Below are 282024 nucleotides of genomic sequence, written 5' to 3'. Positions count from 1 at the left end.
TTAATTGGTTTATGAGCATGCTGTAAGAGGAGCTTATCTCTAGAAACGTTTAAACACTTATAAAAATGCTTTGTGTTAAAGCAGTGGAATTTCACATAGCTTTCATTTTAGTTCAAGAAACATTATGTGGATGAGTATACACTTTCCAGATGACATACATGAGTTAAACGTGAGCAGTAATTTCCATGGCATCGATGTACAGGACCGTTCCCTTACCCGTTATTACTCCATTATTTCATATTAGACACCAAGACCAGCAGTGTTTCTTGCTTCCTTTGTATCAAAAATCTGGCCAATGCTGCATCAAAGCAGTTTGTGGCCATATAAAACTAATTGCATGGTACTAAAATTCCTGTAGCACTAAAACATCCGAGGCATGTTTCCTACCGAGTGGCATTGTACTGGAGGAAAAACCTGGTCTGTTTTAGATTTGTTTTTTTTATTTAAATGACACTGCAATTAGTGGAGGAGGGAGGGCAAACTTGGGAAGCTGGTGCACTGCTTGATTTAGTTGTGTGTAGCACAAAGACCTTTAACTTCCAAGATAGGCTTTTATCTACAGCAAAGATTTTTTATATCAAAGAGGCATCACAAACAAAAATTATATAAATAAATAAAGAACAAAAGCAAAAAGAACTATTACTTTCAAGGATTGTTACAGCCTACCTCAAAACTACTATAATTTCTTTTTCCAAGGACTGCAGTCATTGTTTTACTGTCCCAGGAGCAGGACTGGACCGTTCTGAAGCAGACCATCTTCCACAAAACACTAGAGGCTAAGAAAAAGACCTCCATACTCTCTTTTCCCGTCTACCCTCAGTGATCCTGCTTCATATTTCTGTTGCTGCCAAACCCACAGAAGAAGTGGGACCATGCCCATTTCCTCAGTTACACTTGCCTGCACGCCAGTTACCAAGGTCCTGGGAATCTGAGTGAAAACTTACAAATAAATATTCTTGCCTGGAAACAAGCAAATAAACTTAGATATTTGCTTATTTTATTGTTTAATCTGGATTCTAGTAGAGGAAATAAAGTTCAGTTACAGGTCAACAAACGCTGGGTTTTCTAGCTTGATTCTTTGCAGAAGCCAGCCTCTCTGGGCTATCAGTCCCATGCAGTGGCAGGTACAGTGTGCTGCAGGTATGTCATACGTAGGTGAAGCATAACAACTTACCAACACGCTGAATAATTATACTATACATAAAAAACAGTTTCAGGTCAATTCAGCCCTGGCTTGACCCCCATTGTATATGAACTTACCCTGGAAGGCATCGACATGGAAAGCGATCACATGCTTAATCTCATGGGTGTAGGCCTGAATGTTATGGAGAGTTTCCCGTTTTACAGCAAACTGGTAGCTCTCCTCCATCTTCCGGGTGCAGCAGGATGGGCCTTGGTGCTTACAAAACAACAGATCTGCATCTAAGAAAGTAGAAAAGCAGGTTTAGTTTATTTGCTGTTCTCTTTTTTTGGTCAATCCAAATTTAGACAAGCTATAATGTTAACAGACAGAAGAGCCAGAGGACAGGAAGTGAAAGTCATCATCCATGTTTCCAGCCATAATACTTTCCTGTTAAATATATTGTTGTCTCAATTTGATGTGACTGAGCACATCGGTCATATCAGGATGTACACTGGTGCAATGCAAACACACAAAGGTTTACACACAAGCACAAACACAAATACAAGCAACAACAGTGGGAAATCACATCTATAAAAAAACCTCCTGTTAATCACAATACTCCAGTTCATCAGCTAATACAATAAAAAAGAACAGTTTAATTACAAGCACATAGTTTAGTTCAACTAGAAATTTGTACAGTAGTACTCTACCAGTGTTACCTACTTCTCACCAGTGCTTTTAATACTTTATAAATACAATTACAATGTCACTGAAACGGCCCTTTCCCACATTTATTTGCACAAATGCACATGCTCATTTTCCATTTTCATAATGTATAAGTCTGGTATGATAACTCATTTTACTGGGGGAAGGGCTGAACAGGAGTGGCTGGAGGCAGGTGTTGTAACCAGAGCCTAAAGCATGGCCTAAGGACAGACCACAAGACCAGTGCCTCACTGTCCAAATCCCACCATGAAACACAATAGGGTTTCATTCTGAATCCCTCTTTCCCTTCTCCTCCCTCCCTCCCTCATCCCCATTTGCCTGGCATATCCTTGTGAGGCCTGGGTGTCTCTTAATTACCCAGTGAGGCTCCATTTGTTCCCATCTCAGAGCCAGATGAGTGAAGTCATAACTGGCTGTCCTGCCCCTTACAGCTCATTATCTCTATCTCTGTAGCAGTCCAGCCCTTCTGTATTGGCCCTGGCTATTATTACATGGAGCCTAATATTGAGATTCTAATCACTTTAAAAGCCCAGATCAAATCAAAACGCTCATATATAGCTCAAATTGGGTAAACAGACCCAAATTGATCTAACATTTATTTGTTTGCAGAGGGGTAATTTAAACATACACATCCCATCTTCCAACAATGATTGACTTAAAGCTGACATCCTCCACTGCACAAAAGCCATGAACTTTCTGAGAATGAAAAAGTTAAGAACCATCCAGCAACTACTACAGTAAACAACCTTTAAGAAGCAGAGCAAGCATGTGCTTAGAGTTAACTCGTTTGTTCATTTCATACACTTTGGATTAAATAGGTCAGTCACTGTATAGATTTTAAAATCTCCACCCAGTTCGGACCTCTTTAGCGTGGACAAACAGTTGAGTTATAGAACAAATGACATGCAAAAAAAAAGCTCAAACTGTTAGTTTTAGAAGTGCTTCACAAACATTTGTAGCGTTTGATCCTGTAATAAAACATCCAATAACAATTTTAGTGTCATTTATTACTCTGGGGAATACTTGAATTAAGCTTAATTTATGTTTATTTGACATTAAAAGTACATCAAGTTTTTCTTTAAAGATTTCTGAAAGGACAAAGTATTGTTTTTGCTCTATTTTTAGGCTAAGATTTCCCTATATGTGGTGCATGTCCTCTCTCCGCTTCTGTCCCTGACCCTGCTCAATTCACTGGCTGGCTCCTTCTCTGTTTTGTGTTTGCGTGTTATCTGTGATATGAAAGTAATATCCAGGGACTCATAGTGGAATTCAGCCTGGCTTCTCCGTCCACTGCGCGTAACTGTGTGGAGTAAGTGATACTCAGGAAGACTTTGACTCTTAAAGCCACCGCAGCAGACAGGACAGGCTGACTGTGTACCAAATATACTGAGCCATTTCCTGCAATCAGCCCATGCCACTGCTTTCCCCCCCTGTCGTAGCGAACAACTCCTGAATTTGTTCTTTTTTATCTTTTTGAATATTTATTTGGTGCTTTCTACATGAAGGAGAAGTATGGAACCTGTGAACGCAGGCCCAAGACTCACTGAAGTCTACAATACAGGACATATTGTACTGTATGTATCAATTTTCATCTTCTTTGTGAAAATGTTTTAACCATAATGCCTTTGTAATTGCAGTTTAGCCAACATACAAATCTTTAAAACCCATCCTATTTCTGTCTTTCATTGCTGCGTGACTGGTTAACATTAAGTCACTTGAATGTAACATGGGTCTTAAAAGGCTGCTCAGTTACAACATGAATGAAAACTTCTGCAAAGTCAAAAAACAAAAGGACACATTCGGAAAAAGCAGCAGTTGATAGCAACGATAGCAAATTTCCCCCATTATACTTGGCAAACTACTCAGCTCTGTCAAAGTGCTTGAGGATGTTGACTTAACAGCAGTTTCCCAATCATGCCTCAAACCTTCAGGTGGAAGGATTCATATGTTGCACAGTGTCAACGCTGTTGCCTTTAAGGCATTCCCGCATAAAATCACATCTATACATATTTTTTGTCATTTGGCTCTATGTCATCACAGTGCATTTTGAATCAGATAACCCAAATTTGACTGAATTCCAGGCTTTCAACTTTAAATGAAGGAGCTTAGCAAACTCTAGCAAAAACTTTTTAGGATTTACAGCCGTTTTATTTTGTTATTTATTTTATTGCTGGGAAATAAGTAAGTGTCCAGATTTTGTTTCTCTTTTCCTCTATGATATAAAACAGCAACTGTCTCTGCAATCTCAGCCACGGCTCGCAGCTTTACACAAGTATCGTGGTGGTCACTCAGTACTGACCCTTCATTATGTAATTGTTAATTTTTTGTAACCTTGTTATGAGTTTGCAATCTTTGTTCATCTTCATGATGCTGTTTCTGTCTAATTAAGTGCTACTTTTTAAATTCCTTACACAAACTTTTGCAAATCAGTGACTCCAATCCTTGATTACTTACCAGTGATCCCTTTTCAACTGCTATGCCCTTGTAAGTACAAATACATTTTTTATTAATGAATGAATGAATAATGAATACTTATGTACTGATGATTTTCTTTGTACCATCAAAAACACATTGCTGGAAAAACTTCTTTCACAGCGCATCTGCCTCCACCTCACCCTATCCCTATCATCTTCCTCTGTCAACCTCTGCATGTTTGACTTCCACGAACCTCCTACCTGGCGACTCTGGGGTTTTTTTGCCTTATATACTGTATTTCCACATATGTTTGCACATGTTTCAATAAAGCACTCTGCCTATTCCAGCTTAGCTTCCTGTCTTTTTATTAGTGCCAGCCTCTCCAAACTATACACCACTCTACTACCTCCACTCCACCCAAAAATGAATTAATTCACTGATTAACTGCATATTTAGTATATCTTGAAAATCTACAAGAACTGATAAACTCTCATACCAACCTTTCTAGGCAATCAGAATGTTATCTAAGAAACATGCCCAGAATACTGTGGTGCAGAAATACAGCAAGATTTTCTTTGTACATGGTCTACAAGTCGAAGGTATGTATTTTTTATGTGATTCTACACGCAATCCAATTGGCCATTATACTGAGCTCTGTAATTAGTGCCTAATCTACATACTGCTCATTCTGCCTGGCTGAACTTTAACACACCCCTCTAGACGTCAACTTTGATTTCTAATCCCCTTAATTGTCCTCAGATGACAAATACCTCTGGGGTAATTTACCATTAATGACATGGCTCAGGGGTCTTGATTTGTTAGCCATGATCCCTTCAGCAACATCTCAGCACCCTTCATTGAACAAGCCAAAACATCTGAGTGAAGAAACTCTACTGCTGTTCACCACTGTTCACATGCCACGCCTATGTAATACTAAAGTATCACATTTGGGTTTTCTACAGTATAATGCTTAGAAGAAGAAGATATGTTGCACCAACTCTGGTACTAATTTATTCATAGGTAGCTCACATCGCCTCAGTATGGTATGGAAATGTTGTTTGGATTTGGTATGCACTAATGAGCAGGTGATTTGTGGTTTCCTGATACTGCTGTTTTTTTCTAATATTTTTCTGAGAACAAGAATAACTTTGTTAGAAAGTGAGTAATTAATGCAGTTACCCTTCTCCTGCCTCAGGAAGTTAGTTCCCTTTGAAATCCCAAGATCCACTGAACTTTCAGGATATTTGCTCTATACAGATTTGTGATGCTTTGGATAGGCCATGTTGAACCAAAACACATTTCAAAAGGGTCTCTGCCACATACCTGCATTTTTGGACTACTTTGAAACTCAAATGAAATGTTTAACTTTCCCATACCCCAATCTGGAACAGCCTACAGTGAGAGTCTAAAGAGTCTAAAACCACACTAAAGGGCACAGACAGAGCAGAAAGAGAGATGTTAGGCTGGCAGGCAAACAGATGCAACCTGATGAAGCAGCATAATATCAGATGGGCATGCTTGTTTATGTTTCTGTTGATCATAATCAAGTAGTTGATACATACTAAATACTGATATTCAAGCTTGTTGCAATTGCAAAAACTTTCTTGTTGCCTTATATACTATATTTCCATGCATGTCCTAACATGTTTTAATAAATCACTCTACTTATTTTCCATTTTCCTAGGAAAATATAAAGAAATGTGAGGTGGCTTGAGACTTTGCACAGTACTGTACATGGTTATATTTGAGAGGTAGATAAAATGACATCATAAAATCACATTTTCTCCCACCACATAAGTGAGCCAGGAGGGTAACGTAGACCACAATCATCTGAAACACAAGACTGGGTCAGACTGAAATCCAATAAGATGGGAAAACCTATTCAGACAGGGTAATCTCACCTTCAGTCTGGACAGCACTGGCTGGAGTATCTAAGTAAAGAGATCAAAGACCATGCAAGATTTTTATTTTATTTTTACGATTTTACATCCTCAGTTTTAAGAAACTGGAGATTTTGGGTTTTTTATGTTGTTATTTGTTTGATTTTCATTCCAACTTGGGGGAAAAAATGGTTGAGAAACTGCCAGACAGAAAATGGACTAGTGCTCAATAAAGTCTGTATGGAGTAGGTGTGCTCCATGTGTGCACAGCTTCAGTAAGAGAAGCCAAGTTAAAAAAGGAATCAACATAGCCAGAGCCAATCAAAGACTGTGGTGCACTTTGAGAGCTTGCCAAAGCCTTTAACACTGTAAATGGTTAAGGATGTGGCGACATGTGATAACACACTGAGTTCCCGTTCGCCTTTCTATTAACACGGCCTCACCCCTTTTGCATTAAACACACAAGACACTTTCTCTTTCTCTCTAAAACAGTTGTTAATGACTCTGTGAATTAGCGTGGCGATACGAAAATGGGAGGGAAACGTGAGTGTGGTACGCATACAATCCTGATCAAATAGCTTGCTTAAAAGGTTTTAACTGAGCTGTAAAATACTTTGATCATATCTAAAGAAATTATCCAGGAACCCAATTCATCAAGTTATGTGTCTGCGAGCAGCACTTCTTGCTGTCTACTTTCCAAATGATCTATCTCCAAAAGGGTTATATCAGCATGCCGTAGTAATCACAGTATGGAGTGTTTGGCTCTCCACCACTGCACCTAAGAGGCCATAAATCAGAGGATAAGCAACTTCATGTCACTGATTATCAAAGTTCCCTTGATGATGAATCCAGCATTGAGACAGTCACCCCTTACACTATAAATTGTAGCCAGGGGAATAAATATTGTCTAAAAAGCAAATTGTTTGGTAATGAAACATCATATTGGTGTTAATATAAATTTGAAAACATCAAAGCTCTTTTAAAGTCTCCTTAATTAATTCAGCCAGTCCTTACATCTTATATTACTCACTTGGGTTTTACACAGAATTATTGCTTCATCAATGCAGTTTTAATTTCATAATTAAAGAATATGAGTCCTTCTTACATCACAACTTAATTCACTTGTGCTGTCCTTGAAAACAAAAAATACAGACTAAACAAATCTGCAGAAAATATCTCTAATGTAAAGTACATCTATCTGAAACGGGATCATTCAATTGGACGGACCTCTGGCTGCCACACTCCTGCCACTTTGTGAGAAATCAGTTCACCACACATGAAATGCAGCACTGTATCCTAAAACAAATATCAGACTGTGAAAAGCACTGAAGTCTTGCCACTTCAAATTTCAAGCGTTGCTTTTGTTGGCGTTTCATCTGAGAACTGAAGCAGAGTAGCATAATTGTGTACACATACACACATATACACCAGATCTTACACTCTGACAACCCCATCCATTGGTGAGCACTTTGAAGACAAGACTGCATCTAACCCAAAACACCCACTCAAAGAAAAAAAGAAAAGAAAAACAAGCTGTAAGCTCAAAATGCAACAGTGAAACTAAAGCAATGTTTTATTAACTTATGGTCCAGACTAAGGAGTTACAACTGCCTCATTCTGCAAAAATAAAACTGTTACAGTTAAGAAGAAAGACCATTTCATACCATCGCATCGCTCTGTGTAACATCTTTTATTCTCAGGTGGCAGAATGAGATATTTATGTAGCTTCTTTGAGAAGCTGAGCGTGCAAAAGTTTGTGACAGAAGTCTTGTCTCAGACTGCTGACGTGCTTGGAAGGTCCTTTCGTTGTCATTAAGCGCTAACTACTGCTTGCAAAGGAATATTCTCTGTTGCTAGTGACACCCTACTAAACAAACATATCAAGTGGTTTGGATGCACCTCTTGGTATGTTTACCACTCAGCTATCAGTTGCACTTCTCCCAGTTACAGCATGCAGACTCTAACTGGTTGATACTTAAGCTGCCACCAACCTGCATGTGACTACTGCACTGAGCATTCTGGCCTGCAGCAATATACAGACATTGAATGCCAAATAATGATCACCTCTGGTCAAATAACATAACTGATTTTTGCAGTGACAAGATAAAAATGCCTCATGCAGCAGACATACATCAAATGTTTTAGTAATAATAACAGTACCAATAACATAACACACACAAAAAAAGAGTAGAATAGGGTGAAAAGGACATACTGATGACTGTTAAACGTAGGAGACTGCTTTGTTGAATTAAAATATATGCATTTAGCAGCCACATTCTTCTGCAACTCTGTGTATTTAAGCATGGTCAAGACAAACTGAGCATCAGAAAGGAGAAAGAAAGGTGATTTAAGTGACTTGAACGTGGCATGGCTGTTGGTGCCAGATGGGCTGGACTGAGTATTTCAGAAATTGCTGATCTACTGGGATTTTCCCACACAACCATCTCTGGGGTTTACAGAGAAAGGTCTGAAAAAGAGAGAGGATCCAGTGTGTGGCAGCTATCTGGATTAGAATGGCCCTACTGCTTCAAAATGATAGGAAGGCAATGGCAACTCAAATAACCACTGTTTACAACCAAGATAAAGAGAAGAGCATATCTGAAAGCACAGCACAGAAGCAGAAGATCACACCAGGTGCCACTCCTGCCAGCTAAGTATAGAAAACTGAGCCTATAATTCACCCACGCCCACCAAAATTAAACAAACAGAAGTCTGTCAGAATTGGTCAAATCAAATCTGCCTTATATTAGGCTGGTGTTGGTGTAATGATGTGGGTCCAATAGTAAAATGCAACATGTCACAAAGCTGAGATCATCTCAACCTGGTTTCTGGAGCATGCCAGTGAGTTCACTGCACAGTTACCAGATCTCAGCCCTTAGAGCACCTTTGAGATGTGGCACAACAGGAGATTCTCATCATGGATGGGTCGCAACTGTGTGATGTTATCATATCAGCATTAAAACAATTTTAAAAAATCCCTGAGGAATGTTTCAGCAACATGTTGAATCTGTGTTATGAATAATTAAGGCATTTTTGAAGGCAAAGTGTAACTAATATAGTGGCCAGTGACTGCATATAGTCACTGGCCACTAATTTGCTCCATCTTAAAACTGACACCATCCTTATTTAATAGTGACAAAGTATCACAGTATTACTACCAAAAGAGCAAAATTACCACAGCAGGACTAATGTCTAAACTGGTTTATAAATGTCTCCAAGAAAAGATTGAACTGATGTTTATCCTCATAAAATAACTCTTTTTGTTTTTCTATTATTTTTTTTCGGTGTGCAGGAGGAAAGCACAGACCCCAAAACCTTTAAGGCTTTTAAAACAGTTTCCAAGCACTGCTGTAGCTATGTAGAGAAATTATTCATATAAAACGCTCTAAGTTTGTGTGTGTTGATCTTTAATAATTGCAAAGAAACCTGGAGATTTCAAATCAATCACTATTTTCACTGTCCTCATCATATGATACTATTTGCGTCACACTCGATCTGTTGTAGCTCACAAACCCTGTCTCAGCTGGATGGCACGTGAACCTGCAAATTCTATAATATTAGACCAATTAATATCAGACAGGACTCACACATATATGAATAGCTTAAATGTGTACACAATAGCTGAGAGATATGATTTATAAAGAAAACACAAACGCAAGAATGCAAGATGACAGACATATTTGACTTCAAAGAACAGACAAACATGTTCAGACAGACTTCACTCACTTTAAGATCATGTCAGATTTGTCGGTATGTTACACTGTTTAGAACAGAAATCATCCTAGGAAAGTGGACACGCAATCCATCGTATTATTATATACACATGCTCTGGTCGAAACAATTTCAAAATTCTCCATCTAATATGACCAATATGGTAAAAACAAGACAGATGCAATATCTTCTTTCACCTCAGTGAACTTTTAACTCTTATAAGGCCATTCACAGTGATCCACATTCGCATAGTATAAGAGCAATGTAATCGATATCAGGAGCCCATTCATTAAAGGACTTTTATTTATTTATTTTTTACATTAAAGTCAAATCCTGGGCTGATTTAACATGACATCATCTACACCTTTTAAGTATGGCGTTTGCTTTAGTGTTATGACTTCACTCGTTTTAAGACTAAAATGCTTCTGGAAAGCTATCAGACGCACATAGTGCGCTTTAGCCAAAGTGCTCCTCGCCATGGGTGCCAAACCCACTCGCTCACCTGTGACAGGTGTCTCCGGTACCCGGTTCAGCGGCCCGACCTGCTGGAAAGCGGTCCTCACTTCATAACAGCTGTACGTGTCCACGTCGATCACTTTCACCGCAAACGTGAGCAGCGACAAAATCCAAAAGCATCCGACAGAGTTTACGCGTGGGCATATTCCTCGGGACATTGCCGCATCTCACACCAGGTATCCTCGTGGATAGCGTACTGTAACCTGACTGTAAACTGTGTGACAAGGTTGGGAAGAAGAAGAAAAAAAGACGGTACGTGTGTCTAATGAAGCGACGATTAGTTTAAACATCTGACAAACTTCTCCGTCTGGTTTTCACATTATTGGTGAGTGTGACCGCCTCACAGCAGAGATTCAGGGTCTTCTCCTGGACAGAGGAAGAGTGGTGTGGGCTAAACCCTCTCTGTCCCGCGCTTAACACTTTGCATTGGTCTACTGCCTGCATGCCTATTTCCAAAGCCTTGCGCACTTTCCCCTCCCTTGCATTTTACTTCAGCTAAGTGCCCTTACTGAAACTCACTTCAACACTGCTACAGCAGATCGAAGCGTCTCTATCCCTTATGACATTCTAAATCCTTAATAGTAAAATATTTAAGATGCCACTTGCTATCAGTGCTCTAGCACACTAGACTTAGGGTAATATTTAGGCTAAATGGACCTCTCACCAGCATAATATGATCCCTTTAAGACACACAGAAAATTAAATGAGCATTGAATGTGGGCTTAAAGATGACCAGATATTCTGTTCAATTTGAAAGTATCACAACTGGCTCCCAGTAGATTCTACCTGCATTAAGGAGCGCTGGGATAGAGATTTACTTGTTTAATTTACATTGGCGCCATCTTCTGGCGAAATGTTTAGTAGACGTGGTGGTGGCATCAAGTGTTCCAAAAAAAAACTGTTACTAAAGATGTCGATTATTAATAAATAGCAAATTAAAATTAGATGGAATGAAAACAATGCGATATGAAGTGTTGGCTTGTTAGAGCTACTTTTTTATTGCATATATTTTAACATGAGACTGTGTGGGGACATGTATTGGTTTACACATCTGCCTAAAAGACAAAAGCTCCGTGATTTAAACCTGGCAGGAGACACATCAGATTAGGGTTGTGTAAAAATGTGCAAAAAATCATACAACTGCTGTAGTGAGCAATTATGAAGAAGGGTAAAGCTGAAAGGAGTTCATTTTAATCTGAATACTTTTCTGTAATAATTACATCTGCTAATATTTTTGTGGCACAAATGATTGAAAAGCAAATCTTCTTAGGGAGTTGAATCCATTGTTTTCTTGACCAAATAGGGGATGTACTTACTTTTTCCGATGACTGCATATAGTCACAGTGTAAATGTCACCCAATGAAACCATCTTCAAAGCTTGATGTAAGAAAACCAAATGGCTTGCAGCGCAGGGGGTGATGACTATGATACCTCAGAAACAGTTCAATGGGAGCACCTGTAAAGAATTTGGTCACTATGGTTTCTGAGCATCAATAACAGCTCACTCACAAAAAACAAATTCCCAATAGTATATTAAAAAATGCTTTAACAAGTGCACATCAACAGAATGTCAGCTCTTTAAATGATGGTATGTTTTCGGTCAATACCTAAAATTATATTTGTGACTTTATACTTTACTTTTTTTGTAAGATCTGACCACACCATGTCAGCATAGATAATGTTGTATATAAACAGAGAATTCCCTTGTTTTTTTCCTCAGTTTATTGATGTTTTGGGGCTTTTTTTTTGCTTTTTTTTTTTACCCCTGCCGCTTTATTAGTTACACTTTTTCATTTCCAGCACCTTGCTGAATCTACGCCATGAATAATTAAGCCAGCTCTAAAAGCAAAAAGGGGTCCAACCTGGTTCCAGCAAGGGGTACCTAATAGACTGATCAGTAATTGTATTTATTTATCATTTTATTGTTATCTGAATGTTGGCCTGAATAAAGGTACGATTCTGAGTTCCACAATAAGATTGCACTTCAGTCCAGTTCACTTGTTCTGAACTAAACAACTGTGTAGGGGAGTTATATGAACCCTAGTAATGAGAAGATTCAGACTATATAGCATATGGTCCTGGTACCATACCCTTCCTGTCTAGTTTATAGATACTAACGGCACTGGCTCATTGCTATGTAAAGTAGAGCAAAAGGCTGTTTGGCAATTAGGTATACTGTTAGGGAAATACTGGAGAATTATTGATTCAGAGGTCATGCTCTGTCCCCAGTAGCGTTGTAGAGTCTAGTAACACAAATATACGTTACTAGAATGCCCTACCTTCCTACATAAATACATTTTTTAACTGGAAGCTGTAGCTGTATGTCTTGGCCATACTCTCCAGCTCAAAGGTATTTGCTTCAGGTCTCAATATGGATTATGTACATGCTCAATAAACATACTAACAATACTACTATTACAAGTAATAATAGCAGTAATAATATTAAAATCAGATCCATGTCTACAAGAAAATAATCTGTCACTAAGAAATTGCTTGAAGTGAAAGGCAGTTGCTGGTATGAAAAACATCACATTTTATAAACAAGTTTAGCAGTTTTGGGTCTGTCTTTGTTCTCAGATGTATGAGTATTGCTCAAAGTAACCTGGAGTAATTTGAGACAACTACTGGAGATAACATTAAAATTCTGCATTCTGAAATTCTTTAGTGGAGGTAATGGCATATTCATATTTTCTTAATTGTGCAAAAGTATGTTCACAAGAAGATGAATTATGAAGTTTCTCACCAGGTAGTTATATACTCCTGCGCCCCTTATGTATAAATTTACAAAGCTTGTGAAAGTTTAACACAGACAAGAAAAAAATCCCCCCAAAAACCAGCTGAGTCTCAGAATTAATGCTACTAAACTGCTCAAACACCTGTTCAAGCTAGCTAATAAACACGACTAGCTGTGTTTTTGCTAGCAAGTAGCGCAGAAGATTTGGGGGGCGGGAATTGTGGGAAAATCTGCCATTACTGCTATGATTATAAGCAAACTAGGGCTTGGACCATACACTACACTACACAGGTGTTGCTAAGCTAGCGTTATGAACGCTGAACAAGAAGAAAGGTGAGAGATGAATATTTCCCCACCTATGCACTCACACACGCACGCATACACATTTGGCCACTGATGTTTACACACAGATAGACAAAGATATGCAGAGTGCAAAGGTTGTTGGGAAAAGGTAAGAAATAATGAGTTTCTGCTATTTTTACAGCAGATGGCGCCAGTCACCTAACTTGTCCTCTTTCAGATGAAATTCAGTCCCCATTTACCCGCAGGTTTTCTCTACAAACATGTATCACAGTATAACAAAAAGCTCAACTGGAGGCACGAGAATACCATGTTTTGTTCTTTTTTTTTTAAATTTTCAATCGTGTGTTTTGAAAAAACAAACAAACATCTGAACTGAAATAATCTCCTGTATTCTAACACAGCTGTAAGCAGTGAGTCATCTGTCACCTCTGGTATTCTCACAGTCATTTTAGGATGAGACAGACATGATAAACAACATCAGCTGGTGATTACAGAAGAACAATATGTTCTAGTATGTACAGTGCACCGTAACTAGAAACCAAACCTCAACCAAATCATGTCGTGTTAAAAACTGTGACGTATCTGATCCCGTTGAACTCAGTTCTGTCTTATGACTTTGTGAAACGATGAGGAAGCTGCAGCAATTATGTTTGTCATTTGTCCTCATGCTGTGTCTGAGACCAGCAGCTAGTACACCGTCTGTGGGGGCTTTAGCCCATCAGTCCTGGCCCTCTAAACTGGGGATTTAAGGGGCTTACAGGGGGCTAAACCCCCAAGATTGGAGCCCTCAACCGCCTGTTTGAGAGATTACAGTCTTCAGTCTCTTATTTTCACCTCTCTGTCTTGGTGGAACAGCAGGAAGTGCGGAGGGTGGTCGTTAGAGACATGCCTCAGCTTGACATCTCCAGAGAGAGGAAGTGCAGATAATTGTTGTGTTAGTGTTAAGAAGGTTGATGAAGACTTTTAAAAAAACAGCAACAACAACAACTTTCAAACTAAAAAAGCTTTTTAACATTTCTAAATATATTGAGTTTGGAGATGGGAAGAGGTGTATATTATTGTATGCACATATGGATCAAGGCCGTATGTAAAAAAAATTGAATATAATTTCTACTCCTATAATAAACAATTATGTTAAAACATTTATATATAAAAACACTTTTGCTTGTGGAAGTTGCCTCTTTTCCTTTTTCCTCAAATGCAAGTTTATTATAATAATTAAGTAAGAATCAAGTTCACACTATTAAATCATAGTATATGACATGCAAGTCTTTAGGACTATATGAAACACTGACATTTACTCTGTTATTTTCTGTTTCTCCTCCATTTGGGAGTGGTCAGATGTCTGCAGATTGCTGGTCAGAGCATGAAGCTTATGCTCTATTTCTCTCTTAGAGATGTGAGGAATGGAAGTAAGCCATGCTGCATCTTTAATGAGAGTCTGACATCTTTAGTGCCACTGTCTCACTATCTGTCTTGCCAGTGCCTTCTTCAGCATCACCTTCATGGCACTTCCAGAGCGGACAGAATACAGAGAATGCCACAAAGCATCACAGGCCCTTTTAAGCATATGAATGCTGCCTCACGCACTGTTGAGAAGTAGAAATCGTTTTCTAGTTTCAGATAGCAAGAAACAGCACCTAATAAATCACTGGAAAGGATTGAAATGATTCTGTCTCCTCAGTGACATTTAATTGATTGGCATAATGGTTTTTATAGACTCTTCATTAGCCTGTTACAGCACTGAATCAATGCAACATCATTACAAGCATGATTGAACTGAGTACCAGGCATCTGCTGCAGGGCACATTGGTCTCTGTTTGTACAGTCATTAATGTCTCACTACACACATGAACTGGCAAGGTTATATACTTTACAAGTGACTTGAATCTGAATGACTGAGTGCATTTTATTGGCTTGATACTAAATGAGGAGGATGTAGTCTAAGCGCTAAATTGACAACAACAACAAACAAAGGAGATCTATTGTTCACTAAATAGGGGTAAAAATGCATCGTGTCCACTGGAAATATTTATTGACTTTGTTATTGTCACATTTAAAATTCTGTTTTCGTTTAATTAGCTTTTTTCCCCCTCAAAATTTAGCATACAACAACTGCCACTGAACCTAAGCAACTTTAAGCTCATGCAAATGTAACCTTATATTTAGTCTTGCAATGATTGAAAAAAATAAGGTGTTAAGAGAAGATTAAATTAAATTAAATTAAGAGAAATTAATATGGAATCTAGACATCAGCATAACCACACCAAAAGCTTTAAATTGTGTTCTTTATTTCCACAGTGCAAGAATAATATATTCATTATCACAATCTAACTACATTACTTCATTTCAATTCAGTAAAACTTGCTTTTAAGCATCTATTTAGGCATTCTTAATGCATATTTATGCAAGTCATTGTGTGTCTGTAAGCGTGCGTGAACTGAAAAGTTAGAGGAATTGTATCCTATTTCACCCTCCATTCTGTCCCAGAGGGAGTGTCCTCCACTGTTCACAAAACAAAGTACTCCTGCGCACGTGGTGGAAAAATTTGTTTAACCCATTCACCCCTGAGATTTCCATACAGTCTGTGTTCATTGAGCTCCGATAGGATCTAAATACTTCTTTTGAGAAGTACACAAAAGCCATGCACTAAGGTCAGAGTGACCTTTTTGTATATGTGCATGTTTATGTGTGCGTATGCTGGATAGAGCGACTTGCTTTGTGCATGATCAGTCGACCACATCCCTCTCAACAGTCAGGAAAAAGGGGTGTCTACCTTTCGACAGCTGATTTTTATCTAAGCGAGGGCATAGCAGTTGTCTATTTGGGACATGCGGCATGATTTATCTAAAAGTGTGTTTTAAGTGAGTGCTTTTTGCCCTGATTTTCTTTTCCTTTATTAACTTAAAAACAAATGCCTAATTTGATAATCAAATGCAGGTCAGCACAGCACAGCGTGGTGGACTCACTAGTTCCATTGCTGGCCTTTTTTTAAGCCTTCCCTTCCTCCCTAACCTGACCATCACATGTTTGTGAAAAAATCATTTTGTTGCCTCCAACCCCCCTTTTTTATACCCCCAACAAAATATAAAACACAACCTAGCCAAGCTTGTGGTGGTGGTGGGGTTAAGAGAAATGGAGGGAAGGTTTGACGAAAACAACAGATCTCTGCTCGCTAATCCTTTTGTGTCGATGGTGTTAATCCATCCAAGCAAACCCAGCCCCCCCCCCCACCATCAACCTACCCACCAACTCGAACAGCTCACCCTCCCTTAACCCCTGATTCTGCACCATAGACCAGGCTTTCTCACCACTGAAACAACTGACAGCGCTACTGAAACCAATACTTATCCCCCAGACAGTCAAGCGGGGGTGCACAACAGTCGCAGTAGCAGCACCCCCCACCTCCACCCACCAACAAACATGCAACTCAGGCTCAACTCTGTCCTTGTTTTCATCCCGTTCATCTTTTGTGGCCACTGGGAACAAGTCTCTGCACTGCATTGCTTGTTTTGTTCTTCTATGCAAAACATATTTTAAATTTGCATCAGCAGGTCAATGTGTGTGTGCATTAGAAAGGGAAAAGTATTGTTGTTTTCTCTCTTTTTTTTGTTTCTTGCCTGCATGCATTTATTACTCTTTGTTTTGATTACTGTACATGTAGTGAATGAACTTGAAAGCAACACAGTAGAATTCACCACAAGTGGGGGTTTTTTTATGTGTGTGTGTGTATGTCCTGGTGTTGTTTACGAGCTGTGAGAGAGAGGGAGGGAGGAAGGGGGTAGCAGGGAGGGGAATCGCATCGGTTGCCAGGGGGAGAGGAGGTTGTGTCTAATGAGGTCACACCCTGGCAACCTGGTGACTCCTCCCACTCAGCCCCCCCATCCCTTCTTTCCACTTGGCCCCCTTTGAATGTGCCCACCCACTCAACCCTCCACCCCCCTCCTTCGCCCCCTGACAGAGAGAGCTCTCCGTGGTGCTGAAAGCAGAAAAACACGATTCAGTTACAGCCCAGTTGCTAAGGGAAGGCAGGCGAGGCACACAAGACCAGAGCATAAAAATGACTAACTGCAAAAAGAGGCTGGGGTATGAGTGCTTTTGAAGATGAGTTGAAAAGCACACAAGAGAAAAAAAGAAGAGGGACAGAGGATGACGCTCTAGTGGAAGGTGGCTACAGTAGGCAGTGGGCGTGTTCTTCTTGTTGTGATCTATAGTTGGGAAGCCCAGTGTCATCTGCTTAAGCACAGTGTGAGCGTGCAGACCTATCTGTCTAAGCGGGACGGAGGGAGCAGGCAGGGAATGCCTTACCTGGAAATGCACATCACTTTGCTCTACCTCGGTCTGAACCTTGAGGGCACTGTGGATAAGGATTCATTTTACCCGGGCAGCACTTTGACATGTTAAAGCAGAAGGAAAGACATTCTGGAAATTAGAAAGACTTTGAGTGCCTGGTCTGTAACTGCAAGTGGGAGCTTCATGTCAGAGCGTGTGAGTGTGTTAGTGTGCATTTGCGTGATGTATGCGGGTGCGGTCAGCTGCTATGCTGCATCTTTCTTCCATCTTTAGCATGTGCAGATGTTTGAAGAAGTGAAGCTGACATCTGGCTTGAACTGTGGAAACATCTGGATTGGAGCGGACGCGTCTCCCTTTTTTGCCCAGGGAAGGGAGCACTGGGCCGGGTACCCAATGGCCCGGCTCCCTTCTAGCACCAGCCTTATCCTGGGTCACAGGCAGTCTTTCTAGCTGGCCAATCAGTTGGACCATACAATGGATGGAAGTCTATGTGGCTTTAAGTGGAATAGTGCACTGGTGCTCCAGCATAGCTCAGAGTTCATTAGTGTACAGTGGACTTGTCAGGGGAAGACAGACCTCGCATTGGTCCACAAACCAGTAAGGACACAACCCTATTGTAAGTATGCATCAGAACTTTTTTTTTATTCACAGCACTGACCTACAAACCCACAAAGCACTGACAAAAAATGGCTGCTTGTCTAATGCTACTGTGCACCCTTCTCAAGTGCCTATAAAAATAAACCAAGTGTAAAGACATGCCAAGTGTTGCATCAAGTAAACATTAGCTTTAACTTGGTCCTAGAATGATTGTGTGTGTCTGTGTGTGTGCATGTGTGTATATGCATACGCAAGTACCCATGCATGTTGTCACCAGATTCTTGCCCTTGCAATCTTTCTTGACAGTGTGTCTCTAGAATATCCATGCTGGCCTTCTCCTGTGACATGGTTGCTTAGAAACAGAAATGGTGTGCCACTATCATTTAAAGCAAAGTGCACCTCTGTGTTCCAACTGTTGCACCCAATGTCAACTAAGGCAAATGGAGGTTTAAGGGGCAAGACAGAAAAGAGAGAGAATGCATCATGTCACTGAGCAAGGCACTGAGCAAAACAAGCTTTGCTTTAAAAAAAAGAGAACGAAAATGTTCACTGAACTGACAGGTTTTATGGAGATGAAAAATTAATAATAGCTTTTTGTATCAATGAGTTGAGGGAGGACAATCCAATGAGAAAGGTTTGGTTGGTAAAAACACTGTGATAAACAAGCTGATTCCAGTGCAGAGTGCTGCTGCAGGCTTACAGGGATTAGGCAGGCAGGCTTAATTCAGCTCAAACACTGTTTGAACTGTGCCTTCCCATTGCCGTACCTCTAACTGGTGTGCTTCGTTTTCCCTCAGAAACTGTGATTTGAAAAAAAATTGGTATTTGTGCAGCTGTAGGTGTTACACTGTGCCTGTGCATTAGTGATAAAACCTGATTATCAGGAGAAAATATCTCTGCACCACTTGACACCAGGCATCCTTGCCCTAGTTTGAACTTTGCTCTTGAGATCCTGTCTTTTGGCTCTTATCAGTCCTCTCATCTTGCCTGTAAAAGCCTATGCAAAACAGTTTTGAGATGCATCATGGATGCTGAGGGATGGCCAGACAATGGCTAGCCTCTGAGTTGGCCATGCAATCTCCATTTGGCTGCCCTCCAAGACCCCCCTTGCTGCCCTTGCCTCTCTACACACATGCACATGCAAACATATATCGAGATATCACAAGCCCCCTCCCCCTCCCCACGCAAGCTCACACTCAGTGCTTGTCTCACACGTAAACAAGCATGAGTCTTAGGTTGATCTGAAAACACTGACCTACATAAAAGCATGCTCTGTCTTCTCCTCTTCCACCACTGCCCTCTCAAAATTCACATTTGGCCGTTGCACATTGTATGTACTGCGTTACATGCGGTTGCACTTGTTTTCAGCCAAGTGAACATACATGCAGACTGAATCGCATCATTATCTGCTTCGTTCTGTGCCTCGATTTTAAGTGGCTGCAAACGATTGTTTTTATAAACTAATTACCGTCTAGGAGTGAATCACTGAGTAACTGCACAAGTGTCGACATTTCACAGAGAAGGCTTCTTCTCACTTTTTTCATTAAGAACATTAATGTTATCACCGACTCAAAAGGCAGGACTCGAGAAGAGAGTATTTGAGGATTTAAGGGACAAGATTGATGATATTTATAAATGTAAAAGCATGCTTCATAGTTTTGTTTCATTTGTGCTGATCTGATTGCTTCCAGGAGTTGTATGCTTTCCGAGTCCAGGCTATATTATGACTGCAGAAGATGAAAGCCCTTTTTCAGTCTCATTCACACACTCGCTTGGTTAAAGCCAGTAATTTCAGCCAGAAAATGTGCAAACACAACTGAGAAAATTAGCAGCCGCTACTGTTCCACACTGAAGCAGAAGGTTATGAGTAATTGTTGCTAAATAGTGAGTCCTAGCTCTTTCCATGTGCACATGAGCTTTTGTATATGTTTGCATGTGCGTGTGTTTTTTTGTGTGTGCATCTGTGTGCAGAGTGAACGGTAGAAAAAGATGTTGCAAACCTCCAGGGAAAATACTCTTCTGGATCCAGACAGGATGCAAGGCCCACCACCTACTCTACAGCAACATTCAGACATATTCAAAATCAACAGCAATGTCACATATACTCACCATGTGGCACTAACGTGTGGCCTGTGAAATCCATCTTTTCTCATGACTGGCCCACTCTTGTATTTTGTGACCCTTCTAGAAGAATAATTATGACTGATATGTCTTATATGCCCCCCAGAATGCAGTGGAAATACTTGAAGAATGATGAGCTCCAAAGAGGAGGAAACTCTCAGCTTTTTCCAATATGTTGAGGAGAATGGCCTGAGAGCCTACAACGGCCTGGTAGCTCAGAACTTGGACCACGCCAGGAATGAGAGAAACAAGATATTCCTGAAGGAAAAAAACGAGAAGAAGAGAAAACAGGAGGAAGCCATAAGGAGGTAGGATGAAAAAAAAGTGCTTGCAAATATGAAAACCTCAATAGTATGTTTTGACTACATTTAAAGCAGGGAATATGGGAAAAGAGAGGGGGGGGGTGACATGCAACAAATGGTCCAGCCAGCTGGATATTGAAACAGGGGACTTGATGCTCAAGGGCATTTGGACCCGTGTGGTATGAGCCCAAACCACTTTGCCTTTGGGTATCCCGTGCTTAAGGATGAGGAAATTGGGACAAGTAGCCAGAGGGTTTGTTAATTTGCTATGTTATGGAGTTTACAAGTGTGGATCAGTGCACTCTGTGATCTATGGAGGATAATTAATTTTTCACTTTTAGACTTATTTGGGACTTGTCCTTGTATGGAGGTCATCACTGCTCTATTTTTGAGATGGCAAGCTTTTACAATTAAAAAGGAATGAGGTGGGCCAGGACAGTAAAACACCCAGGAAGTTAGGAAGTGAGGGTGGGAATTAGGTTGATGATGTAAGTGTTTCGAAACACCTTTATTTAAAAACCATCTGGAAACATGGAAATGCGTGTGTCTGGGTGTGTGTGAGAGGAGGGTTCTAACCAGCTTTATGAACACTCGCATGTCTGACTGCACCGTTTTTTAGAGCAGTGCCACTGAGCATGGTGAAACTGAAACTTCACTAAATAAGAGGCACACGCTGTAAACATGTGCCTAGCGCGTGGAAAAATCCTGCTTGCTGGGTGTTAGAGAACCACTGGGTGTTAGATTATCAGGAGATGATACCAGGGTATTTGGAGGGATTTTGAAAGTTGTTGGTGACAACATGGACATTTGCAATCCCCAAAAACGGAGAGCAGATCTTTACAATCATGACATAAAAAGAAACTATATCCATCAGGCATCATACTGAGTAATATGATTTTTTATTAGGTCTTAGAATGATGTCTAATCTATCAATTTAATCTAAAGTTTGTCGTAATATAGGACGGAAAGAAGCATGAGTGTACACTGGGTACTTGTAATTTATGCTTTCCAGTGTTCTCAAACATTCTAAAAATAATTTTACTTGCTCTAAGTCTTTCTGGCTCAAAGTATTTTAGCAGCTGATGGCAATTTTAGCAGCTCATCAAATAATTAAGGTGCTTTTGGGGAGTTGAGCATTTATATCTGACCAGATGTGGCTTTTTAACCTATTTATCCAGGAACACTTTGATCCCTGTCATGCTTCTCTCAATGGTCCATGCATCTCCAAAGAGCTCTGTCTCTTTTTTTGGCTCCCAGTATGACTGGATATGCAAATGGCACGTCACTTGCATGATCAAAGCTCAACTTTACACCGCTGGCATTAGAAAAACAAAGTGGCATTTTTAGAGAAAATTCAGAAATCTTTCTTTGCCTCTATTTTTAACTTACCAGCAAGATCTCAATGTCCTCATTGTTATGCAGTCCTGTACAGTAACTTTGGTGAATGGGACAGGGTGACACCTGAGGAAAGTGCCATCTGCTGTTCACTTTCTTTTAGGTGTTGCCAAACCTAAAACATTAATTCACAGTCACTGGAGAAAGACACAAAAAATAGTTGGATTTTTTATGAGACCTATAAGTAGGTCAATGAGACGACCCATTTTTTTACAGTAAGTGAATGACTGTGAGAGTGTAAGAATTTGTGTGTGCATGCTGCGTACTATGTGCGTGCATGGGCATGAACAACTGGAAAAGGGAATATATTAGTTTACGAGAAAGGGTTGGAAAGAGCAAACTGACAGTGTGATCGTGTAAAGGAAAAAAGAGCTTGTTAGAACAAGTGTGTTTTAGAGTTGGGGGGAAAATGGGGGGGGAAAATGTTAAAGAGAGATTAAGTGTGAGCTCAGTTGCAGGAGTTGGGTTCTGCCTGGTAACAGCTGGAGCAGCCATAGGCCAATCAAATCAGCACGTTTGGTTTGAGTGAGGCGGGCCTTCCTGCCTAGCACACTCTCACTCTGGTTTTCTTTTATTGTATTTCATCAGAGGGAAAAAAGTTATCCACACAGTCACAGACACACAAATCCATTTAAATGTCTAAGAGTCTTCAAAACTACCCTTATCCAACATTCATGCACACACACGCACACAGATGCACACGCATTTACTTATGTTTGCATATGCATGCAAATTCCCAACGACTGCCCTGCCCTTTGTGCACACGTGCATGCAGACACAAACAGACGTTTTTTCCTTCCTTATTTCTCAGTATGTCATTTAGTAAGTGTTTGTTTTTTTGTTTTTTGTTTTTGTTTTTTTGTTTTGTTTTTTTGGGGGGAGGGGGTTTGTTTGTTTGTTTGTTTGTTTTTTTGGGGGGGTGCCTTGTTTTGCCATCCCATGGTGTCACAGTGAGACAACCAGAGCTGCTCAAAAACAAATCAACCCCAACTGCGCCTACTGCACCTGTGGTCTGTCCTCTAGCCAATCACTGGGCAAATATCCTATAAATAACCCAGTCACCAGTACTCCAGTCACACCCAGCCACCCCCACACTACCAACCCATGTATATAAAAGTGCACGTCACAGCAGATGCATGCCCAAAACACCTGTGGTTGAATCTTGTTGATAAAGAATTTATAATTTATACATTGATGTTTTTTTTTTCCATATTTTAACTTCTGTGTTTGTTCATTCTGTGCCTCTACATGTTTCTGCAGGTCCCTTTTTTAAACTTATATCAGCAGTATACTATTAAAACAAACCCTGCTGCGGTTATCATGTGCTTATGGTGTGCACGTGTGCTTTATTATTGTTGTGCAGTGGCAGCTGGTTTTGTGTCTGGTTTCTATGGGTACCCTGTTGCTAGGCAAAGTTAAGCCCCTGACCAATGAACCCAACCCACTGAGCACCTTCTGTTCAGCAGCTGGCCAGAGAGGGAGTCATAGTCAGCAAAGTAACAGGCTGAGGGGTCACCCCCACATACATCCATACCAACATGCATGGTTGACAATGTCACAGATGCAAATGTGAGATTTTTCAAATAGATGAATCTCTGAAATGAAGTTTAGTTCTGCTGTCTCTTTAATATGATGCTAAAACACAGTCAGATCTTGAACTCATTTACTCACCCATTTACACTCAAGCACACACTTCCCTTCACGCCATTATTGCACAACACTCAGACATCATTAACACTCCATTCAGCCCAATCATCCGTTTAAAGGGATTGATTGTGTGTGCTTGTGTGAGGGTTATCAGTCATATCCAGGGTTAAACTCAAATCAATGCTTTGCCCTGAAAGAAGCCATCCTGTCAATGGCACTAACACATCTGTTATTGTTAACTTAGTGCTCTTGTCATTTTGACAACCTGCACACAATGAAATGCACATACCTACGTGCGCATACGATCAAATGAAAGACGTTTGATTGTAATGTGTTGGATTGTGGAATGTCTGTATTTCTGTGTCTTTATCTTTTTTATTCTTTGCATTCCACATTTATTCATTCTGATCTCTTAACCCTTCTCTTTCTCCTTCCTCTTTCGCTGTTTCAGATCAGGTGAGGAGATAGCAACTGAGGGCAAGCACTTGCGTATGGGCTTAAATACCATGCCAGACCCCCAGGAACGCATGCCCGTGCCCCACCTGCACCCTATCGCATGTGGGCAGGGCTTCTCAGTACGCTCCCAGTCCCTTCACTCGGTCGGTGGTGGGAACACTGGGGGTGGAGGAGAGGAGGAAGTGGGAAGTCCAACTTCTAGGAAGCAGCCCCCGCCTAAGCCCAGGAGAGACCCAGCCACCAAACTGAGCATGTCGTCTGAGGCAGTGGACCATAGTCCCATGTCCACCTGCCGCGGGGAGCGATGTGACGGTGAGTGGTGGTGGCACTTCACACAAGACTGATGCACTATATATAGCTGAACTGCAGGGACCTCTTCAACATTGCTTCTCTCACAATGACATGAAATTTAACTATTCAGTGTATGCTTTTCACTGACCTACCATAGGTGTAAACTGATATAAGATGAAGGGTGTAAATACAATAGGGGATTGAACTGTGATTAAAGTATTATATATCATATATATCCATATTTTGGCTATGCTAAACAACATTGCAAACATGACAGCCTGAAGCACATGTATAATAATAAATGAATATTTAAAGACATCTGTGCTGCAATATGTTCTGATGGTCATGGTTTTCCATTTCGTGAGGGCTGACCTACTCTAGCATGCATTTAATAACATACTGCAAAATGAACAGGCCATATAAACTGAGAATACCATTATAATACCAAAGAAAAATTAAGAAGTTTGAGATAGGTTGTACCTTTGTTTGAGTTTTCATTCTCACAGTCCTTTTTTTCTCTTGTTATCAAATTAGCAAATGGTAGTTTGCATATTTCTGTTTCCCAACAGATAAATCAGGTTGCATGTGGTTACTACCATGTAGAGACAGAGATGGAAGTAGTCACTTATAATGCATGTGATTGTGTGTGTGTATGATAAGATCTTTGGAGCACGTTGAGATTATTTATCCTTGTGCATGTAATCATCAGGTGTTGCTCTATATACAAACTCCATCTCTTGCTCAGCATAGTAGGTTTCAGCTCAGCAGAGTAATAATAGTGCTGCTTATAGAAGGTTATTGCCACATTGTTAGTAATTTAAGCTGTTTCCGTGCATCAACTGCTTTGACAGTTCTAACCTTGCTTAAAACTCCTCTTCAAATATGCCTTGTGTCAATGTAAGACCAGTTTAGAGTAATTTAACTGAACATTATTATCCCAAGACAATTTTTCTTGCAACAAATGCAAGCTGCACAGTACTGTCTCAGGGGGGAAAAAAATCACAATACATGTATTTTGCAAAGTTAAACTGATAGAGTTTTCAGGTTGCATTAATAACAAAAAGATTTAGAGTTTGCAGGGAGCATTGACTCCATTCCAGTTTGGATGCTTTGCTGCCAATGTGATGTTTAGGGAGTCACCCTGCCTGGCTCAGATTGGTGGGGATCACTATGTGCGCACAGATCTTCCTGGGCACCACGGCAACCATCTCACAGAAACAAGACCCCCTGCAGCCCAGCCAATCCCAGCATCACTGAGCAGCTTGGGCCAATGAGGTTCCAGAGATGCTGAAAACTAAGGCTTCTGAGCCAATCAAATTGAGAGTGTGGGGGTGTCCCTGGCTGAGGGGAGGGTTGCGTGCTCTGTAGCTGGCGCTTTAGTGGTAAGGGGAGGAGCTTGTCAGAGTAGAATTCATTCAGGAGGAGCGATTGACCTAGATTCGTTTTCCCCAGGAAGAGCGGGAGGGGGGAGGGTGCTGCGGGTAAACACATCCGCTGCAAGGGGGAGGTGGGGTAGAGGGAGCAGTGGAGAGAGGAGAAGAGAAAGGAGAGCGATGTTTTGAAGGGGTGGATTCATCATCCATGCTGAAACAGATCTCAGCATTAACCATGGAAACCTGCTAGTGTAGTAATGTAATTTGCTGCTGTGGAAATGAGGAAGAGGAACACCATTATGTGCCCATTACTGCCCGCACATATATACACATGCATGCACACACAAAGACAGGAGAGGAGCATATGCCGGAATCTCAGTATCATAGTCCAAAGAAGCACATGCCAAAACACATTTGGGCTTAACCAAATCTTGTATTAGCACATTATTAGCAAGTGTTAATTAGGAGAGAACACCAGCCCAAAAGACCCAAGCATCCTCTGTTCAAATTAGTTTATATATATGATCGTGACTAAATGTATAGCATGCAAAAAGCAGAACAAAATTGGATGTTTTGTTTTAATTTGTAGTCTTTACTTTTGGTTCTCGCACTGGATCATAAACCTAACATTGAATTCATTTTTTTCTCAAATAATATTATAAACAAGAGACATTTTTATAAACGTGCATCCAATTTTTTGCAAAAAAAAAAAAGGTAAAAAAAAAGAAAAATAGAAAAACAAAACAAAAACAACCTAAACTGTGAAATAGGTACATATCAGTCCTAATTCCTCTCTCTTAAGGTGTCGGCATCTTTAGTGTGTGTTTGTGCGCCTGTATGCATGGAGTAGGGATGGTGAGTCATACAGTTACTGGAACTAGGAGTGTGTCTCGGCCATCTGCCACATGAATTATTTAAGGTATAAAATTTGCAGTTTTAAAAATTTTAGACATACTCCAGCTCTTAACCACATTCATCTCCCACTACCTGCCAGTGTGAGGGACACTTCTATCTAAACATCTCAGTATTTGACCTAGAAATAGACTCAGAGCAAGTTGGGAGCATAGAGCTATGGCTACTCTCTGTAAGCTACTGTAGTGGTACCGCAGTGTATTTTACAGTACTAGCTGTATAAATGCCTCTCCGCACCACATCTAAAGAGATTCGCATTGCAAAGCTACGTCACCACTATCAGAAAGAAGCTCAACAGTGTGTGTGACCCAGATAGTATACTCGCATGCTGCCATATATGTGACCTAGAAACATGTATATGCCTCAACTATTCCCACATATCTGACTCAAGATATTGCGCTGAGCAGCACATATAGACCTACAACTGACCCACATTAATAATTAATGACAAATAGATTACAAAAACTTGAATTTCACCCAATTCAGTAATCTATTATATATGACTCAATAATTATTTGACTCATACCTCAACAAATTAGATCTTAGACTTTTTTTCTCTCTCCTTTTGAGCAGTTCAGGGATGCAGTGAGGACTGCAGGAGGGTGCCACCACCCAAACCCAAGAGGAACCCCAACACACAACTGAGTGTTTCCTTTGATGAGTCCTACATTAAGAGCCATGGAGGCAGTGGGGTTTGCCCCTCCAAACCCCTCCACCATGTCACTTCCCCTAACGAATGCAACCCATCACCTCCTCAAAGTGATGAAAGCCCTACTGATGACTGTGAAGACGAACCTGTCTATATAGAGATGGGTGGGATTGATGTTGGAATGCGAGAACCCTTGAAGAGTGAGGATGAGGAGCCAGATGAGTCTGTGTACGAGGAGATGAAGTACCCAGCTCTGGATGACATGGAGTACCGCACCGACCCTGTAGGATGTCGTTCTGCGTGCCCTACCCCGGCACCCTATGAACCTGAGCCTCTCAGCCGCTGCTCCACACCTCGAAACATTCCACTGTGTGACATTCCTGCACCCTTCCCCAATTTACTCACTCATCGACCTCCACTGTTGGTGTTCCCACCAGCACCTGCCCAGTGCTCGCCTAACTCAGATGAGTCTCCCCTCACCCCTTTAGATGTAGCCAAATTGCCCATGCTGGAGAACCAGTCATACAGCAAATCTCCCACCTCTTCCACCGAGCCACCCTCCTCCGCACACATCCGTAGGGAGCTCACAGCCACCCCAACTCTCACTGTCTCTGGACGCTCCTCTGCGCCTCCTCTGCCCTGTACTCTTTATAAATCCTCATCATCATCTTCCTATCAGCGTAGCCACTCTGCTTGTCCGTCGCCAGTCAGCATGGGTCGCTGTCTCACCCCTCTCAGCCTCATGCGTACACCTCCCTTTGATGCTCCGATGCCATTCCCTGGGGGTCTGCCCCGAAGTGCTTCTGCTACACCGCATGGAAAAGGCTCGCCACCTCAAGATGGTGTCGGACGACTTCACGGGTCTATGCAAAATGTATCAACAGGCCGCTCAAGGACACCCACCAGCCCTCTGGATGAACTAACCAACCTGTTTACAACAGGCAGGAATATGCTAAAGAAAAATTCCAGTGGAAGAAAATCCAAGGAGCCAGGAGAAAGTAAGTCTTGTGATTATGAAATGTATTTACAAAAAGATACTAATTCAAAGTATTGCAAACTTTCTGGTTTCCATATGAGTGTAGATAGTTTGCAAACCAAGGGCGTAGATTTGGATTTGGCATTGGTGGGGACGGATGATTCAACCACCGAACTCTGCCCCGTTTCTTTTTTTTCCCTTTTCGTCTTTGCTTCTTGATTAAAAAAAAGGAGAAATATACTTGCCTACATATGCTATTCTACATGCTTTTAAACCATTTAAAATTACAATTCATAGTTTTATATGTGAATTATATAATGTTAAATTACTATTAAGCAAATGACTAAAGTATTTTAGGCTTTAGTTTACTTCAGCCATATTCCATATAAATCAGGTATCATACAAAAATAAAAATAGCTTCAAATACAGTCATGACAATAGAAGAATATGACTTTAAGGACTCAACAACATTACTTCAGTTATACTACACCAACATCTCTTATACATTAGCACTAAGGCACTGAATGACCTGGTGGTTTTTGTCCATAAAACTACTCATCTAAGGTTACCACAAAAGATCTCTCAGCAAAATGATGCAACATTTTAGGCACACTATTGCCCCGATCAACTCATTGAGCTGGGATGTTTTATTCTAAACATGAACTACTGTTACAGCAACACACATGCACTACTGGTGCCCCACACAACAACTCAATGTCCACTATGTGAAGCAGCCAAACACATGCCTTCTCCTCTCGTTAATCTATAGCACCAAATCATCAGTCAGTCACCTGTGACCTCGCATCTTCACCTCTGTCCGAGCGACAACATGGCAGAGCTGCCTCTGTCACCTGATAAATAACAGTGAGACATTCCAAATACATGCAGTCACACATGTGCTTCAAATACAGTCATGAACCAACAAGTCATCATCCAACTTCACCTGTGATCTTGTATCACCATTGCTCTCTATCACCTGACAAATAGGACATACATGACAATAAGAATAAAATGTGTAGCTGCTTCAGTGCTTCTGTCAATTTGTGCAGATCTTGACTCATCAGTAATGTTTGTAGGGTGAGTGCATTTTTAAAACAATTTGTGCAAACTGCACCACAAGGTGGAATAGTTGCAAAATCATGACTTTGAGACCTCATGATATTTTGTCTCAAAAATTATCCCTATGAATATGTTAGTGCCATTAGGATGAAATTATTGTGTCACCAACATTTTAACGTTAGACATATAATTTTAACAGCCTCTGTAAACTAATATCCTGGCTTGCTCGAGGCTGCCGTTTTCTCTGACAGTTTCAATCAAAATTAGAAATGCTACTCTGGGAGACTGAGATAACTAATAGTGCTGCATGTTGTGCAGTTAGTTTCGAAAACTCCCTGAAAAGCACAGCCAATCACATCGGCCATATTTGTCACATGAGGTAGGACTCCAGTAGAGAACGTAATTTAACTCTTTCTGCACCGCTGGGTGAATGAGACGTTGACAGATCGTTTTTTTTCTTACTATCGGGTTTGTTTTTCTTTACTCAAAGAGATCAAATTATTGGTGGGGACAATTCAATCACTGGATATTGGTGGGGACACGTCCCTTCCGTCAATGCCACCCTGTCTACTGTACACACATTTGTTTCATCAGAATGACAGAGAAAGCAGCACTAGAAAGTAGGATAACAAACTGGAGAGCAGAGGTAACACAGAAGTGTGTCACTGGGCAGTGTGCACTGTGTTAGTGTAAAGAGATTTAGCGGCAGTAAACCTGGCAGCAAACATAAATAAACACTTTTTAATTCCTTAATCAGTCCACATTTAGGGTTAACAAGTTTGATCCTGCAAAATCACGAGTTTGTGCATCTAATGCATCGCTTTCACAGCACGATGTTTGCAGGGCACTTTGCAGTTTGCGTTTGTTTAATCTAGACCTGCCAAGCCAAGTCTGATACAGATCGTATGATTTAATCTGAGAGGATTAAAGACTAAAGCGGGCCGTAGGTCTCTCAAACCAACTCATGGCATTAGGCCATCAGGCAGCATTACGTTTAAATATGTAAATATCAACATTTAAATACAGATATTATGCCACACTCAGAAAGACGCTGCCAAAATATGTGCGGTCGGGTAGGAAAACAAACCCCTTGCTGCACAAATTGAATTTACGAAAGAAGAAAGATATAAAAGCAGGATCTATTTCTGAGTCTGGTGCCAGCAGCATTATCAGTCAGTCACAAATTGGCCTTCTCATTCTCAAGCATATTGCAACCTTTATTTTTCTGCTTAGATTCATTTTGTAGAGGCATGTCATACTTTACTGGAGTCAGTAACAAAGTCAGATGGAGTATGTAATCATATACAGTGAAGATGACATGCTGTTTAACCCTCAACTTCACATAACTCTCCTCATACCTGAGTTTCACAATCTGAAAGAATTTAACAACAATTTAACAGCTTAACAGTTTTCTTTAATGTAAATGCCACCAAACACAGCATTTATGCATACATCATAAATCATGAAAAAAAAAAAAAAAACTACAAAGAATCCACACATCCATCCTTACTCAGTGCTCTTAGCAACTACAACATAGCAACAGTGGAAGGAGGAGAAATCCCTGTTTCTTATTTGCAGATTCCCTCCCCGTGGGTAATGCAGCCAATCACAGCTCAGGGCACGTCAGACTACAATGCATGCTCCTGATAGAGATGTTATGCCTCTGAACTCTATCCTACACCTGATCACAGGATTTCAGATTCCCTTTTCTGTCCAATCAGCACACACATATGTAAGCCAATCGGGCAGCAGAAGCAGCTGTGCAGATGGGGACGGTGGACGCTGAGAGAATTTATGATTTCTTGCCATTTTGACTGTAATGAGATGTACATGTTCATGCATGTACCAAACTGGTATACATTTTTTGCTTTTTCCAGAGATTGTCATTATTAGCTGCTGAATAATGTGCTTTTAGTTAGAGACTGCATTTAGGTGCGAGGATTACCCTTTGATTTCTCATCAGTGAGATTTTTGGTTTAGTTAGTGCAAATGTCACATATGTTGTGTGTTGTGAACATGAAGGTTATGAAGGAATGGAGGATCATTTTGTTCTTTCCCTTTCTAAGGCAACAGGGGCAGCAACAGCTACCCTGACCCACTTACCAACTGGTTAATCACCACACTTGCTCTCTTTTACTCCCCCCCCCCATACACACATCAGCATAAAACTACACATATGACGCATGCAGGCATGACAGGGGATGCTTCCACAATGTATTGTAGGTTAAAGCTTGTACGGAAACCATCCAGAGACAGGCTCAGACCAGTGATGCATATGTATATCTATAGATAGATAGATAGATAGATAGATAGATAGATAGATAGATAGATAGATAGATAGATAGATAGATAGATAGATATCTCCATACGGTGGTGGGATAAAGTTTTTTAAATGTTTAAGATCATCAAAAAAAATGATAAAATGAAGTTTCTAAATGAAGTTGTTTATTTTTAAGAGGACAAAAACCTACATGGCCCTGCTTGAAAAAGTGATTTTCCCCTAAACCTACAATCAAGTATTTGTGATAACTGGCAATGAGTCTTTTAAAGCGCTGCAGAGGAATTTTAGCCCACTCATTTTTCCAGAATTGTTATAATTCAGCCACACTGGAGGGTTTGGGAGCATGAACCACCTTTTTAGGGTCATGCCACAGCATCTCAATTGGATTCAGGTTTCAGGACTTTGACTAGGCCACTCCAAAGTTTTCATTTTGTTTTTCTTAAGCCATTCATAAGTGGACAGGCTGTCTGCCAGATGTAATAAGATATACACCTTGCAAAAAGTTCAACTTTTGTTTTGTGGATCCACAGAGTATTTTCCCAAAAGACTTGGGGTTCATTAAGATGTTTTCTGGCAAAACTGAGAGCAGCCTTTATGTTCCTTTTGCTCAGCAGTTGCTTTTGTCATAGAACTCTGCCATGCAGGGCATTTTTACCCAGTCTCTTTCTTATGGTGGATTCATGAACACTGACCCTAAGTCAGTTACATTGTCTTTTATTTGTTCCTGAATTTCCTTGGACCGCAGCATGATGTCTGACTTTTGAGGATGTTTTGGTCTACTCCACTTTGTCAGGCAGGTTTTATGTAAGCGATTTCTTGATTGAGAACAGGCACAGTAGTAATCAGGCCTAGAGAAACTGGCTAGAGAAATTGAACTCATCTTTCCAAAGATGTGATACACCACAGTTAATTTATCTTATAACAGGGAGGGGCAATCTTTTTTTATCAAGCAGGGCCATGTAGGTTTGGATTTTCCCCCCTAAATAATAAACACCTTCATTTAAAAACTTTGCTTGTGTTATCTCTGTCTAATATTTAAATTTGTTTGGTGATCTGAAACGTTTAAGTGTGACAAATGTTAAAATAATAGGAAATCAGGAAGGTGGCAAACAATTTTCACACCACTGTATATGTATATGGCTTTCAATCATTTTGTTTCAACTCCAGAGGTTTACAACTCCTACCACAGCTTCTTAAATGGGTAGTAAGGGACACCTAGTGGATAATTGTTTGCATTGCAGTAACAAGTCGGATTCTGATGATGATCACAGTTTGTCCCACTGTTTATTTATTATTTTTTTTGTGTGTGTGTGTGTGTTTTTTAATCCAGTTTATTTTGATAGGTACATCAAAAACTGAATGTCTATTGATTTGCCTAATTATGTGTTTTTTATTTTTACCCCCCTTTTCTTTGGCAGCTGAGTCCAAAAGTAAGTCTCACAGTGAGTCAAAGCGAGAAGGCAAGGAACGTCACAGTCACAGCAAGGAGTCCAAGCGTGAATCCAAGGAGCGTCACAGTAAAGAGTCTTCACATAGAAAAGACAGAGACAAAGACAGAGAAAAAGACAAAGAGAGAGGAAGCAGTAATGCAGAGCCTCTGCCCCACAGACGAAATAGTAAAGACCGTACTTGTAGCAATGTAGATGCACAGCTGGTTCGCAGGGATAGCAGGGACCAGGCCTGCAGCAATGCAGAGCCCATCCCTGTGAGGCGGGACTCCAAAGATAGGGGCAGCAGCTCCATAGAAACAATCCCTTTGATAAGAAAAGACTCCAAGGACAGAGGGATTAGCAATGGTGACCTATTACCAAGGAGAGACAGTAAAGATCGAAGTGGGGGACATGGAATGGAGTCTTTGCTGAGACAGGAGAGCAAAGACAGAGACAGACTGCTTGATCAGCCACCTGAGCTGTTGCCAAGGCAAGACAGCAAGGAAAGGGCAAGAAATCCTGTAGACTACAGACATGAAAGCAGAGAGAGACTGGATCAGCCACCTGAACTCTTACCCCGACAGGATAGCAAAGAGCGAGCCAGAAATGGTGTGGACTCAAAGCACGAAAGCAGAGATAGGCCCCCTGAGCTTCTTTCCCGACAAGAGAGCAAAGACAGGGTTAGAACCGGACCAGAATACAGGCATGATAGCAAAGACCATCGTCCCGATTTGTTACCCCAACAGGAGAGCAAAGAGAAAGAAAGGAATGACACGGAGCACAAATATGAAGGTAGAATAGATCAGCCACCAGAGATCCTTCCCCGACAAGAAGCATCCAGAAGCAGCAACAGCAGGGACAGAGTTGGTTCCAACTCCGAATCCAGGTATGAGGGGAGAGATCGAAGCTGCCACAATAGTGGAGATCTTCCTCCTCCCCCTTTACCCAGGCAGGACAGCAAAGATCTGAGCAGAACTGGCCTTGAAGTGAGGCGGGACAGCAAAGACAGAAGTTTGAATGGCTCAGAGCATCATCATTTTGACATCAAGAGCACCAAGAGCCCTTCATCAATGGAATACAGGTGTGATAATAAGGAGCGAGGATACAGATCAGATGGCACCCCCCGACGAGATAACAGAGCAAATTACAACACAGACCAGTCAAAAGCACAAGAGAGGAATGGCAGCACAATATCAGGACAGCATTCATCAACAACAACACCCACTCACCACGGAAGGTCATCAGGTAGCCCTCCGATGACCATGGGAACAGGAAATGGTGAGTGTTAGGACCTAAATTTTAAGGCGGCATTAGACAATGCATATAACTATTCAAATGGCATACTACTAAATGTGATTTTTTATTCCTTTGTAGATCTGAAAGCAGCATCTAAGTATGCCCGCTCACCGTCTAAACCTGCTAATCCTTCCCCAGTGGGCACTCCACAAAGGAGGGCAACAGAGACACATCAAAGTCAGGTATGCATATCTGGTTTGGCCTTTCGTTTTGTTTTGTCTTGTCTGTCTCTTTACTTGAAGTGTCAGTTTCTTATAGGTCCTGAAAACTTATTTCTTAGTCTGTTATGGAACAGTTTGGACTGTTTAAAGATATTTTGTTCTAGTTGGTCTTCAAACTGGTGTGGGGATTCGAAATCTAAGTCTTTTATCTCGACAATTTAAATTAACTGACTATTCAACTGACTGACTAGTTAACTATTTGACAAAACACTAATTAATAACACTGATTAATTAGGCATTTTTCATTAGTAATGTGAAAAATCTTCAGTTTATTAAAACATAGTGGTTACAACTGAAGATTTATTTAAAAAAAAAAAAGTAAATTGTTTGCAAAGACAGTGAAGAGAAATCCACAGCAGGTTTCACAACTTTCAGAGAGATCTACATTATGTTTAACTCTTCATCTTCTGCCAGATGTATCAATTGTATTTTTTTTTAACTGATTTATTAAGTCATAGTGTAGGGTGAAGTTCATGAGTAAGGGTGCTCCTAGCACAGCAATTTGGTGAACATGATTTTTGTCAAAATCATTTTTCTATTTTTTTTTTTCTTTTATTACCTAAAGCCGGGAACACATAAATGGGTTTACCATTCTCTCCATTAAAAATGATCAGTACTGGTGAGACGCTGGGTTACACCAAATCAAATCAAAAACCACACCCATCCGGCCCTGAATTCATTTTTTGTGTTATATGATCACTTAGTCAATTGTGAATGACATCAAAAAGAAATTCTAGAAAGAGTTAATTTGTATTTATTTCACGTGGTATGTTAAATGTGTTGCTCAGATGCCCCAGATGCCATGGATATGTGGAGACACCACTATGCTAGAGCAAATCGAGAGGAAACGCACCCTATGCATGGAAATCCGTTCCAGACAGCATCCGCACTTGCAGAGATCTCTGGAGAGGCCTCCTCCTCCTCTGCCAGACAGGAATGAGGACAGGCACCAGGAACGAAGTCAGTGCAAGCAGGAAAATACATCTGTCCTTCCAAGCTGGGGAAAAAACGGCGGGACCAAGAAGATCCGTCCTCCTCCATACCCCACCCAGACAACGGTATTCTGGGATACCGCCATCTGACATTTACAAGGCATTTCGAACACATAACCCACAGTTAACCACTCCCTCTCCTCCCTAAAACATCACAGGCTTCAGGGCGGCCGCTGAGAGGACAAGAGGGATGATGCTCACTGATGTCAAAGGACAATGGTGGTTACCACAGCAATATTTCTGCTTGTTCAGGTTGTCATGTTTCTTATCATCACTGGTGATATTTGATATTTTTCTATTTCCTGTGACTGGACTCCTGTAATGTAATTAGTAGAGTAGATATTTGATGATGAATAGATATTTTCTAAATGAGATGATGGGGATCAAAAGGAAACTTAAATTATGTATAGTAGATGTAGATGCAATCTAATATTTGTTTTTATGTTATTTTTGTTCAGGTTATTTTACATTTCAAAACATAATCTATCGATACTTGTACTGTAGTTGCATAATTTTCTTATGCCAAGCGCTTTTTTTTGTTTGTGCTTAAAAGCACTAAAATGAATGGACTATTTAATTCTGTCTATATATACTTTACATTTTCACTGTTGTATTGTAAGTTGAGGAGTTTACGTCGCCGTGCTTTAGATTCCAGGTCTCTCCATGCCTGGTCCAGGATGTTCTAGAATGTACAACAGCTGGTCCTAGAACAGAAACAGGAAACTACTTGTGCTTCAGTTTGTATTTAACAGTGAGAAACTGTGTGGTCACTACGTCAAAGCCTTTTAAAGCTGTTTCGCAGGAAAGCCTGTTGGCATTTGTAGAGGACAGAGATAGTGTGTAATGTTTTTTGCTGTATTCTAAAATACACTATGAGGGCGGGGTGGGGAGGTAGCAAATTAGACATACATTATAAACAGGATCATTTTCCAAGACCAGCCAAAGCCTGTAAAAGCGAGATATGGGTGTGGTTGCACTTTGGATGCTTGGTTATTTAAAATGGGATTAGTGGCAATAGCTGGCGAGTACCAGCATCTTTACATTGCCATGCACACTGCAAAGCACCGTGACAGTGTAAATACTTGACGCCAACGACCAGCCCGTACAATCAACACCTGAGCTTTTAGATTTCTTAATTTCACTGCAGATTATAATAGCCATATGCACTTGCTTAAGAAGTAACTTTCAAGTTTATGCTTATATATATTTTTTGAAATTGTAAGGAATAGTGAGTTGTGCCATGTAAGTTTTCATTTATTGGCTGAAAGGTAAAGCCTCAGGAGAATGGCTGGGTGTGTGACATACACTCATCTATATTTGGGTGTCTCTGACAATGTTTCCAATCCAATTCAATGGCTGGCAACCATTTTAGAGATCAAATTATTGAAGGACCTATCACATGACAACAGCTTTAAGCTGTCAAAAATGACGGGGAGGGGTTGCACAAGGGCCTGCAATTCTGTCAGGCTACAAAAAAATAAGTGAACTGCACTAACTCATCTTCCTTCACATTAAATCAGGCTGGTTACATACACATTCATCTCCCCCTGCTCTCTCCCTCTACCTCAACCTCTTATTTGCATGAATTCAGTTGGTTCTCTTTTGCACATTAAAAGGCAATGTCAACATTGCCAAAATAGTATGGGTTTAACAACAGCCCCTAAAGTGCAAGTGCAGTACCCCCTCTCTATGAGAATCAACGATTCAGAAACCTTTGTTGGTACCAGTATGCGTGTGAGGGAGAGAGCTGTGCGCGTGTGTGTGCGTGTGTGTGTGTTTATGAGTGTGTGTGCCAGGCTACACTGTATGCAAGTTGCTAGTTTAAAAAAAATGATTGTCTTAAGACATTCACTTTGCCCTCATGATGTTGGTGGGTGAAGGTTGGAAATGTAACAATGATGATGATGTACAATCTTTTTGTGTGTATAAACGTGCACTGTGAAAAGGTAGAGAGAGCACCGCACCGTCAGTCCTCTGTCTTATTGCACTGAGTGTTCTCTTGTTTTGCGTAATAAAAAAAAAGAAAAAAAAAAAAAGGAATAAACATGTTTGAGGAATAAAGTACTGTATTCTGATTGTCACTTGGGTTCTGTTGAGAGAAATAAATAAATATGGACTTGAAACCTGCTATGGAAAATGTGCATCCTGTCAAAATGCTTCTTTTTCTTAAAATTATATTTATTTATTTAGTTTTTTTACATGACATGTCAAGTTAAAGTCTTATTTTAAAATGACAAAATGAAAAACAACTTAAACACAATAAAATAATAATAAACACAAGAAAAGGTCATTTCAGAGAGGATTACAGTACTAGTCTGACAGATTATAGCACAATTATAGAACATAAGGAGCTTTTTTAGAACTATAAATGGTACCTAAGTGAAAATAATGTTAAATGTTGAGGTGTGCAAAACATTTATTTTAATACATTTTTATTGTCAACGAACATAATCAAATTCATCTTTAACCCTGAGTGGTATGAGTAAGGTTTGGGTAATTGGGTAAAAAAAAAAAAAAAAAAAATCATAATCTTAGGTAAAATGCCACAATGCTTATCCTTCTCTGTGGCAGACATTACACTGGCTGGTCCTGTGTCGCTGTTGGTCGCTTGCTTTGATGGTGCCAGGACTTGCGGTTATGAACTGCTCTGCTGGGCTTACAGTAGTCAGCCAATAACTATAGAGATTGGCAAAGTAGTGACAGGAACCCCGTGCCCCTTGGCACTCAATGAAGGGATGAGTTCGGAAATCCTTAAGGCAGCTACCAGTAGAAGCCAGTGACTGGCCACCACCATTATTACCTGATCCTGTGTGCTAAAGACAGCAAGCCAGCAGGTACACAGTGAGGGGAGTTAACAGAAGTTTTCCTTTGAAACACTTTAACATTTTTTTAATGTACTTACCAAGAGGAAAGAGTATCCCACCCACAAACTCCTCCATCCAGGTGGGCATGAAGGGAATGTATGATTCTGGCTGTGAAAAGTCACCACAGGTGAAATGGTCTCACACACCACACAACGGCTGATATGGGACACAATATCCTGGCCAAATAGCGGCATCATGGGTATGGGAGCAGTTGTGGAGAGCCAATAGGATTTGTCATTGCGACTAGAATAAGAACAGGCAGCTTGGTTACAATAGGAGAACGGCATGGTGGAGAAAACAGGGAGGCAGGAGCCAGGCTGGCCTGCAAGGAAAAAAGATTGAAAAAAAACAACAAAAACAGATGTTATAAAATATAGACAAGGAAGGGTTTTTAAAATTTTTCTTCAAATTTCTATATACCAGGGATGAATACATTTCAAGAAATCAGCAAAATGACCATTTTATGCGGATGCTTACCCAGATCTTGTGTGTGAGCCTTTTCTTGTGCCTCCAGGTAAATGAGACTGTGTCCCACCCAAAGCTGAGTGGTATCTGCTGGGCACTGTGGGACCTCAACTGATTGACTATGTATAACTAACAGAAATCCAGCATTCAATATCCTCCTGTAGCCTGGCTGACCCTGGTCACCAGGAGGACCTGGGATACCTTGAAGTTGTTGTGGTTGAACAAAGAGCGTGTGTATTAGGTGAAGAAAGCATCAAAGTGAGGATTAAAAAAAAGCATATCAGAGCTATATTATTCATATTAGTACACCAAAGCGAATTTCCAAATTTTATCTGGAAATTTCCACACTAATTTAGTGAGCCATCTAGAAAATATGAATATTTACCTTGAGGTCCAGGAAATCCAGGCAAACCAACATCTCCTGGATCTCCAGCTGGACCATTACGACCAGGAGGACCTGTTATACCAGGAAGGCCCACAGACCCCACCGGACCCTTCTCCCCTGAAACATGCAGATAAAAGCAAATGAGTAAATACAGCCATGTATACAGGAGTATGGATTTTTTTTGTTTGGCTGTTAAGCTGCTTTACACTGACCTATAAAACACTACAGCATAAAAATGCTTCAAACACATAGCAGACTTGTCAACACATAGCAGACAACTTAGAACCAAAGACCCAAATTTCAATTGTAATTTTAAAACACTATGTTACTAGCAACCTGTTACAAAATCATGCCATTTGTTACAATTTCATTATCTGAATCTATGAAAAATGCCAAAGATAACACAGTTTAACTGGGGATATATTTTAACACCAACAAGGTGATTCCCAAAGAACTTGTAGCCAAAAACTGTCATATCTCAACATGATGTGCAGTATGCCTTAAAAAAAATTTGAGGTAAGTAGAAAAGTAGAGGACAAAGGAGGAACTGGCAGGGCTAAAAACACTACATCAGATGAACAGTATTTGAAAGTAATGGTAAATGGACTGGTTCTTATACAGCGCTTTTCTAATCTATCCAAGCACTCAAAGCGCTTTATACAACTCATATCCTTAAGAAATTAAAAAAATACAGTAAAGACCTGACAGAGGCCCTGAAACAGGCTCTCTCGTGGTTTGGGGCTGCATAAACGGAACTATGAACACAGAGAAGCACCATCAGAGTTTTACAATACCCTCTGACAAGCATCTGTTGTATAGGCATACCTGCTTATAAAAACACATAATTGAACACTATCAGTCATGGACTGGACTCCCCAGAGCCTGGACCTCAATATAATCTTGACAGAGAACAAAAAAAAGAACAAAATAAGACCTTTGACTGTCCTTTAAGAAGCCTGGAAAAGTATTCCTGAAGATTTCAAGGAATTAGAAATTAGAATTAGAAATTAGAAATCTAATTTGAAGAAATAAGAAGAAGTTTACCTAAGACAAATCAAACTATGGTTTTTCCTCTTGGACTGTATTTTCACACCTATTTCATATTTCCTTGTAAAATATAAAGAAATAAAGAGTGGGTGAAGACTTGTACAATACTCAAGTTGGACAGACAGAAACGAAATATACACTTATAACTGTCCAAAGACTACATTAGGTTTACCTTTACGACCTGGAATACCAGGAGAACCCATGACACCTTGGAATCCTACACATCCCGAGCTACCAGGAGGACCTGGAGGTCCAGGGGGAGCAGTAGCTGTTAATATACTGACAGAGTCACCAAGAGCACCTTTGACACCTAGAAAAAAAAATATTTTGATTACTACATCTACTATAGGAACAATTACAACTTTTTAAAAAAATCAATTTATTTTGCTTTGAACTGTGAAGTCTTGTATATTTTAGTTTCTTGTCTACAGTACAACTTACCCTTATTTCCAGGGTGGCCAATTTCTCCGCTGGGGCCCTGGGGCCCAGGGGCACCTAGCTGACCTTTGGGTCCAGGTAGGCCCATTAGACCAACAGGACCTTGCTCACCTGTCAAAGTGTGGTAACATTTGGAGTATAATCAGTTGGATAGCTGCACTGTAAGTTACTGATGATGTCTATTGACCATTGTTTTGTTTGTACCTTTAGGTCCTCTAGGGCCTTGGTGGATAGAAAGTCCAGGTGGTCCTGGTAGGCCCCTTCTTCCTCGAACACCTGGTAAGCCGTGGGGGCCAGTTGGTCCTGGGTCTCCTTTGAACAAAAGGCTGGAGCCTGGTATCCCAGGTTCTCCAGGAGGACCTAAAAAAATTAAAAATTCGAAATATGTATAAATATATTTAGTGGCAAACATACACACAGTTACATAGGCACAAAGCACCATCCAATTCAAAAGGGTCATTTGTTGACAGTTGCATTTACTTATTTCTCCTTTTGTGATAGTGATGATGTGTATTGAATAACCCTCTGCTTTGTTTGTTCATTGTATATTTTCCCTTTTACCCCAGGAGGGGGTTTAATGAGAATGAAATAAAGTAGAGAAAAGTAAATTAAATATGACCCAGCATACACACATACCTGGGTGTCCTGTAGGTCCTTCAAATCCTTGACCTCCAGCAGGTCCCTGCAAAGGTGTTTGGCAGATTATACCAGGGTAACCAGGTTCACCTGGGAGTCCTGGGAGGCCTAAAAGAAAAAACAATCTACCCTTAGCAACATAAAAAGTTACTTTCAGTTGCTCCCTTATTCAATAGGGGTCACCATAGTAGCATAGTCGCTCTGCATGTTTGATTTGACAGTTTTTGTGCCAGATGCTCTTCCTGGCACAACCTGACACAAAATTGTATCTAGTGCAGACAGTACTGTTACAAATAAAAGTCATGATACCTGGATTCCCTGGTGGGCCCCTTTGGCCTTTAGTCCCAGGAATAGTAGTTCCTGGAGGTCCTTGGTAGCCCCTGGCCCCTTTGACTCCTGGAAAACCATCTGGTCCTCGAGGGCCAGGGATATCTATGCCTGTATTATAAGTGAGTACATATAAAACATAGTATCACATTGTAATGTGCTCACATTTGATTGTGTATCAAGAAAAACAATTTAAAAATTAGCAACGACACATATTATTACTAATTGTAACAATAAATAATGTGCTATACGACTGGCACCCAACTGCGACAAAATTCCTACAGTCCTAAAAGACATAGAAAAGGAATAATATCATATAATGCTCTCTTACCACTTGCCCCCTTCATCCCTTTTGGACCTGTAAGCCCATACAGTCCATCTAGACCTGGTGGTCCAGGGGGCCCTAACATAACAAGCACAGTGTGATGATGTGTAAACTGTCTTGTTTGGTCCTATGATTGCAAAATCATGCTTCTTGTTTCAGTTTTTTTTCCATCTTGTATTCTATTATTACATATAATTAATTATTATATGATATATTATGCTATATGATCAAAAAAATAAATGAAGAAAGCAAATCTGTTCATAATGTTCATAACCCTTTTAATGTTTTACTTCATTATTAAACAATATGAACACATCTAAACTCTTGGATTGAGACAATTATGTATTAAACCTGGGGGCCCATATCGGCCAGGGGGGCCTGGTAGTCCCATACTTCCTTGATCACTGGGAAAACCTGGAAGACCTGGATGGCCTTGTGGACCACGGGGTCCAGGGGAACCTGTACGTATACATAGGTATACACAAAAGAGCTCAAACAAGCATTCATATATAGGAAACAAATCAATGTTATTTGAGGGAATAAAACCAAGTGTCAAATTGAAGAAACTGATTATTATTGTAGATTAAATTAATGTTAAAGGAGCTAAATTTAAATCCAGATTAAATTATTTTAAATTAAATACACTCAAAGATTTTATACAACTGAATCCAGTTTCTGGCTGACACATTACATATTTATAATATTTTATGTGAGAACAAAATTGAAATGGTTACTTGCACAGAATTATTTTTTCCCTTTAATGATGGAGAAAAAGAAGCTAAGGACAAGGGGAAATTTATTTTTCTCCTGAATCAAACTATGAATAAGGTAAACATTGGAAACATCAGTTTATTAATTGTGCTGCTGAAGTACATCCCGAAAGTTCTAAAATCAAACCTATAGGGATCACCTGGTCTTCCTTGTATTCCTCGTTCTCCTGGAATGCCTGATGGTCCTGGTCGTCCTGGGTTTCCTCTGGGTCCCAGATCACCTGGGTCTCCTGGTATCCCTCGAGGTGCTAAAGAAATTATCAGCTTTTTCTGGTTTTGTATGCAAACTTTATTTAGCCAATGAAACTACCATATATCTTGTAGGATAAGTTTTTTGTTTTGTTTTTTTAAGATTTGGTAAAAATTGTTTTTTTGGCGGTGGGGGGGCTTGAAAAATAACTTTAATTTACCACTGAAGCCATTCTCTCCTGGGATGCCTCTGGGTCCAGGTGGACCTGGTTGTCCATAAGATGGTCCTGGATCACCTGGAAGAGATTTGGATAACTGAATAAATACATAACAAAATGAGACTGTACTGAGAGACTGGGCTACATTCTTGACCATATTTGCAGTGACAATGTACTTAAATCTTTTTTTTTTTTTTTTATTGCACTGATTCTGCATTTTTTACCGAGGTTTCTACATAAAATTCCCACTGTTTGTAGCTAAATTAAATCAGCTATTTAGTATGTTTTAATAAAAAATGCATAATTACCCTTGGCACCAGGAAATCCTTGTCTCCCTGGAATACCTGAATATCCCACAAGCCCTGGATCTCCCTATAACATACATCAATACAATCCAATAATTTAACACCAGCATTTGTAAGTCTGAATAATTCCACTTAAAAACGCACAATATTTAAATCCTTCAAGCTCGGGTCCTCTACCAGAGGCCTGGGAGCTTGAGGGTCCTTCGCAGTATCTTAGCCGTTCCTAGGACTGCGCTCTTCTGGACAGAGATCTCCGATGTTGTTCCTGGGATCGGCTGGAGCCACTCGCCTAGCTTGGGAGTCACTGCACCTAGTGCTCAAATACCACGGGGACCACTATTACCTTCATCCTCCACATCTTCTCCAGCTCTTCTCTGAGCCCTTGGTATTTCTCAAGTTTCTCGTGTTCCTTCTTCCTGATGTTGCTGTCATTCAGAACCGCTACATCAATCACTACGGCCGTCTTCTTCCGTTTGTCTACCACCACTATGTCCGGTTGGTTAGCCACCACTATTTTGTCCGTCTGTATCTGGAAGTCCCACAGGATCTTAGCTCGGTCATTCTCCTCCACCCTTTGGGGTGTCTCCAATATTGACCTCAGGACTTCCAGGCAGACAGATGTTTCTGTATACTATGCCGGCCACTTGATAATGGCGTTCCATGTATGCCCTGCCAGCTAGCATCTCGCACCTTGCTGTTATGTGCTGGATTGTCTCAGGGGCATCTTTACAAAGACTGCACCTGGGGTCTTGCCTGGTGTGATAGACCCCAGCCTCTTTGGATCTTGTGCTCAGAGCTTGTTCCTGTGCTGCCATGATTAGTGCCTCTATGCTGTCTTTCAGTCCAGCTTTGTCCAGCCACTGGTACAGGAGGTGGCTGACAGCTGCTCCATTCCGTAGTCGGTATGCGTAGCCAGTCTTGTCAGTCATCTCACTGAGGGGGTCCAGGCCTATGCAGAACAGCAGTGGGGACAGAGCATCTCCTTGGTAGATCCCGCACTTGACGGTGACTTCTGCTATTGGCTTTGGCCTCTAGTGTTGTCCGCCACATCCCCATCGAGTTCCTGATGAAGGCTCTCTCTCTCTCTCTCTCTCTCTCTCTCGCTATACATCAGTGCTATAATACTAGAATATAGTATTATATTATAATAATATACATTAGTGTAAGTATACACTAATATATTATATATTAGCGTATACTTACCTATTAGTAATTTTTTAAAGTTGTATTTCACAGGAGAGAGCCTGTGTTAAAAGATTGAAGAAAACTATTCAAATTCTCTTTAAATTTAAGCATACATTCTTTGTGTTTATTCTGCATTTACTTCATTATATTCATTATATTGCATAAATGTCTGTTACAAACTTGTAATTGCAACCAGGCTATTGATCAAGTAATTGCAATTAATCGCAATTAATTACAGAAAATTGTGAGATTGAGTTAATTTTTTGAATCTATTGACAGCACTAATACATACATATATATATTTACACTGCTGTGATCAAAATATGCAGACAATAACTTCACAGTATTGGTGCAGGGTCTCTACCTCACTGTACAAAATGCCTAGAGGTTACTGCTATGATTTGACGCTACATAAATTAAATTGAATTGACTTGAGTACCCGATCTCCATCATTCCCAGGATACCCTCTGGGACCAATGAAACCTTTATTCCCAGGGTCTCCATGAGGTCCTGCTCTTCCTGACCTGCCTGGAACTCCAGGGATACCCTTAATTCCTGGTGGACCAGGCAATCCATCAGGTCCAGAGTCACCTGGCATTCCCCATGTGCCCTTTGAACCTATAAATTACATCACAAATTGCTAATTGTTTAGTTTTGCACCGTCTATCACTGTCCATCTATACAGTCTTTCTAAAGACTTATGCAGGTTAAATTAAAACTCCATTACCTTGAAGTCCAGGCGCGCCAGGTAGCCCCATCCTTCCTGGATGACCCAGTGGACCTTTCCTTATATTCACTGGACTTGTCACTCCTGGATCTCCAGGGTCTCCCCGTAAACCTGAATAGACAACAGAAATGAAATGCTTGTCATTTTCTTCCATAAAGTACACAAGAAGTGAGAGAAAATAACTTAAAGAAAAAGACTACATTTGGTACTTCCAAGTGTCTTTACCTTACAATAAAAAGGACCTTGAGGCAACTACTGTTGTGATTTGGCACTATATAGATAAAAGTGAATTAAATTATCTGATCATTGTTGTGAACAGGAGCCACAAGCACATCAGAGTAGATTAAACATACAAAAATAGGTATTTTGATATTAGCCATAACTCTCAACTCACAAACCTCTGACCATCGCATTTAAATCTCAGAAAACAAAAAAAACAGAAGAGAAATCAAGCTTCTCTAGACTAATAAAACAACGATAATAGTAAGCAAAGAAAAGTTGAGAATAATTATTTGAACCCAACAGAGAAGACAGCTTCCCATTATTACACTCCACTCCATCTTAAAAGTTTGCCTAGTGCCTGATTTCTGTGTTTTCCTTTACATACAGTCAGATATTTCCACCATTTGTCAGAAATGGTACAATACAACCTGGTCAAGGCTCCAACAGGAAACTGTGCTATATTTAGTATATATTTATTCCTAATGGCTGCATTTTTAAATTTACTAAACAGAAAAATTTCTTGCAAACCAAATTCCTTTAGAGGTTCTTCACTCGTAAGAATATGTGTGTTTTGCTTGTCGTAGACTTGTCTAGAGTTTGAATAGTACAGGTACATAGTTCAATACATTTGATTATTTCAACTAATAATAATAATAATAATAATAATAATAATAATAATAATAATAATAATAATATATTATTATAAATAAAGAACAAAAGGCTAAGATACCCACAAGTTTAGGTTAGGAAAATAAGAGAGACACGACACATTTACAGACTTACCTTTATTACCATCTGGTCCTGGATACCCTGGGGAACCTGGGCGGCCATTAAGGCCCCTTTCACCCTGTTTACCTCTCGGTCCAGGAGGTCCAGGGCGACCTGGAAAAACTCTGGCTCCAGCCCTGCCAGGATACCCCCTTTCACCTATAGAAATTGAACAGAAAACCTTGCTTTAATCAGCACACTGAGGTTCACAGATTTAATTAAGCATGCTGCTTACCAGCTAGCTGTTGAATGTATAAGTGATGGGCTATTAAGTTAAACAAACTGGATTTTGGAAACTGAATGGAATTACCTGTTGAATTTTATAGGTTTTAAATAATTATCCAATAAGATACCATCGGCTGACCTTTCTGTCCTGGCCACCCATCGGTTCCAGGATCTCCTGGGAGGCCAGTGGAGCCTGTTGGTCCAGCTGCTCCTGGTAAACCAGGAGGACCCTGAACACCTTTTGATCCTTTCCATCCATGTCCAGGTGGACCAATATCGCCTCTCAGACCTATCTGCCCAGTGTTTCCTATTCAACGTCATAAAATTCAGTGACAAAATATAGGGTTAGATGACATGGATAAATGAGCATGAATATACTCATATATTGACACAGAAGTTGATTGACTGTTCCTCCTTATGTATGGACATACTGGCCACCAGAGGTCAGTGTTGTTATTTCATAGATTAGCAACTTATGAACATTAAAAATTAAAAGATGAAACAAGTATTAAAATTAGTGTTACTCCATGTTTATTTATATATTACAGTCCACAAACTGCAGCTATTTGTCTTTGACGTGTCGATATAAAATATATGATCAGTTTTATATCACACAGAGAATATATTTTGTATTTATATTTTTTGTTGTTATTGAAATTTATATCAATAAGGAAACTAGATAAATAATCATTATTAACATATGGAGCAGAAATGGGATTTGTACTTCATCCAACTTCTTTTCTAGTGAAACTAAACAGATGCGAAGCAATTTTGCATTGTCCTGTATTTTGCTTTACTTTTCTACTTTTACTAAATACGTTTTTGCAAACTGTTTATATGCTCAAAAACAAAACAAATATACTATTTATCGTGACAATAGTGTGGGATATTCATGTTGATATGAAAATTGAAGTACTCAGTGTAAACAAATGTAAAGTTTTAAATTGTACTTGTATTTGTAAAGCTGTCGAAGATAAGGTAGATATGAATAAAAAGACGTGACTATCCATGATTTGGGGTATAGCTGCAGTTTGCTCACCTGGTATTCCCCTCACTCCAGGATTTCCTGGAGGTCCTGGGGGTCCGGGTAGGCCGATGAGTTCGCACTGTGAGCACGGTGGGCCTATTGGTCCAGGGACTCCGGGGTCACCATCGACCCCTGGCTCTCCTTTATAGCCTGGTTGTCCAGGTTGGCCTTGTGGGCCTGTAATTGCAAAAGACCAACAGTCAACTAATCTAAATGTACAGAACTAATGCAAAGCACATTGTTTTTGTTCTGTTCTTTTGAATATTATTGTAATACAGGCCATGAATCCCATTTGTTAGAGATTTGTTTGAGTTCAGATAAGTTAATCTTACCTGGTATTCCTGGGTTTCCAGGAATTCCACGGAGTCCTTTATAGCCTATACTCCCAGGAGGGCCAGGTATGCCAGTTGTACCTGGCCTGGTTGGGAGGACATCTCCTGGAGGCCCTTTCCTACCTGGTGGTCCAGGAAAACCAGGAAGGCCAGGAAGGCCTTCTAGACTAATTCCCCTGGAACCTGGTTCACCTGGTTCACCAATTAAACCTGGAGGTCCTTTTATAATTAAGAAAGATTTATAAGCATTAAAAAACAACTCTTTTTTTTTTTTTTTTTTCTTTTTTAGAATTAATAGATATAAGGAATATTCCCTACTATATGAATAACTGATGGTCCACAAGCTTCAACAAATGCTCTGTTTTTACAGCCATTACCTGGTGGTCCAGTCCCCTGAGCTCCACCATCATCTCCCTTCATGCCTTTAGTGCCTGGATATCCTGGCTCTCCGGGAGGGCCATTGCTCCCTGGCTGACCTGGAATCCCTATAAGAGGCCAAAAAAATAAAACAAAACAAATCACTTGTAGTAGTAACTGTAGGGTCCATTCTGTGTAACTTTGAAAATAATGAAGTAACAAGCTTTATAAATAGAAAGCACTAAACAATTTATTAATGCCATTTTTTTTAAATCTAGATTTCTGATTAAATTTAGTATTCCAGATGAAACATGTGAACATTTTTAAATAAATAATTAGCACCTGCAAGACTTACCTGGTGAACCTGGCTCACCCTTTGGACCAGGGGTACCAATCTCACCTTCAGGACAGCATCTCTGTGTTTCTCCTGTATTCAAATACAGCTTTTTGTGGTTTGTTTGTTTGTTTTTAAATCCCATGACACTTTTCTTAATGACAAATCGTGAGAAACCTGACCTGGAGGTCCTGGTCGTCCAGGAATTCCTGGTATGCCAGTATGTCCCTGATTTCCTTTAGGTCCTTGTTCTCCCTTGGGGCCTTGTAAACCATCACCCGGGGGACCTGCTTGTCCAGGAAATCCTTTAGGTCCAGGAAGACCTGGGTAACCTTTAGGACCAGGTAATCCTGTATAACCATCACCCTGAAAAAACACAACATGATCAAAAGTGTAGAAAAGAGTATCAAAGTGGATCATTTTTACATATGCAGTGTCTTTGAGCAGAGACCTTTAAAAGATTTGTCACATGATGCACAATACTGGACTTTAATATATAGACTCACTGGTGGCCCGGGTTCTCCCACAATGCCATCTCGTCCATCCTGTCCTGGCCCACCTGCTCTTCCATGAGGACCACCATATCCTGGGTCACCTATGTCACCCTTGGCACCTTCAAGTAACAAAAGCAACCAATAGAGATTTGGCTTTAAACACTCCAGAAAAACAAATACAGTCTGTATCTAATTTAAAGGTATAGTACTATTACACAGTCTTTGCCTAATCCAATGTGCAGTGGTTGCCATCGTAACTGAACCAATTTAAATTTTTGAGAGGCGCTCACCTTTTACACCTACTGCAAAAGCATCACCCTTTTCTCCTTTTTGTCCCTTTAAACCAGAAAATCCTTGAAAGCCCTGCAAGCACACATAATTGTGGGAATAACAAAAATAACACAAAAGACATTTATTTGCACAGTTTTAGTCCCACTGTTCTTACTTGTGGTCCTTGAGAACCCTCATCTCCTTTCAGACCTGGGTCCCCTCTTGGTCCTTGAGTTCCAGGTAATCCTGGCGGGCCTGGATAACCAGGTGGACCATGAGACCCTGGGCTCCCACTGCCAGAGATACATTCACAAATCCCTGGACAACCTATAGAAGACAAAAATAACAAAATTTGGTTGAATTTAAATTTAGTCCCCAGACCTGCTTATAGAGACTCACACAGATGTTTATATTGAGAAATGAATCACTGACGCTCGTCTTCCACCACATGTTGCTTGTGAATTCAACATCAGTATTCACAAAGAAGAACAGAGTCTTGGCTTATATGATTAATGCAAACAAACAGCCACAGTTCACCTTTAATTCCCTTGAGCCCTTTGTTTCCAGTAGATCCACTGGGTCCAGGATCACCAGGGTCCCCAGGGTCACCGCGCTCACAGTAGTAGTCTTTGAGATTAGTTGAAAATAAGTTATTCATAAATTAAAAATTATATTAAATTTAAAAAAGGTTTTAATTTTTTAGATAAAATATAATTTAAAAAAATTACCTCCACAGCCTAATCCAATCCAATCCGGCACGTACAGAGACATACAAACCAGAAGTTAAGTCATCATTAAAGTGATCACATATAAAAAGTGATGACAATCCAAGTAATAAAATAAATACATCAGTGAGATTAACTTCTGCACATATGAAAGTCTTGTCCTGTGTATTATATACGAAGAGCAGAGAGAGCATACCTGGGGGGCCTGGAGGGCCTGTGGCCCCTTTAGGTCCCGGGAGTCCTTTAGCTCCCTTGGGTACTGTAATGGAATAGTAATCATACTTTCCCGGCTCTCCTTTGTAGCCTTTAGGACCAGGGGGCCCTCGTGGACCAGGCAAACCCTGGCCCTCTATAAGGGTGTGAGATGAAAATGTAAAATTTAAAATGATATAGGATCAGTTTTCCAACTGTGAAAACACAGACCATCAGTAGCAGAGAGAATCTTTGATTACTGACAGTAATTTCCACAGCAACAGAGTATTTTAACAACTGTCAGGTTGCAAGAATTATCATAATTATTATGAGTGATATATACGGCACAAGTACTAAATCAAAATACACAAGGCTTCGCCATTAAAGAAAGGAAGCAAAGTCTAAAGTCTGACCTGCTAACCCTGGCGGGCCAGAGGGCCCAGGAATGCCCATGGACCCAGTGTCCCCCTGGAGTCCAGGTTGTCCTGGAAATCCACGGTCACCTTTAGCACCTGAAACATAAAGTAATTATTGTTTTACTATATATTAAGGTGAATCGGACTACACTAAGTTAAATCAGACTACAAACTAACCACCACCATGTTGGATTTTAAGTCCAGATGTGAGGAAAATGCAGATTTTCATTTAGACATGTTCAGGGGCTCAGAAGTAATTGGAGACATGCAGTTTCATGGCCAGGTGAGGCCTGTTTACTGATTACTTTGTGATCAAGGACGCAGAAAACAGACTTGGAGTTCATTCCAAGTCATTTCCTTTTCAGAAAGGCTCAAGTATTTAAAATATCATTAACTTGTCCAATTACCTTTGAGCATCTGAAGATGGAGAACTATATATATGAAAATGGTTAATGCTAATTTATTTGTCAAATCCCTTGAATAAAAGTATGAACTTTAATTCCATCTTAACCATCTGTTTTAAAGTCAGTGCCTCCGGTGTTGGATTTATGGACCTATTTGTATTTGAACCATAAATCTACAAGCAAAACAGTGACTTAAAGGCGTTTATTTAAAGTGATACTCTACATATATTGCTGTGTTATTTTATTATTTTAGTAAATATATAATCGCAGTGTAGTGTAGTTGTGACTGACATAATTCAAGCTGAAAACAAGCTGAAAGAAGCCCTTTCACAACCACCAGTATTCCCCCAGTGTGTAAGTGTAAATATCACACTGTACAGCTCCAGTGAACCACTTTATTTAAATCTGTATTTTGACAGTGATAAATAAAAGAATAGCAGAATAGCAGCTGTTGCAAACTATCAAAATATTGTTAGCTGCCTGTGCTACCCCTCACCCTCCTAGCAGATGCACCTATGCTATCAACTAAAAAATTCCTACATCACTTTGTTGTTGAGTTATCACATTCACAAAACTTGAGTGCTCCACCCAGCAGAGTGACAGAATTTTTTTTATTTATGAAACTAATATATTGTTACATTTTACATGTAAACAAAAACGGGGGAAAAATGTAGTAATAAGAGTACAGATGGAGCTGTGGTCTCACCTCTCACATGACTTCCATTAAGAAGGACTGTATCACCAGGGAGACCTGGATCTCCTGGGTAACCCTGTGTAAGATGGAAAGAATGGTTAGGAAAAGAAATGGCACCGATGTGCATTTTTTCTACAGGTGAGAAGACGGACCAAGGAATTTCATTGGAGTTTTACAGTTAGCAACCCTTTCCACTAAGTAACCACCAGATGTCAGTAATTCATTTACAGTCCTTCTCTAAATGTATAGCAAATATGCTAACCACGTGTCTCCTGAAGAAGCAACAACAGTGTCTATATCTATATCAAACCAAGCCTTTTAACTTTTCCTCCCAGTGGCATTCTGTTTTTCTTAAAATTGTAATACCGATTTCACTGATGTATAAACAAAAGTCACCTTTAGTCCAGTTCTTCCACTGATGCCTGGAAGTCCCCTCTGTCCTCGAGAACCCTGAAAATGTATTAATGTATTTAATATGAAAGAATGCCAAAGTATAGTAAGACATAATAACATCATATGTAAGCTGCACCTCAGGTCCTGCTAGTCCCTCCCTGCCAGGTAATCCTGGAGGACCCTACAGATGGAAAGAATGAGCTGAAAACGTTTTTATGTATATTCACTTGTCTTTGTCTAAGCGTATTGTCCAGTGTCATTTAAATCATTTACCCGAAATCCGACAAATCCGAGGACTCCTTGCTCTCCCTTCAATTCGTGAGGGTAGTAGTCGCCACTACCACCCTGGATAGGAAAAAACAATAATTGAGTTATTTGTTTTTCCTCTGAGACATGACTTCTAGGTACACAGGCATATCAAAACCCACCTTTAAGCCCTTTAGTCCACATGGGCCAGGAAAACCTTTGTCACCCTGGGAGAAAGACCAAAAAAAAAGATGAAATTATAAAACAAAAATCCAGATGGAAGAGTAGAGTTTGAACTGCAACTTGTAAATTAAATTAAAAAGCTGTATGGATGGGGAGACATGAAATGATCAAAAACATGGATTAATATTGTTGCATCTGCATAAAAATATATGAAGAAGTTAAAAATCAAATGCTTTAAGAAAAAAAAAAGGCTTCACCTTGCCTCCTTTTGGTGAAAGAAATTGTGGAGGATATTCTACAACTTCTTCTGGTCCTGGTGGGCCAGGCGGGCCCTGTTCGCCCTGTAACATGACATTTTTGAGGTATTTGACTGTCCATATACATCAAAATATACAGCATCATGAAAAAGCATTTTCCCTTTTCCTGATTTCTTAGTTTTTCGCATCATTTATAAAAGGAGAAAAGTAAAAAAAATATATATTGCCAAATACCTGACCGTGCCAGCCTTGGCAGGAAGAAATACAACCAAGTGTTCACAATAACTGGTAATGAGTCTTTCACATCAATGTGGAGAAATTTTGGCCCATTCTCATTTGCCAAATTGATTTGATTCAGCAACATTGGAGGGTTTTTGAGCATGAATGGATTCTTTAAAGTCATGCCAAAAGCCCTACATGTTGTTTTTTTTTATTGAACCATTCATAGTGGTGTTTTGCTGTATTTAATTGTCCTGTTGCATAACCTGATCATGCTTGACCTTCAGGGCACAAACTATGGCTGGACATTCTCCTTCAGGATTATCTGGTAGAATTCGTGGTTACATCAGTTACGGGAAGTAAACAAAGGTTCATAAGCAGCAAAGAAGACCCAGACCATCACACCATCACCACCATTTTTGGCCATGTCTCAGCAAGTGAAGCCTGCAGGTCTTTAGATGCTGTTCTGCAGTTGTTTGTGATCTCCTGGATGAGTCATTGATTCACTCATGGAGTAATTGTGGTACCCTGTCCACTCCTGGGAAGGTTCACCACTGTACAGGTTAATCTCTGTCTCTCTTCCACAGCATGTCTTTTATCCTGTCTTCCTTCTCTCACCCCAACGGGTTGCAGCAGATGGTCGCCCCTCCCTGAGCCTGGTTTTGCCGGAGGTTTCTTCCCGTTAAAAGGGAGTTTGTACTTCCCACTGTCGCCAAAGTGCTTGCTCATAGAGGGTCATATGATTGCTGAGTTTGACTTTGTTTCTTAGTTGTTCTTGAATTTCTTGGGGTTTTTTTTTTTTACCTTTTAGCCTACTTCACTTCATCAGGCAGGTTTAAGTAATTTCTTTATTCAGCAGGTCTGGCAGCAATCGTGTCTGGGTGTGTCTGTTCACTGTGTGGGAAGAAAACTTCTTTTTACATCGAAAAAACCCCTAAACGTCCAAGCAAGCACCAAATACGCTGCCGCTGGAATGTGAAATTCACAGAGAAACTGCGGTATCCTTCCACTGACCGCTGCAGCACACCTGCACCAGGGCAAACCTCCGCCTGCCCCACTCCTGCTATACAGGTGAAAATAGAGCAACCGGACCCCTGAGTCTTTGATTTTATTTATTTTCTGCTGTGTTTTACATGAAAGAGTGAGCGTAAACACAAAAAAATATTTTATTTTATATGCTGGAATATGCAGAAAATAGGTTTAAATGTTAAACAAATTTCTTCCAGTCAGAGAATGTTGCATATAATTTAATGTTTGCTTGATGCATAAAGTTAAAAGATTAAAACTAATAAAACAAGTTTTAAAAAGAGACTTTTTCATTTGATTACATTTTATATGATGGATTATGCAGAAAAAGTAGAATTGGGCTGAAAGATCTATCGCTTTATCACCTATTTAGGAGATAAATCATGTTTTTAAAAGTAACTAAGTTACTAATTACTTTTCAAAATAAGTAATCAGTAAAGGTGGTTAGCACTGTTGCCACACAGCAAGAAGGTCCTGAGTTCAATTCCACCAGCAGGCCAGGGTCTTTCTGTGTGGAGTTTGCATGTTCTCCCCGTGTTTGCGTGGGTTCTCCCCGGGTACTCCGGCTTCCTCTCACAGTCCAAAAATATGCAGTTAGGGGGGATAGGTTAATTGGTCAATCTAAATTCCCCATAGGTGTGAATCTGTGAGTGAATGTGAGTGCGAATGGTTGTCTGTGTCTCTATGTGTTAGCCCTGCGACAGACTGGCGACCTGTCCAGGGTGTACCCCGCCTCTTGCCCTGTGACAGCTGGGATAGGCTCCAGCGCCCCCCGTGACCCTGGAAAGGATAAGGGGAAGCGAATGGATGGATAATCAGTAAAGTAATGGGATTACATTTTTCGGGAAATAATCAGTAATTAGTTACCGATTACTTTTTCCAAGTAACTTGACCAACACTGGTGGCTAGTGAAACCAAATTCACATTCCAAAAAACGTGGTTAATGATAGATAATTCATGATTACCAAAAAGGTTTCTTACCTCATCACCTGCGTCACCTGTCAGTGATCTTCCAGGATCACCCTGCCCAATAACCAAAAGTGTAGTAAGTGTTGGCTTTGCATATGTGTATCTCCGTATAATAATTTTCAGCAAGCACTGTCAAATACTGTGAAGCTTATGACTCACTGTTTGTCCTCTCACACCTGCAGCTCCCTCTAAACCCTAAATGCACACAGATGCAAAAGTGACACTCAATGATATATGATACTGAAATAAAAGATGCATAAATATTTATCTATTTTTATGCATTTATTACCTGAGGGCCAGGAGGGCCAGGGGGACCACTGTAACCTTTAGGACCAATAAATCCTTGTCTTCCCTGTTTTAGGAAACCATGCAGTCATGTTAAAAATGCAGTGTTCGGGTAGCAGTTGGTATGAAGAGCACAATACGGAGAGAAAGTTTTAAGATATTTATTGCCTGCTTTAATTTTTGAAAGTGTTTCGCAGAGAATTGTTCAATTGTTCAAATTTAAAAAAACATACAGGAGGGCCAGGCTGTCCATCTCGCCCACGCTCACCCTGCAAATTAAAATAGAAAAGACAGAAAAAGAGGATAGCATTTTTACAGACAGGGTACATATATATTACAAATGATTCTGGAATGCATACAAAGAGGGGTGTTAACTGTAGGAGAACTTACAGGAACTCCCGGAAGTGCATCTAAATATGAAGCTTCTCCTTTATCTCCTTTAGGCCCAGGTAATCCCTGACAGAAACACAGTTAAAACTCATGATATATTTAATATTGTTACAATGGTCACCATTTTTACAAAGGAAACTGCCACAAATGGTCTTTTAGGCAGTTTAAAAAGAAGCAAGAAGAAAAGAAGAAGCAGCAACAAATTATGCGTATGTGTCATTGAGAGATATTGTCCAGGCAACAACTACTGGGTGATCATGTCATCATATAGCCTAAATATACATACTCTAAATACTCATTATTTTGAACATCAGTGTGCCTTCAATGGTAAGATGGTCTATAAGTGCATTATTTGAACAGTATGGGCAGATTGCTTTTGCTATTTAGAGCAACTAAGCGCTCTTATCTGTAGTTTAAATATATTTTCAAAGTAAAACAAAACTCTAGTCTTTCATCTAAATGCACACCCACCAAATCTTTACTGCCTCCCCCCCCTCCTTCTGTTTAAGTATCATACTACCACTTGTATTGTACTGAAAGGTAGTTGAGTGCAGAGATACCTAAAACATGTCCACTATGAGTAATGTAACTCTTTTTTTAAACCACTAATCAAATGTCTTCAAAGAAGATGGTGGAACATCTGAAGGTCTCGCCATTGAATGAACAATTTAAAACATGAGTATTCTACTTACCGGTGAGCCATGGAGGCCATCCAAACCAGGCAAACCGGGGATTCCCGGCCTACCTTGTGTCCCGTTACAACCATCTAATCCTGGCAACCCAGGCTCACCGCCTGCTCCGGGGTGACCCTGAGAAAAACAGCACAGTTGTGGTCACGTACAAACACAGAGTGTTGGAAATGACAGTTGTTGTCTTCCTCGTTAATTTAAAATGATATGTACATATCCTTTACAGCAGTGATACCTAAAGGCCACTATAACTATAATTATATAGTGGTGGATGACTAAGTAAACCAGCATACTGAAGATACAGCTTCAAGTTGTAGTGAAGAGAACCACACTGGCACCAGCAGTGTGTATTATATTTGTCCACTAGAGGGCATAACACATGAGCCTCCAATATTTTAACTGTAAGAATTGGGCAGTTACACAACTGCGGACACCATATTTTCACTGACAGACTGCCTGATATTGATTACTTCTTTGACACTGTAGAAAAATAAATGATCAGCACATAAGAGAAGTCCATCTATCCATTTTCTCAGCTGCCAATTCAATTCAGTGTCGAGGAGAGCTGGAGCCTATTCCAGCTGTTATCGGGAGAGAGGCCAGCTACATAGCTCATATTCACCCTTACAGCCAATTTAGAATCACAAGTTGACCTAACAAGCATTTCTTCTGTACCAAAAGAGGAAGCCAGGGTACCCTGAGGGTAAAAAGACACTTGCCTACTCACATGAAATTAGTTATTGCTGTCAGTATGAGATGTTTATTTTTTGACATTTGGAATTAAATCTATAAAAAACAGTAGTTTACTTACTGGTAAACCACTTCTACCAGGAAAACCAGGAGCACCAGTCTTTCCCTGTAATATAAAGACATTTATTGCAATAGCTATTCATTCATCCTTAGTCTCAAAAAATAAAGAGGAAATTCATCATTTAACATTTTTGGCATTATTTTGAACCCAGTGTTCAAAGGGTTGATGACAGTCTTTTCTGGCCTGTTTGCCTTCAGAACTACCTCAGTTCTTCATGGTATAGATTCAATAAGGTGCTGGAAACATACCAAAGACATTTTGGTCCATATTGACATGATAGCATCACACATGTGCTGCAGATTTGTTGGCTGCACATCCACAATGTAATCTCCAGTTCTACTACATCCTAAAGGTGCTCTACTCGATTGAAATCCAGTGACTGTAGAGACCATTTGTGCACAGTGAGCTTATAGTCATGATTAAGAAACCAGTGTTCAATGATTTGAGTTTTGTGATGTATTGTTTTACCCTGTTGGAAGCAGCCATCGGGGTAAACTGTGTTCTTAAAGGGATGAAAGTGCTCAACAGCAATATTCAGATAGGCTATGGTGTATTAACAATGGTCAGTTGGTACAAAAAGGCCAGGAAAATATCACACACACCATTACACCACCAGGAAACTAGAAAGTTGAGACAAGACAGGATGGATCCAAGTTTTCATGTTGTTTACACCAAATTCTGCTCCTACTGTCCAAATATTGCAACAGAAATCGAGAATTATCAGACCAGGCAACATTATTTTTTTCCAGTCTTCTCTCCATGTGAACCTGCGTGAATTGGAGCCTGTTTCCTGTTCTTAGCTGACACAAGTGGCATCTGGTGTGGTCTTCTGTTGCTGTGGATTTTAAATATGCATTCAGAAATGTTCTTCTTGGTTGTAATCAGTGGCTTCAAACAGTCTGACCACACTCCTTTGACCTTTGACACCAAGAAGGCATTTTTTTTCTCCTTTTTTGATTTTTCTTTGTAAACCCTAAAGATGGTTATGCAGGAAAAACCCAGAATATCAACAGCTTCTGAAACACTCAGACCAGTCCATCTGACATCAGTGATCATGCCATGCTCAAAAATATTTACATGCTTAAATGCAATGACTTGCTGCCATGTGATTGGCTAATTAGAACAGTAGGACAAAAGTACCTAATAAAATGACCACTGAATGTATCTCAGTAACCACTTTCAAGGTGAATATTTTTGAGCAGTAAATATAGAATTAGCAGTTGGTTTGATTTCATATATATATATATATATATATTCACACCAACATGGAAATGAACACTAACTTGACTCCCTTTAGGCCCCTCTGGGCCATGTGATCCAGCTGCTCCCTTCCTGCCTTTCTCTCCAGGAAGCCCTTCATGTCCCTGCAGTCCCATTAGTCCCCGTGGACCTTCCTGGCCTAGTCTACCAGGAGCGCCCTACAAAGCAAAAACACTGTTAAAATAACACTTTTTCCAGTGAAGATATTCATGGCTTGTATTTAGAATAACAACAATGCAGATCTCTGTGCGACTTAATTAAGTTTCACTCAATTGTTTTCTTTTTTGCCTGTTCTAGAGATATAATAATCATCATCATCATCATCATCATCATCATTATTATTATTATTATTATTATTATTATTATTAGAGAAACTAATGATTTGCTAAATCCACCCCAACAGTAAAGCATCCTGCATAGCAGTCCTGACAGACTAATGAAGACAAAAACCCTTTCAGTTTAAAAACCAAGTTAAGTTTCTGTTCCATTTCATAACGTTGTGAAGAGAAACAGTCCATACCCGTGCACCTTTGGCAGGAAGACACTGACATACAGAGCAGTCTCTACCTTGACACGGGGCCTCAGTGTTTCCCTGAAAAAAGAAAAGTAAAACAAACAAAACACAGGTGCTCGTAAGCATTAGAAGAGAACAGCAGGCTGATTATATTTGCTGATTCTCAGTCTTGAGAAAAAATATAGTTTCCTATAGAGACTGAACAGTGCAGATTAGAAAGCTTTACACATATCAGTGTGTTGGATGGCTAAATAAACCTGACCTTGATAAGAATTATTTTGTCTTGACATTCTACTGAAAACCTGTACTGAGTTCATACATCAGTGTGTGTGTGTGGGTGTGTGTGTGTGTGTGTGTGTGTGTGTGTGTGGGTGTGCATGTGTGCATGCGTGTGTGTGTGTGTGTCTTCTGGGAGTTTTGCACCGCAGAAATATCTGTGTTGAAAACATTAGTAATGTTTTCTCTAAGGCCACTAAATATTTACACTGGTGAAAATTAGTGAGACCCTTCTGCACATCTGTTGATAAACCTGTCCGCTTTAGATCTAAACTTCATGGGATGCGCCCCAACTTTCAGAAAATGAAGTGCAACAGTCATATTTTTAATAGGACAGTGGGGTTCAGTGTAATAACCAAATGCACTTTGTGGGAATAGAAAATGCTGGAATTTTTCTATTGCTACAGCTTTTCATAGCCATCAACAAGTTTCTACCATAATTCTGTCCAAATATTTCACCACTCTTCATGGAAGAATTGGTGGAGTCCATTTAAAATGGCTGGTTTCCTGGCACAGACTGAGCATTAAGGCTCCATCCAGCCTCTGAAGTGGAGGTGGTAACTGTCATTCTCACCACGTTACACTTAGGTGCAAACTGCTCTAGTGCAAAAGGGACCCTCAGGTACCCGTTGAGTGAATTCGAACCCCCAACCTTCTGATCACAGGGTAACCACGCTACCTACTGAGCTATTCCCGCCCCTACCACCTCCAGCCAACAAACACCACCAAAGTTAAAGTTTTCCATCACCTGTCTACTCTTAGAATTTCTGTCCAGTAAAATTATGAACAGAATCCGTGACAAAGGGCAGCCTTGGCAGAGTCCAACACCCACCAGAAATAAGTCTAACGTTGTCAGCAATGTGAACCATGCTCCTGTTGCAGTTGTACAGGGATTGAACGGCCTATAGCAACAAGCCAGACAGCTAATACTCCTGCAGCACCCCCCACAGTGGGCGCTACTCAAGGAGCATTGTTGAATACCTTCTCCAAGTCTTCAAAACACGTGTAGAGTGGTTTGGCAAACACGTACGCACACTCAAATATCATCAAGAGGATAAAGAGCTGGTTCTAGAAGCTTTTTGTTAGCTTTCGATATGTCTAGGATCATTTTCTTGTTGGACGACCTATTTGTGTTCAAATTCATTTCAAGTAGTAGTCCTCTTGTTTCATTGTTCCATCCACTTTGCGCAATGTGAAAGAAATCATTAAATGGACATCCATGTATGTCCATGATGAGTATATGTAAACTTCTGACCACAGCTATAACTGTTTGCTTGCCAATGGTGTCATATGTGAATAATGCTAAGTATTAAAACTCTGTGAATATTAAAGTTAAATTCTTTGTGCAAGAAAACACAAAGTGAGACATTTGAGAATGTCAAATGTGAAAGTTATTATTAGTAATTTTTAGTATTAAACACAAACTATTGGATAACAACATGGTCTTTTTACCACTCGCACACTTTTTTGGCAACAAAACCACCTGCCCTGTTCTGCTTGCTACAATAGTTGAGCCATGACTAAAAAAGATAAATAAATTATTAATTAAAATAAAAGGCTTTGACTTTGGTCAGTGAGTTAAAAGTATAGGAAAGCACAATGCTCAGCTTGGCTGCCTGGTTCAGAAAAAATATTGTGATACTTGGAAGTTGATCAGTTTATTTGTTTATTTTAAATTTGTTTAAATATATATATATTTTTTATCATTTGCATTTTCTCTATTTTATTATGATGTATTCTCTAAGTAGCTACTATAAACATACTGTGTATAGACAAAAAATAGGCAAAACAGGAACTCAACCAATACATTTGTCACGTCCAGTTTAGCATTTTGAAGTATTTGTGTGCAAAAGCCCATAGTATGCGGCTTAACATAAAGTACCAGGGATAAACAACATCAACAGATAAGGAGCTGAACAGTCTTCCAGGTGCAGTGAGATTCCCCTGCAAATACTTAACTTAAGAGTCTATCTGTTTGGTATGTTTGTATGCATAGCGACATACAGATTGTGATAAGCAATAACATGTTAAGTTCACTGAACAGCAGAGTCGGGGCTATGCTTATGTTACACTGATAAACTGAACATAAAACTACAGTCCTGGCTGCTCTAACAGTAGCAGTAGCACCGGCTGCATTAAGGAAAATGTAATTCAAGTGTGTTTAGCAAATTACATGAAAGAATTCATTCAAACCTGAGCCACTGTAGTTGGACTAAGCTCTGCAATGGATAGCTATCTAAAGCTAATGCTAATATTTTTAAAGTAAAATTAACATGTTTAAAAATGTGGCAACAAAAATTAATGAAATGTGATTTTCTTAAATTAAAATTCATTACTATTCATTACTCAATGTATAATTTATTCGCAATATAGTACTAGAACTTGGAGTAGATATGCTATGTATAATAGTTATGTTAAGTATGAATATAAATGTCTATAAAATAATTCTTACTGCCTTGAGCTGCTGCACAAAGAAGATGAGGGAAAGCATCCACCTGTTAAAACAAGAGTGTTAAAAGGTTAGCGCTTTTCTTTTTGAGCACCTACTGGATGCTATTACACAACTGTAAATGACCAAGAGAGAGACCCTTGTATGGAGTTTGATCTATGAGTCTGATATGTTCTGAGCAAATCTTTCCCACTCACTGTTATCACCTTGGTGTCCACTTAGTATTTGAAAGTGAAAGTATGTGCCTCTGTGCCTGCCTCAGAGCAGATCTTCTTTTTACTTCTAGTATACAAGCATACAGATGTTTGCATATTTGAATAAACAGGCCAGAAGTGTGCCTGTCTTCAGGTAAACACATTTACAGAGTTATTAATGTGAGTGTCATTGCTTACGTTCAGTCAAAGAGGTCTGAGTGGAATCTAAAGATAGCAAGGGTTAAGGACTATTTTTTTGATTCAGTCATAAAAATTAGCATTATTATCTGAATACTCTTACCAAAAAGCTAACATGTGCCTCATATTGATTTCAGCAAAAATATTGGTGTTATTAAAAATATTGGAGTGAGACGTACCAAAGAGCAAACAAAGTCCCAGGAGTAACCGAGGATTTCATCTCTCAAGTCCACTTCACAGCTGCTTGCTGGCCTCAGTGCTGCCACCTGTGGATTAAAACAAAAGAATGAAACAGCAAAAACACCCGTTAGGCAAAGGGCACTTTGTATGAAAGTGAGAGATAAGGTAGAAGATACAGAACATACAGTTATGACATTTAAAAAATGGGAACATGCAACTGATTAAGGATTTTTAAAAGACTAGTTCCACTATGCACAACAAGTATTCGCTACTCACCCAAATTCAGAGCCCAAAATTATTTTCATGAAGTTCATTTAGTTCTAGCCAAGTAGCTTAATCCCCAACTTGAGATTCCATCTTATCTCCTGTCCTCATGCCAGTAAAAAACCAAAGTGAGAAACATCCGCTGCAAGGACCAGCGAGAGTGAGATGAGAAGAGGCGTTTTGACTGGGAATAAACACAACAGAAAGTTCAGACCGCCTCTCTGTTCAAGGTCAAGTTAAACAACTTCTCCGGGCTGTACTGTCTAAAGTCATAAAGTCAGATGGGGAAACCTTGATTGAGGTTAACATCACCCAAAGCACTGCAGTAGATGAGTGAAATTTGAAAGCTGGTTACAGAGGAGAGCACTCAAGGAGACACCTATCCCCCCTGGAGTGCCTGTGGTTATTCCCAAACTACTGATGTAAATGCAGAAAGAAAAGCCATGGGAACTCCAACATTCATAATTCCTATAATCCTGTTGGCTGCAATGCTGGTGATGACTGATGGAAAAAAGGTAAGATCCTTCTTATTTCTCCTTATTAGTTTTATTGACTGTTTTAAATTAAGCTTTGCATGCACTGATAATCCATCACTGCACTGACTGTCTTTTTTTTAAAATATAAACACATGGGACATGGTCTATTTTGTGGCTGACTCTGGATTAAAAAAAATTGTGTTGCTTTCCTTCATGTCACCCTGCATGGACTGGGCTTGTTGTTGAGCTGTACTGACTTATTAATCGACATTGCTCGAGAGAAAACCACATAACAACTCAATTCTGTATCTAAATATAGTGTTTTTCTTTTCCTCTAAAAAAATATAGGTTCAAGAATGTCATTGAATATTTTTCTCAAACCTGTAGATCAGTAACTTCTTAAATAGTAATGCTGTATAGGACTCAAAGGAGCTTGCAAAGAAAAGCGTCTGGACTTCTTTAAGTTACTTGAAGACGTTTCACCTCTCATCCGAGAAGCTTCTTCAGTTCTAAGGTCAAATGGTGGAGAATCCCAGATATAAACCTAGTGGGAGTATCCCCCCACAGAGGGGACAAAAGGACCCCCTGATGATCCTCTAATCGCCTGAGCCAAGGTGTGAAACTGGGTGTGGGTCCCAATCAGCCAGAGTTTCAGGGTGAGCTCATTGTGAAACCTGGCCCCACCTTATCATGCGAATTCCTGAGATCAGATGGCCCAGGATGTGAGTGGGCATTAAGGCATCTGGGAAGGGATCTCAAAACTGGATTATAGATGGCAGACAGTTGGTGTCGTAAACCCCCGCCTCTGTTCAAAGATGGTCGCTCACAGTGGACATAGATGGCTTCTTTCACTCCTCTTTCAAACCATCTGTCCTCTCTGTCCAAAATGTGAACATTGGCATCCTCGAAAGAGTGTCCTTTATCCTTAAGATGCAGATGGACAGCTGAGTCCTCCCTCGCTGGTGTCTGATCTTCTTTTCTGTGCCTCTTTGCTGACAAGACACAAGAAGTGGAATCCTTCACTGCGTACATTAACGCTGTGGATAAAAACATCAAGTTCACCAGGGAAGCGAGGGAGGATAAGAAGGACAGACGCAACAACATTGTCATCCCCTATGTAGCCGGTGTATCAGAAAAACTCAGGAGGGTTTTCTCCAAGCATGACATCCCGGTGCATTTCAGACCCAGCAACACACTCAGACAAAAACTGGTTCACCCGAAAGACAAAACGCCAAAACACAGACTTAACAATGTGGTGTATGCTGTACAGTGCAGCGAGGAATGCCCAGACCTCTACATTGGAGAGACCAAACAGCCACTTCACAAGCGCATGGCACAACACAGAAGAGCCACCTCCACAGGACAAGACTCAGCAGTCCATCTGCATCTTAAGGATAAAGGACACTCTTTCGAGGATGCCAATGTTCACATTTTGGACAGAGAGGACAGATGGTTTGAAAGAGGAGTGAAAGAAGCCATCTATGTCCACTGTGAGCGACCATCTTTGAACAGAGGCAGTGGTTTACGACACCAACTCTCTGCCATCTATAATCCAGTTTTGAGTTCCCTTCCCAGACGCCTTAACACCCACTCACATCCTGGGCCATCTGATCTCAGGAATTCGCATGATAAGGTGGGGCCAGGTTTCACAATGAACTCACCCGAAACTCTGGCTGATTGGGACCCACACCCAGTTTCACACCTTGGCTCAGGCGATTAGAGGATCATCAGCCCCCTCTGTGGGGGGATACTCCCACTAGGTTTATATCTGGGACTCTCCACCATTTGACCTTAGAACTGAAGAAGCTTCTCGGATGAGAGGTGAAACGTCTTCAAGTAACTTAAAGAAGTCCAGACGCTTTTCTTTGCAAGCTCCTTTGACTACGATGACCTGGATGACTGAGAACCTTCACAGACATGCTGTATAGGACTCTCTTTTTCTCTTTTTGGTAACTCTGTGAGGACCTTAATGACTGTTTACTGGAAAAAAGCATCCTGAAACCTTTTTTTAAACATCTCCCAAAGAAATATGATGCTTTTTTTTCAGCCTGTTTGCTGATGCACTCCATTAGGTAATGTGTACAGCACTCTTCAGTGTGCTATGTTGGTGGGCCTTTTTATAGTAGGTCATGGAAAAGTTTGATGTTGTTTCATGTGCAAAAAAAAAAAGCTGAAAAACTGAATTAATTATAGCTTAATGACCAATGTAATAAATTTCCAGTAATTAGGTATAACAGTTTTATCATTGTCGCTGTTCTTGCTAAGCTGCTTTTGTCTCAAGGGTGGCCTAATATTTAGACTACAAACAACACTGTGCAGATTACTCTTTTTTATATACTTTATTACACCACTTTTTAAAGTCTGTTCACTAAACCTTTTCCGCTGTTGACAAGCAAATATGTGTGCAGCTTTCTAATTAAAGGCCACTGTGTTCAATAGAGACTCAGGAGGGTCTTAACACAGCAGAGTGTCAGGTTTATATAGTGGATTGTCATTTATGCTTAGAAATATCTACTCATATATGCTTAGAGTTTTATAATCAATGTCATGTTGGTAGAGGTTTGATCTTTAGTAGTCTGTGGAGACTCTGTGTGCCTCCCAGAGTGTTCTGGCATTCACACGGTGGTACCTTCTCTTATTGTTTTGTGGTAGGATAAACGTATCCATGTCTGTTTTAGTCTAAGTGCCTTTTGTTTAGATGAACTGCTGGACTTCCAGACCAGCAGGTTTAGGGAAGTCACACACACACACACACACACATACTTACACAACGCACAGGCAAGGTACTTTTTGTGTGTATGTAGACGTCATATGTTAATGAACCTATGTATATTCATGTAACCTCAATAAAAGAGCAGTGTTACGGGGGAGCGGACGAGAGCAACTGGGGTCAAGCGAAGGAACGGCGTTTGTCCAGTTCTCTCTCGTGCACGAGAAACATAAAGAACTTTGCCTACTCGTGTCTTGCTTTGCTGTGTAGTTAAATTGTCTTGAACGTTCCAGCGAATAGGTTTAAGCTACAAACCCATCACAGAGTTAGAGATGTTATTAAGGCAAATTGCTTTAAAAGTGCTAATCCTCCACAAATTAGCCCCAAGTACAAGGAATGTCCCTCACTATACTAGCAAAAAAAGTCTGATTAAAGACTGCCTTGAGGACCTGTAGCCTGCAAAATCAAAAAAAAAAAATCAACAAAAAAGGAAAAAGATTTTACACCAAAGCTACGGTGAAAAAACTGAGAAATCACCTATTTATGCATTTTTTAAAAAAATGCAGTATATGCAGTATTATGCAAAATGAAAATACTTTACAGTGAGTAGGACAACTGACTTTGAGGAAGCAGCATTACATTACAAATATTTGACAATTTGTCAAAAACACAATTGTTTTTATTTTATTTTGCTTTTTTATTTTGTGCATTAGAAATTAAAAAATGTAAACTTTCTTCTAGTGTGTGTGCAACGGAAGATCAAGGTGCCGCTGTGATGGAGTGAAAGGCAGCAGGGTAAGTGTGTAATTCACTGTCTGTGTCGAAGACTCAGTTCATCCTCCTGCAGTTTACAGCTACTTATTTCTTCTTTTCACAAAACTTTCATTCTTTTTTTTTTTTCTCAAAGCAAGATTTGTACTTCCCATGACTACGGTGTACACCCCACTAATTAAATAATTTTTCAAAGTAACAAATAATTTAATTATGAAACACATCTTAGAATATATGCAAATAGACACATTCGTCATAGAAATATAAAATTCTCTAGTCATTCATTACCCCCTAAATGTAATGATGAAGTAAATTGTTTTCATTTTTACTGTTATGTAGACTGTACAGTTTTATCAAGCATCCACAAATTAATAATAATTATATCTTGAATAAACAAAAGAAAATGGATGTATGGCTAAATATATCCTTTACGAAGGATATGGATAAATATTTCAGTGTGTTTACACACTAGGTTTGTTGCAGTTATAAATATAGCAATTTCTCTCATTTTAACCACATACAGCTGATAAATGTACCAATACCAGTTATAGTTGGCAATATTTTCATAAGCATTCACAAAACAGCAGCTATGTATTTACTTATAAAGTGACAATACCAATGAAGCTGCTGTTTGTTTACTGGTTGCCACCTTATGTCCTTTCTTTCTGTGTCCTATTACTTTTCATTCATACATTCACACACACAGGGAGACAAAGGATTTCCAGCAAATCCAGGTTCCCCTGGGCCACCAGGACGTCCTGGACCAGATGGTCCCACTGGCCCGATGGGACTAAAGGTAAAACTTAAACTCTCATTAAGTTTTCTCATATTAACACAGTTTGTAGTGTCAGTCTAAATTAGATCTTATATTATTATACTTGATATATAATTCAAAATTTCTTATATGCCTACACATTTTTAATTGAACTTGTTAAATGAAAGGAAAAATCAACATGAAATGGTGTAGTATAGGTTCCTCCGGGAAATTCAGTAATTAAATAACAAAGTAACTAAGGACACCACATGATTTAACAGCCTGAAGAAAGAAGAAATCATTTTCTGTGTGACTTCATCAGTTGCTCACATTGCTTTGAAGGAATTTTGGCCCACTCGCCAGCTAACATGTTGCTTTAGCTCACTGAGGTTTGCAGGTATTAGTTCATGCACAGCTCTCTTAAGATCCTGCCACAGCACTGCTATACAGGTTGAGTTCTGAGTTCTTGTTGACTGGAGCATCACAACACTGATATGCTGTGTCTGGTTTCACCAGTCGTGGTTCTGAGCATTATGACCAAACATCTCCACTTCAGTCTCGTCTGTCATTGCTGCAGAAGTCTTGTGCTTTGTTCACATAGAAATGTTCTCTGAGCACTGTGCAGTGGGATTCGGGGGTAAATTCAGTTGGAACACTGTGTTAATATGCACTTAAATGCTCCAGACCAGCAAACTGCAGAATCTCTGCTTTTTAGAGGTGATTATTGTTAATTTAATTTAAGTTTTAATTTAAGTTAATTTGATTTAGCAGCACTTGTGTACTTACCCTGATAAATACTATGGAGTCAGTAAGGGTGTGCTTGTACTTCATAGTCGAATGAAACTTTTATTTTTTACATGACTGTATGTGTTGCTATACCATGCCATAGGGATTAATTAAAAGTTTGCCTACTATGACAGGGAAACACTGGGCATGATGGACCAGCAGGACCAAAAGGCGATCCGGTAAAAAAAAAAAAAATGTCTGTCTGTCTTTCAGTCAGTAACACCTACATGTATGTTAAAAATGAAAGCTATTTTTGCTTCTGTCATTACAGGGACTCGAAGGCAAAGAGGGGTTTGCTGGGAGTCATGGCTTACCAGTGAGTTGTCTTGTTGTGTATACAAGTCTAATGTAAGAATCACAGACATGCATATTCATTCAGATCCTCATACATGGCTGTTGTGTTTTATATAGGGTGTCCCAGGCTTACAGGGGCCTCCGGGCCCACCGGGAGCCCCAGGCTGCAATGGAACAGATGTATGAAAATATTGCATATTAGCTGTGGACCTATAATGCTTTGAACTTTTTTTCAGGGTCAGGGTTGGGGCTTCTAATTTGAAAGAGCACATTTTTAAATGTATTATAGGTTAAAGAGTTTGTAATTTCACTGCATGTTCTCAACGCATTACTTTCCAAAAGGGGGAAGACGGACCTCCCAGTACACATGGGACCTCTGGTCCTGATGGACTGCCAGTAAGAACAAAACAAAACCTTTTTTTTATTCTGTGTTGCTACACTTCTCAGTGACTCTGGTATCATATTTCATTGCATCATCATTTAAAATTACCCAAATGAACAATTGATAAATAAATGTTTGAATATTTGTTTTTCATCCACAGGGTCCACCGGGTCAGCCTGGACCTAAGGTAAGGATGAGCCGCTTCATGGCCTTGTGCTAAATTCTTTTTGTACCAGGGAAAGATGTGTCTGCAGAATTGCTCAGCAATGGCTGTCATTCAAGAAGCTTAGCTAGTTAAAGTTATCCTTACCAATGTAAATATTACAATTAGAAAGCTAATTGTTTGGGCAAGAACTACTGGGAACTGTTCATGTTTATGTGAATGCACAAGAATGCTAGAAAATGTGATTCTAGTGTTTAAAAGAACTGACCCTCTAAAAGCTTCAGAAAATGCAATGTATGTATATGTGTACCCCTATATGTGTTCCTGTGTTGTGATATTCAACATTTACCAGTCTTAAAATCACATTTCCTTGAGGGTGGCTGAGCAAAAAGCATGCATCCATGCCATCAGGGGGGAAAAGGGGGATTCTCAAAGCTCTGACACAAATTCTGAGTTGAGGAATTTCAGAGGAAGCACTGACTTTTAACCAGTTTGAAATATGTGCAGTTATGTCTGGGTTAGGGTACACAACACATTACCAAGGTTGATAAAAACCTTTTAAAAGTGACAGTCAAAGTCTACAGATGCCAGTTACTAACAAGATTTATTAACTGCAACTATAAAGTATTATTACATTTTTGAAGCGTCATTTTCATAGGGTGAATCTTGGATACCAGGCAGTTCACAACCAGGGCCCCGTGGACCACCTGGGAGGGATGGACAGCCGGTAACATTTTAGACTGCTCTCTTAATAAATAAATCCTGTCAGTCAGACACACATATATATTTATTTTTGAACAGTTATGTTTATTTTATATTGAAAGCAAAGTTTCCTTGAATTTTAGGGAAATCCAGGTTTACCTGGATACAAAGGACAACCTGGTGAACCTGGACCAAGGGGATCTGTTGTAAGCAAAGCTTTTTCTGAGATTTTTGTGGATGACATGTTTTTTGTGTGATGTTTAACCTTAAGTGTGTAAGTTCTTTATGAACAGGGCTTTCCTGGACGTCGAGGGCCTCCAGGACCAAAGGTAATGCTGTTAGAATTAAATTCTTTATGTGTGTACAGGTTTGAAAGCTTGTATTGTGATAATGAGTCCGTTAAAAAAAGTAAAACCACAGCTGCTGAGGTTCTGTGAGTCTTGAGTTATTCACACCCTAAAACTATTCACGTGAGCTGTCTGATAAAAGCAAATATGAATAAAATTTTCTTGTTTATGAAAAACAAACTTTTATTTTAGGGTCAGGAAGGTATTAGTGGTGCCCCAGGACCTCAAGGACCTAAGGTAGTTTCTTTTTCACTATTATTGTGTCTGCATTCTATCATAATTCATGCCGACAGTTGTGTATATTATGTCTTGTTTTTTTTTATATAATTTTTATGTTGCAGGGGAGACAAGGCCCACCAGGTCCACCTGGACCAAAAGGTCGGATCAAGGAGCTCGTCTCAGGGGGTCTCGTGTTAGAGGTACAGGAACAATTTCATGTAATACTCTTCAACAAAATCATCATTGCCTTTCTAGTTTTGGAACATGACCCAAGGATTTCTCACGTCACACTGTTCACTCTTCGGTGACTGGGCTGAATATTTTCCTACTGTTGCAGTGGCTGATTGAACAGTAACCTGCACTAACCTGCTAATTTCAATCGACAGAACAAAAAAACAACATTTGTTTACTAATGGGAAGAGATGAAAGAAGGCAAAGAAAAAACATTACTTAAAAATAATCTTGAAGGGCATATGTTTCCAATGTGTGAATAGTGACACTATGAGAAAAAAATCACAGGCGCATTGCCAGAACTGTTTTGCCCAAAGCATTTCAAAGCAACTGGGTAAGTAGTCAAAACATGCTGCCGTGTTTGGGACCAAAGAGATGAGATTTCTGATTCCTTTCTAAAATGATTAACTAGCAAACTTACAAAAAGGATGAGGCAAAATTAAAAACAAATGAAGCATAGTAAATACAGATATAATATTTAAAAATACAATTTAAAAATACAATTCTAAACATTTGGTCCCTGAACTGCTCTTTCCACATCCTGCCACTCTAATACAGAAATATTGTCATTGAAATTATCAGAACATAACTTCAGTTGCTTTTATTTTTTAATTCTTATTTAGGGGTTAAAAGGAAACAAGGGAGATATAGGAGAAAAGGGCTGCAAAGGTTCAACAGTAAGTACAGAATTAAAATTCAAGACAACTGAATACATTCACTAATTTTAAAGAAACTTTCTGATTCTTGTCCTTATTTTAATCTGTTTCCAGGGAGAACCTGGTTATGGACAATATAGTAAAGGCGCAAAAGGAGGCAGAGGATTACCAGGTCCAGAGGTAAGACACAGCATCCCATTACCACTCAGTTTTTCCATTTGACTGTGTACAAACATATGGCATTTGGTTCATCAATTTATTGTGCCTGATATTCCACAATTCTCACACATCCCCCTATTTTTTCATTCCTTCCCTTTGCACCAAAGGGTTACCAGCACCAGTATGAATAGCACGAAAAAGAGGATGAGCAGCAGAGGGCAGTGATGCAACATCAAACTCAATGCGAGTTGCCATTTAAGACAAGAGAAAAGACTGTCATTGGTTATCTACATTATAGTAATCACTTCATCAAAATTATTTTTGCTAAGACAGCAGCAACCAGCAGCAAACATAATTATGCTGCATAGTTTTATTATTAGCCCGTTGAAGCTCTCTGTTTAGGCCATCCCAGTTCAGGGACAACAGCAGCGTCTCTAAATCAAAGAAACTGATCATTCTACATATTTTTAGTGTGTCTTCAGACTGAGGGGGGCACAGCATTGCTTAAAAGGGTCCTCAAAAAGCTCCAACCCTGATATGGTCACATTCTCATTTCATATATATTAGAAGTCACTGCTTCAAAGACCACATATGTGTCTTTGAATAAGAATTTTTAATTTGAATTGAATTCCTGTTTGAGATTTTTTTATTTTTATATATTTATTTGAAGGCCTATTTTACCTATTTTTATTTTAGAATAGAATAGCTCTTTATTATCATTGTACAATGAAATTATGGGTGCTCCATGGCAACTGTGCAGGGTGAAAAATATATAAATAGTAAAGACATCAGGAATAAATAGCAAACAAAAGACAGTCGAGAGGAATATATACAAAACAAGAGAAAGGCACACATTGGAGGGCAAAGTGCTTGGAAGCAGTGCAAAAGGATTTGGTCTGAGTATAGAGTCCATATGTGAGTGGTCTGAGTGATGGGGGTTACTCAGGCCATGATTGGTGAGGTGGGTAGGAAGGGATGGGGTGTGGTGTGGGGGGATAGTGTTTGTTAACAGTCTGAAAGCCCCACAGAAAGAAGCTGTTAGTGAGTCTGGAGGTGGGACCTGATTAACCTGAGGCGCCAACCACAGGTCAAACAAGTTGTGGGCGGGGTGCAAGGGGTCGCCCTCCAGAGGTGGCAGAGGGCAACCAACGATTTTCTGAGGAACATGAAGATTTACATGAAGATCACAAACATTTGGCATTTTACAGTCTAAAAACTGTATTTTTGAGACCTAAGTAAAAAATCTATGAGAAGATAAATAAAAACATGTACTTCATCCTGAAAAACTCAACCTTATATGAATCTTCATGCTTATCCTTATTTGTCCTTACAGGGTAAGCCAGGCAAGGATGGTGATCCTGGACCACATGGATTTGTGGTACTGTTTTGCTATGCTTAAAAACAGTACTGGATGGATGGATGGATGGATGGATGGATGGATGGATAGATAGATAGATAGATAGATAGATAGATAGATAGATAGATAGATAGATAGATAGATAGATAGATAGATAGATAGATAGATAGATAGATAGATAGATAGATATTGAATATATATATATTGAATACAACAATACAACTGTTGAATACAACATATTTCTGTTTAGGGAAGACCTGGCCCCAGAGGGGATCCAGGATATCCAGGAGTGCCAGGAGTGCTGGTCAGTTGTCCTTTCTTCTTACTAATTATTCAGATTCTTTAAATTCTTTAAAATGTGCATTTATACATTAAAGTATTAAATCGAATCAGTAAAGGTGGTGTAGTACCAAAGCAAAATCTCTTGAAGGGCTAATAATATTTTGCATGACACTTTGTTTGTATCCTCTAAATAGGGTGAAAAGGGAAATAGGGGTCTGCCTGGCCCAAGTGGAGATGTGAGTTTATGACAGTTTTCTACTTTACAGTCCTTATATGGTCAGAAAAATGTTACATTAGTCTTTGTTCTGGATACAGAATGAATTTCTGTGGATTTTATTTGAATCCATCACTTCCTGTTGTTCTAAAATGTCCAATACAATTTTGTTTACAGACATATGTGACTGAGCCAATCAAAGGATATATGGGAGATCCTGGTCATCAGGGCCCACCCGGACTTCCTGGGCCTCGGGGTGCATAATACTCTATAATATACAAACTAATGAAGAAGATATACAACAGAATAGCAAATCCTAAAGTCAAAGTCTGCACCAGTCATGAGCCGATGAAAAAAAACCCTGCTTTATTGTAGCTGACTTGCCCATACAGTAATAACACATGTGGCTATTCTTTTCTCAGGTATTGTGGGCTTTCCTGGACCACGAGGACCTCCAGGTGTGAAGAAAGAATTTGAAAGAGAATAACATCCTTTGTACCTTCATCCACATGTTAAGCTTATTTTGTAAAGCTTGCTCATGGCCTCTCACTTTACCCTGCACAGGATTAGGTATTGATGCGCCTGGCCTACATGGTCCCAATGGCTTTCCAGGCCTAAAAGGTGATTCTGGGGAGCCTGGGGCTGATTATATCGGACCTCCGGGTCCAGATGGAGAGCCTGGTGACCAAGGACCTCCTGGAGATCAGGGCCCACCTGGAATCCCTGAAGACAGAAGTATGCAAAAATGTTCTCCCCCAAATACTATAACTTCAAATGCTAACAATAAACCCACTGCAAGATGTCATGTCACAATTGGTTTGGGGTGAGTGGATGAAGACAGGACAAAGACATGCTGTGGAAGAGACAAAACAACAACTAATTAAATGTTCAATATCTATCATGCTTAACAAAACAAATAAATAAACAAATAACTTTGAAAGTTTAGCTTTTTATTTATAGAATTGTAGCATGTATGTTGTGGACCACTGATAGTCATTGAACAGAGTGGATATGGATTTTTAAACTCTTAGATATAGGCTAAATTACTATAGTGAAGGATATTAATGACATACTACTGCAATAATTATACAGATATTTAGAGGAAATTTTTTGAAAGTGTAATTAGGAAACTAAATTTGTTGTCGTTTGTAGCTAACAGAGTTACCAAGGGTCTGCCAGGAATTAAAGGAGTGAATGGATTGCCTGGACTCATGGGATACGATGGGGTGTTTGGAATGAAAGGTTGGATTGTTTTTAAAGCCTTCTTTTTTAATTTTTTAAACCATTGTAGTTAGTATTTATTATTTATTTCAAACTTGTTATGACTTACTTTTACTAGCAGACTACTGTGTTGTGTGCAGTTGTCATCAAGGCCTTTGAATCTCATATATAAAATAATATCGTGCAATAATTGAGATTTTAAAAAATGTTTGTTTCTTTGTACAGGACAAAAGGGGGATCCCTGTTATGAGTGTACTGGATCAGGATTCCCAGGACCTCCAGGTCCCCAGGGTGAAACTGGCCCGCCTGGTAACAAGCACTGCATAACAGATGAATTTTATTCTATCTGAGTTGCCCATTCAAATGCACTTTTACTGGTAGTGATGGAAAGCAAATAAGATTTAAAACTAGAATGTGCACTATTTCTGCCGCTCAGGCTTCAATCAGCCTCGAGGTGATAAAGGTGATCCCGGTTTCCCAGGACCTAAAGGCTTACCAGGAAGACCTGTAAGAAAACATGTCTTGAAATTTTTTGCTTTGTTGTTGTTTTGTTTTTCTTTACCTATGTAAACACTTAATATTAATTCTTTTCCAAAGGGTCCAATTGGTGAAGCAGGTTTTCCAGGTCGAAAAGGAGAGAAGGGAGAGTCGTATTCCTTTGGTGCTCCTGGGCCAAATGGAGAAAAAGGGGACCAGGGACAGCTTGGGAGGCCTGGGGATCCGGGTTTACCTGGACTTCCAGGATTGCCAGGTCGCAAAGGCAATCCAGGGCTTCCAGGGGATCCGGTGAGAAATTGTTGACAAATCTGAGTTTTACATGACATTTTTTGCCTTGTACAATTCCACATCTCAGGTGTCACATTTGATGCTTCAGAGGTTTTAACATGTCAGCCCGTTCTGACTCCCGAGGCGTAACATGTCAACGTTTTGTCAAGTCCCGCAGCGTTCCTGAGGAACGCGAAAGGAGACCTTCGGCGTTCTTATGGTACGCGGCGGGCTATGGCTGGAATCCAGTGCAATGACGCTCCAGCCCTGTATTCCAGCCCTAAACCTAACCTTATCCCTAGCCCTGACCATAACCTTATTCCTGACCTTAACCAGGACTTTAATGATGTTAAATAGCGTGTTTCTAAGCGATTTGAAGAAAAAGAGCAAACATGTGTAGATTCAGTCCAGACGGTTCTCATATTTCCTCTTTTTTCCGAGGTCGTCATTTAGGAACGTGGTGGGTAGCCGAAAACGTAATATGGTGACGATTTGTCACCTAGCGTAAAATGTTACGCTTTGGGAGTGAGAACGTGTTGCAGCCATGTACAGGAGCAAAACAATATTTTTTTTTTTAGTCATAGCTAGAACAACTATTCTGCCCACTCTCTAGTATTTCTTCTCTGGTGAAACGGGAGACCGTGGAGTCCAAGGCCCACCAGGCCCTTTAGGCAGACCAGGACCAGACGGCTACTCTGGGCCAGTGGGTTATGGACCTGCTGGGCCTCCAGGAATGAAAGGAGATAATGGGGTATCTGGCTTTCCAGGGCAGCCAGGAATTCCAGGTTATATTATATACTGATTAGTGTAAAATTTAATAAAAACTTAAATATAGTAAAATACTAACATACATTCTCTCCTTTATTGCAGGAGAAAAGGGGGAACCTGGAGTCATATACAGTAAAGGACTTCCTGGCCCACCTGGATTGAAGGGTTGGCCAGGTTCACCTGGAAGCCCAGGTAAGTACTGCATGTGGATATGCTGTATGGATGCATAACTCAATAGGTGGATGAATAATTGGCTGGATGGAAAACAATGGCTAAATTATAATAGCAGAAGAGAAACATATTTTATATCACCAAAACAAATGTCAGGTCATCCAGGGGCTCCAGGTCGTCTAGGACCACCAGGTATACCAGGCCAGAAAGGAGAACGTGGCCCGTTGTCATTTCCTGGAATGCCAGGGAAACAAGGACAGAAAGGTAGGTTCTGTGAATTTATGCAGAAAACATTTGCATATTTGCAAACACATAAAATATTTCCTAGATATGAGATTACTTTAATTGTCTCAAAAGGAAATGAGGACTAGTCACATAGATGATTTATGTGTTTACTGATAAGTATGTATTTTTCAGGTGACAAGGGCCAACCAGGTGTCCCAGGCCCTCCAGGTAGAGGTTCCCCAGGTCAGCCAGGCCAAGAAGGCCCTCCTGGTCCTCCAGGACCAAAGGTTAGAAACAAAGTTGATACAACAGACATCTTCATATAGCAAACACTCTATTGCACTTTACTGGTCTTTACAGGAAGGTATAAAAGCAAAAAAATAAATAAATAAAAATTATTTTTTACATTATTGTCTAGGTATTTGATTTTAAAAACTGGCCCATCAAATGATTGCTTCCTTCATGTTATGTCAGTTCTTTGTGAAGGGAGATCAGGGAATGACAAAAAAATGAGAAAATGCAGCATTTTTTTTTGTCATAATCAAAGGCTTGGAACATTACACTACCAAACATTATACCTTGCAATATAATTCTGGAAGCAGATTAAGTAGTGAATGCTAACATATACATTATGTCCTCTATTTTTCTAATAACAGGGTGATAGCAACCTTGGACACCCTGGGCCTCCAGGCTTCCCAGGGCTTCCAGGTGAAGATGGAGATCCAGGGCCTGCAGGTGATCCTGGGAATCCTGGCTTACCTGGATATCCAGGGCTAACTGGCAGTCCTGGTTTTCCAGGAGAAAAGGGTACTGATGACTAAACTGACTATTGACTAAAATCAAAACTGTACTCTTCATAAGCACATAATAAAGCACAAACTTGCAACAATATTGATCTGTTTGCTACATTGATTGTGTTATTGATTTGTGCAGGAGTAAAGGGTTCTGAAGGGCTTCCAGGGCTACCTGGTAGCAAAGAATCATGTAAAGGCTTGCCTGGGCCAAGTGGAGAACCAGGACCAAGTGGTTATGAAGGACCTCAAGGTTAGTCTATGCTAGACTTGTGTGGTGTATTTGGTGTTAGCCCTGAAAGAACATTACAGACAGATAAAAAACAGGTAAAAGCTTAGTAATACCAATCTGGATATAAAATTAGTGCAGTTATGGCGTTAACGTCATTTTAACGAGATTAACGCTGACAGCACTAATATTTTTATATATTATATTTCCTTTGCTCCTCACCTTTATACACACATACACACACACACACACACACACACACACACATATATATATATATATATATATATATATATATATATATATATATATTTTTTTTTTTTTTTTTTTTTTTTTTTAGGACCTAATGGCTTTCCTGGTGAGAAGGGAAATCAAGGTTTGCCTGGGTTTGGTCTTCCTGGCCCTGCTGGTGAACCTGGGTTCCCTGGGCCATCAAGACCAGGTTCACAAGGACATCATGGACAAAAAGGAATCAAAGGACAAAATGGCCTACCTGGTCAACCAGGTACAGTATTCCTTATCTGATAGACCATTCATATTTAAATTCATCAATATGGAATAGTTAAAAAATCTGGGTTTTTCGTGTATGTGAGTACTTAATGTGATGTTGAAAATACCAAAATTACTTTATGAGTTTTTACAATGTATTGATTTTTATCAAAATATTCAACTTCACTTTTGTTAGGACCCAGAGGAGACCCTGGACCAGATGGATTGCCATCAGGATATGGACCAGATGGGTTGCCTGGAATTGTAGGTCCACCTGGTCAAAGAGGTAAACACAAATGCAACACAAACACACGTGCGCGTGCACACAAACACAATGCATATAATATACACAAACAATAAATATAAAAAACAAAGTTAAGTCATGTCAGATCTGAAACAATATAATAGTTTTTGCCTCTGTGACAGTAATTTATGAAAAACTGATTTATATAAAACTGATGAAGTTAGAGCTACCATGGCTATTTGCAGGTGACTCTGGCCCAGATGGGCCTAGAGGTCCTCCAGGCCCCCCAGGTATGAATGGAGACCAAGGTCCCAAAGGTGCCCCAGGAGCTCCATCACCACAAAATTATACTGCGAACTCAGGGGACCCTGGTCCACCAGGTACACTTTCCAGTAAAGTCTTGTTCAAAAAATGTCCTTTTACAGTCTTTAATGTTTCTGAGATTTTTTATGTATTTTATTTTATTTATTTATTTATTTATTTATTTATTTATTTATTTATTTATTTATTTTACAAAGGATCCATATTATATTAGGACAGGGCATTGAGTAGGATATGGTAATAATATTTTAACACTAACTGTATTGCACAAGGTAACCCTGGTCTGACTGGTCCAAGTGGGGATCCTGGCAGGAATGGATCAAAAGGGTGGAGAGGAAAAGTGGGAGCACCAGGGGATCCTGGACCAAGAGGTCTGAAATAAGCTAAACATTCACAGTGACTAGTTATTATTTTCGTTTGTAAATCTGCCAAACTGTATTTATGCTGTGTGCCTGTATGTCCCCAGGCTCACCAGGTGATCCAGGGTTGGATGGATTATTAACATCACCAGGGTTTAAAGGACATCCCGGAGCTCCAGGAGATGCAGGGCTGAGGGGGCCTCCAGGTAAGTACTGCATTTTACTTCAAGCTGAAGTTAAATAAAGAAAAATTAAGAATATTTTGGTCATCATGCTCATGAATGCTCAGTGATCACTGTGCAGAATAATTTATTGTACGATTTCTACTACTGAAAAAAAATAAAACCTTAAACTTAAAAATTTAACATGTACAAAACTTCATGTTTTAAAATCCTTTTAATAAAAAAAGATTAATAAATGACCTTTTCAGTGTGCAGTTTTTATGTAGTGAGAAAACTACAAGCATCTTCCAAGTTGCATGCCCGTTACAATAATAATAATAATGATAATAATATTGTTACATCTTTTTTGCACACGCTCTTTTCTACTCTGTAATATCCTTGTCAGTGTTCTTGATATTTATTTATAATCACCTCTTTTAACTCTTGATATTTATAATTGAGTGATTTGTATATACTAGTGCTATTTCTTAAATTTGTAAAATCTGTAACATATTTTATTGATTAATTAGTCTGTTACTGTTACTGTCTTGGAGCAGCTGTAACCTACATAATTTCCTTAGGGATTAATAAAGCATTCTGATTCTGAATAAGATGACAAGGGCCAATTTTATAGTGTATAATAATAATAATAATAATAATATTGTTAAAAAAATAATTGAAAAACAAAATGTCCTGGTAATTTTCTACCATGGACGCCAAACTATTTTCTACAAACAAGACACCTGATAAACAAAAAATGTAACCACATTTAAATTTAACGATATTCGCACATTTAACATTATCCAGAGATCAGAATAAGCTAGAATCAATGCCTTGTGGCTGTTGTGTCTCAGCCAAACAGTTCAGTTGCAATTTACATCCATGACTGTCCACTCATGATACAGCATACATATGTGGTCAGTTTTGGCCAAAATCTCACCTTTCGTTACCAAATTGCATTCACTTCATCAGTGAATCAAAGTGAACTTTTGTTCTAGATTAACACTGCAGGGTCTTTACCTTACCATACAAGGTAAAGATTGATTGACTATTAATGGTGCTATATGAATAAAACTGACCAGATTTAAAGAAGGTATGCCACATACTTGAAATGACCTCCTCAGCATTACATAAATCACAATTTCAGCAACTGTTAAGACCAGAGATGGGCAGTAACGCGTAATCTGATTACTTTTTTCAAGTAATGAGTAAAGTAAGGGATTACTATTGCAAAAACGGTAATTAGATTACCGTTACTTTCCCGTAGTAACGCTGCGTTACTGCGTTACTAAAATCGTGATTTTTTGCGAGAATGTCTCACGACAGTGACGTAAGCGAGTGCGCCGTTAGTGACAACAGCTGTGTGCAGATCAACAATGGATCACATATCGATTGTGGGAGAGAGTATGAGCGTGCAGCGTTTAAAGCGTGGAAGTACTGACCTTACTTTGAGTTTGATTCCATAAAAAGTGACAAAAACATTAGCGTCCATCGTGCGTGGGAAGAAAACTTCTTTTTACAGCGAAAAAAACCCCTAAACTTCCAACCAAGCACCGAGTGCGCAAAGATGTAATGGGAAATTCACAGAGAAACTCGCGGATTCTTCAACTGACCGCGGCACACCTGCACCAGGGTAAACCTCCGCCTACCGCAGTCCTGCTTTACAGGTGAAAATAGAGCAAAAGGACCGCTGAGTCTTTGACTTTATTTATTTTCTGTTGTGTTTTACTTGCATCTATTTGAAAGAGTGAGTGCAAACACAAAAAATATTTTATTTTATGTGCTGGAATGTGTAGAAAATAGGTTTAAATGTTAAACTAATTTATTCAAGTCAGAGAATGTTGCATATAATTAAATTTTTGCTTGATGCATAAAGTTAAAAGATTAAAACTGATAAAACAAGTTTAAAAAAAGAGACTTTTCCATTTGATTACATTTTGTATGATGGATTATGTAGAAAAAGTAGAATTGGGCTGAAAGATCTATCGCTTTATCACCTCTTCAGGTTGTAAATCGTGTTTTTAAAAAGTAACTAAGTAACTAAGTAATTACTTTTGAAAATAAGTAATCAGTAAAGTAACGGGATTACTTTTTTGGGGAAGTAATCAGTAATTAGTTACTGATTACTTTTTTTCAAGTAACTTGACCAACACTGGTTAAGACAGTTACAGGGAAAATGTGCCTGTCTGCAAATATTAACTAAACATTTCTATGTGCTACAACATGGACATAATAATAAATGTGCTGAGGTGAAACTAAACTTTCAATAATCTTACCACTGTAGTCTATTAACCAGCAAATCAGTCTAGCCAGCTGGTCAGCTAGCTAAAAGTCTTTACCTTAGCAACCCAAATCGGAAGCCCTTTCTCAATTCTCAAGTACACGAGTCCATACCAGATTCTCGCTAAGTCCTGACTTTGTAAGTTCGCACAGGAATCCGGATTTAGCAAGAACGCGAGTACGGACTTGCGATTTGTACAATTGGAACACCAACATACTTGATGATGTCACCGGTCCCGAGTTTTTACTGCCATCCGCACTTAATTTAACTGTGATTAATTTGTTATGAAGCTTAACTTTAATCTTAGCCAAACCGATTTACTCATGAACAAATAAAACACTGAAATAAAGCAAACATTAAGATTTAGAAGTTATCTAAGTGACTTATATATCATATTTAATCTGAGTAGCGAAATCTCTCTATTAATAAAAATACATGTATGCCTGAATAAAAAAACAGGTGAGATGTTAGAACGCTGTTAGTTTTATTATAGTAGACACTTAAAAATTATAACAGACAGCTGCCGGGGTTCGGAAGAGAACTGAACAAATATTTAAAATATAATATGATCATTTTTGGAGCAGCCTTCAGAATCTCCACGTTTTTACACGTTTTTGTTCCCGGTGAAAATGTTTCTTCTTGAATTAAAATATTTTTAATGTTAGGTTTAATTCAGAGTCAGTAATATTTTTAAGTTATCTAAGTGACTTATATATCTTAACCTGAGTAGCGAAAGACAGTGGTGGGTTTGAAAACGATTTGCCGGAGTCTGGTGTTCTCACGGGCTCTAGTGAGCCTTGCCCCCAGCTAGCTATCGAGCTGGTGGGTAACAGAAGTCTCTGAAAATGTTGGAGCACTTTTGCGAATATGTGGTGTCTTGATAAACCGAGCAGATATTTGAAGTTTACACAGCTACATTCTCACCTGAAAACATGTTAAAAGTTTATTTTGTGACGCAGAAAGAGTAATATTTAAAAGTTTTTAGCCGTGCTTCTCCACCATTGCCGCGTTTGAGTTTTGGACGAAATGCATTCTGGGATATTTAGCTGTACCAAGTCCACACAAGTCACCACGGATGCATGCTTGATAAAACGGGCGGAGCGAGAACACATTCGGGAACTTTTCGCATTCTCGGCTTGATGCGTACTTTAGCCGTGTCCCAAAACCTAGGCCGCAACCTTCACAGGCCACATTTGTAGACCGATTACGTCACAGCTATGTGGTGAAGGCTGTCCCAATTCAAAGGCTGCTCCAAATGCAGCTGACAAATGTGTCCCTCATTTCCCTGAAATTGAAGGATGGGTCGGGTGTGTCCTTCGTGGCCAAACCTATCCCAGAATTCATAGCGCGGCCCAGCCAATTCCAGTTTCCAACAATGGCGGCTGCTATTTAGTTTTGATATTACTCTTATTACTCTTTCTAGGTCACGAAATAAACTTTTAAGATATTTTCAGGCGAGAATGTAGCTGTGTAAACTTCAAATATCTGCTCGATTTATCAAGACATCACATATTTGAAAAAGTGCTCCGATGTTTTTGGAGACATCTGTTACCCACCAGATCGATAACTAGCCAGGGGTTCAAGGGTCACTAGAGCCGGCGAGAACAACGGACTCCCAGCACATTGTTTTTTAAACCCCCCGCTACTCAGGTTAAACATGATATATAAGTCACTTAGGTAACTTAAAAATTTTTATTGTTTGGCTTTTTCAGTGTTTTATTTGTTCCTGAGTAAATCGGTTTGGCTGAGATTAAAGACATTAGATTAGATTAGATTAGATAAAACTTTTCCTCTTGGGTTTTCACCCAGCTGAATAAACGTCAAACAGTAAACTGATTAAACACAAGTGTGAGATGGTCGAGAATTTACTCCAGTGTGCTGTTATATTTTAGATAGCAAGGAGCAGACGGCTGAGTTTATCAAACTCCACCGAGACAGCGGTGACGCAAATCTGAAGGCTAGACCGTCCCATTTCACAGCTGCTCACTTCCAGCCTTCTCGGTTTTCGAAGGACCTGGCCCACGTAGATCGCGAAGGCCGGGTCCTCCGAAAGATGCGGCCTAGGTTGTGGGACACAGCTTTTGAATTGGTACTTGTTCTCTGACTGATGACTTATCACGAGTCCACAAGAACCCGGGTATGCACAAGTACTCATATTGAGACAGGCAACTGTTAGCATCTGGTCACAGCAGACATCAGTTAGCAAATAAATTAATAATTATTTCTCAATAAAAACATGTAAGCTTTAAAAAAAAAACTTTTTTAATATTTTAACAAATTAAAAATGTTTTAACATATTTTAATAAAAAAACAAAACAAAAAATGTATAAGCTTTAATATGTACTAATAGTACATTAATAGTAATAGTAATTAATAGGGGTGCAACGATACACAAAATTCACGGTTCGGTTCGGTTCGATACTTTGGTGTCACGGTTCGATATTTTTTCGATACAAAAAAATGTTCATGCCTTTTTAATTTGTCATTTATTAAATTTTCACGGCACATTCCGCACCACATCTCTGTGCGTTCATCATTTGTTTGAAGCCAGCTCACCTCCTGCAACTACTTTTCCGAGAATACGTGCTTCTTTTGTGGTTCGGACTCCTTCTGACATTTCTTGAGGTGGAGGAACATCACAGTAATTGCTTAAAGGAGCTTCTTCGACATCTTTAAGAGTTCTAAACAAATGTCTGTCCTCCTCCTGAAAATCTTATGTATGCAAACACGCGTTGCAACTTCTTACCTTGTGCCCGTTTTTTATTTTGACAGCGAATGCGCACCTGCGGACCACTTATGTGCACCCCTGGTTATTTCGCTTGTCATATTGCAGCCACAGAAATTCTTTTGTCCATGAAACCATAAAGCTGCACTTTCTTTTTGCCTTATAGTCTGATTTGTCATAACTTTTCCGTTTTGTGGTAAGCTTTTCTTTGGCTGTCACTTCTTCACCCTGACCTGTCTTATTTGGCTCAGCAGAACTAAAATATTGTGGCGAGCTCAGACAAGGAGGAGACGGAGGTATCGTTTGGTCTTGCTTCCCGTGAGCTAGCCAGGGAGCACAGCCGTTTATTGACACCTGCAGAAGAACACTGCCGCTAGCTAACTGCTCAGCGCGGCAACAGCACAGCGCAGCAACAACAACAACAACAACAACACACAGGGCGCCCTCTGACCCCGGAAGGACACACCGTCGCAGCGAGAGGGCGTCACCCGTCACTATGGCAACATAAACAAAACATAACTGTACAAACAGAACCCCGAACAGCCCTGACCCGCTACATAGCCCCCACCTAAGGGGTCAGTCGTCCCCGACGACCCCATTACCCCACACAAAGTCCTGCAAATGTCCAGGTGCCTTCTTTTGGCGCACCGGCCGGTCACGACCGGCGGGGGAAAAGTCACTCGGCTCAGAACATGGAGTGCCACCATCATCCCACTTCTGACACCAATGTGGCGAGCTCAGACAAGGAGGAGACAGAGGTATCGTTTGGTCTTGCTTCCCGTGAGCTAGCCAGGGAGCACAGCCGTTTATTGACATCTGCAGAAGAACACTGCCGCTAGCTAACTGCTCAGCGCGGCAACAGCACAGCAACAACAACAACAACAACACACAGGGCGCCCTCTGACCCCGGAAGGACACACCGTCGCAGCGAGAGGGCGTCACCCGTCACTATGGCAACATAAACAAAACATAACTGTACAAACAGAACCCCGAACAGCCCTGACCCGCTACAATATATATCCTGCTGCTTTTACACACGCACTCACATAACGCTCAGCGATTCTCTGCGCGATCAACCTCTCACATGTTTAAGCTTGCTGCGGAGATTTCACTTGTCATGTTTGCATAGTAAGCTAACGATTGATAAGACGATGTCAGAGGAATTGGTGCGCAAATTATCATCACTCACCAATCAGTGCTGTCGCTCTCTATACACAGTTCGCGCGATTGCAAAGTGAAAGCAAAAAACAAGCGCAAATTCAAACGCGATTTCAATATGTCACATATTGACAGTGGCTCACCGATGCCAATGACGTAGTTACCCAGCTACATTTCCGAAAGAATGCAAAAGCATTGACATATATTTTTCCTTCCTACGATAGGCCGACGGGCAGGGCAGAGATAGATTTTGGTAGCCCGACTGGAAAAATCGCTAGCCCCGGGATGTCGGGCAGGCGATTTTGCGAGCCCTGTATCTGATTGAGGAATCACTCATCTTTGGAAAAGAGAGTTTATTACAGCGAAATGGCTCTTTCCAAAATAAAAGCTATACTATACGCTTCTTCTGGGCTATATTCTCAGCAGCATATTAAACATATCAGGTCCCCATAAGGAGAATCATGTATTTGTTGTGTTCCCACTAGTGCTGTCAGCGTAAATCTCGTTGAAATGACGTTAAGGCCACAACACGGCAAATCTCCATTAACGAGCTACCGCGGATCGCCCGTGCATGGGGCTGGACAGCCAACACGTTAACGAGCTAACTGCGCTAACACACTAGCTCCCACCCATGTAATTGAGCATTGCGTGGCACATCCACACATCCAACATACTGTTTTACTTTAGTCCATGACGCGCTTACCTTCAGGGTCATATGTCACATGAAAACCAAAATAGTTCCAAACGCCAGATCTGAATGAGGGTGGGGGAGGTTCAATTTGCCATGTTGCAAGGAGAGCTTAACTTCTGTCTCGCTAGCTTGCCCTGCGCTCAGTGAATCTGCGTTCGACTACTCCGCCTAGGCTGCACTGTCGAGCGCAGATCCACTGAGCGCTCAACACAGACAGCATAGTCAGAAGGAAAGTTGATAAAATAAATTAAAAATGTATTTTATATTGTTCGATACATATGCGTACCGAACCGAAAGCACTGTATCGAACGGTTCAATATCGATACGAGTATCGTTGTGGCCCTAGTAATTAATAGTAATTAAGAAGTACAGAAACACATCTGCGGATAATGAATACGGAAAATCCGTTCACATCTATACAGAACAATGCATTGTATTTTTACTGATTTTTTTTTTTTTTTTACAGTTTAGGGCCCCCTTCGGATTGTGAATCGAATGTTGACACTAACAATAAGAACTGAATCATTGTGTTTTAGAATATTACTGCATGCACCTTAAACTATTGTGAATTAGAACCTTGAGCTCTAAGAGACATCTCAATAATAGTATAACATTTGATTTGAATTATTTGTTAACGTCATTATTATAAATATGATGGTAGTATAGTTATTAGAAAGTGTTACTAGTGATTTAATTCTGCCAGGGCCAAAGGGAATAAAAGGAGATCGAGGAATACTGGGAAAACCAGGGCGAGATGGTGATCAGGGTAAAACTGGTTTCAAAGGAGCTACTGGGGAACCAAAGTACAATGGATATGGGCCACCTGGACCAGCAGGCCAAAAGGTAGAATTTAAATGTCACTGATGCAGTAGAGAAGATTCCAGTAAATAAATACAAATGTGTATATTATTTGAAACAAATGTGTTCACCAATAGGTTCTTTATCCCTCTTTCATTATTTCCTTCGTGTCCTCAGGGTGAACCGGGATTGACTAATACTAATTTGATGAAGGGTCAAAAAGGACAACCTGGAATTGCAGGAACAGAGGGTTTACCAGGAATTTTTGGACTCAAGGGAGACCCAGGACCTACTGGACTAAATGGTTTGTACAACTGATAAAATATTAGACAGCTTTAACGCTCTACCTCTCTACCCAACTCTCTCTGTTCACTCCTTCTGTCTCAGGTCCCTCAGGGTCTCAAGGGCCAGAAGGGTCAGATGGCCCTCCAGGTAGCAAAGGGCAACGCGGACCTAATGGACCACAAGGCAAAGTCCTTTTAATTGCAACTATATGAAGAAACTTTTTTCACCACATATTTTTGAAGTGCAACCCATTGTCTCATTCCAGGATCAATTCGAAATGATCAAATAGTACTTTCACTTTTTATTCATACTTTAAGTTTAATCGAGTGTACGTTTTAAAATGTGTTTGCCTCAGGTAATGTGGGTCCAACAGGAAATAGAGGACTTCCAGGTCCGAAAGGCAGCCAGGGCTTGGATGGGATTCCTGGCCCAGCCGGGCAGAAAGGGGAGACTAGTAAGCCAAATACTGCATAAAAAATGTTTGTATGGTTCTTTGAGGTCATGTATAATCCTATGTAATTATGTATTTATTAGGGGTGCAACGATATTCGTATCGATATTGAACCGTTCGATACAGTGCTTTCAGTTCGGTACGCATATGTATCGAACAATACAACATTTGTAATTTATTTTATCAATTTTCCTTCTGACGATGCTGTCTGTGTTGAGCGCTCAGTGAATCTGTGTTCGACTACTCCGCCTAGGCTGCACTGTCGAGCGCAGATCCACTGAGCGCTCAACACAGACAGCATAGTCAGAAGGAAGAGCGCAGGGCAAGCTAGCGAGACAGAAGTTAAGCTCTACTTGCAACATTCAGATCTGGCGTTTGGAATTATTTTGGTTTTCATGTGACGTATGACCCTGAAGGTAAGCGAGTCATGGACTAAAGTAAAACAGTATGTTGGATGTGCCATGCAATGCTCAATTACATTGGTGTGAACTAGTGTGTTAGCGCAGTTAGCTCGTTAATGTGTTGGCCGTCTAGCCCCATGCACGGAGCGATCGGCGGTAGCTCGTTAACGGAGATTTGCCGTGTTGTGGCGTTAAGGTCATTTCAACGAGATTAACCTGAAAGCACTAGTGGGAACACAACGAATATGACTGCACATTTACGCCGACATCATCCTAGTGCAAAGACAAAAACAACAAGCATGCTACTAACTTTAGCCGAGTCATTTAGACAGCTGTTAGCACATGATTCTCCTTATGCTGCTGAGAATATAGCCCAGAAGAAGCGGATAGTATAGCTTTTATTTTGGAAAGAGCCGTTTCTCTGTAATAAACTCTCTTTTCCAAAGATGAGTGATTCCTCAATCAGATACAGGGCTTGCAATATCGCTAGCCCGACGTCCCGGAGCTAGCGATTTTTTCAGTCGGGCTACCAAAATCTATCTCTTCCCTGCCTGGCTATTGTAGGAAAAATATATGTCAATGCTTTTGCATTCTTTCGGAAATGTAGCTGGGTAATTATGTCATTGGCATCGGTGAGCCACTGTCAATATGTGACATATTGAAGTCGCGTTTGAATTTGCGCTTGTTTTTTGCTTTCACTTTGCAATCGTGCGAACTGTGTATAGAGAGCGACAGCACTGATCTGTGAGTGATGATAATTTGTGCACCAATTCCTCTGACATCGTCTTATTAATGGTTAGCTTACTATGCAAACATGACAAGTGAAATCTCCGCAGCAAGCTTAAACATGTGAGAGGTTGATCGCGCAGAGAATCGCTGAGCTTATGTGAGTGAGCGTGTAAAAGCATTTCAGTTCTGCTGAGCCAAATAAGACAGGTCAGGGTGAAGAAGTGACAGCCAAAGAAAAGCTTACCACAAAACGGAGAAGTTATGACAAATCAGACTATAAGGCAAAAAGAAAGTGCAGCTTTATGGTTTCATGGACAAAAGAATTTCTGTGGCTGCAATATGATGAGCTAAATAACCAGGGCTGCACATAAGTGGTCCGCAGGTGCGCATTCGCTGTCAAAATAAAAAATGCGCACAAGGGTTAGGGTTAAATTTAAAAACTGTACTTTTGAGTTAAAATATATATTTATAATTTTAATAAATGACAAATTAAAAAGGCATGAAAATTTTTTTTGTATCGAAAAAATATCGAACCGTGACACCAAAGTATCGAACCGAACCGAACCGTGAATTTTGTGTATCGTTGCACCCCTAGTATTTATGTATGCTTTTTTCTTTTGTCTAAAATTAAAAAGGCCTGTAGAATAGCTATCTCTTTCATAGCTAATGGTACCCCTGAATGGCACAGGCAAATTCATCTGTTCTTATATCGCTCTTCTGCAGTCTTGATAGAAGGGAGTCCTGGGAAGCGTGGTGACCCTGGTCAGCCAGGTGAGTCACATACCAGTCACATTACCCTCTAAAGGAGCTGGGGATTGGGGGTTATGCAGGAGGGCGAGGGTCCAGTGTTTCGTTTTGGGATTTGTTTGGTTTTTTTCTTTTCTTTTCTTTCTTATTTTAGATAATCTTGGAAAAACACTGAATACATTCAACCACACCCAGAGACCTGATGTACTTACAGTATAATCCGCATGCTGGAAGTTAAATAATGAGCGATACATATAGCAACAAACAAAGCACTCATCAGTTGATGTATTTATATGTAATATCAAACAATAAAATATACTAAAGGCCTGTTCCATTACATTAAATTATGCATCACTACTAAAATAATTCCTTACTGATTTAGACTAATTGCTCTTTCCATTCTGTAGGTCCTCCTGGATATCCTGGCCTCCCTGGGTTGTCTGTTACAGGGATTCATGGACTAACAGGAGACAAAGGAATTCCAGGTCCACAAGGCATCCTTGGCCCAAGAGGGTCACCTGGAAGAGAAGCCGCATGTCTTCCTGGGTATAGAGGAGACCCTGGCGAACCTGGATATCCTGGGAGGAAAGGTTAGAATCTACTCGAGTAGAGTAAGTTGTAGGTCCAGATGATGATTTCAGTTTATGTAATTTGGTCACTGTATGGAAGTTCTTGCATGCCTATTTCACTAGGCCACTCATCCTCAATTACTTTTATCTTTATAATCAGTGCCTTTCTAATCTCAATGTAGGCTACCCTGGCCCACCTGGTCCTCCAGGTACAGCAGTGCCTGGGTTAAAAGGAGACAGAGGGGACCCAGGTCTTCCAGGAAGCCAGGGTAATCTAGGGGAACCAGGAGATCCAGGCCCACAAGGACCACCTGTACGTTTTTACAGTAATTTACCTCTGACAAATGCCTAGAGAAAGTAGACATGAGTTTTTGATTAAAATGGAGAGTTCATAGCAAAAGATGTGTTTTACAGTTGAGGTAATCTTTCATCAAGCCTTCCTGTAGCATTCTCCACACCGTACTAAAACTAATGTTTTGTATAGAATGGCAGGTCTTCAAACTCTAACTGCAATAATTAGAGTCTGATCTTTCTATTTCCATTTGCCCCCTCAGGGTGCAATAGGCAGACCTGGAGGCCCAGGGGTAAGAGGTGACCCAGGTCTTCCAGGATTCCCAGGACCTGCTGGTAATCTATGTTGAAGAGTAACAAAGTCTGCAGCAAGTTTCTCACAATACATTTGAAACGCACATCATCATCATGCTGGAATCCATGCAGCAATACAAAGAGATAATCCCATTAATTTTTTTTCTTTAGGTAAAATTGGAGAGCCTGGGTACATCCCTGGCCCTCCTGGTCAGCCAGGGGCCCAAGGTATTCCTGGACCACCAGGTGAGTCAATACTTGATAAGCTAAGCATTACATATATCTGGGGAATAGCTTTCTAATTGCTCCTTCTGTGTACCTAAAGGGCGTAAAGGTGAGGCAACATTTAGAAAAGTAATACATGAATCAGGAGCTCAAGGCTCTCCTGGTGCCCGTGGCACATGCGGACCTCCAGGAAGAACTGGTCCACCAGGACCTCCAGGCCCACCAGGTTAATACTTTTAGAGTTAATCCTTGTTGCATGTATTACCTTTCCCTGTGTAATATGTGATATTCGAATTATAAATTTTGGTATTGAAAACTTCTTTTCCAGGCCAGCGTGGTATCAAAGGAATGCAGGGTTTCAGCCCACCTGGTCTGCCTGGATTTACAGGCTACAAAGGAGATAAAGGAAGAGCAGGGCTGCCAGGTGTGTTTAAGACTACGTCCACACATATACGGGTATTTCTGAAAACACAGCTTTTTCTATGCGTTTTGACCTTTCATCCACACATAAACAGTGTTTTGGATCACTAGGGTGGAGATTTTTGAAAACTCCAGTTTTTGCGTATACATGTGGACAAGGAAAATTGAGATTTAGTCGTGCAACGTCAAAGGTGTGCGCCTTTTTTGACGTCACGCTGTGCGCCATGTTATTGTTTACATGAGATGAATCTCTACAATGGCAGATATAGACAAAATACTGTTGCTGTTAATCTTACTATCTGCAGTTATTATCCTACCATTTAGAAAGACTGCTTTTATGCGCCATTCATCTTTATTTACTCTTTTCCTCCCAGGCTTCTAGACTTCTGATTGGCCAAGACTTCTATGCGGTTAGGATTATATTGCCAGCTGTTGCTCTGGCATGTGCTTGACAGCATTTGACTTTGTTTTTTGCGTTTACATATGGATGGGATTTTTTTTTTTTTTAAACAAAAATGGAAAATCTCCATTTACAAAAATACATGTGTACATATGGCTAAATGTTTGGGTTAAAATGTGTTTTTGTGTATATTCCAATTACACATTAGAATATAAAAAAACACTTGAAAACGTAATTTTCCAAGTATTTCAGTAGAATGTGAAGTGTTAAATGTGTTCAAATGATTGGAATTGCCTTTCAAATAGCTGGACACATCACACCTGAAAAACAATAAAAGTTCTGGTATTGGCAGCGCTCCTGCTTCACAGTTGTGCATTACATTGTGTGAATAAGAAAAAAGAAAAAATAAGGAAAAAATAATAATGCCCTCTCAGTGAAGTTATCTGCCAGTGCACATTAAAACAGGTCCTCAGTGCATTAGTGGCAGGTAGTAGTGACTATAGAACATCCCCCAACAGATTCCAAAAATATCCTTGAACAAAACTGCCCACGTGATATTATTTCATTGCATATTATGTTCTTCAATCTGCAGGTCCCGATGGCAGACCTGGAACTCCAGGTCATAAGGGTCCTGCAGGTTTGCCCGGCAGAACCGGTCCAAGTTATGCTGACAGTTTCCTGATAGTCAGGCACAGTCAGAGCATCCACCCCCCTGAATGTCCTCATGGCACTAGCTTCATCTACAGTGGTTACTCTTTCCTCTTTATCAATGGATATAAAAGAGCTCATGGGCAGGACCTTGGTAAGAGCATGGAAAACACCACACCCAGAAGTTGTATGTGCATATATAAGATGCATCTTTGCATCATTAAAAAATAAATAAAATCTGCATATTTACCAGTGTTTTAAACTGTCTCTCAGGCACCACGGGGAGCTGTCTGCCTCGTTTCTCTACAATGCCTTTTCTGTTCTGTGACACTGAAAATGCCTGCCGCTATGCTTCTCGTAATGACTATTCATACTGGTTGTCCACTGACACTCCCATGCCTATGAACATGGTTTCCATATCAGGAGAAATGCTGAAATCCTACATTAGCAGGTGGGATAAGATTGTGTATTTAGTGTGATTACCATTAACTGAAATTGCCACCTACATCTACCCTCTAACCTTATGTGGAATAAAATAATATGGATACCTGTTTAGGTGCTCAGTGTGTGAAACCACCTCCAATGTCATAGCCATCCACAGTCAGAGGACTCTCATACCAGAATGTCCTAGAGGTTGGGAATCACTGTGGACTGGGTACTCTTTCATCATGGTAAAGAAATCAGTGTTTTGTTCATTTTTACTATTTTTAAAATTTGAATTCAGAGATCTTGTTTCTCTAAGTGATTCTGTTCTTACTGTCTGTTACAGCAAACAGGTGCTGGAGCAGAGGGATCCTCGCAGCCCCTGATTTCTCCTGGCTCATGTCTGGAAAATTTCCGCCAAGTGCCCTTTATAGAGTGTCACGGCAGGGGGACGTGTAACTACTATCCTGATTCCTATAGCTACTGGCTGGCCTCCCTCGACTCCAACAACATGTTCGGGTGAACTGTTCACTTCTCTGTTTAAGGAGACATAGTTCTGTAGTTTTCAGTTAAATATTCAAGGAATCGTTCATCTTTCATTACTCTTTTGTCCAATGCTGTTTAGAGGCTTCCCAACTCAGAACAGTCTTGTGATTTGGCAACTTGTATCAAATTTAATTTGTAAAGTTATCTGTAATTATTATTGTCTCTGTATGTTGTTCTCCTACAGTAAACCCATACCTCAGACAGTGAAGGGACCTTTCCTAGAAAGCATCATCAGCCGCTGCCGAGTCTGCAGAAAACCAGGGCATCAAGGTGAAGGGTCAAGGTGAAGAGATAAATAGTCTGTTTCTCACTTCATTATGTTCATATTGGGCTTATAAGCAGAGGCTAAACTAAGATTTGTCTGGTGGAGGGCCCTATGATTTGTCAAAGAATTACTTTGCAGTAAGTTGTATAATCATTTGTATTTTTAATGCTCATAGTCTGTGATCAGCCAAGCCTGGAATCTGAGGTTTACTGAGCTGTCATTGTTGTTTCCCAACCTGCAGATAATATAAATCTGGTATAATAGGTGAAGCATCCTCAGCTTCAATTAAATATACCCTTGATATAACTTGTGACCCTAAGTGACCCTGGACACCACAGCCTGCTGTGCACCAGCCTAATATATTCCTTTAATGTCAACCGTACCACGGTACTGCAGATTAACCAGTTTAGTCTGCACTACACTACAATAAACTGCCTAGGACTGTCATAGAACACACACATGTAAAAGAGTACATGACATGTTTAAATTAAATTGGTTTTTGCTACGTCCATTTCTGTGTGAAGTTATTACGTTAAGGCTTTTTTTGTCCTGGAAAATACACCAACTTTACATTCAGCTAGCAAACAGATTCAGATTTACACTGCAAAGAAACGGTTTGTTTGTTTTCCTGATATTTGTTGAGCTGTTTGAAAAATTGACTCTGATTGGCTGTAATCTCCTGATTTAAAAAAACCACGTGACAAAGTGCCCAAACCAAAACGTAGCCGGCGTGACAAGGAAAAAACAATATGTTCAGGATGTTGTGACTTGTTGAAAATGTGGTATTACTTACAGTTGTAAAAACATAGTAAAACCTGCTCAAGTCATTTGAATATGCAGTATTTTTAATGACAACAGATATTTTTTTTTTCCATAGAGATATACAAATGTTATATCTCTATATCACTTTCTTGTGTGTGTGTGTGTGTGTGTGTGTGTGTGTGTGTGTGTGTGTGTGCGTGTGTGTGTGTGTGAAATATTTCAGATCATTTCTGAAGATCCTGTCAGTAAATAAATAACTGCAAACAAACAAAGTCACAATAACCAGCTGTAGTATGTATGCTGTAAATCTGGAGTTTTCAATTTGTTTATTCATACACACAAATATGGAGTTTTTTGAACAGTAACTCCTCAAAGCAATTCTTTGAATACCAACATGTTGAATGGTGCATGGAGAGATTAAGCATTATGACTCACATCCATTTATAAATATACTGTTGGGAGGCAGAAGAGAAATCAAACTGGTGTCTTCAGAAAAAGATATAAGTGAAATCAGACATTTAGATCTTAAACTGAAGTATCGAAGTATTGTCAAATATTTTTTGCTATTCTCAATATTTAAAATTGCAACTTGAATGAGCTAATATTAGGATAAAATACAAATGAAATAAGAAGTAGTTGACAGTTATAAGAGAGGCCTCGTGCAAAATCGTACTAAATGTGTTAATAACATCTTTCTTCTCTGAGCTATTCACTGAAAACTATCACTATAGTGATGTCCCCAAAGGAGCAGTCATTCAAGCTCACTCACGTATATCTATCACCATAATTAAAAGTTCCAAAATCTGGATACGAAACAGATCAGCGATTCCCCTAAATGCTACTGTATTCAAAATCCTGTGGTTTTTCTGGCACACATATATTCCAAGATATTGATTGCTGAGAGTCATAAATAAATATGGTGGTTGCATAAGAAACCCAGCCAGCACAAGTAAGAGACAAAGAAGAGCTGTGACCTTTTATGTAAAGCAAATATTTGATTAAAACAAAACAAAACAAAACAAATATGTTACATATTTGTGGATATTTTGGAACCAAATCTGAGCTTAAAGGTTTCAAAACATCTGAAACTCCTAATATATTATGCAGAACTCCTTGAATGCCACCTTGAATTATACAAATCTTCTGGTACAGACAGTTGTCAGTGAGGATAGAAACGCTTGTGCTGCTCTGTAGCCTTCTTAACAGGATTATTCTGCTTCTGACAGTGCACTTTCTAATTGTTTAGCCAGCTATATCAAGCTTTTACACCTCTATAATTGGGTTAGGATTGCGACTTGTTGAAAGGTTGATGCACTTCAAGGTTATCGCCCATTTTAGAAGGACACATCCTTTCACTTTTCTCTGCGCAACTCACATAGGCTAAAAAGACATCTGCCCGTATTTTAAAAGGTTAGATCTTGATGGGAGAATAGTTACGCAAACGTATAACAGATTTAGGTTGCAAAGAGTATTCCAGTTTGGACTGTATACTTGCAAAGAAGATGGATGGGATAATCCTGTGAGTGATGACTTTACTTAGAAGACATCCTTACATTTTCTATCCACACAATACAGCTGTAAATTTGAATCATGTGCCAGTGCAGAATCATTATAACCCATGACAAACACATCTTCAGATGCAATACAGTTAAATAGAGCAGAAATCTCATTAAAGACAGCTTGAGCTTATAAGTGTCCAACAGTTGTTTTCTTCTGGTATGTTAAAAGTGCTAGTTTTTACCTCCATGAAATTAGATTGGATTAAAGATCATAGTTTTGTTTAAATGTAGATTTAATATTTTCTCTCCCTTAACCTAGGTGATCAACAATAGTTTGGACCATTTCAAAATGTTTCGTTCCACAGAAATCAAGTAAGAAACAGGATATAACAGGCTTGATTTGTGAGTTTTCTTCTGGAAATCCTGGGAGTCCTGCTAATTACCATCTCAGTCAAGTGCAAGACATATTAAAACAGATGAATCAGGGCATACTAAATGAGGCTAAGATCAGTTGTAATATTGTGTAACACTACTGTGGTATTTCATTATATATTTGCAGTCTATATACAGCTGAATGAATCTAGCACTGGCTTGTTAGTACCCTGCAAACATCAGTGACTTTTAAGTGAGACTATATGGGTGGCTAAGTTTATTACTTCAGGCATTTGATGCAACAGTTTTACTTAAGTCATTCCGACAAACAGCTAAATAAACCCTTTGAAATGGTATTGCTGTGACAAGCATTACTGAGTCACATTGCTGACATTTTGACTCTTCTCCTTCAAGCTGAAGTTATACTTATCACATAAATTTCAACTGTGGCCACAGTGGCTGGTGTACGAGAGTTACACAGTCTTCCTTGTGGTAGAATTTATTTCATTATTCAAGGCAATCTGTGCACACTGTAATGCAGTAAATGCCTCGGCTATTTTTGAGATGTGGACACTTCAGCCTCTCATTCGTGCTTTAGAAATGATTGACCTTGATCCTTTATACCTGTACTGTTTAATGTACCACAGACAGTCTGGCACTGAATATTTAATGATCAGTAAATGAGCAGTCGAGGTGTGAGTGCCAATCCAAAGCCTTGTTTGTTCCGACTGTGGAAAAAGGCATCTAAATGAGCTCTGAAGACAACTGGAAAACTGGGCAAGCTTCCTCAATGATGCTGCACCACCGACCTGTAGACTTGTAGTGTTTTGATTGATTATGCATGTGCTATATGTCCTCTTTTCTGCAACATTGTTTCCACTCAAGCAGAAGAGGCTGTTCTTCTCATTGTTAGAGTCATTAAAATTCAGAATGTAATAAAGGTCAGCACCACATTTGATGTTTCCCAGTGATATTCATGGTAGGCCAGCAAAGCAATAAACCAGACACCCATTCATCTTCTATTTCCTACAACTTTAACACCATTGTCACCATTGACGTATACCAGTACTTTTCTCTTAAGTAGTGCATAATTTGAATGTGAAATTGCAACGACTTTGAATATCTCATCATTTACAGTGCATAATACCATCAAAATCTTCAGAGAATTTGGATAAATCACTGTGCACAAGGGACTAGAGTGAAAACAGTTTACTGTGTTATCCACAAATGCTGGTTAAAGCTCTCTGTGAACAAAACTCATTTAAAATGGACTGAGGCAAAATGAAAAACTGTTCTGTGGTCAAAAAAATTTACATTTCAAATTATTTTCTGAAAATATGAACACCGTGTCCTCCTGACTAAAGAGGAGAGGGTTCATCCAGCTTGTTTTCAGCTCTCAGTTTAAAAGCCTGCATCTGTGATGGGACAGAGGTGCACCAGTGACTAAGAAATTGGCAGCTTGCACATCTGGAATGGCACCATCAGTGCTGAAAGCTACATACAGGTTTATAGGAACATATGCTCCCACCCAGATAAGGTTGTTTTTTAGGGAATGCTTTGCATGTTTCACCAAGACAAGTTGAAACCGCATACTGCATCCATTACAACAGCATGGCTTCATAATAGAAGATTCGAGATGCACATTGTCCTTCCTACAGTCCAGACATTTCACTAACTGAAAACATTTGGCACATGGTGAAATGAAATGTGTGACAAAGTATGTGACTGTTATGCAGCTATACAGCAGGGCAAACATGACCATGTCCCCACTTGTTAGCAAAATTTTACCAAAATTCAAAATCACCTAGTATATTTGCATGAAATGGTACATTTTGTCATGTTTTTTGATCTTCTACTGTCAATAAAAATGAAGATTAGTGAGGGATTCAGTTCTTATTTACGGTTTTACGCTTTTATAGAATTAGGGTTGTAAAGTGGAGCCTACTTGATGAGAGTTACCTGAACTCATAAATCACAAACAGGTAAATACTGCATAGGGAACACAAAGAGAAAAGAGATAAAGAGAATCGATGCAACGTTCTGAGAAGGAAGGCCTGATTGAGGAAACTTATCAAACAGGATAGAGGGGTAGACAGGGAATAGAGCTTAAGAAAGTGAGAAAGCAGAGGAAAAGAGGAAGCTAGAGTGCAAAGTGGATGAGCATAGGGATGAGAGAGAAAATTATTAAAATAACAGAGTTGAAGCATAACTGCAGTCAAAGCTTGGCTTGGTATCCTTTCTGTCCCCGGGCAATTGGGATTCAGCAGAACAGCTCTCCTCTGTAACAGGATCCACTGTCAGCACATTAACATGCTCATGCGGCAGAGCTCCTTCAGTAAAGTTTTTTTTAAAAAGTAGTCGAGTAAGAGTATGCGAGAGAGCAAAAAAAAAAAGATACGTGGGCAGCTGTGGGTGGGCAGCTGGGTGAGTGAATTTATAATGCGTGTAGGAGTATGTGTACAATGTGCATGAACTTTTATGTGTATTCTGCCTTTTATGAGCATGCCTGCCTGTGGTAATCCCTCTGGTCTTCATCCAGCAAACTGAGAAGCAAAAAGCAGAGCATCCCAGAAACAGTGAGACATGGAAAAGTAAAGTTAAAGTGACTTTAAATCTCTTTTTAATCATCTTGTTAAAGTGGACTGCCTAACAAGGTGCAGAAGTAGAGACCTGAAGAGTTGAATTCAGTCTTTTTAACCATCAGGGCTCCTTTTATTCAAATGTTCATATCAGACAATTGGATAAAACATACTGAGCTGGCTGGATCAAAGGAGCATCACTGAGCTTTAATTGAACACAGAGTAATTATTTTTAATGAGCAGAGCTGAACATCCCACTTCTGATTAGGAGTTTCCTGTCCCAGAGGTATAGGCACATATCAAAACAACAGGACAAAAGCAGGTACACACAGATGAAACAGTAATGCTTTCAGTCTGCAAAAGAAAAACAGTACAAAACTAGCCGAGTTCCTTATTTGATGCTTAGTTTTACGGCAATGTACAAAGTCCAAACGACAGTTGTGAGCAGAACCTAATTACACATAAAATGTAAATTGTGGAATAGTTTGAAATGTTCTGAAAACGTCTGAAGCTCCACCAGTAAAACGATTTGTCTGCTATGATGTTGAAGATCATCTCGCTGTAACTGGTTGTCATTACATGTACGTCTACACGGTGGATCTCCGTTTTCTCGTCGCCATGGTGACAGTGCAACCTGTGTTAAAAATCTGCCAAGTAAGGCTTTAAAGTGAGTGGAAAATGGTTAAGAGTTAGGGTAAGTGTGAGGGTAAGTCTTCTACTTCAGATGGCATTACAGTAGAGGTGTTGGGGTCATTTTTCAAGAAAATGTATGTATTAAACATTACTTATTACTTTTTTTTTTTAAAGTAGTGCATTAATTAATTTATTACACTACTTGTTACACTACTTGTTACATTATTTTCACCTTACTCTATAAAATACTTATACAATCTTTCTTTTACTTTTTACTTATGAACATAAAAGCGAAGGTAAAATAAAAAAGAAAAGACACTTTTGTTGCTTATTGAGTCTGGCTGCTGGGGTCGGGTCAGCATGCACTCAGCTTTAACCTCACTCGGGGTTTTGGCTAGCAGTATAATGCTGTTGCTTCTGTCCTGGATGCAGTTTCTACTTTATCATCTCACTCTTGTCCTTCTGTGAAATAAAAATAAAAGTAATGTCAAGTTTGCCACTTATCAAAAAAGCAGTATCACTGATCCGCAGGGTAATGCCTTACTTTGTAAGGCTTTAATGCATGTAACACTTTGTAATGCACTGACAGTTAGACCATAGTGTACAAATTTATGATTCACGACCACACGAATGTCAAAAAACATAATGACCAAGCTTCTGCTGCATTTGACCAAATAGAGTATATTTTTACAAACTACAGAACCAGCTCTTGTCATCAGCTCTTGATTTTTTGTTTGTTTGTTTATTCTCAAATCTTTGTTAATTTTTAAAAAAAAATTCTAGGCATCTTATTTTTCCTTTTTTTTTAAAAATCCAGATATATGCAAGACTGAGTTTTTTTTAGTTTTCTTTTAATTTTTATTTTGTTATTGAAATGTGTTCATAATCTATAGATACCTTTAGGCACACCCTAGTCCTCATACGTTATCCAGGTATCGTGTGTTCGTGCTTTTGTTTAGTTTTGGGGGTTTTTTTTCTTGTTTTGAGTTTGCTTTTGTCATTCGTTTATCCTTTTAGTGTGTAGCAGCCATCCAATCTAGATGAATAGCCAAAACAAGCCAGAGTGCTGTTTTATCCTGCCCCGAAGCAACCATCTTGGATGCTTTCCAGAAGAAAGAGTGAGTCCTGCTAATGTCATCCCTTATTGCTACCCAAGTAAAAATAGATTTTTAGCATGAATCGGTAGCCCAGTTCTAATAACGTCTTATCAGCTGTCACCATTTCACAAAACTCCAGCCTGCTTGGTTGTCCTTTGGCTTTAGTTCTAGCAAACATGAGCGTGCTAATCTGACAAACACAATATATCAGCTAACTAGCATATTAGCATTGTTACTGCGCAAATGTTAGCATGCTAACATCAAGAGCTTTTTCACAGCTGTGTATAAAAGTTTCAACATTGCCCTGCACTGGTGTTTCACAGAGCTTTAGACAATTTCATGATCTTTTTTTATATCATTTATTTCACTGTGGAATGAGAGTGTTGGCTCTCCACTGCAGGTAATGTCTGTGCTTTTCTTCCACGGTTCTCTTTTCTTGTTGTTCCTCACTTGTCTGCTGTGGTATTACTTTTAAAGCTCCTGCTATTATGCCAGTATTTACTAACACATTCTCAATGAATCTAGTAAGAAAAGCTCCCAAGTGAAACTTAACCTCACAGTTTTCTTTTACCCCTTTGGGCAGACACTAAAATATTGTGGCTAAAATGCTCCATGGCTATGTAATGTGCCTTTGAAAGCAAGGTTATATTGATTTAGGCATATTTCATGTGAGAAAATCACAAGGTGAGGCTTAACCTCCAAAATAATATTTGGGGGTCGCTAGATTTATTTTAAAAAAGGTTCAAAACTGATATTAATACAATACTGAGTCACTTGTAATTTTTGTTTTGAAGCTGCAAAGTTCCTAGTCTGTTCTGTAGGATATGTGTGAAGGTGGCCTCGCCCACACAAGAAAGGAGATAGGGTGGGAGAACACATGGCAGAGGTCAGTTTTAACAGAGATGGGTAGAATGGCCTTCGAGCTGTTTACAGCTCTTGGCTGTCCTATGTGTATCCAAACAGATGACTCTGTTTAGACTGCTAACACCCACAGATGTCTAAGTAGCTGACCTTGACTTGTTTCTACTCTTTGTGAACATTGATTACAAAGGTACAGTATGTACTGCTATTCTGATTCTGATTCTGATTCTGATGAGGATGTCGTATCTCTTGCCATAAAATGTGTGACTATTGATGTTTCTCTCTATTATTGTAGGGTCTTTACGTTACAATATAAAGCTTATTTTTGGGGGAGGGGATAGCCAGGTCATTAGCAATAAAATTATATTTTGTTCCAAAACACTTTTGACAACAAATTTGTTTCTCACACTATATGATTGTGAGAATGTCAGCCTTTTATTCTGACTATGTCCTCCACCAGCTGGCTTTTTCTGTTGTTTTTGTTGTCAAACTTCAAACTTTGAAGATCCCCAGACTTTTTCTCTAGTGCCCCCATGAGGTATGGTCTTAACATGTAATTCTGTTTAGAGATCTACTCCCCATTTGGTCAAAATTATAACTTTAAAGTTGCATTTTTGGTACATTAATTGGTTGGTGCTATTTAACACATACTAGCAGGAAAAAGGCAGCACGGTGGCACAGTGGTTAGCACTGGACCTGAGTTTGATTCCACCAGCAGTGTCTTTCTGTGTGGAATTTGCATGTTCTCCCTGTGTTTGCGTGGGTTCTCCCCAGGTACTCCGGCTTCCTCCCACAGTCCAAAGACATGCACTTTGTGGGGATAGGTTAATTGAAAACATTTAAAATCGAAATTGCCCATATGTGAATGTGAGTGCGAATGGTTGTCTGTCCCTGTGTGTTAGACTGGTGACCTGTCCAGGGTGTGCCCTGCCTCTTGCCCTATGACAGCTGGGATAGCTGCGATCCTGAAAAGGATAAGCGGAAGCAAATGGATGGATAGCAGGAAAAAGCCCTAAGCATCAGTACGTTGCCATTAGGAACCTAATATTTGCATCAGCATTAACTTTATGTATTTCTGTACCTAAGCACAGCCTCACAGAGACTTTTTAAATTACTGCATTGGCTTTCTTTGAAATTAAGAAAACTCTGAAGTAAAGCTGCAACAGTGGTGCATTAAAAAATTACAACTAGAAGTCTATGAGATTTCATATTTGCAAAAGTGGATTTCTTAAATGCAAAAAACAGAATAATGCAGCACGTCTTTCCCTCAACTCCCTTCTCTCTTTTTGTTGCTTCTCATCTTTTTCCATGTCATTTTTGGTACATATTGTCCCTGAGGTTGCATGCCTGCACTCTTCTCAGCTGTGTACTGTAAGTGAAGGAAAAACCAAAATAGAAGAGAACAAAATACCCCCCCATACCCTGTAGTCTTGTGCTGCAGCCATCATGCAGGAGAGAATACAAGCCACGTCCTGAAAGTCAGGGGAGCCTTCATCCTCCTCCTCCTCATTCTCCTTGCAGACATGGAAGGTCTGTTTCCATGACAACGTGAGAATTAAGGGCGAAAGAGCGCCATCCCAAAATGACATATCGGATTTAGAGGCTAGGTAGAGCATAAATCACTTCTGTGAACGATAGAGGAAACTGATTTGAATTGAATGTGAATCCCATTAAATAAAAAATGGCACATTGATCGATTCAGTTTTGTCTGCTTATTATCCTAATTATGTTCCTGTTACAAAGAGTGACATAACTTTGAAAAAAAGATAATTCAGTCATGATCAACAACACATTCAATGAATCAGTCACTGTATAGCTGAGAGTTTTTGATAACATAGTCTTTATTCTTAAACAATCACTAACTTCATTCTGTTTTTTATATAATCAATGCATATTTTTTGTCATCTCAGAATTCATAATGCATATATGAGCATGTTCCAATGCAGTGAATCATCTGCAAACATAAAAATATTAAAATAATAGTTATTATCTCATACAATCAAAGCCTTTATTAACCCCTTTCACACATCAAGAAACCCACAAAAAAGTGCTTTGCTTTACTGCTTTCTCACATTAGCTATTTTTGACTCCATGTATTCATTCCTGTCTCAGATCCTTTCATTCATCTGTCAAGAGTTGACATTCAGTACACTTAACTTCATGCATTGCTTTAAGTCCACACATGTGTCATATGCACCAGTATAAACCTCTGTATAAAGATACTTGTATGCTGGTCTTGCCTGCTGACTTTCAGTGTCATGTCTAATATACTGTATGTATCACTGTTATTCAGTAGGTACTGTGGAAGTTGAACTAATCTACTGTTAGCTCTTACAGGTAACTTGCATCAGCTGCGGACCCGGGTCCAAGATGGAAGACTTTCCTAGATCCATAATGATGCCTATGCCACTGTAGTTTGCTGCGTGCAGCTGAATGTGTGCTATTTACTGTACATATCACCAAATTAGCAACCGGTTTCTAACCAGATGTAGGAGAGATGTATGAGCTCTCGCTAAAATACTGATCAAAATATTGCATAAAACATTTTGGACATATGCTCCCCAAAATCTAAAGACATTCCTCTTGGATCCCGCCTCAAACTTAAACCAAACTTACATCAACTTCTACAGTCATGCGATAGTCATGCTTGATCTCAACCGTTTCCCCTTTTCAGCTTTCCTAATTTGGCTAGGCTTAGCTGTACGTCATCTTTAATAATAGTAAAAAAAGAAATAACACTATTAACCCCAATCCAAACACCACATTGGTGCCAGTCTTTGTGCAACTAGTGCTGGACAGTGGACATCCAGCCTCTACGTCTGGCCCATTCACTGCACAACTGTAGGACTTCCTGAGTTAGACAAACTAATTGGGGTTTAGAAATAAGCTCAGCAGCGTACACAGCGTATGTGGTGTCCCAGTCAACTCAACTCGTTTATACAGCCCTGTCAATCTGTTGATTTATGAAAGAGAGAGACTTTCCTCCACAATGCAGCAAGTGGCTCATTTCATTGGTCACAAAACCAGTGGGAATAGAGATGGCGTGCGTTACCATTTCAGAAAATCCCACTGAGACGGTAAGACATCCTCCTCGAATCTGGCCAAATCCATATGTACTGGTTCCTCAATGAAACATTTAGCTTCCATTGTGATGGCAAAGTTTGAATGATTGTGACCTTACAATTTTTGAACAAATTTTCAACATGTTAGGTCAGTGATTTATTAAACAGTCAGGCACCCTGTCCACCAGTGTTGAAAAAGTCTCTGGTCATTTCACAACAGAATAATAGAAATAGTAGAACTTTCTGGAAATTAGTCAACACAACCCTTCACGGCCGGGCTTGCCAAAAAAATTGCCACTTCTTTTCTTTCTGCGTAGAAAAACTGCAGAAGTCTTTAATCAAAGGTTATTTCATGTTTAGTCCATATAGTTCAAAAGCACGACTACTGTTACATAGTTATATTTTGAGTTGTTGATATAGCTAACAGCAGAAAAAGGGGTCTGTGGTTCTCGAGGTGCAAATGCGAAGTGACCGTTTTTGGCCATGGCTCGTTGTGCTGATGTTGGTCATTGCCATCCTCTCAGCTTTTGGAGAGAATATTATTCTTTGTCATTTTTGACAAGTTTGGACATCTCTTTGTTTATAACCTAATGCTCATTTTAAGTGATGAGATATTACAGAAACTGTATCAAAACAGGTTTTCACTCGTTTCCAACTTTTAATGCCTCATACAACTTTCTTTGTCTTTTCTACTGACAAACACACCAACCGTGGAGATGTGTTGTCAGTGTTTTATTGTTTTTGTTTTTTTATTTAGAGACATACTAGACTGCACTCTGTTATATTGCTTGTATCGGTCCCGTCCTGCCACAGCAGGGCAACATATGGAGGTTTGTGTCCTATAGTCACATTAGTCTAACTTACAATACACACCTGAGTAAATTACATCCCACCCCAAGCACTCTGTTTCCATTGAAGTCCAGCAAAGAGAACTATCAATATATTTAGTCTTACCCTCACACCAGTGCAAGTGGTGTGACAGTGCATTCAAGATCAAACTGTGAGAGAAAAAAAACACATAAGGGTATTAAAAAAAAGTATTTTGTCTCAAAAACAAAAAGCTAGTAAATAAGATGATCGAGCAACAGATTAGTAATGATGATTATAATGAAGATGGTATAGTTATTATTGACAACAACACAATAAAGCATATGAGAATGCAATAGCATGTAGAAAAAAAAATCAATGTATGAAAAGTGAACATGTATTAAAGCTTGTTTTTCACAGCATAAATCGAAAATGACAGATACTTGTATTTACGTGAAGGGAGACCACCATTTCTTTGTTTATCACAGCTTTTTTATACTTTTTTGCATAAAATGGTTGGTCAAGTCCTGATTGAAAATGACTTCTCCATATATATATATATATATATATATATATATATATATATATATATATATATATATATATAGTCTTTTTCATATTAATTCATCTAAAAGGTTTTCACAGGCAAGACATCAGTTTTTGTTTTCGTTGTCTTGGGTGTACAGTAATAGCTCCTCGTTGTCATCATAAACCCCTCTGTTTGTCACGGGTCATGGTGGTGCGTACATTGGGAGGGACGGGTGAAGTTTCCTTTGGCCCCTTCCCTTCATTCAGGCCTCTCCCCCCTGCTGGAAGCCCCTCCCTCAGATGCTATGTGGAGTCCTGATTGACAGCTTTCCCTCCATTCATGGTGGGAGTCCCTGAGCTCTTCCTGGAGCGGTGCTTGTCCTCTATCTCATGCAGTGATGGCTCCCTGTACATACAAACTGTGGAAAAGATGGAAAGCCAAGGAAAGGGATGGAAACAAGAGGAGCGGAGAGGAGAATGGGGACAGTGGAGAGTAGATTGAAGAGATGGATGTGCAGACAGAGACAAGGTCAGGTGTGAGGCTGGGACAATTATACCAGGCTGAGAGGGATAAGACAGGGGAATTAGGCCATGCCTGCACTTTTTTATCACATTGCTTGACAAGTTATTACAACAATATCTATGTGATATTTTAACAAAGCTCCCACAAAAGATATGTAAACTACTGGGGCACTGAAAGTGAATCACTTGCCAAGTCCAAAGTCCTGCATCACACTTGTGAGAAACCGTGCCTGAATGTGCAACAAAATTTTAAGGATTCCCCCTTTGCCCGTACACTGCTCTACTAAGCTTCATCGAAAATGAGATAGTTAATCTTGTTGACAAATAACAAAGCAAGAGCAAAATAAATGCTCAAAATGATAAATCCCTTTAGAAGCCAGGTTTGGAGAATGGGAATGCAATGCAAATGATTTCATTTTGCTCCCTCATAAAGCTTGAAGAATACCAAGGATTGTTTGAGCTAAAACAGCGGATGTCAATATATTTTACCTTTAGGTGTGTCAAAAGGATTTGCTAAGTTTAAAAAAAGAACATTGATTTTTTCATTTCCCATGATGCACCTATACTATGTTTCATTAGTTTCTCCCTCCTCCTTAATGCCAACGTATTAACAAACCGAACCGTTCCAGCTGGTAATGAAGGTCCTCCAAAGCCAGATAAGACATTATCTGGTTTCAAAGGCTAATTAGAGCTGGTGGATCGCTGCTTTAACCTCCAGTGCTGTGTTGTGCGATAATACTAGTGTACGTGATGGGAAGTGCATGCATTACAAAAAACAAATGAAATCAAAAAGAAATAACATTAAAGTTGTGCCAAAAATGTGCTTCTACAAGCTTTATGATACCTTCAATTGGCCTGGGAACAAAGTGCGATGAGGGCTTAGTCTTCTTGACCCGGTTGCCCTTCATTACTTGTCCCTCCTTGGTGAGACCAAGGAACCAGGCCCGACCTGACTCCTGCTGTCGGTACACAGTGGACGAGTAGATCACATAGTAGTTCTCAAAAACTGACTCCTTGAACTTACACTCTGGGGTGAACACCTCCTGCAAAAAGATTGAGTGAAGGAAGGTAAAAATGTTATAGATATTTGTCAGTGCAAACAGAAAATACATTTTCACCCACATGAAAGCTGAAAGCAGCAAAATAAAAAAAGAACTCATGACCAGTATGTGAAAGTTGCCAAGGTCGGTAAACATCCAGTAACACACACACACACACACACAGACACACAGGAGACTAATGAGAACGATAGTCTTATTAGAATAATGTGACAATGGAAGATTTCTATCTCTTGGTTTCATTATCAAAGTAAGTCAAGGAGAGAGGCAAGGGGACTCACAGTAATGACTGGAAAACTGGAAAGAACCAGATACTGGATACACTGCCATGCCTGAGTGCGATGCCAGATTATTGCCATGACAGTGTAAGACAGGAAACAATGCTCTTGACTCTGTAACCCATTCCAGATGTACAGTAAAGATGCACAGTCATTTGTCACCTTTGGCAATTGTGTTAAAAAGGCTGGAAAATGCACAAATTTGCTTTTTCTGCACAAAATCTTTACTTATCACCACACATGTGCTGATTAATGTGTGCTGACAAGGAGGCTGCCAACCCCTCAGTCCTTGTCCCTGTTCACAACAATGTCCTCTTCGAGACTAAATTAAAATCTAATGCCAGTCAATTTGAAGGGCAGGGAAGTCGTGTGTGTGCCAAAAAAAAAAAAAAAAAATGCAGGAAGAACAGCTGGTTTGGTAGATGTTGGGCCATCTCAGATCTCAGCTAAGCCAGACTTTGTACTATGGGTGTGTTTTTGTGTCACTGCTATATTTCATTTATTAATGTCTCCTGCAAGGTTCTGTGCCCTTTTAAGGTTGTCTGTTTGAGTGACAGCCCAATTCTGCTCCCTGCTGGAGGTGACAGTGTGTGTGTAGTCCAGGTATTACTCATGTAGAGGGGACCTAAATCTGTTTATACCATCACGTTATAGGGACGTGTCTTCCTTGTGGGGACAAAAAGAAAGTCCCCATAACATAAATCAATGCATTTTATGGTTAGTGACATGCTTTAAGGTTAGGATAAGGGTAAGGCTTTGACAAACAGCAGTTATACTTAAACTCTACATCTTCGGGAGATTAATGCATGTGTAAATGTCTTTTATGAAGTAATTGATACAAATCAGGAATAATTTAAAGCTGTTTCTGACCACATGTTTAATGTAAGTTTTATAGCTGCTTTACTTTTTAGTTCTGTTTTGCTTTACCAGCTCCCGAGGAAAGCATCTGGCATCTTTACTGTGCAGTCCAAACTGTGTTTATCAGCTAGTTGTTAATGTCATCTGGGTATCTTTTCAGCAGGTGGTATGGATTTAAAGAGTGCTAAAAATCTGTGTAGAGCTTTGTTGGTTAGTCGTTTTAAGCAGCACCTGTATATTACACACAGTCATTTGGCTGATTGTTCATGCAAAAAATAAATAAATAAATAAATAAAATCTGTAGCTTTAAATTAGTTTATGTCATATTCAGTACAGTTTAAAGAGTGTGTGTGTGTGCGGTCTCTTTTTGGATGGCACGCCGCAGTTGAGAGTAATGAGTCCCAGTGTGTATGACCTCAGTGCATTGCAGGCTGAGTAAGGGACTGAGGGAAGGTGGAGGTCACATGGTCGACAGTGTGGAAACGTCTCACTGGTCAGCAGGAGAGAGGACAAGCTCTGGCGGCAGAGTGTATCTGAATGCCTGCTGAAACGCTGTCAAACGGCAAAGATCTGGCTCGCTGTCAGGGCACTGGGGTCACGTTGTGCCTGTCTGGCTCTGTGTGTGTTTATGTGTGAATGTATGTGTTTGAGTGGGTGGGGGGCAGACAGTGATACATTACACAGCAGAAGGCTTCATCGCTACTTCATCTGTTTGGTGCTCAAATTAGGCCAAGAGCACACACACACACACACACCCACATACATACGCACCCAAGTACTAACCTACCATTCACCATTAGCCACTTGCTTTGCTGACACACTATAAAATTCCCTCCACATTCTCCACGGCAACAATGCCCTGTGCTGTCCATGAAAAGCTGGAGCGGTTTAGAAAGCACCCTGGATGCAGTTTGGGAATGACTGGGGTGAAATGTAAGTGACTTTGAAGTCTCTAACAGAGAACCTTGTTCACGGATGACTGAGTAGAAATGCGAGGTGAAGAGATGGGGTCAGACTCTATTGTGATTAATGAGATTTTATTAATGGACATAAACCACAGAACCGCAGGGACAAAGAAAAAGCACAAAAATACACATCAACACACATTCTCAATGCCCCAAATATATGGACAACAAGTTTGCCCTGTCACTTCCTCTGCCAGGAGCTCATAATTAATTGAAGTTGTTACTGCACTGAAACAAGTTTTTAAAAAAGAGCTAACAGGCTCTGCAAGCTAATATTAAAGTAAAAGAGAGGATGCTTATTTATATTCCATAGCAATCTCGTGGACAAAACCAGAAGACTTGTTAGCAAAACTGGACATGTGCTTACACTGCACCTTTAGGGGTCTCAGTTTGGACCTACGGATTGATAAAAAATAGCTTCACCTGAGACGCTGTGAATAAACACAGCAAAACTGCTAACTGAATGCAAATATTTTGGCTGTTTCTGCATATTTTCACAACATTTTTTTTCTTTTTTAATATAAAAGCTTATCATCTGTTTTGACAGAAACAAACATCAAACTGATTTTTGAAAGGACAATAACGCACCAATACCCTTTTGAGTTTGCAATTCCTGCTTTGCACAATGTATAAATGTAGCACTACAGCATTGAATTACCACTCATTTCGTCATATTTTGCTTCCAAGGAGCCAGACTTCCTAACAACTTTTTTAAAGCAGTCTTGAACAATGAATGTCATGTCCTTAAAAAATTGGGGGAAAATCCATGAAAGACCTGACACAGGAATTGAGATGCATCTGGCCTGTCAGTTGATCCATCTACTGTTTGTCAAAGTCTCATCAGAGGTGGTCTCGATGGAAAGGTGGCTGTCAAGAAGCTTCTCACAGAAAACAGTAACAAAAGGCTAAGGTATACCAAATCGGCATCAATATGCATGGAGAAGGTCAAAAGAGAAGTACACCAGTGAGTGTCTACAGCCAATCTGTGATCTGTGGTTTTGGGTGGTGCTTGTTAAAATTGGTGGAATTATAAACACAGAAAAGAACTGTCAAATTTTGACCGACAATGCAACACCATCTGAAAAGAATCTGATTGGAAACTGCTTTAGTTTTAAACAATGATTCCAAACACACTGCCAATACAGTAAAAATGAATAGAAGGAGGCCCGGAAGCTGGACTTCAACATTCCTGAAGCAATGTGGGATCACCTTGACAGAGAATTGAGCAAAAGACAGCCAACAACCTTTGAAAAATTTTTAAATGTGCGCTTGTGTGTTACCTCAAAATAACTAAATTGTGACCTTCTTATAGAAAATCATAGAAAAATAAAGAAAAAAAAAAACCCTCTATCGCTGAAGTCTTCAAAAACTCCACAGAGAACTTTAAAGACCAATGCTGCTATTTTCACATCATCCTTGATTTTTTGGACATGATAGTGTTACTCACATCATGTTTATCTAGATTTTGGGTTATCTTAACTTTAATACCAGCTGCAAAACCAGCAAAACAACCTCATACCCATCACCACCTCTGGTGTTTCTGCACCTCTGTCCAGATAAGTGTGAGGTAACGTGTGTGTTTGGGGCTTATGAAAGGTGTGAGTGCCAATGTGTGGAATGTAAAATGAAACTCGAAGAATGAGAACAAGATGTAATGGATTGCCAAACTGGGTTGCCAAAAGAACTGAGCTGAATGCATCCTAAATCTAAATCAGCTGCTGGCTCCATCACAGGAGGTAGGCAACTCTCTGGCTCTGCTTTAAGGAGCAGCTGCCGACAGACATCTTTTGAATTTGGATAAAGATGTGGAGGATACGGCGAGGACCTCAATTTAAACATGGGCTTGAGACACTGGTGTATCTGAGAGATCTGGGCCCTGTGACAATCCCAGCGCTGCCATGGAACTCCCGGGGAGCTTATTATTATTCTTGGAGAGATTTAGGTCTGGGATCGTCTAGACGTTACTTAAACTGAAAACTCTCTTTCTCACTTTTTTCTAATTTTCCCTCCCTCCATGCTTATCTTTTTTTCCTCTGTCTGACTCTGGAGTCAGTCACTTTGAAGCAAGGTGTTATTTTTTGTCTTTTCTCAATTTTCTCCACAGATGATGTGTTTGATTGTCTGCAATTAAATCGCACCCACTTTTTTCACCTTGGGGGTGGGGGGGGGGGGGGGGGGGGTGGGGGGTGGCTGTACATGGCATTAGCATAGATTCAACACCATGAGCAGCTACATTGTTTGCACACACAGAAGCACCAGTTTAGCTCATAAAGTAATCAAGTAGAATGACAAACTACCAAACCTTCGTCAATTTTCTATTGAGCCATTTATCTAAAAACAAAACAGTGTGCGACTTACATTTTTTTTTGCAACATAAATTAACATATTTAGATAGATAGATACTGTAGACGGTAGCAGTGGTTACTGTTGTGCAGCAAAGTAGGTCATATTGAGTGTTATAAATAATGGAAGGGAACTCTTCATTGTAGATGTTCAGCCCCCACGCACTTTATCACTAAACACTCCACATAAGCACCATCACCCAGCTCACCCTCAGCTACATCAGCTTCCAATCCTCATCAGCAAGCTCTGCAAGCAAGAAAAACCAGGCAGCATATATGTAACGACTTAACTGATCAGCAGTGATAGTACTAAAAAAAATGATACCTGACACCCAGATAAAAGACTGACAGAAAAGGTCCTCAAGGGTGCAGTGCAATTTCTCAGAAGCATCTCAAACAACAACAGAAGAAAGGGTTGTCGCGTTCTCTCACTAACAAGACAGCGCAAAGAAGCAGGAAGGAAAAAAGTAAAAGGGAGGCAGTGTTAGAGAAGTAGGAGGATATCCCTCAGTAATTATCTCCCAAGGGGGGGCACGGGAGAGAGCTATGTATCTCTGCTCTCAGATGTAAGGAAGGCAAAACAAGACGACAAAACAAGCAGTGACAAACTTTATAGTTGGTGGAGTCAAAATAGTAAAATGGAAGGCTCATCTTAGAGAGGACAGGAGGACGGGAGCAAGAGTGAATAAGCGAGGATGGCTGGGAAAAACAATGAAGACAAAGAGCAAATAATAATAAAAGTAAATGTGACTAAGAATGAGGAATGAATGAAGGACTTACTTTATGGCTGTGGTTGCACCAAGAAAGCTCTCATAAATGCATAAACAAAGAACAGAAATGCTCCCCATAATGGCATTCCTGCAACGCTTTATTATTTATCTGCATACATAACCTGTACTGGTAAACAACAGAGGCTATATTTGCTTTTATGTAGTTTGCATGTTAATTTAATCTTTTTATGAGCCCCTCCGAGGCTTATAGGCTTATAGGCATTGGTAAGGAAATAACCAATGCTAATCGTCCATGCTTCACATCTGAGGAACCGGACCCCTTCCACATGGCTAGAAAATTCATTTAGTTTGTGGCTTTGATTAAAACGGTCCTTCGACTGCTACAGCAGAAACATCCTAACCTCTAATTAAAAATTACTCTAGCTGTTTTAGAAGGTTCAAAGAGTTGAGCCTGCATCCAAAAAAAATGTGGATAAAATGATGATAAGTAAAGACAAATGTTTGTTACACCAAAAACTGCCTCTTGACACCGAAGTACTAAATGGTTTGTAATTAATAATAATAAAGTACTCTGACACAAATGATGATTTTATAAAGAGCGGGTTTGTGTGGGGGTCATTCAGCATCCCCAACTTGAGTCAATTTGATAAATTAAAAGATTGCTGTCTGGGCAGGATTAAACTTTAATTAGACATAGATAGGTGGGAGGAGGATTATTATAGGCTTCACAGTAGGACTGAGAGATGTGCACTTGTTTATGAGCCTTTGGTTATGAATGAATCTGTCTACTGGGTGAGTCATAAAACCATGCGCATATACTGTATGTCCTTCTCTGAACTTGTGAGTGCCTCATACATCTGTCTAGGCACTGAGTTGTGTTCAAGTTGTGCTGAGTAAAAACTGCTTGTCATTCTGAAATAACGATGGTAAATTGAGCTAATTTTTCAGTTATTCAAGAGCACATTTAAAAAAAAAAAACAACCAAAAAAAAGACATCGCGTCCACCATTCATCTTCTCAACTCAAACTTTTCCCCTTGTCACCCTAACAGTAAAGCGGCGCCCTTATCAATAAATGTAAGCTGCAAGTTAGCAGACACAGGCTTCACTGTGTCCTTCAAGTATTTTATGAGTATTTTAAGAGAGAAAAAGTTTGATGGGCAGTCTGTGAATTCCAGCTCTCGCCAGTCATTTATCATGGCTGTCTGGCAATCACACAGCAATCACCAAGTCCCTCAGCAGAGGTTTGGGAGTGATGCAGCCCTCCCATCGGCTTCTTTCTTCAGTAGCACTATCCTCTGCTAAGACTAGAGGTTATATAACCATCCCAACTGGGATATGTATTGCAGTTCTTTCTCGCTGTCTTACAAACACGCTCCCTCTGCAGCTCATTTTCCTAAGACATGCATGTCTTGATCTTCAATGCAGCAGCCACATCTTTTGGCTGGAGACCCCCCAACCCCCGGTGCATATATTCTACACATTTACGTTTGTAATGTTTACCCCAGAGTCTTTCTGTTAATATGTTAAGATTACGCTACACTTTTTTTCTCATACAAAACAAACTGAGAGCACTTCACTGAGCACTGAACTTAATATCAAATTAAATGCAAAGCATGTGAGGTGCAACAAAGGATGGGGAGGGGTTGGGAGAGATAAGTGCTGCACAGCAACACAAAGGCACATCTGAAGAGCTCTTAAATTTAGCAGAGATGAAAGGGATTGGCAGGGCTGAGTCTTTGCAGCAATGGGATATTAAAACAGACAACAAACAGAACAAAACACAACACGTGTTAATGAAGAAATACGCATGCTGGCACCGCTCAAACATGCGCGACATGGCGGCGTGACTGGAGCGAGGAGTCGCGTCTTACCGAGCTGTAGAGCATGCCCTCGCCATTCATGGCAATGTAAAAGCCACTCTTCACCCCCTGGATGGCCACCACTCTCAGACCCACGGGAATAAGATTAAACAGGGCTGCAGAGCAGACAGAGTGGAGGAGAAACAGTTACAAAGAGGCAGAGACGAAAGAGAGACATCAGACACAAAGGACAGAATAGGACAATTGAGTTTTCACTTAACTCTTGTAGACATAACACCCTCTGATCTCTGTTCTTTGGCTGTCTGTCAGCAGTAAAGTGAACAGTGCAGGACATAGACAAAGGGAACTCTGATGCATCTGATGCACAGTGACGCATAACAGCAGGAATCCAAAACTTTTTTAATGACATCTAGCTGAGGTAACTGCACAAAGAATCACAAAGCATCCTGGGGTTCTTTGTACATCTAGTTGAATTCAAGTCTCCTGGATGGCTTAGATTTTGCAAAATGAAAGCAACTATGTACTATTTATGCACACATATGTGACTCTGTTTGCAGCAGCTCCAATATGAGAAATTGTAACTGGCACTGCCAGTCAGAAAGGAATTGATAAGCTGCCATACCGGTAGAAATGAGGCTTACTATGAGTGCAGCTAGTATGTCCAGGCACAAATGTTCAGGTTTTAAGTCATCAGCGTTCATTTTGATCATATTCTACTGCAATCTGAAAACCTGCTTCTGACTCAGTGATTACTGAACGCTGATCCGTACCTGAAAGTATGCAGCATAATCTTTAAAGCAGTGAGACGAGCGTCAATAAAACAGCGTAGACATAGATCTGTGATAGCAAACAACCGAAATTGTGTTTTGATTTAAGACCCCATCAATCACTAAACTGCTGCAGGCAAATGCTACTGAATCTCCTGAGCGGTCTGAACCATCAAGGGCGTTGGTTTGTTGAGGGCATGCTTTGCGTACTGTGAACTCCCCGTGATGTTGGAGTGATTGTTCTGCAAGTGTCAATGGGGACTACCAGAAAAGGCTGGCAGGGGGAAAAAAAAGGCATCGGGCCAACACAGGTCTGTCCTCTGAACAGATTCAATTTCACTCAATAAATATCGACGTGCTGCCAATGGTTTAAACCTGACCTCGGGGCCAGTGGTGCGCGTGATACCTGCTGGCCGCTATGCAGGGACATATACCCTTGAGGCCAGACAGAATGGGTACTTCAGCCCCTTCAGTTTGATTTTCTAAGACTTCTCAGCTATTTTTCCATCTGTTCCCTGCTTCTTATTCTGTCATTTCTTTACCTCCTCTGTATGCTCCCTCACTCCTCTTTCCATTAGCCTTTCATGGCTGCTGCGTTTGTCTCGTCGATGTCTGGCAGTGTCTGTCAGAGGCACCATCAACAGTTCGGCCTTGCTTGAATAGTGGGAGGAAAAGAGACATAAAATATGGCCCACTACAACACTATTATGTTATAATTACGATCCACAATCCCTGCTCTCATTTGCCTGCCAAAAAATTTGAGAGCTGACAGAAGCTGTCATTCAGTTATCATCTAAATGCCAGCACCAGCATTTGATTGATTCCATAACTACCTGATGACTATTCTCACGCTGATTCCTCCTCCTTAATCACCTCAATCCTATCTCTCACTGAAAAAAGAGAGGCCGGGCTGGCGCTGGAAGAGTTAAGTGATTCTCCAGGGATCTGTTATCGTCAAAGGGCCAGACAAAATAGGTTCAAACAACTCAATAAAGGAAAATCCTCAAAATGCCAAGTCTTCCAGAAGAGCAGTAATCGACTACAAGAAATCCTGCAGCGGCTAGACTCAGGCAAGTGAATTTCATGTGAGGAATACTAGCACAGCAGGAAATAAACCCTGCAGGAAAAGTTTCAGAAAGAAACTTAGCCAAATTTCAAATGCCAAGGGCATATCTCCAAATCCAGAGAGAAATCCAGGTATACACTGTCACATTTGCAATTATATAGAGCTTATTTTTTTTCTCCACACTCCAGCTGGAAACTGAAAGCACTTGAAATTAGCGTATGGGTCTCCAGGTAATAAGGAAGTCTATCCTCATTCCATCCATCAAACCCGGAACATCAGAGATAGATGAAGCGTGACTGCCTGAAACCGCAGGTGTCTCATAACCAGCAGTATCTTTCTAGAGCTTCAGAGTGTGCAGATAATTACTGTAGGCGATCAACTGATGACAATCAAATTAATAACTGTTCAAATTTGAACATGGATGGTAATTAATTGAACGGTGTTCCTAAGCCCTCGCTGTTAGTTAAGCGTACAGCTTCCAGCCAGTCATGCTTACCACTAAAGCAATTTTCCATACTTGTAACTGTATATTGAGCCTGAAGGCAGCAACTTTGTGATGTACTCAGTCGAGCACTTTGCACAATTTGCCAAACCCATAATAAAATCGAGCTATTTAAAAATGAGAGAGGCATGATTAAAGAAGAAATTCCATTATTTTCTCATTTTTCATCATCATTTTCCTCCTTTTTGTCACTAAAACTGTTTCCTGTTCAGCGGTGTCCTTGTTTCACCGCTTCCCGTTCCGCACTGAAATGAAGCAATTGATAAAAATGAAAATGGAAACCAAGTGCACTCTGGGCACAGGTCACTGCTATTATTCAGGCGCCATCATGCTCCTCACTACCATCGGTTCCACTGAAGCACCCCCTGAAAATAAATTGCTGTATTCTATCAGCTAAAGCTGTGGATGAGGCGGGTCAGAGGATGTCGTAGTTGAAGGGTGGAGGATAATCTATTATTCTAATAATCCAGCTAAGAGATCAATGGCTCAGTGCAAGACCTGAATACAAAATCTCCTTTCTCTTTTTCTGACAGCGATTATTCTTCCCCTTTCTCTTCCTCTTACTGTCTCCATCTTCTCCTCTATTCTACACTTTGAATTCCTCTAGTGGCACCTCCTGCTCGCCTCTTCCCTCTGTGTGTCTTACTTTAGACAGTCTGTATGCTTGAGGCATCTAATATAGAGAATTATTCATTGGGTACAAACGGAGAAGGTGGTATTTTTAGTTTGCTGTGGCTGAATTATTCACTGCATTCCTCCATCCCTGGGCCAGGGGGACTGCTTAACTAGAGGATTACCTAAAGGTGGGGAAATCCTCACATGCAGCTAAACCCTCAACCAGCTAAAACCTTTTAGACACAATGGAAACCTTCAAAAGAAACAACAACAAAAAACCCAGCTGTTTGCTCAAGCTAAACACATGAAACACATGAAATGCATTACATGTGAATGTTTCTCACTTTCCTTCCCATCCCCCTTATGCAGTAATCCGTTTTGTCCTGAAGACCCTCACTTTATGCCCTAAGTGGTTCTCATTAAAGATCTATCTCCTCTTAAAATATACAGCAACAACAATGGAGGAGTGAAGCATTCATTTCAGCACATAACTGCCCTGGTCCAGCAGCTGTGGCTGCGGTTTTCTGTAAGTAAGGCAGGAGAAGAAGAAGAAAAGTCATGGTTGGTTTCCTGTATTGGCCTCACTCCAGACTGGGAGTGTCATCATTATAGCTTTGACGGTTGTTCCCCCCTGACATATGTGCTGTCTATTCCTTGATCCTTTATAGGAAACTCTTAACAAAAAGCTACAAGTTTTAATATAAGAGACTCTCTACAGACACGGCTGATTTTGCACTCCTTTCTGTTCTTGTGGAGGTGGATGGGGTATACCCCAGAGACTATTTATTCACTGGTAGTTCACTATGGAAAGTCGATTGCAGTGAAATATTGCAGGGGAGGTTCTTGTGGCATGGAGTGAAGCTATGGGCCTACAACCACTTCTAGCAATGGCTTTTTCCAGGAAGGAAATTTTGATGTGATGGTCACACGTGCTTTGGAGCCGTATCAATCAAAACAATGTGACACTTTCAATCATGAAGTGTACACAGTAGAAATGGTTTACCTAGTAGGGACCTGGTGGGGACACCAGAATTGTTTTTACTATAGCAAATTAATTATAGTTACCAGATAAATATGATATTTAGAGACTACGTCATTTTTGAGAAAACAGACTTGGAGTACATAAAACATTTGAGCAGATTTTGGCACATTTATGTGCATATTATTACATAATCATATGCAGAAAAGAGAGCATTTGGCTCTGGGGTATTTCTTGCCTTTAAAATCTGTTTTTAAATCAAGATAATCCAATTTAGCGAGGGTGTCATAAATAAATTTTAGAGTGCTTTAGGTCACCCAAATAGCACGAGTTACATAAGAATTAAAAATGCTAAAGCATATAAAGGCAGCAATCTATTATATAACCGACTCGTGGCCATTAAATGTTTTACGCTGGAAGCTGTGGCTTCCAAAATGCTCCACTCACTGTTGTCGCTGTTCTCGTCCTTGCTGCCGTCGATGGTTCCATCCGGCTGCATCTGCAGGTAGAAGCCCTGCTGGCTGAACAGTCGTGTCACGATGCCTTTCAGCTGTGGCTCTGGAACGTGCACACACACACACACGTAACACGCACGCACGCACACACACACACACACACCCGTCGGCCCCAGCCCCGTCCCCACCAAGAATATGTCAGAACAACAGTCTCATAATGGTGAGAAAAAAAGCACAATTTAGCTGATACCTCTGCTTTCAGCTAACACTCAGAAAAAAAATCATCCAAAAGAAGTGTTTCACAATCATAAAATGTAGTGCATGATTAATTAAAAGCTGGCTGTGGAGGATGGAGCGTATCAGCAGAACAATTATAGACTTACTCTACTTAAAAACATTTACAGTTTATTTCTTTTGTCGTATTTAAAGTCTCTAAAAGGTTAACGATGGTTCACTGTTCACTTTATGACTTGTGTATCTATTCAATTGTAATAAGCCATTTTAAAGGAACTCTTATTATTCCTGTGGCACAATCCAGCTTCCACAATTGCCCACAAAAAGCACTACACATTTAACAATTTCAATAATATATATATTGCATCACTAATATCAATAACACTATAAAGGACAATTTGCTGTGAATCACCTGATGCAGCACATGAGCCCATAAAAGGTTAAGTAGCTGTTTGACAGGAAAACCTTTACAAGGACAACACGTTAACAGAAAACCAATAATAATATTGTTACGTTCCCACAGTGGTTTACCTTTCAACAGCCTTTTAAAATCACATTTAATGCACACTGACATGCCAGTACTTTCTTTGGTATGAAGCAACCATGCATTTTAGAAATAATATGACTGACATTTTTTATGAAATCAATCTTTTGAACAGGCATGTTTCTATGCTGCGCTCCAAATGATTTCCTTGTTATTTATTTCCTGAAAGGAAACAGAAAGGAAGTTCTGGAGGAGGTTTCATTTTATTTTATTTTTTTGTTTCCCAGTAAGATAACCCTGTTTCGACCTCCAACTTTGGAGGGTATGACTTGTGGCGCGTGGCCAAAGTGCTGCTCAAAGTGCTCCTCTCTTCAGGTGGAGCAGGTGGAAGCGAGGATTAGCTGAGGGCAAAAAAAAAGCCTCTCAGCTTCAGGCAATGCTGAGTAAAAGCTGATGTGTGGAAAGCAGTTTTTATCTGAGAAAAAAAAACATGCTTCTCTTGTTTGATTTTATGCAAAAGCAGGAAGTCCAAGTCAGATGACATCATTATATCCTGATGATTGAGAATAAAATAAAACTATTTTTAAAGCAGGTAAAATAAAAGATATGATCATGCAATGAGTATATATACAGTCATGGTTTTCTTGAGGCTCATCGTGAGTAATACTACTCTACAGCTGCACAGTAATGCGCTGTTTTGTGTAAAGTCTGGGAAAAACAAATAGATACTAAAGATGACTAATCCTCAGTTCAGTCTGTCTCACAAAAGGAACAAATTATGCGTTTTGTCACAATTTAATTGGCACTTAGTTTCTCCTTGTGCACCTAAATAAACATTCATTTAATGAAATCCTTGCTTTGCAGGCACAAACATTCTGATAAATAGTGTATGTGACTGGAATAAAGAAGCTTGACTGTCCACCAAGGTCATAAAAATTCTTGGAGGACGTGCAATTCATTTTAGTCCAACCAGGCCCAAAAAGTCCCAAATGAATTGGCAGAAGAACCATTTTTTCAAGCTTGCTATCAGGACAGAAGGATGGTTTTTGATCAGACTTCAAAAAGCACTGACAGATGTTAAGGTTTTTACTTGAAAGCTGATCACTGCAATAATTACTGTTGCATAAACTCTAGTTATGTTTATTTTTCAGAAGACAAAATGTGGAGGAGAGGGCTCGAAGAAGGACTCCCCAGCGAGTGTGAGTTCCTCTGTACATCATCCTAACTGTCACTTCCCCATCTCACCTACCTGTGGATTAGCGGCATCAATTCCTGGGACAGGCCCTTCATCATCCATCATGGAAGGGTAATGTAGAGAATGTAGCGTGTGTGTGTGTGTGTGTGTGTGTGTGTGTGTGTGTGTGTGTGTGTGTGTGTGTGTGTGTGTGTGTGTGTGTGTGTGTAAGCACATGGGAGTGGCCACATCAGTAAATCACATGTGATAAAGACACTTCCATGAATTAAGGCCTCAGCACAGGCCTGAGCAACTGCCAACGCCTCATCGCTTCCAATCATTTACAGAGCCAGCATGTGTGTGTGTGTGTGTGTGTGTGTGTGTGCAGGCATGAACAGACTTCCAGATAAACTCCAGTGTTTCCAACGTGTGTTTGTGCGTCTTTCAGCTGCAACAAGCTTAAGGCCACCCTGTGAGTGCACGGGCCACTAGAACATCAACAGATTTACTTCATACCAATACAGAAGGACAAAAACATTTAGGTACGTTGACAAATGGCGTCATGACCATGAAATGGTGAATGATCACCTGCTCTATAACGCTTCACAGGGAGGAACACATCATATCCATATACACCAATATACACTACAATTAAAAGAAAAAAAAACCTCTAGAACATTTACACAGTAGTACAGACACAAGACGGGGAGCGAGGATAGAGACTGATCCGACACTGACTGACAAAGAGAATGGGGCAGAAACGAAATGAGAAGAGGCAGGGAGAGGAGACAGAGGAGCAACAGACTGCTGGCTATAGGAGAGTTTTAGCTAGAAACAGGTCAGAAATGAAGCTTTAAAAGTCCAAGAAAGCCACACAGGAAGGAGAGATGAAGGGGGGGAGAAGAAGAAAGTCAGCAAGGGAGAGGGTCGCCGGCTGTCAGACAGGTGTTGAAGCCCCAGGTCCCTCCCTCCCTCCCTCCCTCCCTCTCTGTCCCTCCCCACCCCTCCCTGGCCGAGGGGGAAGTCGACATGGGCGCGAGATGGGGTGGAGACGAAAAGAAACACAGCACACACGGATGGAGGCTGAGCTACTGACCTAGCCTGCAGCCCTTATGGGACACCTGTGGAGGTTTCGAGGGTGCATCTTACGAGGTGGGGGGGTGGGGGAATAGAAGGAAAAACAACAGGCTTTTAAACAGGCAGAATTCATAAATTCTCCAGTGTATCGGTTGTTTATAAGCAAATATATGGCAACACATCAGTGGAAATATATGGATAATCAATTAGAGGACATACAGCATCCGTCTGCCTCCCTGTCTGTCTGTCTGCTTTGTGACTGGCCATGTGGAAGGAGTTACCTACCTGCCCGTTAGTGTCTGGAGGACTGACTGCTTTGGCTGTCTGGTTATGTTTTTAATCAAGTAATTTGCTGCAGTTTTGACACTGAGGTTGGATTGTCTGTGGAAGCTGCAAGACTACAGGGTTTTAAAGCTGGCTGTCTGGCTGGCTGGGTGACTGTCTCCGTTTTTCTCCCTTTCTGCCTTAAATATTGATGCCTGACTGCCCGTCTGTCTCACTCCTCATCTGTCTGTTGGGACACTGAATGGATCTTACTGTCGCTCATCACAAACCAGAACTATCTGGATAGTGAGGAGGGGGAGGTGACTTGCACTCTTGGCTTGTTATCTGTGCACCAGGACAGAAACATTTCGAATTGTTTAAAAAAAAAGAGAGAGAGAGAGAGAAGGTTACGTGAATTTAGGTGAATTGTAGTAGTACCTGAGTCTTTGTATATCAATACAGCCAGGGCAGCTCTTAATCACTAAAGCTATACCTCCCTTCACTGCAGTAAAGCTCCCTCTCTGCAATAAGCAATAAACATTTACCATTAAAACATTTAATCTGAAAAGAGCCTTGGTGCACTGCAGTGCAACTTATCTCTGCTCCTTACCCCCAACCTGCATTAATATTGAATTTGGGCCATTTTAAAGCAGGTTTCTTCTTTTTCTTCCATATAGCTATTCAAGTTGCAATTGTGTAATTGTGTAATTGGGGGGTCGGGCTGGGGATTATTATGTGTGGGGGGGAAATAAAAAATCAGAGGCTTAGATTTATTGTAATGCTTTTGAGTCAAATCCCGCTCGAGCTTTGGCTGGGGAAGAATTTTTTGCTCAGGGGTTAATTTATTATTCTGATCAGAGCACTATCACGATGCATAAACTGGTAACGTCACGGCATGTAGATCATCCACCGTGCATTCTGGCCGGTACCGCTCGGTATGTGGGGAGGGTTGCGGTGGGATAGACAGACAACAAGAAGACCTCATGGAACAGGTGGATTCTTTTTTCTTTCTTTTTCGCACCGCGGAGAAAATCTACCTTCTCCTCCGGTTCAGATTGAAGCCCTTGACTGCAGTATAATGCCTCTGCTGCTTCAAAGAGGGGCGGGGTGGCGCGTGGTGGTGGTGGTGGGGGGAGGTTGGGGGAAACCGCTTCCATACACAGACGTAACACACATCAGTTTAAAGAAAAAAGCAACAAGAACAAAAAAAAATCTACGGCACTGACCTGGTCGCCGCCGAACGGGTCTTTTCTTGCCGCTGCAGAAACGGACTTTGCTGAAGACCCCCAAGAAATGCCTCTCGCAGAGAGAGCGGGGGTCTTTGCTGGGGCTGGGGCGACGTTTCGAAGTCGAGACCCGGTCGCTGTTGGATTCCCTCGCCTGGCGTTTCTGCCGGATCAGGGAGCTGGCGATCGCAGCCATCTCCCCGAACCGAGTCTGAAAACGGAAAGTCTACTTCGGCAGATGTCGGATCTCACTGTAGGTAATTGGCGTGTGGCGGAAATAAAAATAAGAACGTTGATTCTGTCCTTAGGTCCACGAGTTTGTTGGGTTGGGTTTTTTTTTAACTAAATGTCATACTGATCATGAAAATCCTTCGAGTCCAGGGCATCATTGCGCTTCGGGCAGCATCCTCTTGTGGGGACAGTAGAGTATATTTAGATATATATCTATAAATATGATCAGCTGCTGCGAGTTTTGCTTCGACACTCGGGCTTTTCAATCAACAGCAACCGATCTTATATAAAATATCTAAGGGTTAGGCCACAAGGGCCCAGATATCAGACATGAAAACATGCAACAGTGTTTCTAAGTTGATGCTGCTGCGTGCCATAGGAGAGAGCGCTTCAGGTATTCCAGGTGAACAGCGCCGAGGCTGACGAGCACGACATCGTTTTCCTCATCCGCACACCAGCCTACCCTCTGGGTTCCTGACGCCTTTCGATAAGCATTAAACCCAAACCCAGGGGCACTGCTCGTGCGTGGAGAAGACTACTAACTTTTTCTTTCCGTAATGATCTTTTTACTCCATGCTCAAAGAGAAGTCCGCTGCCGGTCCAGGATGCGGTGTAGGAGCCCGTGTATGTGAACCAGTCTCCGGTTCCGTCGATGGCACCGCTTAAATGCAGTCGGGGAAAAAATGGAATCGGCGAGCAGAGGCTACTCTGCAAGGATGCTGCAGAGATGTAATTTAAGCCTGCAGGGAGTGATTCCCGTCTGAAAAGCAACAATTAGTTGAGGCGAACACACGCCGGAGTGCTTTTCATTGTAGCGCACAAATAATAAAGTGACCTAAGCATTATTTCCAGCGAGTCCCGAATGAATACTGTGTGTGTATGTGCGAGTGAATGGTGGCGGTCCACAGCTTCTCTCTCTCTCCCTCCCTCCCTCCCTCTCTCTCTCTCGATTTCCCTCTCTGTCTCTCTCACCCCTTGTCTCCCTCTCCAACTCTTTTAACGCAATCATACGTGATTGAGGTTAGTATTAGTAATTCCCAGGAGTTGCACGGGACAAATGAATGATCCCAATCTCGAAAATTTGCGAATATTGGAATTTGTATTGCAAAATGTAAACTTAAAAAGGGGGAGGGGCTGGGTGTTTTTTCTTCTTCTTCCCTTTGAGAAATGGGTGCGCGTGCACGTGCGTCCTTTTGGATTATGTGCGCGTTCAAACTGGGGCGACTCATCTCACAATTGTCTCTTTTAATTACACTTCAAATCCAAAGTTGCAAAGCAGTTTGAAAATGTGAGAAGGCTGCATGAAACTGCAAACTGCATACAGAGTTGATTCTTAATCAGCTTTGGCTTATACTACACGGCATTCTTGCCCTCACAGCTTATAGGCCTATCAAAGAGATAGGAGCACACATTTTATTTTGTAAAGAAAACAGTGGCCACGCAAAGAGCATGTTAAGTCTGGCTTAAAGGATCAACCGCAACAGGGTCCAACACGCAGAGTATGAACGGGAAACACACACATTCAGGCAAAACTGAAGATCCACACAGTGACACAACAGATGGATTCATGTAATGGAAGTGAAAGTACAGCCCCAATGAACACAAATGACAACAATCAACAAATAACACTGTGACACTAAAGCTTTGAACTGCCTTCAAACACATCTTGGCCCCTCAGTTCGTGTGAAAGCATCGTGAGAGCACCCTGTAGGCCTATTCTGTGTTTCCATCTGACTAGGAACAATTGCAAACCAATTGATTGCTTCTCTGCAGCTGTCTTCAGCACAATTAAGAGGACGAGGATCACTGTAGCAGTAAAGGTAAATCAATGTAAAACGCACCAGCCAGAATAACCCGCAGGCATGATGGACATCATGTTTATGTGCCTCTGGTTTCATTCCTTTTGTTGCATGGCTAAGGAGAACACACACAGCACAGATGCATTCTGTGTTAGGAAAAACACACGTGTCTTTAGCAGCATCCCCGTGACGAAAGGGCATGAAACATTTAGAGGCTTTTTCTAGGACTTGGTTTGACATTCTCTCACCAAACTGAATCTGTAGAGACAGCAAGACGAGGAAGAGGAGAGACCGAGCGAAAGACGGAGAGAGATTTTCTTTTGCCGGCTATTGTCTGTCCCTTTTATGTAAGATTTGGATAAAATGGATGAAGGAATGTGAATGTGAAGTGCTGATACCCGCGTCAGTCATTTGCATTTTTCTAAAGTATCTGCGAGAGAGAGAGAGAGAGAGAGAGATAAGACTGATAGAGAGAGAGAAAGGGAGATGGAGGGCAGATAAAATCTTACATACTAAGATAGGCAAGAAAAAAAAGTTAGGAACCGAGGCTTGGATTCAATCAGATTCTAAATCAAAAACCTTTTGTATTCCTATTGAGTTGCCAGTGAGTGGTAGATATTAATTTGACACTGCAGTATAAAGAAAAATTAATAATAGTCTCAATACAACATTCATCACTTTGGATGTGATATACTGCGCGCTTCTAAGAAAGAAAAAACAGAGCTTGTGGTTCCGAGTACAAAGTGAGTTTTCTCAGAAATGGGAGGGAGCTCGTGCGCACCACAGACATGGACATACGTCTTTGTCGGGGAAAGATAAAGTATTCCCTAATGAGGATCTGTTTGGCTTCCTCCTTCTACCAGAGACAATTAATGTTCCCTTCACTCCAGAAATGATACATCCAAAATCAGTGAAACACTGCTGTTATGAAACACACTGCAGATAGTACAGAGTAATAATTTAAATTGTCATTTCAAGTGATTTTGACTCTGAAGATTGGCTGTCATGGTTACAGAGACTGTGTGAGTTTGTTATTATTGTCAAATGTTCTTCTTTTTTTTCTTGGTTAAATAATATGAACATTAAGGGCAAAAATGGAAGCAAGTATGCTGAGGATGCATTTGGAGCATTTATCTTTTAAAAATATGTTTTATGTGAGACTTTCTCATTAAATGTACAAATTTAACTGTGATGAATCAATTCAGTGAACAGAAATAAACCACAGCCAGAGTCTCTGTGGCCTTGCCAGAGGTGCAGCTTGTTCAGAGAAACATTTTTGTATATCTGCTGCCCCCTTGTGGAGAATAAATGAACCACAACCACTTTGGAGAGAAACTACTTTCACTGTTTCCTATCTCTGAAGTTTGTCACTTCTCTGTGTCCTTGAGATACCTCACAGATCTGTTGACTCACAATAGCTAGAACTGGTTGTCATAGCGTAATGTCTGCTAAACGCTCATGCCAGCTCCTTGAGAAGCGCAGAGTAGAAACGTGAGAGAATATGAGACATTCTGTGACTCAAAATGCTGCTTAAAAACTTCTACTACATAAACAACATGAATCAACAGGAAAAGGAGATAAAAGCCCGAGTCGTACGGCTGAACAAAACAATCAGATTCTAATTTTAATCACATCTAGTGCAGCAAAATATGAGACAAAGTCTAGATTCCTGCATCTCTCTCCGATAAATCGAGTCATGTCTGTATGTGTGATGTGCGTTTGTCCGCGTGTGTGTGTGTTCACATTTCTAGTCAAGTCATCATCCAGTTGACTGCAAACATGGTGTGTATATTGCTGGGGAGGAAAGGAAATGCAGCGCTAAGTTTAAGAGGGTTTCCTGTTTCTAAGCTGTTGGTCAGCAGAGCCTGTTGCACATGGAGCTAGGCATTACAGTAAGATGATGGTGTTAAGCTAACACACAGAGTCAGGCAACCACTGACATTCACGCATATGTCCAATTTAGAACCTCCAGTTCATCAACAAGCATGTATTTGGACTGTTTAGGAGGCCAGAGAGAATCCACAAAGGCACATGGGCAACCATGCAAAGTCAACACAAAAAAACACAGCAGTGGATTCAAACCTAGAATGTTTTTCATTGTATTTATTTAGTGTTTTTGATTGATTTGCAATTTTGTTGTGCAACACTGTGCCGAAGATTAAAATTCATCTTGAATCTTTTAATAAACTTTCCACTGACCGTGACGTCTGCCTTGGAAACTAATACACGAAGGAATCTCTGTATGTGTGTGTGTGTCAGCTCTTTATCCAATCATGTTCTTGTACGTCCTCTACCATTACTGCTGCATTCAGGAGGTCACAATCCTCTGTGACCTTAGCAGTTCAAATTATATATATACATCGGCATTTGCTATGAGTGTTAAACCTAATGTTACAAAACATTATATACTGACATTAGAAAAAGAACTTTAACCTAAACCTAAACCTGATGTTATATTCATCAGTTACTGAAAACTGACCAAGTGGCAAATATAAAGTGCTGCTGGGTCTGTTAGCGTTGCTAGTATGACACCCACCACACAGTATCCTGTACCTGCCACACATTAACCACAATACTGGGGCTCTAGGTGCTCCTGACATCTGGCGTCCTTATACTGTGCCGTGGAACCCTTACTGATATATTTTACCCACTGCTCCTATTTCAATATATCAGCTGCTGTGACATTATTATGGGACATTATAAACCGTTCATATTTAATGCAGTAGTTTGCAGTAGTTTACAACACCCGAGTGTGTTTGTTTTATTCACACCATAGCCCTAAGCAGCACATTTCCAAGACTGGAGACAAAGAGGGAAAACTTTAACACCACAAAAGCCAGGTGCAAATCTGATACTACAAAGGAAAGCAGGTGCAAACATTTAAGCCTGCTCACACACACACATAGTTCACCAGAAGTCCCTACGGGGTGAATTTTGCACCTAAAAAATGAAGCGTATAACACTTCACTTCCTGCTCCTTGTTGCTTCCATGATCTTGTACTGTTCAGACTGTAGGAGAGAATGATGCAATGAGATTGCCATGCAAAATGCAGACTTTGGCAACTTTGTATAGAAAGTTAAATCAATTAAATGGCTTTGTTTCACTTTCTATGGACAATGTTTTTGAGTTATTCTGAAGTTATCAGAGAGAAAAATGGGGAAAAAATGCTGCCAGCATGGCAGCATCACTCAAAACTCATACTTCCCTTATATTTTAGCTGTAATTGGAAATGAAACTGTCTGAGCCATACCACCATAATAATATAAATATAGAAAATCAAACATTAACCTTCAAAATGTTTGAAAAAAGTCCAAAGTTTAAACAAACTATTTATCTGAAGCAATTTGATCTTATAACGATCCTTAACTCAATCCATGCAGTCATGCTTCGCAGTCATGGGTGTCATTTCAACACCCATGTGCTGACTCATAAAGTTTTGATTGAGGTCAAAGGGTTCATCTAACAGTGAGCAGAGATGCAGAATAAGGACTGATAGTGCTTCATATCCGAGTCCTACAGATCCCAGGGTGCATGCTGCTTTTGGTCCAACTACCTCAGAGGAATCAACTGTGCTTAATGGAGTTTCTAATTGTCTGCCCTGAATTTCCAAACTGCTCCAGCTGAGAGCCTACGTACTGCAAGTGACAAGAGGAGGTGTTGCATTTGTTTCCCAGTAACAAAAAAAAACTTCTGGTTTGCACTGGCAATACTGGGGAATTCTCCACGCCTATGGAGACAGTAGAACTGTGTTATGAATGAACAACAGCAGCATTGCAGTGAATTGCCTGAGACATGACTAGAGGACATGGCAGGGATCTTAGGCTTGTTGCCAAAGACTGATAAGTGGTGGCTGTGTGTGGGCTTGTGCATGTCATTGCAGTTTTGTATCCTTAAGTGGTCTTTTTTTATATATACAAATTCTAAGCTGCATAGGTTTCGTTAAAAAAAAAAAAGAAGCTGTATACATATCTATTAAAGTAGTTAAAGCTACAGTGGTACTTTGGGGACTTTCAGAGGGGTCTTCGAGGGACCCAAATTTAATTAGGCCTAACCTCATACCAAAAAACATGTATCAGTGAAGCGCAGAGGGAGTTGAGCAGTTTTAAACTGAGTTTGTACTGTATCACACTAAACCCTAAGAGGTCTAATTGTACAAAATGCAATCAACCAACCAACCAATCAATGTGGCTTGGCATAAACAAAAAAAAAGAAAGAAAAAAAAACTCTGACTGGAACAGGAGCCTGTCTGTTGTGGCGCTATCCGTGGTGCTGGTCGTTTGGGGCCCTGAAGGAGCGCTGCTTCTCCAGGCCCCTGAACTTTAATGACTTGATCCCTGCATTATCCATTTTTGGCCCGCTTCAGTTGCACCACTAGAAACAAATATAGCACGGGCTTGTACAGTATCAGGAGCCCTCTCCTCTCCAGAGTAGTGCGACTTACAGCTGACTGCCAGCAGCTATCCGCGACGGCCGAAGACTGCACAGAAAACTCAGGACAGACGCGAGGAGCACAAGGAGAGCCTCCCTCCACTGCAGACTCGGAAGATGTTACTCACACACACTCTGGTGTTTAATAAAACCACTCATCCCCTCCTCCCCTTCTCTATAAATCCCCTCTTTCCTTTCCCTTTCCCCTTTTCTTTTATCACTCAAGAGAGAAAGCATGCAAAGCAAAGACAGCTATAATGCTATGTCTCTCACCGTTGGTGATTGTGGTCGACTTCGATCGTTGTCCACAGAAACACTGCAGCATATGCGCTCCTTTCTGAAGGAATGGCCTCAGAATCCTCATTGATTTGGGTTGATGGGAGCCTTCCTCAATCCAAACAATCGGACAACGCTATCACAACACAGCAGGGTCAGGCAGCATAGCGTAGCCAGCCAGCCAGCCTTTCTCTACTGGCTCTCACAGCAGCCCCTCAAAACGCCGGAAGGGCACAGTCTGCAGGACAAATTACGCTAAAACGAGGCATCTTGAGTGATTCCCCCCTCTCTCGCTCTCTCTAACCCTCTAACTCTCTCTGTCTTTCCTCTTCTTGTCCACCGACGGTCATTCGCGTTCACGGCACACTCCTCTTCCGCCACAGCAGGCAACGCAAGGACGTTACAATGTGCTCTTAATTGTACACCCCCCCTCCTCCTCCTGCCTCCGCGTCTTTACCAGCAGCGGACGTAATAGCAGAAAAGGAGATGGGAAGGGGGAGAGAGAGTGAAGATTGAAAGAGAGAAAGAGAGAGAGCGCGCACGCCAAAGTTAAACTGCAGGGGTAAGTGGCAGGCCACGAGTGAGGTAATGCGGAGCTGACAGCTAAAAAGCGACAAAGGCTGCACGATCCGAAGCTTTGGCCGCACAGATGTTGGACTCCGAGAGCCAGTAGTTTTCCTCTTTCTTTTTTTACCCCCTTCTACGTTTTCACAAATCACCGGGAAGAAGCGGACAACGTCAGCTGCAGGCCATCGCTTTGAAGTCAATGATGTTTTGCGGTGCGTGAGAGTAGCAGAAAGTTTATGGCTCAGTCACTGCGTTATGAAAGAGCGAGTAACGGTAAATGTCTGGTTCGTATATAGGGCTTTTCTACTCTTCTGAGCACTCAAAGCGCATTCACACCCATTAGCACAAGCACATTTTTCTAAGTGCTTTCTAGCTAACATTCACACACATTCATACATCGGAGAGCAATTTGGGGTTAGTATCTTGCTAGGGAGTAGGGGAAGCCGGGGATCAAACCACCAACCTTGCGATCAGTAGATGACCTGCCTGAGCTACAGCCACCCCAACAATGGCCACCGAAGTGTCCTTCCAAGTGCGGCAGCAGTGCGTTTGTTATTTCGCTAAATTCCATATATGGATTTGATATAGATCAGCATATACGCTTTAAGCTGATCATGACTTTGTGAAAAGTGTAAAATTTTCTCCTGAATGCAACAGGAACAGTGTGCAGAAACAACGAGAGCAAGAACAATAGAAGTAACCAGTTTGGTTTCGCTACAGCACTTTGCGTGGAAGATCTCGGAGTCCCACTGCGTCTTTTGTTAATGCGTGAAAGTGAAAAGTCAGCTGCTAAATCAGGGAAAGTCAATTCCAGGATGAGGATTTGTTGGAACATCACAGTGTGGCGTAAATGCGGTCCCGAACTGAATTAGGTACTTGCAATACTGGGCAGTGGAGTTGTGACTCTATAAAAAGCCTTTGCATATATTTTATATGACACTATATCTCCAGATGACACTCACCGTGTGCACTTCAAGCTCTAATGACCTTAAAATGTGTTTTCAGTTATGACTCACTATCCAAACGAGAAGGTTCACGATCTCATTACGCATTTTGACCCATGATGACTAGAGCGCTATGTGCCATTTTCAACACCAGGTGGTGCCATAGCATAAACCATTAAAATTAAAGCGAGCATATCCAAGTAGAAGAGAGTTGCCTATAGATACTCAAATTGCTAAAACATTAACACTAGATTTGCACAAGACAAAACAAATTAAAGAGGATGCTGGGTTTTATTTTATTTTTCCAAGTCACCAGTCAGCCAAACAAACACTATGCCAATCTCTGCCGTCTCATTCAGCACACTGCTAAAAAGTACTTTACAGTATATACTGCAACATTTTACTATATTTCAAAACCTAATTCTTGTGCTCATGTGACATTGCACCACAAGGACAATGAGATATATGATTACAGCTACCGTGGGAACATTCCCTCGCTATGTAAAATCTACACAATGAACATAACAGGACGTTATAGGTCAGCAAAATGCCTCAACAACAGCATCCACATGCAAATAAGGAAAGGTCAGAGAGGAATAAAGAGAGAATGGGTAGAGGGTGCAGGGAGCTGGCATCAGACCCAGAGTCACAGACTTGGTGATGGTGCTGTACTGTACATTCAGCTTTCGCTATACTGTACCACTGCAGAGTCAATCGCTAGTTGCTAAAGAGCCAAAGAAGGTATGAGGGGAGGAATAGAGATGAAACGGGGGCTATAGCGCAGAGGGAACGTGAAGTGACAAAAACGCACTGTAGTTGAGGCAACACTTTAGCATCCAAACAAAATCTATTATTAATTATGCTAATTAAAATGTAGTTTTAGTTTTAATGTGTTTGTCCCAGGGACAAAATTGTGGAACATTTTCATTTATTAGCATCAATTTTATTTAAAAATGGACAAAACAATCACAATGTCAGTCACTTAATGATGGGAGGACTTAGTGTGCCTGATTATTACTCACAAAGTAAATAAGCACTGATCTATTCCATTTCGTTAATATGACACGGTGTGAAGCATGGTGCTATATGAGTTATAGCACCATGCTTCTGACACGGCATGAGATTTGTATGATAAGCTCTAATAAATATGTCATAAATGCTATGGTTTTATGGAATTCTGATATGTTTATTTACAGTCAGTTCCCTGCTACGGCTATGCATAGTTGGTTATCATTCCATTCATTTATTGGCATTAATGTAAATATGTTCAAAGTCTTTGATACTTCACACCCTGAAATTTGCTCTGTCAGTTTTGATGTTTGCTTTACTTGTTTAAATCACCTGATCATCAATCTGACAGCAGTAAAACTGTCATTATCATAAGACCTGTTGTTTACAGACCTTTCAGTTTAATTTTAAAGCTTCAAAAAGAGAAAATGTGTACATTGTTTACATTTCACTTGTTCCCAATCCAACCCAGGCACTGACTGGAGAGCTCAAAGATAGAGTCGAGCCTTACAAACTTAAAGAATCCACATAAACTGGATTGTCCTACAACACATGTTGAAGTGTTTGCTTTAGTAGGATTCTTATAAAACAACAGAGCTTGTTTCTCCTCGTTTCTCCCCTAAAAAGCCCAGGAGATGCGCAAAAAAAGTGTCCTGGTTGAAGAAGACATGGAGGCAAAACAAAAAGTTAAATAATCAAACTGAAAGAGATGGCAAGATGATGGCAAGGAAAGAAACAAACAGCACAGCACAGACACTGGTCACTAAACAAAAGCATAAGTTAAAAAGTGTAAACTACCAAAAACATGCTCCTCTCCACAACATAGGAGTAAATATCCAGAACACACACAGCTCACACGTGGCAAACCAAAGAGGATCTCTGACACTGCAGCGCTCCTCACTCTGGCCTTAAGTACATGGGGCTAATTGCTGAGTAGAAACAGCTGTGCAGAAGGGCAGTACCTATGGCAGGACAGGTGGTAGGACACACCCATGGAGGCAGACATCACAGCACGTCCAGCTGTGGCCATAACACTCCTTCCCTGAAACCACTGGATGAAGTCTTCCACCGAACCACTTAACAAATTTCTGCAGATATCACTGCAGTGGTGAAAATGAGCACAAGAATGCATCTGTGTGTGTTACTTCATAAGTTTTTGAGATATTTAGCATCTTAGTTGGGTTTAGCTTAGTAATAACCAAATCACATGGGCTTTACAGCTTTAGATCATCTTTATTTCTATTAAAAAATATGAATCCTTTAATAAAGACAGGGCCTAGCATTGAATGACCATTGATTATAACAGAACAAAGACATTAAAAAATAAATTATTAAATACATTAACCAAAGGCTTAAACCCCTTTACATCTGAATATGAGCAAGAGGTGTCTATATTACATTTAAGTACAGAGTTTAGTGCAACAAATAAATCCCTGTTTAAAATTACTGCAAGGATGACTCAGTTGTTTATAAGTGTTTGCAGCAAAGCTGCCCACAGCGGGGCATGATGGATGATGGATGAGAAAAACATTTCAAAACATGAAAAAGCCACTTAGTTATTTAATACTTGGTGCACAAAGGTCATGTTAAGGCATCAAACACCTGGGTCTTCATTTGACAATTTTAAATGGTTGTCTTATCAGAATTAAGTTGTGACCAGTGATATTAAATATTTTAGCCTGTTTAGTACAAATCACATTATCTTTTGTACACATTCAACATTTTCACTAGCATTCCAACAATCTAGTTTTTACTTTAGTGCAATACAAAATATGCCATCAACTGTGAGAAGATATGTCAGCCATGCACAATTAGGCCACTAAGCATCCTCAGAAACAGAAAACTGTGGTGTGGCACTATGACACAGGACACACCACCTTGAGCTTATTGCATGTATCATTTTATAGGCCTATATAAACTGATAAAGTAGTTTGCAAGTCTGCTTGGTACAAAAGCACAGTTACAACTAGTACTACTACTAGAAGGCTAGCCTTATTAGCAGTGCTAACACTCTACCATCTAAACGAAGAGAACAATCAAAAACCTTCCATCACAAATAGTGATGTTCTTAACTTTCCTTAAAATTCATATGCCATAAATAAAGCTTATTATGCCAGTTCTGTATTAACTGAAATTCAAATTTTACTTCCAGTGCATCATATATGCTTTAGTTATTTGGAAATGTAATGGACGCTTCAAATCAAACTCTGTCTATCTGTATTTAATTTTCATTTTGAAGTAGAAATTAAGGCTTTTACTTGCTTTTAAAATATCATATAAATAGTCAGCAGTGATGCATAATATAGTGTAATATAGTACATCTTTGGCTGAGGGTAAATAATAATAGCATATATGTTGTTTTTGTAAGCTGCTTTGACAGCAACAGAATAACTTTATTCTACCAGACAAAACTTTTGCATAAACTACAGATGCCAATAAATCATTTCTGTGTGGAAATCTATTGCCATCTCTATAGTTCAATATTACAACAATATTTATTAACGGGCAGTTAAAATAACCTATACAAAGATAAACAGTCACAGATTTGAGAAGATATTTAAATGCACAAAACCCCAGAGTCACTGCTGATGGTTATTACTGTTTGCTGAAATTCTAGTATTCTGCAAAGCTTAAAGAAACAGTGCTTTTTAAATCAGCACTATTTCAAAACTGCTTATGGTTGCATCAAGTAATGCTGCCAAACACCTTTCTGCTGAATGACAAGTGTGCAAACTTGAGGTTAGCGGCTCAATTTGACCGTAGGACAGCAACAACACACTTGTGGCAGATTGCACAGAGATAACTGAGATTTTTGTATTTATTCATTATTATTTCTTTATTTAATTACAGGCATGTGGGTGGCAATCACTCAAAGACGCCTATTGTTTTCAGCTTTGCGTTGATTGTTTTGGTCACATCTAAAGCAAATTAACACCCACCAAAGCATCCATGTAAACGCAATCATCAGCATAAAACAACATTTTTATACAAGCACCATACTTAAGTTGAGGAACCGTGAGCTGATGTTCTACTTTATATGAGATCACACTTCAGGGAATCAACCCATGCCATGCACAGAGAGAAACGACAATAGCATCCAACACATGTCAGCATAAAAAACTACAACCAAACAATGCAATCACTTAATTTAGTAATAAACCAGTGATGAGAGGTGATGCATCTGAAAACAGTGACAGTTCAAACTACACTTCCACAGATTTAGTACATATGCACAGGAAAAACTTAAATTGAGAGGTTGGTGGTGGTTGTAACTGCTTCATTAGGTGATAAACACTAGAGATCCCAGAGTGGGTTGAAAAAGGTTTATACTCTAAATCAGGAATGTCAAACATAAGGCCCGGGGGCCAGAATTGGTCTAGCAAAGACTCTAGTTCGACCCACTGAACAGCTTTGGAAAATATGAAGGAGGATATAAATTTTTGACTTTAAACATTAAATTTAATAAATTTTACAGACATTCATAATACACCAGTGTAATCAAGTGCTAGATAAACCATTACATGAGAGAAACGAGCCTGTATTTCCTGTATCTACTACAAAAAATAAATATTTTTTACGGTGTGTCACCAGTAAAATAAAGAAATAAAATAGGACATTTTCTGCAAGTTAACAAATAACTTTCACTATCTTTCATTTGTTTTAAAAATGTAAGCCCAAAGACTTGTGCTGACAGATTTCTTTCAATAATTACAGCAGCATATCTTTGCCAAGTAAAAGAACCTCACACTTCGTTTTCTTATATTGATTTTTACCGTTTTGGCCAACTTAAAAACAAAGTAGGCTGTTTGTGGCCCACGATGTAAGATTAGTTTAATATCCGTGCTCCAAATGATGTAAGTGGAATCTAAACTGTGCACTTGGCATGAAACCTGCTGTTCCCCACTACTTTTATAGGCTTTTTTGCTATGTTACCACACTTTGCTTTGGAACAACTCTGAGCGAAACAGGCCAATGTGACCCTGCCTGAAGGTTACCCTACTTAAACAAGGGCACTCTGTCCCTAATCCAAATATATTTTACACAGGGAACACCCCCCTTTGTGCTTTAACCCCCATGTGTCTTAAAAAAAAACAAAAAAAAAAACCTCCACAACATAAAGACAATGAAGCACATCACTGTTTAGAGTGAAACGCCTTTAAGGACATCTAGCTTTTCAGGGAGCAGACTCAGCATCCAGCAGGTGTAAACTGCAGCCTCTCTACCCATTACTGGTAAAGTTGAAAAGCTTTGTCAACAACACGCATGCTAATCGTTCAGGGAACACTGCCGCCGCTGCACGGAGAACAGCAGAGCAGTCGTTTCACCGCAAAAAAAAAAAGTGGAGAGGCAGCAGTTTTTGTCTAAATCAGCTGACAGCACTGACAGAGTAAAGACGCTAGGAGAAGGGAGACCAAACCTTTTACCATGCGCAGCAGCCTGCTTCAAAACAACCAAAGCCTAAAGTAATATTTACACTGGTTCTATAAATGTATATGTGCACTGCATATGTGATTTGCAGTCCTTATAATGTTAAATTATGACCAGTGCTGGGGAGGTTAGGGTGCACACTGGGGTTGCAGAGTGTATGCTTGGGGTGACAAAACCATAAGAGGCAGACTGAGCGAGAGAGTCTGGATACAGCAGCAGTAGCAGCATCGCCCTGCAGCACTGAACCACAGGATATCTTGCGCATCCACTGGGTCAAATTCGTGCCCATATTCAAAAAGTGTATTTTTTTCCCTTTTTTTTAGAGTTTTTGTTTGGCTTTTTCTGACGTTGCGCAGTCCGTGCTTAAATAGTCAAATCCATTAAACACTGCGTCTGAACAACTACCCAAGCAAAATGTGCTAGTAAATTATTCATGAAGAAGCACGTGGAAGTTTCTTACCGGCGTTTTTGTCACCCATGTCCTCTTGTGGTGCCGAAGTTGGATACTGCCGATGCGGACTATGCGTTCGCCGCGTGCGCGCTCTCTTCTTCCGTCAGGACAGCTGAGAAGAGGGAGGCAAGTTGGTTGTTTCAAGTAAGCCTAATATTATTTTCAATTGTATTTTTTTTTTTCTTTTCCCCCCCCAAATGAGATCCTTCTGGGACCCCTACTTGGCCGGAGACACACCGAGTGCAGAGCTCTCGAGTGAGCTCACACTTTGGTGCTTCTGAGAGTTTCTGAGTAAGGTGGACTGGTGGCTCAGGTAAAGAGTGAGTGAGGGAGGGGGCGGGACTTTTCAGGAGGAGATGCAGAGTGTGCATTGTGCCTTGATGCAGAAATGATTTGGCATGCAGCAGGGAAATGGTTATAATGAATGAACTGTTTCATTGCGAGAGGATGAGTTCTGCCTTCTCGTCTGTTCATCTGTCCTCAACTCCAAAGCAATCGACATAGCAACCAGGCTTCCCCCCTTTTTTCTTTCTGTTTTTTACTGTTTTTAGGGAGATTGTTTTATATACATATCAATTTTTTATACCTTTCTGCAAAAGAAAAATGGAAATTATGCAGGAATATTTTCACTGCAGCTGAATATTTCAGGGTTTTGTTTCGGTTTTTATATATTTATTTATTGGGACCATTTGAGGGCAAATGTACCCCATAAATTCAATTCTCTTTCATATTTTGAACGGATCTCTGCAAAATTAAGAGCCCCTCCCTCCCACAGTTGCTGACCACGTAATGTACATGTTGTATTACTTGTTGCAAAGGTATATGATATTTTTGCTGAGAGACATTAATATTTAATGAATGAATCAGATCAATAACTGTGTCCTGAGCATTTGACGCTTTATTGTGCCTGTTATTTGATTATACTGCAGCAGAATTATGATAGATACACAGAACAGTGAACACAAAGGCTGTGCATTCAGAGTGAGCTGTTTCAGTGTAAACTAGTGTTGTGTAATGAAATCACGTCATCATGAACTGCCAGGACAGATATGTACACAAAGGCACAGTCTGTGAGTAAGAGTACGCTGCTTTCACCTTTATTCAAGTGCCGCTCTTGTTCTGTGATGAGTGTTTTTTTCTATCCCTTGTGAAATAAAAAAGAAACACACACACAAACAGATTTGTTGTATTCCTATTAATCAGTAGGAGTACTGGAAGGTTGATGTTGTTGTGTTTTGTTGCTGTCCTCTCTTATTTTGTGCAAAACCAACATTAGCGCTGAAATCCCGAGTCTTCAATTCACACAGCATGATTCTGTCTATCAACCGAAGGAGAAGAATACCACAATCCTGCACTGAGTCTCAAAATGTATGCAGTAAAAAAAAACAGAAAACAACTAGTGTGGTATCATCTAACTGGTCCATTGATCAGTGTCTTGGAAAGGGCCCTGTCAGCACTCTGATGGGACGCTATGACAACAGCTAGAGTTTCCTATGATGGTATAAAAAGAATGAGCTGCTGGTATAAGATGTTTCTAGCCTTTGAGCTGTAATAGAAACCTGAAGGCCAAATGACGTTCCGCGTCATGCCTCCGCCTGTAGCTCCAAATCACAGTGCAAAGCCGGGAGGTTGAATGTCAGATTGGCTTTAATATTTTCTCCATGTGGTCACAGTTGCAGTGGCACGAGAGGCCGTCATACGTGAATGAAAAGTTGCTCTGATTTCAGACGTTGTGCTTCCTGTCACATGTGCCGGGGACTGGCTGCCCTGCTGCCGACACAGGTGAATCCTGGCGGGCGTCAGTTCACAGCAAATCAATGAGAGAACCTGAAAGAGAACACCTCTGCTGGGGGGGGGGGGGATGGACTGCATTGATCAGAAAGACACCTAAAGTCTTCTACAGATTCAGAGAGAGCTTTGTATGTGTGTTCATCTCTTTAATGAAAAACCAAATGAGCAACAGCTTTAAGTTTACTCTTCGACGCCTGAAATATTCATGCTTTTCACCCTCCTTTTTGTCTACTCTCTTACCTCTCCCATCCGGTCTCTCTGCCTGTCTCCTATCCCTTCCTTCCTCTCCTTTCTTCATCTCTCCTCCCCTAACTCCTCTCTTGTGTATCTCTGTGTCCTCCCCTGCCCCAGACCTGCACCCATAGGATATCATCTAACTTGGCAGTGTGTCCTTGCCCCATACAGTGGCAAAGGCATGCTGCTGTCCCTGCCTTTGTACACAATATCTTTGTCCTGAAACACCTACACACCCTGTTCCCTCTGTATGACTATATAATTTTCTCGCAGAAGTCAGATTGTATTATAATGTACCCAGGAGATGCATTGTCTGCTTTACTTAAGATGAATCGCTTGTGTGCCCCATCAGTCCTACCTTTTAACTCTTTCTCTGGCTTTCTCTGTGCAGTATTGTGTAGAGCTAAAACAGCCCAGCAAGTGCAGATATTGCATCGGAGGAGAGCTTTCCTCTGCAGACACTGCAGTGCAGCCTTCCCGCTGCAAAATTCTCCCTTCTTTACCTATTTCTGGAGTCAGTGGCTGGCCTGGGAGAAGTTTGTGGAACTTGTCCAGATGCCAATAGCATTACCTAATGTCATCAATATTGCTCAGTTACTGTCGACGTTTTAAAGTGTTTCTTGTTTTCATGAAGGCAAACTTTTGTGTATTTATAATTTAATTGGAAGAAATTGGATTTTTTTGGAAAGGAAGAGGTAAGGAAGTCTTTCATTCAATGTTTTGCTCATGTGAAAGCCTAACATGTTAATAGCTGTAGCAATCATTAGGGAAATTCTTTAAGCAGGCTCTGAAAATGTTAAATAAAAAGACAAATTCATAGAGTCATTGTCCCCCATTCCCTTAATTAATTCAATACAGGATAGGATTTTGAAAGACTGTTAGGTCCATAATGTTTTGGACAGTGACACAGCTTTTTTAATTTTACCTGTCACCACAGTGCATTTTAATTCAGACAATCAAGCTGTGGTTAAGGTGCAGACTTTCAGCTTTAATTTAAGGGGTTTAACAGAAGTAATGTATTAATTATTGGGAAAATACATCCACTTTTATACACAGTCCAGTGTTTTCAGGGGCTTTTTTTTTTTTCAAAAGCAACTGGATAAAGTAAGGTCATTTTAAATATAAGGACACATTTTAGTACTTGGATAAAAATCCTTTGCTGTCAGTGACTGCCTGAAGTCTAGAACCCACGGACATCAGCAAAGACTGCTTCCTCCCTCGAGATGTTCAGTTGCTGCTTGTTTGTGAGTCTTTTTGTCTTTAGTTGTTTTGGAGGAAGGAAGGTTCAGGGTTTAAGTAGTCATCATCATGGGCTCATCCGATTAGAATGAGAATAAGCAGTCATCAATCATGTGCAGGTTTTGTCGTTTTATTGTATAACAGGTAAAGGAAAGAAAGACACACATGGACTGCTCTCTCTCAGCTGCTGCCCCATGTGGGAGTGAAGAAAAAGTGAGGGGTAGGTGAGTGCAGTCCTTATATAACGAGTGACAGGTGAGTGCAATTAAGGCCAAGCACCACACCCAATCAAAGGTGAGGAAAAGAAACAAGGTGCATCTGGTGAAGTGAATGTGCTGAAAGGTGAGCCTTTACAACATTAGTTTTGTCTGCAGTAACTCAAAAGCACACTCTGTTGGGCACTAACTTGGCCATTGAACAATATCCATCCCATATCTTTGCCTCGAGAAACTCTTGGGTTGCTTTTGCAGTATGCTTTGGGTCATTATCTATTTGCAATGTGAAGCATCATCCAATGCAACATTTGTCTGAATCTGAGCAGAAACCTGTACACATCCACAGAATTCATCCTCCTGCTTCTATCAGCAGTCACACGAACACTGAACACCAGCAGCAATTACATTGCCTCCACGGCGTTTGAGAAATAATGTCTCTCTCCTTCGCTATACTTTTCTCTTCCCATTAATTCTGATCCAACTTCATCTTGGCTTCTTTTGTTGAAGATGAAATGCACAATGGCTCTTCAGCATGTCATTGGTGGCAACCTAAAGTTGTGAGGTCAATGTGTAGTAACTGCTCCAATACAGTTCTCTTCATCTTGTTCATCAATACTGTTGAAAGCATTTAGTTGATCCAAAATGCTGCCACGAGAGTACTGACAGGGACAAGAAAGAGAGAGCATATTTCTCCTATACCGGCTTCTCTTCATTGGCTCCCTGTTAAATCCATAATCTAAATTAAAACCCTTCCCATCACATAAAAGGCTTCGTATAATCAGGCCCCATCTTATTTTAATGACCTCATAGTGCTGTATCACCACAGCAGAGCACTTTGCTCTCAGACTGCAGGCTTACTTGTGGTTCCTAGAGTATTAACAGTAGAATGGGAGGCAGAACCTTCAGCTTCCAGGCCCCTCGCTCTCAACTCTTTTCACTCTCCATGTGTTTATACACCTCTCCGCATTTAATTATGAGTTATTATTAATCTCTGGCTGTCTTCCACAGCGTGTCTTCCTCTCTTCACCCCCAAGCGGTTGCATCACGAGGCTGCCCCTTCCTGAGCCTGGTTCTGCCAGAGGTTTCTTCCTGTTAAAAGGAAGTTTTTCCTTCCCACTTTTGCCAAAGCGCTTGCTCACAGGGCGTTGTCTGATTGTTAGTGTTTCCCTGTATTATTGTAGGGTTTTTACCTCACAATATAAAGCGCCTTGAGGTAACGGTTGTTGTGATTTGATACTTTATAAATAAAATTGAATTGAATACTGCTGAGTGAGTGCATACATCGGTGTAACTTTGTGCTGAACATTGAGGGAGTCAAGATCTCTGTCTAAATAAATAAATAAATCTGGGTAAATTCCCAGATGATTAAACATGCAACTATTTTGCTGGTAATAACTGAAATGAATAAAGAAAATCAACAGCCTATTTATGCAAGATAATTCATAATTTTATCGGGGGGTTATATTGGTTGGGTCTGATTATTGGGGGGGTCATAACCCCCCTGGAAATTAGTGGCTTTTCTGCAGTTCCCTCATTTTCATGTCACCTACAGATCCTTGCTGTATTTGTCAGACACTGGAGTCAGCTGTAAAGATAGTACAGTGAATATTATTGCCCTGAAATGTAGTTAAATAAACACAAAAGACGGAAAGTACAACTACCACAAACTATAAATTATATTTTGATGAAGCACTATATTTTACTGGTTAAAAATCAGTGCCGTGGATAGGCATCCAGAAGTCTGAGATACTCACACTGGAGTAAAAAAAAACTGTTTTACTGTTAAATTTTTAAATTTGCGGATATTGTAGCACATCCCATCACAAACAAACAAACAAAAACTGAATAGTTGCTACACGTGTAACAATTTAACCACTGTTGAAAGCGCTTTTGTTCTGACAAATCTGTTCGTCAATGCGCCGCTAGAGGGAGCTGATTATACCAAACAAAAGAGACGCTAACAGAGGCCTGTGGAGTATTTACTGTTGCACAGCTGAACGGTTATGGCAAAATAACCTTCTATTGTATTTATAAGCATGCAAGGATTTTGACCCTTTGGTGTTGTGCAGCTCTGTGTCCACCCAATAAAAATCAAACTGACAATACTAACGCCACAACTAAATATAAGATAACCAATTTAAGTTAAATAGATACTGTGAACCGAATGTATATAGTCAGACACAGCGCAAGAGCTGCCTGTAGATGCAGAATTATACAACCAAGTTACAAATGCTGGCTTTTACATGAGTCCGTGAACGCAGCATCAGCTACAGTGTGGTGGTGGGACGGGCTTGAAGCGGAAGGTCAACACAATCATGGCGTGGAGAGGATACGCGATAAAATGGGCCAAAACAGAGTTCGTGAGATCCCAGAACACCACTCCACGAAGCTCCAGGTGAGCAAACACAAGGTCGCTGTGGTCGCAGCGTCTGTCTGCACAGGCGTAACACTGACAGGATGTGTGTGTTTACTTCTCCACCAGCCGCAGCCCGTGCTTACCTAACTGTTCCGACTGTCATTGCAGGGAGATCCACAAAGCTGAAGACAGCTTCATGTTTCATCCGTAACCTGCGATATCGAAGCGTATACGAGTTACTGTAGTCTTTCTGTTTTTCAGTAAACGAACTGAGTGCCTCAAACAGCATGTCGTGCTTTTATTATTGACACTGATGCTAACAATAAGTAGTTATGGAGCCACTGTGAGGCATGCTACCCGTGTAGATTCATACATTGTGGGTGCTTGAATTGTTCTCAGTATTATTAGCTTTTATTACGGATGCATTCATTTTTTTGTAACTCTACAACCAGCAGTAGCTGTAATTTTACAACAACAACAAAAAAGGAAAATTAGTTTTCAAAGCAGGACTTTTATGTTCTTCCCCTAAACTGAACATTGATTTTATACTTTTTTGTGTATATTTCAACAACTGCCTGCTTTAAAAGCTGCCTCTTTCTCCTGGCAGTCTTAACCCCTACAACCAGCAGAGGTGTGGATTTCGTCGGGAGGCCAAAAGGCCAGACATAAAGAAAAAAAATGCCACGCAGGAAACAAACACCTCAGCCACTGAGGCTGGCACCCCGGTGCCCCAGCCTCCTCCTAGAGTCCCCAGGCCTACACTTTTCACACCGCTGATGTTCACAGTAGGGGTAGGTCCTCCCCAGTTTTCTACTGCTGTGTAGTGATGAAATGGATGCATGGTACACTGTTGTTTGTGGACAGTAAAGTGCTTCTGGCTGTTTTCTGACTCCATTTCAGTTTACAGGCTGCTCCTTTGGTACGGCGGCCATTCTTCAATATGAGAGTCTAAAGTCAAGACTTCAGACTGCAAAAGATGAAGAGAAGTCAGAAAAAGGCATGCAGGTGAGCACTTTGATGATCCACATTATTGCACATCTCCTTTTCTTGCAGATCGCATTACTGGTTTGATTTACAAGCTGCTCACAGAGACTCTGTGAACCTTCCACATGTTCCCAGGGCACCCAGGACATGGCATACTGGCACAACTGGTGGAACCAGCTGTCCAGCTTCCAGCGACAGCTCATTCTCCTGGTGTCCATGGTGGATGACTTCTGGAACAGCCTCACAGAGGGACAGAAGACTGTGACTGGTATTATTTTACACAGTCAACATCTTTGCAATGTGTGTGCGGGGGTGGGTTTTGATTATCGATTTTCCGATTTAAAATCGATTCTACCTTGAATAGCGTGATATCGATTCATTAAAATCCTGAATCGATTTTTAAATATAAATGTATTTTGCCCGAAACGCCAGAATCTCAGGATAAATCTCACAGAATTTTGACAACCACCAAACAGCTAAAACAGCAAATGAGAGCAGGTACACGGATTCTGCACAAAGACGTAAACAGAGCGCGGACCCGACGCTTTCTCGCCCGACGGGACGTACACGGACATGCCGTCGGGGCCGAGAGCCGACAGCTCACTCATTTTGATGTGTCTGGTCCGCGCTCTGTGTTTAAATCTTTTATTGCACTAGATTCTGAAGCTGCAGGTTTTGTGTCTCTCCAACCAAAGTTGATTGAACCAGTCGCGAAAAGAAGATCCAAACTACGCTTCACATAAACATCATCATGAATTCCCTCTTACTTGCTGTTTTGCCTCCACCACAATAAAATCACACTTGCACAGCTCTCTCTCTCTGTGTACTTCAAGAACAGTTTCCCATTCACTTGCTTATTACCTACCAGTCTACCATTGTATACAGTGCTGTCAGCCGCTGTGTTGTTTTTTTCTTTTCTACTTAAATGACTTCCGACAAGAAAGCCGCATTTTTGCTGTTCAATACTGAAGAAATTTAAACTTTTTAAATTATGCAAAATTGCAAAATGCTTAACTGTATCTCTAATAGAAACCTCTGTAACTTTGCTCTGCTTCACTTCAGCAGCATCAGGTAATGTTCATGTTGATTCATGGTTTTCTTCAGTTTTTGTTCTACTGCAGAATATTTTTAAGCTTATCTGCTATAAAAAGTCAGGCCAGGAAAATCACCTTCATGTTTGTCTGTGTTTTATCCTCTGTTACTTTGACACAAAGGCATCTGCTGTGATGCTCACACCTTTGATAAAGTCTCACAAGTGTAAGGTTTATTTTTATAGATATAAAATATGGATATGTACTGATTAGTGATCAGAATTATAATATTTCTGACTGTCTGAGGCAAAATTTCCCCGATTCAAATCAAATGGGATTGAATCGTGGATCGAATCGATTCGGGACCTTGCGCTTGTGAATGGGAATCGAATTGATTCTAGAAATCAGTGACGATACCCAACCCTATGTGTCTGGGTTTGTTTTGTTTTTTTTTATTTATCTCTTTGCATTTCTTCATAGTTGGCACATTTTATTTATAAATTTTTTTCTAGGTATTATCGCACTAAATGCCGCCGTCCTCTGCTGTTGGCGGATCCCTTCAATGCAGAGAAGTATGCTTAAGTACTTCACGTCCAACCCAGCTTCCAGTGAGTTCACCTGTGCTACACGATCATGTCCTCTTTGTGTTTGCAGTGTGTGCATTTTTTTTCCCTCTCCTCTTCCTCTTCCAGAAACACGCTGCCTTCCCATGGCCCTGTCCTCCTTCAGTCACTACTCCATCATCCACATGGTGGCCAACATGTATGTCCTATGGATATTCTCCTCAGGGATCGTCTCTCTTTTGGGGAAAGAGCAATTTCTTGCAGTTTACCTGTCTGCTGGTGAGTCAAATAAAGCACACAACTGGAGTCTGATAACATTTATTAAATCTAAACACAATACTTGAATATTTTTAACATTAGTGTTTAATCCAGGGTGGATAGTTTAATGATCTCTTTGCTTCATGTTTGACTGAAACTCGCTGTTATTCCATCCATCATTTATTACAGCACAAAAACCTTATTTTAATTTTGGGACACTCAAACTTTTAAGGCCTTTCAGTACTATGCATGGCTGATTATTGAGAATATAGGTAACGGGAAGTAAGAAAGGCTACCAAATGTTTGATTTTCAGGTGTGGTTTCCACTATGGTCAGTTACACATGTAAGGCAGCCACCGGGCGTCTCTATCCATCATTAGGGGCGGTAAGATATTTGCTAAAATCCATTTTAAAGCTCAACTCAAATGATGGACAGCTGTGATAGTAACTGTTTTTGATCTACAGTCCGGCGCCGTCATGGCAGTGCTCGCTGCTATCTGCTCTAAGATGCCAGAGGCCAAGCTTGGCATAATCTTCCTTCCCATGGTCACTTTCACAGCAGGAACAGTAAGTGCTGCACACTTCATATTTCCTACATACACTCACTGGACACTTTATGAAGTACACCTTACAAGTGCTCGATTGGAATCCATATTGCCTTCAGAAATGCCTCCGTTTTTCATGGCACTGATTCAACACGGTGACTACAGTCAGCTCATTGTCATGTTCAAGAAACTAGTTCGAGATGATCTGACCTTTGTGACATGGTGTGTTATCCCGCTGGAAGCAGCCATCAGAAGACCTGCACACTGTAGTCATAAACATATGAACATGATCAGCAGCAATACACAGGCAGGCTGTTGTGTCTAAATGATGTTGTTTTTCCAATCTGTGGTTGTCCCATGGGAATTGTAGCCTCAGTTCTTAGTTGACAGGAGTGGCACCCACTGTGGGGTTCTGTTGCTGTGGCCCATCTTCTTTAAGGTTGGACATGTGCATTCAGAGATGCTCTTCTGTCTACCTCGGATATAACGAGTGGTTGCTTGAGGTTGCTTTTGTCTTCCTTCCAGTTTTTGCTGCAGGAAGAGATGCGAGTGTGCATGGACCAAATAAAAATGTACATGTATGAGTGACTGTGGAAGTATGCATGTCAGCGCACTGAATGCAGCTTTGCCTTTGTTTATATTTAGGCTCTGAAAGCGCTAGTTGCCATTGATACAGCAGGACTTCTGTTGGGATGGCGGCTGTTTGACCATGCAGCTCACCTTGGCGGAGCCCTCTTTGGAGTGTGAGTCAGGTCTTATTTTTACCTTTTCCTCAAAGTCTGTCCATGTTAACAATATAAAATACAGTTTCAAGGTTTATGAAACTGTCTTAATCCCAAATCTGATTACTTACTTTTTCTGGAGGGTTTAACTGTTTTCTTAGACTTACATAAGCAGACAGATTTTGCCCAGTTTTAATATCCTGCTCTCATAACATGGCCCAAGTGTGAAAATTGTGGTTATGTGACAGTTGCAGGTGTAGTCACAAATACAGCTTAAAGCCTGTGGAACATATCTAATATTGTTAAAATGTTGTTTTGAAGGCTTTGTGCTTTTGAACTCAGTCATGAAAAAAGAATCCAATGATTCTGCACTGCTTTGATCAGTCTAAATCCTTTAATGTCTTAATGTGGCCTAATGGGAGCATCTTGTTCTGCTTTCTCCACATTTTACCGTGCCATGCATCTCTTCATACAGGTGGTATGTGGCATATGGTCATAAACTCATCTGGAGGAAGAGGGAGCCCCTTGTGAAGTTGTGGCATGACATTCGTTCACCAGGCAGCCGAGGTTCCAGGCCTGGACGTGGACCCGGGGGTGGTGGTGGTGGACCAACATCATAAGTCCCTGAAATTCTTTGTGAAAGAACTGGAACCCATCCAAAAGAATATGCAAGGACACTTTTATCCAATGACATGGAGTGGACTGTTATTAATAAATAAATCTAGTTTTCACATCCAAAGTTAGTAAAGAGCATTTGCTGATTTAATGCCTTGCAAACTTGAAATTTAAAAGCAGGTGAAACTTCATGTCTAGCGTTGCAGTCGAGATGTTTACTTTTTAGACTTTAAGCACCTGTTATGCTACCGGTAATCTGTAACTCTGCTACCTCATTTAGCCATTTTCCACCGATGCTTTGCCAAATCTCAAACTGGTTCTACACATTTACACCAACAAAGAATGATGGCACCACAAAAATGAGTCTCCCAACACTTGGATTCAGTCATTTCAGAAGCAATGGGAATATTACTGCAAGTAATTTGCCACTAATTTCCAAATGTAGCATTCAGATTCGGCCCTGTGTGACACTAACGTCTGATATAGTATGCAAAAATTAAGTTCTGACACTTGCCAAAATATGGCCATCGACCAGCACCAGACTAGGCACATTACTGGTGGAAAACAGGCGTTAGTAATCCAAAGCTAAAAACCTTAATATCCATGTTTTTGTGTCCATGTTGTTCTGGAAAACTGCATTAGCCACTAGACAAAAGAACAAAAATTCCACATTAGAAAACAAAGAATTTTATTGTCTGATCCTTTTCCTCTGTTAACACTCTCATTCAAACTACTAGCTTTACATTGAGAGAAAATAGAACAAATAAGCATATGATTTAAGATAAATGGGCACTCCCACGTATACCTACTAATGTAAATAATTCATTTGGTAACAAATCTCTTTATCAGTGCCCTCTATTACAGTAAAAAGTGGCCAAGTCACTTTTTTAAAAAAAACCAAAAACCTGCAGTTTAACTATTTTGGTTAGAAATACTTTCCTCACAGCAGGGCAATATGTTTAAAATTAAAGCTGTGACAAAACTATTCATGACAATATAAGTTTTATTGGAAGCGTTTAATCTATAGTTGGCACATGAGAATTTGGAACAAAGATACCACGACTCATGGTGCCAAAACACACTCAGTTAATTCTTCAGATGCCGACATCTCCAGATTACTACCTGAACTCATACAGTGGGGGAAGTATTTCACCCCCCTGCTGAATTTGATGGGGGTTTTTTTTCCTGGTTTTCTGGTTGATATTCTGTCTTTCTCCATTAAAATACCACTGCCATAGAAAATTAGAAACTGTTCATTTCTTTGTGAGTGAGCCAATTTACAAATTCAACAGGGAATAAATTATTTTCACCATTATAATAATGATTTCATGCCCTGAGAAAACATTTTATTTATCAAATCACATTCCTGTCCTGGACACAAAGAGTCACTGTTAAATGCTTTTCACAATTCCTTTTTATTCAGATACGTTGGTGGAAAGTTTTTTTGGTTAAATACAACTACAGCATACCAACATCTTAAGACAGTAAATCTGTTACTAATAAAGCAAGTTAAGTTGTCAAAATCTGTCAAAGACTGACACTTTTTTTGGCTTCAAGGTAACTTTAAGGCAGTTCCTGGTAAACAATACAGATTAGCTTATCAAATATGGATGTCTCATCAGACAAGGGCATGTGCAGCAAATTCTTCTAACAATCCTCGCTGTCCAAAAATCAGGCGTCCATCACTGTCGGGCTGTGAATGAGAAAACTGCTCAGAATCCTAAAACTCAAAAGAGTAGGCTAAAAATCAAAGAGGTACAATGAGATTAAAGTTTTCATTTTTTAGTTTCCAGGCACAGTTCTCTCACTCTCTCTCTCACACACTCCCTCTCTCACACACACAAAAAGACTGTTAGATAATTCAAACTTATCCTCCACCCTGTCACATGATGTTAATCAAACAGACTTACCAGAACGCTATATCTCGTCTACTTTTTATCCAGAGCAATCAGTAATACAGCACTTCCTCAGCCCCTGCTTTTGTGGTTTGCATAACTGGGGAAGCCAAACTGGGAGACCATCAGGTTGGAGAAGGAAAGAGGCATAAAGCCATAGATCTGTGTCAACCTGTTCAGGCAGTAGGACCTCTGGAGAAGGTGTTCGGGACGATGCCACATCCCCTGGTATCCACTGCTGGCCTCCTTTTCTAGGTTGCGGAGGTCCACGGGTTTGATAAAGACCCCAGAGGCTCTGTTCATTTTACCCAACTTTGATTGTTTTCTTAAATACAGAGCTACGGCAAAGTTCATGGCAATATCGTCACAGTTCTGCGTTTCATCCACTAAAGCGTGCACTGCTTGAGGCTGGTCCTGAAAGAGCTGCAAATAGCGGCAGTGGAAGAAGGCAGCACCAATCAACACCATGGAGTATCTGCAGGGAATGCAGGGAGATGGAAGCTTAAAAAACAAAGTACACCTAGCCAGAGGCCTGTACTATGAAGCAGGATTAGTGGCGCAGCAGTGCAAATTCAGGGTTAACTCTGCATTTTCAGCAATACGATGGTGATTCGCTGCTGTGGAAATTTATAATGCAGGTTGAAAGAAAAACAGCTGCTGTTTAGTTGTGTCTAAGAATCTATATTTATTACTCATCATGGAAAGAAGACTTTAGAGACTCATGAAAAACATTAGACCCTCTTACTATCTGCTCAGAGTGGCTCAGGGGATTTTACAGCAATGTTAACACCATTTTCCAGAAAGCTAAGTGGAGAGAATTTATCTAAATTTCAGGAGAGGTACCACACCTCCATACACATCCCTTCCAGTAATCCATCAATATATGACCCTCCCGAGCACTACAAGCTGTTCATTCTCATCTTTGTGCCCCACCCTCCCTTCCCTTTTTTACAATTCATTCGCTTCTCATTAGTACACGAGGATCTTCCCAGCCTGGGAGCCATCGCCAATCCCCCCTGAGGCCTTCCCCAAACTGCAGCCTCAATTCATCCTCAAGCCATCTGCCATTATTTACTAGGAATGCTGTCAAACCTAAAATGAGAATGTGGTCCCAGCTAGTGAATTGGGCAGTAGGAAGTGACGTTTTATCTCTTGATCTCAAATATAACCTGTTCCACAACTGGTTAGGTCTGCAGCACAAATTCTCAAGGTAAACTACCCCCTAAGAAATGAGCCCTCTTCATAAACCAGGGTTTATGCCAAAGTTACCTGAATAAGCCTTGAATTTTCTCATGTTCAATTTAAAGTCAACAAGTACAAACTCACCATCTACTGACCAATCATTTCTCTGGGAAATGGTGCCACCATTCCTGGAACACATGTCGGACATGTCCACGGACAGCTAGCGTCTAAAGGAGCAACTTTATTTCTATTTCTAAAATGATTGTATTGTCTTCCACGCCTTTATAATGTGAATATACACTAGATATCAAATTTGCAAGCATGCTATGCCTGTCTTTAATTTCTATTTGTATATATTTTCTTAACTTGCACTCAAGCCATTAAACACCACCAGCACAGTTTCAGCTGAAAAGATAAAGTTAAAATTGTTTTCTGCACATTTAAACATTGATATAACAGATTATCCTGAGTCTTAAGGACACTGAGAAGTCTGTTAACTCGCACAGATGGCATTTTTGCCAGATTTTCTTCCTGGCTTCAGCTTAGGCTTTATAAATATAATAGTGCTTTTCCATTCATAAAGCCTATTTAAATCGTATACTTGTAATCTCACGCTACTGTTTTGGCAACACGTGTTGCTCTGAGCCTGTACTGTACACAGCTTAACATTGCCTGGTCTGACACAGTTTTAACTTCCTTTCTAAAATCAGGCCGCTCAGATCTGTTAGATCTGCCCACGTCTGTGATTGGTCAGAAGTTGCCTCTTTCATGTGTTTATACTCACATGAACACATGTGACTGGTAAACCTAGAGTGGACCTATTAAGTTTATAACCACTTTCTTGTGACAGCTTAAAGCTGATTTAGACTTCTGCTGTGGATTTTTGATGTAACCCATATGAGTGGTTGACGTTACTGCCAGCAGTCATGCTTGTCCTTGGCGCATCATTCGTTAATTACCTTGTGGTCATGTCCCAGTGTTTTATATGCTGTGCCAACAACAATACAAATAAAATTCTGGGACTTTTCTTTCCCACGTGGTTCCCCACTATTTGTTGTGGCCGGTTTTTGTTCCAGAGGCAAACATATGTCCCGTCTTTGCACATTACCTCACATCCATTCCAAAAGCTTTGGCAATCTCCCTGCACGAATTTTCTGACATCTGTGAATCCTTATAGAAATGCTATGATCATTATTCTTTATACAAAGACATGATTGTTATTCTCTCACTGATATGTTTAAAATTAAACACAGAAGTATACTGATGTACACTGATGTAAAAATAAGTGAAGCCACATAAGCAACAAACATTTCTGGGTATGTCGAGCATGCTTCGTAATACAGGCCCAAATAACATGCAGGGTATGTGGACAAAAAAACCAAAAACAAACAACCTACACGTCACCTCCTGCTGTTTCTGGATCCTGCAGCTCAAAGCTGCCATAGCTGTACACTCCTGCTGCCGTTGAGACATGTTTCCTCGGTACAAACCCAACAATCTGGTCTGGAAATTGCTGTGGAACCCAACAGTAAAACAACTTAGGGTTTGCCGGCTAAAATCTGCAGTTAAATTTTTCAAGTTTATGATACTCATTACCTTCCAGACAGAAAAAGCAAAACTGATGTCAGGTACACTGATGAGAGTGTCATCATCCAGCATCAGAACAGCTACAGGAGCAGAACAAAAATACTACTGTTCACTGACTAAAATGTATTTAAATATAACAAATAATACATACGGTGCAAGCTGACAGATGTACTGACCATCAGTATCAATTTCAGGGAATGGTTGTAGTCTGTTGCGCATTCGGTTGCTGGTCTGCTCCTTGAAGACTACCTGGACCGGATGAGGCCCCAAGGAGCTCCACAGCTTTGCAGGTGTCTGCTCTCCAATGTTGTTCCATACTATGATAATTCTCTGAAGATGAGGTACTCCCTGGTAATGGTTTAGGAGTTTGAGCAAAACGTCTGTGCGGTTGTAAGTCTGGATGATGATGGTAAACTTCTTCTCCTCCGAGCTGTCAGCGTGGTGAACCTGTGCGGGATTCTGCTTTTGCGGGGTTGCCCTTCGTAGCACCTCCAAGACAGCAACACCTCTTTGGTCCTCAGCAGGTGGCAGCAGAGCTGTCAAGACTACACCAACCAGGAGGATCAGCAGAATTGCCCAAAACAAATAGGTTCGTCGGAGCCCAAAGCAACAACGGGGCAGCCTGCACACAGATCTGCAGTATTTATTAATATTTCCATCTCAGCTCCAGTTTAAAAGAGAATAAAATCAATATATGCAGTTTCTATGACTGATTTGTTGTATTCTACGCAGAAATTAGTTAATCTATGGCCTGTGATAAATGTTAGGATTATATGGCATCCATAACTAAACATGCAAATCAATTAAGCCATCTTGGGTATCCGAAATGACAGCTTAGCTTGTGCAAGTAGTTGCACTGATTTTAGCTAACTTTAACGTGATTTTAGCCCAGGGTTTGTTTTGAACACAACGGTTTAGTCGGCTCTCTCGTAACATATCTAGCCTGTTACATTTTAACATATTCTATTTTTCTTTCTAGAAAGGAGAACTCACCTCATTTTTGTTGGCACTACAAACATTCAACCCCTTTCTTTCAAACAGTCGCCATGTTGGCTGACTTTGTCCAAAGAGTGTACAAGTTAAGAGCGGTTCCAATTTAACACCCGCCGTAACTTATGGTACTCAACAGCCACGCAGCTATTTTATTATAGAGAAAATTTCTTGTTAAATGAATATTTTGTTCTTACTCATTATAAATACATTTTCTACGTTACGACCTCGTAAATATATTTTCACTCGCGTATTTCGGCTTTCTGATGAACAGTCGCCATGTTTGTTCAGCGGCTTGATTTTTTAATTCAGGGGCATATCTTCGCCTCTACAAATATGTTAATAATAGTTTTGTCGAAAGAGAAAAGGAGAATCAACTAAACGAAAAATTTACAAAACCAGTCTACCTAGTGGTTACAACAAAGGTAAGTTAATCTAATGTACTGTCAATGAAAAAAAAGTATTAATAGTATTCTTTTTGGAGAATAACATATGTTAACGAGGAATGACTTTCCTCGTTAAAGCAAGAAAAGTTAAGAACAAAACAAAAACGTTTTTCCAGATTGCTCAGCTCTGGTGAAGTGAACATGCCGTTGGCGTCGGTCCTGAACTGTCCTACAGTACCACTTTCCAATGGTCTGCAGATCCCCGTGCTTGGTTTGGGTGTGTTTTACTCTGGCAGTCACTGTTTTTAAATCAGCTTGCACAAACCTGAATGAAGCATTATGCAATCCTAGGACACAGTGATTGTTAACTGAATCGGTTGGCTTAAAAACTTTTAAGTAATGCAATAGGGAAGTAAATCCACAAGTAAAACTGACACCTATCAGGTTTTAATTCAAGAAAAAAATATGTAGTGTTACTGTTCGTCAGTTTATCCACAGGCAAACGTTTGGTCTAATTCCTCCAATACAGTTGATACTACTAATAAATAGTTGCGTACACAAACGGGTTTTTCAGTATCCTTTAATCCAGGATATGTGAATATTTTGTATGTATTTATACCTTTTATGAATACACTGTATATTTATGTCAGCGCTAATACGCCGTCAAGTTTGAATTAAACTACATAACACTATCATTAAAATGTCTTCTAGTGTATTTTACTTTATATAGCAACCATTTGCTCATAGTACACTTCACTCTTGTATAGTATTTTGTCTTTTTAATTTGTACACTATTTTATCTTATTTATTTTTCTATTTTCATGTTTCTAATATGTCTCTAATTCACCTTTTCTTTCTGACCTTTGTGCTGCTGTAACACGTGAATTTCCCCACTGTGGGAAATATAAAGTCTATATTATAATAATTACCATTGTTTGTTTTTTATAATGTATAAATGTTGTGTGTTTTTCTCTTTGCCAGGCACATCACATAATGGTGGTTACTCCCACGATGCAGTTATGTATGCCCTCACTGAATGTGGCATCTGCCACATTGACACAGCAAAGCGTTATGGCTGCGAGGCCGAATTGGGCAAAGCTGTCAGAGAAAGTGGGCTTCCACGAAGTGATCTGTGGCTCACGAATAAACTGTGGCCCGGCGACTACGGATATACAGCTGCAAAAAAGGCCTGTGTGGACTCCTGCTTGGAAATGGGGGTCGAGTATTTTGGTATGCCGTCTGATTGATAAAGTTAAAAACAGTTAACAGTTAAACAGTTTTCTGGGTCACTATGTCACTGCAGAACAAACGTCTTGAATAAACCTGTGATGGCTCGTGATGTAGTTGAATTAATCCATGTTCAACAACACCGAATGCAGTTTGCTGTCTTTTGTTACATCATGACCTCTAACCCCTGTTGTTTTTAAAGATCTGTACCTGATGCACTGGCCAGAGTCAAAGACACCTGGTGGTTCCAACAGGGAGATGAGAGCTGAGACCTGGAGAGCTTTGGAAGAACTTTATAAGGAAGGTAAATGCTAAATGCATGGTATTAACTTAGAGACAAGGGATTAGCTTTATGGATGACAGCAGATTACCAGAATTACCATACAATGCAATTATTTCTTTATACTATCTTAATTTTATCCTTGGGAATTATGTTCATAATTTAATTAAAAGACTAGCTTCAGTTTTACAGCTGGATAATCACTGAAGTAGTGATGATAATACATATCACTTAATAGTAGTAAAAGAGTTTATTTCACAAAGCATACATATCTCTGTTTGCTAATATAGGTGTGTGCCGTGCTATTGGGGTCAGCAATTTTCTGGTCCACCACCTGGAACAGCTGAAAGAAGACTGCACTGTGATACCACATGTTAACCAGGTAGTTTTATCTATTTAGCATTTATTTAAGCTAGAATCTGTGCAAAGATACTCAGGTTGACTTTCTTTATGCCATAAAACTTCCTTCAGCTCGTTGACTTTGTTTTATATGCTGTTTTAACTGATCAGGTTGAGTACCATCCTTTCCAGCAGCCAAATCACCTGATTCAGTACTGTCGTCAGGAGGGAATTGTGTTTGAAGGGTATAGTCCTCTTGCCAAGGGTCAAGTCTTCAACAATCCCACTGTTCTCCAGATAGCGGAAAAGCACAGACGCACGCCAGCTCAGATCTGCATCCGCTGGAGTATTCAGGTTGTCACGCTCATCACATGATTTCCATCCCTGGTGTGAAAATATTGTGTCTACTGAAATTCTAAATATTCTTGAATATTTTCAATTTTGTGTTTCTAAGAACGGAGTTGTGACAATACCAAAATCGACCAAAAAGAAGAGGATACAAGAAAACTGTGAAGTGAGTTTAAAGATCATTCCATACTTTCTTGAACCCTTTAAAAAAGTCTACAAAATGAAAAAACAAAATAAAAGTTCATGTTGTGATCGAACATTTTTTCAAATAAAGCTTAGCTGTAGCCTAAGTTTGACAAGACAGTCAAAATCATATCTTCATCTAAACCCAGTTACAACACCGTGCAAAGGTCTTGAACCACCCTTAATTTCTTTATATTTTGCCTTTAAGGAGCCAGCTTTCTAAAGTTGGTATCAGAGTTTTCTTTTGGGCACTGGCTCTTTTTACACCCATTTTTAGTCCAGTCCTTGTACCTGACCATTTTCAGAGGAATAAATCATTCAAGCACAAAAAAGGCAGCAAACTCGAGCGGTGAATCAGTGCTGTCTCTACACATAGAAATACAGAGAAAACTTGGTGAAGAACCAATTTTAAATTATATCTTTACACACTTTGTTACTAGCAGCCTGTCTGTTCCAATTTCTTTAGTCTAATCTATGGAAAACACCAAACACAGTTGACAGATGTAAAAATTGTACTACAACAGGGTGATTCAGAAAGAGCTATTAGTGGAAAACTTGCTGCACTGTGTCCTAAAAATTTTAAGGAAACACGACAAATGGAGGACAAAAGAAGTTCTTCTGCAGCAGAAGAAAAGTATCTTAAGAAACAGGAAAAAAGCAAAGACCTGACAGAACCTGAGAGATGCATCTGGTTCATCTACTGTTCACTAAAGCTTCGTCAGAAATGGTCTCAGTGGAAGGCTGGCTGTTAAGAAGCCATTCTTAAGGGAGGAAAACAGGTGGTATGCCACATTACACAAGAACTGGACTTAAAATCAGTAGCAATGAATGGAGTGATGAATCCAAATCTGAAAGTTTTGGTTCAAATAATTGTCAGTTTATGCAAAGGTCAGGAGAGAGGTACGACACTGATTGTGTACAGCCATATTAAAAACACGGTGGAGGCTCTGTCATTGTTTGCACCTGCATTTCAGTCAGTTGTGTTCTTCATCTTGTTAAAACTGATGGATTTAGTGATGAATTACGAATAGAAAATGTATGGAATTATTAACATTTTTCTAAGAAAATATACAGATTTTTTTAAAAAGGAGGTGGCTCAACACTTCTACACAATGATGTGCCTTGTAGCTTCCACTAGAGGTCATCATAATAAACTTATGCATCTGGCTTAACTGAGGTTTACTAAATGTAAAGAGATCTTGACAAGTTAAATAGTTTAAATAATGGCATAATGTGTCCATCTTTCCAGTCAGAAGACAAATGAAAAATATAGATGCATAATAACTTCTGCAGTTTATCATCACAACTGAGAGAAGCCAATCTCACTTTTAATGCCACAGGCATTTTCGTTTTTCATATGATCCTTTTCCTCTTCTTATTACGGTGGCCCTGAGAGGCCAAACGGACTGCAACTTCAGAAAACACTTGCAAAAAGAAAAATGCTGCAAAAAGAAAAACACCTGCAAAAAGAAAAACGCTGCAAAAAGAAAAACACCTGCAAAAAGAAAAACACCTGCAAAAGAAAACACCTGCAAAAGAAAAACGCTGCAAAAAGAAAAATGCTGCAAAAAGAAAAACGCTGCAAAAGCACACAAGACACAACAGAAATCTTTCTGGGGAGACAATAACCCAACGGACCAGTTGCACGAACAAAAACATGCTAACAAGTGCACTGGGACTGGGAAGGAACAACATTTGTCTCTTATATATGATACACCTATATATGCACTGTCAAAGATACTTGTCTTGAGTGAAGATTTAAGGTGATAAGACATATAAATAACTGCAACTTGAATCTGTACTGAAGCTCAGTATTTGACACAGAGTTCGTGTTCACTGCTGTAATAGCTAATAATGATTAATATAATAACTATAATATTGGCCATATTATATTTACATTACCAAAGTGATATGACTTTAGTCTCATGAACAACATTAGCTAATTGTTATTTACTAACTAATCTTAAATGACTGTTCAGTATAGAAATGAAGCCCAACAATCATGTTTTACTGTCCTGTGGTCTCAGCCTCAGATACTTATCAAATCACACAAAGCTCTTGTAGAAACAAACCAGACCAAATTGGTCGCACTCTAGAGCCCTGACATACAGCCCATGTGTTTGCAACAAACTTGCCGTTTATTTTGCAAATCGAGCTCAACACTGCCCCTAGCGTCCTGGAGCACTTCCGTTGTGATTTGGAGTTTGCGTGTTTTGTATTTTGTAAGTCTTTTGGAGTTTGCACGTGTTTTGGAGTTTGTACGTGTTTTGGAGTTTGCATGTGTTTTGGAGTTTGCATGTGTTTTGGATTTTGTACGTGTTTTGCAGTTTGTGCGTGCTATTTGGAATTTGTAAGTGTTTTGGAGTTTGTACATGCTTTGTCTCTAGGGGCCACCGTACTCAGGGCCACCGTATCTTATCGTCCTCTCTCTCACACACACAAACAGGTGTTTGGATTCCAGCTGGAGGACGAGGACATGGCTGCTTTAGGAAGCTTGCATGATGGAAGACATGTTACTTGGGATCCAACAAATGTGGAATAAGAATAAGTGGGAAGATGGAGGGTATGTTTGTCCATGAACTGGTGATGGCTGAGTGAGGAATTGATTTGAATATGTTCTTGGTTAATTATTTTTCTTTGTGACAGTTTTCCTGGAAATAGACTCGACTGTGATGTCAAAGTTTATTGAGCTACATCTTCAGATAATGTGTAGACAAACACACACGAAGGACAAAACCATTCCAAGTGCCTTACTTTATAGAAATGTTGAATTTTTTTTGTGATATATATATATATATATATATATATATATATATATTAGGGGTGCAACGATATTCGTATCGATATCGAACCGTTCGATACAGTGCTTTCGGTTCGGTAGGCATATGTATCGAACAATACAACATTTGTAATTTATTTTATCAACTTTCCTTCTGACGATGCTGTCTGTGTTGAGCGCTCAGTGAATCTGCGTTTGACTACTCCGCCTAGGCTGCACTGTCGAGCGCAGATCCACTGAGCGCTCAACACAGACAGCATCGTCAGAAGGAAGAGCGCAGGGCAAGCTAGCCAGACAGAAGTTAAGCTCCCCTTGCAACATGGACCTCCCCCACCCTCCTTCAGATCTGGTGTTTGGAATTATTTTGGTTTTCATGTGACGTATGACCCTGAAGGTAAGCGAGTCATGGACTAAAGTAAAACAATATGTTGGATGTGCCATGCAATGCTCAATTACATGGGTGGGAACTAGTTTGTTAGCGCAGTTAGCTCGTTAACGTGTTGGCCGTCTAGCCCCATGCACGGCCGATTGGCGGTAGCTCGTTAACGGAGATTTGCCGTGTTGTGGCGTTAAGGTCATTTCAACGAGATTAACCTGAAAGCACTAGTGGGAACACAACGAATATGACTGCACATTTACGCCGACATCATCCTAGTGCAAAGACAAGCATGCTGCTAACTTTAGCCGAGTCATTTAGATAGCTGTTAGCACATGATTCTCCTTATGGGGACCTGATATGTTTAATATTGTGGCGAGCTCAGACAAGGTGGAGACGGAGGTGTCGTTTGGTCTTGCTTCCCGTGAGCTAGCCAGGGAGCACAGCCGTTTATTGACATCTGCAGAAGAACACTGCCGCTAGCTAACTGCTCAGCGCGGCAACCGCACAGCAACAACAACAACAACACACAGGGCGCCCTCTGACCCCGGAAGGACACACCGTCGCAGCGAGAGGGCGTCACCCGTCACTATGGCAACATAAACAAAACATAACTGTACAAATAGAACCCTGAACAGCCCTGACCCGCTACAATATGCTGTTGAGAATATAGCCCAGAATAAGCGTATAGTATAGCTTTTATTTTGGAAAGAGCCATTTCCCTGTAATAAACTCTCTTTTCCAAAGATGAGTGATTCCTCAATCAGATACAGGGCTTGCAAAATCGCTACCCCGACGTCCGGGGGCTAGCGATTTTTCCAGTCGGGCTACCAAAATCTATCTCTGCCCTGCCTGTCGGGCTATTGTAGGAAGGAAAAATATATGTCAATGCTTTTGCATTCTTTCGGAAATGTAGCTGGGTAATTATGTCATTGGCATCGGTGAGCCACTGCCAATATGTGACATATTGAAATCGCGTTTGAATTTGCGCTTGTTTTTTGCTTTCACTTTGCAATCGCGGAACTGTGTATAGAGAGCGACAGCACTGATTGGTGAGTGATGATAATTTGCGCACCAATTCCTCTGACATTGTCTTATCAATCGTTAGCTTACTATGCAAACATGACAAGTGAAATCTCCCGCAGCAAGCTTAAACATATGAGAGGTTGATCGCGCAGGGAATTGCTGACCGTTATGTGTGTGTGTGTAAAAGCAGCAGGATATATATTTTAGTTCTGCTGAGCCAAATAAGACAGGTCAGGGTGAAGAAGTGACAGCCAAAGAAAAGCTTACCACAAAACGGAGAAGTTATGACAAATCAGACTATAAGGCAAAAAGAAAGTGCAGCTTTATGGTTTCATGGACAAAAGAATTTCTGTGGCTGCAATATGACAAGCTATATAACCGGGGCTGCACATAAGTGGTCCGCAGGTGCGCATTCGCTGTCAAAAAAAAAAAACGCGCACAAGATATGAAGTTGCAACGCGTGTTTGCATACATAAGATTTTCTGGAGGAGGACAGACATTTGTTTAAAACTCTTAAAGATGTCGAAGAAGCTCCTTTAAGCAATTACTTTGGTGTTCCTCCACCTCCAAAGAAATGTCAGAAGGAGTCCGAACCACAAAAGAAGCGCGTATTCTCGGAAAAGTGGTTGCAGGAAGTGAGCTGGCTTCAAACAAATGATGAACGCACAGAGATGTGGTGCAGAATGTGCCGTGAAAATCCCACTCTAGCGGACAAAAACAGTGCTTTTTATATGGACGCAAACGCGCGTTGCAACTTCTTATCTGGTGCGCGTCTTTTATTTTGACAGCGAATGCGCACATGCGGACCACTTATGTGCACCCGTGTAAATAACATAATGTTCTGCCGGGTGTGTTGTTGGTTTTCTCTCGATTTCTGAGTCGACAAGCGCCTTTGTTACTGGGACCAGTCATTTTAAGAAAGGCCCCCATTAGAAGCCATGAGAAATGCAAGAAATGCATTATTGCTCAGTCTGCAATATCTTTCCCAGAACAAACACCAATTGCAAATAACATACTAAAAATAAACCTGAAAAATCTGTTTAGAACAGCGTACTATGTTGCAAAGAGTGAACTACCACTGGCAAAATTTAGCAGTCTTTGCAAACTTCAAAAAGCAAATGGCCTAGATCTTGGTTCCACTTGTCTCTTACCCGTGACTTCAGTGGAAATTTCAAATTCAGGATCTGACACAGACTGATTCATGTCCTACACAGTTCTTACAAGTTCATAGAAATTTCTGTTCAATTAGAACCAAGTATTTGAGTTGATGATTGTAATTTTTATACAATGTTGTAATTTGTTTTTCAACAATTTTTTGATTAATGTTTTGTTTCCTTTACAATATTATACATTAAAGTATAATATTGTAAAGGAAACAAAACAGGAAACAAAACATCTATCAAAAAATTACTCTTTTTTTTTTATTTGGGCTACTTACATTTATTTTGGGCTACCGAAAACTGAAGAGTCCCTGCCCGAAGGGCTACCAGGGATTTTGAAATTTTGAGAGCCCTGAGATATATTTATTTTTTTAATTACTTTTGTTTCAGCAACATTAAATTTAAAAACTGTACTTTTGAGTTAAAATATATATTTATAATTTTAATAAATGACAAATTAAAAAGGCATGAACATTTTTTTGTATCGAAAAAATATCGAACCGTGACACCAAAGTATCGAACCGAACCGAACCGTGAATTTTGTGTATCGTTGCACCCCTAGTATGTATGTATGTATGTATGTATGTATGCATGTATGTAGTAAGAAAGGTGTTGTAAACGCAGATAATGGTATCTTTACCTTTCCAGAAATGTGATTGTGAGCTTGACTTGATCTTGAATAAAATCTACAAATTATCTGTTTTCACATTCAAATTAAGGGGAGGGATCAAGTGGTTTCTAAGACGAGAGGACCTTGGTATCGTATCCATGGTTGCAGTATATAAAACAACTACGTAAACTCAAGGCTGTGACCTTTTATTGCCCCTCTTCTCTTATTCCGCAAATGAAATCTTTAGTTTACTTCACCTGTAAAATCTGTACGTGATTATCAAAATACCTTAAGCAACATGTATCATTTACAAGTAAGTCATGAGACAAAAGAAAAACAAAACGGCCCCAAAGCTTAACCAGGTGTTACGTTCTGGTCCCGGCAAGTAAATAAACGTAACAAATAGTTTGCCCCACTCACTTCCCACCCACGCACAAACCCCAACAACGACACCTTTTTCAAGTATTTAAGCAGCCATTTATTTTCATCGGCAGTGAGCAATGCCAAAACAATAAACAAAACTCCCTATAAAACAATCCCTACTCTTCCCTACACCAAAATAAAAAGAAGCCAAAACAAAAGACAAGTCACTTACCTAACTATCTAACGAAAAACAGGAGAAAACTGGTTCAACAAAAGAAAACGGCTTCTCACGCCTACTAGGCTGCGACAGTGAAAGTTATACAGCAAAGGAACAAAAAGTGACCGCCACTTGTTAACCTATTTACAATTATTTACATGGCAAGGCTAGAGGTACACGTGAATACTCCAGCCTGCACTACAATGACACAACACACAACTCCGTGACCGAGTCAACGGGGTTCCAAAAAGCACTGCCAGGTGACTGTCATCCGGACGTTAAGTACTGGAGGTGGTCCATCAATTATCCAGTCCGAAGATAGGTAGAGACTCCACCCAGATACCTAGCAGCCACGCCCAGGTGTCCACCTCCTAGGAGAGAAAAAAGGGAAAATACCGCCAGCCATCCTCCGGGGGGAGGCACGACACCAACAAACACATCACTGGGTCATAACACAGGTTTGGGAGGCATGAAAGTGAGCTGTAACTGTAACTTTATATAACACAAGCTATCAGGGTTTAGCAAATAATTTGCTGGCTACACTGGCTCTGGTAACGTTCAACTTCACTAAACCTTATCATGTTATCACGTTAAATTCAGTTTTGATATTTTACATAATTTAGTATGTGGATTCTCATGTCCACCTTTATTCCTCAGCACAGCCTGAACACTCTCTTTATTATTGTTAATCTGTGGATCTTTCACAGCGCATTTTTGTCCTATCTTCATCCCCTCACCCCAAACTAGTCGCTGTTCCCCCTGAGCTTGGTTCGGCAAGAGGTTTCTTCCTGTTAAAATGGAGTTTTTCCATCCCACTGTCACCAAGGTCCCTGCTCATAGGTCATCTGTTTTTTGTTTTTTTTGTTCCCCTGTTTTCTGTGTAGTCTTATATACCATACAAAACACAATGAAGCAACTGTTGCTGTGTGTTTATAATAATAATAATAATAATAATAATGTATACTTTATTGATTTCTGTGGGGAAATTCCTCTCTGCATTTAACCCATTTACTCAGTGAAGCAGTGGGCAGCCACCAATCTAGCGCCCAGGAAGGATATAGGGATGGTACCTTGCTCAGGGGTACCTTAGGGTTGTCGTTCAGTGAATTTGAACCCCCGACCACTCTACCCACTGAGCTATCCCTGTCTGTTGGTGCTATATAAATTAAACTGAACAGAATTCAATTAAATTCAGGACATTCAAAGCTCTTCTTTGGATGTTGGCTACTTTTTGTCCATTTTCTGTCAAAGTGATCTCACACTACATCACTAATGTTGAAGTTCAGTCCAACCCATGATTGATAGTGTGTTTGGTATCATTGTGATATTAAAAAAAAAAAAAAAAAAAAAAAACCGAAGCTGCTGCCAATCAGATGCTTTCCAAATGGTGTTGCACTGTGGATCAAAATCTGACGGCATTTATCTGTACTCATAATTCCATCAATTTTGACATGGCTGAAATGAAGACTCAGGCATCACAGAGCCTCCACTGTGTTTTACAGATGGGTATACACATACAGTGTTGCACCTCTCTTCTGACATCATCTGTACATGACTATTTAAACCAAATATTTCAAATTTGGATTAATGACGCAAGACCTGTCACCACTGATTTTCAGTCTAGTTCTTGTGTAATTTGGCATACCTCAGCCTTTTCTCCCCGTGTCCCTTCCTACTGAGACCATTTTTGATGAAGCTTTAATTAACATTAAGGCCAGATATCTCTCAGGTCTGTCTTTTTAAAAGACATGATGTTAATGATCTCCTTTTGTGCTTCACATGTCCAGTATCCTCAAATTTCTTAAGGACACACTGCACACCATGCAAAAAGAACCCAAGCTTTCAACTAACAGTTCTTTGGGAGTCATGTTGCTAATGCAAAAATAGTATTTTATGTTTGTCATACTGTTACCTTTAGTTTAATCTACAAAAAAAATGCCAAAGGAAAGAAAACAAGATGTGTTTTTCTACCAGGCGGCTGGCAAAAAAGAGCCTAAATGTTTAAAATTGGTTCTCTGCCAGGTTGGCTTACATGTAGTCACAACACAGTTTCATCTCTTGAAGCAGGCACGTTTTCAATGCTTGAATGATGATGTGGCCTCAGTGTGGCTCAAAACCCCCCAAAAACAAAACAATTCCTTTCAGGTACAAAGATCACATACAAGGACTGGACTGAAAATGATATGGGGAAAAAAGAAGCAGGCAACTTCCAAAGAACAAATCTCAAAGATCTTCAGAAAACACTGCTCAAGACCACAGTATACAGGTTGAACAGACATGGCTACACGAGGAATCTGTGCTGAAGACCACACCCATGAGCCCACTCCCAGCATTCACATCTTGAAAAATACTGAACCATTTCACAAAATAAAACAATGACAAAATCATTGAGTTAGCAATATCATTTATTCTTTCTCCCTCAGCTTAGAATCACTGTTGTACATAAGTTACATTTTGTTTTCTCAATTTCACAGGTTCTTGTTTTCCTCTTCAAACTTCCAGTTTGACCTCCCTCTCATATCAAAAAAAGAAAAAAAAAAGCAGATTGTATTATACAAAAATGCAAACCAATTTTCACACAGTGAATTCTCTTACAAAGTCATAAAATGGCGTAATAATGGCTACATCCACATTGGAGGAAGATAATTCTAGACATTCCTTAATGGAGTATAATATACATATAAAAAAAAATTTTCTTGCTGAAATCAAACCTGTACCTTAATTTAAGAGATATTTTACACGGGAGTAATTATATAAAAAAGCCATTTGCGAATTTCCCCAGAAAGTCCGGGAATAAAATGTGAGCCTCAAACAGCAGTAACAGAGTTCAGTGGTCAAGGGTGGTAGAGGAGGGGTTTAACTGGTTATGCAAATATGGAGTATAGGCAGCGGTTCCACTCAGAAACAAAAAACACACCGAATATTGAAATTAACGTCTTTGCTATTCGCTGTATAAAACACCCCATATATCACGGTATGCCAGTTTTTGCAAAGCTAAAGTCATTTCGGCTCATTCAGACCTGCAGTGACCCGTTTGGCAGGATCAGCACTGTGGGAAATTTCGTCAACTTCTGTTAGAAACAAAATACTGAATTAACACCATTAAATCTTTAGCCAATTACCGACTAACTCAGTTCCCTGTTGTTGTTGTTTTTTTTATTTAAGCTGATGGCCCTATTTCTTGCGAATACTTGTAAAAAACAAACAAACAAACAAACAAACAAAAAAAAACAACAACTCCCCCCCCGGCCAAAAAAAACCCCAAATAAAAATTAGAAAACACACACACACACACACACACACACACACAGACAGACACAAAAACAAAGTGTGAATGTCACCAAGTGCTCATAAAGCTGCACACATCAGGTCAGGTGTTGACTAAGACTTGCATGTCAATAAATTCACTCAACTAATGCCAAGAAAAAAAAAGAAAATCTACAAAAAGCCAAGTCAACATTCTTTAAAAACAAACAAACAAAAAAGCTAATCAAATCTTGACAGATTTAGATTATTGTATCATTGCATTTTTTGGGTGGTGGGACCAAGGTCTGAGTCCATCATGCCAATTCAGTGTTAATTAGCTCCTAAAAAAAAAAAGAAGAAAAAAAAAAAAAAGAGTGCGCTAGATGAAGACTTGAGGCTAACCTTTCATCAGACTTCTTGCTAATTCTCTTGGGGGCAATGGTGGGCTAAACCCCAAAACTTTCCTAACACCTCAACTCTATCACTCGGTACAGCACAATGAAGGGGGAGAACAACAATAAACAACTTATCCAGGGTACATCTACAATACAATCTAGCACACACACAAAACATTTCCATAAATTTTCCAAAGTTATGAATTTTGTCTTCTTCGGAAGCATAGTCTAATCTTTGTTTGAACACAAAAGATTTAAGTGAACACACATCAATTCACACAGAAGTCCTTCGTCTGGGAAAGGATAAAGTCTGTGTTGGCAACCAGTGGACCGAAAACAAATTTTAAAAAACCAAAAAACAAAAACATTTTGCTGATTCTAAGTAGAGATCATTTAATATAAATGCTGAGCGAGTAGGATAAGAGGTGGCACGTTAATAGTGCTTTAGTATATTAATGTATGGATACATACTCATATGTATAAGTGAGCTGTGTACCTAAACAATAAATGTAGCAAGGAGCAGCCAGAGGCTTTAAGTGTGGTTGGAAAACTTAAAAAAAAAAGAGAAAGAAAATCCACAACTTTTGCTGTCGTGGTGCTGACAAACTGGAAAAGATACCCATTGAACAGCCAAGATGAGGACGTTGCACAGCACAAAAACATTTGTGCCTTAAAATAATTGACTCATCCGGTGTCACCAATGTGCCAGTTTCTCAGTATTCCTCATGTGAAAGCAAAGGTTTGATGTTAAACTAAAACAACTCGACCCACAGAGTCTCCTCCATGCTTTAACCGTTCAAGAACAAGAACTCACCCGTTGTCAGCAGAGCAGTAAAACTTTTGCCAATCATGCTAACTGTTTACAAAAAGGCAACGAGCTCTCTATTGAGCATCAGCAGTAAACAATTTATATGATGGAGAAAGAGCAATAATGGTTCTAATGATGGTGATGATGACAGCAGGTTGTGAACAAAAAAAAAATGTGACCAAGTGAGCTGTATATCGCACCAGTCAGCAAAGACACTCAAATACACTCAATGCGAGGTGAATGAATTTATTAATCTGATTGAAGCACAGCTGTTCCTGAAGGTTTCCAGCCATTCCTCAGTAAATAACACTGCTTTCTTCAGCTGTAAACATGATTTCAAATATACTAATGCAGCCAAGAACGCTACAACAGCAACCTTTCTGGACTCACTGCCAATTATAGCCATTTCATGACGGAGAGGAGAGTGTGTCTTCAACTAAGCTGGATAAAACCTTCACAAGGTAAGCATCATCGCCCAAAATCGTAACAATGTAAAGCAAGAAAAAAGTAAGACAAAAATTTAACAAAACATACACAAGGGAAGGCAACTTCATAGAAGTTAGGAGAACAAATGACAAGATAATCCCAATGGGGAGGCCTTTTGTGTGGCCAGATGAGAATCTCTGAGGAGGGAAATCCCTTATTTGCCTTGATGTTTTAAGGTCAACTTCACAGTCATTCAAGTGACTCCTGATACAAAAAGGTGCACCATCTCCGTCTGGTAACCTGCATGCACAAGCTCACAACAATTTTGACTGAACTGAATGCAGCAGACAGTCAGGAGCACTGGTAAAGGCAACCAAATCACATCAGGGTCACATAAAAAACAAAAAATAAAAATAAATCAAGAGAAGCACTTAGTAGGTTCCCTTATAGAAAACACGGAAAGCTCATTATCAAAGACTTAATGCAATCTTTAAAACAGAATGCTCCAATTAAATATATTATAAACTGCTTTCAAATATGAAACAGACACGTGTTCATAAAATGCAAAACTAAAAGTCATACTTCTCATGGCAGGTGTGGAAGTGCATGTGGTGTAACACTGCATTTTTAAAAAACACCCTGCATGCCCATTTTGGCTGAATCCAGGTGGAATATTGAAGTGCTTTTCCCTTCTCAGACATCCAGATCTGGGCAACCTCTTTTTTTTGTTTTTTTCTTACGATTTTGGGGGGTGAGTACCAAGAGTGACATTTCTGCCATCGTCAATCATAAACCAGATCGTACAGAATTTATTCAGAGTGTATGCGATGTTACAAGGTGCTCCTATTTACCTAACCGTTCAACTAACCCAACATTCTTCTCCAGGAGGATCAAATACTCTGCTATAATTTTACTGTTGAGGTTGAATATGCATATACTTTTTAAATAAAGTTGTAATGACACTGTCAACGTCACCACCATTTTCTCTTCCTGAATCTACTGTGAGCCTTGTTAATCTAAACCCAGTACAAAAAAAAACAAAAAAAAAAACAACACACACAAGAAATGTTATCATATGCCCTGGTTTCCAGGCAAGGAAAGTCATTAAAAAAAAAAGCTCATTCACAGAACAAAAAGAAAGAAAATTCATCACGGCAGATACTGCTCATCTTCTAAATAGAATGGGTGTATGTGTGCCTGTGCATGCTTTTGAATGTGTGTAAATGTGTACTTCCTAAGAGCAGGAATGGACAACACCATTCTTCTGCATCTCTGAACCAGTGACACCTGGATCTGAACATAAGCTCAATGCAGATGCTTTATTCGTCAGTGACAGCATGGACCCGCCCACTGCACTTTCCGGCAGACTGCTGGAGCCATTTGACACCTCACTGTATGAAGAAGAGAAAACAGACAAAGCACAACAAGACATGAATGGAAATAATATAAAATATTCATATTCAGGGGGACGCAGTATATTTAAGCATGTTCATACTCACGCAAGCGCCAAGGAGATTTCTTCCAGTGGAGTCTTATGCTCTGGCTGTCCATTCTCAGCAGGTTTCATCTTGTACTGCTGAACATCATGGACCACCTGGTTTTCCTGGTTTGGAAATGGATATAACCCCCAATAAAATATTTCATCACACACAGCTCATAAAGATCTAGATGTCAATTTGCCAAAAACCCACCCATCAAGACGTTTTAACCACATCCACACTAATCCCAAATTCTCTCAAAATCCATGGTTAAACTGTTACATCCCTCGTTAGTGTTCAACAACTTGCCACCACTCCTACCATAGCCATCTCACGGGTCCTTTTGCCGATCTCTTTCTCAACCTGGTGAAGCTCCAGGCTAAGCTGTTCACTGGAGACAGCTGTTGCACTTGCTCCCCCTGATGGCCACTTGGGTTGTTGCTGTTGTGAGACTACTGCTGCCTGGCCCTGGCCAGGGTGAGTAGCCAATGCACTGGCCTCCCTCTGCAGGAGTAAAGAATTACTGGCAGCCTGTAGCAGAAAGACAGGAAGTAAGGAGTAGGAGGGTGAATGTGCAATCTGGAAGTCTTTAGCAATAGTCAGGAAAACAATGGTTTAAAATGGGACATTCATTTTATTCATTACACATATTTCAGTGTTGAATATATGTTGATAGTAACTAGACACTAGGTAAACAGCTTGTATTTCTCGCCACATCAATTTTTAATCTAAAAAGGAGAGTCGAGCCATAAATAGGTAATCAAGAAATCAATAATATTGAGCACCTCACACCTCTTGTGGCGTAAAAATTGATCAAAACGATATGGGTCTTTCTAGACATTTATAGATACTCCTTAGTAACAGATTGTACAAACCTCCATGCTGTGCATCTGTGTCTGTTGGCTGATCTGCTGGTTCACCTGCTGTAGCTCAATCTTTAACTGCTCTCTGTCTGAGGCTGCCATGGGTAGACTACAACAGCAAAAAATAACTGCTTCACAATCTTTAACTAAGGCATTTCTGATATTTGGCAAATACACAATTCACATGATGATCTACTGACTATATTAAAAAAAAAAAAACAACCACAAGAATAACAAACAGATTAAACAAATATAGGACTTACCGGTCACTAAAATGTCCCTGAGAGGAGGAGGCATTCTGGTGGGTGGGGTATGAAGTTCCACCCCATCCTCCATGGCTTCCATACGTGTATTCTGCTGAAGGGAAAATGGTAAATTGTATAACAGAACTATGTTCTTAACAATTGCAATTATGAAACACTACAATTATGTGAAATGACTATGCTCTATGAGTATTCCCATGTGTTGAATACTACACTTGTTTACTTTGCAGCTCCAACAATGTGAATTTCCCATCTCTGGGACTAATAAAAGCTGTCTTATCTTATAATCCTGTGTGTGGGGGGACAAAAATAAATGAATAAAAACATAACATCTTTCCTTAAACCTTCTTCAAAAACTACTTTGTGTATCACAATTGAAAAAATCAGATTAGAAGTATGCTTGTACAGGTGAGGCTTCCTATAAATATAGCCGGAGCAGATCTGACAAGGCTGCTCTTCTTAAAAACAATTGCTTGATGTGCATTGTGACGTGAGCATGACAGCCTTAAAAGCACTTTATAAGAAATACTACAGAAGGGCTACAGAAGTGTTTCTAAATAAAATGCTGTTCAGTTTGCAACAGGCACATTTTCTACAAACGGAAGAAGAATTCAGGACTGTTTCTACTCTTCATATGAGTGGGTGTCCTGCAAAAAAAAAAAAAAAAAAAAAAAAACACCTCACACCAAGAGCACAATGAGCAATCTTGAAAGTAGTGAAAAAGTACCCAAAATGCAGCAAAATGACTTGCAGAAATATCTAGAACTTGATTTAAAAAAAGAAAAGAAAAGAAAAGAAAAGAAAAAAAGTGATTAAATGTAGAAATGGAAAGATCCTACTGCCTTAAAAAAAGCAAAAAAACAAAAAACAGGATGTGCCACTTCTGATAAAACATTCTGGGAATAGATACTAAGCTACACCACCCTCGAAAATTAGTGTATTTCCATATGATGCATGGTGGAGGGAGTAGGGCTGGGCTATATCATACCGTTCATGGTAATACCGGTGTAATGTTGGGCAATGATAGGAAAATGAAATATCGCAATAGAATATGGGTAAAACGCGCATGCGCAGTGCCTTTGTTTACATACGGACATGGCGGCGACGCAGAATGAGAAGAGCGAAAGTGGATCGTTAAATGAAACGGATGAGCCAGAATTGGTTTGTAAAAATGCTGCAACTTCAGTGGTGTGGAACTGGTTTGGCTTTCATCTGTCAGATACGCAACAAAGCACTAGTTTTGGTAGAGCATGCTAGCGGGCTGTCGTTATTACCGTGTTTTTTGGAAAATACTTAAAATCAATCCTTTGATTTTTCTGAAAATCGGCAGTGCCCCTTATAATCCCGTGTGCCTTATGTATGAATTCTGGTTGTCTTTACGGACCTCGAAACGATTTTATGTGGTACACAGCGCTCAAAAATCTGTCAAATGTTTCAGTACGACTTTGCTAAGCTATGAAGCCGCACCGCTTGATGGATTGTCGGAGCATTACGGCTACCGTAAGCTGGAGCCTCGCCGAGTGATATGTACAGTGTTCCAACATAATATTACGGTATTGTGTATGTATAACCTCTTTTTAAGTTTTGTGGATATTATACATGGTTATGCTGAGGATTTGTTGGCCAATTTCCACTGGAAATGCACTAATAAATTTGAGGAGTTGTAAAGTATTTTGTCTAGTGTCAATTATATCGTCAGTTATATCGTTATCGCAAATTTTCAAATGTACATCGTGATAAATATTTTTAATAGAATCGCCCTGCTCTAGGAGGGAGTATTGATAGTTTGGCGTTTCTTTGCTGTCTAAGCGCCTGGTGACCAAAAGCACACAAGTAATTCAACAAAGATAATTTGCGCTATGGAATGGCCAAGTCAGCATCCTGACCTTAACCTACTTGAGTTGCTACATGCATGATAAACATACAGTGTTCATTGTATTTCTGATGAATGTTGCAGAAATATTGATTAACTGAAACAGTAATGAGGGAATAGTCCCAAATCACAGAAGCAGCTACAGGAAATGCTGTAGCTGCTAAAAGCTGTTGCACAAGGAGGTTCAATGAGTCACTGAATTAAAGAGCTAAGTTCTTTTTCTTCTTCTTGTGTGTGTGTATTGCTCTAGACAAAGCAATAGAAACAATATGCTCCATTTAATTACCAGTGTCAGTAAAGCAATAAGACTGCGGTCCATGTGGGCTCTTACCTGGCATGGCCATGTGTTTAGAATTTGGGTTCTGGGGAGTGGAGGCCATGGCCTGTACAGGTCCAGTGGTCTGATAGCCTGTCTTTGAGGTGCGAGAGATGGCCCCAAAGCGCGACACAGTGGGCAGGGTACCAAATGGAATAATGGGGTCATCATCCTTTACTTCTGTGCCCTTCCGAGGGGCCTCCAACGACGGTTCTCTCAGGCCTTTAGCATCCACATTCTGACAAAAGGAGAGAAAAGGATAAAGAGAGGAAAGGTTATTATTATATGAAAAACCCAAGAAATCAGCACAATGTTCGTTTGTCACTTGAGGCTTACCATCATCTCCACAGGAGGAGGAACCATAACATCTTTGGGTTTGGGATCTTTTGTGCCAATGTATGAGCCAATAGTTTCACAAGACCAGGGAGAGTATTGCCCCGTATAGTTGGCTAGTCTGCATTTTGGAATTGCTTTGGAGTTGTCCTCGTCATACTGCAGACACAACACATGCAGTTATTAAAACTTACCCATATTCACAGTTAACTCAAGCTTTACTTCACCAACTACATTCAGGATTATTTTAGGCTTTTAAGCCTGAAATAAGAGGCTAAATATTACAATGGCTGACATAAACAGCAGATGTATATTAAATTTCCTGGGTACTAACATCAGGAGGATAGTCGTTGGGGAAGGGATGTGTAAGAGTGGGTGAAGCAGCAAAAGGTGGAGGCGAAATGACCTTCCTTTCCTCCAGCTGGGATAACAGCTCCTGCCGGCGTCGATGCAGATAGTCCAGGCTGGCTTGAGGACCACCACATGATGGCCCCTATGAGATGCACACACAAATAATGACTGCTGAACTGCTGACAGTTTTCTCCCCCCCCCAATATCCACACCAAGAGAAATGAGCACAAAGCATATCTAAAGCCATACTCACCCTCACATAGGGCCTCATATTCATAGGTTGAGCACCTGGTGGATAGTAGCCATCTGCTGCATATCTATCCCGGCTACTGGGCTCTGGGTGGTAAACAGAGTTGGAATGCCCTGTTGATGGTGGGGGCACATCTAGAGGTGCTGGACTCATTCTGACCAAGCCTTCCCTTTGAGATGGGTAAGGCTGAGGGGGAGGTGGCGGACCACTGTAGGACATATGGCGACCTCTGTCATAGTGTGAAGGATGAGGGTAGGAGAATTGTTGACCAGAGTGAGGGGCCGGGTAGGTTCGTTCTGGGGGGCCATAACCAGGGTAAGGATCCGGGTAAGGGGGTCCTGACTCACTATGCGGAGGAGGGTTACGGATATAATCTCTTGGAACATACTGTGGTGGCTGCTGGTAGGGGTAACCTGGAAAACAAAATGTCACAGTATTTAAAAAAAATCTTCTAATTTACTTCTAAGTATAAATTAAAATAATAATAATAATAATAAAAATAATGCTACAATTTCAGTCATACGCATACATTATGCCTACCTGCAGAATATGGTTGGGGCTCATACTGAGAGGCAGAAGGTGGTGGACGAGTGTCACCGTACATCTCAGCGAGCTGTTGCTGGGGGTACACTGGTGATCCTCTGGGAACCACTGACAGGTTATCTGCTGAAATCCTGGGGTGGGCTAGGGCATGAGGTGGCAGAGTCATCCCATGTTTGGGCACAGTGTCCAGGCTACAAGAATAAACCCACATTGTTAAATATTTTTCCAACATCTGATGTATCTTGTGTTGTCCTGTTTAACAGAGCAAATAATTTCACTGAATAACCTCATTCTGTGACCTAGGGATAAGAAAACCCGTGGCTTTGATGAAGATGCTAACTCTCTGGCTTCTGCATACTATACTCACACATCAGGGGGTGATCCTGGGGCACTGGGACTCCCTCCGTCCATCTTAACAGATTTACGCGGCAGTTCATATGAGACTGGGTCGGTGCCACGAGCAATAAGCGTGGGCAAAGAGGATCCACCAGTCCCATTGGCCAAGGGTGAAGGCTTTCGGGTCACTGCTACATCGAGAGGATCATCTGACAAGAGTCCTCCTGAGCCAGGGAGGCGAGCTGCCAGACGCTTGTTCATCTTACGATACCTTAAAGTAGGTAAATAAATAAGCAAATAAATAAATAGGTAGGTATTATAAAATATAATAAAAATTATGATATCATATTCTTTTTAGATATTAAAAAAAAAACAACATACACATATATTTCTGAAAAATTGAGAGTGTATAAAAACCACTGCGGTAATAGTGACTGAATTGAGGAACAGAAACTAGCTTAAACTCCCCCCCGCACCCCACACACACAAAAAAAACCTCTCTCTCTCTCGCACTCTCGCACTCTCTCACACACACACACACACACACTACGTTGACAAGTTGTTGTTAAGACTCACTTCTCTAGTTCTTCCTGAGAGTGTGCAAAGGTGCAGCTGGCTCCACGAGGACAGCCTCCCTTCTGCTTCATGTCACGACACATGTAAGTCTTGTATTTGCTGTGCTGAGGAGGCTTAAAAAAAAAAGGTTTTTTTGCATATGATCAAAAAGTAAAAACTCCATTTAAGAAAATTGCATCGAATAACAGATGCAAACAAATGTTATATCCAACAAGATGAAATGTTACAAAAATAATTTTTATTTATTCATATAGTTATTTATTAAAAAAACTCTGTATTTACAATCCTGAAAAATTTGGGTTTGCTACAAATTACGGAAAATTCAAAAATCAAGTGTCATAACAATGTCTTGGACCACCATGACTAAATCTCCTACAAGCCTTTGAAACATTATTAGACCGTTTAAAAGCCTGGCTTTGTTTTTTCCAAGCATTATTTGCAGTTTAATAGAAACACTAACCTGTTGAGGATCGGCTCCTTTCTTGCTGTGGTTCTGTATAAAGTCCACCAGGCCATGTACCACTGTTTTCACTGCTACCAACCCCTTCTCAAGTTGCTCCCATGTAGGAGGAGGAGCATCTAGACAAACAATAAATAATACAGGAAAAAAGGATTAATACATTTTAAATTGGCTGTTCTCTATCAGCTGAGACAGATGTGTGTTTTGAGCCACATAGTAGAAGTCACACTACACAGGACAAATCCAACATACTGATGGGAGTATTTGGTTGTTAGCATAGTTTTAGGAATTTGGTTACTGAGGTGTAGACTTTCAGCTTGAATTCAAGGTCAATTCAGGACAATTTATTACAACATTTGATTTTTTTTTTTTTTTTTTTTTAAACAGAGTTGCTCCGTTTTTACAGGCTCAACAGTAACTGGACAATTGCTTAATAACCAGCTTTATGACCTAGCTTTGCGATAGCCTGCAGTAGCTGATTCCAAGGGCTGAATATGCATTTGGTAACTGTTCAGTGGAGCTTTCCACAATAGAATAAAGTCTTATTATATACAAAAAGAGGCAACTTTCTGGCCGAATAGATAATACAGACCTATGACAAAGACATAACCAGTGACAAACTTTACTATTGTGTTATTTGCTTAAAAAAAAAAAAAAAAAAAAGGAATGCATGGTGACCTCAGCGATACCAAAAGCCAAGTAGTTCAAAAAGGAATAAAATACACAATTGACTTCTTGGTGCAGAAAGCACATTCTCAATATAAAAGGAGGTATATCACTGTCAAAGTTTACTGTCAGGTTTTACCTAAATATGCAAAGAATTAATGACATTCAAGAAATGACAGAACAGTTCAGTAGCAAGATTCCCAGACATGAATGATGAAATCAATTCTACTAGAATTATGGGAAGAAAACAATATGGATAAGTAAAGGGAAGGGCAAATAACTTTGATCCATGTAGAAACATATCAGCCAAGACACACTGTGGCATGTTTTCAGTATTTTGCACTATGCTTATTTGTTGTCTGTTGAGAGTGTGCATGTGAGGATGGGTGACTTATGACTCCAGAATTAAGCTATTTATGGGTAATAAATAAATAAATCACTCAATCAAGTAACCCGAACTTTAACTTGATTCCTGAAAAAACAAAACTTGGCCAATAACAAAGATTTCTGAGAGAGGGTTGGGAAAACACAAGAGCCATAGTTTGGATTTGCATCTGAGACTGCATGTACCAACTTGTCCTCGCAATAGCGGGTGTGTTTCTCACCAGGACTGGGATCAATGTTGGCCAAAAGTTCCAGATGGGGCCGCAGCCTGTTGAGGTTGGCTGGGTCTCCAGTCCTTTGCAGCGCAATTGTCAGCTCCTGGACACTCTGAGCAAAAGATGCTGGGGTCTGCAGCTATACACATAACAAAAAAATAAATAGTTAATGCTTTGGTACTTCAGCTTTCATATGTAAGAACATGTTTTGACCAACAGAGCTAATACTTTTTTTTTTTTTTTTTTTAATGATTCTTTGAAATGTGTACAGTATGTGAAAACGACAAACTGAAATAGATTTACTTCCAGTACACACCTTATCTATAATAGACTGCATGTGTGACTTGTGAGACTGATCCCCATACAAAAGAGAAGACCACTGGTCAGGAGCAATCCGCAATCCACCCTCCATAGCAATCTGAACAATCTGAGAGTCGTGCTCCCGTCGCAGAGCCTCGTAAGTACGAAACTCCTCTTTCAGCTGCATTAGGGATGAATCTTCATCACGTTTGGTAACCTAGTAGAAAGCCACAAAATGAGCTAGTTACCTTTATTTTCTGAAAGATATTCTTACATACATACAACAGAAAATTCTGCACAGAAAGGGTTGCACCTATATTTAGCAAAACAAATATTAAATAATATTTATAAAAATAAATTTCTTCTGGTTTTCAGCCAGATTAATACCTTGAAACAGGAGGCCCTGTAGAGAAGCTGCACAACGTGGCCTATGCTAGTTTTGGAAGCCTGAGGGAACCGTGGCTCAAGCCTCTGGACTACAAATAGAACCAGCACCTTTCTTGACAAAGCAGAGCCATCCTCAAGAGCAAGGAGGACCAACTTTAGGGCTTCTTCCTGCATGGCTGAGAAAGGAAAAACAAACACAGAATCGATGAGTGACACTCAGTAGTCATCACATTCCAAATTAGTCTTTACTGAGAATAAATTGACTGTTTTCAGGGAAATTTCACTTTGTGGGTAAAGAAAAACTATCTACCTGGGCCGAGAAACTGACATCCTCGTGCACGGACAGCAGCCCACAAGTTGGACGAGAGCTGCTGTGGATTCTGGTGCTGCAAGATGAGCTCAGTGACAGTTCGCTCGCCCAGAGAGCGAGCCGCTCTCATGGCTCTAACACGGCCTTCTTCTTCCACCAGCTGGCAGTGGACCAGAGTAACCAGTTTCCTCTGCATGGGTCGACTCAGCATGCTCTGAGCGGTGCTGCTCAGCCCTACACCTGGCAAGGAGAGGAAAAAAAGAATGCAATAAAAGATGTACTGCTAAGATACTTTAGTTCAGTACCAGTATCAATGTTTAAATTATCAGACGCCAGCAGCCATTGTTGAAAAGGCAATGCTCTTTGATGTCACCAGAAAACAAGGTTTGGCTATCCTAACAGTATATTAATAAATTAGTTTACTTTAATTAGTAAAGTATATTAATGTAACTATAAAGAAAAACTACATTAAAAACTCAGAAATTAGTTCATTCTTGTTTCATCCATCAAACATGCACCACTCTGCAGCAAAGATCAGAGTGACACACATTGACAAACTGGATGCATTTACATGTAACTTAAGTCAAATACTGTTAGTGGGAATGAAGAAATTTTTTTCTTCCTTTTTTCAAGAATTTTGATCCAATATACATCCAAACAAGATGCTAAATGAACATTTCTGCTCCATCCCAAGAAATCAGGATGTCCCATCTGTTACCGTTGCACTGAGGCTCCTTAAATACATTTATGACTCAACAATCTTGAGGGCAGCATCATGCACAATATTCTGCACTGAAACAACTTGCAGATACAACTCATTATATTGATATTGAATATTTCAATAAGCAGTGCAAATACTGTAATTTGTTTTCAGACTTAATAGCTTATAATCTGTTTTGCTACTTAAACCTTGCACCTTAAATGCAATTCAGATATTTCCATATGCTTGTGCAATTGAACAAAGTGACTTAAGAGACTAACATTTGGTCTGGGCGATCGTGGCTCAAGAGTTAGGAGTTCGCCTTGTAATCGGAAGGTTGCCGGTTCGAGCCCCGGCTTAGACAGTCTCGGTCGTTGTGTCCTTGGGCAAGACACTTCACCCGTTGTCTACTGGTGGTGGTCAGAGGGCCCGGTGGCGCCAGTGTCCGGCAGCCTCGCCTCTTAACTTTTTTTGGCAGCAATAAACATGTCAGTTTACTTATTTTAATTTAAGACATGTTTTATTTTAATTAAGTTTAAAACTTTTTTATTTAATGTAAAATTATATTTTGTTTTAATTTACTTTCAAATTCTTCAGTTGCTGAAGGGGCTGCATAGTTTTCATAAATTGCATAGTTCAGAATAGCTATAATTGTACCAGATGGTTGCATTCAGTTAAGTTGGACTAGACTGTAATACAAACTGTTCAGTTTGTCAACAATAAAACTGACTGAAATGAGAGAAAGACTGAGTGTGAGACTTTGATGTTAGATAAAATGAATATTGCTAAAGTTAACCTTTATGTACAGAATCTGAATATCGCAAAAATATTTTTAAAAAATTGCAATAATATTGTATTGTGCGTTAAGTATTGTGATAATATCGTATCGTGGGATGTATGGTGATTCCCACCTCTACAGAATACTATACAATATTAAAATGTATTACACTTTTGAATGAAAAATCAAGAGGTATACAAATGACACTTGCACTAAATCAGTTATGATACACAGTAGGGCTGTATTTAGCTGTTTTTATATATAGGGTGACTTCGACAATCTAGTTATGTCTTATTAAGAGCATTCTCACTCAAAGACACCTCCAGCTTCATGAGCTATGATATATGCTGGTGCTGTTCAAACTGTCATTGCCTATATAGTTTTTGTTTGCCAGACAGTTTTTGGTATCCAGCATGAGATTAACACAAAGAAAGCAAACACTCTTATGCTATTTTTTGAAAGGGAAGTCTACACCCATTAACAGTTACCTCCCAATCCATCCACCCTCTGAGAACAAGAAAATTGTTAAGTGGTCTTTCATACCGAAAATCAACCTCCATATTTGAAAAGTCCCAGGTCTGTCCACTTAAACAAAAGAAAGAACAAACAACAGAGCTAAATAGTGCCAGCAAGGTCCAGTACCTCGGGTGTTGCTGAGGGGTTTAAGGTAGAGGGCCAGCTCCTCCACACACTGCCTGGCCTCCTCATAATGTTGTGAGTCCTCTGGACTTGTTATCAAAGCAACTGGCTGAGCCTTGGGAACCTGAAGCAGAATGCAAGGGAGGAATTTAGAAAATCAGTAGCAACAGATGAATAGGTTTCAGTACAATTTTGTCCCAACAAAGCTGTAGCAGAGTTAGTGGAACCGCCATCACCACCATCACTTTCATTTCACTTTCACTGTGTAATGTAGCAGCTAAAAAGCTCAACACAGCTGAATGCACAAATTAATTGTAAATGCCTCTTTATGTGTATTGGAAGACAAAGTGAACTATGTATTCTTACTGATAATGTGAAGTTGCATAATGAAATACATTAAACTAGCCTGAATTTCCAACATCTAATAAGTATCAACAGCAAACATTACTTACTGAAACAAATCATAACTTTGGAAAAATAAATGACAGTGAGCTGTCAAGCATATTTAAAAAATTAATTAATTAATTAATTAAAAAAAACTGATGTGTATGTTGGTGGCTTAAGTAGTCATTTTTTGCAACATTTTTGTGTATGGTTATTCTTACGGTAAGAAACAATTTGGACTGAGGGCCAATTTAACGCGTTACAACTCATTTTGTACAACAATTAAAATAATCCCTACTTAAAATATATTACATTTAATTTCAAATTATGTGGATTCTCACTAATCACTGGTATTAGAATGTTTAAGTAATCAGCTGAAGATTGTCAAAGACCCCCAGACCAGGCATTTTCATTTGTCTACAGAGTTTCACTTAACTATATACTAACAGCATGTATTGAAATATTAATATGCTGAGATGCTCTTGTTAATGTTAGCAAAATCTGTTGCTGCAATCTTCCACAAGCAAAGCTCACAAAGGCTAACGTCAGCACATTAAGGCCAATTCTGAGAAAGGTCATAACAAAGCTGAGTGCTACTTAATAATGTCTGCCACCATTATTATCACTCAGTCTGCCCAAATACGTGTGTGTGTGTGTGTGTGTGTGTGTGTGTAGCACACCACGTGTGGTAGGGATAGTTATATTTTTCCACCAGAGAAGCAAATTTTACATTACATACACACACACACACACACACACATACATATATATATATATATATATATATAGGGAACGTTTAAGGAAGCCCTACCTATTGGCACAAATGTGCAATACAACCAAGATGTGTTTAAGGGACAAGCCATACCAGTCATGATGACTAGAGAAGACACATCTCAGCATTACAAGTGATGCAGTGACGTTATCCATTATTGCAGTCTTAACTTAGAAACCTGGCCAACAAAGCCAGACACCATTAGCTGTGCCTCACCCTGTTGGTATAACACTCCCTCTGAGAAATACGGCTTTAGTGAATGCGCTAGCACTCAGTAAAGCAGCATAATTCAAGTCATTGCTCAATGACTGCAGGGTGACTCAGAAAGAAATCCCAAAAGTATGTACACCATGTAGTAACCCATGTGTGACACGAATACAATCCAAAGTAATTACAGAAAACGTCATCCTTTAAAACCAAGATTGGTGTCTAAAAATGTTTCACTACTGAAAAAACAAACAAACAAAAAAAACAAAAACATACCCATGAGCTAGTATTCTTAACCACAAGATAGCGTCAACAAAATCTCAGCACAGACGGTATAAAGTCAGATCTCTGTACATTTGTTTAGCAATTTATGACAAACACACAAAAACAAACTTCTTACCTGGCCTCCCACCAGCTGCAACAAAGCTGTGTTGACAGGTAACTGCTCGATGTCTGTGCTGATGGCTGTCTGGTCAAAGGGACAGGCCTTTCGGTGCAACTTGTTCAGGCACATCTTGCAGACTGTATGTCCACAGCCTAAGCTGATGGGCCTGCGAACAGTTTCCTCAAATGTCTGTGTGCAGATCGGGCACAGCAGGAACTCTGTCCATTGTGGTGCTTGCACTGGCATGGTTATATGTTGATGGGATGGGTGTGTATAAATGTATGTCAGCTTAAACACAGCGGAAAATATATAATAATTTTATATATATATAATGAAAGATTCCACTGGAATCAATTTTTTTTTCTTCCGAACTCAATCGTTCTTAAATGTCCTCACACATTGTGGATTGTGGATCACATCTCGTGATGAATACTGTAAAGCAGAAAGAGAAACGGAATTATAGTTGTTCCCGCATTCACAAACTCGTTGTTGTTGTTTTTTTTTATAAAACCTGTCATAATGTTATTAGTATTTCATCAAAACATTGTAGAAGTACACTATAAAACATGGCTACACTGTGCATGAGTGCATTTGCAGCTGAGAAATGCATTCTAGGCAGTGTGGTTATAAAGCAGGTTTCCCGTGGAACAACTAACCGCACTGAAAATATGCCTCTTCCTGTCAATTACGTTGTTCAAGCCCAACAAAACAATGTAACGGCAAATCAGAGGTGACACAACACATATTTGTAAAGTCCGAATGAAACAAATGGTTGAGATGGACCAAAACAACTGCGGCGTGGCCTAGTTTAAAAAAAAAAAAAAGAGCTGGTTATCGCTATGACTATGGACAAAGGGTATAGGATAGGCTAACCACACAAGTCCCTCTAACTTGATATAAAGCTAGCGTCTGGGGATAGCGCTCGATAATATTGTACCAACAATGCGCTGTTGCCCAGTTTATTATCCTTGCTGTGACCATCTCGATGTTTCGTTATGCACCCACTAATCTTACGAGTGACATGAGACGCTTTTATAGCTAGCTAACTCTAGGTAACGTTAGCTTAGTTTTAGCATCGGAAGCTATGGGTGGCTAGTTTCCTAGCTTAGCTATGGGCAAACGTCGTTTGATCAGCAAACAGTTACTTAACGACCTGAAACCTATCGCTAACCGACTGTCACACAGTTATTACTCTGAATATAGTCACAGTTGTTCATACGTTACAGTTTTAATGATATTAATTATCCTTCGAGGAGGCGCTGTTCAAGGAAACGAGATCTAAGAGACAACAAGTCAGATTATGTAACGCTAGCGCCCATAACTTCAAAGCAACAAAACTGTCCCAAAATGTCTTTATATTCACCAGACACAGTGACAACAACTCAATACCATAAAGTTCTTAAGAACTGACCAGGTTTGTGCTTTACTCTTGTTTTGAGGGGCACATAACTCAACGGCTCTTGTCGTCGGAATGAGCACAGAGGGCTAACATGCTAATGAACAAATGTTACTCTCTCCACTCTCTTAGCGCTTAGCTCCTTAGCTAGCTCGCTAACAATCTCTATGCGTCACTAATGTGCCTAAAACTAAACATGCAACTACTACTTTGGGTTTTTCACCGAGCAGATAAATTGTTATTGTCGATGCTACTCACTTATTCCAAAAGACTTGGAAGTTTTTCATCTTTTTTAAGGAAATTGCTGCGATATTTTCTTGCCATGTCGACTGTGCAGCTTAACTGCTGCCAAGGTAAGGGAGAGGGTGTCAACTCGACAACAGACTGGCTAGCCGGTTACAGCTAGCTGGAAAAGATGTGTGCGTGCACGCGCGTTTTTTTTCTTTTTTGCGTGTGCGCGTTTGGATTGTGGGCAAATGGCGCCCTCTGTTGAAATTGAGCCGCACACACAAAATACCAAAACTGGGCAGGTGCTGAGAAGATCACATCTGGGAACATTTTCACAGTTAAACTGCTCAGTTTGCACGGGTGCATATATATTAAAATGTTTGTGTATCTGTATTAGACAAACGAAGAGAAGGGGAGAGCTCGGACAGATTAAGATGGAGGGAGGGAGCTGTATTGACAAATAAGAATCAGCTGACATTTGTTTTTGCGAGACAAAATTAGACCCGTGCTCCCTAAAACGCAGCAGAGCCTACCCCACTTCCTTGCAATCAGAGCCACCGAAATAAAGAGTGAAAAGTGTCTGGGATATCTCATTTGGGCGAGAGGTCACCAAGCCATTTTACTAGAAATGTTTTCTCTTTTTCGTTGGTTTATTCTTTTTTTTTCTTTTTTCCTTTTTACAGCGGGGAGGGAATCGGTGTGTGTGCACTTGCGCAACACAGAGCTCTACTCGAGCTCCACTCATGAGGCAAGAGCGAAATTAAAGCAGGCATTTTTTTTATTCCATTTTTGTTTAATCCCACTGATTTCTGAGGGGATTATCAGACCAGGCACGATTGAGAGACCGCTGACGCGCCTGACACCGCTCGGAGCTACGTAGAGCGACAGAGAAAGAGGGAGAGTGAAAACATAACCTCAAAATCTGGAGAAACATTTGGAAATCTTGTTATTATCATTGTTATTTCATCCACGGGGACGTCGCTCGTCTCGCCTGTTGGTGAAGCGAGGATGCGCGCTGCAATAACTGCACGCTTGGCGCAGCTTTTTATTATGGAGGGCAACTTTAATTTGTGCGGTTGCCCCAGAATTTATGGCAACTTTCTCGTGACCATCGACGCTGGGATTGCATGTCAAAGTACGCCGTCTTCAGCAAAAGTGCAGGTACATTAAAAAATGTTTGTTAGCCTTCTAATAGCGAAACCAGCCTGTCTCTTAATGTGATGAGAAGCTACTTTGTTAATGATAATAATGAGTTAAAATTGCTTTTATGGAGGCGGTTTACATAATTACCAACAGCCTGTAGAAAACTGCTGTTGTGCGTATTTCTTATGGGTAAATAATGAATTTTAAATACTTTAGCTGATTTTTCCTCCAGTTTTTCTATTAATGAATGGCAAACAGAGAAAAACATGGTTGATTATTTCTGATATATACAACCAAACATAAACATATAATACTGCTTATTCCCTGTAGGGTCTCAGTTGCAGGCAGCAGTTGCTTATTCTGATTCCAAAGGATTATCCTGTGCCCTGCAAAGTAATCACTGGATAAGGCAACGTGACAGAGTCCACATTACATATCTCCTTACCCGGCACACAGGAAAAAAGTATCTGGTAACAGAGATGTAGAATACGCTGAATAGGAAAGGTTTTTATCTTTCTTGTTCTTTATTTTCAGAATCTCTTTGGAATTTCTTGTGCATGACTAGCCAATGGAGGAAGAGAAAGCTGCTGATAATATCCAATCAAAATCCGGTTCCCCTTTGCCCACTGGGCTTCCCATAAACTGGGGACTCATTACGGGTCCTGTTCCTGAGCCTGTTTTCCCAGCACCCACCACCACTTTGAATGCTTCTCTTCCTCCCCCTGCTCAAAGTTCAGCTGTCCACGCCCTGCAGACCAAGGTGAAGTCGATCACGCAGAGAAGAACAAGGGGAAGAGACAGGGAGAAAGACAGAGGAAGATTTGACACGGAGGTGTTGGTGAGCAACCCAGCGGGGCACATTTCATCTGAAGTCCTCCTTAGACAGAGACCCAAAGTGAAAGGCCAGCTGTTTCTGCCTGCTCCCTCCTGGCGATCAGGTGGTGCAAAGGACTTAAGCAGCAGTGATGAAGAGGAGGAGGTAGAGGTACAAGTCAGGCTGGAGATCCACAGTCCTCCCGCTGAAGCACAAATTGTACAGCAGGGGGAGGAAGTGGAAGAGGAGCAGTCAGAAAACAATGATGGACAGGTCAGTCATCCAACGGGTCAGCCTTGTGGGCTTGGAGAGGGCACCAGTCTGGAGAGTCTTCCGTCTGACAACCCAAGCACTAGCAAGGATGGCCCACCCCCTTCCCCTCCTCCTCTTCCACCACCACCTGTGCTCTCCTCCAACATCTCTGCTTCTACAGCATCGTCCTTTACTTCCTCCACTTCTTCTCCTTCAGCAAGACACTGGGCCCCTCCAAAGGGCTTCTGGAGAGTAGCACGCCCAGAAACATTGCTTCTCAATGGGGTTGACCCTCACAATACACCCCCCACATTACCACTAAAGGACTACACTCGGACAGAGGCACTAGCAGAGCCTCAGAGAAAGCCTAAACTGGCTGAAGCAGGCAACAAGAATGATGTGGGAGGTCTGGAGAATGACTATGATGTGTCTTCTGAAATCCAAAACTCTGATAGTGTGGAGTGGTACCTGGACAAGTATGAGGAGAGGGAGACAGATGTGACTGATCCCAATAAAGGACTGTGCAGTTCAGACAGCTCGGAGAGCATGTCTTCACAAAGTGGAATCCTTTGCGCTGATGATAAACTGAGGGTGAAGGAGAGGGCCTATGCAAAGTTAAGGGAAAGACAACAACACTACAGGGAAGTGAGAGAACTGCAAGAAGGAGAAATCACTGGCTATTATGAAGAAACGACGTACAGAGTGGATTATAACGGTAGGTCTATTAAGGAAAATAATAGAGAAAGTGAAAAAGTAATGCATGTAGCCATTTGAGAAGGGATTTAGTAATGCTTTACTGATAAATAAGCTGTAGAGTGTTTTGAAACTCCTGGCCATGGCATGAAATACATAACTTTACTTTTGCAGTATTATTATGCTATACAATAATAGCATTTTTAGTAGCGTGCCTTTATTTAAAAAAAGACAACAAAACACATGCTGCCATATTTATGACAACCATACTTGATATAGTTTCAATAAAAGGCTGTGACTTAGTCATATTTTTTCTCTATTACTTTAGCTTCCTCATGAAGTGTAGTCAAATGTTATGAGCTGGATCAGCTCCTGTGGCGTGTTAGCATTTTGGATGAGGACAGAAAATGTTAAATTTTGCATTTGATTTTTTTCCCCTAACAACCTTCTAAAGCTGGAAAATTGTCAATAATTTATGCACATTGTCTGCTTAGAATGATTTCCATCTGTTGCAGCCATTTAAAGTGCCCCATTCAGCCGTAGTCTGCCTACCTACAATGTTGTATTGAAACGCAGAATGTAACCTGGCTGGTTCCCAGTGCTGAGCAGATGTCAGATGTGCAGATGTGCATACGGGTGTTACTATTAATAGAGCAGTGGGGGAAGTGTCCCTGTCTTTTTTATCTCTGCCGGCGCGCTAATGGATGTCTTTGTATGTCTGTAGGATGACAGATGATATTTTTTCCCATGCAATGATCATGTGGTATTGCACAGATCTCAGTTTCAATGCCCAGTACGAGAGATGCAGGTGCAAGTCCGTGATGATGAGATGATTTTGCCCTCTTGTCTCTGGGAAATCTGCTTTTATCCTTCAGCAGTTACATAATCTGTGTATGTGTGTGTGTGTATGTGTGCGTGTGTGTGTTTTGTTTTGTTTTGGGGGGTTTTTTGTCCGAGATTAAAGATGAGTTAGGGATGACCTCCGAGACTGCCACTGAGTGTAATCTGAACCTAATGTTATAAGGTTTATGAAAATCCTTTTGATCATAGCAAGTCCCAATTTCTTTGATACCCAAATGTCCTTGTTGGTCACGTCATGGCTGACTGCTCTCTCTGCAGTTGTGTTTGCCGCAAGGCAAGTCCTAAAAAAATGGAACATTAAACAATAATTTAATGCGCTGTAGCACATTATGTCTGGGTGAAGGAAGAGACAAAGACAGGAAATCCTTCTTTCATCTGGAAGAAATTTTGACTGCACTTTTATATATGCTCATATCTTTTTCCTTTTTTATACCAGTTGCAGGTGCCCATCCTGTTTTGGACACCTCAGACTCAGCCATTCTGGCCCAGGAACTTGAACCCTATTTAAGGTGAGCAATGTAGTTCCTGGCAAGGGTAGTGACAGATAATCTCTTTGGACTATTTATATCCTCTCCTCATAAATTTCACATTTACAGCTGCACTTGAGAAAATCTACCCAATGAGGCAACTATGCGTGGTGCACAATCCAAACAAACACTTTGATAATCAGGTTTAATCACAGGGAAGAGATGAGGTCGAGTATTGTCAAAAGCAGTGCACTGGTGATACTGAGCGAGTATCAAATATGTGTAATGTTTGATACTCGCTCGACACTTGTCGACCTGGCACACTGTTATCTTTTTTCACCAGTTGCACAATTTTGGAAGCCATCCTTTTAATAAAGGTTGTTATTTTGAACATGGTTATAAACTATAGAATAAAGAGCTGCATATGATATTTAAAGACAGGATCCAACTTTGTTGATTTCTTTTTTCTGGTGTTTGAATACTGCGGTGACACAACAAACTGTAATCTGGTGAAAGACAATATGTTCTCATCTTGTCACACAGGAGAGAATGAATCACACTTACAAAGATTACAAAGATAATCCACGTGGCTGGTGTATCATGCTATCTTTATCACTGGGCCAGGGGATAAAGAGAAGTACAGACGATGAAGCACAATGCAGAGCAGCTTAGCTGCTGGGCATAAAGATGGATGGATGAATGGATAAATGGATGGATGACATTCCCCTTTGCTGCTGACCACTAGAGCCACGCCCCAGTCTTTCTATCTGATATTACATAAGACAGCTTAGGAAGACGCAGCTTGCTGGGCTCCATGTTAAGTCAATCTTTGGGGAAATATGATGTCTCTGGATATGTGTCAGCACAGAATAAACTTTGAAAATTTGAACACTTTATCAAAAATTCAGCATTCTCAGACAGATGCTGGCAGATTGTCTCATTAGCGAGTTAAACTCTATCCATTCCCCTGCTGGTCTGTACTAATTTCCACTCTCTGTCTCTCTTCCTATTGCTCCTCAGGTCACTTCTTGTAATCAGCGATGAACTACCTCTAAGCCCAAGACACGAGCAGGCCAAGCTTCTTCTGGAGCGAGCAAGACTCAAGGCTCGCTCCAATCACATCAAAGGCGATCGCCCCAGCAGACGCTCCCATTCTGATCAAAGATCCACCGTGTAAGTTAACTTAAAAGGCCTGTGTGAGCTTGTGGGATTGAGGTTAGAGACTGTGAAAGTCCCACTTTGAGCGTGTCTGCTTCTTCTTTTTTTCCTGTTTATGCACTTCTTATGTTTGTTTATCACTTTGCTCCCATCCTTACGTCTCCCTCCCAACACTTCTTCTGTGCTTTGTCTATCCTTCTTTTGCACTTGCCCCTTTCCTGCAAAGCTAATGTTGCATAACCGAAAACAAGTTAAAGCTTTAGAACTTGACTTTTGCTTTGTAATTACATAAGCAAAGCTGACAATGTTTTGAAAATGTTTGCTTTTATTCTTTTTATGTAATAGTGTGTACTTTGTGTAGTTTTGTTTCTGAAATCCCTTTAAATCAGCAGGAAGTTTTCACTTAAATTAGGATTAGGAGAATTTGCAATATACCCTACATTCCTGACTGCTTCACTAACCTGGTCATTGGTGCCTGAGACAGACAAAGTTGTAACACATACAGTATGTCTTATTACAGTTTATGTAAATGTCATTTTAGCACCTTATATTTTGATATTATGTGCCCAGTGGTGCACATGTTATTGAGTCTTATGTTTGCTACCATCTGATACCGAGATGATGGATTCAGCTTTCCTACATTTTTCACATTTGACTTTGATAAACTAATAACATAAAAATGGAGAAGTTGACAAAGTATCTGGCGCTTTAAACTTGTCTCCAATACCCACACCTCTGTCATTTTTTACAGGAGGAAACAGCAAGTTGAATCTCCCAGTCCAACAACAGCACAAAAAGCTGTTCAAACCAAAGAAGAGCTCCCAGCTCAAGTCTCATCTGGTCCCCTCCTTGTCCCCAGTCAGAGAGACACTTCACCCAGCGACCAAGTAGGTCGAACCAGAAGGTACGGTTGCTCACCCACCCGTGTACGCTTTGAGGATGAATCAGAAAAAGAAGCAGAGTCTCGCTACTTGGACAGAGTGAGACAGCGTGGCAGGCCCGGGACACCCAGGTTCAAGAGTAAAGACAGCAATATAGATTCCAGCAGCAGCGGTTCAGAGAGGAACAGAAACCACAGAAGTGTTTCTATGCCTCCTATACAGAAGCAAGAGGATGAGCCTGCTGTTGGTGAAACTACAACAGTGGTTAAAGAGATAATAGTGCTGGTGAAGAAATGTGAATCATGTGGTTCTGTGGTGAGGGAACCTCAGCCAGTTTCATCACCACCAGATCCAAAGCACGCTGAGCCTCAGCAGCCTGGTAACCCTGAGGACCCAAGAGGAAAAGTGGCTCCTCGCTGGGTGTCACCAAACAAAGCGGAGGCAAGCACTCGTCCTAAAGCTCCTCTTACTGTCACCTTTGCCGGCGCTTATGTTTTGGGCGAAAATAGAGAAATTAGTACAGGATGGAAGTCATCAGGGTTTGGGAAACTTAGGAGAAGGAGCAGGAAAGGAGAAAGTCGGTTAGAGTCTGGTCATGGCCCTTATGGCCCGTCGTGGGCTCAGCGGCGTAACTCAAATCCACGTAACAGAGTCAACCTGAGCAGAGCTGTTTCATTTGCACCTGATAGTCCCATTTCTCTGGAGCCACCTTTGCTTGAAGCATCTGGTGGACTAAGGGAGTCACCAACCCCTGCATTGCCTATCAAGTCAGCTCTCAAGTCAAGCTCAAGAAATCGCTCTGCTGCTGGTCAGTCCACGGTTCAGTTCCAGATGACCTCAAATCAGGGAGGAGAGGGTGGAGCTCAATCTCTGCTGGATTCTCCAGACACAAGGAGGGAGTCTCCAGCATCTTTAACCCCAGGGGTGCCTGCTAGTAGCAGCCCAGTGTCCTGCATCAGACCCTCTACTCTGAGGTACTCCCCAGCCAGGCTAGCCACAGACCTGCCAGCCTCTGAACTCTGGGATGCCACTCCAGATGGTGCAGGTGAGTGGCAACAGTAATGTACATAAATACTATTAGCATGTTATAATTATTTTTAAAAGCAGCATTATACGATTACACATACTATTCGTTTATCATTAATGTTTTAAATGTAGTCATGTTCCTATTGTTGCAACTAAGCAAGAAACTAACTCTGAGTAATTTTCTATTCTTAGGGATATTTAACTTTATAATGAAGCCTTAATAAAGTAATGAGAAGGAAATGAAAAAGGCATGAGCTACAAAGTAAATGTTACTCTGACTACCTAATAAATGTTGATGAAAAAGTACAATATGTCTGTCTGAACTGCAGACAAGTGGAAGTATAAAGAAGCCTTTTTGGTTGTGCTTCTGAAGTGAACTGTAGCTACCTATAAACTTTACTTGTGTGCACTAATAGATAAATGTTGTAGTGTGGAAAAGAGCAGTTAGAAGTTTACTTTCAGCAAAGATCAGGATAATACTGACATTTAATTATGTACTCTTTTCCTTTTGTAGGCTTAAGTGGGGATTCTGGTTCTGGTTCAGAGTGCCGTGCAATACGTGGCCTGGGTATGTCTCGGGCTGAGGACCTCAGAGCAGAGCTATTGAGGGCTGAACATCTGAAAGCTGAGGCCCTGTGGGAGGAAAACTGTGATGGGTCTAGGTAAGCCAAGATAACAATGTTCTTGCCATAGCTTAGACAATAAATCCCTTGCCCCCACCAACACTGTTGTGCAGCAGTTAGTAGATTAAAACCCTGTTCAGCAGACAGGCTGTTGTTCTTGTTGTTAGAAAGCTTCTTTCAATACCAGAGCAATCCTGCCCTCTTTTGGTAATACAGTATATAGCTGTAGTCATTACGATCCTTTACAGAAGGAAGACAATTATAAAATTGTTTTCACAGCTCTTAAAAATAATCTCAGTCCATAATAACAATTCTCAGTGTGTGTGTAGTTCACACTGTGATGCAACAGTGTCTAGATCAATATATTTAAAATCTGTGCTAAGGTCTAATTTAAAAAAAATCACAATTTTCCTTTTACAGAAAGCTGGATGGGCGTCCAAAGCTCTTCCTACGTCGCTTCTTTTCCTCCATTGGCCTGAACAGTGTCGGTAGGCTTGTGAAAGGAGGTCGCTCCAGTAGTATGGAACAGCTCAGTATACCCACTGCCCCCCGGGCGAGCTCAGCATCACCAAGCCCCACAAGGAGACCGCAGCCCACTATCCGCATACAGAGGACACCCTCCCTGCAGACGCTGAATACGGTGAGCAAGAGGTCTAAATGTTTTGTTGTGTTGTTGACTGCTGCGCTCCTTTATCTCATGTTTTTAACATCATGATTGGCCACAATAAATGTATACAAATTTAACCTCATACAGGCAGAAGGTAAAAAGTAATGTCATTTTCCTCACATACCTGTACAAAGTTCATTTCAACAGTGGACCAACCAAAGTTTCTACTTTGTACAGGTCTGCTGCCTTCTCTGCAGTTTCAGGAATACACTAGTGGAATTAATCCTTTTTTTGTATGTGTGTGTGTGCTGCCAAGCAGACCATATTTTTATAGGTGTAATAAAGGCAAAATATTATGGTTCTGGAAGCTGGTTTGGTGAAAAGAAATAAAATCAGTTTATTACAGTGCCATTCATTTGCCACTAGGTGCTGCCACTGGCCCAGCTGCGTAAAGCCTCCTCTGTGCAGAGTTTAGAGAGAAGAACAGAGCGTTCAACCATACTTGGGGAGGTGCAAATACCATACGGCCTGGCACTCAGGTAGGTGACTGTGACAAACAAAACCAAGCAGAAGAACTGAGTGATGAAGATGACTTATATAAATTCTCACACTCTTATTGAAATAATGAATTTCTGCTTCCTCAGCCCTGACAGCCCTCAGCTTGAGCTTCACAGGGCCTTGAGCGTTGAAGATGTACTTCCCTCTAGAATCGCACGTCCGGTGGGCCGGGCCACTCAGGCTTTCCCTGATGGGAGTATCCTCCTGGAGCTCATCAAACCCCCAAACGGTCCTTATGGTTTTGTTATTTCAAGGGGCAAAGGTCGACCAGACACAGGTATGTTTTTACATTTTCAATTTCATTTTTGTAATAATAAATAGAGTAGAAATTCTATGAACCCAAAGACACATTTACTTCTAACTCATTTCTTTCTATTCATCTTTCTTCTCTTCTCTTTTTTCTCCTTTGTGCAGGTGTATATGTTGAAAAAGTGGGTGATGGCAGTGGAGAAGGCCCGTACGTAGGCCTCCTTGGCATCGGTGACGAAATTCTGCAGGTGAATGGAGAAGCAGTGGCCGGACTCACTTTAGACCAGGTGACGCGCCTCATGACCAGGGAAAGCACTGCTTCCCTTCGAATCATGCCCGCCCGACGCAATCAGCGCTGATTGACAGGACAGGCATGGCACACAGCCACTTCTCCTGGAGACACGCAGAGTAACTGACTGCTACAAACACTGCGGACTGACTGCAACAAATGGTAGACGTGCTGTAGTCAGTGCAGCACACTTGCAAATGCGTAGGTGGAAAAACAGGGTGAGGGCTTCTTTTCTCATAGTGCAAATCAACGTTAAATTATGTGACATCACAAAGGATTGCAATAGAAACTAAAGCACATTACATACAAATCCAACCGTACACAGAGTAGGCAAGTTAGAAAAGTTTAATGTATTTGAAAGTTAAGAAAAATTCAAACCTAATACAGTTTCAATTTGTAAAATGATTTATTTTCTTCTTCTTTTTTAGTTGTCCTGAATTTTTCTTGTGATTCATTTTGCTCTTTATGTCACACAGAGCACGAGATCTCAAATGGTTAGTGATTGGAATTGTATTTTGTCACTTATTTGAAATTGTATACAGATATATATTTTTAAGTACTGTTGCTTATTTATTTATTGGTCAAATAATTGATTATCTGTAGGGGTGTGGCACATGCTTGATCAATAGACCCTTGAGCTGGTGTGTAAAGAAAGAAAAAATAATTATCTCATTTTGGGTTTGTTTGTTTTTTTACTTCAGGACATCATATTTCCCTGGGGCTCTGTATGGTCTCTTCATTTTGCTTGTGTTGTATCAAGTACTCTTTTATGAACCGGGTGCCGTTTTGCTTCTAAATAAAATAATATAGAGATTTATTTTGTCGAAATGTTTATCTTTTAATTTAACAAATTAATTAATCATTCACATTCATTCCACAACTAAATCGCACACTTAGAAATGCTTACTCTGTTATGGCGTATTATATGTTTTATTTAAAGTTTCCAGTCACGTGCATTAATTTAGTTTCTCGATTTGGCGCATTTTTACGCAGAAGAGTGACGTTTCAGCGGAAGATTATGAAAATAAGCACGTGAAAGGGAATTGTTTCAGGCACAGCACAGGATGTAGGATCACGGTCGTGACTTCTGCTTCAACAGACCTGCTATAGGGTCGTGACTCAGTATGGAGTTCGATCTTTAAATCATTAATTCACCATGGAAACGCTATCTATCTATCTATCTATCTATCTATCTATCTATCTATCTATCTATCTATCTATCTATCTATCTAAAGCTTCAGCAGTCTTCAATCATCCTGCTCATTTGGTTAAATGCGCTTATTTTCTACTTTCGCAAAGTGTTTTGAAATGTGTTAAAAATCCGTTATTAGGATGTACCTGCCACCATTTATGCTCTACTGAATGTACTCTGATAGCATGTCACCGTTGATGCTCTGCTCGTTTATCTGATGTGACCAGAAGCCGATCCGCTTTTATCTCCCCGAGCCACGACTCCCCACGGACCCAGGGGAACCGCCGGCCCCATCCCCAACATTTTCAATGGCACACACACACACACACACACACACACACACACACACACACACACACACACACACACACACACACACACACAGCACATTTTATTATGAACGTGTTTATCGATAAAGAAATAGTGTCACATTCAATTAATGGTGTCAAAATGATTAGACCACCTCATTTTTACCAGCCCATTGTATCAGTGGCGCATTCATCCTCGGGGCGCAGAAATGGATATGGATTAATGGGCAGAATAAACTGAACAAAAAAAATAAAATAATATAAAACATACAAAAAGAAAAAAGGTAGAGGGCCCTCTGTTATTATCAGTTATCTTATTGCAGGATAAATGAGCTTAGCGAAAAAAAACCCTTTGTTGAAAATATAAATAGGTCAAAAGCTTAACCTGAGCTTTTGTTTATTGCGTAAAAAAATAAAAAATTAAAATTAAAACACCTCAACTGTAGCTCAGGCTACACTACACCACCTCACGTTGATACAGGCCGTTGCGATGTGCCTGTTTGCTTTTTTTTTTTTAAATGCTTTGCCCTCCACAAGACTATATAGCCCACGACAGCCAAATAATAATGAATCATTTCATAAATAATGGGTTTAGGGGCTTATCGGGAATGAAGAGGCCGCTGCCGTGCGCTTATCTCACTCGGCCACATTGCGGCCTGTGTTCCGCTCCCCATACTGAGGGAGCGCACTGGATGCGGCGAGGAATAACTCAGCTACACACATACGCATACACACATATACACACGCACACACATACACACACTACTCTACAACTGGTAGAGAGAGGAAAAAAAAAGAAAAACCTCAGACATGGATGACCCACTCACAAAATGGCTCCACTTACACAGTAACATCAACAACACGGCTGGAACGGTAAGTCCCCCCAAAAACACATCTCTTCATTTAAACCAGCGCATTTTTCGCTCTGTACGCGGTAATTTGAGCGCGTTCGTCTTGGTTTTATTGCTGTAATGAGCGACATTTTTAGCCTATATTTTCTGCTATTGTCCGATCGGATGGTTGGAGTCTACGGCATGAAATAACGGATGCGAGGCCTGCTGGAGAATTCCCAGAAATTATGGTGCGTTTTCTTTTTTTTAATTCTCCGTCTGCCGTTCGTTTAAAAGGAAAAAACATTTCCAGGAAATTTATCAAATGAGTTACGTCTGAAACACCTGAAACTGGTCATTGTGGGAAACTCTTGATGTTCGGTGTTAACACCAGCACTAATATGGCCTTACCCTCGATAAAACAAAAAAAAATTTAGACGACCTGCTATTAATTCTTTGCGCGTGAAAACGATCCCGTTCGAGCATTTTTTGGACTATTATTTTTCATTTGCAAGGGGAGGAAGGAAAAGCAGAAAGGTGGATTTTTATTTTTCTTATTTTTTTTAACTTCGACGAATAGTGGTCATTATCAACCTTCCTTTTAGTCCTCGCATCCACAGCTTTCCTCCACGATAGTTTTACATTTAACAGTAGCGAATATGATGCTTCTAATATCCGATCTTATAATTAACGCGGACATCTAACGTCCCTGTAAGATATAGGCGTAACGCCTTAACTGTAGCAGTGAAGGCCATGCAAGCGTTTGATAAGAGCTTCATAATAACAATAAAACAAACAGGAGCAGACAAGACTCCTAATAAAAATAAATACAATAACGGGTTACACCTGCAGCTGTAAATTAAATGGTGACAAAATAATCAACCGTGGAAATTTCAAACAAAATAAAAAACAAAATCCAGTGAGCCCTGAAAAGAATTCATCGTGTTTCTATTTAGCTTGAAAACACTCTCACCTTGGATAGTTTGATAATAATGGTTTGATCCTGGAAAACTGCGAGATGTTTGAATGTGATGGTCATAGAGTGCCGAGTTATTTCTTTGTCATAGAACAATATCACAGGAAAATCTTTGGCCTTTTCTTATTCAGTTTGAAAAATGTCGAATAAAATGTGTCACCTGGGGGGGGGGGGGGGGGGGGGGGGGGGGTCATCTAATTGCTAATTCAATTTGCTAATTTAAGCTTTACAGTATTCATATAATTTACAGTTTAAGAACAGTACTTTGAATAAGGATACGAGCCAGGATAATAGCTCGGTGATGATGTTTCATTGTTAATTTTCTTTAGGCTTGCGTGGACAGCAAATGCGTGGTTATATCTGACATTTTGCCACAAACGATGCACTGAACTATGGATTAATCGAGGGAAATCTCATTTAGGACGTAGTGGACTCTAGCGAGTGGTGACGGCATAAAAATGATGGAAAAGCGGCAACAGGAGCTTTGTCCCGAAAGTCCCGATGCAGGGTCCGGTCCTAATAAACGGGAGGACTCCGCCATCATCTCTAGACAGAACGGATGCAAGGAGGACGAGGAGCCGAGGAGAGAGGAGGGGGAGGAGGAAGAAGAGGAGGAGGATGAGGAGGAGGAGAGGGGAGGGAGCTTCAAGGGGGTTGAGGAGACGGATGACGTTCCTCTGCAGAACTCGAACAACGGGACCAGCATCAGCATCATCATCAACGGCGTTGCCAAGGAAACTGCCTCTCACAACGCCCTTGACCTGAAAAGGGAAGTGCCGGTGATCGAGCTCTCCAGGAGGGACGCTATAAAAGCGGTGCAACAGAGGACTGAGAGCCATTTGGTGCCGATCACGGAACTTCGCAGACCTCCACCGCTGCCGCTGCCGCCGCCGCAACGAGACGACGCTCGAATGGTCCAACTGAGCCCAAACGCGTTCCCTGTCCCAGCGCGGGCGATGCTCTACAACCTGGCACAGCCTCTCGCCGCCATCAACAGGTAAAGGCTGAAGAAAGGGGGGGGGGGGAAAACAAAACAAAAAACATACAGTTTCATGAATGCACATAGAAAGTTTGATGGTTATTAGACACAATTATGCCTTTCTGTAAAAGAATAGGGGGCAAGACGCTTATTGTATTACTGAGGTTACATTATGTTTACATTATTGAGCATGTGCATATGTGACAGATAATGTGTGTGTGTGTTTGTGTGTGTGTGTGTGTCCTGCTGCAATGAGTGGAGAGCATTAAGATCTTTTAGAAGCAATGAAGGAAACTGTGTACAGTGGAATTCATGTAACCTAATGTACCTGTGCACCTTTTGTCTCCTTTCTGTTGACATAGTCTCGGAGGAGAGTCGGAGCAGTACAGCATGTACCCAAGCAACAGGGTAAAGCGCCGCCCGGCGCCTTATGAGGTTGAACTCGACGAGGGTAGGCGCATTTTAGATCTTTATAAGTATGGTAAGATGCACTTCTGCCGTGTCCTCCTTCTGCCAGTTTAGTCCCCCCCCCCCCCCCCAAACGTCCCTTCTCCATCACCATTGTCATTCATTCACTGACATGGAGCTATACCGTACCTAATCTGAGTCTTGCAGAAGATGCCTTGCCAAAGGAAAATTCAGAAAGGGCTTCACCCATGAAGAATAAATGCATCATAATTCACGGGGCTAAATAAATGCTAATCTGAATGTCAAATACATGTACCTGCATGCCATTAAAGTAAACCCTTTTCAGGCGGATTTGGGGTTTATTTCATTTGAAACATCCTTTCCACTGCTGCCCACTCACTGCCATGTACAGGAGTGGAGGATGGGGGTGCTCCTGCCTCCATGCCAAGGTTTTACTGCAGAGTGGGCTGAAGGATTAAGATAGACTGGGTGTGTTCCAAGGGCAACAATAGCTTAGAAGACACCATTGTTGAAGGGTGAGAGGATGTGACTACCTGCAGTGAAGCATTTTACTATGACTAACTAAATAAAAAATATTTAGAATGTCAAATAGGGAGCACACAGGCTCCCTGACAACCTTTAAGGAGATTGGCATGCCACACCAACCATTTCACTTGTATCACATATGGCACACATCTGATCCATCAGCTAAAAATAATCTGTGGCCATATACGGAGGACAATTTTAAAAGTTACTGCTTTAGAATTTGTTGAAGTTTGTTATTTTCATCCTGTACTTTCTCTCAAATAAATGTTGTGCATCTCCTGCTGCTTCTTCTCCCACTCTTACTTTTGCGCTTCTGTTGATTTATCGTTTTACAAACCATATTTTCTGCTTCAGCTCTGCATTTCATTGTTTTTTTTTTGCAAATGTGTTGGTGCCTTGTCTCCTTACTCTCCCCTTTTCTTGTCTTTTTCTCCTTCTTTCCATTCTGCTAGCTGGCCAGCCAAAGATTGTACGTCGCATCTTCACAAACAGTCGTGAACGTTGGCGGCAGCAGAATGTAAATGGGGCATTTGCAGAGCTTCGTAAACTCATTCCCACCCACCCTCCCGACAAGAAGCTGAGTAAAAACGAGATACTGCGGCTCGCTATGAAGTACATCAGTTTCCTCTCCAACCTCCTCGAGGATCAGGATGGTGGGAGGAATGTTGGCAGCACAACTGATGGGGACACAGGGCTGTTGGTTGGGGTTGCCGCCCACGAGGGGGGCCCTCAGGGTGGACCGCACCAGGACACAGTAGTGGGCTTAGCCAGGGATGATCTTTTGGAGACAATGTCGCCAGGCTCCAGCTGCGGAAGCCTACCTGATGGCGATGCTGAAGGCAGTCCTGAAAGCTTCATGGAGGACCAGGACTCGCCTCCAGCTCCAAGGACTCTAGCAACATCTCGCGGACCCCCACTTCATCTAGCTACTAGGGATCTGAGGCGCAATGGACGCCCGTTAGATAACTCGAGTCGCCGATGATGCTGACGCCAACAAACAACAACACAGCACCTGAGAGTGAAATGGAGGAACTAAAAAAAGAAAAAAGAGGCGGACACACTCAGACCCTGTAATTTTTGAGTCATCAGTGTAGAAAGGAGAATTAAGCTCCGCATATTGAGATAGTGCTGTCCAAACTGGACGACGAGCGTGTTCTCGCTTCCACGCTGAACAGTTTAATGAATTTAAGACTTGTAAATTCTGCATGTCTCATGTCTTTGATAGACCTGCGGATTTCAGTGCTTTGAAAGCGCCAAAGACTGGATATCCTTACACAATAGAAACACCCCAATATATGAAAGAAAGAGCAAAGAAACAAAAACTAATAATAATCAGGCAATCGTCACTCAAACGACAAGCGTTTTATTCAGAGGATCAATGTTTCACTGATGACACTATTAATTACAATATGATGCCACTGGAATTGATCCACCTTGCTTGCACGGCGCCGAAAGTAACAAGCACACCGGGAGATTTATCCTCGACAAGTTCGGTGTTTTAATTTAAAGACACAAAGGAAAATTTGCCTCACTCTGAGGCCATAAAAACACTGAGTGGACCCTAATTGTACCCATGCGATTCGTATGCATTGTAAATAGCATATATATTTCCACTGCACAATGTAATAATAGTGACTCAAATTCAAGTCATGTGGATTAAGATGTACCATAGTGTGTTTGTCAGTGGGTTTACTAGCAAAATTGTCTTTTAGGAGACAGGATGACAAGGAGGAGAAATTAGATGAACTAAAAAAAAAAGGAAAGAAAAAAGAAGTAAAGCAAGCGACTGAACGTATAAGTACATCAATTGTGGTACAATTGACTTCTGTTACACTTTGGTGATGAGAAAATGTCACCAAATCTGTCAGCAGACAGCAGAAAACAATCACACTGCCTGGAATGAATATATCTATTTGAAATTGCTGTGGAGGTACAAGACATGCAGTGTACAAAGTGTGGGTCAAATGAAATCACGACATGACTCATGCAGTCCTTTTTTATATGAATGTTGCAGTGTTTGGTTTTGTTTGTTGGGTTTTTTTTTTTAACTGTAAATCAGTTGTAGTTTAGTAAGGTACACAAATAAATCCCTTCATTGCCATATTCTACACTTACATGTACAGACGACACATTAAAACACACGCGCACACACACACGCACAAAGTTGCACATCCATGACTTAAGAGTATATGAAAATGACTTACACTGATTTCCCAGAGACGGGCTGTGTCACCACATCTTGGTGTTGACCACTGATAGCTTACTGTTGATACGCATACGATACTGCTTTATGTAATTGTTCTTATTTTGTACACTTTTGTACAGGTGTGGTTACAGATTCTCTCCGCTAGTATTTTGAGTGCAATTCATTGAAGAAAAAGGAAACAAAAACACAATAATCAGAATTAAAGATGAATTAATATGACATTACTATTATTGTCATGTCAAATTTAAACATCTTGCAAAACTAATGATATTGCAAATTCTTCTAAGCACAGCAGTCGTATACTGAAGCGGTCTCAGATCGTGACAGCCATCCGGGAAGCCGATTCTAACCTTAACAGCAGTTCCAGCTTCTCCAACCTTAACCCTGACTCTCCTTTGAAACTTGTCTTCATTTTAGAAGTTAATGATGCACTTAATGGAGATGTGCCTTTTGTTCTCTTAAGGAAAGGAAATGCCAATAATCTGAGTGTATAAACAGATTTAGGGCCCCGCAACGTGACTAATATCTGGATCGCACACACGTGCAAACAGACACACGCACACCATCACCACACAGTGTTAATATCATAAGAACACCAGCAGTTTTCTGACAAAGACACTTATGTATTGCTCACTGTTGTTGCTTTTTCAGCAGGACCTAGTAGCCTATATTGGTACCTTTGGTAACTATGGTATTTTATGAATTGCAGTAAAGGGACATTGTACGTTTGGTAATGACATATTTGTTGTATTATAGCTGTATCTATAAATATATCCAATGTTAAATTGATGAATTTTATATTAAAAAAATGAATAAAACAAACAGAGGAAAAGTCTTGTATATTTGATCTCACTCAAACACGCTGTGGGTTGACTGCAGTGCATTTCAAGTCAGCTGAGTTCATACGGTAGTCTTGTGGCCCTTCTCATACTATGTGAAATATTTTCCATATTTTACACCATATTTAAGAGTTGCATAATCTCAGTGATTAATTCCTATAATGACATTCCTCGCAGCTGTTTCCCACCATATCTTCTTGGTTTATAGCTAAAGCCAGCCCTCCTCAGAGAAACTCCTCCAATGAATGCTGGAATCCTCTCTTCCTCCCACCAAGTGACAACTTCCTGTGGAGGTTAACATGGCTCGGTGACCTTCAGGATATCCTGCCATTGTGAAAGTGGTTTTGACAACCTCCACTGCATTCGTTTGTCTGCTGCTGTGTCTGTACACACTGTGAAACAGCCACACTGATCAAGACTCCACCGCCCATAAATTCTTTACTTATTGAAGTTATGCTCCCCAGCCTGTGTTCATTAATAAAAAAATTAGCTTTGTAGGTGTAGCTTAAGCACTTTTTTTTCAAGACTTCTTCCCTATATCTCATAAGTTTTCACAGAGGACTGTGCCACCACTGCTACAACAGAATCAGCACTTAGACATTTCTGAAAGCTATAATTGCTTCCAGAGAGCATCAGAGACATCCAGGTGTTTGGAGACCTCTCCCGCGCTGTGCTCTGGCTGTGCTGGGACTCCGCGGAGGGGTTCTCTGGGTTAGTGCCTGCCAAACATTTACCTGCTCCAGTGTTCCTAACTCTCCAAAAAGACACAGACTCACAAATGAGAGGGATACAGGGAGTGTACAGGGATTGAAAGAGAGCGAATGAGAGGAAGATTGTTGCGGGTGTGTGCGCATGTGTTTGTGAGAGCAGCGTTGTGTGTATGCGTATGCCCACTGCATGGATCTGTGTGTGTGTGTGAGAGAGAGAGAGCTGGTGTGGGTGTGTGTGTGTGTTTATCAGCTCAGTGCAGATGGGTGGCAGAGTGGCTCTTGCTGCCAAATGATTCAGTATGCTAATGAGTTGTTATCTGTAGTGCTGCAGGAACAATATACTGTCTTTCTCACAGTGGGAATCCAGCCTGTTGGGAGCAGATTACACTGCACACACCGCCAAGGTAGTTATTTATATTTTCACACAGAGTAGTAGGAAAATACATAAATGCAAACACACACACACACACACACACACACACACTTATGCACACATATCCGCAGATAGGCCTATAAACAAACAAGCAAAATAACATTTAACAAACGCACACACACCACCATCAACATGAACAGCAGCATGAATAAGGTGGAACTTTGACAGAAATATACATCCTTCACCAGTAGATGGAGATGTTATTCTGGGCTTTCCTCTTTAACAGGTTTCCCTTCAATATTCCTCATAAAAGTAAATTAATTCATAATATTCCAGTCAATCTTCCAATCAATAAAGCTTTTCCAGTTGAGAGATATTTCTACCTTCACCACTTCCTGTCTGAAGGTTCCTGTACAGGGAACAGGCTGTTGCTGAGCACGCCTAACACTACTTAAACGAAAGCAGCTATTGTTTGTACTTCATTTCTGTCACATCCAATTTGATGGAGCTGCACTGGAGACTATTTTTATCAAGTTCGATAGCATCAGCATCAGTGACTCCTTATTATAAAGCTGTCATTTACTCTTTAATTCACTGTTATAATTAGGTAGAAAGAAAAAAACATGTCAGTTTAACTTGAGTTCTTCAAATGTCACTTTGGTAAGGATAAGGAGATTTCCAAACTAGGTCTAAAGTTCTTAGTAATTCTAAGGTTCTTCATTTTGGCCAAACATTGATGTTTCTTGATTGCTAACCAAATCTGGTGGTGTTTGATCAGGATGAAATCAAAAGAAATTTAAAAAAAAAAGAGCGGGGAAAGTTTTGGTGTTGAAAATTCTAACTTTGTCTGAACAATTTAAATGTTTTTTGTATTTAAATGTTATTTGAATAATCACTGGTGATCAGCTACATAAATACTCCATAATTCTTTTCAAAGTTTTCACAATTGTATTTACAGTTGTATATAAATTGCAGTATGATTTAACTTAACTTAGTGTGGATGATAGACCTGAAAAAGAAAAACATTACCTGCCTCCTAAATTTTTTCATGAAAGACACCAGAGAAAAAAAATGCTGCCTTAAAATTCGGACATCAGTGTAAATAGAAATCCTCTGTGTCTACTATGATACAGTGTTTTTGATTTTAGTAACTGTTTATCTTCCTACAGGCAGCAGTCTTGGTTGAGTGTACAACCTGAAATATAAATCCCCCTCAGGCAACACATGTTCTCCAGAGTAAATCAAAGTGTTACGCAGATTTGTAAATGAATACACACACTAAGTACTTTTTTTATTAAATTGCATTGAAGAGTGAAAATACACTTCTCAGGTATATGTCCAATTTTAAAGCTTTGTTGTTATTTAAGACTCCGAGTGGGAGAAAGCCCTGAAGAATATATTTATTTAATAGTTTTTATAAATTAAAATGATTTAAATCTCATTTATTTGTCTCACTCCCAATGAAATGTTGATACTTAGATACACTGATCATTATGACTCTGAGATTCATATTCACGCTTCAGTCAGGTAATCTGAGGATACATTTCTGTAAAAATTGTTGCACAAGTTACATTATTAGTATGTAAAACTTCATCTTGCTTATACATTTTGTTGTATGTGTAAGTGTATCATATGTGCTTAGAAAAATATGTGACTGTGCCTAATTACAACCTTGCATAAAGAAAAGCTTTAAAACCAGCTAATGCAGCTCCCCTGCCTCCTACATTTAACGAACACGTCACAACATAAAAAGTCTCAGAGCATCTCGGTGTGGCTGAGTGTATACCGAATGTACTGAATGTAATTTATCTTCAGAATGAATTGCTGCTGTATAAAAGTAAGTGAGTTATTATCGGCTATAATCTGGTGAGAGGTCCTGACTCTTTAACGTCTAATGAGATATAGTATTTGTAAAAGTCTATTCTATTCTATTTTTCATTGTGCAGTGTGGGAGCATTAGAGTATAATTTATGGTGCAGCTTGATCTACTGCAGAGGGTTATCATCTCTGCTCAGGAGTAAGGTGTATGACGTTATGGGGGTGTAATATCAATTATATATGTGTACATACATGTATATATAATGTGGTTTTTAAATCATATTACTTTCTGCGTTCCAGTGAATCATCCAGACTTGCCTTTTTCCCCTTGTCGTATACCGTTGCCGTAGTGTGCAGTTTTTTCAATAACATCACGACAGAGGTATCACTTTCAATCTTTATCTGAAATATTTGTGGGACCATTATGTTTTTCTAGCCTACTGTCTTTGTGTATTAATCTCCAGAGCTTCTGTCCAAAAATTGAACACCTTGCGCCCTCTAGTGGGAAACAAATGCAATACGTCATTTATTTAAATTATGTCCAAGTAATACAAATGGTTCACTGGCGTTGAGCTTTTCCCTTCTCTTTGCAATGGCAAATAGCTTTTAAATGAGTGTATAAGCTGTTTCTGTGTAAATACAACCCAAGGGTCATCAGTTTCAAGCACAGTCATTTTTAATGCAGTGTTACAAAGAGCTGAAATGTTGCATACAGAAGATTAATCGGGCCGTCTCCAGGTACAGCAAGGCAAGTAAAGCATTTGGTTTGATTAGCATGGGAGCTAGCGGATACTGAGCAGCAGTGCTTAGCTGAATCACATTAAAATGACAGAGCAGTGCAAAAGGCTGAAAGTTGCAGAGTCTGCGAGAGGCTCAAATCAGAGCTCAGTCAAGGATGCATTCACAGGTTTGTCAGCTCAGTAGGTTTGGTCTTTATGTCTGGGTAAAGTAAGAAGCCAGAGAACGTGCTGTCATCTTCACTGCTGGAGTAAACTCCATTCCAGTCTCTCAGTGTCTCCAGCCACACCTGGTCACCTTCGTTCAGCTGCAACAGCGCGAGATTAGATGCCTGATCGATGTCTTGGCCATACAGAGAGTCTCTTGTCCGTAGCTTCCGCATTCCATTAACCACCAGGGCTGCACGCACAGGCCGGTTGCGCACAGTGATGTGATAGCTGAATAGGTAGACCCCGGGGTATGTGACGTTGAACTTATTGAGTCCCGGGTCCCAGTGTCCTTCCCCATTGTAAAACACCTTATCAAACTTCACAGGCAGGCCCGGCGGAGGGAAGGAGCGGCTGGGGAACAAACCTACACTGAAGGCAGATCGAACCTGAACGGCACTCTGACCCGGAGGTCCTTTGGGACCCCGAGGCCCACGAGGACCTTTAGGCCCCTTCTCTCCCCTCAACCCTGCCAGTCCCCTCCCACCTGGGAGGCCTCTGGGTCCAGTATCACCCTTCCCTCCTGGAGGCCCTGGCTCCCCCCGTTCTCCCTGTGCACCGTCAGCTCCATTCAGTCCTGGGGGGCCCATCTCACCTCTTAGACCTGGGGGTCCATGATAACCTTTCTCTCCTTTCTCACCTGGCAAACACTCACTTGGCTGCCCTTGTTCACCTTTCTGACCCTTTGACCCAGGAATCCCTGGGGGACCCATCAGCCCCTCTGGGCCAGGGATGCCTTTAGTCCCATTCAGGCCAGGCTCTCCTCTTTCTCCTGGGTCCCCTTTTAGACCAGGGAAGCCACGTTCACCTTTCTCTCCTTTGGGGCCTGGATCACCTGTGTGTGGAGGGTTTATGTTTATTTAGGAAGAAAGATTTGAATGAAAATATGTTATTATGTACCTCAATGCACTTTGAGAAACAATAACTATAAACCATGACTTTTGCACATGTGTAGCCAGGTTCTTACAGGAAACTACACACCCTTTTCTCCAGGTTTTCCTGGCATACCAGGGGTACCAGGTAGACCTGCAGGTCCTGGATCACCTTTTTCACCTGCAGCAGTTTTGATAAATAAAGCGTAGAAAATGACATCCAAAAAGTACTTATACAAAACAGCGTTTCGCACAAAAGGAGAGAGAGACACAGAGAGAGAAACCCTTAGACATTCAAGAACTCTCCTGCTGTCAAGCCTCGTTGTACCTATGTCGCCATTGAGTCCATTGGCTCCAGGTAATCCTGCTGGTCCGGGAGGTCCTCTGGGCCCTGTTTCTCCCTTCTCTCCTGGCAACCCTGACAACACACGTGAGTAAAAAGAATAAAATCTTTGACTTAAACTGTAATTTCCCTTACAATAAAAAAAGTTAAAATCCGTCTCACCTGGAATGCCCTTCTCACCTGGTGGCCCCGTTGGCCCTCTTTCTCCCATAGGCCCTACGGGACCTTTTTCTGGTGGACAGCACTCACAGAAGTTGAAGAAGCATTCGTTGTAGTCAAGGGTAAAGTTTGAAAGGATGTTCCCAGGGGGCACTATAGCATCAGTGTGAAATTCAGTGGGGTATGTGTCAATGGAGTATGTCGTGCTATCTGTAGAGGGCAGGGAATATGCATCCATCATAATGTCAGTTGTTTCTTCAGTGTTCAGGCTGCTTGTAGGGGATGGGGTCGTTGTCGTGGTTCGTCCAAATCGTCCACCTCCATCACCGCTGGCGCCAGCTCGAGGTGGCTTCTTGGTGCTCTGGGGTTTGGGCCAGCGTGTGGTTCTGGCACCAGCTGCCAGCATGGCCATTAGGGCCATGCAGAGAGTGGTCAGCACAACAGCCCGAAGGTGTGGCATATTGACGGCTGGGCACAATAATCTAATGGAAGAATTCAGGCAAAACGGGTGAAGCGCTGATCATTTATCTTGCATCACAGACAAATAGCACAGAGGGCATCTTACCTGTTGATGACACTTGATTCTTCACTCCGTCCCTCAGAACAAGTGGTCGGTGCAGTTTTTCTTCCTTCCTTTTATTGCCCTGGTTCTCCAGCTTATGTGCCTCTAAGCCAATGACAGAACAAGGGACAGAAAACTCTGGGGTTATTGGGTGGCAGGTGGGCTGGCAGCAACAGATTACATGACTCCTGAGGGATGCGAACTAAAGCAGATTGTTGTACAAGGCAAGAGTTTATGTCTTTGTGATATTGGATATGAATCCAGGGCCCAGGAGTGTGCAACCTGCCTAGGTGTTGCTCACACACATGCTTGCTTTGTACAGAAACAGGAGACAATATAAAGTTACAAAGACAGATACACAGTCAAAGAACATGCCTGCATACACTGACTGTTTATACACAAAAACATACACATTGTTGGTAATGAATACCGTTTCATATGAGAGTTACCAAGTGCAGTACCAAGTGAGAGTTGTCAACTCACTACACCATTTGGCAGCACCTCAAAGCAAACAGATCACCAGATACAGTGGGACAAGGATCAGTGTCCTATAACAGGCACCAGTAATCTAACTAGTCATCTCCTTGATCTAAAAGTAAACCCAGTAAATCAAGTACACCTCACGGAAACCTGGCACCAGTGAACCGAGCTTCACATCTCTCGAAAGTTGTGCTGGATGTCATTTCAGTTTCTGAAATGAACTCATGAGAGATTTGGATATTTAGAAATAGTTGATCAGTGAGGACTTTCCCAGTAAAGTAAAATAATAAATTAAATGAATAAATAAAAAGGAGGCGGTCATTAGTAGACATCCTGGCAAATTTTATGACTGCACCACAAAAATTGTTATTTTATATGAAATAATTTGCTGTAAGATTGAAACAAAAGCACAACTAGGAGGTTAGGTCTGATTACCTTAAGCATGCTCCTTAATCTGAAAAGAAAAAAAATTGCTTCCAAGCAGCCAGACTTTCTCGTAATGTTTTAAAATGATCTTGAGCAATAATTCTCTCAGCTTTCTGAAGGTTTTTCAAACTTTTTCTTTGGACATTGGCTGCTTTTACACTAATTTACAGTGCAGTCCTTGAACTCTACTATTTTAGCCACCTTACACTGACCTTTGAATCGCTCAAGCATAAGAAAGGCACTTAACTTAAGGGATGAGCCGGTGTTGTGTGTCTATATAATAAAAGTTTGTTACCAGCAGCCTGTCACAAAAACACATAATGTGTTCCCATTTCTTTAGTTGAATCTACACAAAATGCCAAAGACAACACAGTTTGAAGGCCTAACATATTTCAAATTGTTTTAAGAAGGAAGGCTTCCTGAACTCAGAACACTCCCATTTTAGATGGTCATTGGAAGGAATACATGTACACTAAGATATCCAAAAACTTCAAGGCACTTTCATATGGAAATTATATAAGTTTATTCTCAAAGAATTGTTGTATTTAACCTAAAGCTCATTGCAATCGTTGCTTAAATGTAGTACAGAGTGTGACATTTGTTGATTCTGCTTCACAAAATGAGTTTACTATAAACCATTTTAATTTTAAAACCTCATTTTTAATCTTTAGGCCAGTGTCCCAGCTGCAAAGTGTTTTTTACATTGATAGAATAAAAAGATGGTTGTATAGGTTAGCAGAACACGAATATGCCATACGCACAGGTAACATTATTTACCCCATGGCTAAGCACTACCTGGACTTTCATAACAATAATCCTTCTACACTATAAGGGGCTTGAATTAACCACATTATTCTTTCAGTACGGAGAGGTACTAGACAAAGAAGTCTTAACCAAAATGAACCTTTTTGGATTTGTAAAATACAGGCCACTAAAAATTGTCCCTTTGAAGATGCATATATGTTATCATTAGTTGATTTCACTGTTTTCTTTTCTTTTGTCTGACTTGGATTGAATTTGAGCTCTTGCATCTGCCAGGTTACTGAGGACTCCTCCTATTGTTGAAGATTTACCTGGTGGAATTTTCCACTCTCACCCTGAGTGGAAGTTTTCTACTTCTGGAATACCACATATCGAAGACCCCTTAGGGAGCAGAGATTCAGTGTGTTCATGGACCGTGTTTTCACCCAGATGAAGGCCCGTTTGCTGAAGAAATATAACCAAGATAAAGAATAAAGGCACTTGATGGTGTCAGACTGAGCGGAGGTCTTCCTGAGCTCCCGCCGCCACTGAGCATATCCTGCTTTATTATCTATACGTTCTGTACAACCTTGAGGGATAAAAACTTTAAACAAGAGTCTGTTAAAATGGTGATCTGAGACATGCATCGGGCCCTGCAGTTGATCCATCTACTGTTCATCAAAGCCTGATCAGAAATAGTCTCAGTGGTAGTTGTCAAGAAGGCATTCTTAAGGAGAGGAAAATAGGGGGGAAAGGATGAGGTATGCAAATAACACAAGATCTGGACTGACATTTGGTGCCAATAGGTCTAATTGAGTGATTAATCCAAATTTAAAGCTTTTAATTGGTATGATTTCTCTGCCTGGAATTGTCCCTTTACAACTTTATGTGCCCCCCCCCCCCCCTCCATCATTTGACTCCAAGAATGTAAATTATAGAATTAGCAGTGAGTGTTATACCTTAAACTGCCACCAGGAGGTGGCATTTTTCAACCACTGCTGTAAAACATAAAGACATCGCTTCCCATTAGTTTAGGGCCAAAAGCTGCCTGTTTTGAAACGACCACATAATTTTATCTACTTTTAAATACTGTTGCATGAGTATTGGGACTAATTTATGTCTGTTTTCTATTCTGCTGCATTTTTATTTTGGGCCTCGTTAAATGTTCTCCATAACAGTCAGCAGCCCCATAAAACATCACATTATCACACAGTATTTTAAGTCATACGAAGTGAAAATGCCGCTATCTAGATTATGACTGTGATGTATTACACTAGATGACCTCATCATCCGATTCCGCAGTCACCACCATTCGTCCAGCGTTCTGCTTGCGCATGGTCTGAGTTTGCGGCTGCGCAGTCTCGTCAGTGCCGACTGCATTTGAGGAACGAGTGGACGTGAAGTTTCTCGCTGTGAATAAACCGTTTCCGCTGGTCTTTCAACATAAAGCACCCGATTTGGCCGCATTGCTCTCAGCTCCTGCCTCTTCTACTATTTTGCTTCGTTAAACACACATTCGGATTTCCGATATTGTTCTCGCTCCCTGTTGGTGGTTTGACAGTTCTTAAGTAGGAAGGTGTATGTGTATGTGTGTGTGTGTGTATGTGAAATGTGTTGTTGATGCGGAGACTGAATCGGCACATATCTGACAGTAGGAACGGGGTCAGCGGTGAAAAAGAAGGACATATTGCAGTCACTTCGTCCCCGTAGTGACTCCTATGTCTGTCAGCGTGGTGGGTCCAACCCAGAAAATCCGTCGTTTTACAATGGGTTGTGGGAGATCGGCTCAACTCGGAGAATCCTCTTGCAGCTGTTTAGAGAGCCGGGGATAGGACCAAGACGTTGTGTTGAACCAATGAGGGTGGCCTCCTCTCTTTTGTCCTCTGTTTTCGGCCGGGTGTCTGGCAGCCAAGCTGTGCACAGTGCGTAAATGCGCTCGGAGCAGGCAGACCGAGCTCCGAACAAATGTTTAAATCCTGTCTTTTTCTGACACAGTGGTAGTTAATCGATTTCTTCTTAGTTCCGCTGAGCGGATGGAGTGAATTGTGCAGACGGGGGGAGAGACAGACCGCAGTTTGGTTGCGTGTGATGATAGGAGACACAATGACGCTCTTGTCTCTTTTGGGTCGGATCATGCGTTATTTTCTCCTCAGGCCGGAGACATTGTTTCTGTTATGCATAAGCCTGGCGCTGTGGAGTTATTTCTTCCACACGGACGAAGTCAAAACCATCGTCAAGTCCAGCCGGGATGCGGTGAAGATGGTGAAGGGGAAAGTGGCGGAGATGATGCAGAATGACCGGCTGGGAGGCCTCAGTGTCCTGGATGCAGAGTTCTCCAAAACCTGGGAGTTCAAGAATAACAACGTAGCCGTGTACTCCATACAAGGGAGGAGAGACCACATGGAGGATCGCTTCGAGGTGCTCACCGACATCACCAACAAGAGCCACCCGTCCATATTCGGGATATTTGATGGTCATGGTGGCGAGGTAAGCTGGAAGCAAGAGGTTACGAGGGCCCCTTTTATTTTATTTTATTTTATTTTTTAGCAGCACAGTGAATTTGGAAGGTAAAGAGAACGTGATGTATCTTAGAGTGCAGTTTTATTTAATGCTGCTACATTTATAGATCTTCAAAAAAATTCTTAATTTAGCCTTGTTGAGTGGGTTAATTTGCTACCAATCAGGGTTTGAAATAACAAAAGTTAAGGTTACAAACTTTCCACAAGGGTGGTAGAGAGCTCCCCCTCCCCACTCCAGCATTGTATTCCCTTGTTTGAACACCTCCACCACTGCCAATCAGGGAGGTGACTTGGATTTCATCACAAAGGGCTGTGTGTGTGTGTGTGTGTGTGTGTGTGTGTGTGTGTGTGTGTGTGTGTGTGCAAGAACAATGGTTTGTAGTATGTGTGTGTATGTGCGTGTGTGTGTGCTCCAGCCCCGTGTTATCAAGGGTCAGTTGTTTCTCAGGATTGCCTGAAGAGCAAATGTCCTGCGCCATCTGTCACACCATCACCACTGTCCCACAGAGCTCCCAGTATAGGACATATTGTTGCATATTTCACGCAGTGATAACGTCTAAGAATAAGAGTGCCATGCAGCTATAAAAGTATGGAAAAAAGGAAGTCTTGTCCCTAAATGCAGTATATGCTCAATAAAAATGGTCTGCTGTTCCCGTAGAGCAAATAGGAACGAGCCTGAGTCATAAATCTTATTTCTAATTTGGAATATTTTCCACATACTTATTATCTGTTGCACTTTATGATACAGTCCATGACTTGGCTTGTAATTCCTCCAGATTTAACTTGAAATTTTACATGTATTTTTGAAACTGGATGAAATTTGGGTGAATTTTTATTTACCTGCAAATACTTATAAGAAACCTACATGTGATTAAAGAGGGTAGCAATTCTACTGTAAGTACTTTTAGGTAGTGAGTAACTTGAAGTACTTTACATGTACTTGTGGGCCATTTTATGAAGTGGCTTAACCTTACAGTTTTACAATGTAAATATGCCCCACCTTTAGGGCCATGGGCTGTATTGTAGAGTGGCCTAAACCCCTTTCTGACATCATAAGTATAATTTACTTTTAGAGGTGGCAGTTGTATTGTGGAGTGCCTTAAACTCCCCATCTTGAATAATAATAAATAGATTCTACTTTAAAGTGTGTGGGCTGTGTTAAAGAGTGGTTTAACCTCCTGTCTAATGTTGTAACTGCACCTTTTTTTTATGGTCTTGGGTCCTATTATGGAGTTATTTAACCTTGCCCTATGAGAAATAAGCTCGAGCAGCACTTGTAGTATTAAGAACAGCTTTATTGTTCATGTTTCAGCTTCTTGCTTTCATTGGGGTCACCATAAAACATATCAAAAAGTTTAAATTGCATACGTATAAAGCAAAACTTGAGTTTTAGCCCTTTATTCTGGTGTACCTAATAAAATTGCACCCTAATTTCAGAACAAATTTCATTCAAATTCCACATTAAATCTGAGGAAATATGGGCTAAGACGTATTATAAAGTGTTACTGTTTTCTTAATAAATATATCAGTTTTTATTTTTATTTTGAAAATTAAGGAGTTGTGAAAATGTTTTTTCATTTCTTAATCTAACTTATTTCGCTTCAGAGCTTTTAAATATCCAGTTTAGTATCATTAACAGGCCAAGAAAACAAACTGTAGTTCACATTTGACTTGAAACAGTGAAACTGGGATTTTTCCTTAAAACTATCTGAAACAGTAAATCAGAAGAGTTGGTGATTACATCCAGTCTATCCTCTCTTTTAAGCACATCTTAAGGGATTCATTAGACACAGGCAATTAATTTTCTGTCTTAAGGAAACAGGCATTAGTTTGTTAGCTCCCAGAAATGCTGTAACTGCTGGCGTCCGGATGTGTTCAGTCACAGGGAGGTAAACAAACAGACTGTGTTTAGCCTTTCTGTCTCTTTCTACTGTGTAAACAAATATTTTTCTTTCCTCTAATTCCCGATCTTGCACCCTCTTTCTCCTTTTCACACTCAGTGTCTACTGTTTTTCTTTGCTCCCTTTAGTTTCTGTAGTTCACAAGTCAGATTTGTGTTGCTCTGTCTGGTTTGTTTATATGTGTTTTACTCAGGTTTGCCCCCCTTCTTTTTATCAGTAGTCACAAAGGCTTTGGACTTGTATTGGGTTGCTTTGACATCGACCTCAGCTGTTTTAGGGTCATTAGCATCAGTGCACAGAACACATGCTGTAACATGCAAACACAGTAACCACAATTCCCAGTATAAAAACTAGGCTCCAGTAAAAACAAACTACGTGGGACCCTCAATGCTAATGATATGCAGGCACAAACTGTAGGAAGTGACATTTGTTTGCTGCTGATCTTTTTTTTTTTTTTTGCACTTTCGTGCATTTGGAAGCACACACAAACCCTCACACATCACCAATATTGAATGAAGCCATACTGCCAAGCCAAATATGGGCAGATAGAACAGGCCGTCTCTGAGTGCAGGGTGTCCTGGCTCTGAAAATATGCGCAACATTCCTCAAACAGTCTGTGTTTTTCTCTACAGTTTTTATTTTCTATCAAGGCACAAATTGTGGCCTTGAAATATAAAAGTCAGCACAAGCTGCTGCTCCATTTTTAACTTGCCTTACAGGGGGAGAGACTATTTCCTTTGACTAGTTTACACCTTAAACGGGCTTTCACGTTACTTTGCTGTACAAACTAAAATTCAATCCTGCATGCTGGCTCTGGGAAGAAGTAGAATTTAATAAAACAGCACAGTTAATAAGAAATCAAGATCCATAATCTGTATTTTCACTTTAAATGGGGCTGAGATGATATTTTACATTAGCTGATTAAATGTAAAGGCTGTAAAATATTGGAGTCCTTTGAGAGGTTTGTAACTGCACTCAGTCTGGCATTTCCTGCTATTTACTGCAAATGGAAATTTACACTTGAAGCTCTTTCCCTGATCCAGCCTCCCTCAGTGCTTCTCCTCCATTAAATAGATCATTGAGCACAGGAAGCAGACAGGGACTTGATTTGTCCCTCCTGATAATTAGACATAATTAGACATTCCATATACTTCATGGTAAATATTTTGAGCAATAACACGGTTCAAATGTCAACTGCGCTCGTGGATAAACCTGATAAACCCAAGTATTATTTTTTTATTACTGCATCACGTCTGAAGGGAGCAAAATGAAAGCGCGTGGACTGAAGGGCACAAAGTGTCCTCGTTTCGTAGGAGCTGTGAATCTGAAATATGAATGCAGGGACATCAAGATGGTGTAAAATGCTCCCGTTTTTAGATTTGATTTGACAGCATTAGCATAATGGAAATCTTGGCGGAGAAAACGAGGGTGGAAGCAGATATATGAAGGGAGGAGGTGGAGGAGTGGGCTGGAAGAGGAGGAGGTTGCTCAATAATTCAGCTCTGAACACCTGGTGTTAAAGCACTCCTCTAAATTAAAGTTGTGTTGCCTGGCGAGACATAAAAAATAATCTGAATCATAACCTTATTTATTCTGTCTTTCAAAGCTGGGGAACATTGTATTTATTCAACACGATGAAATCTATCCATATATTACGGCACCAAAAGTTATATGAAAAGTCCTCAGAAATCAACATTACATTTATAAACAGTATATCCAATATACAAATCTAGCAGGCATTAAATAAAAAGAGTTTGACTGCTGACCACTTTTCAGTATTTGTTTATTTTTGGCTCTGTTTTGGTCAGCACCAGTTTAAGGAAACATCTGTTTGCTATTTCTTTCTACTTATTTGTTATGATCACAGGCACTGTCCTGTGTCTAATCCTCTCTGTGCCTCCCTTCTTCCCTTTCTGACGTCTTAGGCTGCAGCTGACTATGTGAAGGCCCACCTGCCCGAGTCCCTGAAGCAGCAGCTGCAGGCCTTTGAGAGAGAGAAAAGAGAGAGCGCTCTCTCGTACGCCAGCATTCTCGAGCAGCGCATCCTGGCTGTGGATCGTGACATGCTGGACAAGCTCTCTGCAAACCACGATGAAGCAGGTCAGAAGGAGGAGGAGGAGGGTGGAAGGAAGGAAATGGGGGGGAAAAAAGATATGTGGTCAGTGTGTGTGTGGGGGAAACTTTGAAACTAAAATTGCCACATGAGACAAATAGAGGAAGCACGTCTCACATGTCTTGTAAACACACTGTGCAAGCACTTTTGCCAAGAAGTGTCAAGAGTATTCCTTTAGTGCACTTTAAAATAAAGCTGGCTGTTTGCGTGAAAGTTGGCATGTTAAGAACGATGTTTTCGAGTACTCTCATTTTCACGCTCTCTCCTCTTAAGGGACTTGGTGGCATTGCAGAACCTCACCTATGAAAGAAAATCCTCACAATTTCCTGTCTTATACCCTCTCATCTCCGTACTCCCACCTGACATTTACGTCTCTGACCGAGTCCTTCTACAGCCCACTCGAAACGCTGGCTGAATTAGAAGAGTGAGATGATTGTGTAACACTATGCTGATCCAGATTTACGCTGATGTTTCAGAGAAACAGTTCAGATTGATCGGTCGGTGGCATTTGATACGTCTGCCTGGGAAAACAGTTTCCTCATATTTTTGACCTACTATTATTTTTCATTATTGATGTTTTTTTGGTGACAGTTTGCCACAGCATTTCCTCAGGATAGTGAAGATACAGTTAATGACTGGCCACTGGCACAATGGTGTCTCTATAAAATTAATTTTAATAATTGAGCTTGATCTAGTATTGACCCACAGGTTAGCAACTTTATTATGGAAAACTCTGTTTTATTTATGTTTTATTTATTTATTTTAAAGCTCACATTCATACATGTCATCGAGCATATTCTTTAAGGTGTAATTTAAGTTTTATCCTCTGAAATCCCTCTGTGGTAGTGTGAAAATAAATTCATTACAGGAAAGGTGCTGCTATAGCTCACTGGGATGAGTGGGGTTTGCTGCAAGTCATCCCCCCATCTTCTTCCTGCTTTTCTGTCCACCCTCTACATTGTACAATATAGGTAAAATACAAAAAATAAATCTTAAAAACAACAACAAAAAACACCCCATACTTGAAACATATCTACTGTGTGCATTGCTGTAGTGTAGTGGTGCACAGGTTTGCGAAGCAGCAAAACAAATCCCTTGAGTTTTGCATCAGTAGGGGCAGCTGGAATAAAAGATTTGCCTAATCAAATATTTGGAGCTATCTGAAGTCATGAGTTACGTTCTCAAAAGCCAGCATAAACAAAACAAAATCTAGTTTTATGTATTACTGTTAATCTGGCATAAAAATGATTTGTTATATTTTGTGGTGTGATTTAAAATAAAAAAGTTAAAGGATAATATAAGATCACAAAGACGTGCCTGTAACAATTCTAAGGTTTTTTTTACTTGTAGCTGGTTACAGTACAAAAATCACTAATGATTAGTGTTTGGATTTTTTTCTTCTCTTTGAATTTCCCACACAGGAACGACATGTCTGATGGCGCTGCTGTCAGATAGAGAGCTCACAGTGGCCAACGTTGGAGACTCGCGTGGTGTGTTGTGTGACAAAGATGGGAATGCTGTCGCCCTATCGCATGACCACAAGCCGTATCAGCTTAAAGAGCGCAAGAGAATCAAGAGGGCAGGTAAATAATGAGTATAAGAGTGTAATATAAGGCTTAGGCGTTGTGTACCTGCTGTTGCTATGGGGTCCTTTGTCGCCATCTGTTGGTCTGTTCTGGGAAATCACTGAGTTAAATTCAATGCAGTGTTAGAAATAGGTTGTGATTAAAGTTATTTCTTAAACTTTAAATTAGAATTTTTACTCTTTTTACTTTTAGGAGGCTTCATCAGTTTTAATGGATCGTGGAGAGTCCAGGGAATCCTCGCTATGTCCCGCTCCCTCGGGGATTACCCACTGAAGAACCTTAACGTAGTCATTCCCGACCCCGACATAATGACCTTTGACCTGGACAAACTGCAGCCAGAGTTCATGATCCTGGCCTCTGATGGCCTGTGGGATGCCTTCAGTAATGAGGAGGCAGTGCGCTTTGTCCGCGAGCGCCTGGACGAGCCTCACTTTGGTGCCAAGAGCATCGTCCTACAGTCTTTCTATCGTGGCTGCCCTGATAACATCACCGTCATGGTAGTGAAGTTTAAAAGTGGAGCAGGGGGGAACAGCAAGGCAGGGGAGTAGGTGAGGGTCGAGTTTAAAGCTTGCGTCATGATCAGTATATTTTTCCTCCCATCTTCTGGATGTATCAGTAAGTACATCATCACGGAAGGACTGGGAGAAGTATAGATTTTGACTGGGCTTTTAACTAATGCACACACATACAGAGAAATGTACACACACACACACATGCAATGATATGAGAAAATGAAGCTCAATTTAATTTGACCTGATGGAGAAAAGGGCATTTAAATACAATACAGTTCACCGCCATCTGCTAAACGGATGAGGAATTGATTAAAATATTGAAGTACAGTACCAAGACTACCAGACACAGGGGAGGGGGGTGGGGTCTTTTAACCAGCACACATTAGACTGTGATGACATCACTGCTGTTTACTGTACATGCACACGCACACGAATGGTACAGGTCCACTGGAGGCTTCTTCAGAGGAGGCTTCAACCAGTGCCTGCACAACAATTACTGTCCATCTGCAAAAACACCACCCGGCTTGCTGCATTTTGATGATTCTCTGATTGTATGCATTTGTTAGACTTTCAAACAGGAATAATAATTTCTCAAATGTAAGAAGACTCCAGTGGATCCATACCTCTACTTAATTTCTGATGACAATACACACATATGACTTTTGAGTATTAAGCACCTATTTTGTGGCTTGAGGAGTGACGGTAAAAGCTTTGGGAGATTTATTGTTTTTGCATTTATTTAAAATCCATGCTCAGTACAGCAGATTTTAAAACTAAGCAGTCACATAAAGAGAAGGAGGTAGAAGGTAAGCAGTGACAAGGGCTCGTGGCTTATTGAGCTGAAAATTTTCTTTTTAGGTGACACACATTTTAAACATCTTTAAATTAAATATCTTTTTTTAAAGTGATGCTGGAAGTCAATTTTGGAGTATCTGATAATTCATTGACCAAATAAATGCTAAATAAGCTTTTTTTTTTTTTTTTTTTTTTTTAATATTGCACATCAATTTAATCAACTTAGAATAGGCATAAAGATGATCTGAATGTCCATAATTTTTTCAAAATGTGTTTTAATGTTGAGGGTCAGTTGTTTCATTGCATTAAAATTGACAAAAAAAAAAATTCGTTCTGGTTCTTATCCTTCAAGATCTCCAGTAGAGTGGACTCAGATGTTTCTTCAGCTATTTGAACATTTACATCTCGTTCCCAGACATGGATTAAGCCTGATCCTAAACCATAAACTTTAATCACTGTCGATCTTCATTTAATTTTTCTTTTAGTCTGGGGCTTGTTTCAATCCACGCCTGGGAAACCTGGTGTTATTTTCTTCACCTCTGAAGAATCCTCAATCAACATTACCCTAACCGAGTGACTATAAAGGCTGAAACGTAACATTTTGAAAGAAATTTATCAAGTCTGTAGAAGGTGTGTGATACTCAAAAGTGAAATTTGTGTGTGGAATGTGACTTTAACTACAACACATACATACACCACATGAGCCACAATCTTATAACCACCTATCAAATATTGTGTGGATCCTCCTTGCCAAACACCTCTGATCCATCAGAGTGTATTCACTGGAATTCTGAGAGGTTGGTGTGTGGGACAGGGATGTTGGCACTGGATGCTTTGGCTCATGTGGGTTTCACGGTGGTGGCTCTAATCTGATGCCCAGTTGGCTCTCGATTTTGGGGTCCCTGAAGTTATTCGTAGGCAGTTTTATATAGTGGTTGAAAGTGCGTTGCCTTGCTGGGAGAGGCCATTCTTGGTCTGCAGCAGTGTTTAAGTGGGTGAGATGTCATCAAGGTTACTTGCTCCACTTGTCAGTGGTTTAAATGTTGTGGCTTATACATGTAACTTCCACAGAAATACATATGGTTCTAAAAAAAAAAATGCACTTTTCAGATGTTTATTTTTTGGAATGGTAAATTCTTACATATCAGCAAACGTAAACACTGTTTACCCTCAGCAACGCAAGAGGGTTTCACTCTACGTCGAGCCCGACACTCACCTGTTTGCGAGGCTACGGAGGAAACGCAAACTGTTCCATTCAAGTGGACTTACACTGTCTGTATCAGGGCATGTGCTTCAGCTTAACCATGTTCACGAACGAATGACCTAACGGCGTGCAGCAACGGACACTGGTGGCTGTCTTCGACCTGCGAAGCACACGAAGCGAGGAGGTGCAACGGACACACCTCGACCACGAAAGACTAAAAGACTAAACGATGTCGCATCACGAACTGTACAGCTGCAGCCAGAATGCTTGTAATTAGAAATACAATATGCTCCCGAAGCAATACAACTGGTGTCAATGACGCAGTCTGTAAAGGAAAGTTACCGTAAACCGTGCTTGATTTACTGCTGTTTTAAATTCACCTTTTACCACTGTGTATCATGACTTCGTCAGTCGAGAGAGGGGAGTTTTGTTCCTTTTGTTTTCTTTCTTTTATTTTAACAGTTTACCCAATGCCTTATTTATTGTTATGTTTTTTGGATGCCTCAGGCAGATTGCCAAACCAGTATGATGTATTTTCAGTTTTGTCCTTCTGTACATGAGCAGAAGTTTACAATAAAACAAATACCCGTGATTTTAACGTGAGAAAGTTGTAAGCATTAAACTCTTTCCTCTGAAATATATCAACCGTTTTCATCTCCATCATCTCATGACAGGCATGATCAATCTGGATGTGTTTATTCTTTCCACATTTTATCATATATTAAATGCAATGCACATCACCTGCTGCCGGGTCTGTTGGAGACCTCCACTGGAGCACTCCAGTCTTAAGTGCCTTCCGTTGCAAATATAGATTTTGGGGAGATGCAAACAGCTTCTCATATTTTTACCTCAAGACATTTCTTTTAAAGAATCTAGCTAACAACAGTCACAAAGGCTAGGAGGGTGAGGTCACACTAAGATTGAGGGAAAACACGTGACCCGAGCGTTTCTGGGATGCTTCTCTCAGACCACAAATAGCTCTCTCACTCTCAGAGCTGCCGTCTGCAAGGTAACTCAACACCGCAGTCTTCAGCCTTGAAGCTCAGCGATGTCAAGTTCAGTGACACTCTGCACCAGGTGGCCAAACTCAGAATAGCCTCCACACGACTTCATCCAAATTCCTAAGACCAGTGTGGTCTAATAACTATAAAAATCAACAGCGTCACTCATCGGCTTTACGGGAACGCTTTGCCGCTGTTTATTTAAATTTGGCATGCTATACGAGAGATCAGTGCGCGTGGAAGACACGTGAGATTCACTAACAAGCAGGAATACACCACTTCTGGCTTTAAAAAACCCCTAGATCGTTTTTAGGAATCTTCTCGAAGTCCCAAACAACATGGGACAGCATGGCTCCAAATCTTCCATTGAAGCCCGTGCGATTTTTCAGAGGGATGGCGCAGCGGACATGTGCCAGAAAGCGGACACATGCTCTACCCCAGGCTCAGTTGTCCGCTTTCAGAAGAGGGTGACCAATCAGTCGGCCTGTCTTCACTCTTCCCCCCGGACAAGGCAGAAATCAGAACTCGACTCTTGGCCCCTGCGTCGCCGTGACACCGGAGGACTGGTGTACGTGATGGATAACCCAACCGGCGGGGTGTGGGTGAAGCCGGAGGAGAAATGGTCCAGATCTTGATACAAAAAACTGAAATACAAATGATTTAATCAGTGGAATCAGTTGAGCATCTTACAGAGTAGCAGATGTTGTTGATTTATCTTCCTGCTGTGAGGTGAGCCTCCACTGTGCCCGCCCGCAATGCAGTGAGGTGGATTCAATCGACCTTCACCTTACCGAGGATTTGGCTGGACGGATCATTGAGATGAACGGATGTTTCTTTATTCTGTTTACATGTTCAGTGTTAGACTGAGAGGGGGATGGTGAGGGGAGGTGATTAGCCACCGAGTCTATGTCTTTGGGTGCTCTATTATTCTGAATGATGTGAAGCAGAGTAAACAAAGGGAAGGGGCCTGGCTGTAATGCTTTGGTCGATGGTGTCATGGTGAAACCTGCACCCTACCAATGGCTGACCAACCTTTATTGATTTTGTCCACTTTCCTTTTTTAAAAAAAAATTATTTGACTTTTATTTCTGTTTATAATTACGCGTGTATGTGCTATACAACATACACGAGTATTAAAATACAATATTTTAAAATAACGATGGCATTTTGGATGTGATGGAGTGACCTTGATTTAGGACGGAATGTCCACAAGGGGTAAAAGCAAGTTGTGCGTGACGTGACCTCAAGTTTACGATGTTTGGCTGCTTCTGGTTTTCTAGAAGCACTGGAATCTGAGTAGATTTTTTTAATGTGCATGTCAGCGTGGAAACATCCATCTCATATTTAACATAGCTGACAAGCCCGTGTAGAAATTTGTTCGAATACAAGAACTGTGTGTATGCAAACAGGAAGAGCTTCGACGTTTTATTTATTTATTTATTTATTAATTTAAGTATCACTTATTTAATTCCGTGATTGGACATGTCATTCAAATTTCGAAATGTTGTAACAGTTTGAGGCATCCCAGTCACTAAGGCACCTTCCACTACGGTCCTTTTTAACTTTAACTGGTTTGGTGTAATTGGATATTATTTAGTTTTTAATATTTAAGTGTTTGAGTACCCGGTTTTGTTCTCAGTGCGCTTTTGACACTTTTACGAATGCACATTAGTCAGCCTGATATCTTCGGATAACAAACATAAAGTGATGGAATACATGACCAATAAAAGTGTAACTGGGGAACGGGAAACTTTGCCCTCTGGTGTGACGCCTTATCGGAACACAGTGCCTTAGCAGGGAACTAATGGCTTATCCATTAAACCTCGGTAAACGCACTAAGCAAACACCGCGTCAGACGGGCACAGTGCGGAGGATGTGACTGTCCCGCGTCAGTATCTGCGCTTCACCATGGGATTATGGGTTTCCAAACCTCAAGTGCAAGTTCTTCTGCTGGGTCTGGACAACGCTGGAAAATCGACTCTCCTCTACAAACTGAAGCACAACACTAATGTCAGCACCGTCCCTACCATCGGCTTCAACGTGGAAATGCTCGAGGCCAGAAAGAACAGGAGAAAAATAGCTATAACCATCTGGGATGTCGGCGGTCAAGGGAACATGCGCGCCCACTGGCCGAATTTCTACCAGAACGCTGGAGCTATCGTGTTCGTCGTGGACAGTGCCGACCAGGAGCGCCTGAACGAGGCGCAAAGGGAGCTGGAAAGAACTCTGAGAAATGATGAGCTCCGGGGCCGTCCGCTGATTCTTCTCGCCAACAAACAGGACGTCGACGGCGCGCTGAATGTCACTGAAATGAAGGACAGATTCAATATGAGAAAGATCTGCCAGGAGCGGGATTGTTTCGTTCAGCCATGCTCTGCGTCGACGGGATTTGGAGTTGAGGAGGCCTTTAAACGAGTGGTCCAAGTGATCAAACTTCCGTCAGAGCCAGGTGCAGTGAAAGACAATATCAAGGATACAGTGCACTACCTCAGAACAAACACCAAACATTAACATTTATTTATAAGCAATGTGTTATTTGACAATATGACGAATGAGCTCTGACACTACCTTCTGCTTTAATTCCTTTATATCAACAATAAATCGTATTTAAAGAAATGCCATGTTTTGGTTACATTTCTATGATTCTTACGCCCACGGAGACATGCACTAGTCATATAAACAGGTAAGCTGTTTATTAGGTGTGCGTTTAGAAACTGCATATCCGTATCTCCTTTTAATTATTAAACGCAATTCTGTTATCTCACAGTCGTGTATCTCACTGACAGCATCGTCAACCCAGGGGAAAAGCGCAACAAAGACAAGTGCAAATAGGTTTGGATGATTTAGTTGTGTTGCACTGACTCTCGGCTGTAAACAGTCTCCTTTGGCTAGTGTTTCATTTCACTTATGTAAGAAATGATAGATGCTGATAATCCACTGATTAGCTTTTCGCTTTCTAAATGGCTAGTCTGCAAAAACATAATCTAAATGTGGTAAATGCTGACTGTATTCATTTTACTAGGCTGTATTAGAGTCTGGCTGATTAAAGAGCAGATACTGTAGGCTTGGCAAAATTGTTGCTCTTGTTTTTTGTTTTCTTTATCTTTGTTATATCATATCACACCGAATCTATGAAGCATTAGATGCGATATGATAATAAATCGAGCCTCAGTGCTGAGAGTATTTAGCAGAAAATTAAGCTAAACCTGAACACTCACTTGGACACACTTTTTTAGGAAGAAATGGAGGAATTGGATGAAAACATTTTCCAGAGGCATACAGTTCATGTTGTATGGAAATTCACCTGGCGATATTTTGTGCGTTCTTCTCCAAAAATGCGCACTATAGTGACAAATATCTCGAATATCGAATACTTGAATCTATAGTGCTACGTGTTCGTGCCTTGTAGCTTGTCCGTCACAGGATTCCGGTCGTCGATCTCTTTCCGTCCCGAACCGTCTCCTCATATGTCGGCAGATGTTTGCATTCATCGTATGTTGGCAAATGCGCAGCGGCAGCTGGATCCGCCGAGCTGTCCGGTGTGCAGCTCTCCATAAGCATTTCTTGCGATGTGGTGGCCGCTGGCTGTCCATTTTGAGGTGGGATGTCCTGCCTTGATCTTGAACACAGCACCCTCTGGACAAAGTATCCCAACGCGAAGAGAAGCAGCAGAATAAGTATTCCAGAAAGTTTTCGGGTGACCATGGCGATGCTGTAGTACGTATAGTTCACCAACTCCGGGCAACAGGTTACAACAGAGGTGTTGTTTCCCTGCGTGCAGCATATCTGATCATTTCTGCAAAGGACGTCTCCGCATCTCCGGCTGCAATCAACAACCGTGTGAACAAAAAGGCAAGTAGTGAACAACGCCAGCAGTTGGTTTCTGAGGGAAAACATCGCCGATGTGTTCAACGGGATAAAACAACCCAGTGAGAGACAACAGCTAAAGCCCTGAAACAGGATGCAGGCGAGACGACGCAAATGTCCGGACTGAAACACTGACGCAGAGCATTATCCACTCACCGCATCCCCAGAGCATGGATAAAACGACGGACCAGGGTGGGTAATCAACAATCTTAAGTCTACGTATTAACAGTACCAATCGGCAGACGATAAACTGTAAGCATTCCCCGACTGAAAACGATCAGGCAGAGATCTGGACTTGCATCTGTAACCCCTGCAACGCATGAATATGCTAATAAAGCAGTGGCACTGAACTCCTAAGTGCTACTTCAGTGCGCTCCTGATTTGTTATGCACTTAGCAGGTTTATTGGTACAGCAACTCGTAAACAGCATACATATAGTGGCTTGTTCATCTGATATGCAAGTAAACAGGCGCCCGGGAAATCGACAAGTCGTGTCAGAAAGGCTGAAGAATGGCAATTAATCACGGAGATGGGAGGGGACGCTGAAAACAAAGTGGCCCGTGTAGACTGTTTCAGCACCGCGGACAGCGCTCATCACGCCCACCGAGGACAACAACAAGGGGCGCTGTCCGAGATGCTGACACCACAAAATCCAAAGAGCATAAATGCTCCACTTGGCACGAGCGCAAAAAAATTCCATTTGCAATATTAATACCACTTTGCGTACATCAAGGGGTCGAGCCAGGCCATCCCCTTAAAAGGCCGCAATGTTCAGTGGACGTCCATTTAAGATGATCCGTACATGATGAAATAAGTGCTACTAGGGAAGTGCTGCTCTTGGAAGGTGTTTGCCAAAACCCTAAAAGGCTGCTACACAAAAGCACAGAAGTGACACTTTCTAATGCTTATTAAACATATTTACTGATAAAGTGTAAAGCTGCTCTTTTATGAATAAAAAGTTAGAAGACAAAGATGCAACAGTTTCAGTAATCCATCTCTCCAGGGAGCTGTGACTAATGCGTTACTGGATATATCTGAAAAGCCAAGATTTTATATTGCATCAAATACCCCTCATTGTGACAATAATGTGGTTACATGAGTAGGCTGAGGGTAGTAATGGAAGGAAGCGCTCTCTAATAGCATGTCTGCATATCTTCTTAATTGATAATGGTTGGCATGTTAGATGAATCTTTACAGCTGGCAAAAGGATGCATTGTTTGCGTTCAAGTACACAAGTAATGCATCCTTTTGACATCCACTTCTGTTGCTCGGGGCTAATGAGCTTGAGTGCTTAAAAACCCAATGCTAATTAAATTGTTTGCTAGCTCCATATCAAGTTCAGACTGAAAATTACAGGATGTTGTGGATTTGTTCATGTTTGTTGTCTATAGCATAGAGTTATTTGTGGTAGAAAATACATAATTTAAAGAAACTGATGGCAAGCAGCACACACTTAAATGGCTGGAGAAGTTCAGACAAAACTTTATTTGAAAAATGTAACGGGCCTGATTGTGTTCTAGTGCAGAGGATGATCTACATTCATGGGGTTTGTGTACAGCATCCACAACATGTTTGTAAAGCCAGCAGAGAAATCTTTATTTTAACCCTCACTCTCCAGTAAAGCATCCCGAGTCTCAGGTGGTCTTCTTTGAAACTACCGTTTTTGGGTCTGCTAAACTTGTGATATGGTTACTGAACGGCAGCACAGTTAAGGGTCCCAGCTGGAGTCTCCCTGTAAAAACAGGGAAAAAATAAAAATAAAATACAGATCACAGTGTCTCACTCAGGTTTCTTTGAGCTCCACTCAAGGTTTAATTAAATCTCTGAAATACAAGTTCAACAGCAATCCAATTTTAATGAAAAGGTGTTTAATAGCAGAAACCCACTGACTTAAGATTGTACTCACGTGCTACATAGTCTGTTCCTCCATTCATTAATTTAGCAGAGGATTGCTCATGTTGTGTGTGCCTGCGCTGGTGTAATCTTGGACGGAAACGGACATAAGTTGCTGGATGATGTTTGGGACTGTTCTGGACTAAACCTTCCAGTGAAGACAAGGTGGGCCTTGCTTTGGCATTCATAGTAGTTTTAGGAGGTTGGGTGGACTGAGTTTCAACCTGGTGGGCAATATTACAGCTCCTACATGCCTCATCATTCCCGTCGACTGAACGCCACCTGGATAATGTGAAATTTTACATGTGTAAAATAAAATTACCCACTGTGAAATCTGATATAACAAATATAAATATATTGATTTTAGATTTTGTTTTTAGAGACATTGTTTTCATTATGTCCATCATGACTTATTTCCTGATAACATGGTAGCACAAATGGGCAACTGACCATTGCTGCACATAAAAATGACATGATTTTGGTACCTGTTCTCAGTTAAAGAGCAGGCCCGGTTTTGTGAGGTGGCAGTCATTGTGGCTGGAACAGCCTTTACATGGCAGGTTATATAAACCTGTGAATGAGACAAGAGTTAGGGACATAATTTGGCCAAAGACAGTTGAGATTAAGTCACTAACGACACCACTGCAGAACAGCCATCCCACTTCTTTGCTCTGAGAAACTCTTGAGTAGCTTCTACAGTATGCTTTAGGTCATTATCCCATTTCCACTGTGAAGCACAGTGATCGGTTTTGCAGTATTTGACTGAACCCATTTTTGTCCTTCTCCTATACTCTACGCACAAGATAAGAATAGTTTCTTTGTTTCATCTGTCCAAAGACATGGCCCAATGATGGCTACCTTCATATGCACAGACATTTCTTTGGCCCTTATATTTAAACTCATAGTGAAAAGATAAAATACAAACTCAACAATTTAAATCACCTTCAGATATTATGTCTCCATTTTTCATAAAAACAAAGAGAGAGCACTGCCTGTTGGCCAAGTGTGCAACTACATATAAAATTATTGTTATTCTTAAACAATAATGCAAAAATTTGGGTGAAACCCTTGAATTAGAGTGGAAAGCTTTCAATCGCACATTGATTTAAAAATCCACTGTGGTGTGGTAAAGAAGCAAAACTACAAAAATAGCATGTTTGGTTTGACAAATTATGGATCCAACTGTATATTACAGTAAAACACACACAGGTCTCATATTGAACATATGTACTGTGGAAAGCCATTATTTACTATCAACCTGGTTGCTGGGTGATTGGTAAAAAATGAAGGCTTCTAGCTGGAATCTCAGCTTGTGTTCCTCGGTTCTTGGCAGAAAACGTGAGCTGGAGTTTGTCAGGTAAGCATCAGTAAGACATCTGTTATGTAAAAAAATAAAGACAATTTAAAAATGAAAGCCTATGACATGATATGAGTTTTACTATATGGAAATATAGGACTCTTTATTGAGAATTAAAGATTTAGTAGTAGAACTCACCCATGCTCAACAAAATCATATCTTAATGCTACGTCTGCATCAGGAGTTGCTGTGCCAACACAATGGTCAATGTACACTCGCAGGGGCATGTGGTTACCAATAACAGCAGAGACTTCAAAATGAATCGAGTCACCAAGGAAATATGTATAAGACCCCCTCTGAAACGTCCAATCGTCTGCAAGATGGCAACAATTAAAAAAAATAAAATAATAAAGTACTTGTAAGCCTCTAATGAATATTTCTAAAACCTGTGATGGCATTTTAAAGATGAATCTTTGTGTGATGACGTTAAGTATGACTCTTAGCAACAGCAGAACAATGTTTCATGGCTGTCATCCTTGTAATACCGGTCATGAGAAGCAGATGAAAGTCTATCTGGTCTTCTGCTGAAGCTGTTACAACAAGTGGAACCCAGGTGGGATGCAGGGAAACGCCACCTACAGAATACTTCCTGGAAACAGACAGATTTCACACAGACACACAGATTTCCACAGCACACTGCAAACTTCTGTTCATGTGCATAGGCATACTTTTTGTAATGACATTCAACTGGAATAGCAGCTCCACCCAGCCTAAGCAAAGCATCAGATGAGGGCTCAGGTGAGTAGACGAGCACATTGGCATAGATAAGCTTCTCTTTTGTGGACTGAAAGCAAATGTTAACATTTTAGTCTGCAACTCACACTTCATTCATTTTGTTTTGTAAAAGGAGAAACTTTTGACCAGAACACAGCAGTGACTGAGCCACGCTCCAGAGAACTAGCAGTGCTTACTGAGAGCTTTGTTCCACAATCCACCAGCTGGGCCCGGATGGTGAACTCCGCCTCTCCCGATGGGACTGCTCCGCATACTCTCTCCTCACCCGCTGAAACTGAGCCGAGTCTCAGATGTCCGCCGTCCACCTGTAGGCCTGTGTCAAACATGTCAGCCTGCACCACGACCTCCATGGCATCCGGTTGGCAATTTACCGTGACCGGACGAGGGCGCTCCGTGCTCGGTTTCTGTTTTACCGCACCAAACTGAGGCTGGATGCGGCCATATGTCCCACCCTGGCTCAAGGAGTTTGTCACGCTTGACTCGCTGCTGTGAACTAACCGGCTGCTTTGTGCCAATGCGCAAACGGAATACAAAACGATAAAGCACCAAGAAACGAGGCCGTGCAGGTAACAGTCCATGCTTTAGTCAGATTTTTGGAAGGAGCGATGAGTCCCCCGACAACACAGCCTCTGAAAGAAAAAGCACCACAGCTGTAAGTGATTGCTCTCCAACACACCTGGTTTGACTGATTATAACCGTTTCACTGAGCATGCGTGCCCGTTACTTGAAACGTGACGACACAAAAGTGATTTTTTTGCTAAACAACAAGTTTAACTAAAGTGCAACAAGTTAAAAGCTTATTTTCGGCATAATTTTATTCATTTCGATTGTGTGGTCGTTTAGAAAATATAAATGCTATTGTATATATTTTCCACCAGGTGGCACTAAAACAGCTTAAAGTCAGTTTGTCGACAGGGATTGGATGATGTAATGGTGACTTCATTCCTCTGTTTAGAAGTGACTGTTTTTGCACTGAAGTTTGTATTGAGCCTTACAACTTATTACGCCAGCTCTACTGGGATGTTCGTGAAATGATATGACTTAATAACTACCTAAAGTAAATAAAAAATATTCTGAATTAATTCCAACTAAACCTGCCAACTAAACAAAAAAAATTACATTTATAAACTAGAAGGGGCAGCAGATGGGGCTTCTTTACCCTGGGTCCCCCTTAGTCTACATTCAGGTTGCCCCATCATAAACAGTTTCAAGTCTATACTGATGAAACTTGCATACATTTACATAGTATTAAATGAATTAACAAGGTATTTTCTGCTTGTGTGGTGCTTTCTTTCCTATCATGTTATCACATGTATTTGGATCTCCATCTCATTCTATCTTCTGTGCCTGATTGTGATCCTTTTCTCCCCTTTTTAAATTTTTTTTTTCTACCTCACATGTTTCTGTGGCAAAAATGTCGCACCTCTTTTCTCAGCCTCATAAGCCACAAATGTCAGCTGTGACAATTCAAACGAACAGGGAAGGGATGCGGACGGAAACAAAGTTATATTTCATTTTCAGTTCGGTTTTATGAATAAACAGTTCGCCTTACCTCTGCTTTCAAACCATCGTTCCCACAATTAACCTGTGTAACTTTCAGGTGGCACTTTAGGGCATTGACCTGATTAAATCAATTAAGTTTGTGTTCGAGTCAAGAAAACTTCAACAGCGTTTTACACGCTCACAAGTACAATGACGATGGTTTTTAGAGTATCCTGTTTGTCTGTTGCACAAGCATGTCCAAGCAACCTACACTAAATTCAATATCGAAACTGAAAGTGTGGCATGTTCGGATTTTTTTTCCTTTGTAAATAATGAATACAGTAGTTGATATTGTGAGAAATCAATGCGCTACTGCACACACCCAGAACTCTGCATAATGTATGACATCGTTTAGGAAACACCCAGTATATATCGTGTTACATGGAAGTGCTGTATCCTGAATGTCGTCACAGCCTGGATATGACTAAAACCTGCAATAATAATGGGAAATAAAACAAGCTTATCTCGGTATTTCATAGTTAATTATTTTGTGTGGACTTTTCTGTATAAATATGACACAAAACATCAAAAATAAAGTCCTAAAAGTAAAAAAAGGGAACAAAATTAAATAAAAGAGACAAAAACAGATTGAACATTACATATATTTAAGTGGCAACAGTATGTGAAGTGTCTGGTGTACAGCCTTGTGTAGCAGTAAGTGCAGCCTTACATTTCCTGGTCAGTCAGCTCTTGATCAGTCCTGCACACTGTCTTGGAGTACTTCTAACCAATTTCAGTCCATACAATGCATTTTCAGGACACTTGTTGATTTCTTCATGTTAACTGCTGACTTCAGCTCATTCCACATTTCAGTTGGATCAAGCTGAAGACTTGCTTGCAGTCTTGCTGCATGACCCGCACCTTCTTTTTTTATTGCTATAATTTAAAATTTATTCATCAAAGTACAGCTACAAAAATGAGCCCAAAGCATGATGTCACTACTATATAGCTTCACAGATGAGTGACGTTTCCTCTTCTGAAATGCAGTGTTCTTCTTTCTCCACAGGTAACACTGTGTTCATGAAGATGAATGTGTGAGGGGGTTTTAGCTGCTTAAAGGTTACCCACTGTGACCTCCCAACCCCGGAATAGGTGCTTTCCTCCATTTGCAGTAGGAAATCTGTCCGATTGTGGATTGGTTGTGTCCATACTTATCAACAACTCTGAAATCTTGTTTGTTTTTATCGTAAAACACTTCCACAAACACATGTTGGGAAGATTAGATTTTTTTTTCTGAATGTTTTTTTAGTAAATACAGGCTGCTGACTCATAGCTGACTCGCACCCTGCTGACTGAAAGCACCTGACTCTAATTTCACCTTTAAATTAATGGCTAATCACTGAAGTTCACACACATGTACGGATATGGAAGATTGGATTTATTTATTATTATTTAATTACCTGCTTGTGGATATAGTGTTAAAATCAGAACATGTTTTAGTTCATGGTTATTCAAAAATACTAAATAACAATTACAATAATGATTCTTTCTGTAAATCTTGGTCTTAACAGATTAACTATTTGATGCATTTCTTATTACATTGACTGTAATGGCACCATAATGAAGTGTCATAATCCAGTTTTTAAGTTTAATTTAACCCCTTGGACAGATACTGATTGACTTTCCTTCTTGATATCAGGCCACATTTTATTGGCATTTTATTATCACTATTTTATCATGACAATAATAGTCACCTGACTGTCATTATCTTAACTTGGGGATTTCCAAATGAAGCATGAACAAACACTATACTGTGGTCTCTTTGTAAATGTTCTTCATGGTGGGTTTAGTTTGCTACATGTTTATAGGAAACATAGAGCATTGTGATTGCTCTGTGGCAAAAACAAAGAAACAAAACAAAATCCATCAATGTGCAATCTACATTTTTTTGTTGTTTAAAATGTATTAAGGAATATTTTTTTCTTATAGTCCACAAATGCTTTTTATTGTTTTCAAGCTTGACCGTAAACTAACCATGTCTTTAGATTCTTATAAAGAGTTAAAGCAGTTATCTTGTTGTAACATATTTAAAATGAAAAAAATTAATTAATTAATCAGTGAACAAAAAAAGTGTAAACCAGCAGGTAGTATGCAGGAAAAAATATTTATTCAATGATTCTTAGAATCAAATAAATAACAACACGTTCAACATTTGAAAATAAATAGTCCAGAATAAAATAAATAAATAAATATCATTTTCAAGTCAGTAAACACAGTTAAATATAAGTCGTCAATTTTAAGATATGAGTTAAGTAATTTATGAAACTTTAAAGTATATTGAAGTGTTTTCTGTCACAGCAACATTAACTGACTGTCACCGTAGTTTCTGTAATTTCTTTCTGGAGCCTCTTGAGTATTCTTGTTCTGGAGCTCAGTGATGATTCATTTAGTGTATTCATCAGAGGTCATGTACGCAATCACTCGGTTTATTGTGACGGCACGGACCTGGAAGCCCTTCAGCACTTTGCAGAGGTGAAGTCTTTGGTCGAAGGAGGTTCCGATGTTTGCAGCAGCCTTAAAGAAACACAGAAACATTCTAAACGATTTGAAAGATTCATGTAATTAAATTTTGTTTCCCTAACAAGCCTAAATTTCTTTTTCAAAATATTAATGAGAAAGACCCGAAGAAGTGTGAAATCAAGCTTGAATTAAAAATAAATAGATCTCTTACCTCCCTTAAGGTCGAGTCTGATGCCGGAAATATTCCAAAGCAGTTCTGTTGAGAGCAAAAAAATTCTTATATGATATAAATAATGTAAATGTTGGTAGTTTGTGATTTCTCCTTTGTTAAGATTTTAAGATTTATTTTAGTACCCTGGCAAATCACAGTACGATAAAACAACATTCAGAGAGTGATTTTTATGAAAGAGTCTGCATTTATTTATTGAGAATTATGTAAAATCACAGTAAAAATGATAATAATTGTGTACAATCACATACCTTCATGAGTTCCCTGAGACTGAACAGAAGACTACCAACAGGCTGCGCTGCGAGAAATTCGTCATAGTACTTCAGATCCTCCCGAATGTTTTTCAAACATGAGCTCTACCGGAAAACACAGCAAGCACAACCACAATAAATGTCAAACATCATTTTAGATTTGCTTGGAATTATTTGGCTTCCATGTCTAGACCTTAACATGTTTATCAAGAATATAAAGAAAAGAAAAAAAATGATGAAGTGGCACAAAAACCTACCTGATCAAATCCTGATGTAGTGATTTCTGAGCATGCTGATCCCTGTGGGGGAAACACAGTTAAGTAATCAGAGGCACAGCTAAAAAAGACTTATCAAATGTTTGTTATGTCTTGTTTCCATTTCACAATGTATCCTGAAACAAAATGGAAGCAATCTGGTATTTAAAGTGGGTACCTGTGGTGCACACGCTGATGGTGTGCTGGTTTTTTTGTATAGCTCCATGTTCTGCTTCGTGCAGTCAATTCCACTAAACATGGTTTTCTGTTTGAGGACAAGTAATATTTAATAAAATGTAAACTGTAAGAAAAAAACCCTGTGGATTTGCATTCGTTGTAGGCCTACCTGGTTGAGTACATCCGTGATGTTCTGGAGCAGTGTTCTTGCGTATAATACACAGGAGTCTTGCATTCCCATCAGTGGCACAGATTGGCTGATCTGCCATAAAGGACAAGTGAGCACTAGGAGCAGCAGTGCAGGAGTGAAGTCTAGAAAAAGAAGAGAAAAATTAGATAACTGTAAAATATCTCTTGGGAAGATTAGACTCTTCAATCATGATACGTTATACTCACAGAGCTTGATGAGGGGCATCTTGGTTCAGAGTGGTAAGCTGTGTTCTTTGACTGTGTCTGGCTGAGCAGTGTTTTATATTCAGGCAGATGCAGGGAAATCCCTGCATCAGTCAATGGAGCAGATCCACTGTAAGTTGAAAGTGTGGGCTCAAGATTGTGTAGTTTCCTTTCTCACCATATAACCGTGGTTTGCTGAAACTAATGTCTGTTCATTGTTCAATTACCAAAGAAAACATATTGAAAGTTCATCACATATGCTCTTTTAAACTTTGATTGTGCACAGTTACGTCTAATATTTCTCAAAATATTGATCGCATCTAAGATATCATTAATCACAACTAAACTTATATAGCCTTTTAAGGATGAAAAATAATAAAAGAAAAAGGCTGAAACATTTTTTTATGTGACAAAAAACTGAAAAAAAAAACCCCCAAAACCACTCTAAATGGTCACATTTTATTCAGTCTTTATTAATAATCATGCTGGTATTTCAAGCCAGCAGGATATATATATATATATATATCCCAGAGGCCTGGGAGCCTCTGGTAGAGGACCCAAGCTTGAAGGATAAACCGCTCACATGGGCGTGCTGGGTGTTATATATATATATATATATACACATACATACATACATACATACATACATACACACACACACATACACACACACATATATATATATATATATATGTGTGTGTGTGTGTGTGTACTTCCTGAGATACTTTGTTATGTAATATTGCATTGATTTAATTTTACTGTCCCATTTTTGGGCTTTTTTAACAGCAATGTCCCAAATTTTGAGAAAAAAAGTATAATGAAGGCTTATAATAAACAGTTAAGTGATCATTAGTTTTTGCCATAGATTATTTTCCCACTGGTTGTAACTATGTAACACTAACCAAGGTTATTTTTGTCACCACGGCTTTTTCCCCCGTTGCTGGCGGTAAGTCCTTACAAAACTTAAGTGTCAACACATCACACGTGAAAGTGTGAATGTGAATAGAAACTAGACGGTGCCCTCGCTTCCTTCCTTGTGTAGCCTGCAGTCATTCAGTTGCAGTGTCAAGGCGTGATGCTTTCCTTGGAACGTGTGGATTTTTTTTCTTCTTGCAAATTCAGAAAAAAAGCAAAATGAATCTCATGAAAGTCGACACACTTGAAACATTTATTACGGAATCATTTTTTTTCTGGTCTTTTTTTTTTTACAATCATTATAGAATACATGTGTTCATGAATCAAGCAATAGAAAAAAGTGACTTTGTGTTAAATGACATTCTTAAAAAGCTTAGAATTAAAACACTAAAACACAACAAGGCATGTTGTTAATCCTTTTAATAAAGTATATTTTAACATTTCCATACATAAACATTTGAAACAGATAAAATAGATATACGCTTAGGCTGCGATTTATTAATATATGTTTTACATTTTCTGTGTTTACCATCTCTGATCGTTATTAAATTAAGAAAATGGAATTGCATATTTCTATTAAGAGACTATCTGTGTGGAGATGCCTGTTCCTTTTTACAGCTTTGTGTAAACTTTGAAAAAAATGAACTTTTTGTGTCTTCTACTGAGCAGATCATCACATTTGACAAATACAGATTTGCCCAAATAAAGGTCAAAATACTGTCCAGTAAACCTCTAAATGTCTTTAAAGGAGGTGGAAACTGTAGCAGCTATTTAATTATATTAAGGTTTGAGTCTTAAAGATTTTTTAGGAACTTTCTGGAAAGCAGTTGCTTAAATGTAACAAATACAGAGTACTTATCGTTTCCTATTATACCAGATCAGGTATGTGATGCTTGATAGTGAATGAGAGTGATAAACGGCAATGTCACAGTGCTTTTAGTGAAGTGAACGATATACAAGTGAACAGAGCATTTCTAAGAACCCTGTTGATTATTAGAGCCAAACAAAAGACCTCAAGATCTCAACTCATCATCCTTTTTCATAAAAAAAAAAAAAGAGACACAAGGCATGGTGGTGCTCTCTCCAACCCAGCTGTGCCAAAATCATTGAGTGCTAAATAAAGATCAGGGACGGAATCAACTCGACTCCCCTAATTTTATGAAATATGACGGGGACAATCATGCTGAGTGGAAGTGGAACGCCTGCACAAACTCATCTGTCAATACTGAAATTGGTGATCTTACACATGTAGATGTTGTGTTTTGAGGTTCTAAGATGTGGCGCAACGTATCACATGTGTCTTAATACTACTCTATATGCTGCATTCAACTCTCCAGATACAGTGAGCACAGATGAAGTTTCATTAGCAACACTGGTAGCAGTCCGTAGAGTGGGAAATCGGACGGCGTGCATACAGACACATGTGTAGACAAGGTGTTTATTTAGAGATGCCTTTCTCTGGCTGGTGCCGCTGATGGCTATGTGCATGCCTGCCATAACAAACAAGAAGAAATATGTTAAAGTGAGTCCAGGACATACTGTGAAGTGACAGCGCTTCCAATACCTTTGACAGCTAAGAAGCTGAGGTGGAGAAAAACTGTGGTTCACCTGGTGAGGTCCTCTATGTCCACTAGCATAGCGTCCTGCTCCACATGCAGCTCATCCCTCATCAGCAGCAACTGTACCAGCTCCTCATTTAGACCTGTTTGAAGATACAAATCCAGTCTTTGAATGTTTGTTTCCCTTGTATGATTGTATTTTATCGTGCCAAGTGCGTGCTTTTGTCGTGATGATGTTAGACAGAAATGTGTTAAAAAATAGGAAGTGAGGAAGAGAAAAACAATCCCTAAAGATATCGTATAAATTCTTAAGTGGACTGAATGTCTTTTGATACTTTATTTGATAGAAATAATAGCATTAATGGCATGAATAAAAATATTAAAATCTGATAAAGTACAGATCAGTCTTTTGGCTTGGTTTTATTAACTAATTTGTGTCTTTACGCGTGAGTCATCTACTCACTCTGAATCTGTGAATGCAAATCATTCGTGATGACTTGCAGCTGTCCAAGACTCATGTCTCTCATGTCCCCTTGCCTCAGATTCCTCTTCATTAAACCCTCACTGATGTGGGGCAAATGGGGAAGCTGCTCGCATAAGCACACACAGACGGGAAATTACTGCACGTCAAAATGTGTCAAACATTTGAGTGTAAATAAAGACTTAAAAAGTGTTGTTGATTATTAATCAACTGGATCTCTGGATTTTTACATGACGCAGCCTCTAACTGCAACTTGCAACACGTCTGTTCACCAGTTTAAGGGGCTTTCTCATGGTAACATGCACCCACGTCTCACGTACACATAAAAACTTGAGTGTTGACCTCTTCATGTGCCTATGTAGTTTTATTATGTCATATTTACTGAAACACCAACTTACATTCCATTTTCACTTTATTTTCCTTGATATTTTAGTGCCCTTAATAATTTCCTACATTGAATTTTCCATGGAAGAGGGAATTAAGACCTCTGTGCATAAAACCCCTCTGACTCACCAAGTCAGCCACAGGTGAACGTCTGTGAAGCTGAATTTGCCTCTCTACCTCCACCTGCATGCGGGCCATGGGTCGAGCCAGAGCCAACGCCACCCGGGCCTCCTCTTGCAGCCTTCGCTGCACTCGCCAAAACCCACCGCAGTCATCTAAAGGATCTGAATCCTCCTCTCCAGTATCCCGGTCCGACAGAGATGAGCTCTGCTTACTCTGTATAGGAAGTGAGCGATACTGTGATGCAACAACAACTGCGGTCACCTCACGAGTGTAGTGGAACAGAAACACACATAAAACCCACATATGGTGACACAGAGAGACTCGGACACATACCACAGGTGACAGCGGTGTGTCTAGGCTGGTCTCTGTCCTGCTGTCTTCAGCATCGCTGTCCTTGTCGCTGCTGCTGTCATTAACAAAACACACCTGCAGGTTCACCCCACTCTGCAGCCTGAGAACACAAATGCAATATTCAGAGGCGCTCAGATCGCACCCGTTTTAGTCAGAATCACACATTAGAGAGCACAGGCCAATGCTGTTTGCACACAAGAAGCAAACACCATTTAAAATGCATATAAGCATGAAAAGTGGTAAGGCAAAGAGTGAAAACAGTTCATCCATTCTCTTCCGCTTAGTGAAAACAGTCACTTAAAAAAAAAAAAAAAGACAGCGTCAGAAGAAAGTTTCACAGTTTGCTTATGAGTTGTGATTCTGAGGAAGACCAACTGGATTTTTATACCACGACACAAAAAGTCATTTGTATTTGTTTAGTTTCTTGTCTATTTTCTTTGTTTTCATTTGTTTAGGGCAAAACTTATAAATGCATTTGAAAAATGAAAATCAGACAATAAAAGTTATGTTTGAGTTATTTCATTTGATGCTTAGCTAAGTCTACAGGCCTATTTAATCTTGCTATGTGTTACGCTTTGGTGTCCTGCCTGTCAATGTATCTGAATTTTGAAGTCTGTAACTAAGTGTAGCAAAACAAAAATTCCTGATCTTTCCAGCTGTTAAAGCTTCCCAAGATGTTGCTTCATTACAATGGCGTGGTCCACACATTCATTCTCATATTAACTTATAATTAATCTAATCAACTGTTTTTGCTGGCTAACACCTGAATGCGAAATTGGCTAACAATAATTCACATGATACTTTGGACCAAATTAATTCATTTTTGTTGACATTTGTTGGATTCACATGTCAGTGATGCAGTCTGGGTACACATTGGTTAGGGCTGGTCAGTTCACCTAAAATGAACCAAAACCAACATTTAGAACCTCTAACTGATTTAATCTTACGAATGTCGGTTATTTTTTTAAATTATTTTTATTTTTCTGTCAATACAGAATTCGTTTAAAGCACACTCTGCCCTGTCCAGTCTGCCACATGGAAGCATCATGTAGGAAAAGTTAAACATAGGGCCAAATAAAATTAATGCGTCCCTTATTTGGAGACATTTTTGGCTACAGGAGAGTCAACCTCAAACAAAAAGAAGAAAACTGAGAGAAAAATGGTTGAAGCGACCAACAGAAATACCGCCAGTGTATTTCAACACTTGGAGCACAACAATATTACATTAGCTAACTGCTCAAGCTTTAATTAATATTAAACATTTAGTTTAGCGGCATATTTACAATAAAAAACCTAATTAATTAATCGCAATCAAGGTAAAATGTTTGCCCATTGACTTTGAATTTCTGCACATATTGATATTTCCAGTGGTTCCTCCATATTGGAATTTTTGGCACATCCCAAAAATTGTTTAGCTAGATCCAAAGATTTAATCACAGATATGGAAACAGCATAGTAAAGCATAAAGCCTTTTATTTATTCAGATTTCTGTTACTTTAGGTCACACAGCAGGTTAGGATAGTATTCATTATGAAACAATTCATCTGACTTTACAACAATGTGGGCAAAGACTCTTTTCCCCATTTCATAAACAAGGTCTTTAAAAATGGTCGGTAACATCTCTTATACAGAAGTGATGGAAAAAAAAACCTTAACCTCAGCCTTTCCAAGGGTTCAAAACACCATTTATTCAATTCCAGATCATGATACTGAAAGAACCTAACAACCCAAAGTAACCTTCCCCTACACTAAGACAAAAACAATTACTTAAACAACACCTCACTAACTCTTTTTGGAATTTCCACCCTAAACTACACCCCGTTACACCTTTACCTCCAACGGGGGAGGGGGTCACATGCTCAATTCCACCAATTGTAGCTGTGGATAACTGTGTCAGGCATTACTTCTTCTTTCGCAAGCTGACGAAACTACTTTCTCAAACATCTACAGTAACGAAGGACAGCCCCACTGTGTGACATAAACTAAAGGGTATTGTGGTAAAAGGAAAAAAAAAAGTTGGGAGCCAAAAAGCTACTGGAGGTCAACTGGTGTCACGGAGAGAAAGAGTACTGATGTAAGTGCTGCGGCTTTGGTTAACCACGGGGAGTCTGTCATAATGCAAGTCGTTCCAGTTGCATTACATGTTTTGTGTTTTTGTATCCAAAACTGCAGACGTGAAATGTCATTTCCATGGAAACTAGTATGTTATTTGATTTCTATCAAATATAGTACTATTTACAATGACATTTTATAAGAAGATATAAAATATTCTCTAAGTAAGTAAAAAAAATTACTGATCAACTTATTTTATTTGCATTGCAAAAATAAACAACAAGTCTGACAAATTAAAAAAAAAAACATTGAATACTAATGTTTAAAAAATAAAATATTTGGATATTTCTGATATTTTAAAAAATATTACACTGTCCTTTTATTTTTATTATTTAATGATTTAACGGGCAGGTTGGTGGCACAGAGTTCGAAGAGAGCTGTCTGATTTGAGAACATCATGTCTGAACTGTGTCCCACCATGAAGCTGGGGCATCGCTTAGTTTCTGTGTGGGCAGCTCATCATGCAACAGAGGTTAACCACAGTGCCATGCTCTACGTTCCCATTCTTTCCATACTCTCTAGATAGCCCATTGTCAGTCCCTTTAGACTGACTGTAAACATAACTGTGGCACTCCGGGAAAGCTTTCACTTTCACTTTGCATGTCTGTGACTTAAATGACTCACTTTCATCCTCTGTTGTTGCATAGTCTGTATGAAACCAGCCATGGTAATTAAACGTACACACAACTCCAGAACGTCACTGCTTCTAGATAAATTTCTACCAGGGAAAACTATTCCATCTCCCTAATTTGTTTGTTGTAGTTTTCAGCTAACAGTTGTTAGTCAACAAATGACGTAATCTGATGATTAATCCCCTCTCCTGGCTGTAAAGGTCTTAACCCTTTAACACCCAAGTATAATACAGGTTAAGTGGAGTTATTTTGTACATTTTCTCTGTAAAATCACCAGATAACTCTCATTACTGTGAATCATTTGAATTTCCTCTCCCAAAAATGGCTGAGGACTTACAGTAATGTAAAATGCAGGTAATAAAACCTAGGCGGAGCTGAATTTTATGTCCTTCTTTACACAGCAGTATTTTGTGAATGCTTTTTGCTACAATGATACACTAAATATCCCCCAAAAGCTCTTCTTCTCTTCTTTCTGAAACCATTTGAATTTTGTCTCTAGCAGAAATGGTAACCGAGTCAAGGTCATTTGAAAGAGCTTGTAAAATGGGCCCTCCGCCAGGCCTATTGTAAATAAAGGGTTAACTTAAGGTGCTTCCACGATACAGTTGGCATCTCAGAGATGTGGCCAACAAAATAAATAAATACATACATAAAAAAAATATTTTCATGAGAGCTAGACGTTAATATGAAAAGGCTTTGTGAGAACTGAGAGCTTCAGGAAACCAAATGAGTTTGATGAAATTCAGTTCACCAAATTTCAGTGATTTTTTTTTTAATTTAATTTTATTGTACATCACTGCGCTCTGAAGATGTTCAAATGCAGTCAGAATGACATATAAAGCCAACAATCTATCACATTATTACTGTTACTATTCAAAATTAACCATTCTCTTCTGCTTGCTCACACATACACATACACTCAGTCAAACGCACCGAGACGAAGGGCCGTTCTTGCTGCAGCTGGTGTAGATGACTGGCTCATCGTCATAGAAACTGCCAAGGGCAAGTTTCTGCCTGATGGACTCTCTCTCATTCCTCTGGGCCTGCCACAAACAGAGAAACGTGGAAGCACAAAGAATATTAACACAGACGAGGCTCTTGTGCTGCCGTCTCTCTCTGCTTGATTTGCCAAGTGGGTCGCTTATTGACAAGGAAGACTGATGAAATTCATAAACAAATGCATAAATTCAGGTAATACCAAAATGAGAGGACACTCTCATTTCTTCTAATCAACTATAAATCCTGTTACACCCGATTAAGAGGGAAGATGTGATGGATTCACATCTACCGTCTACTTTTGATTCCATGTATGAATATGAGTGTTAAAACATGCATTATCTGCTACTACTACCAGCTGACAAACAGTAGTATTGAAATAGATGTATAGAAAATGATTAAACGAATGAATCTGGCAGATGCAGTCCTCATTAACACTTCAGAGAAACGTACTGTTTCAATTCTGAGAGACAGTGCACATAATTTTTTTTCCCCCACAGGCCAGGCCCAGAAAAGACTGAAGAATGAAACAAGAAATAGGTGTATCTATCCAGTTGTGTCAGTGCATCTGAATGCATTTTTATTAAAGATCTTTGTTCATTACAATCATAGGATTGTAGTGACGGTGAATCATCCATAAATGGCTTCTTTCACTAATTTATGCATCACATTTCATCATCAAAACAACAGGTACTATTTAAACTGGTTAAAAAAATTCCATTGCATTCTTTTAGTGCTGCTGATTCAAAATGCCGTGTCACTGTGGGCTGGTGTTTTACAGCTTCCTCTTCCTATGTGACTAGTTTCTCTTGACCGACGTCCCATTTTTCATACTTTTTGTTTCACTTTAATGACATTGGATCTTTATGTTCTGCCCCCTTTCCCTCATCTGTATTTCTCATTCTTTTCCCCTTTAACCTTTTGAGCTTCCACACCCGAGCCTTCTATCTCGTTTCCTTTTATTTCACTTCATCTCAGCTTTCAGTCTGTAGCTCCCCCTTTGAACCGATTTCATTTTTTCCCCTTGGATCCTCACAACATGATTTTCTATTCTGGCATCAAAGGGAAAGTATTTATATATGATGGATTTGAGCCAAAAACATCTGCTAAAGCTGCCTGAGTTTGTGTGTGCTCTCTGGAACCACACATATATTGAATAACACTTCTAAAATTAGGCACGTTTCTCTTATGTGTCAGCGTTTGTACTCAAAATAGCTGCAAAACTGATACATACACATACGCACACCACTACACCCTCTTTTTTTGTGACGCATCCTTAGATGAGGATGTGACGTAAAAGCATAAATGAGTTCATCGCCATCATTCTCCAAACCAACGCTGGCCCTTGCTCACCCACTTCAGACAAACAGATGCCCTCCTTACTCACAAACTGACTACACGAGCACATGCACCCCCACAAGCCCAAAATTGTACCCCTTATAAAGAATGTACATGGTATGACAAATGCAAATGTAGAAAGATTTTAGTTCCTATTCAAACAAAAGATAGTATAACATACAATGATATAGATATCAATGATCTGAGATGGAAAATTGTGTCAAATCTGACTGAACAAATGCAGGAGCATACATATTACACAGATATATTCGAGCACAACCACATACGAACACGCCCACTCCCCTTTCCACTCATCCCATACGGCTGATTTATCTACAGCATCACACCCATGATGGATACCTATCATGTATACCTTTAAATAGCTTGTTAAATGCTACAGACCGATCAGAATCACACACTAAATGCAAGCAAATACAAATCCACACACCTGGTAAATGCGTTTCTCTTGGTGCACCATCCTTCAGCGCATTGTACTAAAACAGCCGTCCTGCCCTCCTCTACACTGCAGTGAAACTAGACCCAGGAGACCCTCTCTTATACCGCAGCTCCGTGCAGGAGAGCGAGGGTGGGAGGAAGGGATGACAGAGCGGGGAGGGGAGAGGCAGCAGATAGGGGAGGGTGGGGAGACGTGGGAGCAAGAGAGGAAGGAGTGGGCAGCGACGGAAGCAGAGGAGGAGAGAGAAATCAAGGGAGGGGAGAGAAGAAGCTGCTCAGTGCTGCCACTGCTTTCCTGATCTGTTATCTGTACCTCCATCTTCCTCTATTTTCTCTCTCTTGCCTTCTCCTCTTCACCTTTCCTTTACTGGAAGGAGAGGGACAAATAATAAATCTGTGTTTCTGATAAATTGAGGCAGACATTTTGGATCTATAAAAAAAATGGCAGGTGGACTAGGCTAGAAGGCCTAATGGATGAGAATGCAACAAAATACTTAAGAGGCCATAGCTGGTTCTCTAATAGATCAACATCTGATTATTGGCCTTACACAGCGTAGTAGATTTATTATATTTGTTTTGTCTTCTGGAGGAATTTCCTCCAGCCTCATCCCACATCAAAGGTACAAGTGTAATGAGCCGTAAGAGGCATAAGGAAGCACATGACGCATTTGTCCACATGTGCATAAACAACCAGTGTTGCACACACACACGCACACACAGGCTTGCAGTTAGTTCCCACAGTGCTGTGTCACAGTGCAGATGTGCACTGATTAAATGACTAAAGACTGAGTCATCTTCCTTCTTTCGTCAACATCAAGCCAAATATTCTCAGTCTCTCCATGCCAGGAATTTTGCTTATGGAAAATATGCTGCACATATATATATATATATATATATATATATATATATATATATATATATATATATATATATATATATAATTATATGCTGCATGCATATAAAAACAGTTACAGAACTGCATATTGCAAATATGGCAATAAACACAGCCTGTTGTTGCACTTGTCTTTTACCCAAATTTAATTTTTTCCCTATAGCCCATTCCTTTTTATTTGGAGAAGTCTCTTCAACAGCTACAAGAGACGTAGCCATCAGAACAAGTGTCCTCATTTATTTCCATGTGTGGATCAAACAAGAGACACAGTGAATCACTCACAGAGATGCTGGACAGCCTGGTTCTTGCTCCACTGTAACAGTGATCTGCCTGTGGTGCAAAGATATCCTTAAGCTCCTCTGCCCAGCTGCGACTGTTTACCATGCATCCTAGTCTTCCTCCCTGATGCTGTGCATCTTCCCACCAGTGGCACATTGTGGCCTTTCTAGTGAATACGTCTCCCTCCTCTTCCTCATCCATGTCCACGTCCATGTCATAGTCCTCCATAAAGATACAAAGTAGAGTAGGCAGAGCAAATTTTAGAGATGGAGGAGGAGCTGAGAGATCTGGTCGGGAATCTAGCCAGACATAAACAGGAGAGGAATACAGATCTTTGACCAAAATTAGTTGTTTAAATGACGGCTGTTCCAGTCTATTTAATGCACGGTATCTTAATGTTTCCTGTGGTAGCATGGATAGAAAAAAATAGATTATATAACAAAATGAGATTTAAAAAATGTAGAATTTCAGTCTCTGGTTTTAATCCTTTCATTAAGTTCATTTAAACAAAGCCACAAAACAAATCTATAGCCTGATACAAACATCCAAATTCTTTGTCACTAGTAAAAAGATAAAGCAAAATCCTGTGTACCACAAAACGCTCACCTTGGCTAAAGAGATGCAACCACTTTAAACGATTGAATAATTTAACCAGCTGCAGCGAGACACATACGCAGTGTTGCATGAATGATCTACTTGATTTCTTGTTCTGGAGCTCTGGACCCTCCAAGTAGCGTTTAGAAAATGAAGTGGCTGAACGACAATGAGCATGTCTGGATTCAGAGTCCAGCATTACACATCTCTCAGTTGTCACGTGTGGTTGAGTTTCAGCGAAGTGTGTACACACAGTCACGGGGTGCCCAAGGGGGAGAGCACTGTGTAAAAATATATAGGAGCAGACAGAATAGGGTCTGTATGTGCAGTGGGTGAATGGGATTTATGAAAAAAAAAAAGTTTGTGCAAAGACAAGAAAAAAAAAAATGTGTTCCATAAACAAGAACTAAAGGTAGCCCTCTAGAGACTTTCTTGATTCATTGTCTTAGTATAAGCTGTAACAAGTATTAAGGGGGCTTGCTATAAATAGGTCAAACATTTGAACAGTAATTCAGTTTGGTGTTTTAGAAAGGGATGTACCATGACAACCAACATGCTTAGGACTGTGCATTTCACCATCATTAATTCAATTCAATTCAATTCAATTCAATTCAATTTTATTTATATAGCGCCAAATCACAACATAAGTCGCCTCAAGGCGCTTCATAGATACAGAGAAAAACCCAACAATCATATGACCCCCTATGAGCAAGCACTTTGGCGACAGTGGGAAGGAAAAACTCCCTTTTAACAGGAAGAAACCTCCGGCAGAACCAGGCTCAGGGAGGGGCGGCCATCTGCTGCGACCGGTTGGGGTGAGAGAAGGAAGACAGGATAAAAGACATGCTGTGGAAGAGAGACAGAGGTTAATAACAGATATGATTCAATGCAGAGAGGTCTATTAATACATAGTGAGTGAGAAAGGTGACTGGAAAGGAAAAACTCAATGCATCATGGGAATCCCCCAGCAGCCTACGTCTATTGCAGCATAACTAAGGGAGGATTCAGGGTCACCTGGTCCAAAAATGACTCCAAGGTTCCTCACAGCGTTACTGAAGGCCAAGGTAATGCCATCCAGAGTAAGAATCTGGTTAGATACCATATTTCTAAGCTTTTCAGGGCCGAGTACAATAACCTCAGTTTTATCTGAATTAAGAAGCAGAAAGTTAGCGGCCATCCAGGTCTTTATGTCTTTAAGACATTCCTGCAGTTTAACTACCGTATTTCCCGGACTACAGAGCGCACCTGAATATTAGCCGCACAAGCTAAAATCAGGGGAAAGTCCTGTTTTGTACATACATTAGCCGCACCTGACCAAAAGCCGCAGGTGTTTCAATGTTGACTTATCATATGTAAGAGAATATGCACAAAGCGAATTGTCAGGAAAGAGATGGCTGTTTGGAGACATCACTTTTATTAATATTTTGAAAAACAAGTTATGGGTACATATTTGCATAACTTTTTAGGGTATATGTACAAGTACCGGTAATTACAAGTACAAAACATGTACTGTGCTTCATAAATGAGTAACAAATGTAGTACATAACAATAACCTACAGCACACCAGAAAAATAGATTCAGACTACCTTTTAGGCTCAGGTGCAGTGATACGGCTTTAACAAGAAGAAAAGTCAGTCATTCAGCACCATCTTTCTCTTCTTCCTGCGCACTAAAACCACCAAAGTCCTCTTCTCCAGTGTCGGAAACGAACAGGCTCAGGATGGCTTCGTCATCCACTTTCCGCTTCTCTCTTTCATTGTCACTTTCAAAACCAAAGAAATCCTCGTTGTCAGTGTCAGAGTCGAACACCCTCAGAAGGGCCGTGGCGGTGTCCTCCTCTCCATCATGCAGCAGTCCAGCCCTTCGAAATCCGTTGGTGATCGTGGATGTTTTCACACTTTTCCACGCTGTCAGAATCCACCGGTGGAGTTGAGCATAACTTGCTTTTCGGAAGTTTATCGCCGCTCATCATCCAGCTGAACGCGTAGCGCTACTTTGAAGTTTGTTTTTCGCGCTACTTCGTACTGCACTACGTTGCCTGGCGGATGGACATGTGACCAACATACCACTCTTGAACCCCGATCCTTCCGCCAGGCAACGTAGTGCCGTACAACAGCGGAACAAACAAAACAAATCCGCTCATGGACAATCCATAGAAAAGCCGCACCTGACTAAAAGCCGCAGGGTTCAAAGCTTGTGCAAAAAGTAGCGGCTTATAGCCCGACAATTACGGTAATTGGTGTGTATTATCTGGCTTCATGGGTAGATAGAGCTGGGTGTCATCTGCATAGCAGTGAAAATGTATGCTATGTATACTGCCTAAGGGAAGCATGTATAATGTAAACAGAATTGGTCCTAGCACTGAACCCTGTGGAACTCCATAATTAACCTCAGTGTGTGAAGAGGACTCTCCATTTACATACACAAATTGGAGTCTATTAGATATGATACAAACCACTGCAGCGCAGTACCTGTAATACCTACACCATGTTCTAATCGCTCTAATAGGATATTATGGTCAACAGTATCGAATGCTGCACTAAGGTCTAGCAGGACAAGCACAGAGATGAGTCCACTGTCAGAGGCCATAAGAAGATCATTTGTAACCTTCACTAAAGCTGTTTGTGCTGTGATGAACTCTGAAACCTGACTGAAACTCTTCAAATAAACCATTCTGATGCAGATGATCTGTTAGCTGTTTGACAACTACTCTTTCAAGGATTTTTGATATGAAAGGAAGGCTGGAGATTGGCCTATAATTAGCTAAGACTGCTGGGTCTAGAGATGGCTTTTTGAGTAAAGGTTTAACTACAGCTAGCTTGAAGGCCTGTGGTACATAGCCGATCATTAGAGATAGGTTGATCATATTTAAGATCGAAGAATTAATTAATGGCAGGACTTCTTTGAGCAGTTTTGTAGGAATGGGGTCTAAAGACACGTTGATGGCTTGGAGGAAGTAATTATTGAAGTTAACTCAGAAAGATCAATTGGAGAAAAAGAGTCTAACTTAACATAAATGGTACTAAGAGTAGCTGTAGATAATATTACATCTGTGGGATGATTATTGGTAATTTTTTCTCTAAATTAAATGACCAGTCCTTTTCACATGAACGAAGAGTGTAGTCTTTTGTAGTGGGGGGGAAAAAACAAAACAAAAAAAACCACATACATGAGAACAAGTTCCCAGTAGAAAAATCTTTAATTTTCATCATCATGCACCACGAGAACAAGATTTTCTTAGAACAAGTCAACCATTACCAAATTCACACCAACAAGAAACCCTTACCACTTACAGCTCTGCTTGATTCACAGTCAGGGACCTCCTTGACCTCTGTACTGAGGAAACCTGGAAGCAATTTGCAAAGGGAAGCCTGAATGTGTTTGGAATCTAGATTTAAAACCTGCTTTGGCCATGTACTTCTGGTCATCAGGGAGTTTCTTAGCCTTGTATACAACATACGGCTCAAAGGGGAGCTTGTCAAATGGAACATATGGTGCTATAGGGGCTGCAGAGGTTTCTGGGCTGACAGGGCTTGGGTAACTCAGTTTCACAGGGGATGCTAGGTAACTTGGCATAGCAACTGGGGTAAATTGAGACCAAGTAGGTTGCTTTGGCAAATTTGGTTTTTGTTGGTATGAAGGCTTTCCATAGAAATATTCAGTCTCCGGGTTGTAGTAAACCTGAGTTTTGTCAGGGATCATTTGCAACTGTTGGACTGGTGGAGGGTAGTGCATATTAGGAAAATGTGGAGGGTAATAGGCAGGGCTCCTGGAAGGAATTTTGTTGCCGCTAGGTCTAATAGCCATAGGTGGTGCCACAGTGGTTGTAGCTGGTGGCACAGTGGTCTTCACTGGGAGAAAGTAGGAGGAGGAGGAGTAGTAGGGGTAATAAAAGTTATATGGGTAGTACAGAGGGTATGAATATCCAGGTGGCTTTGTGTGAGGGTGAGTGGTAGTTGGGTTAGTCTTAGCACCTGGTGCTATCATATGCATGTAATAGTTATACCAGTAGGAATTATATAGATTAGGATAATAGGGCTGTTTTGCTTGTCGTCTTGAGCGATGGAAGTACCATGGCCTGAGAGAGAAAGGAAATTTCCTGGACTGTTGAACTGGGCAGATGAATTCAACTGCCATCCCCCGCCAATTCATTGGCAACACATATCTTCCATTCTGAAACAAAAAAACAAAACATGTTTTGGCCTGGGTTTTTTTTTTTTTTTTTTTGGCAAATTTAGCATCAAGCAGTTATACCAACTCTAAGTTTGAAGAGATCCTTTTCAAAACTACCAAAAGAAAATATGGAATTCATCAAATAGTGCAGATATGAAAACCACATTTCATCAAGTCCAGGTCCTTGTTAAAAAAAAAAAAAGCATACCTCTGTTAGCACACTGCAGGCGTTATATGGGACATTTAAAACTAGTCCCAGTGCGTTCTGCTGCATTGAGAAACCACAGCTTTCAGGCACATGCTTCAGTGGTAAGGGTTGTGCATTTTCTGAGAGAAGGAGAAAACATGCCAGTATTCAATGACAGTTTGTAAAAACAGTTTTGCATACTTATAATATTTTTTCTACCTATGTGCAGTTGTAGATCAGCAGCACCAGGCCCCATGGCCTTCAGCTTCATCTTGTTATCACTACAGTGTAGTGAAGAGTTTAATTGCCTCCATGCTGCTTCATTAGCAGTGTCATTCTTCAGCTTTGATCTACTCTCTGCTTTAGGAAGAAAGATATCCCAACACAAAGTTAACTGCAACAACCTTTGCCTCAAGTGTACCGAGCATATCAAATTAGCAGAAACAGTTACCTGTGATGCTTGACTGATGCAAGTCAACTTGCAGCAACGCATGTCCTGTGGCAGTTGCAGAAGAAGCAGATCCTGACTGGGAGTTAAGCCTTTTTCCATTAAAGAGAATGCTTCCCTTTCTTCCATCTTTCACTGCAGTCTCACTAGATCCCTCATGTTTAACTTTTTTGCCCAGCACTTGCAAGTTTAAACAAAGGGCTAAAGAGCACAGGAGTAATGTGACTGCCACAGTTTGACATGCTCTACATCTCCCACTTCTATCACCTCCCATAGTGGTGACACACGGTGCAGATGGAAAGCACTTCACAGCGATGCAGAACAACTAAATCACAGCTTCTGATGCTGTCTGCAATTTGTCACCAGCTAATCAACACAGTTACAGTTTGCACCTGTGGCCTCATTAAGAGCCTTTGGCAGCTGACTCTAGTGTTGTCCTGGGATAAGTAGAACATTTTTTATGGAGCATGAAATGCGTGGAATTCTATAGTCATCATAACTCATGAGTATGCAGACAAAATTATGCTATTTAGATATACTGTAGACAAGTGCAGGCTCTGTCTCTGGTTAAACTAATTTTGGTTAAAGTAAAATTATTCTTCTTTTGAACATAAGTGAATTGAATAAAGAAAAATTCAAATAAGTCTAGGTAGGTTATTCCAATGAGCTTAAGAAACTCTTCTTTGACTCAATTAATAATCAAATAAAAGTTCTCAGTTTCAAGAATTACAGTAGTAAACACCATCTAACTGTAGCTTGAACACTGAATGACTGAGCAGAGAAGAGTTTTATAAGATCCTGTAAAAGAAAAAGAACTGGAAAAAAAAATGAAAGCGTCTGGACTTCTTTAAGTTACTTGAAGACGTTTCACCTCTCATCCGAGAAGCTTCTTCACTTCTAAGGTCAAATGGTGGAGAGTCCCAGATATAAACCTAGTGGGAGTATCCCCCCACAGAGGGACAAAAGGACCCCCTGATGATCCTCTAATCACCTGAGCCAAGGTGTGAAACTGGGTGTGGGTCCCAATCAGCCAGAGTTTCAGGTGAGCTCATTGTGAAACCTGGCCCCACCTTATCATGCGAATTCCTGAGATCAGATGGCCCAGGATGTGAGTGGGCGTTAAGGCGTCTGGGAAGGGATCTCAAAACTGGATTATAGATGGCAGACAGTTGGTGTCGTAAACCCCCGCCTCTGTTCAAAGATGGTCGCTCACAGTAGACATAGATGGCTTCTTTCACTCCTCTTTCAAACCATCTGTCCTCTCTGTCCAAAATGTGAACATTGGCATCCTCGAAAGAGTGTCCTTTATCCTTAAGATCAAATTCAAATTTTATTTGTCACACACACACAACCATACACAGTATGACATGGGGGTGAAATGCTTGTAGCTGTACAATGCCAGACCATTAAATGACAGAAGAAAAGTTTTACAATATTTACAATTTACAGTTTACTACAAAATTTACAAATTAACTTAGGAATTTACAGTAAAGAATGTGAAATAGCAGAAGCGATTATAAAGATTATAAATTATAGGATAAGATGCAGATGGACTGCTGAGTCTTGTCCTGTGGAGGTGGCTCTTCTGTGTTGTGCCATGCGCTTGTGAAGTGGCTGTTTGGTCTCTCCAATGTAGAGGTCTGGGCAGTGAGGAATGCCCAAACCTCTTTAATGTGCCGTTAAAACGCTTGTTTGCAGAGCTTGGCAAACTATTACAAACAGCTAACTGAAAGAAAGGATGGGCTCAAACAACTCCAAGAACAAAATAATAAATCCAATGAGTGGCGTAAGGTGGTGGTTATGGTAAATGGACTGGTTTAGTGTATTTCAAACGCTACTTGAGCACTTTATACAATATGCCTCATTCACACCCGCCCATTTGAGCAGTTTTTATTCTAAGCTTAAGTGCCATCTCACATTGCACTCCAATGGATGCAAGCTACTTATGCTGGACTATTTGGCACAAAATGAAGAGTGTAAAGAGAAAACTGGGAGGGTGGGGCAAAATAGAAATTGTCAAAAATGAGTCAATATTTTTTTTTATTGATTAATTGAATCTTTATTTTGAACATATTGAAAAAGTACAACAACATAGAATTAAACAGAGACAAAGCAAAACGAGCAACCACAACTACAAATAACTTTCATGTTCAAAAAGGAGCAGGAAGAAGCATAAGCTTATTTAATCCCACCCCCTTTCCACTATCTAGTAATCAATAGACTGCAGAAATACCTCCTTGCAATTACATTATATGTCACATGCATTTTTTAAGAGAGCGAGAGAGACGAGCAACAAGCTGTTTTTTTCCTGACTTGTTTTTTTTCCTGGTGCCATTTGAGTAAAACTGATCTCTTGAAGGACCCAGCATGCCAGGTAAAGGACCTGGTGTACAACTGTACATGACTAAGTCCTGTAAAGATAGTCCATTTGCTGCTTTGACTAAGTTGGAACAGCCTGACAGAACATTGCTTTTTATCAGTGAAATGAAGCTTCACAGTTCAGGCTACATAAGCCCAGCATAGTGCAACAAAATAGTGACTTTCCAACATTACATATCCACCTGACCCCCCTTTGTTTGGTGGGTGGTTGCAGACAACGGGGACATTAATCATTTAACTTTGAGCCCCCAACATCCAAATATCATCAAGTCTGCTTATTAATTCCAATCACCTTTGCACTAAATGCTCATAACATTTATGATTCTTTAGTTTGAATCTGTGGTGCTGATTGAGTTGAGCTGTTGAACAAAGAATTTCAAACCAAGAACTGGTGTTATTTAAAGCCTTTATTATATTTTCTTCAAACTATGACGAAAGGGAGGGATTGGGCATTAACTGAACTTGTTGATGGAAGTGTGGAAAATTGTGCGACTGAGCTTGAGGTAGCAGAGTGTCTGTGCTTCCGCTTTCCAAGTCTGGATTAGGATTGCTTGGATATTGAGGAACAAATTGAGGGAAAGGCACAACATATTGAGGGAGTACGGTGTCCGAGCTTCCAGTAGCAGCCACCAAATCTGCATTAGGGTTGTTTGGATATTGTGGAAGAGGGACAAACTGAGGGAAGAGAGGATACTGGGAGAGGAAATGCACATTGGGTGGAAGCTGCAGTGAGCGGGGATAAAAGTCAGTGTTAGTTGTGGTTTGAGTATCTGCTGGCATAGGTAATGGAAAGGGCCAAAGAAAAGGTGGACCAACTGGTTTGTAACCAGGTAAGAGAAACTCTGGAGGAATGAAGGATTCTGGCTTTGCAGTGGTGGTTGGGGCTGCTCTTGTGGCTGGAAGTGGGGGATAAAAGTAAGGATAGAGGGGGGGAAAGGGTAGAGGGTATTGCTGGAATGGGGGCATTTCTGACTGCTTAATGGGTTCTGCAGGAGCCGATACGGCAACTGAAGGATATGGATAGTGCATTTGTTGTGGAAAGAAGGGTTGAGGAACATGGGCATACAATTGGTCTGGATTTTTGCTAGTGTAGGGCATCTGGGAGTTTGATGCGGGGTCCTGAGGGGTTTGAGAGGCAGTAGTCATAAGAGCTGGTGCTGCAGGTTTGGAACACCAAAGGGAGATTGGAATACCCTGCCACCGCATTGGAAGCACATAACTGCCACCCTTTAAAACAAGAAGGAATATCAGGACTTGCGTGTTACCAGTCAAGGAGTTTAAGTTATTTACCCCCTTTTAAAAGAGCCATAATTGTTAGAGATCACAATATTAAGTGTTTATGTTTAGCCAAGAGACAGTTCCAAACCCATGACTAGCAAATTAAAGCCTCAGCCATCCAAGGAAGATTTTGCATAATTTTAATTTACTTTTGATAATTAAAAAAAAAATAATCCTAAGACTAGCCAATTTTAACAGCAGGCTGCCAATTATTCAAATATAGGATAAGACTTAATTTCAGTTAAAATTACCTCTTGAACCACACTGCAGCCATCATAGGGAACCATCATAACAAGTGACCGTAAGTTCCTCTGCATGTTGTAGCCACAGTTGGGAGGGACCTGGCTCAGAGGTACTGGTGGTGCATTTGCTATGGGGGGAAAAAAAAAAAAGTTTACATGACGATGCAACCAAATGGACACTTTACAAAAAAGAGCCCTGCTTGCTTACCTTGGTCCACTGCTAGCTCTGACACTCCTCTTCCCGCTACCCTGAACTTCATCCGATCCCCACCGCACAGCAGCCAAGGTACCATGCGCCTCCATGCTGCTTCTCTGGAACTGGCGTCATACGTTTGGCCTTTTGACCAGCCTGACGTGGGGGGAAAAAAAAAAAAAAAAAAAAAAAAAATCAAGAGCAAGTTTTGCAGTTATGCACAGAGGCATAGAGCTTTTAAATAAAAATCTAAATGTAAGTACATCTCCAAATAAGCACGCTTTTCCTGCAGCCAGTGTCCTTACATAAACTGTGGACCTGAAGCTTACCTATAAAATCTGCTTGATAAGATTCCTCCACGGATGAGTTTGTAGAGGCTTTCCCATATTTAATCTCTGACTCAAGGCCTGAGCCTTTCCCGACAGATTTTCCGAATACGACTTTCCCCTTTCGTGCACCTAACGCATCGGCCTCTTTGCGCCCTCCTCGCCTCTCTGTTTTCGTTAGTCGGTAACAGTCTATTGCTTGCACTAAATAGCACATCAGAATAACAGCTACAGCTACAGCACAACAAACGGAGGCACGTCTCCCTTTTTCTCTACGCATCTTTTAGCTGTGCGTGTCTCCTAGAAATGTTAAGAGCTGGAAGGCGAAACTTCGCCATGGCTATTTGTGCGGCAGCAAACAAGCCAGGTGCCGCCACAGCGAATCAGAAGCGGCTGCGGGGACATCAACGGATTCTCTAATTACCTGGCACTATATGCACCTGAGTAATGTCTAGTTAACATTTTATTCTTAACGGGCTGTGTGTGTGTGTGTGTGTGTGTGTGTGTGTGTGTGTGTGTGTGTGTGTGTGTGTGTGTGTGTGTGTGTGTGTGTGTGTGTGTGAGTGAGTGAGTGAGAGAGAGAGAGAGTTTAATTAAGACACACAGTAATAATTCATGAGGTAAACTAAGAAAAATAAATGCACAACCGCTGTCCCATCTAAAAATAGTATTAATGTGGCATGTGTTCAGAAACCTCTGCTACTCATAAATGGAAAGCGCAAAAACGATTTCGGTCACGGAAGCGAGTTTGTTTTGTCAGCTGCAGTTTCCAAGCTGACCAATGAAAGCTGGGGATCAACCTCTTACGTGCTCAGAAAATATCGAGAATTTGAACATCTACCATGGCAACCACCAAAGCTCCACCTGCTGGTGAAGCTGCAGAAAGGCTGTTAAATGAACCACTGAGGTGGGATTATTCCCTGCCTCCAAATCCTTTGTAAACACTAGATTACCATATTTACACATTACAATAATTGTGGAAAGGTTTTGGCTTTTTTTTAAAATCCGGGGTCTTACCATAGATTTTACTGTTTATTAGAAATTTATGTCAGAACGCTTATGAATGTTAGCATAACCAGTCAGACAGCAACACAGATGAGGTCTGCTATGTTTACACATTGCCATACAGCTATTTCATCTCCATGGTTACTAACAACAGCGGCTAGTCTGAAGCATCGCTCAATACTTGACTACCACTGCGGCAAGTACGTGGTGTTTTATTGTCGTGCTGTCTTCATCTTATCTTCATATCTTCATAGACTATGTATAGAGGTGTTTGTTTTCACCTACTGTCAGCTTTATCTGTCTTTTTTCCCTCCTTAAATGATGACTGCTTTTATATATGTAAAAAATATATTAGACGTATTATACTTGAGTGTGTATGTGTTAGGAATAAGTTTTGATTCCTGGTAGCACATGAGACTAGCTCAATGAGCTGAGGATGGATTGTTTTATCTTGGGATAAAGACACTAAACACAGTCAAGACAAAAAGATGAAGTCCAGTTTTTCCTGCAAGTCTGTTCAAAGTACATTTTTTTTTCAAACAAAATATCTCCTACATGTACATTGACTGGTCACTTTATTAGATTGGTGGACTTTCTTTTGGCTTCAAAACTGCCTTGACTCTTCTTGGCACAGAGACAACAAGGTGCTGGAATCATTCCTCGGATAATTTGGTCCATGTTGATATGATAGCATCACACAGTTGCTGCAGATTTGTCAGCTGAATCCCTGATTGCACCACATCCCAAAGGATCTCTACTGGACTAAATCACCCTTTATAACCATTCTATTGTTCAGTTTGAACTTCAGCAGGTTATCTTGACCACATCCACATTGGCTGGTTAGATGTAAGCGGTTGAACAGGAATACCTAATGAAGTGGCCAGTGAGTGTATATTTATAAATACATACCAACACTGTTAACAGTTCTCTTATTCAGACTTCTGTGTTTCATTAAATGGCACTGCTACATTAGCTCGTGATCTACTCCATGTTCCAGACGACCATATAAGACCTTGATTGGTTTCACATGGTCATATAATAATCTTGATATTATTATATGGATTAATATCTCACTCTTTCTAAAATCATTGAATGTTTCCTTTTATTTGTCATTTTTTTCTCTTTGTCTGGTAAGAGGATGCGATGCAGTTGCCCAAAACCTGTCAGTGACCCACCCACCTATTGTATCAGAGCTGCGGGAGTTCTGAGGTACAATCGTGAGTCTGACAATCACAGGATGAATTTAACAACTTTTCCCCAAAGGGTAAAAATAAATTAAAAGTCAAATATCTCCTTACTTTTTAAGGAAGGAAGCAAGGTGTTACAGATAATGTTACTCTGATAAAAAAAAAAAAGTTATTCAGTCCCAGACAGAATACCCAGCACAATGTGAGTACTGTGGGGAAAAGGCTCATCCTCTACTTGTTCTAACATGGGTACATAATCCTGAGGTGAGGCAGATTGTAAATGGTCAAGTCAAAATCCCTAAATTCACCTATTGTACTACATGACCTCCTTACCCCCTCCTCTGTGTCCATCGCAGACCCACTTCTGTTGTGCTCAGCGGCAGCAGCTATGTCAAATGCTGGTGAAGCAGAGACTTTTGTTTGAGGAGAGATCTAACCTAACCTTTGGTAATCTAACTTCAAAAGACCAGATGGAAATTCTGTGTCACAAATCCAGAGAGAGTGAAGCTTACCACAAGTTTATGAAAGGCTTTCTGAGAAAACCTAGGTACACATTTGCATGATTTTGCATGAAAATGCCTGTAAACAAAATGAAAGTAGGAACAGAAATATGACTCAAATAATGTGCAAAATTAATATGAGTAGTGCTTATTTTGTATTTTTTCATAGAATACAATCAAGAGAATCTACAATCTACGGTGGTTACCCAGTTAATCTGCTTGCAGGGAAGACCTGTGAGTAGTTAGCAACATTCACACTGGAAGCCTGAAACTTTTGCATACAGTCATAATAAACAGACAGACAGACAGACAGGTAACTGCATCTTGATTTTATAAAGCTCTGTGAAACTAACGCAGTCTATTTTGCTATTGTTTAGCTTTCTCTGCACCAGGGGTCTTCAGGTTAAGACTCTCACATGCTCCAGGAAAGGGGACAACGTATTGCAGTAGCACAAGTGAAAAATGCTTAAAAATGGAAGAGGAGGAGGTGTTGCTCCCTTTTTATGATTGGAAACCAGTTCAGTTTGGCATATGTAATCATCAGGTAACATGCAAATTAATATTACTTCTATTTTTCATGACCCACAGAGCTTGTTTTTTCTTATTATATTGTAAATATATGACGTTTTGCCAACACAGAGGTTTCATTTATGTTTGAATAGAGGCCTCAGACAGCTGCATTACACACTAATACAATGCCCCCATGTGGTCACACTGTGTCTACATAATACATTGAACCCAAAACCTTCACAAATGCAAGCCTTTATTATTACGCTAAATAGTATTATTATTTATAAAGAGAAACTACTCAGTTTTAGTATCGTAAACTAGTAAAGCTGGGTAAAAAGGCCAAAAGACAATCAAAATGACCCTGCAGAGGCTGACGAGTTTAGACATTGAAAGAGAACTTGAATGTAGAGGTAAATTTGCAATAAAGCAACCCTCCCACTTCTTTCAAACTCCACACTATTAGGTTATAAGAATAATAATTGTTTTTTAAAAATAATTTTTCAAAAGTCCATGTTATTGTGTGCAAAATAGAATTTCTAGACATGATAATTTCTTCTTTTGAACTTTATCTGTATTCACAGGTGGGGTCTGGAGTTTTACAGAAATTTTATTCCAGTGGCATCACATTCCTTACCATGTTCCCTGATGGCTCTGCTCAGGTCTTGTATCCTCTCAGATTTGATCAGATTGATCATGAGACTTTGCGGAAGTGATTTAAAAATGCACAATTTAAACATTAAAGAAATCCAGTGAATTCCAGTTGAATTGAATATCCTCTATAGTCAGTGTTCCTGTCCTTACCAGCTTGGTTACAGTTATCCCTCTGGCCTCTTGGCTGTACTTATCGTCGTCACTGAACACAATGGAAGAGTTTGTATAGTGTATGACGACGTCAGTGCCCCTAATCAACAAATCAGAGCTATATTCCAGTCTGATGGCAGAGCGACATGCTATCACACCAATGGAAACATATGGTAGATAGCATTTTTTTAAATATTTACCATTTATTAAATATTGCCTCTTTAAATTATATTATTAGCCCTATAGTTGTTGTTGTCATAGAGGTTGCTGTCAAAAAATGTTTTTGTCTATGGGGTGTAAATGTAATATTTAAAATTTGCACAGGTGAGCATAAATACATAATAGCAATGAGCTACAGTCCATTTATATGCATGTATTTTTCTGTACTCGCATTGCAGGCTGTCCTTAAACATGTCTGGTGGCCGATGCTTAAACAATGCAGGCAACGTAACTTGTAAGTGGAGCTGGGGTACTCCCACGCCCCTGCAGCCCATCTTTCTGTCCCTCAACAAAACTGTTGGAGTTCGAGTCCTGGGGAACAAACAAGTGTTTGTTTCCTTCTTGGCAGGCAGGCAACAGGCTAAGTTCAGTGTGGGTACCTGCTGTGCTCAGGTAAGACTGAAGCACTGTGCAACTAGTCTGCACATTGTGAACTGGCTATTTTATAGCATTAAACATATGACAAAACATAAGGGCTAAAATGGAAAAACAAAAATTGGAAAATATGTTCATTTTGAATATGACACTGGAATAAGTCTAAAAGTTTGGATATGGGTATGCATTACTACCAGTTTTCTGGTGTCTTTCTTTATGAAAGCAAATATATTTTAACATTTAACTACACAGAGGTTTAAATGATTTGCAAAATGACTGTAACAAATGCTAAAGTGCTTCATTAACGTGAAAAATCTTTGATTAGGGTGAATACGTGCATACTTCAGGCTCATCGCTCTCTAAAGACGAGCTGCTGGCATTGGCAGCCAAAATCAGGATCCACGCAGCAATTCAGCATCTTCACCAGTACCTGACGACGCCCTTACGTCCCCAAAAACTTAAGACTACACCAGCCCATCACTTACAGGTTACTGCTCAAAGGCTCCTGAAAGTCAGTGATGATGTAATGATGAATGACAGTGACAAAGCCTTCATCCTCAAGTGCCTTCAGGATTGTTGATGTATATGTAATATTGGAACATGACAGTGACTGAAGAAAGAAAGGAAAAAAAAAAAAAAAAGCTGGAAAAACATTTTGCATGTCTCATTTTTTTGACTTTAGTTACCAGAAAACGAAAGGAAAAAAGAAAAAAAAAACATTTTATGTACTAGCACCTGAGTGCCAGCATGTTGATATATAGAGATAATCCTTATAGCATGCTTGGCTGAATCAGTATTTTCTCATTTTTTAAGGCCAGACTTACCTTAATTTTAAATTCAATTTAAATGGAGCCCAGTTTCACAAAGAGAATATCAAGGTATTATACAATTAACCCAATAAATGACTTTCATTACTCTTTGTCTAAATAAAGTCATCTGTTGCACATTAACCACTTTATTTCTTTTAGGCTGGTCTTGTAGTTGTTTTTTTTAAATTTCTCCTCTCTTTTGCCTTGTAATATAAAATCAGTGTAGAGCTTCCCGAAGACTTGATAATCAGGTTGTTACTCCAGATATTTCATACCATTGCATAGTATACCCACAGTAAATTATAAGCCTGATGACAACAGATGCGTTAGTATGTCAACTCAACACCACACCGCAGTTTCAGAGTTAAATAGTTAACAATGTTTTATTAATCTTCTTAGTTTCCTCCAAGGTTTGTAAATATAAAAATTCAGAAATCATACCAACAGGTTCCCAATGTTATTTTCACAACAGTGATGACAGACTTTTAAGTGCTGCAAATTTCTACACGGTAAACTACTTGATAAACAAATTTCTACATATGGCTCAGTGGTACAAATGACACATTGTTTCTTTTTTTCCCACAGAGATCAAATTATATTCAAATAGTTAAAGACTACAAGAACCAATGTTAACTCTCTCCTTATGGGCTCACTAATATCACCTGGATGAACTCTGTAGTAGTATGAATAGTACAAGAAAATGACAAAATGGCCAGCACTGTTGCCATGGATCCCACTCTGGCGTCAGGGGCGGGTCATCTCTAAGGGGCGCAGTGAAGAGTGATGGGGACATCCAGTCTGTGCTAGCAGTGTTCCTGCCTTCAGCGCAGACGTTCATAAACATCACCTCACAGCCCAGTGAGAAACCCACCTCAGACCTAGAAGGGCAGAGAAAGGAGCAGGCCGAATTAAAAAGCATAAACCTTCACTTTAATAGAAGTGACTCCAAAATAAACAAACAAAAAGTCTTTGGCACACGACTGTACTTACATGGATGGGCTTTTAGCTTCAGCTAGGAATTGAACAGTAAGGTTATGAATGGAGGTGGTGCCTTGCGTTCATGTGAACGTTCATCTTCATTTCATTATCCAGGATTTGCACAAGCTGTTGCATGGAGGGCAGGTGACCTGACTCCAATTTGGACCACACTGGTACATCTATAAAAGAATATTTTCATTTTAATTTGTGGGCTAGATTTTGTTCCATCATCTCAAGTGAATGAATGTTATTGCAAGAAAAATGAAATAAAGTCAAATCCACTGGGCACTAAGTACGTGCTAGAATAACACTCACCATTTAATGTGATTTCAAACGCTCCTGTTGACATTAACTGGTTTTCAATCATGTTGCTGAGGAAGAACACCATCATGCAGGCATAAATCTGATGGAGAGGAAAGGTTTATTTTATTTAAACAGAGTCTGCAATGTTCAGTGAGCAGAAATTAGGACAAAAACCCCACAGGATAAAAGTGTAGTAACAGGTTAGCATGTAGCTCCTTTAAAATATGACGTTCATGCCAGCCGTTAGTGTAGCGGTCCCCAACCTTTTTTGTGCCACGAACCGGTTTATGCCCGACAATATTTTCACGGACCGGCCTTTAAGGTGTCACGGATAAATACAACAAAATAAAACTAGTATCAGTACCGAAAAAAAAAAAAAGATTTATTCATAACACACGTGAAAACACACAGGAAAACAGAGTTAACGATAAAAACGATAACAAAATGACGCTGAAAACCGATAAAAATCCTGAAAACCATACATTTCACACCTGAGCCTCAACTCTCGCGGCCCGGTACCAAACGACTCACGGACCGGTACCGGTCCGAGGCCCGGGGGTTGGGGACCGCTGCGTTAGTGCAATTCAGTAGTCACTCTCAGTGGAGTAACACTTGCCAATATGTTAACATTGTGAAGTACATGGCTATTTCTCAAAATAAATACATTTTAAATCCAAGTCACATATGGGCTCCTGCAGTTATGCCGTTAAGACTTTACTGCAGGTCTAAGTTTTGTTTTATTTGTTACCCGTCTGCAGTTCGCATGACAGGGACTGACAGAGTTGTGCATGCCTGTTTTTGACGCACACTCTTGAGCAGCTCTCCCCATATTGGCTGATGAGATTACAGTACAGTAAGATTACACAACAACAAATGACAGGGCCTGGCACAGTCATTAAAACCAGATTTCTGCTCTCAAGCCAGCTGATTTAGTGGTAGCAGTCTAGATTCATGTTAAATATCATGCGAAAGGATTCCATGCATATACCGAAAGCAGCTTTAAAATCAAACACATACTCAGCGGAAGAAAAACTTAAGATAGTCTTTGTTATCAAACATATGTGGCTTAGAAGCAATTTTAAAAGAACAAATTCACCAGCAAAACCAGCCCAAACCAAAATGAATAAGTCTTTATTGTGTATTTAAAGGCAAGAGTTGCTGTTATGCGCTTGGGTTTCAATGGCACAAAAATAGTTTTTAATCTTTTTCAGCCTTCTGTTAAAATGCAAGAACGACCATTATTGCAGGAAGGCTTTTGGGATTTGCCAGGTCTCTAACCCTGGGGATAACAAATCCAAACAACCAGAAGCCACCAAATGAAGAGCTAATGAAATCCTGCGGGTTTTAGTTGTACTTGGCAGCCTGTAAGTAAACGGAAACTAGAGCCCACCTTTCTTCATTTCTACATGCTATCCACGCCTGTGCTATCTGCAATAACTTGCCAAAACAATGTGCAGCTCCATCTACTGAAAAGCCAGAGTCTGCCGTCTAACACGCTGTTACACATAAAAACGCTCCCATAAGGACACAGTTTTGATTCCAGGAAACCTTACCTTATTTCCTTGGCTCCATTCCCACATTCCGGGGGCTTGCATACCAAAGAGAGCGAACGGGTCCCTGCCGATGATAATCAGCCCAATCACCAGCAGTTTGAAAACAGACAGGAAGGAAGCAACGTGTCTGTGGAAACAAAACAAAAATATGTGTAGATATGGATTTGAATACAGCTCTTATACGTGATAGCATAAAGCAGACAGAGCTTGTTACTGAAGTAAAATCTCTCCAAAATCTTTAGTTTTACATTGTGAGACATTGAAAACAATGGTTAAAGAATCTGAGGGGGCTTGATACCATCTCCATTTCTTTTGCACAGCTTTTCTCGTGTGTATTCATTAGAAGCCCAGAAAAATACCTAAGAGTCTCAGTAACACCACACCTTAACTACAACACCTGGGACTGCTACACAAATACATCTCACATGTAATACTAATACAATCCAATTCTCCAGGCAATGATTCCTCAAAATGCCACAGACTAATTATTCAGAAACCAAGTTATAGTCCATCTAAAACGGTAAACACAAAGAAACCGTTCCATAGCAACTAGAATACAATGAGAAAGATTTCATGTGTTATTTATAAGTTCTCTTTTGGACTTTATTATCATAAGTCACAGTGCTGATTGTTGTACAGATGGACTTGTTGGTTTAGCTAAATACCTAATGTTCTGATGCAAGTCTTGATGCATGCTCAATCATCCAGGTAAATAAATCCCAAAAAGTTGATTCTGTTCATCTGGATGTAGTGTTTTCAGTGGGAGACACATTTCATCACTCATCCAAGTGACTTCTTCAGTCTCAGCTGACTGCAGGTTTCCCCAACCTTATAAACAGTGCATTGCATTATAACTTAAACCAGCCCACTGATTGAATAATGGGCTGTTAGGTCAGTTCCTTGATCATTAATATGCTGGTTTTAGTTATTATGCATTTACGCATGTCATAGTGCCTGGTACCAGGTACTTTTTTTTTTTTAGTAAATACTTCACCAGGGGTCTAAGCGATCCGAGCAGGTACTAAAATGTGACATCATCAGACTGCATGCCACCGATTGGCTGGTCAGTAGCATCACTTATCTCGTTCACAAAAATCAAAATCTGGAAATGAGAGAAACTGCTACAAAAACAACGCCGTGTTTCCAGAGTCTAGCGTTCACATCGTGGGATGCTCAGACGTGGTGCTATGACTAGGGATGGGTATTGATAAGATTTTCACGATTCCGATTCCATTTTCGATTCTGTTTAACAATTCGATTCTTTTTAAAAAAAAAAAAAAAAAAAAGAGAACACTAAGGTCGATTAGCTTAGAACTTTTTATATCTTCTCTTTGAACAAGATAGAAATTTAGGAGTAACGTGGCCTTACAAACCCAACAGTGAGATCTTAAGAACTTAGTCACTGCTCGGTGACGTTCGTCTATCCTGGCCTGAAAGGAGACGCTAACGGTAGACTGCAGCGAGAACTGCCAGCATCTGAGCCAGCCAGACTGTCTGTCTGTCTCTCTCATCATGGTCACCTAAATGCACAGTAATGGCAGGTTTTGTAATAAGGCAGATCGCGCTAACATAATATGCACTGTTAGTTGATTATTTACCTGCCGCATTAACGGGAGAGGACATACAAACGTTACCGCTGCTGCTGGGTCCGGAGCGGAATTAAAAACACGACATTCATTTAAGGTTATCGCGTGTTTTGTGAGCTGTTGCATAATCGTAGTGTTTCCTCCCTTAAATGAAATGTCTACTTTGCAAGTTGCCCTGTTGTCATCCGTTCTCGTAAAGTATAATCAAACTTTTGAGCGTCATTTACCTGGCGTCCTGCCAGGTAAATGACGCTCCGCAACGTGGTGACGTCATTCAGGGCGACTGGAATCGATAAGGGAATCGTTTGCAAAAATGGCAAACAATTCCAAGGAATTTAAACAGTGGGAACCGGTTCTCAACAAGAACCGGTTTTCGATACCCATCCATAGCTATGACGACAGTCACGTGTGTTAGGTAGCACTGCTTTATAATGGAAAACCAGTTGATCCAAGTCGAGGTGTGGTAATCCATGGCAAGTAGGTACTAATGGAAAAGGGGCTTAGGTACCAAAGTACTTGGTACTACAACCTAATGGAAAGTCCTTGAAAATGAGTTGAGCCATGGCGAGCTAATCTTAGTAGGTACGAGTGGAAAAGAGCTATAAGAAATATGGGAAGTGGTGGATTTGGTCATTTGGAACAGATTTTTCATTACCCTCCCAAGTTAAGGCTACATTACTATTAACTAATACCTAATAGACCATTACGTATGTCATATAATCCTACACCATAACAAAGCTATACATTTTTAAAAACTGAAGGAAAAAAAAGTGCATGTCCCCACCTACCCATTTACATTTCAGAAGATTTCTGACTTCATTCATGTTGTTTCTTTCTTTTGTTTCTTTTATTTATTTATTTTTTTTAATCTTTATAGTTTTTAAACTTCTATTTCTGTAGCTTTTTGACCTGTTATATCTTGTGAAACAAATTTATCTGTAATGCTGACCCTGCATTAACTTAAAATGTGACAAATAAAACTAAAACACTAAAATAGTATGACATTCCACTTAATTTACATTTAAATACTTTAGCTGAAACCATCACATCCACTGTATACACCAAGGAAGGTATGCAACTTCAGCCCCATGGCCTGAAAATTTAAGCAATTAAGGAATGCATCACAGTTGTTTGAATTACCTGCGGAGAGTACCCATTTAACATCTTTAAAACTTGGGAATGCAAAATGAAGTAAGCTGGAGTAAAATTAGCCCAGTTCATCTAACAATTTATCTATTGCTGACATTTCGATTTGATTTGTAGACATTTTCTTCATTGGAGTGATTTTAGGACACTGGATCAAAACATCTTTAAAAAGGACAGCAGTTTAAGCAGCGTCTACCAAAACTACCAGACACCAATCCATGGCCAGATATGTTCGTGCTTGAGAATTTCACTTCCTTAGACAAATCACGGCTAATCCCAGGGAGCTTTCAGACCACTTTAATAAGGCTCGACGTAATCCACTTGTAACAAGGCAGGCAATCTTTCGCTCTCGCTTACCGATACATGGGAACAGGAAGATAGTTCTCCCCTTCAATGCGGATGTCTGGGTACCGCTGGTACAAGGCCTGCGTGTACTCCTCAAACACCCGCTTGTATCCTCAGGAAATGCTGTGGGGGGAAACAAGGACACTGCTAGAAAGCCGAGCACAGTCTAAAGTCAAAACAGGACAGGCTAACAAAGGTTACGTTGATGATTTAGCACGAAGATTTGAATTTTAAACTTCTCTGTTGATCATTTACTCAAAAGTTTTATATTTGACTTGGCAGCAGCGCGTTATCATACATGAAAGCTGCATGTTCACCTTTGTGGGCTGTGTTTGCTTTAGTGACTAGCTTATTTACATTGCAAACGTGGCCTTAAACAATAATTTCCTCGTACACAAACGTCAAACAAAGTGAGAGTTTTCAGGTTAGCACACCGCCTCCTGGTCAGGTTAATATTTAGAGTAGTTAGTGGACTAATTTGCCTAAAATCTCCAAGTCTATCAGCGAAAACAATATGTTAAATTTACCAACAATAACTGCAGACCAGTTATTTTACTGTAATCTGGAAAAAAAATCCTGTCGTCGTAGCGTAACAATGATAACACATTAACATGACCTACACACAGTAGACGGTTTATTAAAGGTTTAACAGCGGAAGTGGAAGCCATGTTTTCCACCAAATGTTTACGAAAAAAGTGCCAAAAATTATCGACTTCCAGAAAATGATTTCAGTAGAGCTTTTGACAACTGTTTATTTATTCAGTTTGAACAACCCGGAGCGTTGTTATTTCCTAACAAACATCCGGTAAATTAACCTCCTATCGGCGAGCGTTTATTTTAGGCCTGCGACACTGTTAGCCGGGGGCTAGCGTCCAATGACTCGCCAGTTTTTTGGCTCATTTGCTTACCAGATTTGAAACCTGAGAAGAGGTCCAGTGGCAAACTGCATCTTCATTTTCTTTATGCCGCTGCTGTCACCAGCCGTGGCACAGCACAGCGAAAACACCCCCAAAACCAGGAGCGAGAACCGTATCCACTTCATGGCTATCCTCTTCGACGGTCTCTTCCTTAACCCGTCGTACGCAGGCAGGTTAATCTGTACATTTCGCTTCTGGTTGGTCCCTCCTTTTCCTCCTCATCCAATCGCAGGTTTTAACTAGTACTGGTTTCATCTTTAGCACCACCTCCCGCTCTGGCAGTTCAAATGATAGACAGAGCCTTTGGGCTAATAAAATATAACAACATGGATCACCTCATCTTAACCTCCTAAGACCCGAACTCTTCTACGGCATGCATTTTTAATTTCTCTTTGATATCTGGGCATATTGGGGCCCAATGAACGTAAAACCAAAGAATTACCACATTTTCTTTACCTTATTTTTGTTTTTAAGAAAAATAAGAGCCCCATATGAGGATATTCGTTTAAAATTTTGATAGAACAGTAGCAGTATATAACCTTGTAAGTGGATATCAGGCCCCTGTAAAGCAAAATTGAGTATTTTGGTCTAAATAACCCAAAATGTGATGTCCACATATGTGGATGCCAGGTCCTAGGAGGTTAAAGATGGGATATTTCCTTAGTGGGTGTTTTGATAATAGTGTTGCAGCTGATCGGATACCTACTAAGGCCACAGCACATGATCAACACTTACACTGGCAAAATTCATGGAGTCATTGTGCACCATCATTCCCCCTTTTGAGATCAAAGTCTCATTATAGGATAGGGGCCATCAAAATGTTATATTGATTTTAAGTTAGCCTTCCCTCACAGGGGCCAAGTCAAATAATAGAAGCAAAATATTCTATAGCAGCTATTTGCTGTTACAAAAAACAAAAAAAAAAACAAAAAACAAAAAAAAAAACAAAACACAAAAACAAACAGAAACCATCAACTTAGTCATTCAATTATTTATACAGAGCCACATCTGACCAAGAATAAATCAATTCTGTTGAAATTTCAACTTTGAATCAGTTTTGAAAGAGGTGAACTATGTTCACCTATGCTGCAGAAAAGAAATCATACTGCATTCTTAGTGGTGGTATAATTTATTTAATGAGGCGCATAGACAACTTCAATGACCAATTCCATCAAGAATGAGCCCTCCAAAACTTGTCTCGATTTCTTAATGTACATGTATCCAATTCTGCACTAGAAATGAGCTGTCTGCCTAAAATATATAAAAATCACATATTTAATGAATAGTGTTCAAAAACATTTTATTGAATACACAAAAGTTACAATGAAACAAATATAGTAAGAACAAACACAATTTTCTAATAAAACAGCTCGTTATTCAGAAGAGAAGGTTTTCTGCTTGATTTAGTGATTCAGCCTTGCTGATCGCTCCTGATCCACAGCAGACTGCAAAGCCATCACCGTCTCTGTGGATGAAACAAATGAATGTAAAGCACACCAAAGTAAATCCTTTCTTAATCCTTTGTCAGGCTATACATTTAATTTTGACAAAACAAGATGACTGTTTGGCATCTATGCATTTGGGGGTTTTTTTTGTTTTGTTTTTTTGTTTTTTTTAAATGCACTTAAAAATTAAAGAAAACAAAACATGAACTTGGCCGATGTAACCCACTGTCTCGTTTTTAAATCCTCAAGACAAGCCATTTTCTCAATCACCATCTTGGTCTTTTAAAAATCAGATATCATGAAAAGGGCAGATTGGACCGTCAAACTGCATGCTCATTGGCCAACTACTTGAAACAATCCTCCATTTCTGACCATTACTTAATCATTTTTCTCCCAATCTCACCCTGAAAATAATGACTAAATACAGCAGGAAAGTGTTTAGAGAGGTCACATTTGGAAACGGTTTTTCTTTCTCTAGTAACAAAATTCTTTTTACAAGCCCTAGGTATTGCCCCCTGGTGGCCATTAAAAAGAATAGAATTTTAAGACAGAGTCTACACCTTTATTTAAAACAAAAAACAAACAAAAGAAAAAAGGCTGGAGCTGTGTTAGAAGGGGTAAAGTTTTGTGTAATGAGCAAGCAGATTTAGTACATTACATTAACAAACCAAATCAAGCAATATTTTGGTTGGTACACACCCAATAACTTTTTGGAATGATCAACCAGATTGGGGAGTCCTTCCTCGATGTTGTATGAGATTTGGCCCATTTCTTGTACGAGGTCACCTGCCCTCTGAGTAAAAAAAAAAAAAAAAAATAATAATAATAATAATAGGCGAAATTACCAATTTAAAAAAATAAAATGACATTGTAACTTGAATCCTGGAAAAAACATACAAAGTTAGGAAAACTCTACCTTGAGCTCTGAATAAACTTTCTCCTCCAGCTCAGCCACCTGAGATATGGCATCATACACACCGGTATCCAAAACTGATTCCTACATCACAAAAAGAGTGACAAGTTAAAGCTGAGAAACTTCCACACAGGTTATAACTGGATTCATGCTGAGCAAGCTTACCTCTTCTGAGGAGCTATTCATTGGCTCCTGTGTCTTAGGTGCTTCACTGGCTTTGGAATTGCCATTAAGTTCCTTCACTCTGCAGAAAATGTTTCAAGCTTCATCATACAATAAGGCGACTGAGAATTCCCATTAGAAAAAAACAAACAAAAAGCCCACAGATTCAGAGCTTCATATGCTAAATACATACCTGTCAGCATAGCGCAATGTGTTCATTGTATATTCACATGAGGTCATACCTGGAGACACCATAGCAATCTGTGAAACAAAGAAAAAAAATTTATTTGATGTGGATTTCAAAATATCCAATGCTGAGAGGAAGTCAAATTTGGTGTGGTAACATACCATGCAGGTCCTGGACTTCTCTCCAATGAAAGAATCCCTGAGGACTTTGGTTAAAGTGCTCATTCGGAAAGGAATGTGATCACTGTTCTTTCCCAGTGAACGGATACACTCCTACAGAATACGAGAGGAAACACCAGCGTTTTGAGTTGCTGTGCAGACATATTTAATGGAGAGAAAACAGAGTACTTCTGCCTTTTAATCAGCCATCGCTTACCTTGAGAGCCAGAAGGCTGCGGTTGATCTCGGCAGTTTCAACTAAAGTACTCCGGTCATTGCTGCTGACATCTGTACCACGCTCATTGCCAGCCAAATCGACCAGTGAAAACTTGCCGTGCAGCGTGGTAGCACGGTCATTGCGCCGAAGAACAATTTGAAGGATTGCATGAGAGCGGGATGAGTTGGCATTGGCTGAGGTTTGGCCCGACGTTCTGGAAAAGACAGTGAGATTCTAACTTGGAGTTTGCCTACCTACACTAATGGGTAATTAATATGTTTTTGTGCTCTTTCAGGCACAAAGAAAAATGCACAAGGAAACATCAAACACATTCTTAATACTAAACTACCTGCATGAACTGCCAATCTGTATCATCTTGATGACCTCCTCTGCTGAGGTCACATAGACCTCTTCGAGGCCGACAACCTGAACCTGTTGTCGTTCATCTTCCAAAACACGCAGCTTGGCCTTCTTATGCAGCAGGTCATACACCTAAATAAAAATAAATAAATAAATAAATAAATAAATAAATAAATAAATAAAGGTCTAGTTTGCTATATGGATTAATTGAACACGTGGATTCAATAGACATCTTCTGAGTGAAGGGTGTTCCCTTCACGTCGTCCTACCTTGCCGTTGTAAATCTCAAAGAAGCTGACGTAGGCAGAGAGATCCAAATTAGCATACCTCCTGTGGTGGAGGTAGGCAAAAACATCCTGGGCTAGAAGTGAATAGACTCAAATTATGACAAAGTCTGTTTTTTGTACAAAATCCAGTTGTTTCATTTAAGGTCCTACCTGCTAATGCGTAGATGCCTTTAGCACTGTTCTGCTGCTTCCCTGTGAAATCACCTCCCATTGTCTTAAAAACAAATAAAGACTTTGAATAAATTCCACATTTGCAAAAATTGTGCTTCAACCCCCCCCCCAAAAAAACCAAACAACAACAACAACAACAACAACCCTCAAAGTCTTAGATCAAGTGGAGACTTACATGAGTCTTACCACTTCCTGTCTGGCCATAGGCAAAACATGTTGCCATACTACCTTCAAAAATGGACTGGACTAAAGGTTTAGCTGTGAACCTAAAAGGAAAATCAGAATTTTAGTCATCATAACATTAACAGGAAAATTACAGCATGTATAAAAGTATACATCGAGTCTCCATTGTACTGGTTAATGTCCCAGTTGAAAAAGCTAAGTTAGAAAATGTACAATCAGAGCCACTGTTGGCTTAAAGGAAAAATTAGGTAGTTACTTGTAGACAAGTTCATTGGTGGCGGTCTCATCAAAGGAGTAGTCAAAGTGGAAGACTTGATTGTCCAAGTACTTGGTGAGGTCCACCTTGTGTTTTGGCTCATGGACCAGTAACGCACCTTTCCCAGGTACAGACACCACATCAATCTCCTTTTTATTAATCTCTACAATACACAAGAGTATCGGAGTTAGTGTATAAACATGGCAACTGTTTTCTCTCCCTTAATTACTCCTTTATATTCAGATGATAGAATAGAGAATCTACAAATTATTCCTGACCTACCCTGCTTGTTAAAGGGCCGCTTGCGAACGCACACACAAATCCTTTGGGGCTCAATCTTAAAAAAAAGGCAAGAGATGTGCAGCGAAATGACTGTGCTACAGTTTGCAAAGCTACAATAAAACTTTCTGGATGGAACATTGCAAGTCCATGTTCAAACCTACCGTTTCAGTAGTTGATAAGGGTGTGATTTCCAAAGTCGCTCTGAAATCCTGAATCATCTCAAAGAACTTCTGGTTGGGCCGGGAACCTTCCAGAAACTATAAAGACAAGCAAACAAAAGGTACTGTAACAAAATGAGGAGTAGTTTTGCTCATGTTTAAAACAATTTACATTAAAAAAAAAAAAAAAAAAAAAAGAAGAAAAGAATAATGGTTGAAGAAATCTTTCACCTTTCCCCTCTTGGTTTGCATATCTGGGGGCTTTATAACACAAGAGAGCCTTTTATTGCCTTTGTTCAACTCCACGGGAGCCACAGATTTCCTCCTGCCTGAAATGTGAAAAAACAACCAAACAATATACACACTGAATATACACACACTGAAATAAATAAATGAGATGTTAACACCTAATACCAATAAAATGGGTTACATACCTCTAACTGTGGATGGAGGAGGCATTTTCTCAGGTTCATCATTTTGCTTTATGGCCTCAGGAACAAAAGGCTGCAAAGTCGCTGGTTGTGTATCATTCTTTTTACGCTGCTGATTCGGAATTACTAGATGACAAAAAACAAATATAATTCAGATTTAACAGAAGGAAAAGACCAAAATATTTCTTCATACATTTAAAGTACTCAGAAACCTATTCAAATACATTTTAACAGGTACATGATATGACTTTGTACCCTGCAGATAACCAAATGAATATGGCATGGTCACCAACAACAACATGTTGTTAAATGAAACAGATGTGGCACTGTTATGATTTTTTAAAATGCATTATGCATTTAAAAAAAACAAAACAAAAAAAAACCAACTTTGTTTTCCGTTTTAAATGAATAAGTAAATCACAACCAACCAGAGTTTTTGAGGACTGATGATGGTGGGGGCTCGGGATGTATGGTTTCTGGGTTAGCTGAAAAGGATTCTGTAGCTGAGACTGGTCCTTGAACAGAACCTGGGGCCTGAAACATACACGTCTGCCGAGCCTGTGACCGAATAGCAACTGAAAGTGACACAAAACCAAGTCAAACTGCTGAAATATGAGTTTATGCAATTCAGACTGATTATTACCAGCATTATTGATCTGGATTAAGACAGCCACTACTGGTAAAAATGGAGGAGAAAAAGGTAAGAAGAAGAAGAAGAAAAAAAAAAAAAAAAAAAAAAAAAAAAAAAAAAAAAAAGCGCTGTACGAGGCTGTCTGGCAAAACACAAGTGACACCAACAGTAAATTCACCACTTATTTTTCTAAAAACAGAACAACCAAATTAGACATCCACAGTGGTAGAAAAGTGTGTTTTAAGTGAATAACAAAGATATGAAACACTAATGTGCTGGTCATTAAAATGGTTCTAAGTCCTAAAAAAAAAAGGACTTAGAGGCCACTGTACATGCACTGTTTATTCTCCAATGAACTGATCAACCAGTGATAACAATCAGCGGTCCTTTTTATAGCACGATCTTATTTCTCAACAGGCAGAATTTAAGGACGAAGAGACAAAAAACAAAAACACCCCCCCCCCCAAAAAAAAAAACAAACAAAAAACATTGCTGCATATGCATATACAATCACCCAACACCTAAGTGTGTTGATTTGCATCCCTTGTGCGTTATCATTAATCTAATGTACATCTAAAATCTTGGAGCAGAGTTCAGCTCTTGCAGTACTGTCACTCCTCGCCCTTGCACCCATAACCAAAACAGGACAGATTTGCTTTAACAAAAAACATGCACGCCGTGCCGACCTGACTCTTCAGTTCTGGTGACTGCTGTAGTAGAAGCTTTTGGAAGGAAAGAAGCCATTAGGCAAGAGTACTTAACATTTACACCTGACACACACAGAGACTCAATATTTACATACAGGAGGCAGGTGCAGGAATCCTAGAGGAGCGCAGTCGACCCTCGTATTTCTACAGAATAAAAACAGAAAGAAAACTATATAATGCTCAGTCCAGTCAGCCACTTAACTCCCTCATAAGAAGCACCGTGTACTTATGTGTAATGTAAGTTATTAGAACATCATTCTGCATGTAGTTACATCAAACAGTATAAAAGCAGGGGGAGATTTTTAAATCCAGATGATGTATTTAAAAATCATCATCTGGCGTTTATCACTTATAAAACAAACAAAAATGCTCAATTTGAATTAATCCACTGTCTTAAGGTCATCAACGTGTGGAGTAGAGCATTGCTTCAGGTTTGCTCACGGGAACTGTTCATTTACAACTACAGTTGTGTTCCTTTTGGATTACACCTCATACAGCACAAGGCTTCTACTGAACATTCAAATTCAACTCACATGCATCCTTACCTGAAATAAGGGTCAACTTAATGTCACAGGAGAGGCTACACAAGGAAGCAGGATCATCTAACCTTGCTGTCATCTGGTGACTGACAGCAAGGTTAATGTAATAAATTATGAGAAAAAACAATGTAGGCTAGCACTCACCTTTTCTGGAACATGAGTCGGCGGGTCAGGAGTTGAGCTTGTGATTGAATTTATAGGGTCCAAAACCTCTGGATTGAGTATACATAACTCACTTAGATCAATCTAAAACACAGAAGAAGAAGCAGACTCAGCATATGGGATATTTTAATGTATACTTGGTTGATATCACCTCAGTTACGACATTACTGACCCCCTTTCCACGGCACATGTTCCTCTCATGCCACTCAACCATAACTGTGGACTTGTCAACGGATTTCACGGTGGCCGAATGGACTCGACCTAGTTCACGTACATAAAAAAAGCATGCTTGAGTTAAACTCACCGCACACGGGAAGTACAAAAACACATAATACGAACGGATTTAATGCAACATGAGCTCACCATCACTGCGGCTGATCTGGACAGAGAGTCCAACCAGAAGTCGGGACAGGCTGTTCTCCATGATAGCGCCTTCTTAAAAAGCTGAAAATAATGAAGGTAACGTTAGTGTATTAAGTATCCAACTCATTCTCTACCAGTTGTGCTGTCGTCGCTGTGAAAATATGCCGCCTTTTCATGGAAACTTAAAGTTTGATAAAAACCAAACCATCAGTTGTTTCCATTTGTTTATTTTTAGTTTCTTTCAAGATAAAAATCACACTTACCTTTCACGCGTACCAAACTCAACAGCGCCCAGAATTTAAACTGGCGTTATTTCCGAGTATTTAAGAATCTGATTGGTCTTCGTCATTTCATAGAGTCCAGCGTTCTTCTTCTACGGATTTATAGGTGGTATTTAAATTGATGTTACACTGCCACTCATCGGACAAGTTAGGAAGAACCGCTACAGTTGTGCAAATGAAAGAACTTCGATACACTAATTCAACCAGACCAGCTCGATAAGATGTTGCTGACTTTAATGAAATGTTGTGTTTTATCCACGCAAGCAAACAAAAGCAGAAAAGCAGGCTAGTAACATTTATTTTAACAGACAAGTGGTTTACAAGAAATACACATCATACAGTACGGGATTTAAATGTGTATATATATATATATATATATATATATATATATATATATATATATATATATATATATATATATATATATATATAGATATCTCAATATCTCAACCGTGGGCTATAGTAAATAAAGCTAATGCTAATGATAAAGGAATGTAAGAATTAAAGTTAAAGTTACCAAATACTCATCACTGATATTTATCCTGAACTCAACTAAATTTTATTTTCTAAACCTTAACTGAAACTGAAAATAAACATGATATAAAATTATTATACAACCAGCAATGGTTTAGCAATATATTTCTGCATGACTTTATCTGTCTCACATATCAGTTGTAGCCCTTTGATTTACAACATTGTTTTGGTTCATTTCCCCCCCCCCGGGCATTTCTTACACACTTAATCAGTTAATCAGGCTGAGATCTGGACTTTGACTGGGTCATTGCAACACATTTGTTATTTTCTTTTTCTGCTATTCTCGTGTAGATTTGGTGCTGTGTTTGGGATCATTGTCCTGCTGTATGCTGTAATTTTGGCAAACCTTTAGCTGTCATTGCTTCACATTTGACTCTAGAATACAGAGGAGGTCGTGATCAACTTAGTGACTGCCCAAGTCCTGTGGCTGAAAACCAAGCCTTACTCATCACCCCTCCATCACTGTGCATTGCAATTGTTGTGAGATGTTTGTCCTGATATGCTGTGTTTGGTTTTCAGTGTGCATTATGACCAAAAATCACCACTTTGGTCTTTTCTGTCCAACAGACATTGTTCCACAACTCTTGTGGTTTGTTGAGATGCAACTTTGGAAACCTAAGTCGTGTTGCTGTGTTCTTTTTAGAGAGAATAGACTTTCCCCTTTTAAATCTTCCAGACAAACCTTATTTGTTCAGTATTTTTCTAATCGCAGTTTAACATTTAACCATCCTAACGGAGGACTGTAAAGTCTGAAATGTAGCTTTTGGATTTTTTGCAGTTTCTGTGAGCATTGCATGACCTTGACCTTGGGATGAATTTCCTGAGATGTTCGCTCTTGGGAAGATTGTAACATTGTGTTAACACACACCTGAATGCTCCAGACCAGCAAACTATCAAAACCCCTATTTTCATAGTTTGGTCACACTTGCAGATGCTTAATTAACGACACATGCATTTGATTGGCAGCACCTGGCTGTTACTTACCCTCATAATTCCTTTGGAAAGAGTAGGAGTGTAGTTAGTTTTGACAGGACTGTATCTACTTATTTGGTAGAAAGTCCAGACTACTCCCACTCGCTTCAAATGTAACCTGATAGCAGTGCAGCCTAAAGTTTAACTCGCTACAGATCACTATGAGATGTGACATTAAAAATAATGACAGAAAACAGACCGATGCATTTCTCAGAATTCACATTTGCCACATTATGGAGTAATTAGACTTTCAGCAATACAACATTGCACTATGACACAGTGATTTTGTTATCTTAACATGGACAGGCTAACAACTGTTTACATGTAGATCACATAAAACACTGTTCTGTGCAAGATTTTATTTTAAATTTTGAAATACTTTTTAGATCATAGGAATATTACCAATGAAACCTAAACAACAAATTTAGAGACATTACAAGTACAGACTTTATTCCTGTTTTCCATAGTCCAATGGCAGCCATGCCGATATTGGACTATTGATTTGGCACATCCGTACAAAATATAATAAAAATGCTGCAAACAAATATAATTGCAGCTTTTTTCAGTGGGAGGCTATTTTTAATAGGGTAGGGGCATTATCATGACATCACTGAAACCAAACAGGCCTCTTTTAATATTACATTTATAGATATTCCAGTCCGTGAACACATCCCTGATCATTCCACAGTGATCCCCAAATGTGCTAAAAGCTGATCTATTTAGCCTATTGCATTTCATGCTTGCGACCACAAGAATCCAGTGTTTATCCACACGCTGCCTCTCTTCTCACACTCACTGCAAACCAGGCACAACATTTCAGTCCTCCGTGACATCAACAATCAGGGACAGCTGGAGAATGACCCATAATGCAGTTCAGCCTTGCCTTCAGTGTGGGAGGCTTCCCATTTTTTTCTCTTTTCTTTTTCGCCCCTTAGCCTCCCCACTATGTGCCCACACCCTCTCAATTTCCAAACCTCCTAACTATACACAAGCTAGACTTATGTATACACATTCTCCACGAGCGAACGCTGACACATGACAAATCAAAGCTCTAATAAACAGCTTGCGCTGAACAATTTCCCCCCCACCACCAAAGGACGAAAAATAAACAAATCCCTGTCGGTTGAGCATCCAGGCCATTTGGTAGGTCTGTCTGTTGATGACTGGGTGGCCCAGGGCTGCTTGGTGTGAGGCCTGGGATGGAGCCACAACTGTTTCCTGTGGGCAGCCCAACCCCCAGAACCTCTCCACAACTGGCTTAGTGGGTGGTATTCCCCTCCTCCCTTTTTTTCCCTCTCATCCCCTAAACCTCTAGACCCTCCTCTCCCTCCTCTCCTCTCCAAGCAGTTCTCCTTCCCCCTTTTCCTCCCCTTACTCTGTCAGTCCATCCATTCTCACAGCCATAGTCCTCAGCTCAACACTTCCCCAGTGGCCTCAAGTGGACCGAGTAAGATAAGAAAAAATGTAAAGAAACCTTGTCTCTGTGTGCACTTAGTCCAAGTATGCCCTCATCATTTACATAAAGCTAAAAACTGTCACAAAGGTGTGATTTTTGCCTGATTACAAAAACATTTGGGGGGGTTAGTAAAGTATCACACATCCTCATCCACATTTTCTTCTTTTTAACACATATATTTAAAGCTATAACACATTGTTTCTCTTTTTCAAGTTTTAAACTACAAAATAAACCATGAACCAGCTGACAGTGCACATCATTAAAATGTTCTTTGAATTGACTCACTCGGTGATGATGTTTTATCACTTCACATATGTCTGTCCCAAAACTGAGCATGAGCTCTTGTAAATGCACATCCTGTTATACACAGGCTAGGTCACGGGAATGTGAAATAATGTAACAAAACAGTAGCAAGCTGTGGCTTTATGCTTTTGTTATTTTCATATACCTTTGTGCGTGTTTATTCAGATTTTTCTCATGACTTTGTGACTGTTGCGGAGAATGTCTCGCACATGTTGCAGAGACTTCAGGGTGGGCTTTCCCTTCAAGCAGCCAGCTCTGTTCCACATTTGTTTGTTCATACTGATAAGGGTTCAATACTTGGCTGAAAAACACTAGAAAAAAACAAACTGAAAATTGGGTTTTTGAGTTCAAGTCTCCTCTTTTAAACACCAAAGTTGGCCTCAACGCTGTCACGCCACGCAAAGATCACAGTTGCCGAAAAGACACAGCGGCATTTTTAGGTGCTGGCTTCACAGCGTCGATTGTTGGTGGTGTTTGATCCGAAGAGGAACGCAGTCTTGTATCTGTTGGCCCTGTCACTGTTTAACCGCTCCCCTTTTTTCCACCCGTCCAAAAGCATATTTTCTCAGTGTAAAGAAAATTGGCGGGGGCCATAGCTCTGTTCCTCTATACAGACTAAATAAACATGCACATGCATACTGTACGTGAGCTGAGCACACTTATAAACCACCCAGGAAGGCTGACAGACGAAGAGAGGAGCAGTGAGAGAAACAGAGAAGGAAAAACTGAACTACTTTTTCATATTCTTTCTTTTTTGTATGGTATTAATAGCAATAATAATTCTGTAACCCTTGCCAAACCTAACACTAATATGAAATTAGGTCTTTAGAATAAGTTTAGCATTTGGGTGTAAGCTGTCGGCGAGCATTAGTCAGTTTTTCCCTAAATATGAAGCGGACTTTAATTCTGTGTCAGCCCTATAGTGATGCTGAAATACTGACCAATGAGGCAGTTCGTAGTGGGCATGTGATTTGCTATAATCGTGTCTGTAATGTGTGGTTTTATCAAATGGTTTTCATCTTTTTTATCTTTCTAAGATAAAAACCCTAAATATATAGGGTCTGTATTGCATTTTACAACATGACCAGCAGAGAGCAATATAACTACAAACAGAACTGACAGCATGCAGTCAGGTACAGCTAACTGTGGGATTTGAAATAAAAGTGCTGACAGGACTCAAGATCCAGTATTAGAATGCAGGTTTTCTTCTTTTCCATAGCATAGCTTTGGGTTGGTACGTGCTGTTCCATAACTGAACCCACTGCGCATCCAGCAGGGAATTAAATCTTCTCAAGCCAGAGAGCTAAACTGGAACATTCACTCATTAAAGCATGTTCGTATTCTTGGCATGTGGAGATCCAGTAAATAATGCCAGTGACCCTTTTTTTTCTCTTTCCATGCCATTATTTTAAAAAAGTAAGTGCTAAATTTTCTCTTCAGCCTCCAAGCTTTGGAGTCATTCACTGAGGACTTCACTCACCTTTGAACTTGTGAGTGCAGCCAGACAAAGTTCTATTTTTTCCCCACTGCTCGCAAATGCATATCTGTTTCTTCAGCAATAATTTTATTTATTTATTTTGTCTCAGAAGTAAACAGTGGTTCATGCAGTACCTGCAATTACAGTAACACTATGGGCATGTGTTTTCGGCCTGTACATTAATGTAATTATCATTTTTATACCTAAAGTTAAAAATGCAATTAATAGAATCATTATTATGGGCACAGAAAACTGGCTTTTTGTTAATGATTAGCCAGCAGTGTATGTTATATACACTGCTGGCTAATATTACAGATCCACTATAATCTAGTCAGCACACTCAGTAAGATAAATATTTAAATAAACTAAAGCCAAGATTGATGACAGTGTTGGCACAGAACTAAGTACACTTATTCAAGTTACAGGTATGCTACTTTATGCTTCTACTACATTCTCATGTGATAGTTTTATTACTAGATTCTTTATAAGTCAAACAAACAAACAGAAAACTATTGTTTACAGTCCAGTAGATTTTTATGCTAAAATTCAAATGGTTTCATTTTAACAGCCGTTTTGAGGCCAAAGAACTAAACTTAACACGTGCATCCACTGGTATTCATGCAGTGATACTTTATCTGTAAGTAGTACTTTATATATGCTGTATTAAGTTACTAATTAGCAACAATTTGATGTGATGGTGTTGTATTTTAAAACAGAATCTACCTGTGAATATCATAATGGTTATCTCCCTGCCTTTTTGTGGTAGCCAGGTAACTGGTAATGGTGATTTGAGTGTTTGGCTTTAAAAGGAACGATTAGTTCCTGTAATGACTTTGGCTGGGTGGTTTAAGCTGCTAAACCTGACATATGACCACACCCCATCTGTGGGCGTCCTGTACGTTTAATGTAAACTGTAAAAAAGCAACACCCTAATTGCATCACTGGATCACGCTTTACAAGTTTGAATAAATGTTTATTTTTGTTTTGTATGAGTTTGTCAGAAGATGAGTACACTGTGATTATAAAGGGATGAACATGGTGGGCTGTGGTGTTTAAATAGTGTTCAGATGGTATTAAGGGGCCCAGAGTGAAGAAAATATCACCCATACCATTATAGCACCAGCCTGACCTGCTGGTACAAGGCAGAACGAGTCCATGCTTTCATGTTGTTGACGCCAAATTCTCATCCGACCATTTGAATGTTGAAGCAGAAACTGAGGCTTATCGGACCAGGTAGTGTTTTTCCTAATCTTCTGTTGTCCAGTTTTGGTAAGCCTGTGAGAACTGTAGCCTCAGTTCTTCTTCTTAGCTGACAGGACTGGCGTTAAGTGTGGTCTTCTGCAGCTTTCAGAGATGCTCTTCTGAATTGGTTGTAACGAGTGGTTATTGGAGTTACTGTTGCCTTCCCATCAGCTCAAAGCACTCTAGCTATTCTCCTCTGGCATCAACAAGACGTTTTCACCCAGAGAACTGATGCTCTCTCTTTTTTTTTACACCATTCTCTGTAAACACCAGAGATGTTTGTGCGGGAAAATCCCAGTTGATCAGCAGTTTCTGAAATACTCAGACCAACAAGTCTGAAACCACACACGTGCCACCTTCAGAGTCATTTAAATCCCTTCTCTTCTTCATTGTGATGCTTGGTGTGAAAATCCTAAATATTGTCACCCTACATGTGAAGCTATTTTGAAGAATTTGAAAGTAAAAGGCATTATAGCCTTTAGATACAGTACTGAAATATCATTAATGTAATTTACATGGCTTTACACCCACAACCTCACACATACTTTAAGTTAGGTCACAGAGTGCAACTTGCGGTTCCTCAACTTCTCTATTTGGTTGGTAAAAAGTCCACAGGGCCATTCTGTCATCACAATTCCCCTATTGGCTTTCATTAGTTTCCAAAGTTAAAGCAAACTGCAGAAAGTAGAGAAGCTATCTGACAAAAAAAGGAGGTGGTGGTGGTTGGGGGTTGCAAAATAAGGGTTATATCTTAATGTAAATCTGTCCATTGAAAGTTTAATGGGAGATTAAAACAAAGTTTTATCCATGACTGTGAAATTAGCCCATAAATTCTATTCCTGAATTCAATCACTTTCTTTATATATAAACTGTAGAGACTGAAATACAGCAGGCCTCCATACGACCTCTTTAAGGGAACACCAATTGAAACCACAAACCATGAATAGCACAGAAATGTGTTAGTGTGCTTTTGAAATTAATCCTTAAAACCCACCAGTGTTTTGGGCTTTTTTCTCTCTCCCTTTTTTTTTACAGGAGCCAACAGAGAAGGCATGTTTGCTTGTATAGTGCAGGGTACAACATGTGGACCCCAAAGTTCTCAAAGAAAAACTGAACCTACACACAGAGCTTTACGGCCTTCTCCCAAACCACAGCAAAGGGATGCGCTGCGAAGGTTTCCAGAATAGCAACTTAATTTTCGTGTTTTACTAAGTTCCCCGAAAGAGAGAGAAATGTGGCCGTTCAGCGAGATAATTGCAAAAGGATGACAGATGAAGTCATGTTACCAAACTAGCAGATTGTATCACTTGTTTTAAGAAAAAGAAATCAGATAATGAGATAAAGATTTCCTTTCCAGTGCTCCAAGTCCGCAGACAATGATAATATTTCAGGAATTAAAGCTTAAGAGTGAGCTCTTCATCGAAGCTTGTAAATCTCACCAAGCTCAGATAATTTTTCTCTCTCTGTTGTTTAAAAAACAAAATAGTTACGTAGTCCCTGTCAAATCTTCTCTGACTTATGCTAAGTGATGTCTTGTTTGTAATAAAACGAGCAACAGACTTTGGTTTGAGACAAACAGAAACCCCTAGTTAGCATATGCAAGACAGATGAACAGGCAACGAATTAAAAAAAAAAAATGTTGAAGCTCAAATTTCATTAAAAAACAAACAAACCCCAAAACAAAGCGTTAAAGAAACCACATCGCTGGCCACACTGTGAGCGCTGAAGTGTGTTTGAGAAACATTGCTGCAAACTTTGGTTTATTATCAAAAGATGGAACCAAACATTTTTACCTCGTAATGACACGATGATTTGGATATTGTCTAAAAAGGCAAATGATACATGTTATTGTGTATTTGTATTGCTTCTATGCTACTAACATTTTTATCATTTATCCTGTTATCATTAACCGAGGTCTTGATTTCCCCCCAAGGTCCTGAGCTGACACTTAACTACTTCAGTTCCATCATAAGCTACCTACACGTGAGTGTTAGTTTTATTGTTAATGTGTTAATGCCATTGTTTGCCTTTTCTATTGCACAGACAATGATTTGGCAGACCCTGAGACAAACGATATTGAAAAACCACGCTCATGCATGGTGTCAATTATAGTTTATCATCTGGTTTGCCTAACTTTCTGTAGAGTAAGGCTCTGCCTTATTGCTCCCCAGCCTGCCCCAGTCCTCCTCCTCCTCTTCTCCTCTTCACCACATGAAATGGCTGTCTGTGCCAGCCTAGCGCTGAGCCTTCATTAGCTTTTACTACCCCACTTGGATGTGTTTAGCTTTGCTCTCTTTCTCTGCCTCACTGTGTGTGTCTGTGTGTGCGCGTCTCACCCTCTGTGTGTGTCTGTGTCGGCATATGTTTAATTACCAACCCCCGCCCTCCCTTTGGAGTACCCCTCAATGCCATGCCACCATATCATTACACTGTGGCTGCAATTTAAACTTCAGTCACACATACAGACGCACCAGCATACCCTGGCCGGCCTGCAAA

General features: G+C 40.2%; 22 protein-coding genes and 1 long non-coding RNA gene across 44 annotated transcripts in view; 10 read left to right on the top strand and 13 right to left on the bottom strand.

Moving 5' to 3' along the window:
* LOC120727514 (glypican-5-like) overlaps window positions 1–10943 on the bottom strand; it is an 81520-nt gene extending 70577 nt beyond the window's left edge. Inside the window, exons 1-2 of one of the 2 annotated variants that reach the window (XM_040021822.1) lie at window positions 10358–10943; window positions 1261–1422 (exon numbers count right to left, since the gene is read on the bottom strand). In XM_040021822.1, coding sequence (XP_039877756.1) covers window positions 1261–1422; window positions 10358–10529 — 334 coding nt within the window. In that variant the 5' untranslated portion in view covers window positions 10530–10943. The remainder of the gene's footprint in view (window positions 1–1260; window positions 1423–10357) is intronic. The other variant, XM_040021821.1, reaches the window with a different exon arrangement.
* Window positions 10944–17048: 6105 nt separating this feature from the next.
* Window positions 17049–37721, top strand: nyap2b (neuronal tyrosine-phosphorylated phosphoinositide-3-kinase adaptor 2b). Its single transcript, XM_040021794.1, has 8 exons — window positions 17049–18317; window positions 20526–20727; window positions 24215–24531; window positions 27369–28442; window positions 33179–34468; window positions 34565–34668; window positions 35496–35765; window positions 35858–37721. The coding sequence occupies exons 2-8, from the start codon at window positions 20549–20551 to the stop codon at window positions 35891–35893; spliced, it is 3270 nt and encodes a 1089-aa protein (XP_039877728.1). The 5' UTR covers window positions 17049–18317; window positions 20526–20548; the 3' UTR covers window positions 35894–37721.
* LOC120727497 (collagen alpha-4(IV) chain-like) lies at window positions 37684–63064 on the bottom strand. Its single transcript, XM_040021789.1, has 48 exons — window positions 62856–63064; window positions 62579–62665; window positions 62011–62053; window positions 59289–59360; window positions 58792–58926; window positions 57509–57553; window positions 56701–56817; window positions 56009–56074; window positions 55852–55887; window positions 55623–55685; window positions 55493–55528; window positions 55346–55387; window positions 53120–53203; window positions 52862–52906; window positions 52707–52778; window positions 52570–52614; window positions 52437–52490; window positions 52053–52116; window positions 50940–51038; window positions 50531–50683; window positions 50338–50346; window positions 50147–50236; window positions 49785–49936; window positions 49630–49702; window positions 49352–49458; window positions 49028–49211; window positions 48867–48938; window positions 48532–48639; window positions 48155–48373; window positions 47835–47999; window positions 46935–47102; window positions 46586–46729; window positions 45581–45691; window positions 45293–45471; window positions 43672–43735; window positions 43367–43441; window positions 43097–43204; window positions 42538–42645; window positions 42193–42264; window positions 41844–41972; window positions 41535–41642; window positions 41103–41258; window positions 40902–41009; window positions 40633–40770; window positions 39414–39530; window positions 39041–39229; window positions 38602–38885; window positions 37684–38512 (listed from the first exon to the last, which is right to left on the bottom strand). Exons 2-48 carry the CDS (start codon window positions 62617–62619, stop codon window positions 38252–38254), a joined length of 5010 nt encoding a protein of 1669 aa, XP_039877723.1. The 5' UTR covers window positions 62620–62665; window positions 62856–63064; the 3' UTR covers window positions 37684–38251.
* Window positions 63065–63137: 73 nt separating this feature from the next.
* Window positions 63138–94365, top strand: LOC120727498 (collagen alpha-5(IV) chain-like). The gene is made up of 52 exons (XM_040021790.1): window positions 63138–63358; window positions 66771–66824; window positions 67507–67596; window positions 68475–68519; window positions 68612–68656; window positions 68752–68814; window positions 68977–69030; window positions 69177–69203; window positions 69838–69906; window positions 70025–70087; window positions 70175–70210; window positions 70421–70465; window positions 70570–70647; window positions 71302–71355; window positions 71449–71514; window positions 72827–72871; window positions 73101–73154; window positions 73327–73368; window positions 73524–73602; window positions 73769–73804; window positions 73911–74081; window positions 74499–74588; window positions 74793–74876; window positions 75004–75074; window positions 75165–75353; window positions 75946–76117; window positions 76203–76292; window positions 76428–76535; window positions 76689–76783; window positions 77153–77303; window positions 77430–77540; window positions 77857–78021; window positions 78202–78291; window positions 78495–78629; window positions 78843–78941; window positions 79037–79135; window positions 86649–86788; window positions 86921–87047; window positions 87131–87211; window positions 87384–87482; window positions 89333–89380; window positions 89764–89946; window positions 90108–90238; window positions 90480–90552; window positions 90682–90756; window positions 90836–90961; window positions 91064–91159; window positions 92148–92357; window positions 92477–92654; window positions 92760–92874; window positions 92973–93145; window positions 93357–94365. The coding sequence occupies exons 1-52, from the start codon at window positions 63287–63289 to the stop codon at window positions 93457–93459; spliced, it is 4995 nt and encodes a 1664-aa protein (XP_039877724.1). The 5' UTR covers window positions 63138–63286; the 3' UTR covers window positions 93460–94365.
* Window positions 94366–103913: 9548 nt separating this feature from the next.
* Window positions 103914–137453, bottom strand: fgf12a (fibroblast growth factor 12a). Of its 5 annotated transcripts, none has more exons than XM_040021815.1 (6): window positions 129788–130597; window positions 121585–121632; window positions 118589–118699; window positions 114264–114367; window positions 107004–107202; window positions 103914–106056 (listed from the first exon to the last, which is right to left on the bottom strand). In XM_040021815.1, exons 1-6 carry the CDS (start codon window positions 129876–129878, stop codon window positions 105941–105943), a joined length of 669 nt encoding a protein of 222 aa, XP_039877749.1. In that variant the 5' UTR covers window positions 129879–130597; the 3' UTR covers window positions 103914–105940. The 5 variants fall into 5 exon arrangements, with proteins under 5 accessions (XP_039877749.1, XP_039877747.1, XP_039877751.1 ...); XM_040021813.1 differs by lacking the exon at window positions 129788–130597 and adding an exon at window positions 123056–124194; XM_040021817.1 differs by lacking the exons at window positions 121585–121632; window positions 129788–130597 and adding an exon at window positions 137198–137453.
* A 5464-nt stretch (window positions 137454–142917) lies between these two features.
* On the top strand, window positions 142918–148639 carry parla (presenilin associated, rhomboid-like a). 4 transcript variants are annotated; one of them, XM_040021801.1, is made up of 10 exons: window positions 142922–143062; window positions 143631–143814; window positions 143924–144028; window positions 144143–144275; window positions 145551–145646; window positions 145731–145880; window positions 146174–146244; window positions 146325–146426; window positions 147050–147147; window positions 147602–148639. In XM_040021801.1, exons 1-10 carry the CDS (start codon window positions 142983–142985, stop codon window positions 147744–147746), a joined length of 1164 nt encoding a protein of 387 aa, XP_039877735.1. In that variant the 5' UTR covers window positions 142922–142982; the 3' UTR covers window positions 147747–148639. The 4 variants fall into 4 exon arrangements, with proteins under 4 accessions (XP_039877734.1, XP_039877735.1, XP_039877738.1 ...); XM_040021804.1 differs by lacking the exons at window positions 147050–147147; window positions 147602–148639 and adding an exon at window positions 143192–143250 and having other exon boundaries at window positions 142953–143062; window positions 146325–147038; XM_040021800.1 differs by lacking the exons at window positions 147050–147147; window positions 147602–148639 and having other exon boundaries at window positions 142918–143062; window positions 146325–147036.
* Window positions 148640–148926: 287 nt separating this feature from the next.
* On the bottom strand, window positions 148927–153531 carry extl2 (exostosin-like glycosyltransferase 2). The gene is made up of 6 exons (XM_040021809.1): window positions 153399–153531; window positions 152582–153027; window positions 152415–152485; window positions 152216–152331; window positions 149652–150111; window positions 148927–149434 (listed from the first exon to the last, which is right to left on the bottom strand). The coding sequence occupies exons 1-5, from the start codon at window positions 153422–153424 to the stop codon at window positions 149709–149711; spliced, it is 1062 nt and encodes a 353-aa protein (XP_039877743.1). The 5' UTR covers window positions 153425–153531; the 3' UTR covers window positions 148927–149434; window positions 149652–149708.
* Window positions 153532–153646: 115 nt separating this feature from the next.
* On the top strand, window positions 153647–158944 carry zgc:110366 (uncharacterized protein LOC550476 homolog). Of its 2 annotated transcripts, XM_040021811.1 has the most exons (9): window positions 153647–153820; window positions 153958–154058; window positions 154763–155011; window positions 155211–155312; window positions 155579–155670; window positions 155799–155981; window positions 156082–156141; window positions 158605–158721; window positions 158805–158944. In XM_040021811.1, the coding sequence occupies exons 2-8, from the start codon at window positions 153983–153985 to the stop codon at window positions 158698–158700; spliced, it is 858 nt and encodes a 285-aa protein (XP_039877745.1). In that variant the 5' UTR covers window positions 153647–153820; window positions 153958–153982; the 3' UTR covers window positions 158701–158721; window positions 158805–158944. The 2 variants fall into 2 exon arrangements, with proteins under 2 accessions (XP_039877745.1, XP_039877744.1); XM_040021810.1 differs by having other exon boundaries at window positions 158605–158944.
* A 3040-nt stretch (window positions 158945–161984) lies between these two features.
* On the top strand, window positions 161985–165229 carry LOC120727513. The gene is made up of 2 exons (XR_005694549.1): window positions 161985–162471; window positions 163148–165229. It is a non-coding gene; the product is annotated as an uncharacterized LOC120727513 (long non-coding RNA).
* Window positions 165230–167370: 2141 nt separating this feature from the next.
* On the bottom strand, window positions 167371–183115 carry rc3h1b (ring finger and CCCH-type domains 1b). Of its 2 annotated transcripts, none has more exons than XM_040021792.1 (20): window positions 182988–183115; window positions 181349–181765; window positions 179589–179709; window positions 177469–177708; window positions 177159–177334; window positions 176788–176988; window positions 176478–176610; window positions 175207–175325; window positions 174747–174859; window positions 174202–174441; window positions 173832–174025; window positions 173295–173704; window positions 173025–173183; window positions 172694–172849; window positions 172373–172595; window positions 170169–170262; window positions 169918–170014; window positions 169364–169573; window positions 169064–169167; window positions 167371–168955 (listed from the first exon to the last, which is right to left on the bottom strand). In XM_040021792.1, the coding sequence occupies exons 2-20, from the start codon at window positions 181577–181579 to the stop codon at window positions 168799–168801; spliced, it is 3378 nt and encodes a 1125-aa protein (XP_039877726.1). In that variant the 5' UTR covers window positions 181580–181765; window positions 182988–183115; the 3' UTR covers window positions 167371–168798. The 2 variants fall into 2 exon arrangements, with proteins under 2 accessions (XP_039877726.1, XP_039877727.1); XM_040021793.1 differs by having other exon boundaries at window positions 170169–170259.
* Window positions 183116–183194: 79 nt separating this feature from the next.
* si:ch211-13f8.1 lies at window positions 183195–192999 on the top strand. The gene is made up of 10 exons (XM_040021791.1): window positions 183195–184118; window positions 184635–185881; window positions 187157–187229; window positions 188208–188360; window positions 189097–190271; window positions 190767–190914; window positions 191296–191515; window positions 191909–192021; window positions 192127–192317; window positions 192455–192999. Exons 2-10 carry the CDS (start codon window positions 184669–184671, stop codon window positions 192646–192648), a joined length of 3480 nt encoding a protein of 1159 aa, XP_039877725.1. The 5' UTR covers window positions 183195–184118; window positions 184635–184668; the 3' UTR covers window positions 192649–192999.
* A 1125-nt stretch (window positions 193000–194124) lies between these two features.
* On the top strand, window positions 194125–199764 carry tal1 (T-cell acute lymphocytic leukemia 1). 3 transcript variants are annotated; one of them, XM_040021806.1, is made up of 4 exons: window positions 194125–194951; window positions 196306–196881; window positions 197226–197344; window positions 198270–199764. In XM_040021806.1, the coding sequence occupies exons 2-4, from the start codon at window positions 196343–196345 to the stop codon at window positions 198797–198799; spliced, it is 1188 nt and encodes a 395-aa protein (XP_039877740.1). In that variant the 5' UTR covers window positions 194125–194951; window positions 196306–196342; the 3' UTR covers window positions 198800–199764. The 3 variants fall into 3 exon arrangements, with proteins under 3 accessions (XP_039877740.1, XP_039877739.1, XP_039877741.1); XM_040021805.1 differs by having other exon boundaries at window positions 194126–194951; window positions 196214–196881; XM_040021807.1 differs by having other exon boundaries at window positions 194131–194951; window positions 196214–196881; window positions 197226–197314.
* Window positions 199765–204125: 4361 nt separating this feature from the next.
* Window positions 204126–206581, bottom strand: otol1a (otolin 1a). Of its 4 annotated transcripts, none has more exons than XM_040021797.1 (4): window positions 206085–206581; window positions 205908–205997; window positions 205689–205760; window positions 204126–205542 (listed from the first exon to the last, which is right to left on the bottom strand). In XM_040021797.1, exons 1-4 carry the CDS (start codon window positions 206539–206541, stop codon window positions 204665–204667), a joined length of 1497 nt encoding a protein of 498 aa, XP_039877731.1. In that variant the 5' UTR covers window positions 206542–206581; the 3' UTR covers window positions 204126–204664. The 4 variants fall into 4 exon arrangements, with proteins under 4 accessions (XP_039877731.1, XP_039877732.1, XP_039877729.1 ...); XM_040021798.1 differs by having other exon boundaries at window positions 206103–206581; XM_040021795.1 differs by having other exon boundaries at window positions 205689–205997.
* A 3217-nt stretch (window positions 206582–209798) lies between these two features.
* On the top strand, window positions 209799–219523 carry ppm1la (protein phosphatase, Mg2+/Mn2+ dependent, 1La). Its single transcript, XM_040021808.1, has 4 exons — window positions 209799–210777; window positions 214636–214810; window positions 216245–216406; window positions 216602–219523. Exons 1-4 carry the CDS (start codon window positions 210379–210381, stop codon window positions 216955–216957), a joined length of 1092 nt encoding a protein of 363 aa, XP_039877742.1. The 5' UTR covers window positions 209799–210378; the 3' UTR covers window positions 216958–219523.
* Window positions 219524–219683: 160 nt separating this feature from the next.
* arl14 (ADP-ribosylation factor-like 14) lies at window positions 219684–222537 on the top strand. Its single transcript, XM_040021818.1, has one exon. It carries the CDS (start codon window positions 221830–221832, stop codon window positions 222430–222432), a length of 603 nt encoding a protein of 200 aa, XP_039877752.1. The 5' UTR covers window positions 219684–221829; the 3' UTR covers window positions 222433–222537.
* A 2702-nt stretch (window positions 222538–225239) lies between these two features.
* Window positions 225240–228459, bottom strand: LOC120727504 (zona pellucida sperm-binding protein 3-like). The gene is made up of 8 exons (XM_040021799.1): window positions 227950–228459; window positions 227707–227822; window positions 227524–227627; window positions 227177–227351; window positions 226940–227057; window positions 226167–226252; window positions 225695–225963; window positions 225240–225520 (listed from the first exon to the last, which is right to left on the bottom strand). Exons 1-8 carry the CDS (start codon window positions 228349–228351, stop codon window positions 225423–225425), a joined length of 1368 nt encoding a protein of 455 aa, XP_039877733.1. The 5' UTR covers window positions 228352–228459; the 3' UTR covers window positions 225240–225422.
* A 2711-nt stretch (window positions 228460–231170) lies between these two features.
* Window positions 231171–233223, bottom strand: LOC120727512 (interleukin-12 subunit alpha). The gene is made up of 7 exons (XM_040021819.1): window positions 233083–233223; window positions 232856–232998; window positions 232688–232774; window positions 232513–232554; window positions 232256–232360; window positions 231987–232031; window positions 231171–231829 (listed from the first exon to the last, which is right to left on the bottom strand). Exons 1-7 carry the CDS (start codon window positions 233099–233101, stop codon window positions 231698–231700), a joined length of 573 nt encoding a protein of 190 aa, XP_039877753.1. The 5' UTR covers window positions 233102–233223; the 3' UTR covers window positions 231171–231697.
* Window positions 233224–234742: 1519 nt separating this feature from the next.
* On the bottom strand, window positions 234743–244405 carry zgc:153615 (uncharacterized protein LOC777747 homolog). Of its 3 annotated transcripts, none has more exons than XM_040021787.1 (8): window positions 244204–244405; window positions 243601–243896; window positions 240570–240679; window positions 236875–236992; window positions 236548–236754; window positions 236017–236140; window positions 235559–235696; window positions 234743–235484 (listed from the first exon to the last, which is right to left on the bottom strand). In XM_040021787.1, exons 1-7 carry the CDS (start codon window positions 244388–244390, stop codon window positions 235599–235601), a joined length of 1140 nt encoding a protein of 379 aa, XP_039877721.1. In that variant the 5' UTR covers window positions 244391–244405; the 3' UTR covers window positions 234743–235484; window positions 235559–235598. The 3 variants fall into 3 exon arrangements, with proteins under 3 accessions (XP_039877721.1, XP_039877720.1, XP_039877722.1); XM_040021786.1 differs by having other exon boundaries at window positions 235603–235696; XM_040021788.1 differs by lacking the exons at window positions 243601–243896; window positions 244204–244405 and adding an exon at window positions 242419–242554 and having other exon boundaries at window positions 235603–235696.
* A 2946-nt stretch (window positions 244406–247351) lies between these two features.
* On the bottom strand, window positions 247352–249348 carry LOC120727495. 2 transcript variants are annotated; one of them, XM_040021784.1, is made up of 4 exons: window positions 249003–249348; window positions 248771–248911; window positions 248573–248691; window positions 247352–248364 (listed from the first exon to the last, which is right to left on the bottom strand). In XM_040021784.1, exons 1-4 carry the CDS (start codon window positions 249271–249273, stop codon window positions 247504–247506), a joined length of 1392 nt encoding a protein of 463 aa, XP_039877718.1. In that variant the 5' UTR covers window positions 249274–249348; the 3' UTR covers window positions 247352–247503. The 2 variants fall into 2 exon arrangements, with proteins under 2 accessions (XP_039877718.1, XP_039877719.1); XM_040021785.1 differs by having other exon boundaries at window positions 247353–248364; window positions 248771–248908; window positions 249003–249347.
* A 2415-nt stretch (window positions 249349–251763) lies between these two features.
* On the bottom strand, window positions 251764–253785 carry LOC120727494. Its single transcript, XM_040021783.1, has 4 exons — window positions 253421–253785; window positions 253107–253247; window positions 252908–253026; window positions 251764–252605 (listed from the first exon to the last, which is right to left on the bottom strand). Exons 1-4 carry the CDS (start codon window positions 253695–253697, stop codon window positions 251805–251807), a joined length of 1338 nt encoding a protein of 445 aa, XP_039877717.1. The 5' UTR covers window positions 253698–253785; the 3' UTR covers window positions 251764–251804.
* A 266-nt stretch (window positions 253786–254051) lies between these two features.
* LOC120727492 (glutamate-rich protein 6) lies at window positions 254052–258649 on the top strand. Of its 3 annotated transcripts, XM_040021780.1 has the most exons (11): window positions 254052–254622; window positions 255560–255686; window positions 255787–255873; window positions 255966–256156; window positions 256279–256343; window positions 256487–256653; window positions 257201–257283; window positions 257435–257593; window positions 257819–257874; window positions 257989–258032; window positions 258340–258649. In XM_040021780.1, the coding sequence occupies exons 1-11, from the start codon at window positions 254477–254479 to the stop codon at window positions 258592–258594; spliced, it is 1380 nt and encodes a 459-aa protein (XP_039877714.1). In that variant the 5' UTR covers window positions 254052–254476; the 3' UTR covers window positions 258595–258649. The 3 variants fall into 3 exon arrangements, with proteins under 3 accessions (XP_039877714.1, XP_039877715.1, XP_039877713.1); XM_040021779.1 differs by having other exon boundaries at window positions 254054–254622; window positions 257819–258032; XM_040021781.1 differs by lacking the exons at window positions 255787–255873; window positions 255966–256156 and having other exon boundaries at window positions 255560–255631; window positions 257819–258032.
* Window positions 258650–259179: 530 nt separating this feature from the next.
* Window positions 259180–265820, bottom strand: selenot1a (selenoprotein T, 1a). The gene is made up of 6 exons (XM_040021782.1): window positions 265643–265820; window positions 264747–264857; window positions 261658–261784; window positions 260117–260204; window positions 259814–259980; window positions 259180–259701 (listed from the first exon to the last, which is right to left on the bottom strand). Exons 1-5 carry the CDS (start codon window positions 265774–265776, stop codon window positions 259856–259858), a joined length of 585 nt encoding a protein of 194 aa, XP_039877716.1. The 5' UTR covers window positions 265777–265820; the 3' UTR covers window positions 259180–259701; window positions 259814–259855.
* Window positions 265821–266764: 944 nt separating this feature from the next.
* On the bottom strand, window positions 266765–273657 carry kif2c (kinesin family member 2C). 2 transcript variants are annotated; one of them, XM_040021776.1, is made up of 23 exons: window positions 273527–273657; window positions 273264–273344; window positions 273073–273161; window positions 272883–272984; window positions 272295–272343; window positions 272179–272214; window positions 271290–271436; window positions 270865–270987; window positions 270662–270759; window positions 270434–270529; window positions 270273–270327; window positions 269991–270153; window positions 269727–269817; window positions 269531–269594; window positions 269363–269454; window positions 269083–269225; window positions 268734–268947; window positions 268520–268630; window positions 268365–268432; window positions 268175–268253; window positions 268013–268093; window positions 267796–267889; window positions 266765–267116 (listed from the first exon to the last, which is right to left on the bottom strand). In XM_040021776.1, exons 2-23 carry the CDS (start codon window positions 273322–273324, stop codon window positions 267055–267057), a joined length of 2118 nt encoding a protein of 705 aa, XP_039877710.1. In that variant the 5' UTR covers window positions 273325–273344; window positions 273527–273657; the 3' UTR covers window positions 266765–267054. The 2 variants fall into 2 exon arrangements, with proteins under 2 accessions (XP_039877710.1, XP_039877711.1); XM_040021777.1 differs by lacking the exon at window positions 272179–272214.
* Between the last annotated feature and the right edge of the window lie 8367 nt (window positions 273658–282024).

This window comes from Simochromis diagramma, unplaced genomic scaffold (genome assembly GCF_900408965.1).
Source record: "Simochromis diagramma unplaced genomic scaffold, fSimDia1.1 OVJJ01000205.1, whole genome shotgun sequence".
In the NCBI taxonomy this organism is placed as follows: domain Eukaryota; kingdom Metazoa; phylum Chordata; class Actinopteri; order Cichliformes; family Cichlidae; genus Simochromis; species Simochromis diagramma.
Note: the sequence above shows the minus strand (reverse complement) of the source record. Positions and strands in the feature narration are given on the sequence as shown.

Bases quoted from the DNA above. Each gene is read 5' to 3' on its own strand.
- si:ch211-13f8.1 (XM_040021791.1), top strand. From the start codon at position 184,669: ATGGAGGAAGAGAAAGCTGCTGATAATATCCAATCAAAATCCGGTTCC. The intron at 190,272-190,766 runs GTGAGTGGCAAC...TTCCTTTTGTAG, and splicing joins TGCCACTCCAGATGGTGCAG to GCTTAAGTGGGGATTCTGGT. The intron at 192,318-192,454 runs GTATGTTTTTAC...TCCTTTGTGCAG, and splicing joins CAAAGGTCGACCAGACACAG to GTGTATATGTTGAAAAAGTG.
- zgc:153615 (XM_040021786.1), bottom strand. From the start codon at position 244,390: ATGCTGGACTCTGAATCCAGACATGCTCATTGTCGTTCAGCCACTTCA. The intron at 236,755-236,874 runs GTATGTGTCCGA...CTTCCTATACAG, and splicing joins ACACACCGCTGTCACCTGTG to AGTAAGCAGAGCTCATCTCT. The intron at 235,697-236,016 runs GTGAGTAGATGA...ATCTTCAAACAG, and splicing joins TTTGCATTCACAGATTCAGA to GTCTAAATGAGGAGCTGGTA.
- LOC120727498 (XM_040021790.1), top strand. From the start codon at position 63,287: ATGGGAACTCCAACATTCATAATTCCTATAATCCTGTTGGCTGCAATG. The intron at 70,088-70,174 runs GTAAGCAAAGCT...CTTTATGAACAG, and splicing joins CTGGACCAAGGGGATCTGTT to GGCTTTCCTGGACGTCGAGG. The intron at 78,942-79,036 runs GTCTGAAATAAG...GTATGTCCCCAG, and splicing joins AGGGGATCCTGGACCAAGAG to GCTCACCAGGTGATCCAGGG.
- LOC120727494 (XM_040021783.1), bottom strand. From the start codon at position 253,697: ATGCGTAGAGAAAAAGGGAGACGTGCCTCCGTTTGTTGTGCTGTAGCT. The intron at 253,027-253,106 runs GTAAGCAAGCAG...TTCCCCCCATAG, and splicing joins AGAGCTAGCAGTGGACCAAG to CAAATGCACCACCAGTACCT. The intron at 252,606-252,907 runs GTAATTTTAACT...CTTGTTTTAAAG, and splicing joins GCTGCAGTGTGGTTCAAGAG to GGTGGCAGTTATGTGCTTCC.
- kif2c (XM_040021776.1), bottom strand. From the start codon at position 273,324: ATGGAGAACAGCCTGTCCCGACTTCTGGTTGGACTCTCTGTCCAGATC. The intron at 270,760-270,864 runs GTATGTAACCCA...TTCACATTTCAG, and splicing joins TCCTCCATCCACAGTTAGAG to GCAGGAGGAAATCTGTGGCT. The intron at 268,094-268,174 runs GTAAGCTTGCTC...TTTGTGATGTAG, and splicing joins TGAATAGCTCCTCAGAAGAG to GAATCAGTTTTGGATACCGG.
- extl2 (XM_040021809.1), bottom strand. From the start codon at position 153,424: ATGTTTGTAGTGCCAACAAAAATGAG. The intron at 152,486-152,581 runs GTCAGTACATCT...CTGCTCCTGTAG, and splicing joins CCCTGAAATTGATACTGATG to CTGTTCTGATGCTGGATGAT. The intron at 152,332-152,414 runs GTAATGAGTATC...TGGGTTCCACAG, and splicing joins TTGCTTTTTCTGTCTGGAAG to CAATTTCCAGACCAGATTGT.
- zgc:110366 (XM_040021811.1), top strand. From the start codon at position 153,983: ATGCCGTTGGCGTCGGTCCTGAACTGTCCTACAGTACCACTTTCCAAT. The intron at 155,313-155,578 runs GTAAATGCTAAA...TTGCTAATATAG, and splicing joins GGAAGAACTTTATAAGGAAG to GTGTGTGCCGTGCTATTGGG. The intron at 156,142-158,604 runs GTGAGTTTAAAG...ACACACAAACAG, and splicing joins GGATACAAGAAAACTGTGAA to GTGTTTGGATTCCAGCTGGA.
- fgf12a (XM_040021813.1), bottom strand. From the start codon at position 123,251: ATGGCTGCGATCGCCAGCTCCCTGATCCGGCAGAAACGCCAGGCGAGG. The intron at 121,633-123,055 runs GTCAGTGCCGTA...CCACCTCGTAAG, and splicing joins ACCCGTTCGGCGGCGACCAG to ATGCACCCTCGAAACCTCCA. The intron at 107,203-114,263 runs GTAAGACGCGAC...ATCTTTTTGCAG, and splicing joins AGGGCATGCTCTACAGCTCG to GAGGTGTTCACCCCAGAGTG.
- otol1a (XM_040021795.1), bottom strand. From the start codon at position 206,541: ATGCCACACCTTCGGGCTGTTGTGCTGACCACTCTCTGCATGGCCCTA. The intron at 205,998-206,084 runs GTGAGACGGATT...GTGTGTTGTCAG, and splicing joins AGGTGAGAAGGGCATTCCAG to GGTTGCCAGGAGAGAAGGGA. The intron at 205,543-205,688 runs GTGTGTAGTTTC...CTCCACACACAG, and splicing joins AGGAAAACCTGGAGAAAAGG to GTGATCCAGGCCCCAAAGGA.
- LOC120727504 (XM_040021799.1), bottom strand. From the start codon at position 228,351: ATGGACTGTTACCTGCACGGCCTCGTTTCTTGGTGCTTTATCGTTTTG. The intron at 227,628-227,706 runs GTATGCCTATGC...GTCTGTTTCCAG, and splicing joins GTTGAATGTCATTACAAAAA to GAAGTATTCTGTAGGTGGCG. The intron at 227,352-227,523 runs GTATTACAAGGA...GCCATCTTGCAG, and splicing joins TCATCTGCTTCTCATGACCG to ACGATTGGACGTTTCAGAGG.
- LOC120727495 (XM_040021784.1), bottom strand. From the start codon at position 249,273: ATGGGAGGTGATAGAAGTGGGAGATGTAGAGCATGTCAAACTGTGGCA. The intron at 248,692-248,770 runs GTAGAAAAAATA...TCCTTCTCTCAG, and splicing joins TGATCTACAACTGCACATAG to AAAATGCACAACCCTTACCA. The intron at 248,365-248,572 runs GTATGCTTTTTT...TTTTTGTTTCAG, and splicing joins CCTGCAGTGTGCTAACAGAG to AATGGAAGATATGTGTTGCC.
- tal1 (XM_040021806.1), top strand. From the start codon at position 196,343: ATGATGGAAAAGCGGCAACAGGAGCTTTGTCCCGAAAGTCCCGATGCA. The intron at 196,882-197,225 runs GTAAAGGCTGAA...CTGTTGACATAG, and splicing joins CCTCTCGCCGCCATCAACAG to TCTCGGAGGAGAGTCGGAGC. The intron at 197,345-198,269 runs GTAAGATGCACT...CCATTCTGCTAG, and splicing joins TTTAGATCTTTATAAGTATG to CTGGCCAGCCAAAGATTGTA.
- nyap2b (XM_040021794.1), top strand. From the start codon at position 20,549: ATGATGAGCTCCAAAGAGGAGGAAACTCTCAGCTTTTTCCAATATGTT. The intron at 28,443-33,178 runs GTAAGTCTTGTG...TTTCTTTGGCAG, and splicing joins ATCCAAGGAGCCAGGAGAAA to CTGAGTCCAAAAGTAAGTCT. The intron at 35,766-35,857 runs GTATTCTGGGAT...AAAACATCACAG, and splicing joins CATACCCCACCCAGACAACG to GCTTCAGGGCGGCCGCTGAG.
- arl14 (XM_040021818.1), top strand. From the start codon at position 221,830: ATGGGATTATGGGTTTCCAAACCTCAAGTGCAAGTTCTTCTGCTGGGT.
- LOC120727492 (XM_040021779.1), top strand. From the start codon at position 254,477: ATGAATGTTAGCATAACCAGTCAGACAGCAACACAGATGAGGTCTGCT. The intron at 255,874-255,965 runs GTGAGGCAGATT...TGTCCATCGCAG, and splicing joins CATGGGTACATAATCCTGAG to ACCCACTTCTGTTGTGCTCA. The intron at 258,033-258,339 runs GTAAGACTGAAG...ATCTTTGATTAG, and splicing joins TGGGTACCTGCTGTGCTCAG to GGTGAATACGTGCATACTTC.
- LOC120727512 (XM_040021819.1), bottom strand. The intron at 232,361-232,512 runs GTAGGTTTTTGT...GTTTTCCGGTAG, and splicing joins CTACATCAGGATTTGATCAG to AGCTCATGTTTGAAAAACAT. The intron at 231,830-231,986 runs GTAAGAGATCTA...TGTTTCTTTAAG, and splicing joins CAGACTCGACCTTAAGGGAG to GCTGCTGCAAACATCGGAAC.
- parla (XM_040021800.1), top strand. From the start codon at position 142,983: ATGGCGTGGAGAGGATACGCGATAAAATGGGCCAAAACAGAGTTCGTG. The intron at 143,063-143,630 runs GTGAGCAAACAC...TTCTCCTGGCAG, and splicing joins ACCACTCCACGAAGCTCCAG to TCTTAACCCCTACAACCAGC. The intron at 145,647-145,730 runs GTGAGTTCACCT...TTCCTCTTCCAG, and splicing joins CACGTCCAACCCAGCTTCCA to AAACACGCTGCCTTCCCATG.
- ppm1la (XM_040021808.1), top strand. From the start codon at position 210,379: ATGATAGGAGACACAATGACGCTCTTGTCTCTTTTGGGTCGGATCATG. The intron at 210,778-214,635 runs GTAAGCTGGAAG...CTGACGTCTTAG, and splicing joins TTGATGGTCATGGTGGCGAG to GCTGCAGCTGACTATGTGAA. The intron at 216,407-216,601 runs GTAAATAATGAG...TTTTACTTTTAG, and splicing joins CAAGAGAATCAAGAGGGCAG to GAGGCTTCATCAGTTTTAAT.
- LOC120727497 (XM_040021789.1), bottom strand. From the start codon at position 62,619: ATGAAATCCTCGGTTACTCCTGGGACTTTGTTTGCTCTTTG. The intron at 62,054-62,578 runs GTACGTCTCACT...TTGTTTTAACAG, and splicing joins GGGACTTTGTTTGCTCTTTG to GTGGATGCTTTCCCTCATCT. The intron at 50,684-50,939 runs GTCAGACTTTAG...ACACCCTTATAG, and splicing joins TGGCCCGCCAGGGTTAGCAG to AGGGCCAGGGTTTGCCTGGT.
- rc3h1b (XM_040021792.1), bottom strand. From the start codon at position 181,579: ATGCCAGTGCAAGCACCACAATGGACAGAGTTCCTGCTGTGCCCGATC. The intron at 176,989-177,158 runs GTATTAATCTGG...GCTTTCTACTAG, and splicing joins ACAGGGCCTCCTGTTTCAAG to GTTACCAAACGTGATGAAGA. The intron at 173,705-173,831 runs GTAGGCATAATG...TTTGTTTTCCAG, and splicing joins GCCCCAACCATATTCTGCAG to GTTACCCCTACCAGCAGCCA.